This window comes from Corythoichthys intestinalis, chromosome 17 (assembly GCF_030265065.1).
Source record: "Corythoichthys intestinalis isolate RoL2023-P3 chromosome 17, ASM3026506v1, whole genome shotgun sequence".
NCBI classification, from domain to species: Eukaryota; Metazoa; Chordata; class Actinopteri; order Syngnathiformes; family Syngnathidae; genus Corythoichthys; species Corythoichthys intestinalis.
This window is the reverse complement of record NC_080411.1, coordinates 2,446,818-2,735,175: the sequence shown is the minus strand read 5'-3', so window position 1 is coordinate 2,735,175 and position 288,358 is coordinate 2,446,818. Positions and strand designations below refer to the sequence as shown.

At 39.4% G+C, this 288,358-nt stretch overlaps 8 protein-coding genes across 9 annotated transcripts in view; 2 read left to right on the top strand and 6 right to left on the bottom strand.

Moving 5' to 3' along the window:
- Positions 1 to 85,458: 85,458 nt before the first annotated feature.
- On the bottom strand, positions 85,459 to 161,217 carry nnt (nicotinamide nucleotide transhydrogenase). The gene is made up of 22 exons (XM_057819021.1): positions 161,130 to 161,217; positions 157,709 to 157,910; positions 155,616 to 155,845; positions 153,828 to 154,045; positions 152,146 to 152,233; positions 151,563 to 151,651; positions 149,546 to 149,733; positions 149,286 to 149,419; positions 147,062 to 147,253; positions 141,231 to 141,381; positions 136,230 to 136,391; positions 130,264 to 130,374; positions 122,415 to 122,560; positions 121,881 to 122,076; positions 117,242 to 117,475; positions 113,295 to 113,455; positions 109,871 to 110,050; positions 108,041 to 108,200; positions 99,407 to 99,488; positions 96,018 to 96,136; positions 93,149 to 93,264; positions 85,459 to 87,463 (listed from the first exon to the last, which is right to left on the bottom strand). The coding sequence occupies exons 2-22, from the start codon at positions 157,860 to 157,862 to the stop codon at positions 87,320 to 87,322; spliced, it is 3,255 nt and encodes a 1,084-aa protein (XP_057675004.1). The 5' UTR covers positions 157,863 to 157,910; positions 161,130 to 161,217; the 3' UTR covers positions 85,459 to 87,319.
- Positions 161,218 to 164,560: 3,343 nt separating this feature from the next.
- ccdc80l2 (coiled-coil domain containing 80 like 2) lies at positions 164,561 to 185,942 on the top strand. Of its 2 annotated transcripts, XM_057819852.1 has the most exons (13): positions 164,561 to 164,595; positions 165,822 to 166,174; positions 166,722 to 166,810; positions 166,890 to 167,060; positions 172,672 to 172,823; positions 172,911 to 173,231; positions 174,599 to 174,803; positions 178,651 to 178,807; positions 179,334 to 179,470; positions 179,570 to 179,721; positions 179,791 to 179,894; positions 185,317 to 185,397; positions 185,524 to 185,942. In XM_057819852.1, the coding sequence occupies exons 2-13, from the start codon at positions 165,889 to 165,891 to the stop codon at positions 185,829 to 185,831; spliced, it is 2,163 nt and encodes a 720-aa protein (XP_057675835.1). In that variant the 5' UTR covers positions 164,561 to 164,595; positions 165,822 to 165,888; the 3' UTR covers positions 185,832 to 185,942. The 2 variants fall into 2 exon arrangements, with proteins under 2 accessions (XP_057675835.1, XP_057675836.1); XM_057819853.1 differs by lacking the exon at positions 164,561 to 164,595 and having other exon boundaries at positions 165,703 to 166,174.
- LOC130906004 (histone-lysine N-methyltransferase Smyd1-like) lies at positions 185,481 to 206,626 on the bottom strand. Its single transcript, XM_057819854.1, has 10 exons — positions 206,212 to 206,626; positions 203,143 to 203,319; positions 200,343 to 200,556; positions 198,446 to 198,576; positions 198,310 to 198,348; positions 195,228 to 195,414; positions 195,052 to 195,144; positions 194,829 to 194,992; positions 192,485 to 192,653; positions 185,481 to 187,274 (listed from the first exon to the last, which is right to left on the bottom strand). The coding sequence occupies exons 1-10, from the start codon at positions 206,346 to 206,348 to the stop codon at positions 187,212 to 187,214; spliced, it is 1,374 nt and encodes a 457-aa protein (XP_057675837.1). The 5' UTR covers positions 206,349 to 206,626; the 3' UTR covers positions 185,481 to 187,211.
- Positions 206,627 to 211,965: 5,339 nt separating this feature from the next.
- Positions 211,966 to 216,851, bottom strand: spra (sepiapterin reductase a). The gene is made up of 3 exons (XM_057818091.1): positions 216,441 to 216,851; positions 213,974 to 214,264; positions 211,966 to 213,884 (listed from the first exon to the last, which is right to left on the bottom strand). Exons 1-3 carry the CDS (start codon positions 216,730 to 216,732, stop codon positions 213,694 to 213,696), a joined length of 774 nt encoding a protein of 257 aa, XP_057674074.1. The 5' UTR covers positions 216,733 to 216,851; the 3' UTR covers positions 211,966 to 213,693.
- A 4,063-nt stretch (positions 216,852 to 220,914) lies between these two features.
- LOC130905472 (excitatory amino acid transporter 1-like) lies at positions 220,915 to 233,109 on the bottom strand. The gene is made up of 9 exons (XM_057818918.1): positions 232,971 to 233,109; positions 232,739 to 232,876; positions 230,470 to 230,674; positions 230,320 to 230,362; positions 227,402 to 227,682; positions 227,100 to 227,333; positions 226,838 to 227,032; positions 226,630 to 226,764; positions 220,915 to 221,125 (listed from the first exon to the last, which is right to left on the bottom strand). Exons 1-9 carry the CDS (start codon positions 233,107 to 233,109, stop codon positions 220,915 to 220,917), a joined length of 1,581 nt encoding a protein of 526 aa, XP_057674901.1.
- A 7,175-nt stretch (positions 233,110 to 240,284) lies between these two features.
- Positions 240,285 to 253,922, top strand: nadk2 (NAD kinase 2, mitochondrial). Its single transcript, XM_057818069.1, has 12 exons — positions 240,285 to 241,058; positions 242,958 to 243,046; positions 244,780 to 244,868; positions 245,027 to 245,108; positions 245,208 to 245,291; positions 248,893 to 249,032; positions 249,114 to 249,207; positions 249,298 to 249,393; positions 249,459 to 249,514; positions 249,580 to 249,633; positions 252,801 to 252,924; positions 252,988 to 253,922. The coding sequence occupies exons 1-12, from the start codon at positions 240,831 to 240,833 to the stop codon at positions 253,124 to 253,126; spliced, it is 1,275 nt and encodes a 424-aa protein (XP_057674052.1). The 5' UTR covers positions 240,285 to 240,830; the 3' UTR covers positions 253,127 to 253,922.
- A 1,757-nt stretch (positions 253,923 to 255,679) lies between these two features.
- skp2 (S-phase kinase-associated protein 2, E3 ubiquitin protein ligase) lies at positions 255,680 to 264,698 on the bottom strand. Its single transcript, XM_057819386.1, has 10 exons — positions 264,539 to 264,698; positions 263,742 to 263,986; positions 263,572 to 263,683; positions 260,075 to 260,218; positions 259,272 to 259,406; positions 259,069 to 259,167; positions 258,861 to 258,988; positions 256,565 to 256,616; positions 256,332 to 256,439; positions 255,680 to 256,266 (listed from the first exon to the last, which is right to left on the bottom strand). The coding sequence occupies exons 1-10, from the start codon at positions 264,550 to 264,552 to the stop codon at positions 256,050 to 256,052; spliced, it is 1,254 nt and encodes a 417-aa protein (XP_057675369.1). The 5' UTR covers positions 264,553 to 264,698; the 3' UTR covers positions 255,680 to 256,049.
- A 5,205-nt stretch (positions 264,699 to 269,903) lies between these two features.
- Positions 269,904 to 288,358, bottom strand: part of fpgs (folylpolyglutamate synthase) — a 25,080-nt gene continuing 6,625 nt past the window's right edge. The window contains exons 6-15 of the mRNA XM_057819795.1: positions 285,005 to 285,082; positions 284,795 to 284,856; positions 283,243 to 283,345; positions 283,045 to 283,122; positions 281,006 to 281,153; positions 280,833 to 280,916; positions 280,553 to 280,703; positions 276,187 to 276,262; positions 275,941 to 276,007; positions 269,904 to 270,675 (exon numbers count right to left, since the gene is read on the bottom strand). Of these exons, the coding sequence (XP_057675778.1) occupies positions 270,302 to 270,675; positions 275,941 to 276,007; positions 276,187 to 276,262; positions 280,553 to 280,703; positions 280,833 to 280,916; positions 281,006 to 281,153; positions 283,045 to 283,122; positions 283,243 to 283,345; positions 284,795 to 284,856; positions 285,005 to 285,082 (1,221 nt within the window). The 3' untranslated portion in view covers positions 269,904 to 270,301. The remainder of the gene's footprint in view (positions 270,676 to 275,940; positions 276,008 to 276,186; positions 276,263 to 280,552; positions 280,704 to 280,832; positions 280,917 to 281,005; positions 281,154 to 283,044; positions 283,123 to 283,242; positions 283,346 to 284,794; positions 284,857 to 285,004; positions 285,083 to 288,358) is intronic.

The following is a 288,358-nucleotide window of genomic DNA, read 5'->3' as shown; positions in this document are numbered from 1 at the left end:
GGAGAGGTGGCAAAATGTGAAAGAAAACCATAAATCCAAGGGCTGGAGAGTTGGCGTGTTAGGGCCACTTTGCTTTGCGCTTGCTTCATCCAATTTTTAACAAATTATCCTCTTTTTAATATGTGAGCGACCCCCAAAACACACAAACAGAAAAGAAAAACACATATAAAGTCTCAGGTCATTTCCCAATTTGCTGTCTTTTACAGAGTGTCACTTGGTCCAACTTGGTGTTGACAACATATAAGGAATTATTATACCCATGAATATGATCAATTTTCTGAAGTGCCAAGGAAGTAAAATTTTCACCTATTACTTGTTTTCAGTAATGAGCTAAAGGAGTTCCAAAAAATCGATTATACATGCATCGCGATTCGACACGTGACGATTCATAAAGGTTCAAAAATGATGATTTTCCCACATAACTGGATGACAGCCGCTCGTAACGGAACGAAATTCAAGACACGTCTGCCAACCGATGATCAATCTTTTTTCAGTGAAACAAATATTTTTTTGTACATTCAACATCATTTGGGAGGGTCTTAGCTTTCATATGAGCCATTTCTGAAACCAATTGAATAATTAAAATTCAGGTTAATAGCAACTGTTTCTACAAAATGGATAAGCGACAAGACTTTTGTCAGGGACTATATATACAAGGCATCGTATACTGTACTTTAAGTTTCAGCGAAAAATATTTGAATAAAACTACAAACATGCAGTAAATCTGTAAGAGAGCATAAAGACATGATTTTTTATTCAGCCTCTGGTAGTGCAAGCACCCCTAACGCTGTGGCTAAATCCCGATCGATCGGGTCCGATCACGTCATTTTCAAAGTATCTGAATCGGCAAAAAAATATCGGACATGCCTTTTTAAAATATATATATATTTTTAAATTAAATCGTTTTCTAATTGTTTTTAACGTTACAGACAAAATGTCTTACATTCATCCAGAGTCTTTAGTTTTGGCTTAAAGTAAGGCTATCAAATTTATCGCGTAAACGGCGGTAATTTTTTTAAAAAAAATTAATCACATTAAAATATTTAATGAAATTAACGCATGCGCTGCACGACCCACTCATGCACTGTTGCGTTCAATCTATAATGGCGCCGTTTTACCTATATATAGAGCTAACAGGCAGCGTAAAATGAGTAGAGAGAATTTTGGCAGTCTTTGGAGCCTCTTTTTAACTAGCTAAAGCCTTAAAATCCCTCTCTCAACAATTAGAAATATCGTGGGAAGCAATGTGGGGAAGAATGGTAGTGGTTGATCTTTTCCTTAAAACCCTAAGTTACTTCCCAATGCAGAGAAGATACAGTCATGGTTGCACTTCCCATCATGCATTTGGGCAGAACAGTTAAATGGCTACAGTATCTTTTACTGAAAGCTCAACAAATACACTAGATGGCAATATTTAGTCACAATATACAAAGTCACATTTATCCTTTAAGAATTACAAGTCTTTCTATCCGTGGCTCCCTCTCACAGAAAGAATGTTAATAATGTAAATGCCATCTTGAGGATTTATTGTCATAATAAACAAATACAGTACTTATGTACTGTATGTTGAATGTATATATTTGTCCGAGTTTTATTCATTTTTTTTCTTAATGCATCGCCAAAATGTATATGATCGGGAAAAATTATCGGGAATGATTGGAATTGAATCGGGAGCAAAAACTAAAGCAATCGGATCGGGAAATATCGGGATCGGCAGATACTCAAACTTAAACGATCGGGATCGGATGAGGAGCTAAAAAACATGATTGGAACAACCCTAGCTGTGGCATGTGCGTTTACACACTACATGTGCTACTATGTACGATGTATTACGTCAGAGTTGCCAGTGTCTTCAGCAAAACAGCTGATCAATCTATCCCGTAATCGGATCACTTCATGTATTCATCCCTGCATATTTGATTACACCATGAAAGGAAATGGTTAATGCCTCGTTCCTCTGGACAGGCAGCCAATAAATTAGTCTTTATTTAATCCCATGTCAGGCCCTAAAGCGGCGCATGTTGGCCATGCTGTCAGGCGGCCCGCTGATCAAGGACTAATAGAGGCTTTCTGCTTCCAGCGGACCCGGGGTCTCGGCCTCAATCACGTTGGCCGAGCGGGAGGCAGGATGGCCAAGCAAAACAACAAATATATTTTCATTTGAACGGCAGGCATATTTCTCCTGAGAGTGAGGGGAAGGTTGGGAAGAAATGGGGTGAGAGGAGGGGGGTACTTCATGTATGGAAGAGGTGAGGAAAGGAGGAAGAAGAGGAGGGGTCCAGCCAGATATTAGAGATGAAGGCTGGGGAAAAAAGTGGACAGGAGAGGAGACTCTTTTAGAAAAGTTGGCTCCAATGCTGGAAAATGCTCCTTGGGTTTATCAAAGCCAATGAGAAAATGTATGTTTACATTGTTTATATCTGTGTGGCTAAAGAAGGGTGCATACAGTGCTGGCCAAAAGTATTGGCACCCCTGCAATTCTGTCAGATAATGCTCAATTTCTCCCAGAAAATGATTGCAATAACAAATGCTTTGGTAGTAATAGTTTCCATACCTGTCAAGTTGTACTGTTTCGGTGTAATTTGAAGTGAGCACATTTTTAAATGTGTATACCGTACGTTCAAAATCTGTACGTTTTCGTGCATTAGGTTTTTTTTTTCTCCGTTCGAATTTTTTATAATAATAATTAGGGCTCCAGCTATCGAATATTTTAGTAATCGAGTAATCGACTGAAAGTTCTATCGATTAATCGAGTAATCGGATAAAACAAATATATTTTTAGGTGAAGAGCAATTATAAATATACATGAGAAAACAAGACATTTCATCTAACGTTGAACCATTTTCAGTCAATCAATGTCTTTATTTTCGATGTATATTGTTGAAAACAGCCAACAATTGCATCTCAGATGTAACTAGAATAAAAAAAAAAAAAAGACTAATTCACTGCTTTCACTCAAATACCTGATAAGACAAAAGTTGGGCAAAACTGGTGATGCGAGAGTGTAAGCGTATTGCGTTTTCAAACATATCCCAATATAATTATGTAAATTGTTAGCATCCAGAGCTGTCGTGTGCTTTACATACAGTACAGGCCAAAGAGCACACCTTGTGTAATCCATGTCTTGTGCATTGTAACGCGTGGTAGCTAGGATACGTGTATAAAAGTACCGAAAAGGGGAGAAGCTTCCACTATGCACATTTATTCACAAAAAATAAATAAAAATAATATTTCCACCTTGACCTCTCTTCAGCTCAGCAGTAAGCAAACACGTGTTCCCTGACGAACTCCAACTCTTGTTGTGAGGTCCACGTCAGTCACTGTCGACCCTGTAGCGTGCCATAGTGCTTTAATTATTTATTATGATTTGGGGAAAACTCCCACAAAGAATAGTTAACATAAAAGATAGCAATAGTAATCCAAATCCGCGTTTTTTACTCACTCGAAGATCCAGGAATTAGACCGATACCACGGCAATGTCGCAGCCGCGATTAGGCCGTCGATTCCACAAAATACACTGATCCGAAAAGCCGCTGTGGGACCGATGAATCAAATAAATGGACAGATCCAAAACCAATATTGCAGACGTGGTGGTACCGTTGGATCCAGAAAAATAGACGGATCCCTTACTTGACTGAGGATCCAGGAAAAATGTTCGGGCGCCAGTTGTAACGCGTGGTGGGTAGAGTACGTGCATACAGGGACCAAAAAGGAGAAGAAGCTTCCACTTATGCACATTTATTCACTAAAAATAACTCAAATTGAACAGGCTACAAATTTGTGAAAGATACCAATTACGCCATCACTGTGAGCCCGCAAACCAGGGCGCCAACTAACGGTCAAAATATGGACTAAATATTATAAAATATTGCCATTGATTTAACATTTTATGTGTTTCTAACAACATATTTTAATACAAGAGAACAATTGTGGTTTATTAGAGCCTATATGTATTTAAGTTAGAGGATCACTTTAAGGTAGATCCCAACAGGGGATTGTTGCATATTTGTTTTCTGCTCTCTAAAGCGTCAGCTGCGCCTGTTGTGAAAATGCTATTGAGATACTGTAACTACAATCTACATCAGAGGTCACGGAACCGCGGACCTCGGTCCGGTTCCGGACCCCCAAGCCGTCTGGACCGGATCTCAAGCTGTCGTGACTAATACACGTTGCAACAACAAAAATCTTTTTTGTCTGCTGGTTTGCAGAGCGGAGGTGGCCAACAGACAAAAACCTTAGCGGTGACGCGCGTGAGCCAGCCAATGGGAGTGAAACATTTGAAAGTTATTTTTAGAACAGCATGACTCACACTCGGTTTCCAGACTCCGCTGAGTGACGGCCAAAAACTGAGCCGAATGAAGTTGGAGGAAGAGGCGAAAAGGTACGGCAAATGGCGTGCTCAAAACTACATAAGATTGATGCAGAAAACAGAGTGTTTAAGGAGGAGTAGATCAGCACATTTTTGTTCATTTTACCTGGCGGCAGCACAAGACTAGCGCTTGTAAAAAGCAGCTATTCGAAAAGGCACTATGAGACGAAGCACGCTGCTTTTTTGCAAAGTTTCCCTATGAACTCTGCCATCCGTTCTCAAAAAATAGTGGAATTTAGGGCTCAATACCATCACACCTCAAGGCTCATGGTTCAACGCGCAAATGAGTGCTCCCTCAGAATAGCGTGGATATTGGGTCAAAACAAAAAGTCTTTCAGTGACGCACCGATTGTCAAAGATTGCATGAGTGCAGTTGTTGAAACGTTGCTCCATGGAAAGCAAAAAGAAGAGGTCTGTCAAAAAATAAAGCAAGTCCGGCTGTCAGCATCCACAATTAAAAAAGAAAAAATTATGTTACTATTTAATGAATGAATTAAAGCACTTTTTTATTTAATGCCCCTTTTATATTTTATTTACATTTTTGAATGTTGTAATTATCAGCATAAAGATCAGTTTTTTTGGGGGGGAAAAAAAGAAGCATTAAAAATATTTCCGGACCCGAGACACTTGTAATTTTTTAAATTTCGGACCCAGAGGATTTTTCATTCATGACCCCTGATCTACATCAAGCCTCAACTTATGAATTATACTGTATATGGAAAATGTTATCCAACCCAGACTGGATAATGGAAACATCTAGCTGTGTAATTTACGTACAGTTTATACTGTACCATTTGAAACAACTCTTCTAGATATTCTGAGGTTAAAAGGGGGAGGGTGACAACACCCCCAAAGCTGTTATGGATGCTGGACCATCTGCTCCAGATTTGTGTAGATTTTCACATTGAAAAGTGTCAAACTGGGAATGTTACTCCCACCCAAGAACTTTTTTTTTTTTTAATTGTACATACCTCGAAAGCTGTTTTCAGGTTGATTTAAATGCAGTTAAACATCCTTGCTGTGAGCAGACATGACCTAACCCTAAAACAAGATGATAGCATATGGCTCTGTAAATTTGCTGCATTGGGAATGTGACACCTGCAAGTTATGAAAATTAGATATGCTCTGCTAGTGACCAATTTGGGGTGTACTACAGCAGGGATAGGCTTTAGGACACCTGCCACCCTCCTGAGGGAGGGATGTAAAAAATGTAGATACTGCTTAATGCGTTTGAGTGTAATCTTTTGTCATCTATGCACTTTGGATTTTTGTTTATTTATGATGCACAATGAAATCAATTGAGACACATAGACTTCATTACCTATTGACATGACACTTTGCGTCACGCCTTACCATAGGGGGCCGAGTCGGCTGTGGAGATGTGGTAAGGCGGTGCCACAGTGAACTTAAAGACGAGCCGCACATTCGCCATATTTACGTAACATAAATACTACCTGCAAGGTTTCTTTTGCTTTTAACCAGGACTCGAGACTGTTTAACGTCCATATCTATAAAGAATTCAGGGATTTAAGCATTTATTCACTTGTACAAGTCGAGGAAGCTGACCAGCAAACACAAGGCATAGTCCAATATTCATTTACCCTATTGGCCCGAATATAAGACGGCCCTGATTATAAGACGACCCCCTCCTTTTCAAGACTCAAGTTTGAAATATAAAAAAAAGACTTTTTGAACACCAAATTATTTCTTATACAGAAAATAATTACAGTATATCTGAAAATAATGATTATAACAACATATTTGAGAGAAAAAGCATGTTATTTTGCCTCATTCAAATCTTAATATTTGAACATTTAAATATGTAAACTAAAGTGCAATCACATTCGTCAATGAATGGCTTCTGGTTTTTGAAATGTAAATAAACCAATCTATTGTGATAAAACAACAAAATTGCAATAACTGCATTAACCATCAAAGTGAAGTCTAACTAACTGTAGTCTTGAAACAAATCTGAATAAGGAAAAACATTGCAATAAAATAATGCAAACTGGTTAAACTTGAGAGTAGCTGAAATCTGTCATGACAGAACATCGCTTCAATGATATCTGGTGCCATCTAGCGTCGTGAAGGGGTTAAATGTCAAGACCGCGAATATAAGACGACCCCCACTTTTTCAGTCTTATTTCAGGGCAAAAAAACACCATCCTATATTCGGGCCATTACGGTGTATGCAATATTCTATGTGCAATACTTACTCACCTGCAATATTCAAAGCCTTAACTGTCAAACTGCTGCTACTTCACTCTGATTATTTGCACTGCCTGAACGTAGGACTATCTCATAAGCGTTTTATATTTGTTTATTTAGATTTTATACTTGCAAGTCACTATTGAGATTTTGGTAACACTTTACAATATCTGTTTTACTAGTTAATAGAGCATTAGTAAACTGTTGTTAAATGATTTATTGTTGATTTGTGAAGTATTTGTTAACAGTTTGTTAAGCATTTACAGGGTGTTCAAATATGGTTGACCCCATTCTAAATGCCCATGCTAGTTGATGGATCTTAATAAAACTATATACACTTTGTGTTGAAGGTCATAAGTTTTCCTGGTTAAATATACAAAGAATGAGCCCTGCCTGCAAAATGCCTTATCAAAATGCCTTTTCTTTTAAAGTGAACGGCATTTCTTTATCTGAAAAGATAGAAATGCCAAGCGTTACACACAAAAACTTGAAACGTTTCTACACAAACTGTGTTTCAGGTAAACAACACCCTGTAAATGCTTAACAAACTGTTAAAAAATACTTCACAAATCAACAATAAATCATTTATAAACAGTTTACTAATGATCTATTAACTAGTAAAACGGATAGTTATTATAAAGTGTTACTGAGATTTTAACTTGTCATGCACTGCAAAGGGAAATGCTCCACAAATTCATTGTACAACTGTATAATGACAATAAAGGGCTATTTTATTCTACAAAAAGTTGTGATTGTACATAGAATTTATTGTTAATCTATTTATATATTATAAATGATTCTGCATGCTTTCCTCAAGTATTAGGTTTCTGATGTGAAAATTGAGTGATTTATTAGCAGTTGAAAACACGCAGGAAATAAAAGAAAAATAAGTTGGTATTTAGGGCAAAAACTTCCATGATATATTAAATATTGCTATTGATCCTGAAAATATAGGTGACTATCTCTGCATATGGTAATTTTTGTGCATCTAGTGTATAATCTGAGACTTTTATAGCCATTTTAAGTTGTGTTGTACTTATATAAAAAATTATTAATCAGGATTTTATAACGGAATGACTTTGAATTTTTTGATGCCGCTGCTCATGAAGACTCATATATGGCTATGGTCGGTGCCTGTTTTGGTTTTAGGTTGGTAGCAGCTTTGGTTTTGAAAATATTTGAAGTTTTTGAAAATAGGCCCCCTACCAATCGGCCCCGTTTCCTGTGTCATGTCAATAGGTTATGAAGTCTATGATCCAAAATGCGTTGGATTCCAAAGCATTCCAGACTGCATTCTTGCACAAAACTCCAATCCAGTTTGGCTTTGCTTGTACTAGTATTAGGGTTGTTCCGATCATGTTTTTTTGCTCCCGATCCGATTGTTTTAGTTTGAGTATCTGCCGATCCCGATATTTCCCGATCCGATTGCTTTTTTTCGCTCGCGATTCAATTCCAATAATTCCCGATAATTTTTCCCGATCATATACATTTTGGCAATGCATTAAGAAAAAAATGAATAAAACTCGGACGAATATATAGACACAACATACAGTACATAAGTACTGTATTTGTTTATTATGACAATAAATCCTCAAGATGGCATTTACATTATTAACATTCTTTCTGTGAGAGGGATCCACGGATAGAAAGACTTGTGACTTTGTATATTGTGACTAAATATTGCCATCTAGTGTATTTGTTGAGCTTTCAGTCAATGATACTGGAGCCATGCCCAAACGCATGATGGGAAGTGGAACCATGACTGTGCGTAGTGCTACCAATTGATATACCTTCTCTGTGTTGGGAAATAATATAAGGTGTTAAGAAAATGATCACTTGTTACCTTGCTTCCCCACATTGCTTCCCATGATATTTCTAATCGTAGGGAGAGGGATTGTAAGGTTTTAGCCAATTAAACATCGCTCCAAAGGCTGCCAAAATTCACTCTACTCATTTTACACTGCCTTTTATCTCTCTATATAGGTAAAACGGCGCCATTACAGATGAGCGCGACAATGCGTGAGTGGATCGTGCAACGCATGCATTAATTGCGTTAAATATTTTAACGTTATACATTTTTTTTCCTATTAATTACCGCCGTTATTGGGATAAATTTGATAACCCTACCTTAAGCCTAAACTAAAGACTCTGGATGAGTGTAACATATTATGTCTGTAACGTTAAATACAATTAGAAAATGATTTAATTAAATAATAAATATAAACAGTATATATAAAAAAAAAGGCATGGCCGATATTTTTTTGCCGATTCCGATACTTTGAAAATGACGTGATCGGGACGCCGGTCGATCGGGACATCTCTAACTAGTATATCAATCACTCATACCGTATTGACCCCTGATTATAAGACGATCCCCTCTTTTTCAAGACTCAAGTTTGAAAAAAAGACTTTTTGAACACCAAATTAATTTTTACACAAAAAAATAGTTACAGTACATCCGAAACAAATGATTATAACAATATATTTGAGAGAAAAAGCATGTTACTTTGCCTCATTCAAATCTTAATATCTGAACATTTAAATAAAGAGCAAACACATTCGTAAATGAATGGCTTCTGGTTTTTGAAATGTAAATAAGCCAATCTATTGTGACAAACAACAAAACTGCAATAACTGCATTAACCATCAAAGTGAAGTCTAACTGTAACTGTAGTCTTGAAACAAATCTGAATAAGGAAAAAAAAAATGCAATAAAATAATGCAGACTGCTTAAACTAAAAAGAGTCGCTGAGCTCTGTCATGACACAACATTGCTTTAATGATATCTGGCGCCATCTAGCGTCGTGAATGAGTATAATGTCTAAACCGCGAATATAAGACGATCTCCCCTCTTTTTCGGTTTTACTTCAATGCAAAAAACGTATATTCGGGCCAATACGGTATTACAAAGAAAAAAAACTTTTTTTTGGTTTAAATTTTTCACGCCTTATTATCAGACCCAAGCAGCCGCGTGGTGAGGTCTCAAGGTAAGAGCCCCCTTCAAACTACAGTGAAAAAATGTGAAACACATGTTGGCTCCATATGAAAGCAATAAACAGCTTCTGGCCCCTACGTCCCCGACTCGGGCCTTCAGATAATACCAATGACGACTGTCTGAAACACATTTATTGCATCTATTTATTCACAGTACTTTCAATCGCCCACTGAAGGTCACACTAGACACACTTATTTGCCCTTAAAAACAACTTAAAACTACTATCATATGTTCGTGAATAATTCAATAGCCCAAGATTATAGTCTGTGTCTCACACGGCTCTACTTGCATCTCCATTTTTCTTTAAGATAAACGAACAACGCATACTGTAGACAGGACTAGGAAATGTTCCCATTTCAATCCGGACTATTAAAAATGCTTTGCTCTTATACCATTCCAAATACAGTATACAATGTTCTTGCTCTAGCGTACAGTTGGGGATATACAGTCATTTGATTTTTTTTATGTACATCTGTTGACTTTTTCACAGAAATGAATAGTTTCTCCACTTCGCCACATTGAGGGTCCAATGACTGGGGCCATGTACTGTAAAATCTTGGATGGAAACCTGCTTTCATAAGCAAGAACACTGAAGATGGGTCATGGATAGGTCTTCCAACAAAAAAAGATATGACCCATAACATACTGTGAAGGGAAAGAAAGATGCTACTGAAGAAGCGCTTGTTTTATTTCAGAGAGTTGACTGGTCAGTTATAGAAAACCTATAGACAAATTTTCTGAGTGAATCATGGGCGGCACCATTTTTGACATTTTCTGCTACGGACTTCCAGTTTAGACAGAACAACATGAGGTGTGGTTAAAGTAAGCAGTGCAAAACACAACCCCTAGCAAAAAGTATGGAATCACCAGTCTCGGACGAGCACTCACTCAGACATTTTTTCATGTAGAACAAACTCAGATAAAAAGCTTGAAAATTTAATGAATTAGTTCAAAACATTCAGAAACACTAAAAGAAATGAATAAAAAACATTGTGGTTGTCAGTAAATGTTACTTTTATAGAGCAAGTATATATTGAATCACTCCATTCTGAGGGAAAAAAAATATGGAATCATGAGAAACAAACAAAGAAATAATCAAAAGTAGAGATGAAACGAATACTCGAGCAACTCGAGTTTAAAAACTGATCCGAGTAATTTTATTCACCTTGAGTAATCGTTTATTTTGACAGCTCTAAGATCACATGTATGTTGAAGTAGATGCTTAATGACAGACTCGGCCGCGTCTGGGCTGCGTTAGTAAACAGCCGCCATCTTAAAGCAGTAGGGCGCTAAGCGCTAATAAATAAGATTAACGTTACTGTCACTAGCTCACGTAACGTTAGCCCTGCGGAGGGCTAGGTTTCTACTAATTATGACCAGTGTTGTTAATAACGGCGTTACAATATAACGGCGTTACTAACGGCGTTATTTTTTTCAGTAATGAGTAATCTAATTAATTACTTTTCTCATCTTGGCAACGCCGTTACCGTTACTGAGGCGGGAAAGGCGTGCGTTACTATGCGTTACTAAGTTGGTTGAATAAAAAAAAGTCTTGAGAGAAACGGACTCACGGAGACGAGAGCAGAGCAGGAGTTGGGAAGACGCCGTTGCAACCGCGATGCTAGGTGGCTCCAATAATACCTGACTGCAGCCATAGCCGACAAACTACGCCCACATGACACGGTAGATATCATATTATAGAACTAGATGCAGATGACAGACACTGCTGCATTGCCAACATGTTTTAAGGACTACATGCGTTTGTAAACAGCCGCCATCTTGAAGCAGTAGACCTCTCAGGAAGGCCCTGATGTAGAGATCCTTCCTAGCTAACCTAAGTAATTTTTTTTAATCTAAAATGCTCCTAAATCGGCAAAATCTTAACTTAAATCTATCTTTAAATGATGAAACAGTTTTAAAACTTACACATGTTTAAAGTAGACAGAAGGGAACTAATGCAATAACGGGAGAAATTTTAACAACTTTAACGATTGATTCACAACTTTAAATGACTTCCACACATAGCAAAGGTTACTAGCTAGTTATCGCAATACCCTTGTGTCTAGTTAAGTGGAGGGTAAAGAATTGGGCTTGGGCCAACTGTCTCCCAAACCCTTTAAGCTTCACATTGTGTGACCTGGTTTTTTTTGTTTGTTTTTTTGTTGTTTTTTTTGGAGAAAAAAAAAATATCACTAGTTACTTTACCAAGTAACTAATTACTCTTACATTCAGGTAACTGAGTTACTAACGCAATTACTTTTTGGGAGAAGTAATTTGTAACTGTAATTAATTACTTTTTTAAAGTAAAATTAACAACACTGCATGGCACTAAATGCGTTAGTAGACAGCCGCCATCTTAAAGCAGTAGACTTTTTAGGACGGCTCTGTTGTAGAGAACCTTCCTAGCGAACCTAAGTAACTTTTTATCTAAAATACTTCTAAATCGGCAAAATCTTGACTTGAATCTATCTTTAAATGATGAAACAGTTTTAAAACTTTCATATGTCGAAAGTAGAGAGAAGGGAACAAATGCAATAATGGGAGCAATTTTAACAACTTTTAACAGTTGATTCAGGGTAAAGGGTAAATTAGGGTAAAGAATTGGGCTCGGGCCAATTGTCCCAAAAATCTTCACAAAAAACTTCACATAGTGTGGCCAATGTTATTTTTTTTTTTTTTTGAGGGAAAAAAAAAAAAGTAATTATCACCAATTACTTTGCCAAGTAACTAATTACTCTTACATTCAGGTAATTGAGTTACTAACGCAATTACTTTTTGGGAGAAGTAATTTGTAACTATAATTAATTACTTTTTTTCAGTAAGATTAACAACACTGATTATGACCACTGTCGATGCATGGCTAACGTGTCTTACATACAGGCTTTAACATAACATAGCGTTGTGGAGTGATGAGGGTGTAAAATAAAAACTTAATAATGCTAACTATCAATTTTAGCTCAGTAGTCATTGCTGGATAAAACACCAAATAGCACTGGTCCCTAATGTGCCCCAATACAGCCTGTATCGTGCATTTATTTTGAACACTGCAAAAACTCAAAATCCTATCTGGACTTACAGTTTAGACTAACTTAAAACTTAACTAGAACTTAAAAATGGCTTGACACTAACAGAAATTCAATTGAAACACGTGGGAAAAAATCCTAACTTTTAAGTGATGTGTGTTATCAAGCGTAACGGCATTTTTAGGTAAGATATATATATATATATTTTTTTTTTTATAACAACATCTAAAGGTTTTTTGAGTGAAAGCAGTGAATTAGTCTTTTTTTTTTAATTCTAGTTACATCTGAGATGCAATTGTTGGCTGTTTTCAACAATATACATCGAAAATTAAAGACACTGATCGACTGAAAATGGTTCAAGATTAGATGAAATGTCTTGTTTTCTCATGTATATTTATAATTGCTCTTCACCTAAAAATATATTTGTTTTATCCGATTACTCGATTAATCGATAGAATTTTCAGTCGATTACTCAATGACTAAAATATTCGATAGCTGCAGCCCTAATCAAAACACATCTCTAGTATTTAGTAGCAGCTATTTCCCCAGCGCCTTTGCCTGACATGCAGCCCCATATCATCAAGGACTGAGGGAATTTTGATGTCTTCTTCAGCAGGGGTGAAAGTGGGCCAGAACGGTCAGGAACGCAGCTCCGGTATAAGATTCAGGGCCAGAACGCAGTTCCGGTATAAGATTCAGGGCCCGAATGCGGTTCCAGTATAAGATTCAGGACCGGAATGCTGTTCCGGTACACGTTGCTTTGATTCCGAAAATATGACGGCAACTGTCAAAACGCTATGTAAAAAAAAAAAAAAAAAAAAAAAAGCTAAGTAAGTATGCTGAGTGAGCATAGTGTAATTATTGACATCAACAATGGCGAGCTATTAGTTTATTTTTTGATTGAAAATTTTTACAAATTTTAATAAAACGAAAACATTAAGAGGGGTTTTAATATAAAATTTCTATAACTTGTGCTAACATTTATCTTTTAAGAACTACAAGCCTTTCTATCCATGGATCGCTTTAAGAGAATGCTAATAATGTTAATTCCATCTTGTTGATTTATTTTTATAATAAACTAATACAGCACTTATGTACCATATGTTGAATGTATATATCCAATTTGTGTCTTATCTTTCCATTCCAACAATAATTTATAGAAAAATATCGCATATTTTATATATGGTTTGAATTGCGATTAATCACGATTAATTTTTAAACTGTAATTAACTCGATTTTTAAAAAAATTGACAGCCCTAAAATGTTTACATTAACTTTTTAATTTTTAATTTTATTATACATCATATGTTCTTAAGTAGTTAAAATTGAGATTTGGCATTTAGTATGTGAGGAAACGAGGGAAAATAAAATTTAGGAGATGGAGGTTGGGGTTATTGGTGTTTTTGTTAACTTTTCTTTTGCAAATCATTGAAAAAATACAATTTCTAAAGAAAATCAGCTTTTGTATGTTATAGAAATAACTGTGCTCATACAGTTTTCTTTGCATTTCAGTAGTTTAAGAGGTTTAACCCCCCTGCCCCTAAAATTGAAAGAAAATAAATAAATAAATAAATAACATTTCTGGCTCCGTGGCGACCTTTACGTCGGAGAGTTCCAGCAAAAAATTCTAGCCACTTTCACCCCTGTTCTCCAGGCAGTCATCTTTGTAAATCTCACCGGAACAGCACCAAACAAAAGTTCCAGCATCATCACCTTGTCAAGAGTCAAGAATCTGCATTGGACAAGGTGTCAAGAGTCAAGAAACGGCCTTCTGCGGCTGTGGCTCGTGGCCCGGGTGGGCGGGCGGGGGTGGGTGTAGGCGTGGGGTTGGTGGTGCGTCCCCTCCTGCCATCCCTGAAGGCCGGTTGATGGGTGCGCGGGTGGCCCGGGGGACCACCCTGGGTCCCGGGGGGGGGGACGATGGCTCCTTTGCTGGGCTGGGGGAGGAGGGATGGGCTGCGCAAGGCCCCCCACCACCCCGCCCGCCCTCCCTCCCCGGGCTGGCTGGGTGGGGGCCGTGGCCCTGGGTTGGCACCCGCGCGGCTTCTCCGCCCGTCTGCGTGGCTGTCGCGCGCCCGGTGGGGCCTGCGTGCTGCTGGATGTGGTAGGGCATGCTCGGGTTGGGGGTCCCGGTGCCGGGATTGGCGATGCAGCGGCGTAGGGTTGGTCGCCAACGGGCTTACACTCATAAGAGATTCACACGATTACTGGGTTCTAGATCACAGAACTGATTTGTGTACACTCTACCCCTGTCAATCACTTAGCTTATAGGCTTATAGACACCCCCACCCCCATTCTCCTCTTTCACTGGCCAATAGGCCCCCACATGGTGTAAACCGGAAATACATCTCGCTGACGATAGCACCAGCATATTAGTAACTAGTTTAGATGTTCAATGTATTTCTAGTTGTTGTTTGTGTATGTGTTTCTTTTCCTTCTTATCTTGTATTTCTTTTCTTCTGTCCCCCCATAATCCCTTCCTGTTCGCTGCTTTGTCATAATAAAAAGGTATTTTGAATGATCACAATGGGAGTATGTCAGACTCTCAATGTGAAACATTAAAACTGTTCAGAATCCGGGCACTTAGACTTCCATTCTCTGTGTCAAACAGCTGAACAGGACAGGTTTAAAAAAAAAAAAAAAAAACGGCCTTCTTATCAAGGATTGACGCACCAACTTGCAATCAGTTCTCCGGGACAGTCCAGAACAAATGACAGGACGTTCTGTCCCAACACAAGGAGCACCGGAACAACCGATATCCAACTAATAACACGACTGACAAGACTCCAAGAGCACCTTTGACGCTGAGGTGGTACAATCCACAACCCACGTTGCCCGGACAACATTAACTCCCGAATCCTCCTGTCCAATCCACAAACAGACAATAATTCAAAACACACCCTTATTCCTGCCCACGGCCCGCCGCGTGAGAGCCTTTAAAAGTCTGAATGTTTAACTAAGCGTTGTCATTTTTGCTCGGGAACCTTTTAGTAACTTCTGATATGATGACCTTGGAACGAGTTTGCCTCCTCGCTTGAGTCCGTGACCTAACCCTTTCTGTTTGATGACTGTCGATCCGAATGAATTGTAAACTTGTTCACGGTGAGCCTTCTTTAAACCTTTCAAAATAGAGTCACAACAAAGGGTTAAGACTAAAGGCCGAGTTATGCTTCCGCATCAGACCTGCGCCGTCAACAAAGACCTGATTTACGACCCTGCGCCGTAGCCTCTCTGGGTCCTTCCTTTTTTTTCTCCTGACTTCGCATCGACGCGACGCGTGTGACGTGGTGGAAATGGACTATGATTGGTCCGCTCGGACTGTTGTTTCCGGTTGAGCGAAATCACCGCCATTCTCAAAAATGATTTTTCTACACGCAAAAATGGACCAAGCCGACCAGAGTATCAACGAAGAAAAAGTACGACAACTTCTACAATGTCTCAAGATATTATGAAGATTACCAAATGGCAAGCAATTCGTGGGAGGAGATTTCTGAAAATACGGGGCTGGAGGTCAGCCAGCAATTGAATAAAAAAATGGAAGAACCACCAAGTACAGTATGTGTGTGTTTGGAATCGGATGACCACACGAAGCGGGCGTGACCCAGTCGGCTAGAAACTGCCAGCTTTTTATCACGTCATGTCGTATTTTTGGTCGGTGTACTTCATCATTTATTGTGTACATATGTTTGTACGTGTCACACTTCAACTATATGAAGAATAAAGCACAGGTTTGGTGTCAAAAGACTTGTTTTGATGTTTCATTTTCAACAACAGACAGTCCACACGCGATACATCATCACGGATTGAGAGTTCCTCTGTGCTTTTATGATAATGTTAACATCAAGGCTTCCAACGCGGTTTGGAAAATTCCATAGATGCCAGAAATCTGCTATGGCTTCCAACTGGCTGTTTGTAGGACACGGCAAACAAATCGGGCCGAAGGGCTTTGCAGACCTCGGACAAAACGCTGGACGCAGTGCTCGACGCCAGTTTAAAGCTAGCCGCTACAGCTAACTGGTTTCCACCCGAGGCTAGAACTCTCTACGCGGCATCAAAAGTTGGACAGAACCGTCTTCTGCGTCATCTGTGCCTCAACATTTGCATGATCAATGTAACACCTATGACGTGATTACAGTCAATTAATTATGCTATGGGCTAGTTCTAGGTTCGGCTACTGAAGCAGTATATGCATAAACCAAATAAATGACTCAGACAAATAGGAGTGTTGAACTGCCGGCCTATTTATATACAAAACAACACACATACAACATACATACAATGACATACAGTTAACAAAGAATTGAAAAAATTATAAATTTCACAAAAGGAAATTTGTTCCCTTATTGAATAAGTCAATTTTTTCCTTTAAGTTCTCTTCCTATGTTATAATCAGTTATTTTTGATTATTTGTAGGATCTATGTATCAAGTATTTTTCCTATATTATAATCCGTTATTTTTGATTATTTTTAGGATCTATCAACCCGGGTTGTTTTTGTTTTTCAGATTTCTAATTTTTCTTTTTAATCAATTGATTTCTTCAACTTCCTCAATTTTATAGACGTTTGATTTCTATTTTGAGTTTCAATATTCAATTTTTTTCCATCACTTGTTTTTGCTTTTGTTGATCAACAAAATTGCAACGTCAATAACACTAAAAGTATTAAAGACAGATGCAGAAAAATAAAAATGACAAGAAGCGTTAACTCAAAACAATTCAGCAAAAGGCTGAACGGCTCCAATAGAAAGGAGTCTGTCTTTTCGCTGTATCAATGTCCGTTTTTACAGTCTCTTTTGGCTGCTTTCTTGTGATCCAGAGGGGGGGGGGGGATCCTCCGCTGGGAAAAAAAAAATATGGTGGATCCTACCAGATTGAAGGATGTCAAATCGAAGTCTCGCGTGCGTCTCGCTCCTGCGTGAGGCACAGTTCAATGGTTCGTCTTTGGATTAGCTCGCCATCTTGTATCCCGGTGTTCTGCCAAAATATCCTACATCGGCGAAACGTCCTACATTAGTCGAATTTGACACCTAAAGTACTACCGTGCGCTGTAAACTTGTTTTGTTTAGATGCATACAAGAATAACGTACTAAAAAAATGCCTGCAGAAAATACTTAAATGTAGTTATATCAAATAAGGACGGTTTAAATACACTACTCGACTTATGTGGTCAACTGCTTCAAAGCTAACACAAAAAAACACAATGATTAAAAGTATGAGAGGGTAATACATGCAAAAAGTATCTTTGAGGCTGTGAAAAGGTTATAAATAACTAAATAAAAACAAAAATAGTGAGTACTCGCCGCTTCCAACCGATGTGCGCATGCGTGTGAATGCATGCGCAAGCGCCCTGAGCATTGTGTAGCACGTTTCGCCGCGTAGTAAGGAATGGCCGAACACCTGTTGGAATTTCTCTCTCCAACAATTGTTCAGTCACTTCTGAATCAAGCTTTAATGGCCTATCGAATTCACAAAAATACATAAATAAATAAACTAATTCACACACTAAAGAGCTCTAAGTATGATTAAAAATAAAGTTATCGTCGAGTGAAGTCGACTAAAGTGCAGTGACGCACGTTATAAACCGATAGGGCAGGTGGCTAGGCTAGGCAAAAAGGAGACATTTTGCGACGTCATATGCTCAATCAACCACCATTTTCTTGGCTTACACCAATCGTGTGACAGAAATATAAATTGACACTTTTAGCATACACTGGCTCAAATAATATGAACTAAATATTAAACAAATATAAGTAAGTATATTTTTTAACTCACCAAGTCCCTTTCAGCAAGCAGTTTGTCACCATGATGAACAGTGCTTGTGAATAATCCAAAAATACACCTTTAACAGTTAAAACAAAAGTTTTAGTGTCATTGTTTTAATGAAATTTTTATCTTTTTAGCAGTAACTCTAAGTGGACTTACCGTTTCCCTTCCTCAATCACGAATGAGCAATAGCGGTGAAAGTGCGTAGTCTACAGGTTAGTGCATTTCGCCAATTGAGATTTTCCAAATAAAAGCACAGCGGAAATTTGTATTTTTATTTCTTTTAAATCAAATAATTGTAAGTTTACTGATTATGTCAGGTTTTAAATATATTTTTAAACATAGATTTTTAAACAACTTTCCTATTTAATGTTTAATAATGGTAATCTTTTTAATCGTTGTCTTAATCAATGGGCTCTTAATTTGGTGACTATGTTAACCTGGGTTACATCAACATTTATTCAATGTTGATGAGCTGAAGATCCACATTCAAGCGTTCCATCTTGCATTGTTTATTTTTTCTCCATTAAACTACACAAGCGGAAGTCAAAAAGCATGCCCCAAAACCGTACAAACATAACGCCACACCCCTCTAGTGGCATGGCGGTGAATTACAGAGAAACGAATCACCTGGCCAGAGACCCATCGAATGTCAAATGACACCGTAGTCGCTGCGTCGTCACTGCAACGCGGGAGCATAACTCAGGCTTAAGGTGAACACACGGGGTTTGGCCTTCTGGCTGGATTGTCGAGGGTTAGGCCTGGCTCGTTGGATCTGTGCCAGCGCAGGTCCGGCAGTTCGGCTTGCGTGGGTCCTGCAGTCTGGTTACAAGGTCAGATTCCTTCATATTTAAAGCAGACACTGTTTTTTCATCTGTGTGATTTGACAAAGATCAGATCACATTTGATGGTGATTTTATGCAGAAATGTGAGAAATTCCAAAAGGTTCAGATACTTTTTCATGCCACTGTATGCAGGTGAAACTCAAGCCCCTTTCAGACTTATATCTCGGTAAATTCCCATGTGATGTCAGACATGGGGAGATGTCCCGGAAAGAACCTGGGTTGAATGCTTTCAGACTTGTCCCGTGTTGGATTGCAATTTTTTTTTTCTTAGTATCAATAAAGTTTAAAATTTTAGTATCGTGACAACAGTAGATCCAATTACTAATACGTACACTGACAGTAATACCAAAACGTATCAGGTTTTCGTTTGACAGAAATTGAATAATTATACAACATAAGTACAATTATGCAGTTTTTGTTTTGACATGGAACAACAATTTTGTCAAGTCCTATAAAATATGTCGGCTCCTCGTTGCTGTTCATTGAACGTTTACGAGCAAATTAACCGCTAAAATGGAAAACAAATGTAACACAGCCTTCCTATTTGTTGTTATTCTGTTGTTTAGCTTACTACAAATGCCATCCTAATCAAAACAGTTTGCGCACAGTATGTCCTTACACGACACTGACTGGCAAATGCCTTGAGGGTCATAACCATCCCTTTGCCACAGGCCACATTACGAGATCATAGCTCCAGCGACAAAAGAAATTGCACAATGAGGTCTCTTATTTCCTGCAGACATTTGATAAATGATTAAACAGAATAAAGACATAACTGCCTAAAAGGATGCTTTATCGTCAGTAGAATTTGTGACTTAATCACAGAATGCCGGTGTCTATCAATGCAGTTTTACATTTACAGGGTCTTGTGAATCTATGATCCCCTTTGGTGCGTGCATTGTTTTTTTGTTTGTACGATTTGTCATGGCTTTCGGCCATTTCTAGTCAATACCTTCAGGACTTTTCTACACGTGATTTAACTGAACAATAAATGTGGTTGAAGACCTCGAGCAGTTTAAACTTCTTTGAGTTTGCAGCTGCTGGATTATATTTTGGGTGTAAAAGATTTTATCATGTGTCCCAGATTGCCTGTTGGATCACTTCATAAAGTGTCCCTAAATACAGTGCTGCTGTTTGTTTGGATAAAAAACAATCTGCATTAAGACACAGGAAACAGACTCCCTAATTTCCCTATCTGGCATTCTGCTTGGTAAGCATCCAATATTTTTGAACTGCGAATGTGTCTATTTGGAAAAGTGTGTTCGAGAACTGCACGTTCTCTCAACACAATCTTTACAACAAGAACATTTTCAAACAGTGTGAATTTTTGAACTTGCCACCTTGAAGCAATAAATCCTGCCAATCTGTTAAATTGGAATGATCTGGTACTACAAATCAAAACCATGCAATGGTGTTGTTTCTTGGAACGCCAATTGTCACAACAGCAAAAACCCCAAAACAACAAACATGAGCAGAAATGACACGTTATTAACTGACAATAGAGCCAATGATGTACCGTAATTTTCGAACTATGCAGCGCACCTGACTATAGGCCGCCACCCATCAAATTTGACACGAAAACGAAATTTGTTCACAGATAAGCTGCATTGGACTATAAGCTGCAGCTGTCCTCACTGTATTGTGGGATATTTACACTAGGGCTGTCAAAATTATCGCATTAACGGTCGGGAATTAATTTTTCAAATTAATCACATTAAAATATTTGACGCAATTAACGCACATGCCCCGCTCAAACAGATTAAAATGACAGCACAGTGTCATGTGCACTTTTTATTTGTGTTTTTTGGAGTTTTGTCGCCCTCTGCTGGCGCTTGGGTGCAACTGATTGAGCATATTACCCCGTGCTATCATCACTTCACTGGCTTCCAGTCCATTTGAGAATTGATTACAAACTTTTACTGTTTGTTTTTAATTCTATTAATGGCCAGGCTCCATCTTATTTATCGGAAATTTTAACTTTTTTCGTAACTCTGGCAGGACTCTTGGCTCAACCGGCCAGCTTCTTTTAGATGTTCCGAGGTCGAAACTTAAACAGTGGGGAGACCGATCCTTTGCGGTCGCTGCCCCCAGGCTGTTGAATAGCCTTCCCCCAGAAATCCACACCATCACGGATCTAGGTCTTTTTAATTCATTCATTCATTCATTCATTCATTTTCCATGCCGCTTTTCCTCACGAGGGTCGCGGAGGTGCTGGAGCCTATCCCAGCTAACTCGGGGCAGTAGGCAGGGGACACTGGTTGCCAGCCAATTGCAGGAGGTCTTTTAAGTCTCGGCTAAAAACACACCTTTTTAGACTCACCTTTTACACAGATTAGGATAGTCTGGTTTTATTTGCTTCAGGGTTTTTAATGTCTTTGGATTTTATCGGTTTTATTGTTTTATGTACTTTTATCGCGATGCGCTGTCTTTGTTTTATTTTTTGTTTTATTTTTTTTTAATGTCATTGTATAATATTTTCCTGCCTTTTATTTATCTTGAGCTATGTTTTGTTGTAAAGCACTTAGAGGGCCTTTCGGGTTTTGTAAAGGGCTATATAAATAAATTTGATTGATTTTTATGGGTTTCAGCACAATGAGAATTGTGTAATTATTGACATCAACAATGGCGAGCTACTAGTTTATTTTTTGATTGAAAATTAAAAAAAATTTCATTAAAACGAAAACATTAAGAGGGGTTTTAATATAAAATTTCTGTAACTTGTACTAACATTTATCTTTTAAGAACTACAAGTCTTTCTATCCGTGGATCGCTTTAACAGAATGTTAATATTAATGCCAAATACAGTACTTATGTACAGTATGTTGAATGTATATATCCGTCTTGTGTCTTATCTTTCCATTCCAACATTAATTTACAGAAAAATATGGCATATTTTATAGATGGTTTGAATTGCGATTAATTTTTAAGCTGTGATTAACTCGATTAAAATTGTAGTCGTTTGACTGCCCTAATTTACACCAAAAGATATTAAGTGTGAAGGGAATAGTTACCTTTTTCGCAGACACCATCTAACTGTCTACATTAGTCTAACACATTCATTATAGTAAAGCATTTAACCATAGTTTGAGGGACGTCACTCCATGCTCTTTGACACAGTAAAGTGGATCACCTTATCAGCCCTCGCCTGATAAGCAAAGGAAAGGATGTCAACAACTCTTCGGTGGGGTCAGAACGCTCTCGCCCAACCAAGACAACAACTTGATAGCGCGGTGCCTTGGACGTCAAGACATGAGTCAATTGCCGTGGCAACCACGTCCCAGCCACGAAGGATGACGCACGAACTTGACCGTCCAAACCTGCCACAGAGGGATGATCCCAAGTCCCAGGCACGCCTTCCGCCCGGCCCGCTCCACCGCAGCTTTCAAAAGACTGAACATTTTAGCCAACAACGATCGCTTCTCGGGGACATTCCGATACATCCGTTGTTATGCGGACCTTGGATCCAACATTGCCTCTCCGTCGTCTGTTTTGCCTTGTTTTTTGATCATTGTCGACAAATAAATTGTCAACCTGTTTTCGATGAGCCTTCTTTAAACCGTTTAAAATGGAGTCAGTAAGTATTAACACTGGAGTGAATGCGCGGGATTTGGCCCTTTCCGCCCTTTCCGCTGGTTCGGCAGTCACTGTTCTGGCAGCTTGGCCGGGTGGCCGAATTATTTAACCGGTAACACTGTATTTGACAGCTGCATCATACGACTGTCAATGACCAAATGAACCCCCATCCTTCATTGCAAGCTCCCTTGGGGGAGACAGTCAACCTCTGCTGCCACTTGCTGGCAACACTGTTGTTTTCCGACATGCCTCCTAGCATGCATTGCGGCGCTACCGACGTAAATAACAATCACAATTAATGTTCTGTGCTAATTATTTCTTCAGTTACTGTTCCAGTAGTTTCATTAATTGCTAGTTATGTTATTTAGTAACACTTTATTTGGCAGTGGCGCCATAAGACTTTCATTAGACAATCATATTTATAACATGAGACTGTCATGAGCATTAATGTATGCTTATTACAGATGTCATTTACTGTTATCCGGCAAATGATCTCACTTTTGAATGGATGTAAAAGATCCGAGCTGGACATAAATGGAGTTAGTGACGTAATTTGCCAGATGACACTTAATGATATCTGTCATAAGCATTCAGTAATGCCCATGATATTGTCATGTCATAATTATATGACTGTCTTATGACGCCACTGTAGAATAAAGTGTTACCAATTGAAGGAGATTGTACCTTTTCTCGTAGGCCGTCTAACTGATTGCATTACTCGAACACACTTAATATAATCAATCAGGGAATAGTATCGTTTCAGATATTTACTGTTTGTATTACTCCAACACACCCAATATAAAATAAATAGCACTTATACAATAGTTTACGGAAAAACAGCAGAATATAGGGCATAAGAGATAAACAACGCCTTCTTATCACGGAAGCCCAACGTGTTTGTCATGCAAGTGACTGAGCAAGATTGACGCTGACAAGCCTACATCTGCACCATAGACTCTCGCAATCAGTTCTCCCGAGCAGTCCAGAACAAATGGCGGGACGCCCTGTCCCAACACAAAGAACACCAGAGAATGCCCGATAACCAACTGATTACACGACTAATAAGAAGCCGCTTTGACGCTGAGGTGGCAAAATCCCCAACCCTCGTTGCCCTGACAACAGTAACTCCCAAAATCCTCCTGTCCAATCCACAAACAAACAATAATCCCAAACACACCCTTCATCCTGCCCACGGCCCGCCCCGCGAGAGCCTTCAAAAGACTGAATGTTTAACTAAGCCTTGTCATTTTCTTGGGAACCTTTTGTTGACTTGTGATAGGGTGACCTTGCCTCCCCGCCTGAGTATCTGTTTCGCCTTGCCGTTTTGATTGCTGTCGATCTGAATAAATAAACCTTCCAAAATGGAGTCTGTACAAAGGGTTAAGACTAAGGTGAACGCGCGGAGTTTGGCCTTCTGGCCAGATTGTCAGAATCTCACCAGCCCGGGTTGTTGGAGCCGGCTGTTCGGCTGGCGCGATTCCGGCAGTCTGGCCAGACTCCTTCACTATTACCCAAATAAATGAACAAATAAGCCGCACTGGACTATTAGCCGCAGGATTCAGAGTAAAGGAAAAAAGTAGCAGCTTATAGTCCGGAATTACAGTATGTGTCCACACTGCCTTTCTATTATTGTAACCTGTGTGGAGTACTCTGTAAATTGCTCTATCCAACCAATTTTCCTTCCAGGAATATAGTAAAATGACGAAAATAAAACGGCTGTTCATGTGGAAACTTTATACATTTCTCAGTAGAAGACATGAGAATTGCAAGAAAAAAACTGCTAGATGTGTTTGGAGAATTATCTCACATAATGGCATTGACTCATTTACTTCGACATACTTTGCGGTCTTGCGCTTACTACTCTGCCAGCGATATGTCTAAAACCTGTCATCTTCCTGGCTCTCCCTTAGTTACTCTTAACAAGAACGAAGCTCTGGTCCAGATGTATTGCACCATCCAGGTTTCTCTTACCTTGGCTTTAAAACTCCCCCGCATGATGAAAAAGAGACCAGAAGTAAGGATAGGCTGAGAATACAGGGCATTTTTTAAAAAACAATTACCGCTCATTAAAGATTATTTTTAATGTAGTCTGTAGCAAGGGCGTAGGTTTGCATAGGGACGGTAGGGACATAACACCAGCAACTTTTCAGGATGCTGAAATTGTCCCCACAAACTTTTAAGCAACCTTATTTGCATTATATAATGACTTCAGCTATATAGGTAATATATATTTACATTATCTTTCCATATGTTGTAAGGATAGAATTGCTCTTACCATTATTAAGTGAATTATTTTCATTATGTTAAGACTTACATTTACCTCCCTTTTTACTTGATGAATGTGCCAGTCCATTTTTTCCCCTCAAATGATTGGCTGTTGACGTTTTGGGGGGTTTGAGATATATATTGCGATATTAAAACTAGAAGAATTTTCACCAGACTTGAACAGCTACGTTTGAACCTCGCCTTACTTACACAGCGCAGTATCTATCGGTCGCATTGACACTCGTGAGTGCTAACTGCTACGTTTGTGCCTCGGAAATATATGTCTAAGTATTTTACTTTTACAATAACGTATGGATGCGCAGTCTATGTATACTCCTGGGGAGAAAGGTCACATGTACAAAATTTTTCAAGTTGTTGTGGCCATGACAAATAACAGTCTTCTGTTAAATGGAATATGGAATATTGAAAAATTCATTTATTCAAGACGACATGGCAAAATTACTCCATAATGGTCAAAACTGTCATCTTCTTGCACCTCCCGAACGATATTTTATGCCACTGGAGTTAGTTCGGCTTTTGTCATTTCCCTGCCCCGGCTTCGGAGAGCGTGAACAAACCAGGAGGCGTGATAGCTAGCCGACATGCTAACCCGAACCGAGCGGCATTTCAGTCTTAATCTCGCCTTTCGAAGTGAAAATCACACATCACTACCCCAGATCATATCACACAGCGGGGTTGTCGATTGTCTTCGCCGTTTGACAACCGGCCCGCCGGCGAGCAAGTTACAGCTTGTCGTACTCTGCTGCGGGCAGGAGAGCTCGTTTGCTGGAGAAGCAGCTGGAGAATGACCGCCGGACAAACCGGCCAACGTCATAGGAGCGCGTAGTTGCCACAGGGTCAACACGAATATGGCGTAAATTATTGCATAACTACATAGCGAAGACGTAAACTGTGAGAGAACGGCGTGCAGTTGTTTTGCAGCTAACATTGCAGGATGTGTCTGAGGAGAACTTTTTTACATGTCCGTCCATGATCAAACTTAAATAGTCCTTTATTTAAAGAAGTTTGTCGTGTTTACATTGTAATCGCTGTATTCGCGGCCTTTTTTAACACAAAGTTGCAATTTCTGATGGGGTGGAAAATTTGACAGAACACCGGGCACACGAAGAGGGCAATAAGCTGAGTATAGCGCACTTCCGGCGGGCCTGCGAAGGACCGAGGGGGTGTGCGACAAGCCGCAAGTTGTTGGCCGAGTGGCATTCTCGGTGGACCAGGAGCATTGTCAGCCACACTATGCAAGCCACCGCCATATTAAAATGTGTGCCATGATCCCAGTATTTCACATAATACAAAATACAATGTTTACTCACTTCTTCTTAAGTCCAATCGTCCCACTGTTGTCGGACTTGGCCGTTCTCTGAGGGTGAGTGGGAACGTTTTGAAACCCAAAAAGGCTCACAGCCTCTCCCTGGTGCAGCAACATTTTTCTTCAGCACATTTGGGTGGCATGATGCGAAAAATAAACGAATTAATCCGCAAAATCAGCTGAATCCGAAGTCCATATGCATGCTAAAAAGCAATGCTGTATTGTGAGATGCTGGCCTGGCTGACGTCACATTCACATTCGTCCTCAACTGGAGCCGGAAGTCACTCATTTTCATGGCGCGGGATTAAAAAATTGAATAAATAAAACGATCGCTTTCACACATATCCAAGCGGTCCATTTCATTCAGCAGCATAAAATACAGCCTAAAATATGAAATAAACATGCTTTTTGGTGTCATAGGCACTTTAAGGCTAATAGCGCAAGCTAGTTGTAATATCTACAGTATATAATTCTTATATATGTAAATGTGTTGCAGTTTCTAGTATATTAAGTATTGACCATGTTTCTGTGTTATAGTTTCACAATATAAAAAATGAGGGACTTCACGTAAAAGCAAGAAAAGACAAAGCCTTGTGGTTTATTGAAGTACATTCAGTGTACAAGGAAACGCACTGTTTAGGCCAGTAGAGCAATGATTGGAACTTAAAGGAGCATCTCCAAAAGCTCAGTTCACCAGAAAGAATTAAGCCATTGTTCACCACTTTGTGAACAACTGCGTGGCTTTCAGCATTAAGTCATGTTAAATGTTGGATGGGAAAGCAAACTCTCAATTCATTGGCTTCCGATATTAGAGAACTCCAAGTTATTGAACATTTAAAGACCTGAAAACTTTATCAGCTTAACTAACTGTTGTGACTGCAACATTTAAGTCGTTTGTGTACGGTACATGAGTGGGGCAGTCGTGCGCAAAAATGATTGCGGGATATTAGAGAGATCTGAACGATAGTAGGAATGCAACATCAATACAAAAGAGGATGAAAACCTAACTGTGTCCATTCATTTGTCCGTATGAAATGACTGGCCATTAAATAAGGCCTCTTCAATTTTTGCAGACTCCTCAATAGCTACTGTGTGAGTAAACGGACCTTTCGTGGTGATAACTTGTCTGACGATGTGGTAATTCTTTGCAGCCACATTTTATTTGGAGATTGTGATTAAAGGGTTCTAAATGTAAAATAAAAGATCCCTTGGAGCCCATCAATGGATTATGGATGTAAATAGTATTTGACACAAAGCACATCATATGCGCTGCAATATTTCCTAACAGACATTTTGGCAAAAACAGTTGCAAAAAAATGGCAGATGCCAAGTCATGATTGGAAGCTAGTATAAAGCTTTATTTGACACTTCTTTCATTTATGACAACAATCCTTGGGGATATAAGGGAATGCATTCTCTTAATACTTGTTTGAACACAACAAGTCTTACAATGTGCTTGATGGATGAATCACACTAACTTATCACAGCTTTGTTTATTCGTTCCATCATGCAGCGTTCTGTCTATGTTGGGACTTGGACAGTAGACCAAGCAGGGGAACTCCATTCCTTCTTGCGCTCAAGGTTGACGCACCGCTGAATACTTGACAAAGGACTTCACTACGAGTTACCCTCAAGGCTCATTTTCTTACCAGTATGAAGCAACAGTCCAGAACGCTCAAGGTCATGCATGATTTAAAATGTGTTGAACTCGCAACTCCTATTTACAGTACATAACAATATTTATGGATATACAGTCGAGTATATAATCTGAATATTCTGAGGACCAGTGTTGTTTTCGTCAATGATGACGATAACGGAAATATTAAGAGACAGCGCGAACCAAAAGTGGTATTTGGTATGTGGCAAAATGAATTTTGCCATGTGGCATTATTTTATTTTCCATGTGCCATATGGCAAAATCCATTTTGCCAAAATGGATTTTGGTCTGTGGCATTTTTTTGGTATATGGATCTTGGTCTGTGGCATTTTTTTGGTATATGGCAAAATGAATTTTACAATATGGCATTTTTTATTTGCCATGTGCCATATGACAAAATCCATTTTGCCACATACTCCACAAAAATGCCACATGGCAAAAATCAAGTTTGCCACATGGCAAAAAATGCCACATGGCGAAATCAATTTACCCACATGGCAAAAAAAAGTCACATGGCAAATTCCATTTTGCCACAAGGAAAAATCAATTTTACCACATGGCAAAAAAAAAAATGCCACATGGCAAGATCTATTTTGTCACATGGCAAAATCCATTTACCCACATGGCAAAATCAATTTACCCACATGGCAAGAAAATTCCACATGGCCAAATTTTAATTTTACCACATTGCAAAAAACATGCCACATGGCTAAAAAAAATTGCCACATGGCAAAATCCATTTTGCCAAAATGGATTTTGTTCTGTGGCATTTTTTTTGGTATGTGGCAAAATGGATTTTGCCATATGGCACATGGCAAATAAAAAATGCCATATGACAAAATCCATTTTGCCACATACTCCACAAAAATGCCACATGGCAAAATCAATTTGCCATATGGCAAAAAAATGCCACATGGCAAAATCAATTTTGCCACTTGGCAAATTCCATTTTGTCACAAGGAAAAATCAGTTTGGCCACATTGCATAAAACATGCCACATGGCAAAATCAATTTACCCACATGGCATAAAACATGCCACATGGCAAAATCAATTTACCCACATGGCAATAAAATGCCATATGGCAAAATTTAATTTTACCACATGGCAAAAAACATGCCACATGGCAAGAAAATGCCACATGGGAAAATCTATTTACCCACATGGCAAAATCAATTTACCCGCATGGCAAAATCCATTTACCCACATGGCAAAAAAAATGCCACATGGCAAAATCAATTCTACCACATGGCTAAAAAAAAATGCTACATGGCAAAATCCATCCTGTGACATGGCAAATACCACTTTTAATTTAAACTTTTAAAATATTTCGTCAACGGACAATTATTTCATGACAATGACGAGACGATAACGAGCTAAAAACGTTTTTGGGGGGACTAAAACGTAACTAGACAAGTGCCAGTTTTCGTCTGACGGGACAAAAATGTAAGTTTCCGTCACATGTTCACAGTGTGTGACATTTTATGTGTAGTTAGCCTGCATCGTAGCATCGTCTTGTTGTGTCGACTTGATACGACTTTCAGGATGATGCCATGCAATTCTCCAACACTAATCTACGACCGCAAGAACAAGCATACAGTATTGTTCAATGAACACACGTATCGATCAAGTGTACAGAGGAAGCAGTGGGCGTTACATATAAACAATATGTTCTGTTGTCTAAAAGTACCTCCTAATAGATACAAACAACAAGCATCTTCTTTAAGTCATCTCGCAGAACTGAGCCAACTCGTCAATGATAGAGAGGGAAATTGGCACAGCCTTCTGCGCTCACAAACACACACGGACGCACGTTCAGGCAAACCGGTCTAATGAGTAACAGCTGCAATGGATGCTTGCGTGATACGGACAACAATTAATGTGGACTTGATGCAGAACATGTTGACCGACTGGGCCAACGCGAGGATGAGAAGTAGATGCAAGAACTATGGGTCAAGAAGAAGTAGTTTGGTTGAAACACAAGGTTGGCAAATATCCATTGACCAGCAGACTCAACATCAACCTGAACCAGCATTAATTCAAGACTGTGTAGGACGTCTGTTTTGAAGACACCTTCAAAAGAGTGAGACGACGGCACGACATCATCCGACTGTCTTTTGTTATTGTTACAACAAACCGATCTCTATAGCTGTAAAATTGCATTACACGCCTTAATGGCCTCAAATCACTTGTTCAAAGCTTGGAATAGAGAGGATCGGAATTGTAAGGTTACAACTGGATTCAGTTAGTGGTTATTGACTTTGGTCTGTAGTGAAACATGAATCAGGACAATTCTTCCATGCTTAAGTTCCACTGGATTGCGATATTGGACTATTTGTGTTCTGTTTGGCGGGGGGGAACATTTTTTGAGGATCGGGCTTTACCCATAAGCGGATTTTAAAGTGCGTACGACAGGAGAAAAACAGTCTTAAATAGGATTATTATGTGAATTACAATCATATTTTGAGACGATTCGACCATACTGGACTGTCTCAGAAAATTAGAATACACAATATTCTAATTTTCTGAGACAGTCCTGTACATTAATCCACCATTTAAAGCAGGGGTGTCCAAACTTTTTGCAAAGGGGACCAGATTTGGCGTGGTAAAAATGTGGGGGGCCGACCTTGGCTGACGTCCTTTACATAGAACAATATACAGGACTGTCTCAGAAAATTAGAATATTGTGTATTCTAATTTCCTGAGACAGTCCAGTATACAACAGGGGTCCCGTGGCCATATTTGGTCCGGCCCCCTGAAGAGAAAAAATATATATATATTATTTATTTTTTCTCAATATTGTTATTTATTTCCTGGCTTTTTCTGTGAAGAATCCAGAGAGGGTTATTTGGTTATTATCTATTTAATTAATAGTGTTATTATTATTATTATTATTTTTAAAATTTTATTTACTTTTGCTCCGTGAAGAATTCAGAAAGGGTTATTTGATTGTGGCTTTCTGAAAAAAAAATACATTTTTACTTGGGCTGTCAAAATTATCGCGTTATCGGGCAGTAATTAATTTTTTTAATTAATCACTTTAAAATATTTGATGCAATTAACACACATGCCCGGCAAACAGATTAAAATGACAGCACAGTGCAATGTCAACTTGCTACTTGTGTTTTTTGGAGTTTTGTTGCCCTCTGCTGGCGCTTGGGTGCGACTGATTTTATGGGCTTAAGCACCCATGAGCATTGTGTAATTACTGACATCAACAATGGCGGGCTACTAGTTTATTTTTTGATTGAAAATTTTACAAATTTTATTAAAACAAAAACCTTAAGAGGGGGTTTAATATATAATTTCTATAGCTTGTACGAACATTTTTTTAAGAACTACAAGTCTTTCTATCCATGGATCGCTTTAACAGAATGTTAATGTTAAAGCCATCTTGTTGATTTATTTATATACTAAACAAATACAGTACTTAAGTACCGTATGTTGAATGTATATATCCATCTTGTGTTTTATCCTTCCATTCCAACAATAATTTACAGAAAAATATGGTATATTTTAGAGATGGTTTGAATTGCGATTAATTACGATTAATTAATTTTTAAGATGTAATTAACTCGATTAAAATTTTAATCGTTTGACAGCCCTAATTTTTACATTTAGGCACTCCTGCAATCGTCACACCTTTTCTGTTACAAACTGACCCTGGCCCCCCATTAGAGATGGGAAAAGTTATGTGGCCCATACAGGAAAAAGTTTGGGGACCCCTGACATACAACAATTTAGCAAAGCGCAGATGACGAGAAATTAGCCTTTTAATCTGCCGGTTAGCCACGCCTACCATTATAGGGCTCTAGTGTCCCCAACAGGTGGATGATGTCAGCGGTGTCACGATTTCATCTGATTTAGTATGCAGCCTGTTGAGGGGGAATTATTCACAACGAGGAAAACGCGACAAAGAGAGCCGCAAAATGTCATTGTTTCAGTCTCGCTACTCCAATATTTTTTACAGGATATTATTTTTATCCAAGTATTTTTCCCCAATAGCTAAATAAATGGCATGGTCATGACAAATAACAGTCTTGTGCTAAATGGAATATGAAATAATAAAAATGCATTTCGACTTCACCTTTACTGTCGTACCTTTTATGCCACCTAAATCAGGCTTATGTCATTTCCCTTCCCCGGCTTTGGAGAAGGTAAACAAACCAAGAGGCGTGACAGCTAGCCTACACGCTTACCCGAACCGAGTGATGTTTCAAAGTCTTCGAAGCGGAAAATTACACATAACTAGCCCGGATCATTTCACATGACAACCGGGTTGTCGATTGTCTTCGCCAATCGGCAAATCACAATTTACAGCTCGTTCCCCTGCTACTACGGATGGGAGAGCTTGCCGGGACAGCAGCTGGACAATGACTGCCGAACAAACCGGCCGACGTCGGAGGAGCATGTAGCTGCCAAATGGTCAACACAAATATGGCAAAATAATGCTTTACTACATGGCTAAGATGTAAACAGTCAGAGAGTCATAGGAGAGCAGCTCCAGTTGTTGTGCAGCTAACATGACAGAATGTGTATGAGGAAAGCTTTTTACATGCCCATCCATGATCAAACATAAGTAGTCCTTTATTTAAAGAAAGTTTGTAGTGTTTACCTTGTAATCACTGTATTCGCGGCTATTTTTAACACAAAGTTGTAATTTTTGATTGGGATGGAAAATTTGACAGAACACTGGGCACATGAAGAGAGCAACAAGCCGAGTACAGTATATCAAAGTTGTAAAGCAATAAAACTACAACAAAAATGAATGAAATGAACAAAAATATTTTTATAATGGGTCAAAATTATTTTTAGAACAGATCATGTGACTAGCAACTTAGACGGTCATTTACTTTGCAGATAATTAAAAAAATTCCGGGGAGGACAATTTTATTTTTCAAATGATTTTGTTCTTTGATTGAATTTTTTTTTTTTGATTGAAGCAATTTTTGGGGGGATTAAATGATTTAGACACAAATATCCTACCCATAATATGGCTCAAGCACAATAAGGATTGCTTCAATCAAAGAAGTTTTTCAGTGAAAAATTAAGTATTCAAATTCAATTTTTCGATCTCAAATATTTTTTAGCATTAAAAAAAAACTTTTTCCATGATTGACATTTTTCTTTTTTTGATTGAAGTGATTTTTCGTTTTGAAAATATATGTTTTTTGAAGTAACTTATTTTTTGATTGAATAATAAAGACAAAAAGATCCTAGACAAAATGTGGCCTAAACACAAATCAGCATCGCTTCAATCAAAGAAAAATAGCTTTCACATGCATTTTTTTTGGAGGGTTTTTTTTTTTTTTAGTTTAAAATTCATTTTTGCGTTCACATTTTTTTTTCAATTAATGCGACTTTTTTTTGGTTGAAAATATATATATTGATTGAAGCAACTTTTTTTTTTAATTGAAGCCACTTTTTTTTGATTGAATAATAAAGACACAAATCTACCTCCATATGGCTCCGCCCAGGGGATAGAATTTATGACTGGGGTAACTACATTGGCACGACACCGGCGGGCGTACCATATTTAATGGATGACGATTTTGGCGAAAAGTATTGCCTAAGCAGCCTGATTTAAATTTCCCCACAAGAATGATGGGAAACAAAAAACGCTCACTGTCAACTTATTATTATAAATATTCTTGTAAGCTAACCCTGCGTTTCGGGGTCATCAACATGTTGTGTCCCCCCTGCCCCAAAACTCAAACTTCACCTATGGCTTTACCCTTTGACAAGCATCTCTCATGCTAAGCAATCACACCGCACTCCAAAATTATGTTTAATCGCTAGTTTAATACAGTTAAAAGATCGCTAATTACACTGTCATTGATTAAAATCTAATTGCATACTCCAAACTGTACAAATCATGAAATAAAAACAGCTGAGAAAAAAGAGGAAGAGCTCACTAAGCAGCTGTTTTAGAGGCATGTTGGTCAATGTCTTCTCGAATAAATTTTGACACAATACACGAAGTCTGGAATAGCCTCTCTGGACACAATGCACTGTAACGCTCAGATGATCAGTGTCAACATCACGGCGTCTCTCATACTGATTGAAACCAGACGAACAGAGTCAGAACTGCAGACTCTGCATGTGTGCAACTTCTGTTGCGGCATTGACTCTTCCGAACCAGAGAATGAATCTGATGCCCATGGAGGTGGCTTCCATTGCAGAAACTGTCGGTGTCAGACCAAAACACAGGATCAGGGCAGTAGGTCAGTAGAATACAGGTAGTCCCCGGGTTACGAAGGAGTTCCCTTCCTAGGCTGGTGATGTAACCCGAATTTCCGCATCAGTCGGAATTAGCCCTTTAAGTACCCCAAGATACCTCCTTAACCTCAAAATAACTGTTCGCCATGTGGCATTTTTTTGCCTGGTGGCAAAATGGATCTTGCCATGTGACATTTTTTTGGTGTATGTGGCATTTTTGGGGGGTATGTGGCAAAATGGATTTTGGTATGTGGCATTTTTTGGGGGGTATGTGGCAAAATGGATTTTGGTATGTGGCAAAATGGATTTTGGTATGTGGCATTTTTTTGGGGGTATGTGGCAAAATGGATTTTGCCATGTGGATTTGTTTTTGCCATGTGGCTTCATTTTCTCATCATGTGGCATTTTTTTAGCCATGTGGCATGTTTTTGCCATGTGGCTTTATTTTTTTTATCATGTGGCATTTTTTGCTATGTGGCAAAATTGATTTTGCCATGTGGCTTTTTTTTTTTTTTTTTTTTTTTTTTTTTATCGTGTGGCATTTTTTTGCCATGTGGCAACATGGATTTTGCCATGTTGCTTTTTTTTTTTTTTTTTTATCATGTGACATTTTTTTAGCCAGGTGGCATTTTTTTGCCATGTGGCCACATGGATTTTGCCATGTGGCATTTTTTGCCATGTGGCAACATGGATTTTGCCATGTGGCTTTTTTTTTTGCCATGTGGCAACATGAATTTTGCCATGTGGCTTTTTTTTTTGCCATGTGGCAACATTGATTTTGCCATGTGGCATTTTTTTTTGCCATGTGGCAACGTGGATTTTGCCATGTGGCATTTTTTTTGCCATGTGGCAACGTGGATTTTGCCATGTGGCATTTTTTTTTGCCATGTAGCAACATGGATTTTGCCATGTGGCATTTTTTAGCCACGTGGCATTTTTTTTGCCATGCGGCATTTTTTTTTTTTTTTTTTTTATCATGTGGCATTATGCCACAAAATGTGGCATACATCATATTAATAAGATAAAGTGAAAAATAAGATTGTGTTCGGTCATTGTTTGCATGCTATCCTCATTAAAATATGAAATAAATAAATATTAATATAAATAAATAAATAAATAAATGTTTGGGTGGTTCCATTTAAAGCAGACACTTTTTACATCTGTGTGATTTTGACAAAGATCAGATCACATTTGATAGCGATTTTAAGCATGAATGTGAGAAATTCTGAAAGGTTCAGATAGCTTTTTCATACCACTGTATATGACGAAGTGTATATAGCGTTTGGTTTTTGGCTTAATACAGCAGGAGACGAGGAAAGATCAGTCTGTTTACTGTGTCTAAAAATGTTTGCAGCGGACAGCCAAATCAATTAAGACTTCACTTAAGGATATTAGACCCCTATCCCATCGATAAGCCGCTTGATTGTTTTTCAGCAAAAACATGCTGAATACTGCCAACAATCGTCCCTCTTTGTCAGTGTTACGTCAGTAAACCAGCGAGCACTGTTAGCATGCTTGGTGTAAAATAACCCCACAACATAGCGAAAGAGCTGATGCTGCCTGCAGCAAAAATTAAAACAGTCCCCTTGTCCAATGACACTGTCGGGGTTTTTTTTCTATTTTTGTTTTTTCGATGAAATTGTTTGGTGTATTGTCTTTGTAAATTAATGTTGCTAATCAATTTCAATTTATTACTATTATTGACTGATTTTATGGCAGTTTTCGAGAGCAGTTTTCTGTATCAAATGATCAAAAAATGTACCTTGAGTGTATTTTTATTTAAGTCTTTTCTGTTACAAACAAAATAATGATAATAAAGTTATATTTTATTCTAAGTTGATCCATATTCATTGTTTTTCTTTAATATATATAGGACACAATGTTATGCAGAGGTGTACTTATGTTAAAATAATTTGGAGACAATTGATACTAATTCCAGTGGCGGCAGAGAGTTGGGGGGGGGGGGGGCAAAATGTTTACCTCTTACTTGGGGAGGCATAATAGAAAATAATTGGGAAGCATGAGAAGCACTGCATTACTGTGACATCCAAACAAAGTCAAGTGCAAGTGAGATGCTAGTTGACAATGAGCAGGAGTCGAAGGCCTTTGCTTGTGGGTAGAGAAAGGGAAGGAACAGACTGACAAATGGAACAAAAAAAAGTGTGTCAAGGATGCATAATTTTCCTCCTGTCTGCATAACAGGTGCTGACAGTGTCACACTTTGGGTAAATCATGCTATTCACCCTGTTGACAGACAGGTTCACCAGCCAAGTTGGCATTTGTGCAAAAGCAACAACCTGTGATAATCATCTGGACTACAATAAAAAGGGGAAAAGTGACAGCAGCTGCTCTGAACACGCACATATGCACACACACCTACCGCATTTAAAGACAACACATACGAACATCCAAATTCATCTGTTATGGTTCCTTTCACAGCACATGCTGTCAGATATGGCCACGCAACAACAAGCATGCTCATAAACCTTTTGGGTTGCAGCCCAGAGAGGCACATGCTTCTATGGTGAGTAAATAGACCTTGAAGTGTATATGACAATAGAAAGCATGTTCATTTCATATTAAACATGGTATTTTATGCTCCTGTATGAAATGGCTTGGATGTGTGCGGAAGCGATCGATATAATAATTCAAACCTTTGAATCCCGCGCCATGAAAATGAGTGACTTCCGGCTAGAGTCGGATGGTGGATGTGATGTCGGTGAATAAGATCATATCCTCTATCAGTGTTGTAAATATTACTTTATTCCTTTCATAAGGCTGCATTGGCTTTCGTTTGTGCTCAAATTGATAACCCAGAACACTAAAGAAAGGTTCATAACTCTCGTCGTCACCATTAGAAGAACGTTCGTTACGTCGGATTCGTCGCTGCAACTAGAAACAAAATTGTCCGCCATCATCACCGCCATTCAGTACTAAGCACTGAGCCGGTTGTTTCCTTGTTGTGACGTCTGCCACACAATATGTTAGATTTCCGGGATCTCGGGCGCCGGTCGTTTTAGCTTGACAATCGACCCAAATTTCTATCATTTTCTTGGTGTTGCGATGTGTGTAATTACACGAAGTGGCATGATATGAATCCAAAAGGCATGAGTTTATGGATAAATGATGGAATACTAGCATTTCCCTAGGTGTTGTCATACCCTTTAAGGAAGTCACAACGTTTTCTATAGTACAGGCAGAGGCGGATCTACTATTCAAGCGAAGTAGACGATCGCCTTAGGCCCCCAACCAGTAGGGGCCCCCAACCAGCTGCCCTTGCCCCAACGAGCAACGGCTTGGGCCACCGGAGCCATCAGCATCCCCAACTATTCGTCATGTATAATTATGTCAGCATACCAAACAAAAAAATAACAACACAAAAAAGAAAGCCATTTGAATTCTGCATTTATATTATCTCTTCCCCCACACACACGCACTACAATGGACTGTTCCACGACGACGGACTGAGTATCAGTCGCTTAGCTTCATTTAGCGCCGTTTAGCATTGCTTAGCTGTTCGTTAGCTTCACTTAGCTCTCCCGCGGTTTTCACGCCACTAAGCTCGCTATTTTTTAGGGCTGCAGCTATCGAATATTTTAGTAATCGAGTAATCGACTGAAAATTCTATCGATTAATCGCGTAATCGGATTAAAAAAATATATTTTTAAGTGAAGAGCAATTATAAATATACATGAGAAAACAAAACATTTCATCTAATCTTGAACCATTTTCAGTCAATCAATGTCTTTATTTTCGATGTACAGTGTATTGTTGAAAACAGCCAACAATTGCATCTCAGATGTAACTAGAATAAAATAAAATAAAAAGACTAACTCACTGCTTTCACTCAAAATACCTTTAGATCTTATTAAAATATATATATATAATATATACCTAAAAATGCTGTTACGCTTGATAACACACATGACTTAAAAGTTAGGATTTTTTCCCACGTGTTTCAATTGAATTTCCATTTGTGTCAAGCCATTTTTAAGTTCTGGTTAAGTGTTAAGTTAGTCTAAACTGTAAGTCCTGATAGGATTTTGAGTTTTTGCAGTGTTCAAAATAAATGTATGATACAGGCTGTATTGGAGCACATTAGGGACCAGTGCTACTTGGTGTTTTATCCAGCAATGACTACTGAGCTAAAATTGATAGTTAGCATCATTGAGTTTTTATTTTAAACCCTCATCACTCCACAACGCTATGTTATGTTAAAGCCTGTATGTAAGACATGTTAGCCACGCATCGAAAGTGGTCATAATTAATAGAAACCTAGCCCTCCTCAGGGCTAACGTTACGTGAGCTAGTGACAGTTACGTAATCTTATTTATTAGCGCTCTACTGCTTTAAGATGGCGGCTGTTTATTAACGCTGCCCAGACGCAGCAGAGTCTGTCATATCGCATGTAGTTCAACATACATGTGATCTCTATGGCTACGTTCATACTACAGGTCTTAATGCACGAATCCGATTTTTTGTCATATCCGTTTTTTTTGGCGTGCCCGTTCAGACTGCCTTTGTCCATTGAGACCGTTTCAGTATTACGCATGCGCACTAATTCGCAGTCCGACACGCGCTGAGCAAGAAGAAACAAATGACACACGTCATCCGCCATTCCAGGGATATCATATTTTGCTTTTCAAAAGGAGGACACAAATAACAGACATAAATAATCCCCGTTTAGGCTTATATTCAAAGTTTATATGGATCGATAGCATGCACGCACTGTCCGTGCACGTCACACACACATACGGACAGTTTGCCCCGACCTTCGGCCGTGTAGGCAATGTCGAAATATTGCTCACTTGGAACAGAGAGAAAACTGAGCATTCTCAGGCTTATCCTCAACCCAGTTTTATTTTTTATGACTGTTGTCAAGCCCAGCCCTTCCCCAAAAGCCGTGTTCACTGCAAGCTAGGCGCTAATAATGCACAGCTGCATCGCAACGGCAGCGTCTCTCTCGCTATTTGATGACGTAATTGCTGCATGAAATCCGATTTGGGAGAGTGGACAGTACAGACCGCCGCGACAGTCTGGAAAAATGTGGCCCAGATCGGATTTAAACCACATACGAAAGTGACCCAGATCGGATTTGAAATGGTCCAGTTCTATGCAACTTGTCACGTTCAGACCGTCAAGTTAATGCCTCACTCGAGTCGGAAAAACATGAAAAAATCGGAGTCGTGCATTAAGACCTGTAGTATGAACGTAGCCTATGAGACTCATCAGACGCTACCTGCTACCAACGTAGCATCGTGCAGGCTAGTATTTAGCAACGTCAGCGTCGTTTGTAGCGGCTGTCGGCTGCAGTAAGTTTTTTTTTTGCTTCTTCCTCTACGCACTTGACATCAGCGCGTTGTCCCGCATTAAAAGTAGTCCGAGCAAAACGTGATGCTTAGAGCTGTCAAAATAAGCGATTACTCGAGGTGAATATAATTACTCGGATCAGTTTTTAAACTCGAGATACTCGAGTTGCTCGAGTATTCGTTTCAGCTCTACTATTTTTACAGCTCACTTCCTACTTTGCACGTCGGCTATCGTTTATTTCGATCACATGAGCGGACGTGCTGTCCATGAGAGCCAAAGTGCAGTGAGGGAGAAGTTGAGAACAGGCCTCTAATGCCTCTTTTAACTTTCTTCTTCTTCTTCACACACGACAGCACACCCTGTGGCGAAACAATGTAGTACAGTTCCAATCAGTCATACAATAACACTCATCAGCTGGTTAACAGCAAAAGCACGTCATGTTCGTCATATAAATGATTTCTGGAGTTAATCCCACATACTTCAGAATTCATATTATAATATCTTGAGTAAATACTACATAATACAGATTCTACAATAAGAATAGCTTTCAAATGACACTCTTCATGATAAATATGATTGGCAATGAATAATTATTATAATTATTATAATTATTATACTACTATTATTATATAGTACCAGTAGTATACTATAATAATATTGCTAGAATTTTTTAAAGAATTGTTTTGAATAATGTTGGAAAGGCAAAGTCAGTGTTCTGAATGTTTACTTTCCATTCTTTTACTAGCACTAGTAAATGCTATCAGCATTTAACCTCATTGATTATTTGTGATTAATTATTTTTATTTACATGATTATTTGTACTTTAGTAAAGAATTTAAGTGTTCTAAAATAGTTTTGTGAATCAATAAGCGTCAACAAAAATGTCATTGCTAAATTAGTAAAAAAAAAATTTTTTTTTTTTTTAAATATTAGATTAGTCGACTAATCGTAAAACTAGTCGGCTGACTAATCAGGAGAAAATTTGTCGTTTAGGACAGCCCTAGTGTACCAGAACATATTTCCTCCACACCCTTCTCACCTTTTTAGTCCCTGACCCATGAAGAGGGCCCCAAAATTGCCAAGTCCGCCACTGAGTACAGGATAAGAAAAATGACTTTTAATGGACATTTGTAGTTTAGAAAACAATTTGTCCTTACAGATTTCCAGTTTTTATCATTGCAAAGATTGCTGCGGCACAGAAAGAGCGAGAGTCACACGCACAAGCACACAGAGGAGCCCTAGTCATTGCGCCTCACCACAGCACTCTCAGACTGCGGTCGGTGGAATAATGTTCACACTGGCAAAGAAAGGTGTCCATCCAGCCACAGCGTCCATCCAAAGAATGAGCTGCAATAACAGAATTCCTCAAACAAAGAATGATCTGAACCACAGGAGAGTGTGCAAGGTGTAACCACAAGAAAACCACATGGGGTTTGGAGAGAACCCATCATCTTTGGATAGTAGAAGCTTATGCATTTTAATGCAGAGTAGCAATATCAAAAAGTCACTCTATAAATATCTGCTTTCTCTCTTTCTGAAAAGCCAATACTAATACACTTTTTGGAGTGGCGGGCCAATGTTATTCCATCTGAATATCCAGCTTGTGTATCGTTCCATGTCGAGTGAGCAGAAATAATTTGCCTTAAAAGCCAAACCACACGCTCTAAGGAATTTCATTTATGTTTGGCTTCCCGGAAGAAGAACCCCGAAACCTGTGCTGAAAGCAGGTTGGAAACATGCAAGCATTGGACCAAACATAGCACATTTACACAGGACAGGTAGTCCCCAGTTTACAAACGAGTTGTAGCCTGGATTTCAGCGTAAATCGGAAATAACCCCTTAAATACCTCAAAACAACCTCTAAATTAGAAAAAAAAAACTATCCCAAAACTTGTGTTATCTTTGTCTTATACATTTAAGTACAAGTAAATCCTTTTGAGAAAAGGCAATTTACAATTTCTCAAAAAGCTTTCATTTGGGGGTTTCCACTTTATTTTTTATCCTCTTGAGTTTGTAGCTCAATTACCCTTACTCATGCCATCTAAATTAGTCGGTAAATACACAGAGATGACCTCACGTAAAGAAGGAACAAAACAATGCTGATTTGTATTTTATTCGCCTATTGAATGGGGAAGTACCTGCACATGCAAGCAGACGGGCTTGTAATTTTAGACGCCAGGGGAACAAATTGCTCCGTCTCACCCACTCAAGTCAATCAAGACTTCGAGGAGACGGAAGAAACGGTAAACAGACAATCACGGACATAGACAAATTGCACAAAAATGGCCAGTGTCTCGCCATCTTCCCGCATGGTGGTCCGTATTCCCACTGTTTAATTGGCCAGGTGAGATGGAGAGGAGAGCTGCGGGATCCCTTGGACTAAGAACGGTGAATGAGGTGCAGGAGGAGAGACAGCGAGAACCAAAAGTGGTATTTGGTATGTGGCAAAATTGATTTTGCCAAAACTAAAAAAAAATGCCACATGGCAAAATCCATTTTGCCACATGGCAAAATCAATTTTTCCAAAGGCAAAAAAATGCCACATTACAAAGTCAATTTTGCCACATGGCTAAAAAATGCCACATGGCAAAAAAAATGCCACATGGCAAAATCCATTTTTCTATGGCAAAAAAATGCCACATGGCGAAAAAACGCCACACGGCAAAATCAATTTTGCCACATGGCATAAAAACGCCACACGGCAAAATCAATTTTGCCACATGGCATAAAAACGCCACACGGCAAAATCAATTTTGCCACATGGCATAAAAACGCCGCACGGCAAAGTCATTTTTGCCACATGGCATAAAAATGCCACACGGCAAAGTCAATTTTGCCACATGGCATAAAAATGCCACACGGCAAAGTCAATTTTGCCACATGGCATAAAAATGCCACACAATAAAAAAAAATTCCACATGGCAAAATCCATTTCATTTCGCCCCGTGGCAAAAAAAAAATGCCACATTGCAAAATCCATTTTGTCACATGGCTATAAAAATGCCACATGGCAAGATCCATTTTGCCAAATGGCAAAAAAAAAATAAAGCCACGTGGCAAAGTCAGTTTTGCCACATAGCAAAAATGCCACGTGGCAAAGTCAATTTTGCCACATAGCCAAAAAAAAACAAAAACAATCATGGACACAGACAAATTGCAAAAAACGGCCAGTGTCTCGCCATCTTCCCGCATGGTGGTCCGTATTCCCACCGTTTAATTGGCCAGGTGAGATTAGAGGAGAGCTGCGGGACCACTTGTACTAAGCATGCTGAATGAGGTACATGAGGAGAGACAACGAGAACCAAAAGTGGTATTTAGTATGTGGCAAAATTGATTTTGCCATGTGGCATTATTTTTTTGCAATGTGGCAAAATGGATTTTGACATTTGGCTTTTTCTTTTGCCATGCGTCAAAATGGATTTTGCCCACCGTTTAATTGGCCACGAGAGATTAGAGGAGAGCTGCGGGACCACTTGTAATAAGCATGGTGAATGAGGTGCAGGACAGAGAGGCCTTCATAGATGCAGTTTATAAGATTATGATTACAGAAAAGCAGCAGAATAGCGAGTCTTTGACTGAAATGTTTGGTTGCACAAATAGAGATCAGGGATAAGCACACTTAAAAAAAGGGGGAACACCAATGTAAGAATTCAGGTCAAATTCCAAACCCTACGACGTTCCTTCACAAACCAACTATCGAATGACTGCTTCTAGAAGTGTGTGTTGACCAAAATGATTGTTGTTTGGACGTCTACATGAAAACGGAGTAAAGAAGCTGGGCAGGTGGCCTCCTTCATCTGGAGCACAGCTGTATGCAGGATGACTCACACGCTCCTTCCTACCTTGACCAAAACACACGCGCACAGGCACACCTTCAAACACATATTTGTCACTACCAAATGCACACAAACCTTAGACATCTCCAATCAGACATCTTTAGACCTCCCTGTTGCCTGTTAAAGTGTGCTTTGATGTTGTATTTAATGACCAAATTCATTCAACAATATAAAAAAGTTATGATCTAGTTGTTTCACTCTCAGCACTCATTATGCAACGTTAACGGCTCTCGCAACACTTGAATTGCAGTCATTACAGTCATTTTTCTAAGGTTTATGACTGTTGCCATGTTAAAGTCCTAAATCTTAAATTTATTCTACATTGGTTTAAACTTGTACTAGTCATTCTAGGTACTCGCGTTGTTTAACAACAACGCTACACGGTGGATCACTTACACTTACTTTCTGAGTAATCTTGCATTTTATTTAACTGTAAGCAACGGTGTTGTCAAAATTATCGCGTTAACCGGCGGTAATTAATTTTTTAAATTAATTACGTTAAAATATTTGACGCAATTAACGCACATGCCTCGCTCAAACAGACTAAAATGACAGTAGAGTGTGATGTACACGTGTTACTTGTTTTTTTTTGTGTTTGGCGCCCTCTGCTGGCGTTTGGGTCCAACTGATTTTATGGGTTAGTACCATGAGTGAGCATTGTGTAATTATTGACATCAACAATGGCGAGCTACTAGTTTATTTTTTGATTGAAAATTTTTACAAATGTTAATAAAACGAAATCATTAAGAGGGGTTTTAACATAAAATTTCTATAACTTGTACTAACATTTATCTTTTAAGAACTACAAGTCTTTCTATCCATGGATGCTTTAAGAGAATGTTAATAATGTTAATGCCATCTTGTTGATTTATTGTTATAATAAACTAATACAGTACTTATGTACCGTATGTTGAATGTATATATCCGTCTTGTGTCTTATCTTTCCATTCCAACAAAAATTTACAGAAAAATATGACATATTTTATAGATGGTTTGAATCGTGATTAATTAATTTTTAAGCTGTAATTAACTCGATTAAAAATTTTAATCGTTTGACAGCCCTATAAGCAACATTTGAAAATCCTACATGTTCAATCATTGGTATCGTTAGGCCATAGACTTCATAACTCTATTGACCTGACACTTCGTAATTCTTTGACTTACCATAGGGGGCTGAGCTTCATTTCATTTCATTGTCATTCGAAGAAAGCACACGCTCATGTCCAAGCCGGATTTAAGCTTGGATTTTTTTAGGAAGTACGAAAGCTGTACCGCATACAAACAGGAAGGATTGTCTCAGGAATTATTTGTTCGAGGATTCAAGGTAATTATTATATTTTTCGTACCATGCATGCATTTTTAAATGTTGTGAAAAAAATCAATGGGAAAAATCAGCCGCTACTGCATTGGCATCATAGTTCGCCATATTTACGTAAAATAAACGCTAACTGCACGGTTTTATTGCTTTTAACCGAGAATCGAGACTGTTTTTCGTCCAAATCTATGAAGAATTCGGGGATTTAAGCCTTTATTCACAAGAATGTTCACCAGAAAAGCTCTCTTTACATCAGGCGGCCGATAGCCTCATTCGCTGACAGAGTAGCATTATACTTCGACATATTTACGTAAAATAAATGCTAACTGAACTGTTTTATTGCTTTTAACCGAGAATCGAGATCGTTTTTCGTCCATATCTATGAAGAATTTGGGGATTTAAGCATTTATTCACAAGAATTTTCACCAGTAAAGCTCTGTTTACGTCAGGCAGCCGCTAGCTAGCCTCAGTCGCTAACAGCGTAGCATTGTACTTCTACTTATTTATGTAAAATAAACACTAACTGCACGGTTTCTTTGCTTTTAACCAAGAATCGAGACCGTTTCACGTCCATATCTATGAAGAATTCGGGGATTTAAGCATTTATTCACCAGAATGTTCGCCGGAAAAGCTGTTTACGTCAGGTGGCCGCTAGCTAGGGTTGCCACCTTTCAGAAATAGAAATAAGGGACGCCCCCCTTGCGCCCAAAGCCTGACGGGTAAAAAAAAGCGGCAACCCCAAAACTCCTAAAATGCATAGAAATGTATTTTTAGATGAGAAAACTGTATTGTGCACTATTTGGGCATGGCGATTTCCTTGCAGCAGATTGTTTTGTTTTTTTCCTGCAGCTATGTGAAAACGAAGTTGTGAATATCGTAATTAACATTTGTGTTGTCGGCACTGAATCCGGTCACGTGATCCATTGACGAGGCAATTTCTTAAGGGAATGTTCCAGGAGACCTACAATCCAGCAGCTGACTCGTCTGCATTCTCTATAAAGTCCAGCATTTTGTTGGTGAGCCCAGACTCTGGACTGAAGTACTGGACAGCAAGGGGAAACATCTTCCTGCTCTATTTATTCGAGGCATCGGTCTGTATGGAGAATGGGATGGGTGACGTTAAGATCTTGAGCACATCACCCACTGCCTTTGGACCCAGGACTTGTTTCAACAGTGCCCCTTGCTTTGTTCTCCCCAAAGTCATTTTCTTCAACATTTTGGAATCACATAAAAATCTAATTGAGCCTGTGTCCACAGTCAGCACTATTGTAGCTCTGGCTGGCTACGTTTTATTGTGTGGTATACCTGTGTCACCTCAGCTGCAGTAATTTAGAGGGTAGGAGTGGGATGATGTCAAATTCACTATTAATCAATCAGTAAATAGTATATATTCGCTGTAGGACTATTTATTCAGTGTTTATTTGCTGTTAATCTATTAGGAATAATTCCAAATGAGGAGCATTAGTTAGCATAACAAAATAAGATGTTCTTTATGGGTACATAAATTCCTTCCATATTGACTGATAATAAATGCATGTTTCAAAAAATTAAAAAAAAAAAATCAACATTCCTGAAAATAATCAACCATAGTGGCAACTGAAATAGCCTAGCGATGCTCCTATCAATGCAAGATGTATTAAGGTAAATATAGATATAGCCTATATGTTATCCATATACAAGAGCATAATAACATACCAAATCAAGCTCAGGGGATGTTTCAGGTACAAAGAATTGTGACGAAGGCTCTTCTGGGATTTTATATTCCGTTTGTGGAGGTCCCCTGGAGCATGCTGTTTTACACCTCCGTGAGACACAGCAAAAACTTTCCTGCCTGCCTTGCAGTTCGCTTTATAATCATCATCAGTGACTATCGAGCCACGGGCTACTATCTTCCCACTCCAGTCTATTTTTTGGAGACGTTTCCCCTTTTGAGGATGAGGTGGGGTGTCCTGAGCTTCTGTTGTAGAAGAAGACATCTTTGTTTGAAAACACGTGGGCGGTGCACTGAGCAGAGCAAGCGAGGTCACTAGGCAACGAACCCAGAAGTGGAGCGCAGTGCAGGGCAGACAGCAGCGGGCAGGCAGATAACTATCTTGCGGTCTTTAACATCGCCTGCCCTTTTTGTTCATTATTGTTGGCTCAGTGGTCACTCATGAGCGCAGGAGGTGTTTGTTGGTGTGTGACAGATGTGCATGGGCTGGGCGCACCGCCACCCGCGGCTCCGCGCAGGGTCGCCCCATGGGACAGTTGTGAAATAAGGAATAAAGAGCGTTCCGTATTGCTTTAATACGGAACGCAACTTTTAATTCCCAATTACGGAACGATTCCGTATTTCAAGGGACGGGTGGCAAGCCTACCGCTAGCCTCATTCACTACAACTATATAACTAACTACACAACTGTATAAATGACAATAAAGGGCTATTCTATTCTAAAATAAGTTGTGATTGCATATAAAATTTATTAATATTCTATTTATAAATCATTCATAATTGATTGTGCATGTTTTCCTCAAGTATTAAGTTTCTGATGCGAAAATTGATTTATTAGCTGTTGAAAAAAAAAATTTGGGCAAAAACTTGCAACTTGCAATGATTTGTTAAATATTGCTACTGATCCTGAAAATATAGGTTAATATCTCTGCATTTGGTGATATTTGTGTATGTAGTGTAAAATTTGAGAATTTTATATCCATTTTAAGTTTTGTTATATTTATATATTAAAAAAATTTTAATAATAATTAATAGGGATTTCATAAGGGAACAACATTGTATTTTTTGATGCCGCTGCTCATGGAGACTCATATATGGCTAAGGTAGGTGCCTCTTTTGGTTTTAGGTCGGTAGCAGCTTTGGTTTTGGAAAATATTTGATTTGAAGTTTTTGAAAATAGGCCCCCTACGAATCGGCCCCGTTTTCTGTGTTATGTCTATAGGTTATGAAGTCTATGTTTAGGCCTTTTTTAGCCCCCCTAAATAACTTGGTGTTTTATTTTATTTTATTTTTTTTTTAAAGAAAAAAAAAATGGTAAAAATGCGGACGTATTCATTATGAAGTTGCCAGAATTTTAGTTTAAATCAATAATCATATAACCTGTCATTATTAACTTAAATATGCTCATAAATCAGTCAGTATCCCCAGTATAGTAAGGGTTCTTCAGATTTCCCCCCACGCTTCCCTGTTACAATTCCTGGAACACTTAAGATGACGTGCGCACACGCATGGACTTTAGTGGTCAGGGTTGCTTTGTTAACAACAAGTTGGGTAATAATTCAAACACTGTGTTAAATTCAGCCAGGAAGTGAGAAAATAACTAACTTTTTTTTTTTTGGGGGGGGGGGGGGTGATCAGATTTCACTCAGAAAGCAATAAAAGTGTTGTTAAAGTAGGGGGCAAAGGAACAAATGTGTTTTATTGTCGTCAATCTGTGTGATGATAGACGTCCAATCCGATAGACGTTTCCAATTTTGCAAACATTACTAAATAGCATAGATTTTTAAGTCAATGGCAATATTTTATTTGTTTCTAATAACAGTTTAGTAAAAGAGAACAATTGTGGCTTATTAGAGTCTACAAGTCTTTAAGTCCGAGGTTCCCTTTAAGGAAGTTGTGAGCTTTTTCCTACAGTCCCCTGACTGTAAAATAAATACAGTTGGAGGTCGCTACTAAAGGATGATAAGGACATGTAAAATAAACCGACGTGAATATTTCAAAATATTTATCTTTGACTCAGTATGGGTTGTTTATATATGCAACTGTGTATGTGTGTAAACATCTGTACGTCTGTATGTAAAATTTGCCAAGTAGCGTGTGCTAATTCTCAACATAACTGTGGTGGCTCCTGTACCCATTTTGTGGGCCATCTTTTTCTTGATTGCACATTGAACCCAGTTGATAATCAAATGAACTCCAACAAAGGATGTAAACAGTCATACAAATGATAATTCTTTGCCTATAGTTTGAGGTATTACACAACGTGGTCGATCGGTTCAAATGACGCAACCCGCCAAAGGTTTGTTTTGATTTGTTTCTAAACTAATCCGTCAAAATGTCTTTATGAGAAAGAGGTCTGTGGCGCAAAAACAATTAGGGATCACAGCCTGGGGAACTACTCCAAATCAGCTTACGTAGTCATATACAGTGCTGGCCAAAAGTATTGGCACCCCTGCAATTCTATTAGATAATGCTCAATTTCTCCCAGAAAAGGATTGCAATTACAAATGTTTTGGAAGTAATATCTTCATTATTTTGCTTGCAATGAAAAAACACAAAAGAGAATGATTAAAAAAAATTTTTTTTTTTAAGTTTATCATTTTACACAAGGCTCCAAAAATGGTCCGGAAAAAAGTATTGCACCCTCTGCCTAAAGGCCGAATTATACTTCCGCGTCAGACCTGCGCCGTCAAGGAAGACCCGATTTACGACCCTGCGCTGTAGCCTGACGCGGTCCTGTTGATTTTTCAAACCCTAGCGTCACGACAACGTATATGACGTGGCGGAAATGGACTGCGATTGGTTCGTTTTACCATTGTAAAACATTTTTCTAGACACAAAAATAGACCAAGCTAACGGGAGTATCATCGAAGAGCAAGTCTCGTCAAGACATCATAAAGTTTGCCAAATGGCAAGGTCAGCGATTGAATACAAAAAAACGGAAGAACCACCGAGACGTGTGCGTTCGGAATCGAGTGGCCACACGAAGCGTTGATCCAGTCGGCCAAAAACTGCCAGCTTTTTATCACTTTATGTCGTATTTTTGGTTGGTGCACTTTATCATTTAGTGTGTACATATGTTTGCTCTGAGTCTAACTTATTTACCTGTCACACTTCAAGTATATGAAGAATAAAGCACAGGTTTGGTGTAAATGTAAGATGTGCTCTAATGCTTTTGCATGCTAAGGTTAATAATGTGCGTTTAAAACTATTAGCTATAACTACTTTCTTACTTAACAGTCTTAAGGCCTTACAAAAGAAAGAATGTGTCACGGAAGGTCACATTCAACTGAAGGACAGATGCCAGCATGACCCAGAGGGGAAGATTTCCTGTTTTAGGTTTCTATTGCTGACCATAAAGTTTCAACACAATGAGACAAGACAAATAACTGCCCGCATTCTTTTCTCAAGATAACAGCTATTTCTCAAGATGTGAAACTCACACATGTATGTTGAAACTTTCTCACTTTGTCAATAAAAGGCTGCGCTCCTCAGGGGGAAAGTCAGATAAGCTTGTTGTGAGCCACGCGCTCCGCATCAACCTTTCTCCTGACGGCCGTCAGCATATCTCCGTTCCTGGTCTGATCCGTCTCCAGTCCCTCTCTAGGTTTTTGTTGTTTTCTTAGTTCAAGTATTAAGTTTAGACCTAACAGGTGTCAAAAGAGTTGTTTTGATCTTTAATTTTCCAATAACAGACAGTTCACACACAATACATCATCACTGATTGAGAGCGCCTCAGTGCTTTTTATGATAACGTTAACATCAAGGCTTCCAACGCAGTTTGGGAAGTTCCATAGATGCCAGAAATATGCTATGGCTTCCCACTGGCTGGTTGTAGGACACGGCAAACAAATCGGGCCGGAGGGCTTTGCAGACCTTGAACGCAGTGCTCGACGCCAGTTTGAAGCTAGCCGCCACAGCTAGCTGGTTTTTACCCGAGGCTAGAAGAACTCTACGCGGCATCAAAAATTGGACAGACCGCTTCGAAACAGTCTTCTGAGTCACCTGCACCTCAATATTTGTATGATCAACATTTATTCAATGTTGATGAGCTGAAGATCCACATTCAAGCGTTCCATCTTGCATTGTTTATTTTTTCTCCGTTACTCTAGACAAGAGGAAGTCAACAAGCATGCCCCAAAACCACACAAACATAACACAACACCCCTCTAGTGGCTTGGCGGTGAATTACAGAGCAACGCGTCACCTGGCCGGAGAACCATCGAAAGTCAAATGACGCTGTAGTCGCTGCGCCGTCACCGCAACACGGGAGCATAACTCAGGCTTAATACTTGGTAGCCCAACCTTTAGACAAAATAACTGCCAATAACCGATTCCGATATCCATCAATGAATTTTTTACAATGCTCTGCTGGAATTTTAGACCATTCTTCTTTGGCCAACTGCTCCAGTTCTCCAAACTGCCATTTCAGATCTCTCCACAGGTGTTCTATGGATTCAGGTCTGGACTCATCGCTGGCCACTTTATAAGTCTCCATTGTTTTCTCTTAAACGATTTTCTAGTGCTTTTTGAAGTGTGTTTTGGGTCATTGTTCTGCTGTAAGACCCATGACCTCTGAGGGAGACCCATCTTTCTCACACTGGGCCCTACGTTATACTGCAAAATTTGTTGGTCGTCTTCAGACTTCATAATGCCATGCACACAGTCAAGCAGTCCAGCGCTAGAGGCAGCGAAGCAACCCCAAAACATCAGGGAACCTCCGACATGTACTGTGGGGACAGTGTTCTTTTCTTTGAAATCCTAATTTTTTCCCCCTGTAAATTCTGTTGATGCCCCCCCCCAAAAAAAATATATAGATAAATATATATATAATATAAATATTAGGGCTGTCAAATTTTTAATCGAGTTAATCACAGTTTAAAAATTAATAATCGTAATCTCAATTCAAACCATCTATAAAATATGCCATATTTTTTCTGTAAATTATTGTTGGAATGGAAAGATAAGACACAAGACGGATATATACATTCAACATACTGTACATAAGTACTGTATTTGTTTATTATAACAATAAATCAACAAGATGGCATTAACATTATTGACATTCTGTTAAAGCGATCCATTGACAGAAAGACTTGTAGTTCTTAAAAGATAAATGTTAGTACAAGTTATAGAAATTTTATATTAAAACCCCTCCTAATGTTTTCGTTTTAATAAAATTTGTAAAATTTTCCAACAAAAAATAAACTAGTAGCTCGCCATTGTTGACGTCAATAATTACACAATGCTCATGGATGGTGCCATAAAATCAGTCGCACCCAAGCGCCAGCAGAGGGCGACAAAACACAAGTAACAAATGAACATGACACTCATTTTAATCCGTTTGAGCGGGGCATGTGAGTTAGTTGCGTCAAATATTTTAACGTAATTAATTTTAAAAATTAATTACCGCCCGTTAACGCGATAATTTTGACAGACCTAATAAATATATTTTTATATTTATATTATATATTTCTAAAACAACAGTCAAAGTCATATACACTATGTAAATAACCGCTAGCTTGTAGTTGCGCTAAGTCTACGTGCTTATGCTGTTGAAAAAAATCATCACAACAAACCTGTTTTTCTTCACGTCTTTGCTCTGTTCTTTCTTTTTCACATTCAGGCATTTGGAGATGGACAAGTTGACATAACTCATAACTAATTTTATGTGCGTTCCCGTGCCCAGGGGATACAATTTTTGACAGAGGTAACTACATTGGCAAGACAACGGTGGTGGCTCTGTTTTACAATTAGCATCTTTAGTGGGGCAAAATTACCTTTTTGGCGGTGCTCTCTGGTGTTTCATGGTCCACATTTTCAATCCTTGGTTCTTGCTCTGTAGTTGCTTTTGAAAGCATAGGTTTGAAAAAATTAAGTACATCCATCTTGCCCTTTTTCCTCAGATGGTTTTGGCTTAGCAAAGCAAATGACCGTCTAAGGTGCTACTCATATGATCTGTTCGAAAAATAATTTCAACCATTATAAAAATATATTTTTTGTTCCATTCATTCATTTTTGTTGTTTTATTGATTTACAACTTTTATAGACTATATTTTACCGGAAAATCCAATATAGGAAAGTCAATTACATGCAATGACACTTTCAGCCACCAGGTGGGTTAAGCTTAGAAAACAATAGCAGCACAAACAATTGACACAATTTTCATTTAAATTATCATCTGATTGGTTGGCAAACTTCACGGCGGCCAGTTCTCACAGTGTACAATCTCATATCCTGGTGTCTTACACGTTCATCATCCTCATCCCTCATTTTGAGCTTCACATTGTGATCCATGCTTTGCGAGGTCATGCGGAGCAAGAGTCGTTTCAAGACACGTTAGGCGCATATCTCGTGTGGCTGTTTCCGAGTGGTACAGAGTTACTTTTGGTGGGGTGCGACTGTGTTAACAAAAGGGTGAATCATCTCGCAGTTGGCTTGGACGCCTCCCCACCGGGCTCTCTTGTAAATATTTGAGAGGGACTGTTGACATGAAGATAACACGGACTAATGCACTTACGAGCCAGGAAAGCTAGCGGTGGTTCTATGGCAGGGGGTCTCAAACTGGGCTCAGATTTTCCCAAAGGTTCCTTGAACTGGAGCTTTTAAGGGTTGGCTAAAATAAGCTGAAATAAATTATGTCTGTCGAGGTGCATACTTACAGATAACCTACAAGAAGGCTTTACATCCTCAAGGAGATAGTACCTTTTCTCGGATTTACCGATCAACTGTTTGTATTACTCTAACACACTTATCACACATAATCGGTCAGAGAATAGTATCGTTTGGCGTATTTACTGTATTAGTCTACCTATATCCAACTGATAACACGACTGACAAGACTCCCAGAGCCCCTTTGACGCTGAGGTGGCAAAATCCACAATACTTGTTGCCCTGACAACTGTAACTCCCGAATCCTCCTGTCCAATCCACAAACAGACAATCTTAAACAACATCCAAACGCACCCTTCATCGTGCCCACGGCCTGCCCAGCGAGAGCCTTCAATAAACAACGTTTAACTAAGCATTGTCATTTTTTCTTAGGAACCTTTTGTTGACATGCGATAGGGTGACCTTGCCTCCCCGCATGAGTCTATTTCTGTTTCGCCTTGCTGTTTTGATCGCTGTTGACCTGAATAAATTGTCAACTTGATCTTCCAAGCCTTCTTCCAGTTTTCAAAATGGAGTCAGTACAAAGGGTTAAGACTAAGGTGAATGCGCAAAGTTTGGCCTTTTGGCCAGGTGGTTGGCTTCCCACCGGCCCGGGTCGTTGGAGCTGCGCCAGCGTGGGTCTGGCGGTTCGGCTGGCGTAATTCAGGCAGTCTGGCTAAAAGGTCAGATTCCTTCGATCCTTGTTCAATAGTTTTTGATATCAAATATAGGAATATATTAAAATTTGTTTTTTTAATATAACCTTCAACCTGTACAACTCGATATAAACTGAGTGTTCGAACACTTATGGGTTATGGCTGTGTTCATGACTAGGGTGGCTAAAACCATTCAATACAATCTTTAGTGAACAAAAGTACACTATACAGTGAATAACGTTCTTTAAAGTGCATGTGACATCATAAAAAAATCTTACATAGACAAGTTTCCGAGGTATTTCAGCTTTACTTCCTTGTCTGCACGCAACTTCCGTTTTAGAATTTCTCCATCCAAAACAACAGCAATGTAGCAATGTGGCATTTTTTCCCCAAGTGGCCAAATGGATTTTGCCATGTTTCTTTTTTTGGCAATGTGGCATTTTTTGCCATTTGGCAAAATGGATTTTTCCATGTGGCATTTTTTTTTTAACCATTTAGCATTTTTGCCATGTGGCAAAATGGATTTTGCCATGTGGCATTTTTTTTGCCATGTGGCAAGATGGGATTTTGCCAAGTGGCAAGATGGGATTTTGCCAAGTGGCATTTTTTTTTTTTTTTTTTTTTTTTTTTTTTGCCATGTGGCAAAATATGATTTTGCCAAGTGGCATTTTTTTTGCCATGTGGCAAAAATTGATTTTGCCATGTGCCATTTTTTGGAATGTAGCAAAATGTGATTTTGGCATGTGTATTTTTTTAGCCATGTGGCAAAATGGATTTTGCCATGTGGCATTTTTTTTAGCCATGTGGCAAAATGGGATTTTGCCATGTGGCATTTTTTTGCCATGTGGCAAAATGGGATTTTGCCATGTGACATTTTTTTTGCCATGTGGCATTTTTTGCCATGTGGCAAAATGGGATTTTGCCATGTGACAAAATGGGATTTTGCCATGTGACATTTCTTTTTTGCCATGTGGCATTTTTTGCCATGTGGCATTTTTGGATGGTATGTGGATTTTGCCACATGGCAAAATGGATTTTGCCACATAGTTGTCTCAGATTACAAATTCTAATCATGACAAAATACTGATTTCTTCAATTTTGTCAAGATCTTACTTTGCTTGAAAAAAAATGACAATCCACCTAGCACAAGGGTCAGCAACTGTGGAGCCACATGTGGCTCTTTAGCGCTGCCCTAGTGACTCCCTGGAGCTTTTTCAATTGGTGGTCAAGACGTAATGAGGTCCACCAATCGGGAAGCGGTACCAGCACATGTGTACAAACAAAAGGGCACTTTTTCTAATAAGTTAAATCTTATACAATAAAACAGGTAGCGATTAATGAATTCTATGAAGTACAAAACGGAAAATAAGTACTTTATTAGCGATTGGAATAAATCATTTCAGGCACTGAGACAAACCACGCAAGTTTTCATTTTCTCAGCAAATTCCAAGTTCTTGCGTAAAGGTCCATTTGAAACCGTTCTGTTTTGCATCATAGCTTGTGGAAATAAACCCAACTTCAATATGTGCACCATCACTACGCGCAGTTCCATGATGACCTCTGTGCTCCCGCCCGAGCAGCTGAGGAACATCTCGCGCTGACGTCGAAACAGAGGAGCTGTCATAAATCCTCGCTTTCCAACGTGCACGCAGGCCATTCGGCCGGCAGCACTGTATTATGAATAGTTGCTGTTCTGGAGTGTTCTCTTGGCAGACACCCCGTGCTACAGTGTGTGGCCTCTCTGCAAAAACACATCATTTTCACCAAAAGCTTTCTAAATGAGCTTTTATTGCCATTCCGATGGCTGACTCATCACACGGTCATACTGACGAGGGATTCCCCTAGCGTCCTTGTTTCTCCGTTCACGTCCCTGACTTTCAGAATTCCAAAATGTCACGTCTTAGCAGACTTCCCATAGAACCTTCTTCGACTTTCACTCATCAGTTCAATACACGCCTATGATTCAAACAACGTCTGTCGTGTAAACCACATAGATTTAAGGAATTTACAGATAAAAAATACATTAAAAAATACTAACATCACTTCACAGTGAAATTCCATCGGGAAATCATCCGCTTTGGTGGCACGACATATCTATTGTCCGTCCCTTAGACATGGACATGAAACGCACACGCAACCACAACAAGCCCCACGGCCACACCTGACTGATAAGGACGGACTGAGTATGAGGGCATCTCGGCACTTTCAAGCTTCCACCTGTGCCGCCATCAACATCAACAATGTCATCTTGAGCAGCAACCCACATTGGGCGCTCTTACGATAGCCATCAAACATGTTGATTTTATTTCCATTAGTCAAGGATTTGCCGTCTTTCCAACTTGTTCAGACATTTGATTGATTCTAAAAATCATTTTAATTGAAAATTTAGTGGACCACATAGAACGTGCTTGGAAATATGATTGTATGAAGTATGAAAAAGTATCTGAACTAGGGTTGTTCCGATCATGTTTTTTTGCTCCCGATCCTATCGTTTTAGTTTGAGTATCTGCCGATCCCGATATTTCCCGATCAGATTGCTTTTTTTTTGGTCCCGATTCAATTCCAATCATTCACGATAATTTTTCCCGATCATATACATTTTGGCAATGCATTAAGAAAAAAATGATTAAAACTCAGACGAATATATACATTCAACATACAGCACATAAGTACTATATTTGTTTATTATGACAATAAATCCTCAAGATGGCATTTACATTATTAAGATTCTTTCTGTGAGAGGGATCTAGGGATAGAGAGATTTGTAATTCTTAAAGGATAAATGTGACTTTGTATATTGTGACTAAATATTGCCATCTAGTGTATTTGTTGAGCTTTCAGTATATGATACTGTAGCCATCTGTTCTGCCCAAATGCATGATGGGAAGTGCACCCATGACTGCGTAGTGGTACCAATTGATATATCTTCTCTGCGTTGAGAAGTAACATTGGGTGTTAAGAAAAAGATCAATTACTACCTTTCTTCCTAATCGAAGGGAGAGGGATTGTAAGGCTTTAGTCAATTAAAAAAAGGCTCCAAAGGCTGCCAAAATTCACTTTACTCATTTTACGCTGCCTTTTAGCTCTATATATATATATAGGTAAAACGGCGCCATTACAGATTGATCGAGACAATGCGTGAGTGGGCCGTGCAGCGCATGCACTAATTGCGTTAAATATTTTAATGTGATAATTTTCTTTAAAAATGAGTTACCGCCGTTAACGGGATATATTCGATAACCCTACCTTAAGCCTAAACTAAAGACTCTGGAGGAGTTTAACATATTATGTCTGTAACATTAAACACAATTAGAAAACGATTTATTTAAAAAATATATATATATATTAAAAAAGGCATGTCCGATATTTTTTTGCCGATTCAGATACTTTGAAAATGACGTGATCGGGACGCCGATCGATCGGGACATCTCTAATCTGAACCGTTTGGAATTTCTCACAATCCTGCATAAAATCACAATCAAATGTGATCTTTGTCAAAATCACACAGAAAAAAAACTGTCTGCTTTAACTAAAGCCACCCAAACATTTATAGGTTTTCATATTTTAATCAAGCTAGTATGCAAACAATGACAAAAGGACAAAATAAGTAAGTGAACCATCACATTTAATATTTTGTGGCAGCAACCAGACGCTTCCTGTAGCTGCAGATCAGTCTGGCACATCGATCAGGACTAATCTTGGCCCGTTCTTCTCTACAAAACTGCTGTAGTTGAGTCAGATTCCTGGGATGTCTGGCATGAATAGCCGTCTAGGTCGTGCCACAGCATCTCAATGGGGTTCAAGTCTGGACTTTGACTTGGCCACTTGAGAACGTGTATTTTGTTCTTCTGTAACCATTCAGAAGTTGATTTACTTCTGTGTTTTGGATCATTGTCTTGTTGCAGCATCCATCCTCTTTTTAGCTTCAACTGTCTGACAGACAGGTACAGGTTTTCCTGCAAAACATCCTGATAAAATTTTGGAATTCTTTCTTCCATTAATGATTGTGTTTTGGATCATTGATCCATCCTCTTTTTAGCTTCGACTGTCTGACAGACGGCCTCAGGTTTTCCTGCAAAACTTTTGAATTCATTCTTCCATTAATGATTGCAAGTTGTCCAGGCCCTGAGGTAACAAACAGCCCCAAATCATGATGCTCCCTCCACCATGCTTCACGGTGGGGTTGAGGTGTTGATGTTGGTGAGCTGTTCCATTTTTCCTCCACACAGGACGTTGTGTGTTACTCCCAAACAATTCAACTTTGGTTTCATCAGCGCACAAAATATTTTTCCAAAACTTCTGCGGAGTGTCCAAGTGCCTTTTTGCGAACATTAAACCAGCAACAATGGGTTTTTTTAAACCGCAGTGGATTCCTCCATGGAGTCCTCCCATGAACACCATTCTTGGCCATAGTTCTACTTATAATTGATGTGTGCACAGAGATATTGGACTGTGCCAGTGGTTTCTGTAAGCCTTTAGCAGACACTTTAGGCTTCTTTTTTACCTCTCTGAGTAGTCTGCGCTGAAATCTTGGTGTCATCTTTGGTGGACGGCCACTCCTTGGGAGAGAAGCAAGTCCCTCCATTTGTAGACAACTTCTCTGAGTGTCGATTGATGAACATCCAGATGCATATGCTATGCTAATGCTACGACTTACATTTAGTGTGTGATGCTCACTCAGCACATCCTTTACAGGCTAAAGCAACATTGCATACTCTCTTGCCAAGATAAGAAAAAAAATCTTTTTAAAACAAGCAATGAGGAGACACTGGTGAGTTTGGGAGGGGGCGCAGCACATCACATGAGTGACACAACCAGACCCTGCTACGATGCAGGCTAACTACATATAAAATGTCAAACATTGTGAACATGTGACCGACACTATATGACACATTTTCGTCTCGTTATCGTCATTGACGAAATATTTTCGTTATATCATGGTTGACGAAAACAACACTGCTATATATCATTTTGTAACATTGTAGATACTGTACAACAATGCACAGCATCACAGTAATGTACTTTTTGTATAGCAAAGCATACGATACAATTGTAAAAATCGGGGTACGCCTACAGTAATTCCCCTGCATTTGTAATTATCAATTCACCATCTCATTATGCCTGTGGAAAGTGTCGTATAAAGAGTTGGAAATTTCATTGAAGAGTATATATAGTATTCCAAAGCAGGCGTGAATGTTTTGTGATTGTGTAAAAACAAAGAGTCATGAAGTCCATAAAAGAGTATAGGACCAAATATAGTATTACAGCACAATAATAGGATTATATTGTAGCAGGTCAGGGTCGCTAGAAATGGCAGATTTTAGTGATGTAGCAGTACTTGTCGGAGGCTTTTTTTTTTGTGGTCAAAAATGCATAAAAGAGTGCGACAAATCAAATAGCAAGGAAAAGCTGATATTGGAATGAGTAACAAGTCAAAACACAAATACCTTGTCGTTTAACAGTGTGTGACTTTCAGCCAAGTGACTTTCAGGATGCTCAAAATTGAAATATTGGCGTAATTATTGACTCGGAAAATTCGTTATGCTCCTCTGTGCATTGCACGAAACAGCGACGGTCACTGATCATACGCTGTGTTGTGCAGTAATGAGCAGACGCGACTTTTACGGCGTAGGTTAACTTTTTTAATGATCCGACAATACTCCCCAACTTCACAATAGAGATCAAATAGCAACCTAGATGTGCTACGTTAGATCCCCCCCCCCCAAGTCCCATGCCATTGGCTGCGTGAGCCCAGGGTGATCATGGGACACGTAGTCCATATACAAACCCTAGCAAAAAGTATGGAATCACCAGTCTCGGACGAGAACTTACTCAAACGCTTTATTATGTAGAACAAACTCAGATAAAAAGCTTGAAAAAATAATGAATGAGTTCAAAAGTGCAACTCCTTGGCATTCAGAAACACTTAGAAGAAATGAGTAAAAAAAACATTGTGGTGGTCAGTAAATGTTACCTTTATAGAGCAAGTACAGGGAAATCAACATAGAATCACTCCATTCTGAAGAAAAAAATATGGAATCGCTCCATTTTGAGTAGAAAATACACACAAATCCAGTCAATTTCCTTCCCTTAATTGGGCTCCTGCCTCAGATTAGATCTGCTCGTTAGTCAGCAGTTAAAAAAAGTGCAGTTATCACACCTTGGAGGGCTGCTGGACCAAGTGGATTCACAAGAATCATGGCTCCAACAAGAGAATGTCTCTTGAGACCAAAGAAAGGATTATCAAAATTCTTGAAGAAGGTAACACTACACGTATGCTTGCCAAAGATGTGGGCTGTTCACAGTCAGCTGTATCAAAAATCTGGAGCAAGTACAAACAGTATGGCAAGGTTGTTAAAGTTAACCATACTGGTAGACTTCCAAACGTCATGACAAAAAAACTAAAGGCCATATGTTTTGAAAAAAATGTACAACAAGACAAAAGAAAAAATGGGAGAAAGCTGGGGTCAAGGTATGTGACAGAATTGTGCAAAATCGCCTGAAGGAAATGGGATTTTCATACAGGAAAGCTAAAAGGAAACCATCATTGACACTTAAACAGAATAGAACAAGACTGCAATGGGCTAAGGAGAGGCAATCGTGAACTGTGAATGACTGGATGAAGGTTATTTTCAGTGATGAGTCAAGACTCTGCATTGGACAAGGTGATGATGCTGGAACTTTTGCTTGGTGCCGTTCCAGTGAGATTTACAAAGATGACTGCCTGAAGAAAACATCAAAATTCCCCCAAGTCCTTGATGATATGGGGCTGCATGTCAGGCAAATGCACTGGGGAGATGGCTGTGCAGGTTAAATCTTCAATAATTCACAATTTACATTGAAATTTTAAACAGCTTTCTTACCCCTTCAATTGAAAATATGTTTGGGGATAATGAAATCATTTTCCAAGATGACAATGCATCATGCCACAGAGCTAAAACTGTTAAAGCGTTCCTTGGAGAAAGACTCCTTTATACTTCCATACTTTTTGCTACGGGTTGTGAATGCAGGGTCATGCGGTCTTATCCCTACCAATGTTGAGACCGAACCTACTTGCTTTCAGCTTTAAATTCTTTTTTATGATGTTTTATTTTGCTAAGTCAACACAGTGCTTTTCTTATTAAAATCATATTGGGGGGGCTGGGATCAATTAACGGCACGTTGATGCATTTTAATGGGGAAAATTGATTCATAAACGGACAAATTAAGTAATTAAGCGTGCGACTCATAAGCCAAGGTACCACGCCATAGCATAAAAATAGTACGGCGGAGATGTAGTAAAACATGGTATGCCGTAATATCCAATAGTACAGCATGCTTACAAGCATGTGTCTTTGATTGGACGGTGACTATAAAGTGGATGTCTGTGGCTTGTCTGTATCCATGAGTGGAAAACAAACATGAGCATCCCAACACATGATTTCCTGTCATGTTTCATCAGCTGTCATCACATGTCCCACAAGTCATGAATATACCACCATACAGCTGCGGCGTGTTCAAAGACTATTAGGTTAAGTAGACTGTTGCCGATTTTTTTTTTCACAGCAAAACAGACGGCAACATATACCTGCTCACACACACACACACACACACACACATTCCTTCCATGATATAGTGCCGGCTAAATGGACGGCTCAGGTGTTTCTGCCTTTGTACTTTGACAAACACCAAGCAAGAGACAGAAAGTGAGCGAGACAGATGGACAATAGAGCTGGAAGAGATACGATGTTTTCCTTTCTTCTTCCTGGCCTCTGAAACCCCATCTCTCTTTCATTGCCTCTTTCATTGTCACTCGGCTCTTTTGTGCGGTGCTGATGAGGCCTCCTTGACACCAAAGAGGTCATCCGGCTGATATCCGACTCCCATTGACGGCCCAGTAACATCCTTTCCGTAACTTCCTTTCATTTCCCGACACAAGTCTCTTAGCGTCGTCTTTTTCGCAGTAAAGACTACATTTTTTTGCTATTGTTTAATTGAACACAGAAGATTTTAGTGTAACAGGGAACGGGTTGTTCTCTATGGTGCGGTACAGTTGTGGTTGTGGGCTACGGGCCTAGACTGGTTTGTCCCACCAACCCTGAGGTGGTACACACAATGGGGTCTCTGGGGGACTTAAATTGGGCCCCACACATGGACTAGTGGGCTACAAACACTCAAGTTTACAAAACGGCTGAAATAGAATTGGTCTAAGAGTAAGTTAACATTGTTATATTCAACGTTTTCTTTCCCCACATCTTTTCTCGTGGTCGCTCTTGCCAATATTCCTCTTACAAGAGGTTGAGCTGTCCTTGACTGACCTGCTGCAAAAGTTACAAAACTCATGGGAATAGAATCAATCCAGAGCTGGGTCCATATATGGGCTTGTAAAAAAAAAAAAAAAACACAGGGCAGACCTACTGTACTGATTTAGAATGCTAAAAAAAAAAAAAAAAAAAAGTTGACACTGAAAATCACTTGTTGGATTTTATGGATTCCTTAAATAATCCCACAGATTAGATTTACATTTGAACTGGCTAGATCCGACAAATGTTTTAACCAGTTGGATGCTATAATCATAGGCGGATCTACTATTCAGGCGAATTAGGCGATCGCCTTAGGCCCCCAACGAGCAAGGGCTTGGGCCACCGGAGCCAGCAGCACCCCCAACTATTCGTCATATATAAATATGTCAGCATACCAAACAAATAACAAAACAAAAAAGAAAGCCATTTGAATGATGCATTTATATTATCTCTCCCCCGCACACACGCACTACAATGGACAGTTTCACGACGACGGACTGAGTATCAGTCGCTTAGCTTCATTTAGCGCCGTTTAGCTTCGCTTAGCTCCGTTTAGCATCGCTTAGCTGTAGACATGTGCCGGTTACCGGTTTCACGGTTTACCATGGTGTGAAAACGTCGCGGTTTCAAAACCACTAAAATTTTCCGTCATACCTTAGCACAGTATTCGCTATTTTCATGTGCCAAAATGTAGCCGAAGTGGCTTGGTGCAGCAGCGCTCACCCTTCCCTGTTTGTTGCCGTGAGTGTCAGTGACGCTATTCTGCTAAACAGCCAGCAAACCCAAAAACACACCCTCCAAACACAAGGCGTACTTTTCTTAAATTTATTGATCTCTCAAATCGTGGTGAAATATACAAATGAAAACATTTAAAACGTTGTACAATTCGATTTTTCCACGTGTGATTAGGTTCAGTAGCACCATTAAAAAGTTTGCCAAAAACAAAACACACATTTTCCTTTCAAATTCAATATACAAACTAACTAAAACTTACAAAGACGAATGTTAGGCTAGGCTAAGCTGGGAGAGCAGCTTCGCCGAGGTTTTATGTCTCACAGCCGCTGAGTGAGAAACAAGCTTGAATGAAGGGGGAAAGAAAAAGGATCGCTTCAAAGATCGCTAATTGAGAAAGGAGGTCTCACTCCTCACTTTTTTTTTTTTTTAGATGAAACCTTTCCTCAACAATATTTACATTTTAACTAATTTATAAAACTAACTTATACATTTTTAACTAACTTATTAACTTATGAATTCTTTGTTCTTTTTAACACAAAGGAATGGGATCATGTAGACCAGAGTTGACACAGTGGCTGAAAATGGCGAAACTTCACTTGACTCTCACTCTAGTTCCAATCAGTTATACAATAACACTCAATAGCTGGTAAACAGCATTTGCTAACGAAAAAAAAAAAAAAATCTATTAGTGACACCACAAGCAATGATGAAGAATGTTTTTTTACAGAGTGTAAAGCTTTCGGTTAGCGTTTAAAAAATGTACCTCCTACAGGCTGTGTTGGAGTTTTTGCATTGGAAATAAAAGCGCCCATGTATTATAATGAAAATCCCCACAGCAAACTACGCAATGAGACACAAACACATTTGAAGATTAAAACGTCCAGTGAGCCTCAGTTTAACACCACCAAAATAAACTGCACACGCATATCCAACAGCGCTCTGCACGGCGGCAGCTCAACAGCAACAACAAACAATATGGCGAAAATGCAAGCACGTCTTACCTATTTGAAGACACCAATGGACAATCATCTTCCTTTTCAACCTCAAATTGAATTTTTTTGAAAATTTTACTGTTTTTGTGTGGAAAACAAATCACATTCGTTTTTGCGCCACGTGAACGCCTCTTCTGTCAACACTTTTCAGTTCCAATAGCACCTGTCATGCCTTGTGCTGAGTTTTGTTAGGATTTTTGCTCTAGTGTTTCTTGCCAATGAGATTACCCATTGATTTCACCTGTTGTGGCCTGGCTCCTTTTGTCTTGACCAATCAGCTGCCTCTTGTAACAACCACCTGTGTCTAATTGTCTCGTTACCCAATGTCTGTATTTAGTCCCCCATCTGTTCTGGTTAGGGTCTTTGTCTATTCGAGTGTCAATCCATGCGTCTATCCCAAGATCTGTCTGTTAGTACGTCCAAGCCCTCGTGTTTATTTCTCCCAGAGTAAGTTTGATTCCTGGTTTTTAGTTCTCCTTGAGTTTGGTTGTTTAATTTCATTTAATTTAATTACCTGACATGTTTCAGCGAACACTTCCGCCTTCTTTCAGAGGGTCACTGGTGTTACATGTAAGGTAATTAACTCACCTACCATTGTCTAGGATAAAAGTTTTTTTTTTGCTAATCTATGAGTGGAGGTAAAATGAAGCCAATGCAACTAACTACACTATTGTTTCAATTATCAAAAAAAAAAAAAAAAAAAAACTACCAAAACATCTCTCCCCAACACCAGGGGTGCTGCAGCACCCCACTTCCAGCACACATGGATTGGATTTTGTCATATGGCATTTTTTTTGCCATGTGTCAAAAAGGATTTTGCAATGTGACATTTTTTTTTTTTTTTTTTTGCATGCGTGCATAGCCGTCAATGCCATAACCTGACTTGAGTGTCAGTTGAATGGCAATGTGCTGTTATGGAAAGTGGATGGCCAAAATCACAGCCACACGTTTTTATGCCATTGATGCCATTTTATGCCCTGAATGGAAAATTTGGACGCCATGTGGCAAAATTGATTTTTTGCCATGTGGCATTTTTTTGCCATGTGGCAAAAAGGATTTTGCGATGTGACTATTTTTTGCATGCGTGCATAGCCGTCAATGCCATAACCTGGCATTTTTTTGCCATGTGGCAAAATGGATTTTGCCATGTGGCATTTTTTTGCCATGTGGCAAAAAGGATTTTGCGATGTGACTTTTTTTTGCATGCGTGCATAGCCGTCAATGCCATAACCTGGCATTTTTTTGCCATGTGGCAAAATGGATTTTGCCATGTGGCATTTTTTTGCCACGTGGCAAAATGGATTTTGCCATGTGGCATTTTTTTGCCACGTGGCAAAATGGATTTTGCCATGTGGCACTTTTTTTGCCATGTGTCAAAATGGATTTTGCCATGTGGCTTTTTTTTTTTGCCATGTGGCACAATTTATTTTGTCATGTGGCATTTTTTTTGCCATGTGGCAAAATTGATTTTGCCATGTGGCATTTTTTTGCCATGTGGCTAAATGGATTTTGCCGTGTGGCAAAATGTTGTTGTTTTTTTTTGCCATGTGGCACAATTGATTTTGCCATACGGCATTTTTTTTTTGCTATGTGGCTTTTTTTTGGGGGGGAATGTGGCAAAATTGATTTTGCCGTGTGGCATTTTATTTTTTGCATGTGTGCATAGCCGTCAATGGCATAACCTGACTTGAGTGTCAGTTGAATGGCAATGCGCTGTAATGGTAAGTTATGGCCACAATCACAGCCACGCGTTTTTATGCCATTTAAATAAATAGAAAATTTGGACGCCATGTGGCAAAATAGATTTTGCCATGTGGAAAATGGATTTTGCCATGCGGAAAAATTGATTTTGCCATGTGGCATTTTTTAGCCATGTGGCTTTTTTTGCCATGTGGCAAAATTGATTTAGCCATGTGGCATTTTTTAGCCATGTGGAATTTTTTGGGCCATGTAGGAAAACTGGATTTTGCCATGTGGCATTTTTTTTTTTGCCATGTAGCATTTTCTAAGCATGTAGCAAAATGGGATTTTGCCATGTGGCGAAAAGGATTTTGCAACGTGGCATTTTTTTTGCCATGTGGCAAAATGGACTTTGCCGTGTGGCATTTGTTTTTGCCATGTGGCAAAATTGATTTTGCCATGTGTTTTTTTTTTTTTTTTTTTGCATGTTTGCATAGCCGTCAATGGCATAACCTGACTTGAGTGTCAGTTGAATGGCAATGCGCTGTAATGGTAAGTGGATGGCCAAAATCACAGCCACACGTTCTTATGCCATTTAAATAAATGGAAAATTTGGACGTGCATAGCCGTCATGGGCATGCATGGCCTGCAAAACTGCCATATACCCCCCCAAAATGCCACAAACCAAAATCCATTTTGCCACATGGCAAAAAAAAAGTCATATGGCAAAAAATTGCCACATGGCAAAATGAATTTTGCCACATGACCAAAAAAAAAATGCCACGTAACAAAATCCATTTTGCCACATGGCAAATACCACTTTTTGTAATTGCTGTCTCTTGACTTTTCACCTGTTCAGTAAAGACATTGAAACCTTTTGGATCCGACGGCGCATTCATTGTATCATGCTGACGCTTTCGCCAATCGCACGTTTAACAAGTTTTGCTGTGAGTTGGATTGTGTTGTGTTTAACTACATAATCCATACACTTAAGGGGACACAGTTTAAATTCATTATTGAAAAATATGGGAACATTCCCAACTGTTTCCTCTTTAAACAGGCATACATCTGTCTAAAACTCGGAAAACATCTTTACTTGGAAAGCTTTCCTTTTTTGTTACTCAAACAGCGTTTTTCTCTTCTCCAGTCTGACCAAAGGAAAATAACAAACTCTTGCTAAGTGGTCCTGGAAGATCTTTCAATAAACATATGTTTCCCTCAAACTGTGTGATGCCTCTGTTTTAGAGACACATTACGCACTAAAAGGCCCATAGCGACACATCTCGGTCCTCTGCCTCTTAGCCCTACATTAAGCAGTCCCGCTTCCTTCATTCGTCTCTCCTCCTTCTATCCCCATCTCTCAACAATTTACATCCAGAGGTTGAGGAGCAGCTGGACAATAAAAGCAGCTTAAAAGACTCACTCTCGCAATGTTTACATTAGCCGGCCCTAAGCAGCGATAAAATTGAACAGTAAAAAGGTCGTTTGTGTTGCTCGCCGGCCAGGTTGCTTCGACATTTATCTCTCGTTGTCATTGAGCGAATGTCTTTCGGAAAGTGGATCGGACCGTCCAGGCCCGACTTTGGGAAGCTTTCAGCACGAGTTCTGTACCGCGGTCTCTCGTTTCAAGCATTTCATCACTGTTTGGATCTGAAAAACTTTTAATGGAGAAATGTTGTAACTAAAAAGCTTTTGGGGGAAATTCCCTTGATTGCCTTGCCTTGATTTCCCTTGATTTTCCAAAAAAGAATAGTACAAGCATAAGCGGATTTTAAGAGGGAGCCAGGGAGGCCAGCCCCCCAACCCCCCGGTGGCCGAAAAGTGTCATTGCATGTAATTCACATATATATATATATATGAAAGTTGTAAAGCAATAAAACTGCAACAAACATAAATGAAAAAAAAAAAATTTATAATGGGTCGAAATTATTTTTCGAGCACCTTAGACAGTCATTTGCTTTGCATATAATATATATATATATATATATATATATTGGGGGCTGTCAAACGATTAAAATTTTTAATCGAGTTAATTACAGCTTAAAATTAATTAATCGTAATTAATCGCAATTCAAACCATCTATAAAATATGCCATATATATTCTGTATAATAAATTGTTGGAATGGAAAGATAAGACACAAGATGGATATATACGTACATTCAACATACGGTACATAAGGACTGTAGTGGGCATTTCACTCTGTCATTTAAATCTGTCTATGCTGTCCTCACTCCAAAGCGTCTACTTTTTCCAAAGCGAGACAGCTAGTGAACGACGCCTTAATAATCAGACTTCTTCCTTTTTCATCTGATTCATTAATAAAATGGCCTAAACTATTGTCCTCTTTAGACCGTCGTAAAACTACAAAAAAAAGTACACAAGCATTGCATTAGCAACAACATTAGCTTAGCACACTATACAGGTTCACTAGACATAAACAAAAAGCGTCTCATACAAAAAATATAACATTTCGCTTACTAACATAAGATGTACATTCTTTATAACAACCATACTTACGGACAAATCTTGTCCAAGGATCATATAAGCACAACATTACAATGTAGGCGTCAGCCCGAGACATCGTGCAGCCATATTGAACTGGCAAGAAGACAATAAACCATGTCGCAAAGCGACCACAAGAGTTCGCTGTTAGACAGCACAAAAAGCCTTGCTGTAAAACTTACCAAAAGGCGGAATACTGTCTGAGCGGGACATGTGCGTTAATTGCGTCAAATATTTTAACGTGATTAATTTAAAAAATTAATTACCGCGCGTTAACGCGATAATTTTGACAGCCCTAATATATTAGGAATTAATTTTTTTAATCAGTCACGTTAAAATATTTGACGCAATTAACGCACATGCCCTGCTCAGACAGATTTAAATGACAGTACAGTGAAATGCCCACGTTAATTGTGTTTTATGGAGTTTTGCCGCCCTCTGCTGGCGCTTGGGTGCGACTGATTTTATCGGCTTCAGCACCCATGATGAGCATTGTGTAAGTAATTATTGACATCAACAATGGCGGGCTACTAGTTTATTTTTTGATTGAAATTTTTACAAATTTTATTAAAAACATTAAGAGGGGTTTTAATATAAAATTTCTATAACTTGTACTAACATTTATCTTTTAAGAACTACAAGTCTTTCCATCCATGGATCGCTTTAACAAAATGTTAATAATGGTAATGCCATCTTGTTGATTTATTGTTATAAGAAAGAAATACAGTACTTATGTACCGCATGTTGAATGTATATATCCGTCTTGTGTCTTATCTTTCCATTCCAACAATAATTTACAGAAAAATATGGCATATTTTATAGATGGTTTGAATTGCGATTAATTACTATTAATTCATTTTAAGCTGTAATTAACTCGATAAAAAATTTTAATCGTTTGACAGCCCTAACATATTTATATATACAGTGCCTTGCAAAAGTATTCGTCCCCCTTGAACCTTGCAACCTTTCGCCACATTTCAGGCTTCAAACAAAGATATAAAATTTTAATTTTTTTTGTCAAGAATCAACAACAAGTGGGACACAATCGTGAAGTGGAACAAAATTTATTGGATAATTTAAACTTTTTTAACAAATAAAAAACTGAAAAGTGGGGCGTGCAATATTATTCGGCCCCCTTGCGTTAATACTTTGTAGTGCCATCTTTTGCTCCAATTACAGCTGCAAGTCGCTTGGGGTATGTTTCTATCAGTTTTGCACATCGAGAGACTGACATTCTTGCCCATTCTTCCTTGCAAAACAGCTCGAGCTCAGTGAGGTTGGATGGAGAGTGTTTGTGAACAGCAGTCTTCAGCTCTTTCCACAGATTCTCCATTGGATTCAGGTCTGGACTTTGACTTGGCCATTCTAACACCTGGATACGTTTATTTTTTAACCATTCCATTGTAGATTTGGCTTTATGTTTTGGATCATTGTCCTGTTGGAAGATAAATCTCTGTCCCAGTCTCAGGTCTTGTGCAGATTCCAACAGGTTTTCTTCCAGAATGTTCCTGTATTTGGCTGCATCCATCTTCCCGTCAATTTTAGCCATCTTCCCTGTCCCTGCTGAAGAAAAGCAGGCCCAAACCATAATGCTGCCACCTCCATGTTTGACAGTGGGGATGGTGTGTTGAGGGTGATGAGCTGTGTTGCTTTTACGCCAAACATATCGTTTTGCATTGTGGCCAAAAAGTTAAATTTTGGTTTCATCTGACCAGAGCACCTTCTTGTACATGTTTGGTGTGTCTCCCAGGTGGCTTGTGGCAAACTTTAAACGAGACTTTTTATGGATATCTTTGAGAAATGGCTTTCTTCTTGCCACTCTTCCATAAAGGCCAGATTTGTGCAGTGTACGACTGATTGTTGTCCTATGGAAAGACTCTCCCACCTCAGCTGTAGATCTCTGCAGTTCATCCAGAGTAACCATGGGCCTCTTGGCTGCATCTCTGATCAGTTTTCTCCTTGTTTGAGAAGAAAGTTTGGAAGGACGGTCAGGTCTTGGTAGATTTGCAGTGGTCTGATGCTCCTTCCATTTCAATATGATGGCTTGCACAATGCTCCTTGAGATGTTTAAAGCTTGGGAAATCTTTTTGTATCCAAATCCGGCTTTAAACTTCTCCACAACAGTATCTCGGACCTGCCTGGTGTGTTCCTTGGTTTTCATAATGCTCTCTGCACTTTAAACAGAACCCTGAGACTATCACAGAGCAGGTGCATTTATACGGAGACTTGATTACACACAGGTGGATTCTATTTATCATCATCGGTCATTTAGGACAACATTGGATCATTCAGAGATCCTCACTGAACTTCTGGAGTGAGTTTGCTGCACTGAAAGTAAAGGGGCCGAATAATATTGCACGCCCCACTTTTCAGATTTTTATTTGTTAAAAAAGTTTAAATTATCCAATAAATGTTGTTCTGCTTCACGATTGTGTCCCACTTGTTGTTGATTGTTGACAAAAAAATTAAATTTCATATCTTTATGTTTGAAGCCTGAAATGTGGCGAAAGGTTGCAAGATTCAAGGGGGCCGAATACTTTTGCAAGGCACTATATATATATATGTATATATATATGTGTGTGTGTGTGTGTGTGTGTGTATATATATATATGTATAGATATGTGTATATATATATATATATATATGACATTTTCTGTTACTCCCAAACAATTCAACTTTGGTTTTATCAGTCGACAAAAAATTTTGCCAAAACTTCTGTGGAGTGACTAAGTGCCTTTTTGCAAACATTAAATGAGCAACAATGTTTTTTGGGGTTTTTTTTTTAGAAGGCAGTGGCTCCCTCCATGGAGTCCTCCCATGAACACCATTCTTGGCCATAGTTTTACATATATTTGATGTGTGCGCATAGATATTGGCCTGTGTCAGTGATTTCTGTAAGCCTTTAGCAGACAGTCTAGGGTTCTTTTTTACCTCTCTGAGTATTCTGCGCTGAACTCTTGGCGTCGTCTTTGGAGGATATATTCTAATTCACATTATGATTTATTTAATCCTGTCGTACACACTTTAATGTCAGACTAAGCCACATCAGAGGGTTAAAAAAAAAAAAAAACGCATGCGGCTACTGAGCCACAGGTTGCAGACCCTTGCCTTAGCCCCATCAACTACAGATGATAGGGAATTTGGTGGAAACGCTTCAGTTTTACAAACACATTTCTGGATGTTACTAGTGGGCTACAATTCACGTCAAGTGAAAAAGGAATGGTAAATTAATTTTAGACATTTGCATATAATGAAGAGGAATTAGATTGAAATTCTCACAGACACAAACCCTTAAGTTTCCAAGAGTTGAATCTGCAATCGCTGCAGAAGTTAAACAACAAAATTTAAATGGTGCATACATTAAAACTAGCGCAAAACATATCCACAAGTCCCATCCGTCCTACCTTCGCCTGGCGTGACAGATGAGCATGATGCACCTTCAGTTGGTTTCACGAGTTTAAAGCATAGTTGCACATGTTTACTACAGACTGCCCTGCGGGATGTGTGGTTGTCACATGGCCTCGCTGCAAGTAATTAAAGTAGCAGATACAGCATATAGCTCATGTTTACACTGACCATTTGTTGGAAGACATGTGGAACAGATGTGCCCCCCTACCCCGATTAAAAACAAAACAAAACACCGTAAAGAGGTTACATCCTTGGTCTTGATTATGACACTCGGAAAAACACCACTAATCTACTTGATCTAAGGAGGAGGTGAAGGCATTCCCCGTCAACAAATCCCTCCGAAACCAAGATTTCATCTGCGCACCTTTCAACAAGGATTACTTCATGTACACACAGCAATCCTGTGTATAAATAGAGCATGCGTAACGAAGCAAGGTCGATATGTCTTGCCTGCACAGGATTTATTTTAAAAATTTGTTGTACATTTACTGTAGTGTTTTTGTGTACCACTTGTCATTACTAGGTGTAGTGTTAGTACTCAATACGGAAACAAAAGTGTCTCAAAGATGCCTTTAATGTAGTATGACACATAGACTTCATAATGTATTGACGGGGCGCGGAGCCGCTAAATAGGGGGCCTGCATTGTTGGCGAGGCCGTCAAAGCTGAGTGGAATCGCAGACAAAAAGCTTTTTCCGTTGAAAATTCTTGTGAATAAATGCTTAAATCCCCGAATTCTTTACAAATATGGACGTAAAAGAGTCTTGATTCTTGGTAAAAAACAAAAAAAACGTGCATTTAGCATTGATTTTACGTAAATATGTCAAAGTAAAATGCTTGTATATTAGTGAATGTAGCTAGCGGCAGCCTTACGTAAGCAGAGCTTTTCCGGTGAAAATTCTTGTGAATAAATGCTTAAATCCCTGAATTCTTTAGAGATATGGACGTAAAACAGTCTCGATTCTAAGTTAAAAGCAAAAAAAAAAAAAAAAAAACTGCAGTTAGCATTTATTTTATGTACATATGTCGAAGTACAATGCTAGTCTGTTAGTAAATGTAGCTAGCGGCCGCCTGATGTAAACAGAGCTTTTCTGGTGAAAATTCTTATGAATAAACACTTAAATACCCAAATTCTTTTTAGATATGGACGTGAAACAGTCTCGATTCTTGGTTAAAGGCAAAAAAAAAAAAAAAAGTGCAGTCGGCATTTATTTTACGTAAATATTTTGAAGTACAATGCTAGTCTGTTAGTGAATGTAGCTAGTGGCTGCTTTATTTAAACAGCTTTACCGGGGGAAAATTGTTACAAATAAATGCTTAAATCCCCAAATTCTTTATAGATATCGACGTAAAACAACATCAAATCTTGGTTAAAAGCAAAAAAAAATTTCAGCTAGCATTTATTTTTCGTAAATATGTCTGAGTGCAATGCTAGTCTGTTAGTGAATGTAGCTAGCAGCCGCTTTATGTAAACAGCTTTTCTGGTGAAAATCTTTGTGAATAAATGCTTAAATCGCCGAATTCTTTGTAGATATGGATGTAAAACAGTCTCGATTCTTGGTTAAAAGTTAAAAAAAAAATGTTCAGTTACCATTTATTTTACGTAAATATGTCGGAGCACAATGCTAGTCTGTTAGTGAATGTAGCTAGCGGCTGCTTTATGTAAACAGAGCTTTTCTGGTGAAAATGTTTGCAACTAAATGCTTAAATCACTGAATTCTTTATAGATATGGACGTAAAACAGTCTCGATTCTTTGTTAAAAGCAGAAAAAAAAACCGCGCAGTTAGCATTTATTTTACGTAAATATGTCGGAGTACAGTGCTAGTCTGTTAGTGAGTGTAGCTAGCAGCCGCTTTATGTAAACAGAGCTTTTCTGGTAAAAATTCTTGTGAATAAATGCTTAAATACCCGAATTCTTTGTAGATATGGATGTAAAACAGTCTCCATTCTTGGTTAAAAGTAAAAAAAAAAAATGTTCAGTTACCATTTATTTTACGTAAATATGTCGGAGCACAATGCTAGTCTGTTAGTGAATGTAGCTAGCGGCTGCTTTATGTAAACAGAGCTTTTCTGGTGAAAATTTTTGCAACTAAATGCTTAAATCACTGAATTCTTTATAGATATGGACGTAAAACAGTCTCGATTCTTTGTTAAAAGCAGAAAAAAAAAACGTGTAGTTAGCATTTATTTTACATAAATATGTCAAAGCACAATGCTAGTCTGTTTGTGAATGTAGCTAGCAGCCGCTTTATGTTAACAGCTTTTCTGGTGAAAATTCTTGTGAAGAAATGCTTAAATCTGTGAATTCCTTATAGATATGGATGTAAAACAGTCTCGATTCTTGGTTAAAAGAAAAAAGAACGTGCAGTTAGCATTTATTTTACGTAAATATGTCGAAGTACAATGCTAGTCTGTTAGTGAATGTAGCTGGCAGCCGCCTTTTGTAAACAGCTTTTCTGGTGAGAATTCTGGCGAAAAAATGCTTAAATCCCTGAATTCTTTATAGATATGGACGTAAACAGTCTCGATTTTTGGTTAAAAGCAAAAAACCACCGTGCAATTAGCATTTATTTTATGTAAATATTGTGAACTATGATCCCAATGTTTTTTTTCACGTTTCAAAATGCATGCATGATATGAAAAAGATAATAATTACCTTGACTCCTCGTACGAATCAGTCCTGAGACAATCCTTCCTGTTTGTACGTGGTACAGCTTTCGTACTTTTTCAACAGGCGTTAGATCACTGCGTGTGTTTGTGAATAGCCCCTCTTGATGTGGGCGGCCCCCTACTTGAGGGCGAGGCACAGACCGATCTGACCCGTCAACACTATTATGAAGTCTATGTGTGACATTTTAAAGACCTGCTGGGACCAAACATGGAAGCATGAGGGTGGTAGGGAGTTTTTCTTATTCACTCAACCTGACTATGTTTTTGTTCTTTTTTTCCAAGGTTGAGGTCAAGGGGGTCCTCAATGGGACCAGTTTTGAAGAGATAGCTGTGACGACTGCGGGAGATTCCTGAAGAAAACTGAGAATGTGCACTTTGGAGGTGAAAACTGGAACGTAGTTTGAATTCAGAATCTGTTTTTGTGAAATTCTGAAACTTTCCTAATTATACCGAGTATGTCTGGGTCTCATCCTCAAAAGCACGCTTTCCTTTCGCTCCCATATTAATGAATTCACCAGATCGGCTTACTTTTACCTTCACAATATTTCTCACCTCCTCCCTTCTTTCACCCGCCATACCGCTTCCACTCTTCTCTGTAGTCTAGTCACTTCCCGGCTCGGTTACTGTAACTCACTGCTCTTTGGTCTCCCAAATAAGCCCCTCCAGAAACTGCAGCTCCTCCAAAACTCAGCAGCACGCCTCATCACTCGGGCCCCCACCACATCACCCCCATCCTCCATCAACTTTACTGGCTTCCAGTAAAACTATGAATCAATTACAAGATCCTTGTCATTACCTTTAAAGCACTGCATGGCTTGGCACCTCCATACCTACACAATCTCCTCTGTATTAACTGTCCCCCTTGTTCACTTCGCTCCTCCTCTATCCTCCACCTTTTGGTCCCCTGTGTCCATCTCGCCACCTTCGGTTCCAGAGCTTTTAGTCAATGGGTCCCCAGCTCTGGAACTCGCTACCCCTCGATCTTCGCAATATATCTACCCTCGCACTTTTCAAATCCAGGCTCAAAACACATCTGTTCACACTTTCGTACCCACCATGATCCTTATCTCGGTTTTATCCTACGTCTTAAACGTTACTCTTATCCTGCTTTCAATCTAATTTTATGATTTTTTTTTTGAGCTATTTTGTTCCCATCATTCTTGTAAAGCGTCTTTGTTTGTCTTGCGTGCCATGCGTGCGGTCAAGCAGTCCAGTGCCAGAGTCAGCAAAGAAACCCCAAAACATCAGGGAGCCTCCACCATGTTTGACTGTGGGGACCGTGTTCTTTTCTTTGAAGGCCTCGTTTTTTTTTTTTCCTGTAAACTCTATGTTGAGTCCTTTTCCCAAAAATCTCTATTTTGTCTCATCTGACTCGAGAACATTCTTCCAAAAACGTTTTTGGCTTTGTCCGGTAAGTTTTGGCAAACTCCAGCCTGGCTTTTTTATGTCTCTGGGTCAGAAGTGGGGTCTTCCTGGGTATCCTACCATAGAGTCCCTTTTCATCCAGACGCCGACAGATAGTACCGGTTGACACTGTTTTACCCTTGGACTGCGGGACAGCTTGAACTTGTATGGATATTAGTCGAGGTTCTCTATCCACCATCCGCACAATCTTTCATTGAAATCTCTCGTCATTTTTTCTTTTCCGTCCACATTTAAGGAGGTTAGCCACAGTGCCATGGGCTTTACACTTATTGATGACACTGCACACGGTAGACACAGGAACATTCAGGTCTTTGGAGATGGACTTGTAGCCTTGAAATTACCCATGCTTCCTCACAATTTAGCTTCTCAAGTCCTCAGACAGTTATTTGGTCTTTTTTCTTTTATCTATGCTCAATGTGATACACACAAGGACACAGGACAGAGGTTGAGTCAACTTTAATCCATTTTAACTGGCTGCAAGTGTGATTTAGTTATGGCCACCACCTGTTATGTGCCACAGGTAAGAAACAGGTGCTGTTAATTACACAAATTAGAGAAGCATCACATGATTTTTCAAATGGTGCCAATACTTTTGTCCAGCCCATTTTTTGAGTTTTGTCTAAAATGATAATGATTTTTTTTTTTTTTTTTTTTAACCATTCACTTTTGTGTTTTTTCATTGCAAAGCAATTAAATGAAGATATTACTACCAAAGCATTTGTAATAGCAATCATTTTCTGGGAGGAAATTGAGCATTATCTGACAGAATTGCAGGGGTGCCAATACTTTTGGCCAGCAGTGTAGTTCACAATATTTACGTCAAATAAATGCACTTTTTTTTGCTTTTAACCAAGAATCGAGACAGTTTTACGTCCTAAAGGGGAAAAGATATCGTCATCGCACACACCATATAATTGTCTGCATTAGTCTAACACGTATATAGTCTAACACATATATATGGTACAGGTTGGCACCGTCTAACTGTTTGCATTACTCTAACACACGTAATATAATTGATCAGGAAATAGTATCATTTTCATATTTACGGTAGGACTACACTACTAATATAAAATAAATAGCACACCATAGTTTAATGAGAAGAAATAGAAGAGATACACAATGCCGTCTTATCACAAGATTGACGCACCAACTCGTGCAATCAGCTCTCCCAGCAAACTCCAAGGACAAAGCGCTTTGTCCTAAAACAAGTACAACCAGCCCGGACAGCAAAGTTGATCGCGGGCGTCCCAATCCGCGTACGAACCTAAGCCGCCTAAAACCGGCCACCAAGGGGAAGACCCAAAAGCAACGCCCAGAAACGCCTTCGACAAGGCCCGCCTCAGCAAAGACTTTAAAAAAACTGGACACTGAGATAACACAGATTTTTTCTGCTCGGAAACATGTAGCCTTGTTTTGGATCAAGAATTGTCCCTCCGTCGTCTGTTTTTGCCTTGTTTTTACCATTGTCGACGAATAAATTGTCAACCTGTTTTCAGTGAGTGTTCTTCAAGCTTTTGAAACATGGAGTCAGTACAAAGGGTTAAAATAAGAGGACGCGCGAGATTCGGCCTTCCCGGCGGGCGCACGCAGGGCAGCATCAGCCGAGCGGCACTTGTTTTGGTTGGTGCTGTCCCCGGGTGCGTCTGGGCCGGGGGGGCGAATTTCAACAGTCCATTATCTATGAAGAATTCAGGGATTTAAGCATTTATTCACAAGAATTTTCAACGCAAAAAGCTCTCTGTGTTTCCACTCGGTCAGCTTTGACGGAGATAGGCCCCCTATGAATCGGCCCCGTGACCCGTCAATACATTATGAAGTCTATGGTGCGGTTTATCTATGAACAAATGCCATTTTCATGTCAAATTTGGTGGGTGGCGGACTTATAGTCCGAAAATTACGGTAGTCATTATCAGACAACTCTGGTTTGTATCCTTCTGTTAAAGAATGGTAAAAAAAACAATCCTCACTGAAATAACATAAAACTGACGAGACTGGAATTTGCAGAAATGCAAACCGATGAGCCGCAATTCTTCTGGCACAATGCTCTCAAAAAATGAAGCCACAATTTTGCCCATGTGTGAATTAGAACTTGTTTTTCCTATATAAACTGTTGTTTTGTCTAAATACCATTCCTCTGACTATTCATATTCTCTTTTGTAAAGCGGTAAAGCAGTGGTGAGAGGACCTTTTTTGCAATAGTGATGGACAGGCTGAGAGATTAGGTTAGATTGAATAGACCTTGAAGATCGCAGATTACATGATATGCATGTAAAGAAAAGTAGAGGCATGTTCTTGAAACAAGCAGAATGAAAATTAGCTGAATTTAGGCTGAATATGTGTTCCAATTTGGGTTAGGGAGGTTACTTAGGGTTAACAGTCATTGGTGAGCAGTGTTGTTAATTTTATTTTAAAAAGGTAATTAATAACACTTACAATTACTTCTCCCAAAAAGTAATTGCGTTAGTAACTGTTACCTGAATGTAAGGGTAATTAGTTACTTGGCAAAGTTAAATAGTGATAATTTTCATGTTTTTTTTTCTCAAAAAAAAAAAAAAAAAAAGTGAAGTTTAAAGGGTTTTGGGTAAATTGGCCCTAGCCCAATTCTTTACCCTCCACTTAACTAGACAGAAGGGTATTGCGCTAACTAGATAGTAACTGAACTAGGGTTGTTCCGATCATGTTTTTTTTTGCTCCCGATCCGATCCCGATCGTTTTAGTTTGAGTATCTGCCGATCCCGATATTTCCCGATCCGATTGCTTTTTTTTTTGCTCTCGATTCAATTCCAATCATTCCCGATCATATACATTTTAGCAATGTTTTAAGATAAAAATGAATAAAACTAGGACGAATATATACATTCAACATACAGTACTTGTTTATTATGACAATAAATCCTCAAGATGGCGTTTACATTATTAACATTCTTTCTGTGAGAGGAATCCACAGATAGAAAGAATTATGACTTTGTATATTATGACTAAATATTGCCATCTAGTGTATTTGTTGAGCTTTCAGTAAATGATACTGTGGCCATCCCAAATGCATGATGGGAAGTGGAACCATGACTGTGCAATGTGCTAACAATTGCTATATCTTCTCTGCGTTGGGAAATAAGATAGAGGGTTTGCAACGGCGTCTTTCCCACTCCCTCTCTCGTCTCAGTGAGTCAGTCTCTCTCAGACTTTTTTTATTCAACCAACTTAGTAACGCATAGTAACGCACGCCTTTCCCGCCTCAGTAACAGTAACGGCGTTGCCAAGATGACAAAAGTAATTTAGAGATGTCCCGATATGATATTTGGATCGGATCGGACGCCGATATGGGCAAAAAAATGCGCATCGGTATCGGATCGGGTAATGACAATGCTCAACTCACGGCTCTGGCTCAACTCACGCCGCTAGATGAAAATACAAGAATACCTGACTGCTGCTGACAGCCGCTACAAGCTACGTCAACATCGTTTTACTGTAGATAATAGATATCATATGTATATGTATATATAACTGGATGCAAGATGACCGACTCGACGGCGTTAGCAACATTGAAGTATTGAAAACTGGTTGCGTTAGGAAACAGCCGCCATCTTAAAGCAGGAGACTTCCCGAGTAGGCTGTTGTGGACCTTCCAAGCGAACCTAATTAACTTTTTATCTAAAATACTCCTATATCGGCAAAATCATGACTTGAATCTATCTTCAAAACAGTTTTAAAACTTTCACATATCGAAAGTAGACAGAAGGGAAATTATGGAATAACGGGAGCAGTTTTAACAACTTTAACAGTTGATTCGCAAAATTAAATGAATTGAATGTAGTTTAAAGCTGCTGATACAGAATGGGGACTTGAGTATTTTATTTACTGTTTTAAAATGTTAACTTTATACCGAAACAGTCGTTTATCTAACCCTGAGAGCCTTTTTATACAATTTTTGTAACTAATGCACGAAACATTAAAAGCATCTAATAGCTTGGGGGGTTTGTGGGATTTTCCACTGAGGTTGTTTGTGTGTAGAGCTGAAACGAATACTCGAGCAACTCGAGTAACTCGAGTTTAAAAACTGATCCGAGTAATTTTATTCACCTCGAGTATTCGTTTATTTTGACAGCTCTAAGCATCACGTTTTGCTCGGACTATTTTTAATGCGGGACAACGCGCTGATGTTACGTGCATAGAGGACGAAGCAAAAAAATAACAACAACAAAACTTACTGCAGCAGACAGCCGCTACACACGACGCCGACGTTGCTAAATACTTGCCCGCACGATGCTAGTTGGTAGCAGGTAGCGTCTGATGCGTCTCATAGAGATCACATGTATGTTGAACTAGATGCGAAATGACAGACTCGGCCGCGTCTGGGCAGCGTTAGTAAACCGCCGCCATCTTAAAGCAGTAGAGCGCTAAGCGCTAATAAAGAGCGCTAAACGCTAATAAATAAGATTAATGTTACTGTCACAAGCTCACGTAACGTTAGCCCTTTTTAGGGCTAGGTTTCTATTAATTATGACCACTGTCGATGCGTGGCTAACGTGTCTTACATACAGGCTTTAACATAACATAGCGTTGTGGAGTGATGAGGGTGTAAAATAAAAACTCAATAATGCTAACTATCAATTTTAGCTCAGTAGTCATTGCTGGATAAAACACCAAGTAGCACTGGTCCCTAATGTGCTCCAATACAGCCTGTATCATACATTTATTTTGAACACTGCAAAAACTCAAAATCCTATCAGGACTTACAGTTTAGACTAACTTAAAACTTAACTAGAACTTAAAAATGGCTTGACACAAATAGAAATTCAATTGAAACACGTAGGAAAAAAATCCTAACTTTTAAGTGATGTGTGTTATCAAGCGTAACGGCATTTTTAGGTAAGATATTAGGGGTGTCAAACGATTAAAATTTTTAATCGAGTTAATTACAGCTTAAAAATTAATTAATCGCAATTCAAACCATCTCTAAAGTATGCCATATTTTTCTGTAAATTATTGTTGGAATGGAAAGATAAGACACAAGACGGATATATACATACAACATACTGTACATAAGTGCTGTATTTGTTTATTATAACAATAAATCCACAAATGGCATTATTGACATTCTTTCTGTTTAAGTGATCCATGGATAGTAAGACCTGTAGTTCATAAAAGACAAATGTTATAGTTACAAGTTATAGTAATTTTATATTAAAACTAGGGCTGTCAAACGATTAAAATTTTTAATCGAGTTAATTACAGCTTAAAAATTAATTAATCGTAATTAATCGCAATTAATCGCAATTCAAACCATTTATATGCCATATTTTTCTGTAAATTATTGTTGGAATGGAAAGATAGGATGCAAGATGGATATATATATTCAACATACGGTACATAAGGACTGTATTTGTTTATTATAACAATAAATCAACAAAATGGCATTAACATTATTCTTTATGAAAAATGTTAGTACAAGTTATAGAAATTTTATATTAAAACCCCTCTTAATGTTTTCGTTTTAATAAAATTTGTAAAAATTTCAATCATAAAATAAACTAGTAGCCCGCCATTGTTGATGGCAATAATTACTTACACTATAAAAGCAGTCGCACCCAAGCGCCAGCAGAGGGCAGCAAAACTCCGCAAAACACAATTAACAAGTGGGCCTTTCACTCCACTGTCATTTAAATCTGTCTGAGCTGGGCAAGTGCGTTAATTGCGTCAAATATTTTAACGTGATTAATTTAAAAAATTAATTAACGCCCGTTAACGCGATAATTTTGACAGTCCTATCAGATATATATATATATATATATATATTTTTTTTTAAATAAGATCTAAAAGTTTTTTGAGTGAAAGCAGTGAATTAGTTTTTTTAAAAATTCTAGTTACATCTGAGATGCAATTGTTGGCTGTTTTCAACAATATACATCGAAAATAAAGACATTGATTGACTGAAAATGGTTCAAGATTAGATGAAATGTCTTGTTTTCTCATGTATATTTATAATTGCTCTTCACCTAAAAATATATTTGTTTTATCCGATTACTCGATTAATTGATAGACTTTTCAGTCGATTACTCGATTACTAAAATATTCGATAGCTGCAGCCCTATTTGTGTGTTTTGCTTTTTTAAGACAGTTTACAATATTATTTGCACGTTTTAGTGACTGACTATGCCATTTCTGTTTGTTATTTATAATGTTTTGTGTTTGTCACTGAATAAACAGGTCAGTTTCTTGTTACCAACCGTTGTGTGTTATTCAGACTCACCTAATTCAGCTGGCTAGTTGTTATCAAGAGTACTAAAACGTTTTTCAACATGAGTCTGACAACTAAGTAAGGAGGCTAAATAACTTTAACACATGCTCAGATAGGCCGGTATCGGTATCGGCCAGTATCGGTATCGGATCGGAAGTGCAAAACAATATCGGTATCGGATCGGAAGTGCAAAAACCTGGATCGGGACATCCCTAAATTAGATTACTCATTACTGAAAAAAATAACGCCGTTAGTAACGCCGTTATATTATTACGGCGTTATTAACAACTCTGTTGGTGAGTGCGGTAAGGTGAAGAAATATCCTAGAATGTTGGAACATGTAGAGGGGATATGGCAGGTGTGTTATGTATATAAATACGTCTGGAAGTCAAGATCAAATGCGTTTCCTTGGCAAAACACACTCCCCACAAATAATTTGCATCCCCATCAAAGTGCACGCAAAGCTGCAGGCCTAACAGTTGAGGATGGAGGCTTATTGTGGCTGAGGTATGCAAGCCATCCATCTGCGTTTAAGATAAATAGTGGCAAAAGGACAACGGGGGACAAGACATGAGGCCATCACCTTAGCTACGGAGCGACACCAATAACACTGACAGTGTTAGACCTTTGAGAGCATTGAAGGGGAAACCACTGAGATGACTACCTGATACATAATCTCAAGCTTTTGGGGGAAAAATGCTCCTATCCCTATCGTTACTTGAGTGACAGCTCCCTTCAGATGTTGTGCACCCACACAGCAGATAAGAGCCTGTCTGAGTGCCGCTTGTTACAGGATGAAGCCGCCCTCATGGCACACGCATGCACTCATCATTCTATCTCCCCGTCTCATCTCTATGGGCACCCGCCCTAACCGGAGTACCTTGAGACAGCACTTCAATGATGAATGGCAAATCAAGTGGCGCTGGGAGGTGACTATGTCACACAGACTGGTATTTACATCTCGGGGAGTAACGCAACCCTCATGGCACACTCATGCGATCGTTTTGCGTCACACGCATACTTGTCTTACCACTGCATGAGCATGAATTTAATTCAACTCTGGACAATCGTATTATTACATAACGCAATTTTCGGACTATAAGGCACACTTGAATATACAATCTAGTGCTGCAACGATCATTCGCGTAACTCGAGTATTCGATTAGAAAAAAATAATCGAACTAAATTTTGTTGCTTCGAGTATTTGTTTAATTAAAGTGGCGTTGTATTGGTTTATTTTGAAAGTGTTTACATTTAGTTTTATTGATTTGGGTAGATACACTGCCCTCTGGTCTGCCTCATTTCACATGGCTGAATCCAACTGCTCCCTGTTAAGACCAACATGAGCTAAGTTTTTGTTTGGGCTAATGTTTTTTAATGCATTCGTAATTTAGTTTATAGGTATATTTAGTCGTTTTTTTGTGGGAATATGAGTCTGAACCACTTGTTAAGAGCATTGTAAAAAAAAAAAAAAGTTAGCATTTTATAGCATTTAAGCTAGCCGACTTTTGCTATGTAAGTTAGCCAGTTGTTCTTTTGCTGTACATAGATCCTCATTTATTTATTTTTTATAACGTTTGAGGCTCATCCCAGGTATTTTAATTTTTCATGTTCCTTATCCGATTACTCGATTATTCGAACTAATTAGTTCTAGTAACTAGTTCATCGATTAATCGACTACTAAAATAATCGATAGCTGCAGCCCTAATACAATCCCTAGCAAAAAGTATGGAATCACCAGACGCTAGATGGCGCCAGATATCATTGAAGCGATGTTCTGTCATGACATATCTCAGCTACTCTCAAGTTTAACCAGTTTGCATTAATTTATTGCAATGTTCTTCCTTATTCAGATGTGTTTCAAGACTACAGTTACAGTTAGACTTCACTTTGATGGTTAATGCAGTTATTGCAATTTTGTTGTTCTATCACAATAGATTGGTTTATTTACATTTCAAAAACCAGAAGCCCTTCATTTACAAATGTGATTGTACTTTACATATTTAAATGTTCGAATATTAAGATTTGAATGAGGCAAAATAACATGCTTTTTCTCTCAAATATATTGTTATAATCATTTGTTTCGGATGTACTGTTATTATTTTCTGTATAAAAATTAATTAGGTGTTTTTTCAAGCGAGTCTTGAAAAAGGGGGTTATCTTATAATCAGGGCCGTCATATTCGGGCCAATACGGTACATCATATTAGTGCAGATGCAAAAAAACAATGCAAATGGACTGTAAAGCAGTCAATAACACACATACCGTGTATCACAAAAGTGAGTACACCCCTCGCATTTCTGCAGATATTTAAGTATATCTTTTCATGGGACAACACTGACAAAATGACACTTTGACACAATGAAAAGTAGTCTGTGTGCAGCTTATATAATAGAGTTCATTTATTTTACCTTCAAAGCAACTCAAAATATAGCCATTAATATCCAAACCCCTGGCAACAAAAGTGAGTACACCCCTTAGAAACTACGTACATCTCTAAATGTCCAAATTGAGTACTGCTTGTCATTTTCCATCCAAAATGTCATGTGACTCGTTACAGGAGTGCTGTCAGGTTTGCTGCAGAGATTGAAGAGGTGGGGTGGGGTGGGGGGTGGGGGGTGTCAGCCTGTTAGTGCTCAGACCATATGCCGCACTCTACATCAAATTGGTGTGCATGGCTGTCACCCCAGGAGGAAGCCTCTTCTGAAGACTGTTCACAAGAAAGCCCACAAAGTTTGCTGAAGACATGTCAACAAAGCACATGGATTACTGGAACCATGTCCTATGGTCCGATGAGACAGGCGGGCTTTCTTGTGTACCGTCTACAGAAGAGGCTTCCTCCTGGGGTGACAGCCAAAATTTGCGGCATCTGGGGAGCAAGCAGCCAGGATCAAATGGTGCTTCAATATGCCAAAAATACATTTGCATTTACTGTCTTTTTTTTTTTTTTTTTAAAGAAGGAAGATGGTTTAAAATGAGTCAGAAAAGCAACAACCGGCGATGAGGGCGGCTGCAGCGATCATGCTAACGGATAGGATCGGATGCAACAGGAGGCTAGCGCCGCAGCAGCTAGCCAGGTTCACGTACAGCCATCCAAGCCGGGGCAGGAGGCTGCTACCGTGGCAGCAGCTGGTCAGGTTCAGCGCCACCCAGAGTGGGGGCCAGCTACAGCGGCAGCAGTCAGCTAGGTGGACCACCAACAGCTTAAGCAACAAGCCAGTACCTTTATGGGACATTCGGGTTTGGGCTGTACAATTTTTAGGCGGTGGGAACTTTGAGGGCAGAGAAGACAGGGAGGATGAAACTCGCAAAAGAATGGGATTGTGTTATTTATTGAAATCTCTGATTTTTTTTTTTTTTTTTAATGTTTTACAAGGTAGACTGTACATTACAAGTTAGGCTGTACATTGCCTTAAGTCCCACCTTTGATTATGTGGGCAATTGCTTGTGCTGTGCAGAGTATAGCCTAAATTGTAAATTGTTGTCATAACATTTATACCATAGATATCTGAGATTGAGGCTTGTAAATCCCACAAACATAGCAAGTGGGCAATTGCGTGGTTTTTTTCAGCACCATTTTCTGCGTATGTTCCGGGAACTACGCCCGTCTCATCATGCCTGCGCTGTCATATTTTGCGTTCCGGTACCTTATGATTTACAAATGAAGCACTGTGGAACGGTGCTCCGGACCATTCCAGCCCACTTTCACACCTGAGGGTTGTTTTTTTTTTTGTATCCATTCATCCATCCGGCCACTTCCTGCAGCGTTAATTCTCACAGCACACGAAAAAACAAGACACAATAATCCAGAATTTAGTGTAAATACAACTTTATTCACTAGGGATGATGCGCCATGATAAACAAATGCGGAAAAGAACATTCACAGTACATTTCCCTAGCATGGTGCATTTAAACTTCAAATCTGAAATAGCTCCTGCTGCACAAATGGGATTATTTTACAAAAATACTTTCCGGGGGACGGGCAGAGAGCGCACATAGAAAATCGCCTTTGTAAAATTGTATTAGTTTTGGGGTAACAACTTCCAAATATTAGGCCGACTTAAATGTTCCGCCGGCAACGTTAACTCCGTTGTCATGCCAAACTAATATAAGTACAGTAACTTCTAACTTGAACTAGGCTTCAACAAACTGAGTGAGGTCAGATGGTTCAACGACACGCGAAAGACGATGACGGGTCCCGAAATTAAGTATGGAAATGACGTGTGATTGGTCGGATGGGAAAAGCTATTGGTAGAGGTAGAGAGAAACGGTGGTCAACACGGCGGAAGGGTTAGTACACATCAGCAGGTCTTCTTACAGCACATTTACAAAAGACTTGAAATGGAGCGACCCCTCTTATTGTTCCTCAAACCAGGAAAAAAAATAATATCAAGCGCTATAAAATATACATATTTCCACACAGGTGTACTCAGTGTTAAGCGTTGATGACAAACATTGGAACGAGGCTTCATTTATGAAACATTTCAAAATTTTTTGCCATCAATTGACATATCTTCAGCTTGCGTGAACCATTGATTCTCAAAGTGTGGTACTCTTTAGTTGTACATGACAGAATCACTGCCCGAGGACAGTTTTGTGGTATTTCTTTTGAATTTATTGACGGCCATTGACGACTATCCTAGCAGCAAATGAGTTAAGCTCAATAAATTTGCAATTCGTTTTGAAGAACAGCTATTTTTTTGGGTTTATGTACAACACGTTGTATTAGGTTTTTTGGCTTATATCCAATCGGGAGTTCTATAAACTGAGTTGTATAGCAGTGGCTGTTGAGAAAGTGCCTCATAAATAAAGTAGGGTTAATTGAATCATACAATTAATTAATCGAATCGGGCACGTGGACATAAAGTCGGGCTTCAACGTAACAGCTTGACGTGATGAATGCTAACTGTGTGGGTGGGGCCTGTTGAACAAAGTCAGTTTCCTTAAGAGGCGGATATAAATGTTGGCTTCACGTTAGTCAAAAACAAAAAAACGCTTATCCACAAGAGTGCACAGCATTATCTAAACAGAGGATCTCGCCACTGCCCATTAAAATGCAAGCCGTCACATACGTCACGTTTATATCCCAAGAACAAATTTTTCCAATTGTTTTTCAGATAAAAATGAATTTGTAGATACATCTTTTTGTTGAACAGAGAAGATTTCTTTTTTTATGGACTATGGTTTCTAAAAACATTTACAAAAACTTCTTGGTACAGTAAAAACAACTGCAAAAGAAGGGGGGTTTACAAAACTGTTTTGAAAGATTGTCGGGGAGAAAAAAATGGCAGGCCAGTTGGTGCGAAATCGTCTGAAATATCATTAACTTGCTTATTCTTCAAGAAAACAAAAACACGAGAATTTTGACATCTATTTCCTAGGTGTAATTTCACACATCTAACATGTCATTAATCTACATTTCTCATTCTTGTGCATTATTGTGAATCTGCACAATGTAAATGGTAAAGCCTTCCTTCATCTAAATTATATAGACATGTAACCGCACAAAAATGTGTACAATGAACGCTGCCATTTGTCTTATTGTAAGGGTTTAACGCGTTAAGATGACATAATGCTGCTGAACCCCTTAATCGTTTCCCTTTTTTTTTTGTGCAACTGGGTTTGAAGGGGTTCGATAGGAGACGGTAGATTGAGTCAGCACACCTCACTGAGCTTCGCGCACCTTGGCTTGCAGGGCGTCGCATGTCTTCTTGGCGTCGCCAAGCAACATGGCCGTGTTGGGCTTGTAGAAGATGGGGTTGTCCACGGCGGCGTAACCTACACCCAGGGAGCGCTTCATCACCACAACCTACAAAAAAAATCGGAATATATGCCATTAGACATGCCCATGCAAGATAATAGCGAGAAGCTTTGCCAGTCTTGGCATTCGGTGTTGTTTTTGGCAGCCCTTTTAATTTTCGTCTTAGTCTTTTGGGCGAAAATATCGATTTTGCCACGTGGCATTTTTTTTACCCATGTGGCTTTTTTTTTTTTTTGCCATGCGGCAAAATTGATTTGGCTCTTAGGCATTTTTTTGGAGTTATGTGGCAAAATGGATTCTGGTATGTGGCAGTTTTTTGGTATGTGGCAAAAAAAAAAAAAAATGCCGTATGTCTCTTTGCATTCCGTGTTGTTTTGGCAGCCCTTTTAATTTTCGCCTAAGTCTTTTGGGCGAAAATATCAAATTTTGCCATGTGGCATTTTTTGGGGTATGTGGCAAAATGGATTTTGGTATGTGGCATTTTTTTCTAACCCTAACCCTTTTGCCACGTGGCAAAATTCATTTTGCCAAGTGGCAAAAAAATGCCACATGGCAAAATCCATTTTGCCACAAGGCAAAATTCATTTAAAATATATATATATATTTTGCCACATACCAAATTCCACTTTTAGTTCTCGCTGTCTCTTCCACACCCAGCGAGCACTTCGTCACCACGATTTACCCCAAAAATCGGAGCATATGCCATTAGAAATGCCCATTCAAGATAATAACGATAAGCTTTGCCATTCTTTGCATTCAGTGTTGTTTTGGCGGCCCTTTTAATTTTTGTCTTAGTCTTTTGGGCGAAAATATCAATTTTGCCATGTGGCTTTTTTTTATTTTTTTTTATTTTTTTTTATTTTTTTGCCATGCGACAAAATTGATTTGGCATTTTTTGGGGGTATGTGGCAAAATGGATTTTGGCATTTGGCATTTTTGGGGTATAATGCCATATGGCAAAATTCATTTTGCCACATGGCAAAAAAAAAAAAAATGCCACGTGGCACAGTCAATTTTGCCACATGGCGAAAAAAATGCCACACTGCCAAATCCATTTTGCCATATGGCCGTGTTGGATATAAAAACTTGATCTTTTATTCGACAGTTACTCAGAATGTTTTCATCTGTAAACTTCAAATGTTTTAGTTCATGAATAAGGGTTTCCAACAATTTCGAAAAGACAAACACAGAGAGTCAACAAGGAGATCAACATCTTCGTGATGATAATACAGATTCAGCAGGAAAACAGCACATTATTTTCAATTAATAGAAATTTATTAGTAGAAAAAAATTATTTAAAAAACAAACAAACTCTTATTTCACATTAATTCCCAGTATTTCCGTGTTTTGATGACGTTACGCTTTTCTAACACTAGTCTATGCAGCCAACCGTTATACCAGCGTTATACTACAAGACGGCATGTTTCTGAAACCCCCGGCACCCGGCCAAGCACCGAGGGGGGAAAAAAAAGACCGCTCAAGAAAGAGAAAGTGATTGGAGGAGTTCAGGCAAAGCCAAATCCAATATGAAAAGAGTGAGAGTTTCTTCATTACTTGTTTAATAATATGGAGTAGCTGGTAAGCGTGAGGAAAACAGCAAAGACTACAGTTCGTTTAGAAAGACAAAATATTATAACTTTCATGATGTAATTGCGACTGCTGTATGTAATTTTTGAACACGGTAACATTACATAACACAATGCCAGTTCCAAAATATTGTGATTTATGTAGTGCTGGGGCGAATTACTGGTAAATCCTCATTTTAGATACGAGCAATTTGAGTTTCGAGCATCACCGCAGCTTCCAGAGCCCTTCCAGATCAAAGCGTCAATAACATCTGCTGCATGAATTATGCCCCCCCACATCCCCAGTTTCATTTTAGGTGATAATTTAATCCTGTCCATGCCAAAAACCCACTCTGTTGCTGTTTCGAGTTGAAAAGTTCAGGAAGTTTATTCTCCGAAATGGCTTAGTCATGTTTCGCTTTGCGGACTGTTTAAAAGCATTTCCCCAAACAGTGCGTGCCCTTGTTAGTGCGTGGCTTGTGTGAACAGCCCCCCTTTTTTTCCCTCTGGGGAGAAAGCTTGAAGTGGGTTCTCAGTTTATAACAGTTTCATTCCTACAGTCGCAACATAACTGAAATGTGTAGATACAGTGTACAGTGGTGTGAAAAAGTATCTGTACCTTTTGGAATTTCCCACATTTCTGCATAAAACCCCCATCAAATGTGATGTGATTTTTGTCAAAATCACACAGATGAAAAAACTGTCTGCTTGAACTAAAACCACCCAAACATTTAAAAGGTTTTCATATTTTAATGAGGACAGTATGCAAACAATGACAGAAGGGGGAAAAATAAGTAAGTGAACCCTCTGCCTAAGGAGACAAAGAGCAATTCAAACCAATTCTTACCAAACAATTTAAGTCAGGTGTGTGCCCAATCACTGATGAGTGGTTTAAAGCTGCCCTTCCCACTATAAAACATACACCTGGTAAGAATTGTCTTGATGAGAAGCATTGTCTGACGGCTCGGTCAAAAGAGCTGTCTGAAGACTATCGATCAAGGATTGTTGATTTGTATTAAGTTGAGAAAGGATACAAAACAGTCTCTAAAAGTCTGGATGTTCATCAATCGACAGTCGAAGAAGTTGTCCACACATAGAGAGTTTGGCACTATTGCTTATCTCCCAAGGAGTGGCCGTCCAACAAAGATGACGTCAAGATTTCAGTGCAAAACTCAGAGAGTCAAAAAAAGAACCCTAAAGTGTCTGCTAAAGATTTACAAAAATCCCTGGCACAGTCCAATATCTCTGTGCACACATCAACTATATGTTAAACTATGGCTTAGAATGGTGTTCATGGGAGGACTCTACGGAGGAAGCCACTGCTGTCTAAAAAAAAATCATTGCTCGTTTAATGTTCGCAAAAAGGCCCTTGGACACTCCACAGAAGTTTTGGCAAAATGTTTTGTGGACTGATCAAACCAACGTTGAATTGTTTGGGAGTAACACACAACGTTATGTGAGGAGGAAAAACGGAACAGCTCTGTGACGGCCCCTGGCCGTTTAATAGTTAATTTTCTGAGGTTCTTCCAGTCAGCTGATCGTCGCCTCCACCAGCTGACTGCTTCCCCTCCCACTGTGACGACAGCTGATCGACGCAGGACGGACCGACGACGTCACCGCTGCTGATTGGCCACGGAAAAAGCTGAGGGACCGACATGAGTCGGGTTATCAATTGTGACGCTTATCTTCGTATAGACCCTACCCACCGACGTCACAAAATCACGTGCTCGCTGTATGGTTCCGCCCACTTGTCTGTCATTTTGTGTCTGTATTATCAATGGTCTCAATTGATCGAGCAATTTATAATGCATTTCATGGAAAACCCGGTGCTTTCGGATGCCGTAAACTCACTCGATGCGTTGCATAAAAGGCGTTATGTGGAAAAGCTTCAGTTTATCCATTCGCCAGATCCATATTTGATGCCTAAATCGATGTTTTTCGACCCGCTGTCTCCGCCGTATTTGCCTGACATCTGCTAGCTACCCTGAACTGTACAACTATCTTGTCCGCACAAAATCAGACTATTCTCACGAAAGTTTGAAAAACTTTAAGAGCTTGGAGGCTTATAAATACTTCGTTGCTGGTTGGGTGAAACAGGTCCTCGTCCACGAAAATTCGGCAGGAATCTATCTTGTGCTTGGAAAGGTGAGTTACGAAATTTTCAATTCAAAATCTTTTGTTATTGCTAACATCCACTGTCAAGTCTAATGTATTTCATGTCGTTTGTCAATGGAGTTAGGGCTTTTAATGTTGATATGGTTTAGCGATAGCACTCTCACTACATACATACGTGTATGTTGTCGGCGATTAGCCTAGCAATGATCTTAATTGTGGTTGTCAGCCCAAAACCCTCTAAATATATATTAAATGCATCTTACCAGATATAAAATGACTACTACATAATCTGTGGTAATCGTTTGGAGCCCAGTTTTCTCGTCGAATTGCAGCAGCCCATCTCACTCTCTTCTCTCCGGGTCTCTCGGAATCCGGTAGAACTTCAAGTCTCTCCGTCTTCTCTGTCTATCTTCTCTGTTATTGCAACCGACCGCCACACACGCCTTCACCATTTTGATTATTAATGTTAATGAGCAGAAAAACACGTCGTAAATAGGAGAAATGTACGTAGCCGTAACAGGGAAACATGATGTGTTGACGGACAATTGGGCGGCACCAGTCAGGAGGAAGGAGTTGTGACGTCACGTGGGTAGGGTCTATAGAACTTGTTCCCCTCTGCTTGCATTTCACTGGGTCATAAATCCACAGTGTTGTTTTTAGACTTACTCGAGTTTATCGTTGAAGCACTAGTTTTGATTTCAACAATTTTTGAAACATCCGCAATTAAAAAGCTCAAATTCATTCAGAAAATCCATTCACACTAACCTATTTAACCCTTGTTAAGTATAATTTGTGGTCTTCCTTCTATATGAAGATTAGGGATGTAGCACATATTTAGCTATGGTATTCTTTCTATTGTCATACATATAGATTTCCATTATTATTTATTTTTGTACATATTTTTATTTTATACTTTATTATTTTCATAAATACTGACTTTTTTTTCATGTACATTTATAGTGACAATGAAAGTAAAGTGAAATGAAAATGGAAGGGTGGAAAGAGGACCGACACCCCATGGAAGTGTGGGCTGTGTGATGTAGCCCTGTGTCTAATTCCAGGACGAAACTGCTTTTCGGAGTGGCATGCCTGAAAAAAATTTAACTTATTTATTATAAATATTTTTGAAAATACTTTTTTTCCCAATGTTATATATTTTTTTTTTCCCCACAATCAGTCTTCTCAATTTGTGTATATAAATGTGTGTTCAAGAAGCTTGATTGTGTGTACATAGTTTTCATCAGGTGATGGGCCGCAATACCTAAACTCATATAGAGATGGCCTCTAAACACTTTTTGTGTTAGATGGTATATTTTTTCACTGTTCTTCACTGTTTGGTCTGCTGTATATAACCTGTTTTGACTAGAGCATGTATAAAGGCAAAAAACGCCTATGGCTATACCTGTTGTTGATGTTGAATTGTCAAATATAAGACTATTTATTCTAAGTTTTTTTGGTTGAATGTTCATCCTAACATGTTGAATAAATATTACAGTTTCAAAACGGTTCGTTACACATGTTTGGTTGTCAATTGGACATCAATATTAAAAATTTTGACAAAACCATTTTGGAATTTTTGGTCTTTTTGGGCCCAAAATGATGATTTATAATTGGTCAGTGAAGGAAACAACAGTTTGAACATGAAGTTCAAGGTGTCACAAAAAAAGGGACCAAACCAGGCCATCGTAAACAATTCTTTCTTTGAAATATAAAGGCAACTTCAAAGGCATGCAAAATAAGACAAAATAGGCCCAGACCTTAAAGGGTTAATGCTTTTTCTTTGGAGAAAAGGTAGTGTGTGCCATGATTCTGTTGAGCTGCTCTGGGCCATGAGTGTGAAACCCAGATTTTAGAGCAGTGCCATTCCACAGGGACACAGTCAGCCCTAATGGGATCAGGATGGGACTGCACCTGGAGTTGTAACCATCTCTCTAACTCTTCCTTTCTTTGTGTGTTTCTAGTAACATCCACTCGTCTGTTCCTCTTTTATCTATTTTGGACCCGGGGCACGCAAATGTTACGACTGAGCGTGCGTGGGCCAGATGTGTCTCACCTGCTTGGCCTTCCAGACCTCCAGGACGGGCATGCCGGCAATGATGGAGTTAGGGTCTTCTTGGGCGGCGGAGTTCACCGTGTCATTGGCGCCGATCACCAGGACGAGATCGGTCTCTGTTAGGACACAAAAGACGACTGAAGTATCGAGTCTACACGCATTTCTTTTCATCATAGATTTGTGGAATGTTCCGCATTTTTCATTCCAAGATTTCCAACAGCTATGAAAAATGGCTAAAATGAAATTGCTGTGGTGACATGGATTGTAAAATCAAAGATTTCCGTGCTAGTTGGCTAAAGTATTAAAATTTGATTACAAAGATACATTGGTGTAACTAAAACCCCTAGCAAAAAGCATGGAATCACCAGTCTCGGACAAGCACTCACTCAGACATTTTTTATGTGGAACAAACGCACATAAAAAAGCTTGGAGAAAAAAAATGAATTAGTTGAAAAGTGCAACTCTTTAGGATTCAGAAACACTAAAAGAAAGAAATAATGGTAGTCATTAAATGTTACTTTTAAGTGCAGGGAAACGTATGGAATCATGAGAAACAAACAAAGAAATGACAATCAAAACACATCTTTAGTATTTAGTTGCATCACTTCTGGCTTTTATGACAGCTTGCAGTCTCTGAGGCATGGACTTGATGAGTATTCATCAATTTGGTGCCAACTCTCTTTGATTGCAAGTGCCAGATCATCCTTGCAGGTCGGAGATTTTCAATAGGGTTGAGATCTGGGCTAATTGCAGGCCATGACATTGACTGGATGAGTCCGTCTCCAAGAAATGCTTTTAACAATTTTAAGCTCTGTGGCACGATGCATTGTCATCTTGGTAAATGATTTCATTATCCCCAAACATATTTTCAATTGAAGGGATAAGAGAGCTGTCAAAAATTCCAATGTAAACTTGTGTATTTATTGAAGATTTAACCACAGCCATCTCCCAAGTGCCTTCACCTGACATGCAGCCCCATATCATCAAGGACTGAGGGAATTTTGATGTTTTGTTCAGGCAGTCATCCTTGTAAATCTCACTGGAACAGCACCAAACAAAAGTTCCAGCATCATCACCTTGTCCAATGCAGATTCTTGACTCGTTACTGAAAATAACCTTCATCCAGTCATTCACAGTCCATGATTGCCTCTCCGTAGCCCATTGCAGTCTTATCCTTTTCCGTTTAAGTGTCAATGATGGTTTCCTTTTAGCTTTCCTGTATGAAAATCCCATTTCCTTCAGGCGATTTTTCATAGTTCTGTCACACACCTTGACTCCAGCTTCCTCCCATTTCTTCATTTGTCTTGTTGTACATGTCTGTCTTCAGACATATGGCCTTTGGTTGTTTGTCATGACGTGTGGATGGCTACCAGTATGCTTAACTTTAACAATCTTGCCATACTGATTGTACTTGGTCCAGATTTTTGATACAGCTGACTGTGAACAACCCACATCTTTGGCAACCATACGTGTAGCGTTACCTTCTTCAAGAAGTTTGATCATCCTCTCCTTGGTATCAAGAGACATCTCTCTTGTCTGAGCCATGATTCTTGTGAATCCACTTGGTCCTGCAGAACCTCCAAGGTGTGGTAACATCATTGTTTTTAACTGCTGACTAACGAGCAGATCTAATCTGAGGCAGGGGCCCAATTAAGGAAAGACAATTGACAGGGTGTGTCTGTATTTTCTATTCAAAATGGAGTGATTCCATATTTTTTTCTTCAGAAAGGAGTAATTCTATATTTAACATTTACACATTAACATTTACTGACCACCACAATGTTTTTTATTCAATTCTTTTAGTGTTTCTGAATGCCAAGGAGTTGCACTTTTGAACTCATTCATTATTTTTTCAAGCTTTTTATCGGAGTTTGTTCTACATAATAAAATGTCTGAGTGCTCATCCGAGACTGGTGATTCTATACTTTTTGCTAGAGTTCGCATCCCAAAATTACTGGACTACTTCACTAAATATTTTGGCTATCAAATTATTCCAAATATTTAAAAGGGTTGTGGACCTCTCCAAATTCTTACTATTCTAAGCAGGCTCCGGTTTTGGTGACGATAAATTTAGTTACATTTAGTACCAAGAACTTTTTATTCTTGGCACCTTCCATTAAGTTTCAAATGGAGAGACAACAAGAACCAAAAGTGGTATTTGCCACGTGGCAAAATGGATTTTGCCATGTGACACTTTTTCTTTGCCAAGTGGCATTTTTTTGCCATGTGGAAAAATAGATTTTGACATGTGGCATTTTTTTTGGGGTATGTGGCAAAACGGATGTGGATTTTGGAAAATTTGGACGTGCATAGCCGTCAATGGCATAGCCTGACTTGGTTGCCAGTTGAATGTCAATGCGCTGTAATGCTAAGCGTATGGTCAAAAATCACAGCCACACATGTTTTCCTGCTATTTAAAATGAATGGAAAATTTGGACATGCATATCCATCAATGGCATGTATGTGCATGGCCTTCAAAAATGCCACAAACCCCACCCCTAAAAAATGCAACAAACCAATATTCATTTTGCCACATACCCCAAAAAAATGCCACATGTCAAAATCCATTTTGCCACATGGCAAAAAAAAAATGCCACGTGGCAAAATCAATTTTGCCACATGGCAAAAAAATGCCACATGGAAAATTCGATTTTGCCACATGGCAAATACCACTTTTGGTTGTCGGCCCTGCTGAATGACATACATTTGGAGCTGTAAAGCCCATTATCCTTGCTTGAAAAGACATTTCCTGTAAAATGTACTTTTTCCATAAGATGTGCCCTTTACATTCCTTTACATCATAATAGAACTGTACTAATAATTGGATGTTACAAAGTTATGTATATTCGGATGACTCAGCTCATTTTACCAGGGAAGTCTTCGTTAATTTCCTCCATCTCCAGGACAATGTCGTAAGGGACGCCAGCTTCGGCCAACAGCACGTTGAGCTGACCGGGCATACGACCAGCCACGGGGTGAATACCAAACCTAAGGCGACAAAATGTAATTACCATTTTTCATTAGCATCAATTTCCTGTAATCATTAAAAACAATGACTGGTTGATCAACTGCTGTAAATTTGCTTAGTTAAAATTAAAAAGAGCTGAACAAGGCTGCAACTGAGTTTTGGTGAGACGCGGGCAATTAATTGTTGTAAGTAGAGATATGACCGAAAACTTTTGGTCGAAAATAGCCAAAACTGGATTTTCAATTTTCGGTTAAAAGGGCGAAAGTTTACCACCAAAACGTCTGAAGAACCTTAGTCCTCTTGTGATGACGTCATCAAAACACAAAAAGCTAATCAAGGCATCTGTTCGAATTATTGTGCGCACAGTTTACATTTATGCTTTCCTTATTATAGTAGGTCACCAAATAGAATAACGTCTGTCTAGTCAGCCTTTCCTTTGTTCTGGGCCATGTGACAGTCTATAACAAAAGTGAGTACACCCCTCACATTTCTGCAGATATTTAAGTATATCTTTTCATGGGACAACACTGACAAAATGACACTTTGACAAAATGAAAAGTAGTCTGTGGGCAGCTTATATAATAGAGTTAATTATTTTTCCCTCAAAACATAGCCATTAATATTTAAACCCTAGTGAGTACACCCCTTAGAAACTACATCCCTAAATGTCCAAATTGAGTACTGCTTGTCTTTTCCCTCCAAAATGTCACGTGACTTGTTACAGGAGTGCTGTCAGCATTGCTGCAGGGATTAAAGAGGTGGTGGTGGGGGGGTGTCATTCTCACCACCATGCTTGACTGTAGGTATGACACACTTATCTTTGTACTCCTCACCTGGTCGCCACCATAGATGCTTGAGACCATCGCAAACAAACAAATTAACCTTCGTCTCATCGGACCGTAGGACATGGTTCCGGTAATCCATGTGCTGTGTTGACACGTCTTCAGCAAACTGTTTGCAGGCTTTCTAGTGTACAGTTTTCAGAAGAGGCTTCCTACTGGGGTGACAGCCATGCACACCAATTTAATGTATAGTATGGCGTATGCGCTGAGCACTAACAGGCTGAAGCCCCACCTCTTCAATCTCTGCAGCAATGCTGACAGCACTCCTGTAACAAGGAGGAGCTGCAACGATTAATCGATTAACTCGAGTATTCGATTAGAAAAAAAGATTCGAATTAAGTTTTGCTGCTTCGGGTATTCGTTTAATTAAAGTGGCGTTGTAATGGTTTATTTAGAAAGTGTTTGCATTTAGTTTTATTGATTTTGGGTGGATACACCGCCCTCTTGTCTGCTTCATTTCACATGGCTAAATCCAGCTGCTCCGTGTTAAGACCAACATCAGCCAAGTTTTTGTTTGAGCTAATTGATTGATTAATTTATTTTGAGCAGTAATAACAAAAACAGCAAGAATAGGGAAAAAACAAATAACAATAGTACCAGTAATGTTGATTTTAACAAAAATTAATAACAAATACATACAGTACATACGTAGCTCGAAAAGGAGTGGGAAGAAGCTGAGCTTTTTTTGGGTCCCACCCCCAATTTACTCCCCAAATATTCAATATAAATACAGTCACTTCCCAAAACCGTCATCATCATTGCACTATCACCACTACCATCACTACCACCGCCATCGCCATCAGTTGGCTAATGCATTTGTAATTTAGTGTATTGGTATATTTAGCCGTTATTTTTTTTAATTATTTTTTTTTTGTGAGAATATGTGTCTGAACCATGTGTTAAGAGCATTGTTTAAAAAAAAAAAAAAAAAAAAAAAAAGCTTTAGCGTTTTATAGCATTTAAGCTAGCGGACTTTTGCTATGTAAATTAGCCATTGTTGTTTGTTGTACATAGATCCTTTTTTTTATTTTATTTTTTAAACTGTTTGAGGCTCAGCTCAGGTATTTTAATTTTTCATGTTCCTTTTCCGATTACTCGATTATTCGAACTAACTAGTTCATCGATTAATCGACTACTAAAATAATCGATAGCTGCAGCCCTAAACAAGTCACATGACATTTTGGAAGGAAAAAGACAAGCAGTACTCAATTTGGACATTTAGGGATGTAGTTTCTAAGGTGTGGACTCACTTTTGTTGCTAGGGGTTTAGATATTAATGGCTATATTTTGAGGGGAAAATAAATGAACTCTATTATTCAGTATAAACTGCACACAGACTACTTTTCATTGTGTCAAAGTTTCATTTTGTCAGTGTTGTCCGATGAAAAGATATACTTAAATATCTGCAGAAATGCAAGGGGTGTACTTTTGTAATACACTGTAGTCTATGTATTCTATGTTCTACATTGCTTTCCTGTCCCTCCTATCCTTTTGTTTTCCCCTGACTAAAAGCGCTGCCATTACAGCAACCGGAGGGACAAGCTACCAACCTCCACAAAATCTACATCGACTTCTTCATACACATAGCTTAACATTATCAGAAAATTACTGTATGTTTCCCTACTCTACAGGTGTTAGTACAGGCAGACGGGAATAAAGTGGCTATGTCACATAATGGAAGCACTCATTTGGTTTGGGATTAACTTGTATTAGTTAGGTGGTTTTAGGTAGGAGAAGGGTCCTCGGAAGCCCCGCAGCATCTGGGAAGTATTAGCGGCGTTGGCTAGGAATTGAAAAAGACACTTTGGACATAGTCAAAGTGAGGGACGCGGAAGTGAACTTTCAATGATACAACAGGACACAAGCAATGGGAGATTAAAAGGGATTACAGTCATTAAAGATTTCGAATACCAAGCAAATTAAAAAGGGTCTATGTATGTGCTATACTTCTCCTTTTGCTTGAATTGTGACCACCCGCTTTCCCTCTAATCAAGTATAAATGCTTTAAGTAGCTTGCAAGCAGCAGCTGCGACATCCACCATCAAACAGACGGGACAATTACAAGGGCTTCCGCCAGCCTTTTTCTTATCCATCCATCTCATGTTTGTCCTTTTTTTGTTGTCCTGACATTTATTCAACAACATAAATCCTAACCTCCTGTGTTTTCTTCTTCAAATGATGCCAATTCTTGAAGTAATTGGCATCATTTGCAGCACAGGAAAAATACGGCTTCGCTGGAATTCATTCAAAAGTATCAATCATTCAATTAAGCACACAATTACAACAAATATAAACCTGTTTGTTAAATGTTCCTTTCTTAATAGAATTTATGCTTCTGATCACACCAGGGATTGTGCATGTGAGGAGCCAGTAGCCACAGAAAAAGCAAGTGAAGAATGTTAACTTGGAGAAGAATAGCCCGGGTGGGGTTTGACATGTGAAACTTACCGGACTTCTTTGCCAGCATCTTTGAGATTCTTCACCAACTCGGCGATGGGGTACTGTGCCTTTGCAGCGCAAAGACCGTAACCTGTATGAAAAAAGTAAACATTTTAGCAACACTATCTATAAATCATTTGTAATATACTGTACACAGTATACTAGGGGTGGGAACCTCTGGTATCTCACAATAACGATGATGTCACGATATGGTGAGACAACAATGATCAATACATAGGTCAGGAAATCTACAAAACAACTAATAAACAGAAAAACAAGCTCAGGGTTTCCCCTACAAATAAAAGATGGTGGCACACCGCCACACCAAAATAAAAGCCGCCACGGCTTGCATATGAGATTTTTTTTTTTTTTTTCAAGATTTAAAGACCCATTCTAATTTACAATTCAATATGAAGTCTAATTGAATATTTGAAGCTCACTTTTTATGCACTATTTGCCATAAGTCGACTGAAATAACATGTCAAATACAAATTATTCCTATACACGCTTTATTTTGAAAAGCACATCACGTGCCCGTGAACGTTGGTCGTCGGCGCGGAGATATACTGCCGGCCAAAGTTATTGACACCCCAGCAATTCTGTCAGATGATGCTCGATTTCTCCCAGAAGATGATTGCAAGTACAAATGCTTTGGTAGTAATATCTTCATTTATTTTGCTTGAAATGAAAAACACAAAAGAGAATGAAAAAAATAATCAAATCATTATCATTTTACTAGGGCTGTCAAAATTATCGCGTTAACGGGCGGTAATTAATTTTTAATTAATTAAAATATTTGACGCAATTAACGCACATGCCCCGCTCAGACAGATTGAAATGACAGTAGTGTGAAATGCCCACATGTTAATTGTGTTTTATGGAGTTTTGCCGCCCTCTGCTGGCGCTTGGGTGAGACTGAGTTTATAGGCTTCAGCTCCCATTAGCATTGCGTAAGTAATTATTGACATCAACAATGGCGGGCTACTAGTTTATTTTTTGATTGAAATTTTTACAAATTTTATTAAAACGAAAACATTAAGGGGGGTTTTAATATAAAATTTCTATAACTTGTACTAACATTTATCTTTTAAGAACTACAAGTCCCTCTATACATGGATCGCTTTAACAGAATGTTAATAACTTTAATGCCATCTTGTTGATTTATTGTTATAATAAACAAATACAGTCCCTATGCACCGTATGTTGAATGTATACATCCATCTTGTGTCTTATCTTTCCATTCCAACAATAATTTACAGAAAAATATGGCGTATTTTACAGATGGTTTGAATTACGATTAATTAATTTTTAAGCTGTAATTAACTCGATTAAAAATTTTAATTGTTTGACAGCCCTACATTTTACATAATACAAAAGTATTGGCACCCTCAACTTAATACTTGGTAGCACAACCTTTAGATGAAATAACTGCGAACAACTGCTCCCGGTATCCATCAATGAGTTTCTGCTGGAATTTTAGACCATTCTTCTTAGGCCAACTGCTCCAGGCCTCTCAGATTTGAGGGGTGCCATTTTCAGATCTCTCCACAGGTGTTCTATGGGATTCAGGTCTAGACTCTTTGCTGGCCACTTTAGAAGTCTCCAGTGCTTTCTCTCAAACTATTTTCTAGTGCTTTTTGAAGTGTATTTTGGGTCATTCTCCTGCTGGAAGACCCATGACCTCTGGGAGAGACCCAGCTTTCTCACACTGGGCCCTACATTATGCTGCAAAATCTGTTGGTCGTCTTCAGATTTCATAATGCCATGCACACTGTCAAGCAGTCCAGTGCCAGAGGCAGCAAAGCAACCCCAAAACATCAGGGAACTTCAGCCATGTTTGACTGTGGGGACCATGTTCTTTTCTTTGAAGGCCTCGTTTTTTTCCTTTTCCCAAAAGCTCTTTTTGGCTTTCTCAGGTAAGTTTTGGCAAACTCCAGCCTGGCTTTTTTATGTCTCTGGGTCAGAAGTGGGGTCTTCCTGGGTATCCTAACATAAGAGTCCCTTTTCAGTCAGGCGTCGACGGATAGTACGGGTTGAGACTGTTGTACCCTCGGACTGCGGGACAGCTTGAACTTGTTTGGATGTTAGTCGAGGTTCTTTATCCACCATTCGCACAATCTTTCGTTGAAATCTCTTGTCAATTATTCTTTTCCGTCCACATATAGGGAGGTTAGCCACAGTGCCATGGGATTTACACTTATTGATGACACTGCACATGATAGACACAGGAATATTCAGGTCTTTGGAGATGGACTTGTAGCCTTGAGATTGCCCATGCTTCCTCACAATTTATCTTCTCAAGTCCTCAGACAGTTCTTTGGTCTTCTTTCTTTTCTCCATGTGGTACACACAAGGACACAGGACAGAGGTTAAGTCAACTTTAATCCATTTTAACTGGCTGCAAGTGTGATTTAGTTATGGCCACCACCTGTTATGTGCCACAGGTAAGTAACAGGTGCTGTTAATTACACAAATAAGAGAAGCATCACATGATTTTTCAAAGGATGCCAATACTTTTGTCCAGCCCATTTTGGGAGTTTAGTGTAAAATGATAATAATTTTTTCCCATTCTCTTTTGTGTTTTTTCATTGCAAGCAAAACAAATGAAGATATTACTACCAAAGCATTTGTAATTGCAATCATTTTCTGGGAGAAATTGAGCATTATCTGACAGAATTGCAGAAGTGCCAATATGTTTGGCCAGCAGTGTGTAGTATATCATACTGCATTGGTACCGAGTGGCAGCGCCAAGCTGTGGATCGTACCCGGAAATATATTTACTGTTGGTTTGTGGGAGGAAGCAGGCATCCTTGTGTAACTCTCAACTAAGCATATAGAGCGCATGCAAACTATGTGGAAGGCCAGAGCCAAAATTGAAAACCACAACCACAAAACCTATTAGGATATGTTAACCACCACCGCACCATGTTTCCAGTCACTATTTTATGTTTGTTGTACTTGATCTTTATCACACCCCAAAGCCCACACAAGCGCACGCCAAAGACTCCAATGATGTTCACAAGCCTTGTGAAAACAACCAATCCGAAACCACCTTGCTTGGCCATGCCTATTAAACAGACGTGATGATAAATGAAATATATATGGCGGGAAACACTCAGGTGACTTGAAGTTCCACTCTGAGACCCCCAATTTGCCACATTTCAAAATTGTCCTATTTGCATGTGTGATAAATCATTGGAAAGCTTGAAATCTCCATTTTTAGAAGGGAAGAAAAATTTTGAACAGGAGGGCATTTGAAAAAAAAAATTATAATAATTTTTTTTTTTTTGAAACAGCAAAACCCTAACTGGAGGCAAGAGAACGCGAGAGCAGAATAAAAGACGTCATGATTTTAATGAGATATTATCGTGTACATACATCTTTTCGATCCAAAAACGCCATGTAGCATGTATCACCGAGTGTGAAGACACAGCTGTGAATGGCCACAGACGGATTTTTGGCGGATTTTATGGGTGAAACATGGTCATATAACAAGGGTCGCGATGCAGAAATCGTAGACATGAAGGAGTGGTTGAGATGTTCATTTTCATATATTTACTCTTTTAAACGTTTTTTTTTTTTTTTTTTTCAATTTTTCTTTGTTTGGATCGATTATTTATCATCTGACATATCGGAGAAAATGTGACAGTAACAAAAAACATACAATTAAGCGATAGTTATGAGTAGAGCTGGGAATTCGATTATAAAACGATTATTGATGCACCACCCTCCTTTTTTTTTACATTTTTTTTTAATGTTTTGTACATTAGTTCCAAAATCGTTCAAAAATCCTCTCAGGCTAAACCAAACTACTATTTCAATATCAAGTTAACATATAACAGTAAACAAATATACAAAAATAACAGTAAATAAAATACTCCAGTCCCCATTCTGTATCAGCAGCTTCAAACTACATTCAATTAATTTAATGTTGTGAATCAACCGTTACAGTTGTTAAAATTGCTCCCGTTATTCCATAATTTCCCTATTGTCTACTTTTGACATGTCAAAGTTTTAAAACAGTTTCATCATTTAACGATAGATTCAAGACAAGATTTTGCCAATTTAGGAATATTTTAGATAAAAAGTTAATTAGTTTCGCTACAAAAGAGCCTTCAAGAGAAGTCTACTGCTTTAAGATGGCGGCGGTTTACTAATGCCGGCAAGTCTGTCATTTCGCATCTCTGTTCAATAATACATGTTCTAACACCGCCGTCTTCTGTCATTTTGCATCTAGTTCTACATATATATGATATCTACTGTAGCCGTATGTTTGTAGCAACTAGCAACTGGGCGTTGTTTGTAGCCACTGTCGGCCCGAGTCAGGTATGATTGTTTTTTTTATCTAGCGACATGAGTTGAACATGATATTTACTCTCATTCCGTTCCTCATTGCGTCCCAAAGACCGCGCCTACTGTGTTTTACTTCCGCTTTACCTGGTATAATTCAATAATCGGAATTTGGATGTTTGTGAATCGTTCTCGAATCTTCCACGGCCGAATCGCGAATAATCTAACAATCGGAAATTTCACACGCCTCTAGTTATGAGGTAGATATCCGTGACTTTTTTTTACAGGCACCATTTTTTCATTGTGACGTCATTTGTTTAAAAGTTTAAAATATGCGAGTGAATCATTTTTTTTAGTTTAGTTTTTTTTTTTTTTTAAACGAAATATTAGACATCAATTAATGATTCTAAGCTAAAAATGACAGACATTTTGAGTAATAAATATGATTAATAACCTTCGTTTTATGGCTGGGTTGAGACAAAAGCGGTGGCGCGACGTCTTGTAAACGGGAGTTTCCAGGGTAAAACGGACAAATTAAAAATAGTTCGGGGGCTTCATGCGCCATGAATCTGTTATGGCAGCATATAGACATATTGTTCTGTCAAACAAAACTTTTTTTTGGCTTAGAATACAGCAGTTTCTTTTAAAGAGGAGTGCAAGAGCAGAAACTGCTTTTTCAGTCTTGTATGTGTTTTCCGCCATATCACTATGAACTGTTGCATTCTCTGCTTCTAATATTCCACATTTGAGAAAAAAAACAACCTGAAAGGAGATGAGCAAGACAAAGCATTCAGATCCTGTTTATCGAAATAAAGCTTAATGTTTTCCACAATTTAAATCAGGTGAGATGGCAGACGGCTGCAAGTAGTCTCAAAAGGTCAAAGTGGAAACCCGACGATGGACTAAAAAAGGGCAGCGCTCTGCAGTTTAGTGCTGATTACTTCTGCAGCAGAGAACATAATCAGCCATTTGATTACTCAGCGTTCTGGCAATTATGACATCAGGAATTCAAAACCCAACCCTGGATACTTTGCATTGCAACAGAATAGAGGCCAACCTATTAAAACTGAAGCTGCCTGCACTAAACAGTAAATAAAAAAGAAATTACGGCACGAAAACTTTGCCGACTTTGAACAGTCCAAGTATTTTTGACAGGTTTTATTATGCTCATTCTAAATTCTAATATTTTAACCAATGTTGACTCTTGGAAATATTTCATATATATATATATATATATATTTTTTATTTGCTGTTAAGACGAAGAAAAACAAACCTACTTCTGCCACTCCGTCCAACTCCGAGTTTGTTTTGGCTCGTGTTTGTTTAGGCTGTCTGATGTTATGCTTATTGGCATCAATTAGTTACGAATGTCAGCTAAGTCACGATATGTTATACACATTCCTGTTTACTTCAGAACATTTTTGATCAAATGCATTCCTCTCTCAGTGATGAACAAGAACCTGAGCTACCTGAACTTCTGCACTTGGATGAGGAAAAGCTGGTCCGCTGCTGCCTGTACTTAACAGTTTATTACCTTCTGTGACAACTTAACAAATCTCAAAAAAATAAATAATTAAAAAATATATATAACAAGGGTCGCGATGCAGAAATCTCAGACATCAAGGAATGGTCGAGATTTTCTTTTTTCATATATTTACCCTTTTAAACGTTTCTTTTTTCAATTTTTCTTTGTTTGAATTGGTTATTTATCATCTAACATGTCGGAGAAAATGTGACACTAACAAAAAAAAAATACAATTAAGCGATAGTTATGAGGTATATATCAGTGACTTTTTTACAGACACCATTTTTTTCATTGTGATCTAATTTGTTTATAAGTTTAAAAATATGCGAGTGAATACATTTTTAAAGTCTTTTTTTTTTTTTAACTAAATATTGGACATCAATTAATGATTCTAAGCTAAAAATTACACTTTGAATAATAAATAATATACTGTAATTTCTGGACTATAAGGCGCACCTGACTATAAGCCGCCAGCCACCAAATTTGACATGAAAACAGCATTTGTTCAGAGATAAGCCGCACTGGACTATAAGCTGCAGTTGTCCTCATTGTATTATGGGATATTTACACCAAAAGATATTAACTGGTAACACTTCATCTGACAAAGGCAATATAAGACTGTCATGAAACCAAATGAACCACCATGAAGCTTTGAACCAATTGGCTGCAAAGCCTTATTGTTTCAAAAATCTTCATTTGGCCATCACTGGTCCCTTGGGGGGGACAGTCAACCTCTGCTGCCACCTGCTGTCAACACTGTTGTCATCCAATATTCCTCCTAGCATGCATTGCGGCACTACAGATGTAAATATCAATCAAAATTCATGTTCTGTGCTAATTATTTCTTCAGTTACTGTTCCAGTTGTTTCATTAATTGCTTGTTATTGTATTTGGTAACATTTTTTTTGGATAGTGGTGCCATAATACTGTCATAATTATTACATGACACTGTCATAAGCATTATTGAATGCTTATAATAGATGTCGTTTAGTGTCATCCAGCAAATTATCTCACTTTTGAATGGGCGTAAAAGATCTGAGCTGGACATAAATGGAGTTAGTGACATAATATGCCACATGTCACATATTGACATCTGTCATAAGCATTCAGTAATGCCCATGATAGTGTCATGTCATAATTATGACGGTCTTATGACAGTCTTATGATGCTGCTGTCAAATAAAGTTTTACCTATTAACCCAAATCATCAAATAAGCCGCACTGGACTATAAGCCGCAGGATTCAAAATGAGGAAAAAAAGTAGCGGCTTATAGTCCGAAAATTACGGTAATTAATTACCTTCATTTTATGGCTGGGTTGAAACAAAAGCGGTTGCATGATGTCTGTAAACGGGGGTTTCCAGGGTAAAACGGGCAACTTAAAAATATTTTGGGGGCTTCATGCGCCATGAATCCGCTATGGCAGCATATAGACATATTGTTCTATCAAACACAACAGTTGTTTTGGCTTAAAAGAGAACAGTTTCTTTTAGAGGTGTGAAAAATTTCCGATTCTTAGATTATTTGCGGTTCGGCCGTGGAAGATTCGAGAACGATTCACAAATATCCAAATTCCAATTATTGAATTATACCAGGTAAAGCGGAAGCAAAACACAGTCAGCGCGGTCTTTGGGACGCAATGAGGAACGGACCGAGAGTAGATATCATGTTAACTCATGCCGCTAGATAAAAAAAAAAAATCATACCTGACTGCGGCTGACAGCAACAAACAACGCCCAGTTGCTAGTTGTTACGAAAATACGGCTACAGTAGATATCATATATATGTAGAACTAGATGCAAAATGACAGACGACGGCGGTGTTAGAACATGTATTATTGAACAGAGATGCGAAATGACAGACTTGCCGGCGTAAGTAAACAGCCGCCATCTTAAAGCAGTAGACCTCTCTAGAAGACTGTTGTAGCGAACCTAATTAACTTTTAATCTAAAATACTCCTAAATCGGCAGAATCTTGTCTTGAATCTATCTTTAAATGATGAAACAGTGTTAAAACTTTGACAAAAGCAGACAGAAGGGAAATTATGGAATAACGGGAGCAATTTTAACAACTGTAACAGTTGATTCACAACATTAAATTAATTAAATGTAGTTTAAAGCTGCTGATACAGAATGGGGACCGGAGTTTTTTATTTACTGTTATTTTTGTATATTTGTTTACTGTTATATGTTAACTTGATACTGGTATAGTAGTTTGGTTTAGCCTGAGAGGATTTTTGAACAATTTTGGAACTAATGTGCAAAACAAAACAAAAAAACAACAACAACAACAACAAAAAAGGAGGGGGGTGCATCAATAATTGTTTTATAATCGAATCGAACCCTCTGAATTGTAATCGTAATTAAATCGTTAGGTGCCCAAAGATTCCCAGCTCTAGTTTCTTTTAAAGAGGATTGCAAGAGCAGAAACTGCTTTTCCAGTCTTGTCTGTGATTTCCCGCCAAATATATATGCATAATTTGGTTTAAAAATCCCTCATTTCCTATTACAAATGTAATCGAAATGTACACATGTAGCACACAAAAAGTTATGTCAGTTTCAGCCAAATGAGAGTATAAATTTTAAAATGTCTATTTGTCTGAAACGACCACACAAGGACCCAAGGATGTGCATTCCCATTCATGTTAGTGTTAATCCGCAAGGGGGTCCACCAGCCTTGTCAATTAGCCTAGCAAATCGGTGATGTAACACGGGTCAAGAAAGGGTTAAGTAAACCAAACCCACACTTTGCAAAAGCTAAAGCAGGCTGAGGGGAAAAAAGTGACTGGTTAAGTCAAAGTGTCATGTTTTTCCATGTGTGTGCGCGTTACCTGGCGTGATGATGATGCTCTGGGCCTCCTTAATCATGTCCACAGTCTGATCCACGTTGACCTCAGTGTGGGTCCCTGTGATCTCCATTGGTTTCCCAGTACCGGTGGAAGATGTGCCGTAGCCTCCAAGGATCACATTCGCCAGCGAGCGATTCATGGCCTGAAGGAAAACGTTGCTTTCATTTTTAATTATCATTTCAAGTAAGTAAATAGCATAAATTGTCTTGAACAGCACACAGGTTGAGTTCCTTAACAAGCGTTTTACTATGATAACGTTAGGCTCCCTCCTGGTGGACGAGAGAGGAACAACAACTGTTCTATGAACAGCAACAAAAAATGTGGGTTTTTACGAATACTACAACCCCTAGCAAAAAGTATGCAATCAGCAGTCTCGGACGAGCACCCACTCAGACATTTTATTATGTAGAACAAACTCAGATAAAAAGCTTGAAAAAAAAAAATGAATTAGTTCAAAAGTGCAACTCCTTGGCATTCAGAAACACTTAAAGAAATAAATAAAAAACATTGTGGTGGTCAGTAAATGTTACTTTTATACACTTACACATCTTTTATACACTTATACTTTTATACTTTTATCCCTATTTATTAAATATAGACTCACTCCATTCTGAAGAAAAAATATGGAATCACTCCATTTTGAGTAGAAAATACACACACCCAGTCAATTTCCTTTCCTTAATTGGGCCCCTGCCTCAGATTAAATCTGCTCGTTAGTCAGCAGTTAAAAACAGTGCAGTTATCACACCTTGGAGGGCTTCTGGACCAAGTGGATTCACAAGAATCATGGCTCCAACAAGAGAGATGTCACTTTGAGACCAAGGAGAAGATTATCAAACTTCTTGAAGAAGGTAACGTTACACGTATGGTTGCCAAAGATGTGGGCTGTTCAGAGTCAGCTGTATCAAAAATCCGGACCAAGTACAAACAGCATGGCAAGGTTATTCCGGGTCCCCCCAGGATTGATAAATCTAAATTCAAGACTTTTAAGACCTTTTTTAATACCATTTCAACTGAAAATTTTCTCGCACCCATTGTTTAGATAATATTGAATCATTAAAAAAATAAAGCACTGAACATCAAATTTAACCTCAATTACTAAGTGTGTTTGACAAAAGAATGCACATTTATTGAAGATAAAATTAAAACACATTTAAATATAATGTCTTTCAGAATTTTTTTTTCCCAGGATAAAATTGATTTTACACTATTATTGTAAAGCAACTTCAGAAATTACATTTGCAATACAACAGGTTTCCCTTTTAAGAGGACCTAGTCAAGGTGGTAGGTAGGTGATTATCAAGTTGGCCACCTGAACTGTAAAGTAAAGGATGTAAAGGATGATCTAGCAACTGCAATCAAAGAGAGTTGGCACCAAATTGATGAAGAATACTCATCAAGTCCATGCCTCAGAGACTGCGAGGTGGTGCTACTAAATACTAGAGATGTGTTTTGATTGTTATTTCTTTGTTTGTTTCTTATGATTCCATATATTTGTCCTCAGAATGGAGTCTATATTTCCCTGCACTTGCTCGATAAAAGTAACATTTACTGACCACCACAATGTTTTTTATTCATTTCTTTTAGTGTTTCTGAATGCCAAGGAGTTGCACTTTTGAACTAATTCATTATTTTTTCAAGCTTTTTATCCGAGTTTGTTCTACATAATAAAATGTCTGAGTGAGTGCTCATCCAAAACTGGTGATTCTATACTTTTTGCTAGGGGTTGTACTATCATAAGATTAGCTTAAGTTGTTATTGTGAGCAATTGTGAATTTCAAAATTTAGTATCATTTTTCCATCCTTACTTACCACACACATGATGTACGACAGAATGGCACCGGATGATCCAATGAGAGCCCCGACAATAGTCAGGAGATTGTTGTTGAGCAGGAAGCCCTCCGCGCATAAGGCCCAGCCTGAGTAGCTGTTCAGCACGGTGATTACCACCGGCATGTCTGCACCCCCGATGGCAGCCGTTAAGGTTACTCCCTATAGGAAAACAAACAAGATCATGTTAGGTCTAAGACAGCTACATAAAAAGTGGGTTGTTCCATGCTTCTTTATCAGTAAACGGGCAGGCCATGTGTCAGTCACACTTATGCTTTTTGTCAGCTATTATCAGCACAAACTAGGATTCGGAATCCCTTGGTACCTCGCGATATGAGGCTCACGATCAGGATGACCTCACGATATGGCGTTACACCAATAGCGTACCGCACAAATTCCATTTTTAGACCGCAAGGCTGCGTGACGTCACCATCGTAAACCGGAAGGGGGTCAACATAAAAGCACGCTCGCATTCAACCCATGCTAGTACTGCTTGTATTCTACCGGTAAGCTCTCAAAAAAGAACATGCCGATTAAACACTGCTGCTATGGAACTTGTAGAAACGACTCTAGAGATTACTACATATGAAAAATGTTTTCTTCATACATTTCCCGAAACCAAAAAGAGGAAAAAATGTAAACAATTAATCAACTTGTGCGGACGTCCAAAAGACCAGTTTAACGCCAGCAAGGTGAAGCCATTCACCTTCATATGCAGTAAACATTTTGTTTGGGGCCATGGTCCTGCAGATGACAATCCTGATCCTGGCGTATATTATGGTAGTATCATTTCTCTTCTTTACCGATCGACTGTTTGTATTACTCGATCACTCCCAATATCAAATAAATAGCACTTATACGGTCCATAGTTTAAGAAAAACAAGCAGAATATAGGGAATAAAAGGTACATGACACCTTCTTATCATGGAAGCCCAACGCGTGTGCCATGCAACTGACTGAGCAAAATTGATGCTGACAAGCCCACGTCTGCACTACCAACTCTCGCAATCAGTTCTCCCGGACAGTTCAGAAAAAATGGCGGGATGCCCTGTCCCAACACAAGGAACACCGGAGAACGATATCCAACCGATAACACGACTGATAAGACTCCGAGAGCCCCTTTGACGCTGACAAAATCCACAACCCTCGTTGCCCTGACAACAGTAACTCCTGTCCAATCCACAAACAGACAATAAACCCAAACACAACCTTTTTCCTGCCTTTCAAAGGACTGAATGTATAACGAAGCGTTGTCATTTTTCTCAGGAACCTTTTGATGTGTGATAGGGTGACCTTGCCTCCTCGCCCGAGTCTGTGTCTGTTTCGCCTTTCTGTTTGATCGCTGTCGACCAGAATAAATTGTCAACTTGTTCTCGGTGAGCCTTCTTCCAGCTTTCAAAATGGAGTCAGTACAAAGGGTTAAGACCAGTGTTGTTAATAATGGCGTTAGAATATAACGGCGTTACTCACGGCAACAAGTAATTAGCGTGAGCGGAGAATGGAGAAGATTATTCAACATGGCTACCGCAAGCCATGTTGACTGTTGTCAATGACTTGTGTCGATATGCTTTTGGTTATTTAAAACTGGTTTTACCGCGGATTGGAACATATTCTCAGCTCTCCCGTTCGCCATCCATGTTGTTGTAGAGACTAGTTTCGGCGCGCAAGAGTGACGTTACTCGTTAAGAACAAGTCACGCAAATAAACGAATCTGATTGGACGGTATATTTTGTACTTGATCAAGAGGCCGTTAATGGGTCCCAGACTTTCTCACAGTATTTGAAAAATACATGGAGAATAGTCTGGCGGTCTAGCCGATAGCCTACAAACTACGCCCACATGAGGCTATGGTACATATCACATACAGTGGGGAGAACAAGTATTTGATACACTGCCAATGGGTTTTCCCTTTGGCAGTGTATCAAATACTTGTTCTCCCCACTGTATATACAGAACTAGATGCTAATGACCAACACGGCGGCATTAGCAACATGTATAAAGAACTAGATGCGTTAGTAAACAGCCGCCATCTTAAAGCAGTAGAATTCTCAGGAAGGCTCTGTTGTAGAGAACCTTCCTAGCTAACTTTTTATCTAAAATGCTCCTAAATCGGCAAAACTATTAATATATATACTGAAAATGATGAAACAGTTTCAAAACTAAGACAGAAGTAAGTAAGAAAGTAGGCAGAAGGGAACTAATGCAATAATCGGGAGCAATTTTAACAACTTTTATGGTTGATTCACAACATTAAATGACATAGCAAAGGTTACTATCGCAATATCCACAATACCCCTGTGTCTAGTTAAGTTAAGGGTAAAGATTTGGGCTAGGGCCAATTGTCCCCAAAACTCTTTAAACTTCACATTGTGTGACCTGTTTTTTTGTTTTTTTGGGGGGAGAAAAAAAAAACATGAAAATTATCACCAGTTACTTTGCCAAGTAACTAATTACATTCAGGTAACTGAGTTACTAACGCAATTACTTTTTGGGAGAAGTAATTTGTAACTGTAATTAATTACTTTTTTAAAGTAAGATTAACAACACTGGTTAAGACTAAGGTGAACGCGTGGAGTTTGGCCTTCTGGCCGGATTGTCGGGTTCTTGCCGGCCCGGGTTGTTGGAGCTGCACCAGCGCGGGTCCAGCGGTTCGGCTGGCGCGATTCCGGCAGTCTGGCTTCAATATTTTGTCAAATCCCAAGCTAAAAGTAAGTAAAAGGATGATTGGAGAGAAGCCATTTAATATGGATTCACATCCAAATAATATGATATCCACACAACTTCGCCCTGATTCATCTATTGAGGCTAAGAGCAGATGTTTGGATATGCTAAGCCTTTATTTGCTAAACTTCCAGCGATGAAGCATTTTATTGTAATCACCAAAATGTGTTTTGCCTTGTTAGTTGGCCTTCTCTGCTTACCATGATGGATTTGAAGGTAGCGAGGGGACGAAAGGTGAAACACTTTCATATCAAGCAACTCAAAAGTAACTGCAAAGGTCAAAAAGGTTGTTGATATTCTGCTTTAAAATTGTCGTAAACTGTCAAGGATGTCAAACTCTCAGGGCACATTTTCAAAAGGTTAAGTGTGACTTTACAGTGGTGAAGCCCAATATAATTAGAGTCAAGTACACAAAATAAAGTCGTTTTTGCTACGATGTTTGCAAGACTATTAACAGGTTTCTGAGCGGCTACTGATGCCAGTGCAACAGGCTGCTTATTGACTGGCTTCCCCCTTGCCCAAATGAACCCCCTTCCTTATGGAAATGAGAACTAATATGCTTACACGCTCTGTCTGTCAGCATTAACGGATTTTGATCTGCTGGCGCTGAAAATTTTCTGTAAAAATGAACGCTCTGTTGTGCGCACGTGGCCGCGCGCCATAAATGTACACATTTGAACCATACCATGACGGCAGACAGAGCGGACACTGAACCGAGGCAGGTGATGCCGGTGACGTAGCTGGGGTCGAGCATGTAGGGAATCATGCCGCCGACGCTGCCGGCCATCAGAGAGGCGTTCAGGGCGTGGCGGGCGGGGAGAATCAGAGGAGCGCTGTTTAGCATACCTGTGTGATGGAAAAAAAAAAAAAAACAAGAGGAAACGCCAACACTTGGGGTTAGATTTGCAACGCGTGGCTCAAGTGACACGGTTCCGATTTTAATTCAAGTGGCACATTTCAGATATACAGTTGGGCAAATAAGTATTTAGTCAGCCACCAATTGGGTAAGTTCTCCTACTTGAAAAGATTAGAGAGGCCTGTAATTGTCAACATGGGTAAACCTCAACCATGAAAGACAATGTGGAAAAAAATAAAAATAAAAATTACATTGTTTGATTTTTAAAGAATTTAATTGCAAATCATGGTGGAAAATAAGTATTTGGTCAATACCAAAAGTTCATCTCAATACTTTGTTATGTACCCTTTGTTGGCAATAATGGAGGCCAAACGTTTTCTGTAACTCTTCACTTTTCGCTTGGTGTAAAGAAATCAACTGTGGGAGCAATTATTAGAAAATGGAAGACATATAAGACCACTGATAATCTCCCTCGACCGTGGGCTCCATCCAAGATCTCACCCCTTGGCGTCAAAATGATAACAAGAACGGTGATCAAAAATCCCACAACCACACGGGGGGACCTAGTGAATGACCTACAGAGAGCTGGGACCACAGTAACAAATGCTACTGTCAGTAACACAATGCGCCGCCAGGGACTCAAATCCTGCATTGCCAGATGTGTCCCCCTGCTGAAGCCAGTACACGTCCAGGCCCGTCTGCGGTTCGCTAGAGAGCATTTTGAATGATCCAGAAGAGGACTGGGACAATGTGTTATGGTCAGATGAAACCAAAATAGAACTTTTTGGTAAAAACACAGGTTCTAGTGTTTGGAGGAGAACGAATACTGAATTGCATCCGAAGAACACCATACCCACTGTGAAGCATGGGGGTGGAAACATCATGCTTTAGGACTGTTTTTCTGCAAAAGGACCAGGACGACTGATCTGTGTAAAGGAAAGAATGAATAGGGCCATGTATCGAGAGATTTTGAGTGAAAATCTACTTTCATCAGCAAGGGCATTGAAGATGAGACGTGACTGGGTCTTTCAGCATGACAATGATCCCAAACACACAGCCAGGGCAACAAAGGAGTGGCTTCGTAAGAAGCATTTCAAGGTCCTGGAGTGGCCTAGCCAGTCTCCAGATCTCAACCCCATAGAAAATCTGTGGAGGGAGTTGAAAGTCCGTGTAGCCCAACGACAGCCCCAAAACATCACTGCTCTAGAGGAGATCTGCATGGAGGAATGGGCCAAAATACCAGCAACTGTGTGTGAAAAGCTTGTGAAGAGTTACAGAAAACGTTTGGCCTCCGTTATTGCCAACAAAGGGTACATAACAAAGTATTGAGATGAACTTTTGGTATTGACCAAATACTTATTTTCCACCATGATTTGCAAATAAATTCTTTAAAAATCAAACAATGTGATTTTCTGGGGGTTTTTTTCCCCACATTCTGTCTCTCATGGTTGAGGTTTACCCATGTTGACAATTACAGGCCTCTCTAATATTTTAGGGCATTATTTGTTGTTTGTATTTTTTTGTTGTAAGAATAGTGTATTTCGGTACCAATATTTCTAGGTTTTTTAATTAGCCATAAGTGTAAACATCCAAATTGGATATGTATCACTTAAAGCAACACTTGGTATTAGGTAGGGGTGTGCCATCTTAGGCACCCCACGATTCGATTCGATTGCGATTCAGGGTGCCACGATTCGATTTTGAACAATGATCACGGTTTTGGCAATTATCACAGTTATCGCGATTATCACGATTATCGTACATTACTGATTAATAAACTAGCCAAACAAATTTACGTCCATTATTTATCTAAAAGATCCTTATGATTCAACATGAACGATGGAAACATGCTCAAACAAAAAAGCTGCCCTTAAGCTGCTTTTTGATTTATTTATTTTTTACCAGAAAGTGCAAAAACATTAACCATTTTGAAGGCAGTACTTATTTCTCTCAACAATACTATAAAATTTACACTGGTGGAATGAATTCCACATTTTCTGGACACAAAAAAAGTGTCTTTAGAAACAAGACTTCTTTTAACCAACACTTTGTTTTCACAGTGTTACCTCCCTTGTGTAACAGGTGGAAATCACAACTGCTCGATAACTTAACTAGTGGCGTTTATTGCCGAGCACACACACACTTATTACAGCGTGCGCACTTTCTTCTCTCCCTGCCCGCCCATGCGCACACACGCCTGTCGGCTCCCAGGCAGCACCTGCAACAACAGATTTCTGTACTATTTCGCATGTTTGTAGTGTTACCGCTGTACTTAAAAATGGTTTTACACGTTCTGCATATTAAATATACCTTAGCGAATTAGCTAGGCGCTACTAACATCTCAAATACAACAATAAAGGCTAAACAGTACAAGAGGGTTCGTGTACTCACCTCTTACAGACGCGCACAGATCTTAGCAATAGTGCTGCAACGATTAATCGATTAACTCGAGTAGTCGATTAGAAAAAAATATTCGAATTGAATTTTATTGCTTCGAGTATTCGTTTAATTAAATTGATGTTGTAATGGTTTATTTTGAAAATGTTTGCATTTAGTTTTATTGATCAGGGTGGATACACTGCCCTCTGGTCTGCCTCATTTCACATGGCTGAATCCAACTGCTCCCTGTTAAGACCAACTTAAGCTAAGTTTTTGTTTGAGCTGATGTTTTTTATGCATTCATAATTTATTTAATAGGAATATTTAGCCGTTTTATGTGTGAATATGTGTTTGAACCATTTGTTAAGAGCACTGTAAAAAAATAATAATAATTTTATTGCATTTAAGCTAGCAGACTTTTGCAATGTAAGTTAGCCAATTGTTCTTTTGTTGTACATATATCCTTTTTTTTTTTTTTTTTTTTTTTTTAAATACCGTTTGAGGCTCAGCTCAGGTATTTTAATTTTTCCATGTTCCTTATCCGATTACTCGATTATTCGAACTAACTAGTTCATCGATTAATCTACTACTAAAATAATCGATAGCCGCAGCCCTACTTAGCAAAACACTCAGGACATTTTTTCAATTGAAATGCCTTAAGACTACTGCTGGACATCTGAAAGACAAGAAGCAATGAGCTATCTCTCTTCCACTCTCGCTCTAAAAAATAACTTGCGCACAAAAGCGCAACAGCTGGTGCTGTGAGGTCGCGCTTCTGGTCCTAACTGTCTCATACACAAGTTTATTTTCCAGTCTTTTAAAAAGGAGTAAATCTCTCTCCCAGTAATTGGGACAACAAAAACGTTGTGCGTGGGTCCGTTAACGGTGTCCGGGCGGCAGACGTGTCTTAAATTTTGTTCCGCTACAAGCGGCTGTCATAAAGTTATGAGAGAAAATCATCGTTTTTGAACCTTTATGAATCGTAATCAAATCATCACGTGTCGAATTGTGATGCATGTAATAATCGATTTTTTGGAACTCCTCTAGTATTAGGTTATTGTGATGGTGAAAACTAGTTTCTTGTGAAAAGTAAAAAGTCCACCCATCTGGGAAACTCGGGTACCATAATAAAATCCCAGTTCTCCAGTAGAAAATACGACTTGAGGGGATCTTCACATGCAATTTTCCACTTGACAAGTGCCATTTATCATATTTACGAGTCACACCACGTGAAGGCAACATTGGAATATGGAACCTATTTGTAAATTTGACTATAATTATCAAAGCTACACCTAATATGAAATTAGTGCCCAAAAGCCACATTTCCCCAACTTGGTGTGAGTAATGGATATTTGGTCAAATGCGTAAAAATAAATAAAAATAAGTATTTTTCAAACCTTGCAGTTTTCCATATGCCACCAAAGAGCCACTGAAAGTGACTCCACCAATGAAGGTGCCAAGGTAGGCCACTATCTTGGTTAGATTGGCTGCTGGGTCCGTAGCGAAGTGAGGGTATTCCACCATGTATTCAGCCACACAGGTTAGCACAGCTGCCAAACCAACAAGGCTGTGGAAAGCGGCCACTAGCTGGGGCAGGTCAGTAATCTGGATTCTTTTAGCGATGGTCAGACCTGCAGAGAAAAAAAATAAAGGATTAAAGTGCCTGTGACAGCGAAAAGCATGTTTTTCTTTAGAAATACTTGAACGCCTACACTAACTATGAATATGTTGGTGCTATCGTCAGCTAGATGTATTTTCGGTTGACATAATGTGGGGGGCCCGTTGACCAGGGAAGTGATTGGGAGGGGTGGAGTGTACACAAATCAGCTCTGTGATTTAGAAACCAGTAATCGTGTGAATCCCCTGTGAATGTAAGCCCGTTGGCAACTGACCCTAAGCTGGCCCATCACAGAGGCCCCCCACTCGAGCGCACCCAATCACATCCAGCCGTGTGCGAGCCTCATCACACATGCGACAGCCACGCAGAGAAGCGGACACGCCTACCCAGGGCCACGGCCCCCACCCAGACATCCCGGGGGGGGGGGGGGGGGGGGGGGGTGCATCCCTCCTCGCCCATCGTCACCCCCCATGGATCCAGGGTGGTCCCCCGGGCCACCCGCGCCCCAATCAAACGGCCTTCAGGGATGGGAAGAGGCTACTCACCCCCAAATTAATTTATTTTCGCACCACGCCAGCCAAATGTGCTGCAGGGTTTTGTTGCTGCACCAGGGAGAGTCATGTGAGCCTTTTTGGGTTTCAAAAAGTTCCCGTTCACCCTGGGATTAGCCAAAACAAGTCCGACAACTGTGGGACTATTGGACGTACGAGGAAGTGAGTAAACATCGTGTTTTGTATTATGTCAAATACTGGGATCATGGCACACGTTTTAATACGGAGGTGGCTTGCATTTTGTGGTTGACAATACTCCTTTGTCCATCGAGAAGACCACTCGCCTGACGACCGGCGGCTTGTCGCACACCCCCCTCGGGTCTCTTTGCATGCCCTCCGGGAGAGAGTTATACTCGGGTTATGCTCGTGCGGTTTTCCATATCGTCCAGACTTCTGGCCCACTTTGCCCTCTTTGTGTGCCCGGCAATGGACCACTATTCTCGGTTTGGGCTCGGGCAGCTATGTGCTCCTCCGATGTCGGCCGGTTTGTCCGACGGTCGTTCTCCAGCTGCTTCCCCGGCAAACGAGCTCTCCTGCCCTCAGCAGGGGAACGACGAGCTGTAACTTGCTCGCCACCGGGGGTGTCGCCGATCGATTTTTCGCTTCGAAAGGCAAGAATAAAACTTTAAAACACCGCTCGGTTTGGGTTAGCATGTCGGCTAGCTGTCACGCCTCCTGATTTGTCTAGCTCTCTGAAGCTGGGGCAGGGAAATGACAAAAGCCAGACTAACTCCAGTGGCATAAAATATCGTTCGAAAGATGCAAGAAGTCGACAGTTTTGACCATTGTGGAGTAATTTTGCCATTTCATACTGAAAAAATACATTTTTAATATTCCATATTCCATTTAGCACAAGACAGTTATTTGTAATGACCATACCATTTATTTAGCAACTGGGGAAAAATATTTCAATAAAAAGAATATCCTGTAAAAAGATTGGAGTAGAGAAATTGAAACAATGACATTTTGCTGCTCTCTTTGTCGCATTTTCCTCGTTCTGAATAATTCCCCTTCAATGGGCTGAATTCTAAATCAGATGAAATCGTGACCCTGCCAACGTCATCCTCCGGCTGTGGACGCTCATCATCATCATCACGGCTCTTGCGTTGGGCCTGGTTTTCTGTCCCATTGCGAAGAGCTGACCAGGTGAGATAGGCCCCCCTCCAGTACTGGCGGTGTGCCAGCAGATTTGCATCCTTCAAGGTAACTCCATGTTGTTGGAGGTCATCCGCGATGGTTTCAAGCCATCGAGGGCGGGGCTTTCCTCGTGGTCGTCCCCGGCCTGCAGCCTTTAGGTCAAACTTCAGGATGGCTCTTGTCGGGTGGCCAGGAGGAAGACTGAGAACATGGCCTAGCCAGCGGATGCCGTGCTGCGCAGCAAGGTGTGAAGGTCCAGGCTGATTTGTCTGGGCTTGCAGGGTTGGAGATTTTCCGGGGGCACCTGATGTTCTCGATGGTTCCGAGAGCCCTGATGTCAAAGCCGTCTATTCTTGCGGCCAGTGTCTTGTTCAAGGTCCATTTTTCGGAGCCATAAAGGAGAATAAGGAGTATGGCAGTGTTGTAAATTCGGAGCTTTGTCTTCCGTGAGATGGCTTGATGCTGCCAGAGTGGTTTCCAGAGAGACTGGAGGGCAGAGGCTGCCAGGGCTCTATGGCGGAGAACTTCTGATTCAAGATCCCCGTTTTCGGTCACCTTGGACCCCAGATAAACAAAGCTCTTCACAGGCTCTACGGTGTCATCGCCAAGCAGGATAGGGGGTGGATAAGGCCCCTCAATGACATGCATGAATTTGGTCTTGTTCCAGCTCACGTGGAGACCAAGCTTTTTTGCCTCTTCGCTGTATATACTCAGAGCGTCCCTCAACTGGTTGGAGGAGGTGCTGAGCAAGATGGTGTCGTCAGCGTACTCCAGGTCGGTTGTTGGTAGTTGCCAAGGGACACTCCGGGTACTCGCTCACAGACCCTGCACATCAGGTGGTCGATGACACAATTAAACAGGTCTGGAGCAGCTACGCAGCCTTGGCAGACACCACTGGAGATGGGAAACCAGTCAGAGTCATGGCCGTTGACGCAGACACAACTCTGTGCATTGCTGTAGAGCAGGGGTGTCCAAACTTTTTGCAAAGGGGGCCCGATTTGGTGCGGTAAAAAATGTGGCGGGCCGACCTTGGTTGACGTCCTTTACGTAGAACAATGTATTTAAGCAAATTTTAGCAATCCATTCTGTGTGTCACATTTGCTTTATTATTTTTTTAAATTAATAATATCAACAATCTCGCAACTAGCCTTTGTGGCGTTCTGTTTCGATTTTCGGGTTCTTGCGAAGTACTGCTGCTGTGAAATTAAACAAGCTTCAAGTTGCTTTAAAGTCTTGCTACATATCTTCCCTGTAATCATGTCGTAAATGTCAGCGTTTCTTGTTTGGTAATATCGTCTCACATTGAACTCTTTAAAAACAGTGACTGTCTCTTTGCAAATGAGGCAAACACAGTTGTTGCGTATTTTATTGAAGAAATAGTCCAATTTCCACCTATCCCCGAAGCGTCGGCCGTTGCAGTCAACTTTCTTTTTTGTGTTGATTGTCACCATTTTAGAAAATTGGGAGTTCAGGGTCACATGGGGTAATGTTGCTTAGAGTGCTGCTGCCTTTTAGTGGGTAAATGAGCAGCAGCATTTAGTGTGTAAGCTACTTCATATGATGGTAACAGTAGTGCTGACCAATTTATTAAGTCTGCGTGCGGGCCAGACGTTATTGATTTTATGACAGAGGCTGGGGGCTGGATGAAATTTGACCAGGGGCCGAATTTGGCCCCCGGGCCGGACTTTGGACATGTCTGCTGTAGAGGATGGTGATTTTCGGAGGTGCGCCATGGGCTTGTAGGACACTCCACAGTGATGAGTTGTGGACTGTATCAAATGCGGCTTTGAGGTCTAGGAATCCAATGTAAAGATGCTGGTCTTTCCGGAATTCACTTTCTCGATGAGCAGACAGATCGCGGAGATATGATCTGATGTGGAGCGGTATGGCATGAAGCCAGCCTGTTGGGGGCGGCGGCCACTTCTAATCGCCGGGAAAGCACGGGTCAGCAAGATCTTTGCGAAGAGTTTTTCAGGAATGGAGAGCAGAGTGATGCCTCGGTGGTTTCCGCTAACAAGCCCCTCGCCTTTGCGCTTCCAGAAGGGCAGGATGACCTCTGGGGACGCTACAGCGCTATAATGACAGGCGGGGCTAAATGGCAGATTAAAAGACAAATTTCTCGTAATCTGCGCTTTGCCAAATTGTTGTATATAGTTGAATAGTCTCAAAATATGATTCTAATTCACATAATAATGCCATTCCGGATTTTTTTTATGCTGTCACAGGCACTTTAAACAAACGCATGCAAATACACAGTGCTACTGGGAGGAGGTACCATCTAAGAAACAATGTGTGACTACTGGCCTGTTTGGCAACTTTCCATGTTTGTGTATGTGCATTGTTTAGTCTGGACATGAGATTTGTTACTGGAACAATTACCATTTAAATTAAATGATCGAGTTGTTTCATGTAAGACAGCGATATTGGCAAAGCACAATTCCTGTTTGGCAATCCGTGTACGTGCTGGTTCTGTGCAATGTTTAGTCTGGACTGTAAGTGGAGGTATTGACTAATGCGCAATTCCGACAAGGTGGGTGTACACACACATACACCTTCCGGAGTCTGGCAGCAAATTAGGCACAAGCTGTCTGATGCAACATCACAAAGCTCATCTGCACGCCACACAAATGCTATCAATTCTATCCAAGCCAGAAATGCATGCGCACTCAAAAACAACTAAACAAGATATCCCCCAAGTGGCGCATCATGTTGCTACAAATTCCGACTCACCGGCAGTGCCGCCAACGGCCATGGCGGCGCTCATCTGCGTCAAGAGCTCGGGACTTGGCTTGAGTGCGCCCAGAGTGGCAGCGATACCTCCGGCAACTCCCATCATACCCAAAGTGTTACCCAGCCGGGCTGTGGATTGGTTGGAGAGGCCAGCCAGGGCTCCGACACAGCACATCCCAGACCCCAAGTACATCATCTGTTGAGAAGAAGAGATGGGTAAAGCTTTAAAACATGACTGTTTTACATGTAAGGTTCAGTGCTAGGCCTGAACAATATATCGTTTGAACATCGCCATCGCAATGAGCGCGTGCGCAATAGTCCCATCGCAGCACATGCAATAGTTTTTTTGGTCGGTTATTTGTTTTGAACATATAAACTTTTGTTTTGCTTCATAAAAGCAGCAAGTGTGAGAGACATGGCCTCCTAGATCCCGATATATAAAATCCCTTAGCCTGGATTTAACGGTATTATATGAATACAGGTAGTTCAACTGACATTTTAATGGTCCTTCGAGCCGGATAGCAATATACCCACCTGTTCGATGTTGTATCCCGAATGCAGGGCCGCAGCGTATCCACCCACAAATACACCAGCCGGAAGCAGATAGAGGTAGTTATGCTCCGGGGGATCGGTGGGACGCTTGAACATGTCCAACATCTTCTGAGTCACCAGGAAACCACCTTAAACAAAGACAAAATATTAGCTTATGCTGAGTACCTACACACAAATATAATCGAGGCAAATTTGAGCATTTCAAATTTCAAATCAGAGAAGTACTGATTCTCTGGTACGTGATACGTGCTTACAAGTTTGCTTTTTTCATTGCCGATCTGTGAACATTGCGAGGACCGTGTTTTCATCAACAATGAGGAAAACATTTCGTCGACGAACCTTTTTTTAAAATGACGAGTTAAAAATGTGGTTTGGGAGACTAGAACATAACAAGACGATTTTTTTTGTCTGACCAGACGACTACAAGACAAAAATGCGACTGTTTTTGACATACTGTACTTCACAATGTGTGACATTTTCATATTGTACGTGGAGTACGTCAGCTTGCATCATAGCAGTGTTGTTTTTGGCAGGTCTTTTCATTTTCGTCTTGGTCTTTTGGACGACAATACTTATTAGTAGGGTTGTTCCGATCATGTTTTTTTGCTCCCGATCCGATCCCGATCGTTTTAGTTTGAGTATCTGCCGATTCCGATATTTCCCGATCCGATTGCTTTTTTTTGTTGCTCCCGATTCAATTCCAATCATTCCCGATAATTTTTCCTGATCATATACATTTTGGCAATGCATTAAGAAAAAAATGAATAAAACTGGGACAAATATAGACATTCAACATACAGTACATAAGTACTGTATTTGTTTATTATGACAATAAATCCTCAAGATGGCATTTACATTATTAACATTCTTTCTGTGGGAGGGATCCACGGATAGAAAGACTTGTGACTTTGTATATTGTGACTAAATATTGGAATCTAGTGTATTTGTTGAGCTTTCAGTAAATTATACTGAAGGCCATGCCCAATGCATGATGGGAAGTGGAACCATGACAAGTGAAACCACGACTGTGCGTAGTGCTACCAATTCATATATCTTCTCTGCGATGGGATATAACTTAAGGTGTTAAGAAAAAGATCAATTGCTACCTTGCTTCCCCACATTACTTCCCATGATATATCTAATCGTTGGGAGAGGGATTGTAAGGTTTTAGCCAATTAAAATAAGGTTCCAAAGGCTGCCAAAATTCACTCTACTCATTATACGCTGCCTCTTAGCTCTCTATAGAGGCAAAACGACGCCATTACAGATAGAGCGCGACAATGCGTGAGTGGGGCGTGCAGCGCATGCATTAATTGCATTAAATATTTTACCGTGACACATTACTAAAAAAATTAAATACCACCGTTATCGGGATAAACTTGATAACCCTACCTTAAGCCTAAAGACTCTGGATAAGTGTAACATTATGTCTGTAACGTTAAATTCAATTAGAAAACGATTTAATAAAAAAAAATATATATATATATATTTAAAAAAAAAAAAGGCAAGACCGATATTTTTTTGACGATTCCGATACTTTGAAAATGACGTGATCGGCATCGATCGGGACATCTCTACTTATTAGTCATACTTTAGTCATCTCAAAATGTGTTTGTCTTCGTCTATTTTTTGTTGACGAAAATTCAAGACTCGTTTCGTCTAGTTTTAGACGATGTTTACTAAAAATGTTTTGGTCTGTAAAATGAAAAAAAAATTAAATATACCCACCAGGTCGCCACGAACTGTATGTAAAAAAGTTGTCTGAGAGTCTAAGAGGACGCTTGCCGTTAGCAATAGCCTGATGCTAAAGCGAACGTGAATGCTATGCTAATGCTATGAGTTAGATTTAGTGTGTGATGATCACTCAGCACAGACAGTTTAAGAGGACGCTCGCCGTTAGCAATAGCCTGATGTTAACGCGAAAGTGAATGCTATGCTAATGCTTCGAGTTACAGTTAGCGTGTGATGATCACTCGGCACATTGCAACATTGCATATTCTCTCTTCTAGCCAGGAAAAGAATACTAATCTTAGCGTGTGTATCTAAAAACAGGCAATGGGAAGACTAGAGAGGACACTGCCGGGTGAGTGGGGGTCAGCACGTCACATGAGTGACACAACCAGACACACAGTGTGAACATGTGACAAAAACTATGAGGATTTTCGTCTCATTCTCCTCTCGGACAAAAACAGGCATTCGTGTCGTTATGTTTTAGTCTCCCAATAAACGTTTTTAGCTCGTTATCGTTTCGTCATCGTCATGAAAAAATTCATTCGTTGACGAAATATTTTCGTCATAGTCGTCGTTGACGAAAACAACGCTGCATCGTAGCAGTGTTTTGGTCGTGTCACTCGTCGATTCGCTGCGCCTCTCCCTCACTCTCCTCACCGGAGTCTAGGATGTGTTTCAAGCTAGGCTGCGCTCCATCTTGCTTGTTTGGAAACACATGGTAAGATTTGATTTCTTATCTTGCCAAGAGATAATATACAAGTTTGCTTTAGCCTTTAAAGGTCTGTGCTGAGTGATCATCACAAACTAAATGTTATTTGTCGCATTAACATAGCATTCGCGTTAGCATTAGCATCAACTTTAGCGTTTCAAGCATCCCTGTAAATGCTCATACAATTTTTTTTTTTTTAAGTTGACTACAATATACCAATCAGATGCAAGCTTGCCGTTGTACGATCTCGCCAGCCTGTTCAATCACATGGCATCTTTAAAGCACTGTAAAAAATGAAGTATTTGACATAGAGCGCTGCCCTCAACATGACTCGAAAGCGTGGATTTTAACCTCTCTCCCAGTCTTTATTTGGCACCGATTAACCACAGAAAACCAGACATATGATCCTTTCAATTTCTATAATAGGAAGTTAGGAACCATGAAGGAACTACAGTATACACTATTCAAACTATTTTCTCCACTAGAGGGCACTCATGATCTTTGGATGAATAATGCCTCATTTATGAGATTTTTTTTTTTTTTTTCTCTCATTGGAATTCAATGATTTTTTTTTTTTTTTTGTATTCATTTGGCTTAATGTGGTTATGTAATAAGTTATTGTAGAGTGTCATTGTGAAAACAGGTCACATACATAACTTTGTGCTGCGGGAAAAAAATTGTGAGCAGTTACTCCCAATGTTACTCTTTACTTGAGTATTCTTGTCAACAAATACTTTTTTACTTGTACTTGAGTACATTTTTTTGGATGACAACTTTTACTTGAGTAATATTATTTTGAAGTAATGCACCTCATACTTGAATCCAATTTTTGGCTACTCTACCCACCTCTGGCCATGTGCAAGAAAGTGTGAAATGGGGAGGTAATCTGTCGGGCAACCACTGCCGACACTTGATTATCATAAAAAATAACTTTTGAGATCAAGTGTTTTAAAACAAATGGCAAGAGAACCACGAACCTCCCGATAACTGAAGCCAGGAATGTAACGAGTTCAATTTATGTCAGCATAAATATTTCAAGGAAAATGAGTATCCAAGTGGCAACAGACAGCATCTTGTTGCTGTAAAAATGGTTGGATAACATTACAATGGGTGTTCATCTCTTTTTGCTCTGGCATTGTAAACCTCAACAACTAAAGGTGAATCAGAGACCAATAGGTTTGCTGCTGTCATTTAAATATTTTTCTAATTCAGTGTTTTGTATGTTGTAGGATATTTGAAAACTTTAAAATCATCATCGGTAACAGTTAAGAATGTTAAAATGTTATTTAAATGGCAAATGGAGGTTCTATGTTTGACTGAGCTTTTTTTAACCAATGAGATTCTACCAAACATGAATAATCAAGTTTTGTCAGCATTGGCCATATTACATTCCTTTGCGAACGAGGGATGCGCTTTAAAAACGGGCAAAAAATCTCAACTAGAGCTGAAACGAATACTCGAGTAACTCGATTTTAAAAATTGATTCGAGTAATTTTATCCACCTTGAGGAATTGTCTAATTTTGCCAGCTCTAAGCATCATGTTTTGCCCAGACTTCTTTTAAGGCGGGACAACGCGCTGACGTCATGTCTGTAGAGGAAGAAGTAATAATACCTGACCGCTACAACCTATTCCAACGTTGCTACAAATTACGCCCGCATGATGCTACGGTGGTAGCAGGTAGCATCTGATGCGTCTCATAGATATCACATGTAAATAGAACTAGATGCGAAATGAAACACTCGCGGGCGTTAGTAAACAGCCACCTTTTTAAAGCGTAGACTTCTCAGCGCTAATAAATAAGATTAACGTTACTGTACCTTGCTAACATAACGTTAGCCCTGCGGAGGGCTAGGTTTCTATTATTTATGACTAACGTCGAATCGTGGCTAATGTGTCTTGCATATAGGCTTTATTTAATCTGTAAAAACACAGCGCTGTAGAGTTATGTGGGTGTTAACTATAAATATAATAAAGCTAACTGTCAATTTTAGCTCAGTAGTCATTGCTGGATAAAACACCAAGTAGCAATGGTGCCTAATGTGCTCCAATACCGAAGGTATCATCCATTTATTTTGAACACTGAAAAAACTCAAAATCCTATCAGGACTTACATTTAGACCAAATTAAAACTTCGTAAGAACTTAAAAAATAGCTTGACACAAATGGAAATTCAATTGAAACACGTGGGAAAAACACTTTTAAGTGATGTGTGCAATTGTAATGACATTTTAAGGTAACAAACAGATTTTTTTTTTGAGTGAAAGCTGTGAATTTGTTTTTTGTTTTTTTTCTAGTCACATCTAAGATGCAATTGTTGGCTGTTTTCAACAATGTACACCAAAAATAAAGACATTGTCTGAAAATGGTTCAATATTATGTGAAATGTCATGTTTTCTCATGTATATTTTAGGGCTGTCAAAATTATCGCGTTAACGGGCGGTAATTATTTTTTTTCAATTAATCACGTTAAAATTAGAGCTGTCAAACGATTAAAATTTTTAATCGAGTTAATTACAGCTTAAAAATTAATTAATCGTAATTAATCGCAATTCAAACCATCTATAAAATATGCCATATTTTTCTGTAAATTATATATATATATTTTTTCAGTAAAATAAATTGTTTGAATGGAAAGATAAGATGGATATATACATTCAACAAACGGTACATAAGGACTGTATTATAACCATAAATCAACAAGATGGCGTTAACATTATTAACATTCTGTTAAAGCGATCCATGGATAGAAAGACTTGTAGTTCTTAAAAGATAAATGTTAGTACAAGTTATAGAAATTTTATATTAAAACCCCTCTTAATGTTTTCATTTTAATAAAATTTGTAAAATTTTCAATCAAAAAATAAACTAGTAGCCCGCCCTTGTTGATGTCAATAATTACTTACACAATGCTCATGGGTGCTGAAGCCTATAAAATCAGTCACACCCAAGCGCCAGCAGAGGGCGCCAAAACTCCATAAAACACAATTAACAAGTGGGCATTTCACTCTACTGACATTTAAATCTGTCTGAGCGGGACATGTGCGTTAATTGCGTCAAATATTTTAACGTTAATTTAAAAAATTAATTACTGCCCGTTAACGCGATAATTTTGACAGCCCTAGTTAAAATATTTGATGCAATTAATGCACAAGTCCCGCTCAAACAGATTAAAATGACAGCAGTATAATGTCTGCTTCTTACTTGTTTTTTGGTGTTTGGCGCCCTCTGCTGGCGCTTGGGTCCAAATGATTTTATGGGCTTCAGCACAATGAGTGAGCATGGTGTAATTATTGACATCAACAATGGTGAGCTACTAGTTAATTTTTTGATTGAAATTTACAAATTTTAATATAACGAAAACATTAAGAGGGGTTTTAATTAGGCCTGAACGATATATCGTTTAAACATCGCCATCGCGATGTGCGCATGCGCAATAGTCCCATCGCAAGGACGTGCGATAGTTTTTTCATTTCATTTTTTTAAATCCACAAACGTTTGTTTTGAGCAAGGAGCGAGAAAGAGAGTGCACAGTCTCTCATTCTCTCCAGCTCGCAGTCATCGGCTCCTCCCCCTCCCCTGCTAGAGCGGAGTGGAGGGAGGAGGGGCCGAACAGCAGAGCGGAGGGAGGAGGGGCCGTTTTCAAAGTGAAAGCAAGCAATCAAGCAGCACGTTGAATAGGGAAGACTGTCTCCAAAAGGAGTTTTGGAAGTATTTTGGCTATCGACAAGAATATAAGGAACAAAAAACAGCCCTGTTGACAGTGCCTCGCCATGGTTGCCTCAACAAGAAGTAATCCGTCGAACATGTGGGACCATTTAAAACGCAGGTATCTATGCATTCCTGCTACGAGCTTCCCATCAGAGGCTTTTTAGTACAGGTGGGAACATTGTTACGTGCCAACGTTGTTGTCTCAAGCCTGCAATGGTGGATAAACTAGTAGTCTTGGCCAAAAACCTATGAGACCCAGTTGAGAATTGCTGAGCAAGGAAGGTGGACGATATGCAGACAAATACATAAATTTGGGAGTTAAAATGGTTCTGTTATTCATCAGTTATTTGCTGTTATTCAGTTCAATTATTTACAAGTTCAATTGAGTTTCTGTTTCTTTTATATTTAAATTAACTGTAAATCGTATTTTTCAAATAACTATAGTACAGCTGCACATAAAGTTTTGATACTTAATATTTTTTTAAATATTTTTACAACTTTGTTGCAGTTTTGCAGTTCTATATTGTTATATTTTGTGTAAACAACTCAGGGGACTAATGCACTTGCACTTTTATTTGACAGATTTAATATTTAAGTTCAAATATGTTGACAACTTTATTGTTTTACTGAGGTTCTTATTTATTGTTATAGTTTGTGAACAACTCTTATTTGTCATATTTAATATTTTTGTTCAAATATGTTTACAACTTTGTTGTTATTTTACCGAAGTTGTTATTTATTGTTATATTTTGTCAAAAACTCAGGGGACGAATGCACCTGCTCTTTTATTTGTCATTTAATGTATTTGCTGCTGTTGAAGTGTCAAATATTGTGTTCAAGAAATTATCTATTTTGTGCAGACATGGCTTCCTGGATCCCTTCATAATAATACAGCAATCTTAATCATTCACAAATGAAACGGTATTATATGAATACACTGTGGTCACGGTGTGTCATGCAAAGTATTTCCAAACAGCTATTCAAGTCATCTAGTGAATATTTCTTTAAAATTTTTACTATCGCAATATAATATCGCAATATATTGCACACCTAAAAAAAATCGCAACAATAGTTTTTTCCAATATCGTTCAGGCCTAGTTTTAATATAAAATTTCTATAACTTGTACTAACATTTATCTTTTAAGAACTACAAGTCTTTCTATCAATGGATCGCTTTAAGAGAATGTTAATAATATTAATGCCATCTTGTTGATTTATTGTCTTAATAAACAAATTCAGTACTTCTGTACCGTATGTTGAATGTATATATCCGTCTTGTGTCTTATCTTTCCATTCCAACAATAATTTACTGAAAAATATGGCATATTTTAGAGATGGTTTGAATTGCGATTAATTACGATTCATGAATTTTTAAGCTGTAATTAACTCGATTAAATATTTTAATCGTTTGACAGCCCTAGTATATTTATAATCACTCTTTACCTAAAAAAAAAAAAATGTTTTATCCGATTACTCGATTAATCGATAGAATTTTCAGTCAAATACTCAGTTACTAAAATATTCGATAGCTGTAGCACTAATCTCAACTGACATAGCAATGGGTTTCTCTTCAATTGGAGACACAGCAAAAAATGTTAAGGGAGGGGGTATTCCAATTTTTCACGGTATGGTTCCAAGCACTGAATTCTGTATAACATGGCATGATGTTTGTAGGACTCACCAGCTATGTTGACTGAGGAGATGAACGCAGCGAGCACAGCCAGCGTCTCTGCCGTGCTTGTTGGGGTGTAGCCACCTCCCATTAGGGCAAGACCACCAACGGCAGTCAGACCTAGAGAAGGCGGACATTTTGAAGATGAGGTTTTTCTTTCATGAAACATAAATTTAATCTTGCTGAAGATGTCCGGAAAAAAAGGCACAACAAAACCAGCAATATACTGTAATTCTGCTTGTCCGATAGTGTTAGTCCACTGGTTCTTAACCTGGGTTGGACGTACCCCAAGTCAAAGGGGTTCGCGAAGGTAAAGAAATGCAGAGCCCTATTTTCGTACTGTGATTGAATCGAGGCAAAGTGTCTTTTTAGACCAGTTTTGGACTGATTTGCTCACAATTTACAGGCTTAATCCAATTCTTTTAACTGCTAAACATCAATGTAATGGGAGGAGGAACTGGTTTGCTCAGTGGAATGTGTCCAGTGCAGATTCTTGACTCTTGACACTTTGTCCAATGCAGATTCTTGACTCTTGACAAGATGATGATGCTGGAACCTTTGTTTTGTGCCGTTCCAGTGAGATTTACAAAGATGACCGCCTGAAGAAAACATCAAAATTCCCTTAGTCCTTGATTATATAGAGCTGCATATCAGGCAAAGGCACTGGGGAGATGGCTGTGGTTAAATCTTCAATAAATGCACGAGTTTACATTGAAATTTTAGACAGCTTTCTTATCCCTTCAGTTGAAAATATGTTTGGGGATAATGAAATCATTTTCCAAGATGACAACGCATCATGGCATCACGTATCAAAACTGTTAAAGCATTCCTTGGAGAAAGACTCATCCAGTCAATACCATGGCCTGCAAATAGCCCAGATCTCAACCCGATTGAAAACCTGTGGTGGAAATTGAAAAAAATGGTCCACAGCAAGGCTCCTACAAGGATGATCTGGCAACTGCAATCAAAGACAGTTGGCACCAAATTGATGAAGAATTATTCTTCAGGTAGTCATCTTTGTAAATCTCACTGGAACAGCACCAAGCAAACGTTCCAGCATCATCACCTTGTCAAGATTCAAGAATCTATATTAGACTAGGTGTCAAAAGTCAAGAATCTGCATTGGACAATGTTTTTGATTGATTTCTTCTAGTGTTTCTGAATGCTAATGCTAATTCATTATTTTTTTCAAGCTTTTTATCAGAGTTTGTTCTACATGATAAAATGTCTGAGTGAGTGCTTGTCTGAGACTGGTGATTCCATACTTTTTGCTAGGGGTTGTACATTTCAAACTACATTTACTTTGGCTTGAACCTAAATTTGCTACAAACTTTCAGCGAAGGCAAATTCCATCTGGGTTTGCTCCAGATTATAAATGGTACATATGTAAACTGTATACATTGAACAGAGAAAATTTAATTTTCCTTTAGGCGCTCAATTTTGTCGAGTCTTGTAATTTTACAAAGAATCAAAGGGTTGAAAACAAAAAAGCCAAATCCCCGAGGTGTATATAAGACGAGTGAAGATGTGAACATAAAAGCAGTACAGGCCTTGTGGGTAATAAAACTTTTAAAGGACGTGAAAAGTGTCCGTGTTCGTTCCCACCGAGGCCTCACTCTGATGTCTGGGGAAGCAGCGTGCGTGACTAAATGAGCAAGAGACCACCCTGACCCCCAAAGATCACCGATGGTGTGTTACTTCCTACCTCAGCGTGGGTCGTCGGGGTGATCAAAGCAGCAAGAACACACACATGCACTTACCTCCCCGACCTTTGGACCCCGTTGTGTTAAGCAGCAGTCAACAACAGGGACATGATCTTTTAAGGTTTTATTTGGACTAAAGGAGTAGAGATAGGAGATAGTAGACTTTTTTTGTCTAATAAATGGAACTTCCCTTAGAAAGTACAATATTCAATGCCAATATTCAATTCTATTCACACATATTCTATGTGCAATACTTATTTACGTGCAATAATAATCTGCAATATTCAATGCCTTCACTGTCAACTGCTGCTACTTCACTTCAATTGTTTGCACTGCCTGAACATAGAACTACCTCATGCATACAGTGCCCTCCATAATTATTGGCACCCCTGAAAAAGATGTGTTTTTCAGCTTCTAATATTTTAATTCAAATAACATGGGACCTTAATGGAAAAAAAGAGAAAAATCCAACCTTCAATACAAGTGCATTCATTCAGTGGGGAAAAAATCCCACATAAAGAAAAAAATGTGTGTCACAATTATTAGCACCCCTGGTGTTAATACTTTGTATAACCCCCTTTGGCCAACAAAACAAGGTCTGGGGACTGAGATGGCCATGGGAGGAGCTTGATTTTGTGTCTGGTGAACCATTTCTGTGTAGATTTGGCCATATGTTTAGGGTCATTGTCTTTCTGAAAGACCCAGTGACGACCCATCTTCAGCTTTCGGGCAGAGGGCAACATATGTTGATTTAAAATGTCCTGGTATTTCAAAGCATTCATGATGCCATGCACCCTAACAAGGTTCCTAGGGCCTTTGGAAGCGAAACAGCCCCACAGCATCACTGACCCACCCCCATACTTCACAGTGGGTATGAGGTGCTTTTCAGCATGCGCATCTTTCGTGGCACGCCAGACCCACTTAGAGTGTCTGTTGCCAAAAAGCTCAATCTTGGTCTTATCTGACCAAAGCACACGGTCCCAGTTGAAGTCTGGGACCGTGTGTATTTTTGTGTGAGACCAAGAACCTTGTTAGGGTGCATGGCATCATGAATGCTTTGAAATACCAGGACATTTTAAATCAAAATCTGTAGCCCTCTGCCCGAAAGCTGAAGATGGGTCGTCACTGGGTCTTTCAGCAAGACAATGACTCTAAACATATGGCCAAATCTATACAGAAATGGTTCACCAGACACAACAAATTTTGCAGCTTAACGTAGGGCCCCGTGTGAGAAAGATGGGTCTCCCTCAGAGGTCACGGGTCTTGCAGCAGGACAAGGACCCAAAACACACTTCAAAAAGCACTAGAAAATGGTTTGAGAGAAAGCACTTCCAAAGTGGCCAGCAATGAGTCCAGACCTGAATCCCATAGAACACCTGTTACAAGATCTGAAAAAGGCTCCCTTCAAATTTCAGAGACCTGGAGCAGTTGGCCAAAGAAGAATGGTGTAAAATTCCAGGAGAGCATTGTAAGAAACTCATTGATGGATACCGGAAGCGGTTGTTCGCAGTTATTTTGTCTAAAGGTTGTGCTAGCAAGTATTAAGTTGAGGGTGCCAATACATTTGTCCGGCCCATTTTTGGAGTTTTGTGTAAAATGATAATGATTTTTTTTTCCATTCTCTTTTGTGTTTTTTCATTGCAAGCAAAATAAATGAAGATATTACTATAAAGCAATTGTAATGGCGTACCGCACTCAGGCTCAGAAGTTGCGCTAGACTTTTTCGTTGTCTGTCATTTTGACTGACAGGGTCATAAAAATCCGGTCATAATCTATTTTTACCCGTCACTTAAATTTTTAAAATGATAATGACATTGTGGTGACCCTTTGTTTGGCATAATTCACCTTCCGTATTTGTGTGTCCATTTGGCCGAGCGCGTTAGCAGCTACGACACAGTCACGTGACAGAGACACTTAAGAGCCACGTGCGTTCCGGTGTATGTTCACTATCCTCTTCCCCTCACTATCCACTCGCTCTCGTTATATGATTGGCCGAAGAGTCAAAATGCTCTCCTGTGAAATGCCTGTTTAAAAATGTTCCCGTTGTTACTTCTTGCGTTCGCTTAAAAGTGCCCATTTAAAAAGGAAAAGCGATGGATGATACTACACACAGAGCGTATTATTAACAAATGTTAAAGTTGTATAATCATATAGCGAGAATAAGGAACGTCACTGACAAGCGCAGGCCCCTGCGAGGGGATAGTGAGGGGAATAGGATAGTGCGCCTACACTACACCTGTAGCGCCTACGCCGGCTTGAATAGAGAGTTCACAGAGAGCTGCAGAGCTACAGCGGCTGGACACTGTATTCAAGCTAACAAGACTCTTAACATTGCATACCGCATCAACATATTCAATAGTATTTAGTTTTCATTCATTTTAAATTAATACTCTGTCCGAACAAGCTTAACAGAGAATCCACACCGTGCCATCACACATCAAGCAGATGAATATGTTAACTTTTTCTCCGCAGTGACAAAAACAGCTGACTGCGGCCCCAGTAGGTAGGCTACATTATGGAACAATGAAATTAACAGTTCACCTGCTGTGGCCTGAACGGAGTCTTACACCTTCCTCCTGGTGCGCATGGACTTGAATTGCGTGCCCGCTTGTGCAGTCCCTGTTTTTTCACCTCTTTTATCAACACCATCGTCGTTTTGGGGCTTTTTGAAGAAACTTCGGACACTCAGTTGCCTTGACATTTTTCAGAGTAAGGCCAACGACGTCATGCATCAAGAGAGACAATAGCTAATTAATGTGCTCACTCGCCACCCTGTGGTCTGGGGTGTGAATTGCAACCTGTCAAAATGACAGGTGGACTTCAGTTTTTTCCGTCACAGTTTTAAAAAATCGGTCAACGACGGAAAATATTCGGTTAACGCGACCCCTGACTCAGGCTATTTTTAGACCGTGACGTCGCATCGTAAAGCGGAAGTAAAGCCGAAGTGGGACATTATAGACCCGCCCTCGCATAGACCCAACGTAAAAAGTGCTACTTTTCTCCGGTAATCTTTCAAAAACGAACATGCCGATCACGCATTGCTTTTTTGGAACTTGCAGAAACGACTCTAGACATTACGACACATGAAGGATATTTTCTTCATACGTTTCCGGAAACCAAAAACTCGAGAGGAAAAAATGTGAAAACCGAATCAACGTGCGCGGACTTTAACACCAGCTCGGCGAATCCATTCACGTTTCATATGCAGTAAACATTATGTTGGGTTGGCATGGTCTTTCAGAGGACAAAGAGGTAAGCCATTTTTATATTTTTAACTTATTTTTTTAGCGTAACGTTGTGCCGTACTGCTTCTGTCTGACAATGAATGACCTGAAAAGAATTACAATGGTATCTGACTGCCACTGTTACCGTTTCTGTTATATATACAGTGGGGAGAACAAGTATTTGATACACTGCCAATCGGAAAACCCATTGACAGTGTATCAAATACTTGTTCTCCCCACTGTATATATATAAAAAAACAACTTTAGTAAGGGGGAAGAGTAAATAAATTATAGGATTAAGATGTGTTATCAATGAAAAAAATTAAAAGTGTTCGTTGGCTGTCACTGAGTAGCATTTGCGATCGCTACACAAAGCTAACTAAATTACCCCCAAGAACGGTAAGAGACGTAGGACAACCACAGGATATATAAGAAAGACAGGGCTGATGGTAAAGGATAGCTTGTTGAAACAGGAGAATGTCATTGTCAGTCGCGTCGATAAAAAAGCTAAAGCTATGCTTAGGTTGGCTCGTTTTTTTCGTCTTTTTCAGCCTTCGACACTAAAGCCATCTCTTTAACTGAACATTTTTATGTTCTTCCACATCTTTGCCAGTGAATTTGGCACCAGGCACATCATTTTCGTAAAGAATTGGTAGGTTTAGCTCTGTAAACATCTCCTTCGTACACGATTTCCATTCATTTCCTATTAGGGACAAACGGTGGCTTGTCCTTACTTAGCAACAGTAGCTAATGTCATGAATATTAATGAGCGGAAGTGACGTGTTGCTTGCCGTACGCCATTGCAATCATTTTCTGGGAGAAACTGAGCATTATCTGACAGAATTGCAGGGGTGCCAATACTTTTGGCTACTGGTGTATATACCGTAGATATCACTTTCAGACAGCTTCTGACAGATTAAAATATGCTGTCCGAGTCTGACCATAGTGTAATTCATGAAGATCATGAATTAAGGCAGCACCATATTCGAGCATGACAATACCATACATATTGCATGTATGCCAATAAATACAACAGCACACAACTAACCTGAGATGGCATTGGTCACAGACATGAGTGGTGAGTGAAGTGCTGGGGTAACTCCCCAAACGGTGTGGTATCCCACAATGCCCGCCAGGCCGAAGGTGGTGACCATCTGTGTGAAGGCCGCGTTGGGAGCCGCGAGACCCAAACCCAACAATGTTCCGAGCCCTGATGAAGGAATTGCACATGAAAAATTAAAATGTAAAAAAGAGCCCCCGATTTAAACTACTAATATTTGTTTGCTTGTTAATGATTCTATGTTGAGCAGAAGAGAACATTTGCCTATAACCAGAAGTGGGTAGAGTAGCCAAAAACTTTATTCAACGGTAGTGTTACTTCTAAATAATATTACTCAAGGAAAAGTAGTCATCCATAAATTTACTCAAGTACACGTAAAAAAGTATTCATAGAAAATAATACTCAAGTATTGAGTCATAGACTTCATAATGTATTGACGGCTCAGATCGGTCATGCACTGCTCCTCGCATTCAAGTAGGGGGCAGCCCACAACAAGAGGAGCTATAGACCCTACCCACCGACGTCACAAAATCACATGATCGCTGTATTGTTCCGCCCCCTTGTCTGTCATTTTGTGTCTGTATTATCAATGGTCTCAATTGATCGAGCAATTTATAATGCATTTCATGGAAGACCCGTTGCTTTCGGATGCCGTAAACTCACTCGATGCGTTGCATAAAAGGTGTTATGTGGAAAAGCTTCAGTTTATCCATTCGCCAGATCCATATTTGATGCCTAAATCGATGTTTTTCGACCCGCTGTCTTCGCCGTATTTCCCTGACATCTGCTAGCTACCCTGATATTTAAAACTATCTTGTCCACACAAAATCAGCCTATTCTCACGAAAGTTTGAAAAACTTTAAGAGCTTGGAGGCTTATAAATACTTCGTTGCTGGTTGGGTGAAACAGGTCCTCGTCCACGAAAATTCGGCAGGAATCTATCTTGTGCTTGGAAAGGTGAGTTACGAAATTTTCATTTCAAAATCTTTTGTTCTTGCTAACATCCACTGTCAAGTCTAATGTATTTCATGTCATTTGTCAATGGAGCTAGGGCTTTTAATGTTTTTATGGTTTAGCGATAGCACTCTCACTACATACATACGTGTATGTTGTCGGCGATTAGCCTAGCAATGATCTTAATTGTGGTTGTCAGCCCAAAACCCTCTAAATATATATTAAATGCATCTTACCAGATATAAAATGACTACTACATAATCTGTGGTAATCGTTTGGAGCCCAGTTTTCTCGTCGAATTGCAGCAGCCCATCTCGCTCTCTCATCTCTGGGTCTCTCGGAATCCGGTAGAACTTCAAGTCTCTCCGTCTATCTTCTCTGTTATTGCAACCGCCACACACGCCTTCACCATTTTGATTATTAATGTTAACGAGCAGAAAAACACGCCGTAAATAGGAGGAATGTACGTAGCCGTAACAGGTAAAGACGATGTGTTGACGGACAATTGGGCGGCACCAGTCAGGAGGGCGGAGTTGTGACGTCACGTGGGTAGGGTCTATTCACAAACACACGCACGCAGCGATCCAACACTGGATTTTTGCTGAAAAAGTAAGCTGCACCGTATACAAACAGGAAGGATTGTCTCAGGAGTGATTTGTTCTAGGATTCAAGGTAATTATTATATTTTTCGTACCATGCACGCATTTTGAAACGTTGCGGAAAAAAAATCAATGGGAGAAATTAGCCGCTACTGCATTGGCATTATAGTTCGCAATAAATGCTAACTGGACGGTTTTTTGCTTTTGACCAAGAATCAAGACTGTTTTACGTCCATATCTATAAAGAATTCGGGGATTTAGGCATTTATTCAAAAGAATTTTCACTGGAAAAGCTCTGTTTACATCAGGCGGCCGCTAGCTACATTCACCAACAGACTTGCATTGTACTTTGACATACGAACTTAAAATAATTTTCGGACCGCAGCTGTCCTCATGGCATTATGGGATATTTACACCAAAAGATATTAACCGGTAACACTTTATTTGACAGCAGCATCATAAGACTGTCATAAGACCAAATGAACCACCATGAAGCTTTGAACCAATTTTTCTGGAAAGCTTCATTGCTTCAAGAAGCTTCATTTGGCCATCATTGCAATCTTGGAGAGACAGTCAACCTCTGCTGCCACCTGCGGTCAACACTATTGTCGTCCAACATGCCTCCTCGCATGCATTGCAGCATTACAGATCAGAATTCATGTTCTGAGTTTTTTTTTTTTATATATTATTATTCCTTCAGTTACTGTTCTAGTTGTTTCATTAATTCCTAGGTATGGTATTTGGTAACACTTAATTTGACTGTGGTGCCATAAGACCATTATAATTATGACATGACACTGCCATGAGCATTAATGAATGCTTATGACAGACATCATTTTGTGTCATCCGGCAAATTAACTCACTTTTGAATGGATGTAAAAGATCCCAGCTGGACATAAATGGAGTAAGTGACATAATTTGCAGATGATACTTAATAACATTCATCATAAGCGTTCATTAATGCCCATGATAGTCTCATGTCATAATTATGACGGTCCTATGGCAGTCTTATGACGCCGCAGTCAAATAAAGTCAGGGTTTCCCCTACATTGAAAAAGATTGTGGCGCACCGCCACACCAAAATAAAAGCTGCCAAGCCGCCACGGCTTGCAAAAGAGATTGTTTTTTTAAACGCCGTTTCAAATTAGCAGCAGCCTAGTGTGAAGGGTTCAGCGGCAACCTATTCATTGTGTATTGTAATGTCCGTAACTACGCGCGGCCCCCTTCATAAATCATCTGACTGGGGAGCTGTGACGAAGAAGGAAGCGAGAAGGAGACCGGGCGAGATAGCGGTCGCATGTCGCTGCATCCCGTTGTTATTTTGTTATCGTTTTTCTTTATTATTGTTGCCACAATAAAGTGGGTAAGCCAATACAGACTCCTCTCCTTCTTCCCCCCATCTGGGGCATTACAATATTTTGGATCGGACTTTTCGGCGAAAGTGAGTGGTGGATGGCTGTCTTGGACAGAACGGCAAGTGTGAATGAAATTGCAACGAGAGGCGGGACCCAAAATAGAGCTTTGCTCCATTTTCAGAGCGCCGTCACGCTACCGTCAACAACGCATTCAATAGCAGAGGAGATGGCATACTTAAATCTGTGCTATCAGGTTGTTTCGGCCCAATCACGGCTTGATTAATGCTCTTTTTTTTCCCCAGTTTTGAGAGCTCTGGGACACTCGGAAAATGGCTCTCATACCTCTACTTGCTAAGCTAAATGGTACCTTGATGTGTATTTGTGTGGAAATGTAGTTCAAAAACAACAACAACAAAAAAACTATCAATTTGTGCTTTTTTGGTCAAATACTGCTCTTTCAACATTTTGGGTTGCTGACCCCTGGGTAACTTCGACAGCCCCAAGTCGTACTATTTCTACTAGAAAAAAGTCGTATTATTACGTAGGGTATCATAGCTGGAATCAGATACGTAAAATGTTTCAAATATATCTTTTTTATGGTTCTTCTTGGGGGAAAAAAACATGAAAAAAATATCTCTGTGGCATGACATGGTGAGGCTGTCCGACTCCGAATCAGCCCACTACCAAAGCTTAAACAAATCCTCAGGGAAACCTTGCGTTTGTTCACAAATCTACTGAAGTAAAAAGTATGGCGTGATAAAACTACTCTAAGAAGTACATTTTTCTCAAAAAGTTACTCAAGTAAATGTAACGCATTACCCACCTCTGCTTATAATTAGGGCTGGAGCTATCGAATATTTTAGTAGTCGATTAATCAACGGACTAGTTAGTTCGAATAATCGAGTAATCGGATAAGGAACATGAAAAATTAAAATAACTGAGCGGAACCTCGAACGGGATTTTAAAAAGTAAATAAATAAATGAGGATCTATGTACAGCAAAAGAACAATTGGCTAATTTACATGGAAAAATTTCGCTAGCTTAAATGCTACAAAATGCTTAAGTTTTTTTTGTTTTGTTTTTTTTTTACAATTCTATTAACAAAAGGTTCAGACACATATTCCCACAAAAATGCCTCAATATAGCTATAAACTAAATTATGAATGCATTAAAAAACATTAGCTCAAACAAAATATAGCTTACGTTGCGCTTAACAAGGAGCAGTTGGATTCATCCATATCAAAGAGGCAGATCAGAGGGCAGTGTATCCACCCTAATTAATAAAACTAAACCAGTTCAATGCCACTTTAATTAAACGAATACTCGAAGCAACAAAATTTAATTCGAATATTTTTTCTAATCGATTACTCGAGTTAACCGATTAATCGTTGCAGCACTACTTATAATATCGTTTTTCCTGAGTGTGGGATAATCATTTTTTGGCTAAACACTAACAACCTACCATTATTTTAATAGTGGTCGTTATGGTGGCTTTCCTAATTTCCCATCGGCAACTGTCGAGCCCCCCCGCCGTTCAACAATGCATGGCAGTTTATTATTTGGAATGACTCAAATTACACATCCACGCTAATGAGCAGTTAAGCAGCGCCTGGCGAGTTGTCGGCGCACACTTAAAGAGCGCCTAACGATAGCGGCAATACGGCGGTGGCAGTTGAGTCAACAATGTGCGATTTGCAATTAAATGCATGTGGCGCCGTTACCCAACGGCCTGTGTGGCACCATGGGGAGCCGTGGCGACGGTGTCACTTCAAACGAACACTCGGGGCGACACCAGTTTTATACTGCGCACTTCCTGACACTAAGAGGGTGCCCGTTTTTGGGTGTGAGTATGCGTGCGCTCGCTTTAATCTGCCTGTGACACTTAGCACCTCCCGTGCACATTCCGGCACTGAACTAAAAGAGCTGATGATTAACCTCAACCTTGTAGGAGACCCCGGCATCCCTAAAGTTGACCCATGAGTCCAATGAGGACAATTAAAGCAAAATTAAGTCCAGAAGGGAGCCCATGTTGAGACATATGGACTTCCCTCACACTTGAATGACACATTAAGTAAACCGACCTCCAGTGTACATGCTAGCAGATGTTAGCGTCGCCCTGAAGGGAGAGATTTGGGTCTTCTCGGCCTCCAGCTCCTTGACAGATTTGGGCTTCGGAGGAGCGGCGGTAGGCATATTGTTTGGCTGGGGAGCTGGGAAGAGGTTCTTTCCATTCTGAAAATACAAATAAAGAAAAAAGTGAGGGAAAGTAGGATGAAAAAATGGGGTAGGATTGAGGGCAAGTTAAGCTAAAAGACATTACGCGCAATGACTTTCACCTGAAGGGATACTAATCTAAAATCTTTGTAACATTAGACAAAAACATCAAAGTAGGCAAACTAATGGTACACATGATACAATGAGTAATATCTGTTTTTGATGCACCATTTGTAAGATATGCAACATGTAAGTAAATACAGGAAAAACAGTCAACTGTAGATCATTTGTTCACTGGAAAGAAATTAATTGGCCCTGGTCAAAATCTGGTTTTAAAAAAAAAAAAAAAATTCCCAACAATATGATGATAATGGATGACAAAGTGTATTTGAACAAAAATATGCTATTCATCAGCTAAGCCATGAAAGGCAATGTAGCAGAGGTCAATGCGTTCGTCCAAAGCCTCTAATTTTCACTCCCTGGCCTCAACATTAGGGACTAGTTCATCTACAGTGGTATGAAAAAGTATCTGAACTTTTTGGAATTTCTCACATTTCCGCATAAAATCACCATCAAATGTGATCCGAGCTTTGTCAAAACCACACAGATGGAAAAAACAGTGTCTGCTCTAACTAAAACCACCCAAACATCAATAGCTTTTCATATTTTAATGAGGATAGTATGCAAACAATGACAGATGGGGGAGAAATAAGTAACTGAACCATCACATTTAATATTTTGTGGCCCCCCTCTTTGGCAGCAATAACTTCAACCAGACACTTCCTGTAGCTGCAGATCAGTCTGGCACTTTGATAAGGACTAATCTTGGCACATTCCTCTCTACAAAACTGCTGTCAGATTCCTGGGATGTCTGGCATGAATCGCTGTCTTAAAATCATGCCACAGCATCTCAATGGGGTTCAAGTCTGCACTTTGACTTGGCCACTCCAGAATGTGTATTTTGTTCTTCTGAAACCATTCTGAAGTCTATTTACTTCTGTGTTTTGGATCATCGTCTTGTTGCAGCATCCATCGTCTTTTTGGATTCAACTGTCTCTCAGGTTTTACTGAAAAACATTCCTGATAAACTTCTGAATTAATTCTTCCATTAATGATTGCAAGTTGTCCAGGCCCCGAAGGAGTAAAACAGCCCCAAATCATGATGCTCCCTCCACCATGCTTCACGGTGGGGATGAGGTCTTGATGTTGGTGAGCTGTTCCATTTTTCCTCCACACATGACGCTGTGTGTTACTCCCAAACAATTCAACTTTGGTTTCTTCAGTCCACAAAATATTTTGCCAAAACTTCTGTGGACTGTCCAAGTGCCTTTTTGCAAACATTAAACTAGCAACAATGTTTTTTAGACAGCAGTGGCTCCCTCCGTGGAGACCTCCCATTAACACCATTCTTGGCCATAGTTTGACATATAGTTTATGTGTGCAGAGATATTGGACTGTGCCAATGATTTCTGTAAGTCTTTAGCAGACACTCTAGGGTTCTTTTTTACATCTCTGAGTATTCTGCACTGAACTCTTGGCGTCATCTTTGGTCAACGGCCACTCCTTGGGAGAGAAGCAACAGTGCCAAACTCTCTCCATTTGTAGACAACTTCTCTGACTGTCGATTGATAAACATCCAGACTTTTAGAGATGGTTTTGTATCCTTTCCCAACTTTATACAAATCAACAATCCTTGATCGCAGGTCTTCAAACAGCTCTTTTGACCGAGCCATGACAAACATCAGACAATGCTTCTCATCAAGACCATTCATAAAAGGTGTGTGTTTTATAGTGGGCAGGGCAGCTTTCAACCACTCATCAGTGATTGGGCACACACCAGACTTAAATTGTTTGGTAAAAATTGGTTTCAATTGCTCTTTAGGGTCATGTCCAGACGTAGCAGGATATTTGGCAAAAAGAAGAAATTTTTTTACGGTTCGGCCTATCATCCACACGCACATGCACATTTAAACAAGGGTTCTTAAGAACAGCGGGGAAAGTGAAGAAATGCGAATTCTGCGTTTGTAGCACCATCATGTGGACACTGATAATCGAAGATTTAACTGGAAACGTCACTGACTGCGATAAAGTTTGTCCTCACGTCACACATGAGACCAATGTTTAAATTTGGAGTAAATTGGACAGGCGCTTTGTTGCTTCCATTTTTTTTTTTTTTTTTACAAACTCTTGCTGTGCCTCTTATTGAAGAATGATATTATGGACAACTATTTTATTGTTATAAATGTACTTAAAATGAATGAAAGTGGTTGGCTGTGGAAGTCCCCCCCCCCCCCACAAACGTGCAGGTGTGGACGCAATTATTTTTTCCCAATGTATTAGGGCAGGATCCTTGGTTTAAAAAAGAAAAAAAACTGCTAGATGTGGACATGGCCTATGTCTCCTTAGGCAGAGGGTTCACTGACTTATTTTTCCCTTTTCTGTCATTGCTTACATGCTATCCTTATTAGAACATGGAAAACCTATAAATGGGTGGTTTTAGTTAAAGCAGTTTTTTCATCTGTGTGATTCTGACAAGGATCAGATCACATTTGATGATGATTTTATGCAGAAATGTGAGAAATTCCAAAAGGTTCAGATACTTTTTCATACCACTGTAATGTTGCCCTAAAATATACATCTACATAAATATTCAAATAAAATTCTCTGGAAATGGATTTTTGTTAACAAGCATGATCTTATAAATGGTTTCAAAGTAGGTTATGCCACTTGTACTTTTGTTTTATGTGGTGCACGTTATGACAAAGCGTTAAATCTTGTAATTTGTACAAAGACAATAAAGGCTTTCTATTCTATTCTGTTACCGTAAACAAGATCATCCTCTTACTCTTTTGTTTAAAATGGGTTCAATTTCCAGTGGTAGAGACTATAGGTCATCTTATTTTGTTTCCAATACAATGTTGCAAAGACAAGACTGGGTACGATAGGTATTGCTGTGCTAATATACGATACTGGTCTGTAAATCCATCCATTCATCACATTTTCTATGGTGCTTTTCCTATAGACCCTACCCACGTGACGTCACAACTCCGCTCTCCTGAATGGTACCGCCCAATTGTCCGTCAAAACATAGTGTTAACCTGTTACGGCTACGTACATTCCTCCTATTTACGGCGTGTTTTTCTGCTCCTTAACATTAATAATCAAAATGGTGAAGGCGTGTGTGGCTGTTGGTTGCACTAACAGAGAAGATGGAAGGAGAGACTTGAAGTTTTACCGTATTCCGAGGGATCCAAAGAGGAGAGCGAAATGGACGGCTGCAATTCGACGTGAAAACTGGGCACCAAAAAAATCACCACAGACTATGTAGTAGTCATTTTATATCCGGTAAGATGCATTTAAGATATACTTAGAGGGTTTTGGGCTGACAAATAACCACAATTAAGATAATTGCTAGGCTAATCGCCGACAACATACACGTATGTATGTAGTGAGAGTGCTATCGCTAAACCATATAAACATTAAAAGCCTTAACTCCATTGACAAACGACATGAAATACATTAGACTTGACAGTGGATGTTAGCAATAACAAAAGATTTTGAATTGAAAATTTCGTAACTCACCTTTCCAAGCACAAAATAGATTCCTGCCGAATTTTCGTGGACGAGGACCTGTTTCACCCAACCAGCAACGAAGTATTTATAAGCCTCCAAGCTCTTGAAGTTTTTCAAATTTTCGTGAGAATAGGCTGATTTTGTGTGGACAAGATAATTGTAAATATCAGCGTAGCAGATGTCAGGCAGACAGGGCGAAGACAGTGGATCGAAAAACATCGATTTGGGCATCAAATATGGATCTGGCGACTGTATAGAACGAAGCTTTTCCACATAACGCCTTTTATGCAACACATCCAGTGAGTTTACGGCATCAGAAAGCACCGGGTCTTTCATGAAATGCATTTTAAATTCCTCGATCAATTGAAACCAATGCTAATACAGAGACAAAATGACGGACAAGTGGGCGGAACCATACAGCGAGCACGTGGTTTTGTGACGTCGGTGGGTAGGGTCAATTGGGGGTTGCAAGTTACACACTGTATCCGTCACCTATAGATTAGAGGGCACAACATTTCACATTCAAACCTATGGAAAACTTACACAGCTGAGTTCACTGAAGACAAGGTATAAATTCTTCTGTGAACCCAACATGCATGTTTTTGGAAAGTGGTACGATGCTAAACTACATGGATAAAAACTGTATTAATCTTACCTTAACTGTGAGGCCAACATACTGATCAATAGGATACCATGCAGCTGTATTTTTATAAGTAACAAAACAGTTTTTAAAAAACTACAATAGTAAGATTAAAATACAAAAGCTTTTCTATTATACAATATGGATAACTGACGGAAAACATGCATTGAAACATGTTGTGAGGCTGACCCCTAGTGACCAAAAGAGGAAGACACAAGGTGAGTTGAGCCAAACTATTAAACCCGTTTTTGTTTTTTTCCAAACAAAAATTTCTCCAAGAAAATAATAATCCTGTCTCAATTCTTGTACTGAGAAATTAACCCCTTCAGACCCGCATTTTCTCTGCAGGGCAAATTTAAAAAATGTTCTAAAAATCTTCGATGATTTTTACTCAAACACCAGAACAAAGTAATTATTTGGTCGGGGATATTTCTTGCTTTTATTGGTGATTTTGAATATGAATGTTTTTTTCATGAGAAATGAGCACTTTACGTTATCCTTTTTGAAGTTGTGTTTGGTCAGCCATTTTCAAAGCAAAGAGGGCGTGCCAAACCTCATGATTTGATTTTGATGGGTAAAGTTTCATCCAATTATCTCCCAAAAGTGGCAATAGAACTAATTTCAGTGTATTTATTGGTTTAGGGAAGCGAACGCATCATGTCCTTCAGCAACATAATTAGTTCTGAAGGGGATGAATCTCAGCCTATTTAATTGAACTTATGACTTTGTTTAATAAATGGAGACAGGGTGACTTTAAAAGTTAACTGTACCTAGAAGTAAACATACGAGGAGAACGGAGTTTATTCAACATGGCTCGCGCGAGACAGACTGTTGTCAATGTCTCGCGTCAATGTGTTTTAGCTCATTTAAAACTGAATTTACCGCGGATTGGAACATATTCTCGGCTGTCCCGTTCGCCATGCGTGTTGTTGTAGAGACGACTTTCGGCGCGCAAGAGTGACGTTGCTCGTGAAGAACACGTCACGCAAATAAACAAATCTGATTTGTCGATTGATTTTGTACCTACTCGAGAGGCTGTGTCCCAGACTTTTCTCTCAGTGCTTGAAAAATACAGGGAGAACAGTCTGGCCGTGCCAGGCAAACACTCAGTTGCCTTGACCTTTTTCCAAGTAAGGCCTACGACGTCATGCATCAAGAGAGACAATAGGTAATTAATATGCTCACTCGCCACCCTGTGGTCTGGGGTGTGAATTGCAACCTGTCAAAACGACGGATGGACTTCAGTTTTTTCCGTCACCGTTTTAAAAAACCGGTCAACGACGGAAAATATTCGGTTAACGCGACCCCTGCTGGAGCATTTAATTGTTCTGATTCTCACTATAAGACAGAGAGCAGACCAAATCATTTGAAGACTAATTTGGTAAAACTGGATTATTTCCCATGGCACACGTGAGAATCTCTCTTGGCACACCAATGTTTACTTCAAAATCAGACGACTGCGAGAAATGTGTACACTCGTCATACCTGCATAACAATAGAACCTCTGACAACGTGATCCATGGTCCCGAAGTCAAACGCGTCCTTGACGTCGAGGTAAAAGTTGTCCTTGTCGGGACTGATGGCACGCACCAGCTTTGTGATGTTGTTAGAGTACAGCGTGCTAGACTGTGTGGGCAAGCGGCTGGGCAGATCTGTATAGCCAATATGGGTCACGCCCTTCAAAAACAAAAGCAACAACACATTGAATATTTTGTACATCTGCAAAAAGTGATCATATTTTAGGTGTACATACTAGATGTGACAAAATATCGAAATGGTGATATATCGTGATACTTTGTATCCCAAAAGGTTATCGATATGCTCCTGCCAAGAATCGAGATATCGTTTTAAAAAGAGGTCAAGGGCTATTTGCAGGCCATGACATTGACTGGATGAGTCTTCCTCCAAGAAATGCTTTAACAGTTTTAGGTCTGTGGCATGATGCATTGTCATCTTGGATAATGACAAACATATTTTCAACTGAAGGCATAAGAAAGAGGTCTAAAATTTCAATGTCAACTTGCGCATTTATTGAAGATTTAACCACAGTGCCTTTGCCTGGCATGCAGCCCCATATCATCAAGGACTGAGGGAATTTTGAGGTCTTCAGGCAGTCAAGTCTTTGTAAATCTCATTGGAACGGCACCAAACAAAAGTTCCAGCATCATCACCTGCATTGGACAAGGTGTCAAGAGTCAAGAATCTGCATCGGACAAGGTGTCAAGAGTCAAGAATCTGCATCGGACAAGGTGATGATGCTGGAACTTTTGTTTGGTGCCATTCCAGTGAGCCCTTAAATGGCCCAAAATTACCTAATTGCCTGGCATTGACTGCCACTGACAGCCATAGACGTTCAATCCGTTTGAAGTGGGAGGGATGGCAGCGCATGAACGAATGTTCATTCGCTGCCACCCTCCCAGTTCAAACGGATTGGACGTCTACTCGTGATAAACTCATTCCATTCACACTAGAAGCTTGTGTGAAACTAACTAACTAGTGGGAGGGATGGCAGCGAGTTCAAATGGATTGGACATCTACTCGTGATAAACTCATTCCAATTCACACCAGAAGCTTGTTTTTCTGTTAATTAGTTGTTTGTAGAATATCCTAGAATGATTTCCTGACTAATGTATCGATAACCATTGTATCGCCATCAGTGTTGTTAATAACGGCGTTACAATATAACGGCGTTACTAACGGCGTTATTTTTTTCAGCAATGAGTAATCTAATTAGTTACTTTTCTCATCTTGGCAACGCCGTTACCGTTACAGAGGCGGGAAAGGCGTGCGTTACTATGCGTTACTAAGTTGGTTGAATAAAAAAAGTCAGAGAGAAACGGACTCACGGGGTCGAGAGCAGAGCAGCAGTGGGGAAGACGCCGTTGCAACCGCGATGCTAGGTGGCTCCAATAATACCTGACGCCTACGCCCACATGACACGGTAGATATCATATTATAGAACTAGATGCAAAAACTGACACAGCTGCATTGCCAACATGTTTTAAGGACTACATGCGTTAGTAAACAGCCGCCATCTTAAAGCAGTAGACCTCTCAGGAAGGCCCTGATGTAGAGATCCTTCCTAGCGAACCTAAGTATTTTTTTATTTTTTTTTTTTTGTTAAATCTAAAATGCTTCTAAATCGGCAAAATCTTAACTTAAATCTATCTTTAAATGATGAAACAGTTTTAAAATTTACACATGTTTAAAGTAGACAGAACTAATGACAGGGAACTAATGCAATAACGGGAGCAATTTTAACAACTTTAACGGTTGATTCACAACTTTAAATGACTTCCACACATAGCAAAGGTTACTAGCTAGTTATCGCAATACCCTTGTGTCTAGTTAAGTGGAGGGTAAAGAATTGGGCTAGGGCCAATTGTCCCCCAAATCCTTTAAACTTCACATTGTGTGACCTGTTTTTTTTTTGTTTGTTTGTTTTTTTTGTTTTTGTTTGTTTTTTTTTGAGAAAAAAAAATTTATCACTAGTTACTTAGCCAAGTAACTAATTACTCTTACATTCAGGTAACTGAGTTACTAACGCAATTACTTTTTGGGAGAAGTAATTTGTAACTGTAATTAATTACTATTTTAAAGTAAAATTAACAACACTGATCGCCATATCGTCAGATCGTTATCGTGAGCTTTTTATCACAAATGCTATCATATCGTGAGGTACCAAGATGTTCCCACTCCTAGTACATACATTGTGTACAGACAGCTCCCCGGGTACTGTAGTCTCAATGTTTCCTCCCGCCTCAGCGGCCAGGTCCACCACCACCGAGCCGTCCTTCATGCTCTCGATCATTGGCTTGGTTATAAGAATGGGGGCCCGCTTACCTGACATATGAAAATAAGAAGGCCGCTCTGAATTATTCTCACAAATGAGTATGAAATGTATCAACATTCATCAAGTTAGAAGGATTCTTAAAATAGACATCCGAGATGCTCTGCTTCTGTTCATACCGGGAATGAGCGCGGTGCTGATGATAATATCGACTTCCTGACACTGTTTGGCAAACAGTTTCATCTCAGCCTCGATGAACTCTTTTGACATGACCTTGGCATAGCCACCTTGGCCCTCTCCAGACTCCTTGAAGTCCACCTCCAATGGCTCAGCACCCAAAGACTTGAACTGATCCAGAGCATCAGCTCTGTGAGAGAAAATGATGATGTGACATCCAGTATTTTTTTTTTTTTTTTGGTGCAAGAATGTCATTGGCAGTGTTGTTTTCGTCACCGATGACGATACCGAAAATATTTCATCAAGGAACACTTTTTTTCATTTCGATGATGAAACGATAATTAGCTAAAAAACGTGTTTTGGAAGACGAAAACAAAAGCCGAGTGCCAGTTTTCGTCTGATTTCGTTCAATGTGTGACATTTTATGTGGAGTTAGCCTGAATCGTTGCAGTATCTGGTTGTATCACTCGTGACGTGCCGCCCCGCTCTACCCCCTTTCCTGACTCACCGCTGTGTCGTTTACAGTCTCCATGCAGGCTTGCACACACGGTGAGATTTGTTTTCTTATCTTGGCCAGAGAGAATATTACTGGTGCACGATAATTATTGGTCCGATAACAGGAATTATGACGTCATCCTGATAAATCCAATAACATTATAATAGGACCGATAATATGTACTGTTCTGGCTTTGCACTTTACACACTAGTATGGCAAATCAGTTGACCATTTGCGGGGCATTGCTCCCACCTGCTGGTCAGAATAATTCAATGCATCTATTTTTTGTTATAGTAGTTTGGTTCAATCACTTACACATTGCTGTGTGTTGCGGTAGCATTGACAGTCGTGAATGCTTTCTGTTACGTTTCCGCCTCGGAAATATATGTAAGTATTTTATGTTTACTATTACATATGGATGTGCAAAATATGTTCACTTCTGTGGTGAAGGGTCATATGTACAGAACTTCATTAGTTGTGTTATAGAAGCCAGCCAATTCTTTAGTAGCTCAAGCTAGTGCGCTATGCTATACATGTACTAGTGGTGTATATAAGTGTATTGTGCAGTTTGTTGTATATTGAGTATTGAATTTGTGTATTTTTCTGTTGTACTTTCACAATATTAAGACAAGTATCTTCCCATAAAAGCAAGAAAAGACCAAGCCTTGTGGTTTATGGAAGTGCATTCATTCTTAGCTGGCTGTCGGGCAGTGCAGAAGTGAAACGCACAGTTTTGTTCATGTCATTATGAAAAATCTGATGAGATCAAAGGCAAATCTACGTTGAATCCACCACTATTTTTTTAAAACCTCCACGTGTTCAAAAACTCAGGTTATACATTTTTTAAAAATTATATATTTATTATTGGTTCTCGATATCGGTATCTGCTTTGAGGAGCAGGAAGTTATCGATATCGGTTTCAAAAAATGGATATCGTGCACCCCTAGAGAATATAAAATTTTGATTTAACTTTTAAAAGTCTGTGCTGAGCGATCATAACACACTAAATGTAACTCGTAACATTAGCATAGCATTCACGTTCGTGTTAGCATTAGGCTAATGCTAATTGTGTGCGTGCTCTTAAACTCTTGGACAACTTTTTTTTTTTTCCTCTGAACATACAGTTCATCCAGGTGGGTATAATTAATTGAAGATAATGTACAGTTTTCCTGCTGAGTTTGTATTATCACCAAGTTGGCATTGTCCTTGTAGATGCTACAATCTGTGCTCGTCTGTCAATGTTCATTCAAAATAGTTGGAAACCTTATTTCATATATTTATTTATGGGGTTTTTTATGTTTTTGTTTTTTTTTTAAACAGACGAAAAAAAAAATTTAGGAAACGTTAACTAAAACTATACTAAAATTAGTCATGAGTTTTCGTTAACAAAAACGAGACGAAGAAATTTTGAGATGACTAAAATATGACTACGACTAATAAGCATTACTGTCCAAAAGACTATGACAAATATTAAAAGGGCTGCCAAAAACAACACTGGTCGATGGTGTGTGAAACAAACAAACCTTGTGTCAAAGCCTCGCACTATGGCTCCCATGGCTCGGGCACTGCCAGCTGCAGCTAGTCCAGCCACTCCACCGCCGATGATAAGTACCTAATCGAATTGAAGATAGAAAATAAAGCATTGGGCTATCTTCTTAGCAATGCAAGAAATTTGAAACGGTTAACCACAGACTTCTAATTTGAAGCTATTTGGAAAAAAATGTATCTCTGATAAATCCAAATACCTGGTTAATATTTGACAAAAAGCTGTGTCATACACAAACAACAGATTCAGCGGGTGTGCCACAAGGCTCGGTTTCAAGCACTATAATTTTATTTGGCATGTCAATAAAATGTCTTTGGCAAAATTTGTCAACTTCGCGTAATTTCTATCCTCATATCACCATAATTTATTGCTGTTCATGTTCTATTTTGTAAGCCTTTAAATCTTGTTACCGCTTTCACATAATTAGCAGTTTATTTCATTTACAAAGTATGTAAAACCATCCTTTGTACCGTTAGTTTTTATGGAATAGGTTTTGTGAGGTGTTAGCCAGGTCACCATACTAAATGAGACATTGGTCTAAAAACACATAGAACACGCACCTTGGCAGGTGGCACCTTCCCGGCTGCTGTAATTTGTCCGGTGAAAAAGCGACCAAAGCTGTTTGCTGCCAGCACAACAGCCTTATACCTAAAGAGAAGGGGAATGAATTTGTACACTCAAAAGGACTGGCGTAAACCAAAAGCATTGCAATTACAGTGCTGGCCAAAAGTATGCAATTGTTTCAGATAATGCTCAATTTCTCCATGAAAATGATTGCAATTACAAATGCTTCGGTAGTAATATCTTCATTTATTTTGCTTGCAATGAAAAAACACAAAAGAGAATGGAAAAAAATGAAATCATTATCATTTTACACAAAACTCCAAAAATGGGCCGGACAAAAGTATTGGCACCCTTTGAAATATCATGTGATGCTTCTCTAATTTGTGTGATTAACAGCACATGTTACTTACCTGTGGCACATAACAGTTGGTGGCAATAAATAAATCACATTTGCAGGCAGTTAAAATGGATTAAAGTTGACTCAACCTCTGTCCTGTGTCCTTGTGTGTACCACATTGAGCATGGAGAAAAGAGAGAAGATCAAAGAACTGTCTGAGAACTTGAGAAGCAAAATTGTGAGGAAGCATGAGCAATCTCAAGGCTTCAAGTCCATCTCCAAAGACCTAAATGTTCCTGTGTCTACTATGTGCAGTGTCATCAATAAGTGTAAAGCCTACGCCAACCTCCCTAGATGTGGACGGAAAAGAAAAATTGACGAGAGATTTCAACTAAAGTTGTGCTGACGGTGGATAAAGAACCTTTACTAACATGCAAACAAGTTCAAGCTGTCCCGCAGTCCGAGGGTACAACAGTGTCAACCCGTACTATCCGTCGGCGTCTGAATGAAAAGGGACTCTATGGTAGGATGCCCAGGAAGACCCCACTTCTGACCCAGAGTCACAAAAAAGCCAGGCTGGAGTTTGCCAAAACTTACCTGAGAAAGCCAAAAATGTTTTGGAAGAATGTTCTCTGGTCAGATGAGACAAAAGTAGACCTTTTTAAGAATAGAGTTTACATGAAAAAATACGAGGGCTTCATAGAAAAGAACACTGTCCCCGAAGTCAAACATGGCAGAGGTTCCCTGATGTTTTGGGGTTGCTTTCCTACCTCTGGCACTGGACTCTGAAGACTACCAACAAATTTTGCAGCATAATGTAGGGCCGAGTGTGAGAAAGCTGGGTTTCCCTCAGAGGTCATGGGTCTTCCAGCAGGACAATGACACAAAACACACTTCAAAAAGCACTAGAAAATGGTTTGAGAGAAAGCACTCGAGACTTATAAAGGTTCCAGCAAGGAGTCCAGACCTGAATCCCATAGAACACCTGTGGAGAGATCTGAAAATGGCACCCTTCAAATCTCAGAGACCTGGAGCAGTTGGACAAAGAACAATGGTCTAAAATTCCAGAAGAGCACTGTAAGAAACTCATTGATGGATATTGGAAGTGGTTGTTCACAGTTATTTTGTCTAAAGGTTGTGCAACCAAGTATTAAGCTGAGGGAGCCAATACTTTTTGTCCGGCCCAGTTTTGTGTAAAATGATAATGATTTAGTTTTTTTTTTCATTTGCAATAATTTTCATGGAGAAATTGAGCATTGTCTGACAGAACTGCAGTGGTGCCAATACTTTTGGCCAGCACTTTATTTCACTCCATAACCAGCCACCCTTTCTGGTACCCACCCTGCAATATTCGCCATGGAGCTGAGGGCGTCGTAACCTTGGGCGATAGTCACTCGTGGCACCTGGTCCATAGCCAGGACGGTGGCTTTTTTCTGAGACAGCATGTCCATCAGCTCGGGATTCTGAGCCGGGTAGATGAAGCTAATCAAAGTAGCCGCGTCCTTCATCAGCTCCACTTCATGGATACCCAAGTCCGGGTTGAAAACAGGAGCTCGGACCTGGGAGCAGATTGTTCAGAAAGGATGAGTCAAGCATATGGGATGACGTGCTAAATATTTGAAACTAGAAAGTGTGTTTAAATGGGGTGAGATCCTTTGAATGAGCAAAATAATGCTTTTCATACATCCCAGAGTATCATTGCCAGTACTACACTGACGTTTAGACAAGTCACAACTAAAATGCACAAGAAGAAGAATACAACCTAATTACAGTGATGTCCAGAGGTGGGTAGTAATGCGTTACATTTACTCGAGTAACTTTTTGAGCAAAATGTACTTCTTAGAGTAGTTTTATCACGCAATACTTTTTACTTGAGTAGATTTGTGAAGAAACACTACTCTTACTGTGCTACACTAGAGTCGTTACATTTTTCGTCTTTATTCTACATATTGACTTTATTATTGCCAGAGATGCTGACAGCGGGCATCCCAGTTTTACCAATTAGACGTCGAAGCAATCACCACATAACTACATTATACCAATCAATGTTTTTCCCCCACTAGAGGGTACTCATGTTCTTTGGACGGGTGATGTTTATAATTGTTGTTCTGGTCTTAATTTGATGATTTTTGAGTCATAATTTTGGCCTAATATGGTTATGTAATAGGTTATAATACATTATAATAACAACAGTTTATATCATTGAAGTTGTGCTGAGAGAAAAAATATACCATGATTAAATAAAATCTCTTTGGGAAGGGGCTATTTTTCAGCCACAGTCTCCTGACTATCCGGACCCCTGGCTGGTCCTCATTGCCATCTTGCGTGCGTTGCCACACAACGCCATCTTATCACAGAAGCCCAACGTGTGCGTCATGAGCAAGATGGACGCACCAACTCTCGCAATCAGTTCTCCCGGGCACTCCAGGACAAAGAGCAAGGCGTTCTGTCCTAAAACAAGTAACATCGAAGAACGCCCGATATCCAACTGATCACTCAACTGACAAGACTCCAAGAGCCTCTTTGGACGCTGAGGGGGCAGAATCCATATTCTCGTTGCCCGGACAACAGTAACTCCCAAATCCTCCTGTCCAATCCACAGAAAGACATTAATCCCAAACCCTCCCTTCTACTTACTTCTTCACACCCTTCTTCCTGCCCACGGCCCGCACCACGAGAGCTTTCAAAAGACTGAACATTTAGATAACAACTGTCGCTTCTCGAGGACATTTCGATTTATCCGTTGTTTTGCGGACTTTGTTTTGAATCCAGCATTGCCTCTCCGTCGTCTGTTTTGCCTTGTTTTTTGACCATTGTCGACGAATAAATTGTCAATCTGTTTTCGGTGAGCTTTCTTTAAACCGTTCAAAATGGAATCAGTACAAAGGGTTAACACTGGAGTGAACGCGCGGGGTTTGGCCCTCCAGGCCGACTTGCTGGAGCTGCGCAAGCGGAACTCCGTCTGGTTCGGCTGTCGCTGTTCCGGCGGCTTGGCTGGGGGGCCGAATTCCTTCACCACAGAAGTATCGAATGCTCGTTGACGCCGTAGGATCTACATCATCGCTACACCTTCACCGCAACGCAGAAGCATGACTCAGGCTTAAATTAATTAGACAACACAGTGCTTACCTTGACCAACACATCAGAGGCAAATACATCTTTAAGGTCTTTAATTGTAGCTCCAGCTTGGGTGTACTGCTCGTCTTGGAACTTTGAGGGCTCTCCTGCACCACTCTCCACAACGACATTGAAGCCTTGTTTGATAAGCGCCTGAACACCAGCAGGAGACAGCGCCACACGCCGCTCATTCTGGAAAATTTCTTTTGGGACTCCAACTGTGAGTTGCTTGTATGGAATTCCTGGAGTGGTAAAAGGGGAGAGGATAAAGGTACACAAGGGTCAGACAATATTGTCGAGTTGTTATATGGTGCTTTGCTTTAGCAAAGGCCCGGATAATAAAATTATTTAATATGATTTTTTTTTTTTTTTTTAATTTTAATGGCTTTTCTTTGGCACGCCGCAGATCCCAAACCGTTTGACCGATCTGCATAGTTTGAATATCGAAACGGCCGGAATTTTCACGTTAAGCAGGGACTTTTTCGAACGACCCCGAAAACTTTTCCTTTCGCCCGTAAACACTGATTCTTCGCCGATTTTACAACAACAACAAAAAAAAAACAACAACAAAAATTCAAAATGTATCTAGTCCTACAAATTTTGACCAAATTTCAATGCCTTTGACAGCCATGGATGTCCAAATTTCCCATTCATTTCTAATGGATTTTACTTTGGTTAATGCCATTGACGGCCATGTATGTCAATTCTATTGATGCCAATGTACCTGGGCTCCATTGATGCATAAGTAAGTCGATGCCATTGACGCCCATGGACGTCCAATTTTCCTATTCATTTTCAATGGCAAAAAAAAACTATCACAAAATCAACAGGAAAAGACCAGATATCAACAAGAGTGTCCCCCATAATCTCCCAAACTCCATTGGCGCATATGGAAATCGATGCCATTGACGGCCATTGATGTCCTAATTTCCCAGTCATTTCCAAGGGCATTTAAATTGCATTGATGCCATTGAGGGCCATGTATGTCGACTCTATTAATGCCAATGTACTTGGATTCCTTTGACGCATACGTAAGTCAATGCCATGGACGTCCAAAATTCCCATTCGTTTCTAATGGCAAAAAAAAAAAACGGTGTCCCCTAATATTGTCCCTGAAATGTCCCTAAATCAACCTGGGCGGGGCTAAGATCTGTATCTCCCCACAGCAAATTTCTCCAGAAATTGCTGTTTCTCGTTAACAATGTGGATTTGCAAAAATACAGAGAAATATGTCACAGCTGCATGGAAAAAAACTTTGAAAGATTCAATTTTAACAACAACAAAAATAAAAAGCTATCGAATATTTTAGTAGTCAATTAATCGATGGACAAGTTAGTTCGAATAATTGAGTAATTGGATAAGGAACATGAAAGATTAAAATACCTGAGCTGAGCCTCAAACAGTATGATTTTTTTTTTTTTACATGGTGGATCTATGTACAACAGAAGAACAATTGGCTAACTTACATAGAAAAAGTCTGCTAGCTTAAATGCTTTAAAATGCTAAAGTATTTTTTTTTTTTTTTTTTTTTACAATGGTATTCGCAAATGGTTCAGACATATATTCCCACAAAAAAAACGGCTAAATATACCTATAAACTAAATTATGAATGCATTAAAAAACATTAGCTCAAACAAAAACTTGGCTTACGATGGTCTTAACAGGGAGCAGTTGGATTCGGCCATGTGAAAAGAGGCAAACTAGAGGGCAGTGTATCCACTCCAATCAATAAAACTAAATGCAAACACTTTCAAAATAAACCATTACAATGCCACTTAGAACGAATACTTGAAGCAACAAAATTTGATTCAAATATTTTTTTCTAATTGAATACTCGAGTTAAACCATTAATCGTTGCAGCACTAATTAATATATTATTTTAAATCACATAAGATATATTTGTAGACATTTGGTCAGACTGGCCATCGAGTAACAGTCACACTGTCCCTATTCCCATGGAAAATTCCATTGCCCCACTTTTCCTATAAGGTAGCCTCTTCTTGTGGACATAAACATAAGCTGTCCTTCCTCCTGCAGAGCTGGAGTCCATTACGGCAAAGCTAAAAACAAAAATACCACAATACCTCTGTGGTGTTTTACACTACCTGGAGCGGCACATCTTCCGAGGGCGTGATGGGTCCTGAAAAATCGCACGCACGTTGTTTTAATAGCTGGAGAACTATGCAGTTTCAGACAGGACACGCCACTTAAAACCGGGGCCGAACAGCCAGCTGCAATCACACGTAGCAGACTGGCCATGTTGCATGCACACACAGCAGGAGTTCAGCAGCACAGACAGCACTCCTCCTGTGGAAGACAGAAAAGCATTGTGGGTAAAGAAGGAGAACACAATCAACAAGTTTGTTGTGAAAATGGAAAGATACAGAAGAATGATTTCCGAGAACCAACTGTTCTGATTGACTTTGGAGCATAGCTGGGTGAAAATCAAGAGATACTTTCAAGCACGTGCCAGAGTCTGGGATCTGGACTAACAGGCCTAAAACAATAAGTATGACTCAAGGAAGTAAGTTACGGTGCTTTGTTGGTAGCACAGATTTTGTTAAACTACATCCTGATTAAGGTCAGAGAATGCTGACACTGCACATGCTAATTACATTTTAATATTTCTTCTGGGAAAGTAAGACATTATCCTGCTAAGAAATCCACCATAAGCGGTTTTCTGTACTGGCTAGACCAGTACCAAAACAAAACTAGTTAGTTTGAATAATAGAATTAGGAATATTCAATGCGTTGCAGAATAAATTTAAGGAGATGTGAAACCAAGGCTTGCTGAGATTGCACTTTCAAAAGAGCATTAAATACGAATACAAAACAAAATGTCAGAGTGTTACTTCAAACTATGCAGAATTGCACTTTCATTTAAAGATAAATGAAAATACTTGAGTTTAGCCTCAAACAGTAATAAAAAAAAAGAGATGAGGATCTAAATACAAAAGAACAATTGGTTAACTTGCATAGTAAAAGTCTGCTAGCTTAAATGCTATAATATGCTAGCGTTTTCTTTTTTACAAGCTCGTTAGCTCAAACAAAAACTAGGAACACTGGTGTTGCCGGGTAAAGTTTGGCATCTCAAAACTTTCGATAGTACTAAAACAGATTACTTTGATGGTAAAAAGTACTTAAGAACATCGTACTAGGCCTGCAGCTATCGATGATATAAGTATTCGAATAATCTATTGATTCCTTTGTTCGAATAATCAAGTAATCGGATGACGTAAATTTAATGCTTTGCAGAATAAATTTTAGGAGACGAAAAACAAACAAGTGTTGATGCCAGCAACAACACTTATTTTGGTTTGTTAAGATTGCTCTTTCTAAAGAGCATTAAATGTAAATACAAAATAGATTTTCTTCAAACCATGCGGAATGAAACTTTCATTTCACAAAAGCAATGAATGCATTTAAAAATAAATTACAATTTTAAAGCTTGGGCTCAAACATTATTTAAAAAAAAAAAATTTTGAATTTGGATCAAAGTACAACAAAAGGACAACTAGCTAACTTGCATAGCAAAAGTCGTCTAGCTTAAATGCTATAAAATCCTAACGTCTTTTTTTGTTTGTTTGTTTTACAAAGCTCTAAACAAATCATTCAAACACATATTACCACAAAAAACTGCTAAATATATTTCTAAACAAATACATAAACAAACATGTCAGCTCAAACAAAAACCTACCTTATGTTGGTCTTAATAGGGAGCGGCTGGATTCAGCCACGTTAAAGGGTACCACGGATAGAAAAACATGTAGTTCTTAAAAGATAAATGTTAGTACGAGTTATAATAATTTGATATCAAAACCCCTTTTTAATGTTTCGTTTCCCCCAAAAAATTGTAAAATTATTTTAACTAGTAGGTCGCCATTGTTGTTAACGGCCACGCTGCCCGAATTCCACGTGTCACTCATTAATTATGTAAGCTAGTGATTTAAATACGCCACAAGGTGTCAATGGTGATTTTTAAATTAATTACGGATCAAGCCAATGAGTGTATCTTGTCCCTTGACTGATACCATAGTTTTCCTTTAATCCAGAGCGAGGTGTAAGGCGGAGAGAAATGAGAGTGGGCACAGGCGTTCAGAATCGTAACTCGGACCGCCACGTTTATTGGCATAAACTTCGGCAACTCCTTCACAACAAACATACTGTAAGTATCATATAGTGAAAATACAACAAAAATAATTCTGACACACTTAAACAACAATGCAAAGAGAAGTGGCATTCACAAATTCCAGTTAAAATAAATGTGCAAAACACACATAAAACTTACTCAGACTTTGGTCAAACTATCTTTAAACATTTTAGCAACTCGTTGAGCTCAACAAACACACTGCATGGCAATATTTAGTCACAATATAAAAACTATGATGTTGTGAAGACAACATTCTACTACGCCGTCAGTCAAGGGACAAAAGGCACTCATTGGCTTGATCTCTCATTCGTTTAAAACTCACTATTGACACCTGGTGGTGTATTTAAATCACTACCTTACATAGGTAAAGAGTGACACTGTGAAGTACGGCAGCATGGCCATGTGAAGTCACTGCCCTGCGACGTCAACAACAATAGTGAGCTACGAGTTTGTTTGTTTTTTAATCTAACATTTTACATATTTTATTAAAACGAAAACATTAAGAGGGGTTTTGATATCAAATTATTATAACTCGTACTAACATTTAACTTTTAAGAACTACGTCTTTCTGTCAGTTGTACCCTTTAAATGAGTTATGTCATATAACCTGTTACCAGTAGAGGGCAGTGTATCCACCCAAAATCAATAAAACTAAATGCAAACACTTTCAAAACAGACCATTACAACGCCACTCTAAATAAACGAATACTCGAAGCAGCAAAATTTGATTCGAAGCTTTTTTCGTTGCAGCACTAGAGTAATCGGGACAAAAATAATCGTTTGGGACAGCCTAAGTAGTTTTCAATGGAATTACACAACAACGAATTGGCCAAGTTACGAGCAACTTATGACAGATTTAACTGACAAGGTCACACTTAAAGACGTCATGAAGTTTTAAAAGTCCAGCGAGTTGAAGAATGGACGCTTGTGTTACTGTTTAAGGTTTTTTTTTTGTGTGTATGTGAGTTCTTGTTTCATTGAATGGTTTCCAAACGCCACATTGACGTTGAGTGTCATTCAGTCGACCTGAAGAGTTCAAGTAGTATGTGGAAAATATGTTGTTGGTTTTTTTTTAATAAAACGCCCTCGTGGTATTATATGCATGCGAGTCAAAATGGCACTAATATTTTTTGGCGTGTTTTATTAATTTTATTTTGTCGTCTTTCACCGGTGAGGACGCGTGGGGGGGCACTTGCTAGCAAGAGTTAGCCCGCTAGCTTGTGACAAATGCACATCTGCTTCGCGCACGAAGGCTACGTGCGAGAATAAAAGAGAGAATTGGGCGCACACGTTCACGCGTGGGCGCACCACGATACAAATGCACGATGGAGAGCGACAAGAGAAAATTGAGATCCACGTCATATTTGTCCACTGACCTTTGCAGGGGTCCGGTGTTGGTTCTTGTGTATGCGGCACGGCCGAACTTTCATTCGACCCGGAAGATGTCAGCCGAAACGAAGAATATTACTGGCGGATTAGATGAGCCGAGCTCCTCAAAATGCGCTAACACCTGCGTGTTTTATCTCTTTAGGGAGGTTTTGGCGACATAATATTTGACATTAATTCATATTTGTAATAAAATCATTATTCATTGTTGATTAATTTTGGTAACTGGAATCAAATGTTTCCCATTTTTCGTCTTATTGCTTTTTACATAAGTGGTTTTCCTTACACATCCCCTCACATAAAATCCTAATAATCTAATAATGTGAACATTTCTAAATAATTTACACATTTAATGGTTTATGAATAGTAATAATGTCTGGAAATTAATTTTGCTTTGCAGCCTGCAAATTGCAGCCATCCTCTTAGCGGCGCTGTTCAACCGTTAACGGCTATCTGGATGAGCACCAAGCATGTTGAATTTTATTTTATAGCATTAAATTGTTTATTTGAATTCTGATTTTAAAAAATCGTTTTATTTTAAAACGATGAAATGATATTAATAATAAAAATATGAATGATAATTTTCTTTGAATGATGACAACGAGTGATGCACGATCATGCATTTTTCAACCGATACCGCTAACCAATAATTTCCTCCTCCTCCCAGCCGGTAACTGATTACGTCAAGCCTATAATTATTTTAAAAGATATGCTATGTACAATTTGAAATTATAGACAAGAGCAAATGTTACTGTGCAAAAATAGAATTTATGGCTACTTTTTGCACACCAAATGTGAACAAGTAATAAATTCCAACATCTAAACAATGTATATTAATGAATTAATATTAATACTTACAAAGTAAATACTTAATTGCAAAAAAAATGCATTTAGGAAGGGGTTGAAGCGCTGGTGCAGAATTGGACAAATCTGCATTGACTAAGCGCATCTGGAGGTTAAATCGAGTATATATTAATCAGTATTATCGGTTGAATTTTATTTTTAATCTAGATTATCGGTGTGATGTCATAATTGCCATTATCGGTCGATAATTATCGGTAACCGATAATATCCTGCATCTTTAATGACAACCTTTCATAATCATTGTCAGAGATTAGTGGGAATGCGTTACATATACTCCGTTACATTTACTTGAGTAACTTTATCAGAAAATGTCATTTTAACTAAGTAAATTTATGAAGAAGAAATGCTACTCTTACTCCATTACTTTGGGCTACACTAGTTGTTACATTTTCCTCTTTTTTTACATATTAGATTTTCCTCTTTTTTTGTTTCTTTCTTTGGAGACGCCAATAGTGGTGCTACCAGTTTCACGAATGAGACGTTGCAACAATTATCAGATGGTTCCATGATACCAAATTTCCAATCAGACTCAAGCTTGCTGTTCTATGATCACGCCGGCCTTTTCGATCATATGGCGTCTTTAAAGCACCGTAAAAAGTATTTGACATAGAGCGCTGCCATCAACATGACTCAAAAGTGCGGATTTTAAACTCTGTTTTTATTTGGCACCGATTGACCAAGGAAAACCGGAGATATGATCCTTTTAGTTTAATAATGGGAAATATGTTTATTTCCACTAGAGGGCACTGATGCTCTTTGGACAAATGATGTTACATTTCTGTATATATTTTTCTTGACGGAATTCAATCTTTTTTTTTTTTTTTTTTTGGTATTTCATTGGCTTAATGTGGTTATATAATAGCTTATAGTCTTCTTCTTCCTCAAAGTCTAATAATAATTTAGCTCATATTGATAACTTTGTGCTGAGAAAGAAAAAAAACATTTGAAAAAAATAACATCGTCAGCAGTCACTCACAATGTTACCCATGACTTCAGTTTTCTTTTCACAAAATACTTTTTTATTTGTACTTGAGTACATTTTGTGGATGACTTTTACTTGAGTAATACTGTTTTGAAGTAACACTGCCCTTACTTGAGTCAATTTTTTTGCTACTCTACCCACCTCTGATCATTGTTATGATTATCTATATTTTTGTTGTTAGTCTTCTGTCTTCCACTTTATACGGTCGACATTGGTTGATGAACAAATTTACTTGTATTTCTTAAATAATTCTACATTGGAGGGGGGTACTAGTTGGACTCCGCCAAGGTTGTCCTATGTCACTCTCTCTGTTCATAACTTTTATGGACAGAATGTCTATGCGCAGCCAAGGCGTTGAAGGAGTTCGGTTTGATGTCCTCAGTATTGCATCTTTGATTTATGCAGATGTTGTCGCATTGTTGGCTTCATCAAGCCGTGACCTTCAACTCTCACTGGAACGGTTCCCAGCCAAGTGTGAAGCAGTTGGGATGAGAATCAGCACCTCCAAATCCGAGACCATGGTCCTCAGTCGGGAAAAGGTGAAATGTCAGGGATGAGGTAGTTCCCAAAGTGGAGAAGTTCAAGTATCTCGGGATCTTGTTCACGAGTGACGGAAAAGTGGAACGGAGTAGAACTGCTGCTCCTCCACATCGAGAGGAAGGGAGAGGAAATTTTGGGCTTCCCTGCCTCGGATAAGAGGGATGGATGGATGGATGGATGGATGGATGGATGGATGGATGGATGGATGGATGGATGGATGGATGGATGGATGGATGGATGGATGGATGGATGGATGGATGGATGGATGGATGGAGGGAGGGAGGGACGGACGGACGGACGGACGGACGGACGGACGGACGGACGGACGGACGGAGGGACGGACGGACGGACGGATGGACGGATGGATGGATGGATGCAGGGGGATACTAAAATTGAGTAATTTCTCATGCAGCGTGTCAGAAATGATGCGCCACTGAATTTATGGAAAGTATGTATAAATCTTCTGTGCTTGTTGTTTTCAACGTAAAATGCAATCAATGGACTTTATACGTATTAAGGTCACTGTGAGTACAGGCTCTCTTCCCAGGAAACACTCCATCTGGACCTACTTATGTGGCTCAAAGAGAGGAATGTATAGTATTATTACGATGCCTGTATCTTGTTCAAACATTTTTACCCATAGCCATCTGCAATTGTTTAGAACAATGATGTTTTTCCACCTCACAATCAACACACTTTTCATCATTAATAACACTGCAGGTGCAACCTGCACTTTATTTCAAAATTACAATGTTGGAAAAAAATGTATGCTGTTTAAATTTGAATAAGTTGCATCAAAATATAAATCAGTACACTTGTATGGTGGTGCGTCCCCTCTTCCCATCCATGAAGGTGGCACGTCTCGGAAGTCTTGTTAATGTTTTGTGTTGGTTCTTGTCAGATTCTTTTATTTTGGTAGTGGCGTGCCTCCTGGAGTTAACTTTACTTCCTGCCCTTGCCAATCAGGCTGATCGTGTCCACCTGTGACCCTCTGTATAAATGGCCGGCTTCTAACCTTGCCCAGTGTCAGTTTGTCTGCTATCCTGTCATGTCCTGTGCCGCATCCTTGTGTAAGCCCTTTTTGACCACGCTTGATGTTTTTGAACTAATGTTTCTTGGAATTGAGTCAATTGATTGCTGTCCAGCTATTGCAGTGATTTTTTTTTTGTTATCTTCCGTTTTTTGAACTTTACGAACCAGAGAATTAAAACTTTTGTTTGAGCACAACTGTCGAGCATTTGTGTCCTTGGTGCATCCTTGTCTGAAGGCCGGTTGATGGGGGCGCGGGCGGCCCAGGGGACCACCCTGAATCCCGGGGGGGTGACAATGGCTTCTTTGCTGGGCTGCGGGAGGTGGGATGGGCTGCGCTGTGCCACGCCCCGCCCGCCCTCCCACCCTGGGCTGGCTGGGTGGGGCCATGGCCCAGGGGTCAACTGGATGTGATTGGCCGCGCTCAGGTGGGGGGCCCCGGTGCCGGGATTGGCAATGACGCAGCGTAGGGTCGGTTGCCGACAGGCTTACACTCACAAGGGATTCACACGATTACTGGTTTCTAGAGCACAGAGCTGATTTGTGTGCACTCCACCCCTCCCAATCACTTAGCTTATAGACTCCCCCACCCCCTCCCCTTCTTTCCCTGGTCAACAGGCCCCCCACATGGTGTCAACCGGAAATACATCTAGCTGACGATAGCACCGACACATTCACAGTTAGTGTAGGCGTACAATGTATTTCTTGTTGTTGTTTGTTTTTCTTGTGTTTCTTTTGTTTTCTTCTGTCCCCCCATAACCCCTGTTCACTGCTTTGTTATAATAAACATATGTTGAATGATCACAATGGGAGTATGTCATACTCTCAATATGAAACCAAACTGTTCAGACCAACCGGACACTTAGACTTCCATTCTCCATGTCAAACAGCTGAACAGGACAGGATTTTTTTTTTTTTTTTTTTTTAAACGTGGTGCAGAGAGTGGAGGGATAATGTGATAAGAATTGAAGGCATTTATATATTTTGTTATCCTAGTTAAGGTTGATTATGGATCAAGCAGGTTAACAGAAACCCCTCTTGAATGATTTGTGTGTGTCAGGCACAAAACATTTGAAGAAAATTCCAGCCCAGTTAACAAGCCTAGGCTTTAATGCAAAACAGGAGTGTGTGTGTTGGACAGAGGTGGGGGTTATACTCTTCACTCTCTGTCCGCTGGCTTGACGATCTCACGTTAGGTCTTATTTTTCACCAAAAAATTCTCAATTTTTTTTTATTTATTTATTTTTTTTAATGTGATGTTTTGCAGTTTGTTGTAGCAGCGGTTTGGACCTCCAAATACATTTTGGAGGATTTAAAGAGCCAGTTTAACAACAATGAGGATGTTTCGCTGCTTTTACGCACACTGGCTTGTAGTTGCTGCCCTGTGGAGCGTCAGTCACACAAGGTCGTTGGCTGCACGGTCGAGCGTCTCTTCCAGCAAATCCAAGAGTCTGCTGGACCCCAACGTTAAGGAATGGGGTGATTATTCAGACCTCCCATCAGAAATGGAGCGAGGACTGGGTTTGGGTGAAGATAGACAAAACGGAAACAACAACAGAGAGGGTGGAGGATTGTCATCGAGCCTCACTCCTGAGTTGGAGTTTCTCTCTGATTTTGCAGGCAAGTATAGAGAACAAATAAATAATAGTAGATGCATGTTTGTTGTTTTGTCTTGGCATTCATTTACCATATCCTACCAATCACGCTATATTTGTAAGGCAATAAGTGGGCGAAATAAGTATTTTATCCCCTACAGCTCAGGCAGAATTGTGGCTCACACTGATTGGCTAGTGTCCATGTAGCACTAAGCTATGCAAAATCAACCATTGTCATTACTCCTGATTTCATAATGCACATTTGTTTTAGGAATCATTGTCCTACTTCCCAGTAAATCTCTTAAACCAAAATGGGCAAGAGTCGAGAGCCAACATATATCAGGGAAAGGCTTGTGCAAAAGGTTGATATGGGCCATATCAACAGCTTTCCACTAGGGGTGTGACAAAATATCAAAATGGTTTTATATGGTGATACTTTGTAACTTGAAAGGTTATCGACACGCTCCTGCCAAGAATTGATATATCTTTTAAAAAAGTTGCCACTTTTTAAAAATGAAAAGAGAACAAACAAATTGCTACAAAAAACTTCAATTCTGTTTTTCACCCTGCAGGTAAAAAGCGATTATGGGTAATAACAGCGCCTTCATACAACGACCACTACCTTCAAATGATGGAGAAACAGCTGGAAGACATGGAACAGGTTATTTGGTCATAACAGAGGAGTCGGGTTTTTGCGCACAACATTTCGCCTGCTTTGACATGATTTCTGTCTCCTTCAGAAATCCCTAAACTGTCGTCTAGCAGAAAGAGACACGTTCATTGTCATCATCATCCAAAACGCCATGATGGAAGGAAGGATCCAGAAAACAACCATACAAGGACAGGCCACAGTGGAGAGCTTAGACCCTGACACTGTCACCAAGTTACTGCACTACCTTGACCTCACCCAGGTAAACGCTCTTTGACTCTACATATACTGTAAATGTAACAAGTGTGAGCCGTTATGGTAATAGAGCCACTGAGGTGTACAAATAGTGGGCGTATCAGGTTCGGCTACTAGAGGGCAGCCGCAATGAATAAAGACAAAGTTTGATTTGAGTGAAAAAGATGTATTTAGAATATAATACATATATATATACATAGAATATTTTTCTTTTCTCCATCCTTCCTCGGACTGAAACGTGTGTCCACGGAGCCAGTTCTCAATCCGAGTCTCGACGCGGTTCTCCAATGCCTTGAATCGCACCGTTTGTTTCGTGGTCAATTTGTGGATTTCCTTGAAAGCTGCTGTCTAGGAAACCTTCTGGTATAGCAGGGCGCCTCCTAAGCCCCCGCCGGGAGAGCGCTGTACTCGGCTTATTGCCCTCTTCATGTGCCCGGTGTTCTGTCAAAATTTCAACCCCATCAGAAATTTCAGCTATGTGTTGAAAATGCCCGCGAATACAGCGATTACAAAGTAAATAGGGTTGTTCCGATCATGTTTTTTTGCTCCCGATCCGATCCCGATCGTTTTAGTTTGAGTATCTGCCGATCCCGATATTTCCCGATCCGATTGCTTTTTTTTTTTTTTGCTCCCGATTCAATTCCAATCATTCCCGATAATTTTTCCCGATCATATACATTTTGGCAATGCATTAAGAAAAAAATGAATACAACTCGGACGAATATACACAGTCAACAAACAGTACATAAGTACTGTATTTGTTTATTATGACAATAAATCCTCAAGTTTACATTATTAACATTCTTTCTGTGAGAGGGATCCACGGATAGAAAGACTTGTGACTTAGTATATTGTGACTAAATATTGCCATCTAGTGTATTTGTTGAGCTTTCAGTAAATGATACTGTAGCCATACCCAAATGCATGATGGGATGTGGAACCATGACTGTGTGTAGTTCTACCAATTGATATATCTTCTCTGCGTTGGGAAATAACATAACGTGTTAAGAAAAAGATCAATTGCTACCTTGCTTCCCCATATTGCTTCCCATGATATTTCTAATCGTAGGGAGAGGGATTTCAAGGCTTTAGCCAATTGAAAAAAGGCTCCAAAGGCTGCCAAAATTCACTCTACTCATTTTATGCTGCCTTTTATCTCTCTATATAGGTAAAACGGCGCCATTACAGATTAAGCGCGACAATGCGTGAGTGGGCCGTGCAACGCATGCATTAATTGCATTAAATGTTTTAACGTAATACATTTTTTAAAAAATTCATTCATCCGTTATCGGGATAAATTTGATAAAACTGCCTAAAGCCTAAACTAAAGACTCTGGATGAGTGTAACATATTATGTTTGTAACGTTGAATGCAATTAGAAAACAATTTAATTAAAAAATATATATTAAATATATTAAATATATATTAAAAAAAGGCATGGCCGATTTTTTTTGCCGATTCCGATACTTTGAAAATGACGTGATCGGACCCGATCGATCTCTAAAAGTAAAGACTACAAACTTTCTTTAGATAAAGAACTATCTACCTACGTTTGATCATGGACTGACATGTAGAAAAGTTCTCCTCAGACACATCCTGCCATGTTAGCTGCACAACAACTGCAGCTGCTCTTGTATGACTCTCACTGTTTACGTCTTCGCCCTGTAGTAAAGCATTATTTTACGTCATATTCCTATTGACCTTGTGGCAGCTATGCCCTCCTCTGACGTCGGCCGGTTTGTTCGACGATCATTGTCCAGCTGCTTCCCTCCTCTGCCCGCAGCAGGGGAACGACGAGCTCTAACTTGCTCGCCGCCGGGCGGGTTGCCGATTGGCAAAGACAATCGACAACCCCTTCACCGTGTGAAATGATCCGGGCTGGTTTTGTTTGATTTTTCGCTTCGATGACTTTGAAACATCACTCGGTTCGGGCTAACATGTCGGCTAGCTGTCACGCCTCTAGGTTTGTTTACATTCTCCGAAGCCGGGGCAGGTAAATGACAAAAGCCTGAATAACTACGTTGGCATAAAATATCGTTCGGGAGGTGCGACAGTAAAGGTGAAGTGGACCGTTTTGACCATTAGGGACTAATTTTGGCATGTCGTACTGAATAAAAGCATTTTTATTATTTCATGTTCAATTTAGCACAAGACTGTTATTTGTCATGACCATACCATTTATTTACAATGGGGCAAATAAGTATTTAGTCAACCACTAATTGTGCAAGTTCTCCCACTTGAAAATATTAGAGAGGCCTGTAATTGTCAACATGGTTAAACCTGAAACACGAGAGACAGAATGTGGAAAAAAAAAAAAAAAGAAAATCACATTGATTTTTAAATAGTTTATTGGCAAATCATGGTGGAAAATAAGTATTTGTTCAATACCAAAAGTCCATATCAATACTTTGTTATGTACCCTTTGTTGGCAATAACGGAGGCCAAACGTTTTCTGTAACTCTTCACAGGCTTTTCACACACTGTTGCTGGTATTTTGGCCCATTCCTCCAATTGTTGAAATTTGCCCCCCCCCCGCCCAGACGCACCCGGGAACAGCGCCAGCCAAAACCAGTGCCGTTCGGCTGACGCTGCCCCACGTGCGCCTGCCGAGCGGGCAGAATCTCGCGCGTCCTCTTCTTATTTTAACCCTTTGTACTGACTCCATGTTTCAAAAGTTTGAAGAACACTCACCGAAAACAGGTTGACAATTTATTCGTCGACAATGGTAAAAAACAAGGCAAAAACAGACGACGGAGGGACAATTCTGGATCCAAAACAAGGCTACACGTTTCCGAGCAGCAAAAATCTGTCTTATCTCAGTGTCCAGTCTTTTTAAAGTCTGAAGCGGGCCGTGTCGAAGGCGTTTCTGGGCGTTGCTTTTGGGTCTTCCCCTCTGTGGCCGGTTTCGGGCGGGTTAGGTTCGTGCACGGATTGGGACGCCCGCTATCAACTTTGCTGTCCGGGCTGGTTGTACTTGTTTTAGGACAAAGCGCTTTGTCCTTGGAGTTTGCTGGGAGAGCTGATTGCAAGAGTTGGTGCGTCAATCTTGTGATAAGACGGCATTGTGTATCTCTTCTATTCCTTCTCATTAAACTATGGTGTGCTATTTATTTTATATTAGTAGTGTAGTCCTACCGTAAATATGAAAATGATACTATTTCCTGATTAATTATATTACGTGTGCTAGAGTAATGCAAACAGTTAGATGGTGCCTACGAGAACCTGTACCATATGTATGTGTTAGACTAATGCAAACAATTATATGGTGTGTGCGATGACGATATCTTTTCCCCTTCACTCCATGCAGATCTCCTCTAGAGCAGTGATGTTTTGGGGCTGTCGTTGGGCAACATGGACTTTCAACTCTCTCCACAGATTTTCTATGGGGTTGAGACCTGGAGACTGGCTAGGCCACTTCAGGACCTTGAAATGCTTCTTACAAAGCCACTCCTTTGTTGCCCTGACAGTGTGTTTGGGATCATTGTCATGCTGGGATTTTTGCTCCCCGTTCTTGTTATCATTTTGATGCCACGGGGTGAGGAGGGAGTTAATAGTCCGTGTTGCCCAACGACAAACCCAAAACATCACTGCTCTGGAGGAGATCTGCATGGAGGAATGGGCCAAAATACCAGCAACAGTGTGTGAACAGCTTGTGAAGAGTTACAGAAAACGTTTGGCGTCTGTTATTGCCAACAAAGGGTACATAACAAAGTATCGAGATGAACTTTTGGTATAGACCAAATACTTATTTTCCACCATGATTTGCAAATCAATTCTTTAAAAATCAAACAATGTGATTTTCTTTTTTTTTTTGCCACATTCTGTCTCTCATGGTTGAGGTTTACCCATGTTGACAATTACAGGCCTCTCTAATATTTTCAGGTGGAAGAACTTACACAATTAGTGGTTGACTAAATACTTATTTGCCCCACTGTAGCTTTTGGGGAAAAGACTTTGATAAAAGAATATCCTGTAAAAATATTGGAGTAGAGAGACTAAAACAATGACATTTTGCGGCTCTCTTTGTCACATTTTCCTTGTTCTGAATAATTCCCCCTCAATGGGTTGAATTCTAAATCAGATGAAATCATGACCCTGCCGACGTTATCCTTCTGTTGGGGACGCTAGAGCCCTATAGACCCTACCCACGTGACGTCACAACTCCTTCCTCCTGACTGGTGCCGCCCAATTGTCCGTCAACACATCATGTTTCCCTGTTACGGCTACGTACATTCCTCCTATTTACGACGTGTTTTTCTGCTCGTTAACATTAATAATCAAAATGGTGAAGGCGTGTGTGGCGGTCGGTTGCAATAACAGAGAAGATAGACGGAGAAGACTGAGAGACTTGAAGTTCTACCGGATTCCGAGAGACCCGGAGAGAAGAGAGCGAGATGGGCTGCTGCAATTCGACGAGAAAACTGGGCTCCAAACGATTACCACAGATTATGTAGTAGTCATTTTATTTCTGGTAAGATGGATTTAATATATATTTAGAGGGTTTTGGGCTGACAACCACAATTAAGATCATTGCTAGGCTAATCGCCGACAACATACACGTATGTATGTAGTGAGAGTGCTATCGCTAAACCATATAAACATTAAAAGCCCTAACTCCATTGACAAACGACATGAAATACATTAGACTTGACAGTGGATGTTAGCAATAACAAAAGATTTTGAATTGAAAATTTCGTAACTCACTTTTCCAAGCACAAGATAGATTCCTGCCGAATTTTCGTGGACAAGGACCTGTTTCACCCAACCAGCAACGAAGTATTTATAAGCCTCCAAGCTCTTAAAGTTTTTCAAACTTTCGTGAGAATAGGCTGATTTTGTGTGGACAAGATAGTTGTACAGTTCAGGGTAGCTAGCAGATGTCAGGCAAATACGGCGGAGACAGCGGGTCGAAAAACATCGATTTAGGCATCAAATATGGATCTGGCGAATGGATAAACTGAAGCTTTTCCACATAACGCCTTTTATGCAACGCATCAAGTGAGTTTACGGCATCCGAAAGCACCGGGTCTTCCATGAAATGCATTATAAATTGCTCGATCAATTGAGACCATTGATAATACAGACACAAAATGACGGACAAGTGGGCGGCACCATACAGCGAGCACGTGATTTTGTGACGTCGGTGAGTAGGGTCTATAATGATAGGCGTGGCTAAACTGCGGATTAAAAGACTAATTTCTCGTCATCTGCACTTTGCCAAATTGTTGTATATATAGTCAAATCGTCTCAAAATATGATTCTAATTCACATAATAATGCTATTTAAGACTTTTTTTTAATCCTTTCGTAAGCACTTTAATTATTAATTAATTAAAAAACATGTTTTGTTGAGCTAGTAACATTGAAAGTTGTTTTTTTCCCATGAGGGCCTCATTACTCGACTTTAACAACATGTTGGTACAGTACATTCAAAAGTTTGTCTTGGCCAATGAGTACATTCTACATTCCAATTAATGTCGACCGCTTGCCTGTTAAAGCCTTTTGGGATCGTTTGTTGATTTAGGACTCTATCAATAAACTCGACTTGGCTTGATTTGACAATTTCACACAAAGTGAAAAACATATGTTATGCCAAATATATCTTTTCATTGGATTCAGCACCAAGCATTCAACATGTTGCTGCTGAAAAAAAACCTGAGAGTCAGCGAGCGGTTCCCTTATCCTGTTCGGATAGAAGCCGTTTTGGAGGTCATTGATCAGTTGCCTATGAGGAAGTTGGAGAAAATCACTAGGAAAGGATCCAAACTGAGGTTCGAATTTCCCATTTTGTCCTCCAGTTATTGAACTACCACAAACTTCATTTTATTTGTACGATTTTTTTTTTCACCTTTTACCAGGTGTGAAAATCCCAAAAAGAAGGTTATAGTGAAAAGGAAAAAGAAAAAGAGAGTCAAACCGAGCCCTCAGATGCAAAGCAACGGAACCTCTGTGGTGACGCTGCAAAGAAAGTCCCAAATGGACAAAAAGGCCGCCCTAAAAAGCAAGATCCAGGAGATACTGAACGGCAAGTCGAGGTTTGTCATTCGGAGGGTGTCGTCTCCGAGAAGAAAGGAGCCCAGCAGCGGAAGCGGTAATGCTGGCAAAAATGAAAAGGAAAAAGAGAATACGCATCATCCTCCAGTTATCCGAAAAGAAAAGGAGGAAGTGAAGAAAGAAAGGTGATTTGGGGTTGAGGCCATATTTGAATTTACTGTCAAATACAAGAATAGTAACAGAAACTAACAAGGAAAGTTTGTTTATGTTAGCATTGGCTTAGTGTGCGCTTTTTACCTACTTTCTAGAGTTGCCCGACATCAGGTTGCCAATGATATCGGCCGATACATTTCTTTTATAACTAGAAACTGCAATTTCTGGAGAAATTACTCTGGGTCTTTGCTATGTGGAGATACAGATCTTAGCCCCGCCCAGGTTTTTTTGGGGACATTTCAGGGACAATATCAGGTCACTTCCTGTTGATTTGGGGACATTTGGGGGACATGTCCAGGTCATATCAGGTCATTTGAAGACATTTGTAGGGGGGCTGTCCTGGTCATATAAGGTTATTTGGGGACATTTGGAGGGGCGTGTCCTCATCATATCAGGTCATTTAGGGACATTTGGGGGACACGTCCTATTGATATCTGGTCATTTCCTGTTGATTTGAGGTCATTTGTTTTTTTGCCATTGAAAATGAATGGGAAATTTGGACGTCTATGGCCGTCAATGGCATCGACTTACATCTGCATCAATGGAATCCAAGTACATTGGCGTTAATAGAATCAACAAACATGGCCCTCAGTGGCATTAAACAAAATAAATGCCATTCAAAAAGAATGGGAAATTTGGACGTCCATGGACGTCAATGGCATCACTGCACTGTAAATTCTATTCGAAATTCCAATGGAAGTGAATGGGAAAACGTAGCATCCCATTAAAAATGAATGAGAACGGTTTTGGCAAATTTTTGGGCTGGTGCGACTTATCCTCGGGTGCCACTTATAGTCCGAAAAATAGGGTAATTCCGATTTATTCGGAAATTTGGTTTACATTGCCAGCGTAGGAACGAAACTCGTTTGTGACCTGGGAACTACTCGTACAATTAGCCGTAAAACGACCGTATATGTCAGTATCGGTTTGATATCGGATTTTTGGAGTTAGACAATATTGGTTAAAAAAATCGTTATCAGACAACTCCTACTTTCTATTTACACACTTTAACATGATGACTGTGATTCCTTACGATCAGTTCTGTGATCATTCACACAGCCAGTCCTCTCAATGAAGTCATTGCCAGCCATTGAAAATGATCGATGTCCTAATTCGTCAAAAGTGGGAGGACTCGCTGTGAACGTTCATGTTTCATTGCCATTGCTGACACTCATCGTCCAATCCGGTTTGACTCTAACATCGAATGATTTCTGTCGAAATGGATTTGGACGTCTAGCGCCGTCAATGGCAGCCAATAAGTTAGAATCAAGCGAACATCTATTGTCGTCAATGGCAGCGAATGACTTAAAAAGTTTATCACGTTCATACTGTTTTGCAGGCCTCACACTGAAGTGGATGAAGGATTGAAAAAAAATGTTGAGGAGAGCAAAAAGGACGAGAGAAAAGACAACTCCAAGAAAAAGGGCAAAGGGAAAAAAGGAAAAAAAGGAAAAGGCAAGAAGTCTCAGAAAGAAGCAAGTGAGAAGGACAAAACTGCCTTAAAAGAATTTCTGGATCATTTAAAAGGAAAGAGAAGGTTGATGGTGAGAACCTCTCACAATGGTATGAAAAAGTATCTGAACATTTTGGAATTTCTCACATTTCTGCATAAAATCGCTGTCAAATGTGATCTTTGTCAAAATCACACAGATGGAAAAAACTGCTTTAACTAAAACTACCCAAACATTTATAGGTTTTGTTGGGTCTAAAACTCGTCCATTAACTTAGTTATTTACCCAAGGCAAGCTGACAAAAGGCAGGGCACGGTGAGATAAAGTCAGAGAATTGACATTGACATTCAACCTGCAGGTTGGGAGAGCCAGGAGACACGTTCCGCGACCAATGTCTCTCATCCAAATCTCTCTCCGAACTCTCCCGCGCTGCTTACTTTGATTGAGGGCTTGTTGATGGGCAGAATACAGTTACAACACTGTTGTCCAACGTGGCAGGTTCGGTCGGGCAAATTCCTTATTCTAGTCATTGATTGAACAGTGCTTCTTGATTGAATTAAGTCACACTCCTGAGCAGGCAAGATATCTTTGTTTTGAACACACATTTGCAATCAAAGTACTGTAGCTTAATGGAAAAGTACTGAGACGTTGTGTGATGAATCAACATATGTGTGTGCATCTACTTACAGTGCCTTGCAAAAGTATTCGGCCCCCTTGAACCTTGTAACCTTTCGCCACATTTCAGGCTTCAAACATAAAGATATAAAATTTTAATTTTTTGTCAAGAATCAACAACAAGTGGGACACAATCGTGAAGTGGAACAAAATTTATTGGATAATTTAAACTTTTTTAACAAATAAAAAACTGAAAAGTGGGGCGTGCAATATGATTCGGCCCCCTTGCGTAAATACTTTGTAGCGCCACCTTTTGCTCCAATTACAGCTGCAAGTCGCTTGGGGTATGTTTCTATCAGTTTTGCACATCGAGAGACTGACATTCTTGCCCATTCTTCCTTGCAAAACAGCTCGAGCTCAGTGAGGTTGGATGGAGAGTGTTTGTGAACAGCAGTCTTCAGCTCTTTCCACAGATTCTCGATTGGATTCAGGTCTGGACTTTGACTTGGCCATTCTAACACCTGGATATGTTTATTTTTGAACCATTCCTTTGTAGATTTGGCTTTATGTTTTGGATCATTGTCCTGTTGGAAGATAAATCTCCGTCCCAGTCTCAGGTCTTGTGCAGATACCAACAGGTTTTCTTCCAGAATGTTCCTGTATTTGGCTGCATCCATCTTCCCGTCAATTTTAACCATCTTCCCTGTCCCTACTGAAGAAAAGCAGGCCCAAACCATGATGCTGCCACCACCATGTTTGACAGTGGGGATGGTGTGTTCAGGGTGATGAGCTGTGTTGCTTTTACGCCAAACATATCGTTTTGCATTGTGGCCAAAAAGTTCAATTTTGGTTTCATCCGACCAGAGCACCTTCTTCCACATGTTTGGTGTGTCTCCCAGGTGGCTTGTGGCAAACTTTAAACGAGACTTTTTATGGATATCTTTGAGAAATGGCTTTCTTCTTGCCATTCTTCCATAAAGGCCAGATTTGTGCAGTGTAAGACTGATTGTTGTCCTATGGACAGACTCTCCCACCTCAGCTGTAGATCTCTGCAGTTCATCCAGAGTGATCATGGGCCTCTTGGCTGCATCTCTGATCAGTTTTCTCCTTGTTTGAGAAGAAAGTTTGGAATGACGGCCGGGTCATGGTAGATTTGTAGTGGTCTGATGCTCCTTCAATTTCAATATGATGGCTTGCACAGTGCTCCTTGAGATGTTTAAAGCTTGGGAAATCTTTTTGTATCCAAATCCAGCTTTAAACTTCTCCACAACAGTATCTCGGACCTGCCTGGTGTGTTCCTTGGTTTTCATAATGCTCTCTGCACTTTAAACAGAACCCTGAGACTATCACAGAGCAGGTGCATTTATACGGAGACTTGATTACACACAGGTGGATTCTATTTATCATCATCGGTCATTTAGGACAACATTGGATCATTCAGAGATCCTCACTGAACTTCTGGAGTGAGTTTGCTGCACTGAAAGTAAAGGGGCCAAATAATATTGCACGCCCCACTTTTCATTTTTTTATTTGTTAAAAAAGTTTAAATTATCCAATAAATTTTGTTCCACTTCACGATTGTGTCCCACTTGTTGTTGATTCTTGACAAAAAAATTAAATCTCATATATTTATGTTTGAAGCCTGAAATGTGGCGAAAGGTTGCAAGATTCAAGGGGGCCGAATACTTTTGCAAGGCACTGTATCAGCAGGTTGTGATCAATCACCGGTAAGCACATGATTATGGGCTAAAACTGTATTCTTCATAAAAGCTTGGGAGTGCGCGTATAATAGCTGTGGGAGAGCAATATATTTGGCACCCAAAAACAAGCTTATCTTACAGGTTTTCATATTTTAATGAGGATAGTATGCAAACAATGACAGAAGGGGAAGACGTATGTAAGTGAACCATCACATTTAATATTTTGTGACCCCTCCCCCTTTGGCAGCCAAAGTAATAGGATGGGAGGTAGGTCCCACACTTTTTCTCTATTGCGTGGTTCCCGAAGCGTTGCCTCCCTTCTGCCTGGGGTGCTAGCTGCAGGAGCATGGGTGGGTCGGGGCCCCGGTCTCGAGTCGCCCCGCGGCAGATCCTCGACATTCTCCTGCTTCCGCCTTCCCCTCTCTTCTCTACCTGCGTATCCGCTCTGTGCTCCGGTCGATTGTTAGGTCGCTGGCTGGACACCAGTGTGTTGGCCGGGTTTCGCCTGCTCCGGCGGGGGGCCCTGCTCTGCCCTGGGCTTGGTGGGCCATTGGGGTCCCGCGGTGTGCTGTGCCGGTTGGGGGGCTGTGGATGTGGCTCTTGGGCGGGCGGGGGTGGGCGTGGGGGTTTGTGGTGCGTCCCTTCTTCCCATCCCTGAGGGCCGGTTGATGGGAGCGCGGGTGGCCCGTGGGACCACCCTGGATCCCTGGGAGGTGACGATGGCCCCTTTGCTGGGCCACAGAAGAAGGGATGGGATGCGATGCCCCCCACCCCCACCCCCACCCCCGGGTTGTCTGGGTGGGGGCTGTGGCCCTGGGGTGGCGCCTGCGCAACGTCCCCGCCCGTCTGCGTGGCTATCGCATGTTTGATGGGATTCGCGCATGGCTGGATGAGGCGGCGTAGGGTCGTTTGCCAACGGGCTCACACTCACAAGGGATTCACACGATTATTGGGTTCTAGGTCACAGGGCTTATTTGTGTACACTCTTCCCCTCCCAATCACTTGTATTCTAGACTCCCCCCGTCCCCTCTCTTTCCCTGGTTAACACGCCCCCCCACATGGTGTCAACCAGAAATACATCTAACTGACAATAGCACAAACATATTCATATTTAGTGTAGGCGTTCAGTGTATTTCTTCTCGTTGTTTGTCTTTCTTCTGTCTCTCTCCCATTCCTTTCTTCTGTTCCCCCGTAACCCCTTCATGTTCACTGCTTTGTCTTAATAATCGGTAAAAAAGCCTTTTTATTTTTATTTTTTTAAACACTCATTAGTGATTGGGCACACACCTGACTTAAAATGTTTGGTAAAAATTTATTTCAATTGCTCTTTAAGTCTCCTTATGCAGAGGGTTCACTTACTTATATTTCCCCCTTCTGTCATTGTTTGCATGCTATCCTCATTAAAACATGAAAACCTGTAAATGTTTGGGTGGTTTTAGTTACAGCAGACACTGTATTTCCATCTGTGTGATTTTGATAAAGATCAGATCACATTTATTGGTGATTTTATGCAGAAATGTGAGAAATTCCAAAATGTTCTGATACTTTTTCCATACCATTGTATAACAGTGAAGCTTCTCAGTGCTTGATCAAATTGACCGTGTTTGTATGTTTGACGGTGGAAGCTGATGTCAACCCCAAGCAGAGATGCGACGCTGTATGTGCAGCAGAGCACTGAGAATGAGAAGCAGCACTGTGAGCTGGCTATCAGGAAGGTCACTGTGGCAACCATCGTGGGGCAAGGCAATGATGCCACCCTCACGTTACAGCACCACCAACTCGGTAAGTCGTATTGCACGTTTAGCTTAATAGATACTAGGAATTACCGGCATACCAGAGGGATTTTTTTTTTTTTTTAAACTGGAATTTGTTTGTCATTAAATAGGGGCGAGACTCGAACCAAGATTTTTGTGTACCGTTACACCCCTAGTATAAAGTAACTTAAAAGTAACTTAGTTAATTTGATAATAAAGTAATCAGTAAAGATTACTTTTTTGACGTGTAATCAGTAATGAAATACTTTTTTAAGTAATCTGTGACATCACTGAAAATAAGATACTGTGAGGTACAATTAGATACTGTTTGTGTGACCGGAAAAAAAAAAAAAAAGACAAAATGGCGGAGGGGACTCCGGCAAGTCGAAATTAAGTCGAGTACGTCATAAACCGGGTACTACCTGTAATTTAAATGTTTCTCACTATTCCTTGAATGAATGTTTATTCTCTGCCAGTTCTAGTTGAAATGGATTGGAAGTCTATCACCATCAATGGCTAACCAATGAATTAATTGTGTTTTATTTTTGGTCAAGAATCCGAACCTCCATTCAATGGAGGACCAATTCAGCTGTCTGATTCCGGCCTAATCTCACTGTTGAGATCACAGTTGGGTTTGTCTTCCCCCGACCTTTTTTCCATGACCGTCACCGACTACGACATCGGGCCCAATGTCAGATAATCCGCCGTATATCTAAATTAGCCATTCCTTTTAAAAGCCATCTTGTAAGGCTCTGACATCGGGTCCTTTGCGTTTTGATTTCTTCATTAGAGAGTGTTTGAGGCACCGCCGTCAAGTCTCGCTATGTTTGAATACATCGACAACTTTCCCTCGAGGCGCCCTGAGAAAGAAAAAGAAAGGAGACGTCCGTCCGCGTGTGAAACAGACAAACAACAGTCTGAAGCTGAGAATTCCCTGCTCAGGTAAAAGCAACGCAACACATGGACACGATGGGAAACATTGCCCTGGACTCAAATGACCCATCGTCGTAGGTTCATGTCAAAGAGGAGACTTCTGCTTGTCTCTGCTCCAGCTGAGGATGACTATTCATTTCAACAGCAGCTGTCTGCTCTCAACGGGCAGGAGTGTCACCTCGGTCAGTAGTAAGGCTCATTTACAGTGGTATGAAAACGTATCTGAACCTTTTGTGATTTCTCACATTTCTGCATAAAATCACCATCAAATGTGATCTGATCTTTGTCAAAATCACACAGATGAAAATACGTTGTCTGCTTTAACTAAAACCACCCAAAAATTTACAGGTTTTCATATTTTATTGAGGATAGTGAAGGGAAAAGGTACCGTCATCGCACACACCATATAATTGTTTGCATTAGTCTAACACATTCATCTAACTATTGTTTATCCCTTTAACACCGAACGTGTCGGCAGCGACGCGTTTACGCATATCGTCTTTGAAGCTTCGTCACGCTGTAATTACATCACCCACGCGCTGCTGGTTGGTCTTGTTTGAAAGTGCGGAAGTTGATGTCCACACCACTTTTTATTTGAAGTCAATCGGCCAAGAAAAACGGGAGATAATGTCATTTGAGTTTTATAGTTTTATTGCACTCATAAATATGCATTAAAACGCTGCATGGACCATGTATCCACCTCCATATTTCCATCATTTCTTGTCCTTTTTCAAAACCGAACGCAGCACAAAAGACTACTTATCCCAAGAGTTGTTGTGATGTCAGGAAGGACGAACCGAATGTGATCATTTTTAATAAATTTCCAAGCGAGGCGCCAACTATTGAGAGGCAGGCGTGCGAAGCAAGCAGCGGCCGGTGTTGTGCCGAAAAATAGCCGCCCCGCACGAGCGACTTTGAAACGTGCAGAATGAATCTAAAACTACATTTAGCACAAGCTAATGCATTATTTCATTAACTTAAGGAAGAAGATGAGTCGTATTTGTCGTTGTTTTCCTCTGATGAATCGACGTCTCGGCGAGTAGAAGTTACAGTAGAGCGCAAACGGCGAAAGAGTAGGCTGTGTGACGTGTGTGACGCAGCTCCGTGACCTGTTCAAGAAGAAGCTTTATTGAGTGCGCAAAAAAAAAAAAAAAAAAACTTTATTGGGTCGCATGCCTGAAAAATTTGAATTGAACTACTTGTCAATATTTTTTTAAAATACTTTTTTTCAATGTTATATATTTTTTCTTCACTATACTCTTTTCAATTTTTATGTAGATGTGTGTTCGAGAAGCTTGATTGCATGTAGGTATATACTTTTGATAAGGTGATGGGTACAACACCTAACTTCACAAAGAGATATCTTCCAAACCCTTTTTGTGTTAGATGATATATATATTAAAAAAAAATCACTATTTTGCACACTATAAAACCTGTTTTGACCATAGTATGTGTAAAGGCCAAAAACGCCTATGACCATACCTGCTGTTTGTGTTGAATTGTCAAACATAAATCTATTCAATCTTATTTTTTTCTATTGAATGTTTATCCTAACAAGTTGAATAAATATTATCAAGCTTCAAAACGGTTGGTCGAGAATGTTTGGTTGTCAGTGGGACGTCAACATTACAAATTTTGAAAAAAGATTTTGGGATTTTTTTGTCTTTTGGGGTCCAAAATGTGGTTTAAAATTGGTCAGTGAAGAAAACAACAGTTTGGACATGAAGTTCAATGTGTCCTGAAAAAAGCGACCCAATTTGGCCATTGTAAACAATTTTTTCTTTGAAATATAAAGGCAACATCAAATGCATGCAAATTCGGCCAAAATAGGCTTAGGTGTTAAAGGGTTAAGCAGACTCCTCTACATGCCCTTTGACACAGTAAAGTGAATCACCTTATCCGGGCTAATGAGAGGGAGATGAGAAAAATGGTACAGTTAGGCACCGTCTAACTGTTTGCATTAATCTAACACACGTAATATAATTAATCAGGAAATGGTATCATTTTCATATTTACGGTAGGACTGCACTACTAATATAAAATAAATAGCACACCATAGTTTAATGAGAAGACATAGAAGAGATACACAATGCTGTCTTATCACAGAAGCCCAACGCGTGCGTCACGAACAAGATTGACGCACCAACTCTTGCAATCAGCTCTCCCAGCAAACTCCAAGGACAAAGCGCTTTGTCCTAAAACAAGTAGAGACAGCCCGGACAACAAAGTTGATAGCGGGCGTCCCATCCGCGCAGGAACCTAAGCCGCCCAAAACTGGCCACAGAGGGGAAGACCCAAAAGCAACGCCCAGACACACCTTCGGACACACCTTCGGCACGGCCCGCTTCACCACTGGACACTGAGATAACACAGATTTTTGCTGCTCGGAAACATGTAGCCTTGTTTTGGATCAAGAATTGTCCCCCCGTCGTCTGTTTTTGCCTTGTTTTTGACCATTGTCGACGAATAAATTGTCAACCTGCTTTCGGCGAGTCGTTTTCAAACTTTTAGAACATGGAGTCATTACAAAGGGTTAATATCAGAGGTGAACGCGCGAAGTTCCGCCTTCCCGGTTGGCGCACGCGAGGTAGCATCGGCCGAACGGCACTTGTTTTGGCTGTCGCTGTTTCCGTGCATCTTGGCCAGGGGTTGCGAATTTCAACAATAGCATACAAACAATGACAGAAGGGGGAAAAATAAGTAAGTGAACCCTCTCCCTAAGGCGACTTAAAGAGCAATTGAAACCAATTTTTAACAAACATTTTAGGTCAGGTATGTGCCCAATCACTAATGAGTGGTTTAAAGCTGCCCTGCCCACCCAAATTCACACCTGGTAATAATTGTCTTGATAAGAAGCATTGTCTGATGTGCATCATGGCTTGGTCAAAAGAGCTGTCTGAAGACCTGTGATCAAGGATTGTTGATTTGTATAAAGCTGGGAAAGGATACAAAATCATCTCTAAAAGTCTGGATGTTCATCAATCGATAGTCAGAGAATTTGTCTACAAATGGAGAGTGATTGGCACTGTTGCTTCTCTCCCAAGGAGTGGCCGTCCACTAAAGATGACGCCAAGAGTTCAGTGCAGAATACTCAGAGATGTAAAAAAAAAAAAGAACCCTAAAGACTTACAGAAATCACTGGCACAGTCCAATATCTCTGTGCACACATCAACTATATGTAAAACTATGGCCAAGAATGGTGTTTATGGGCAGACTCTACAGAAGAAGCCACTGCTGTCTAAAAATAAAATAATAATAATAATAATAGTTGCTTGTTTAATGTTCGAAAAAGGCACTTGGACACTCCACAGAAGGTTTGGCAAAATATTTTGTGGACTGATGAGACCAAAGTTGAATTGTTTGGGAGTAACATACAACGTCATGTGTGGAGGAAAAATGGAACAGCTCACCACCATCAACACCTCATCCTCACCGTGAAGCATGGTAGGGGGAGCATCATGATTTGGGGCTGTTTTGCTGCCTCAGGGCCTGGACAACTTGCAATCATTCATGGAAGAATGGATTCAAAAATTTTGCAGGAAAACCTGAGGCCGTCTGTCAGACAGTTGAAACTAAAAAGAGGACGGATGTTGCAACAAGACAATGACCCAAAACACAGAAGTAAATCAACTTCAGAATGGTTTCAGAAGAACAAAATACACGTTCTGGAGTCCAGACTTGAACACCATTGAGATGCTGTGGCATGACGTAAAGACAGCGATTTATGCCAGACATCCCAGGAATCTGACTGAACTACTGTCAGGTCTATCTAGAAGGTCAGATTCCTTCAATCCTGATCGATGTGCCAGACTGATCTGCAGCTACAGGAAGCCTCTGGTTGAAGTTATTGCTGCCAAAGGGGGAGGGGGCACAAAATATTAAATGTGATGGTTCATCCATTCCCAGCTTTATACAAACCAACAATCCTTGATGGCAGGTATTCAGATAGCTTTTGACTTACCAGGTGTGTGTTTTATATTGGGCCGCACAACTTTAAACCACTCATCAGTAGGGTTGTTCCGATCATGGTTTTCTGCTCCCGATCCGATCCCGATCGTTTTAGTTTGAGTATCTGCCGATCCCGATATTTCCAGATCCAGTTGCTTTTTTTTGCTCCCAATTCAATTCCAATCATTCCCGATAATTTTTCCCGATCATATACGTTTTGGCAATGCATTAAGAAAAAAATGAATAAAACTCGGACGAATATATACATTCAACATACAGTACATAAGTACTGTCTTTGTTTATATGACAATAAATCCTCAAGATGGCATTTACATTGTTAACATTCTTTCTGTGAGAGGGATCCACGGATAGAAAGACTTGTGACTTTGTATATTGTGACTAAATATTGCCATCTAATAAATGGTAAATGGTGTTTTACTTATATAGCGCTTTTCCACCTTTCAAGGCGCTCAAAGTGCTCTACACTACATCGCCATGTATTTGTTGAGCTTTCAGTAAATGATACTGCAGCCATTCAACCCAAATGCATGATGGGAAGTGGAACCATGACTGTGCATAGTGCTACCAATGGATATATCTTCTCTGCGTTCGGAAATAACAAAGTGTCAAGAAAAAGATCAATTGCTACCTTGCTTCCCCACATTGTTTCCCATGATATTTGTAATCGTAGGGAGAGGGATTGTAAGGCTTTAGCCTCTTAAAAAAGGCTCCAAAGGCTGCCAAAATTCACTCTACGTATTTTACACTGCCTTTTATCTCTGTAAATGGGTAAAACGGCGCCATTACAGATTGAGCATGACAATGGGTCGTGCAACGCAAGCATTAATTGCAATAAATATTTAACGTGACACATTTTTTAAAAATTAATTTTCGCCATTATCGGGATAAATTTGATAACCCTACCTTAAGCCAAAACTAAAGACTCTGGATGAGTGTAACATATTATGTCTGTAACGTTAAATACAATTAGAAAAAACGATTTAATTAAATATATATATATATATATATATATATATATATATATATATATATTTCAAAAAGCCATGGCCGATATTTTTTTGCCGATTCCGATTCTTTGAAAATGACATGATCGGACCCGATCGATCGACATCAGTGATTGGGCACACACCTGACTTAAATTATTTGGTAAAAAATTGTTTTAATTGCTCATTACGTATCCTTAGTCAGAGAGTTCACTTACTTATTTTTCCCCTTTCTGTCATTGTTTCCATACTATCCTCATCAAAATATGAAAAACTATAAATGCATGGGTGGTTTTAGTTAAAGACACTGTTTTTTCATCTGTGTGATTTTGACAAAGATCAGATCACATTTGATGGTGATTTTATGCCGAAACGTGAGAAATTCCAAAAGTGCGGACACTTTTTCATACCACCGCATTTAACATCAGACACATGTGCATAACTGAACAAGAATTAAAACATCAGCTGTATTTCTGCCTTTAGAGAGATAATGCTGAGTTTGACAGAAGAGAGATTTTTATTGATGGTAGCTTAACATGCATGTTCATTCAGTTTCTACAACGTTAGCCATCACGAGGGAATTGGAGCATATCTGTTCAAAATGGCCGGGAATTTGTGTATCACATTGCTAACGTGTCATCGCCTGTCTCAGGTATTCGTCACTTTGCCATGTTGAAGTTAATTGGTGTTGGAGACAAAGCTTCAGGCACTGTTGAGTTGTTTCCTCTTAATGGTGAGTGGATTTCCTGATTTATGTTCGTCTTTTCATTTCACACATATTCTTATTTATAACTTTTGAGTTCCCATAGTTTTCTGTGTTCATACCATATTTCTTGTATGTGTACTTCTATCTCTTCAGGTCGCAGTCAGACTGAGTTGGAGCTGTTGTCGCGTGATGCTGTGAACAACCTGCGCGATCAGCTGAAGATCAGCAAGGACTATTTCAGTATGCTTGTAGTGGGCAAGGACGGCGACGTTAAAGCTTGGTTCCCGTCTCCGATGTGGTCGCTGGATAACGTCTACGACCTGGTGGACTCCATGGAGCTGCGTCTACAGGAAGAGAAGCTGCAGAGACAGCTCGGAATTCACTGTCCTGAGGAACACGGGAGAGGGGGAGGCGAGGGGGACGGTTACCATGGTTATGGGGAAGAGCATCACCACTCATAATGAATGGACATTAGATCAGGAACACTAAAGACATTCAACAATGTGTTTTTTTTATGCTGCCTCTGCACTAAGAAGTGATTTGCTCTGTGCATCGTCCACTTAATATGAATAAAAGCCTCTCTCAAAAGATGTCTCCTTTGTGTCAATTTAATGTTGTTGCTTTGGGGTAATAGCCTTTAACTTGAAATGTAACATCACTTTCACTGCTGGCACCTAGTAGCCTCCCTTGTTTTCTTCCTCAGACAAAACCATTTGTCTCTTCTGTTGCTCTGCCATTTTTGTAGAATTTGCGCAAAAGCGTTCGCATCAACTTCCGTCTTTATAATGAATAGGGAAATGGGAAAGTGTAGAAATATATTTCCATTTATTCACAATAATAATATGTGAAATATGCCACTTTGCTTTTCTTCCATACTCACACAGGCCCTTTGTCTTCTTACCAGTGTATGTAATCTGATCAGGGCTGGGGGTTGCACATTTCAAGCAAGTCTTTAGGAGAACTTAACCCTCTCGCAAGGGAGAAGTAAGAAAAAGTGCAGGAGCGGAGAGGCAGGACACACCGTGTGTCCCGGTACCGGTCTTTCTGTTTGTCTGTCTTTAAGTGTAAATTCTTTGTTCTTTTTTATGTTCTTTTTTATTCCTGAATTCTGTGTCATCGTCTCCTGTTCGTTATGAGAATAAAACAACCTGCAAAAAGGAAAAAATGATTCTTTCCCTTCGTGACGTATGCTGTAAAGGAGTCGGCACATTTTTTGTGTGTGTGTGGCAGGGTTCCTGCCACCCTCCTCAAATTTAATTAGTGCCGGGGAAAGCGATACAGACCCCCTCAAGATATAGAAGAGGTGTCATTCAACTAGTTGTCAGATGATATATTGTGACAATTGTTATGACAATATTCCATAAAGGTTAAAAAGTTACCTAGTATTGCTTTAACTCATTAGCTGCTAAGACATTCACTCCATTTCTTATGAGTTAGATCAGGGGTTTTCAACCCAGTCCTCAAGGCACACTGTGGGTCCTGGTTTTTGTTCCAGCCGATCCAGCAGAGACAGTTGAACCAATGAGGCTTCTGCTAAAACAAGCCACACCTGACTGCAATCAACTGATTGCACTTGTAAAACACCAGATTGGGGAAAAAGTGTTGTCATCTTGTTTGGTAAGAATGAAATCCTGCACCCACAGTGTGCCTTAGTGGAATAGGTTGGGAACCCCTGAGTTAGATCACCACACATTTTCTACCTTCAGATTTTATTGTAGTTACTGTAAACACAACTATGCCTCATGTTTTCATGTTGCTCAGGACAGGCAGCGTTACTCTTTTTTACATCAGGTGATTGTCCCAGGACCTGCGGCCAAGCAGCTTCTTGAATGCAGCGTCGCTCAGGATGACATCATCTCCTGCTTTTTCTTCTTCAACTCCATCTCGGTCTGAACGCGCAAAGACTAAAGGTAGGAAGAGGAATGCTGCATTAATATCTAAAAGTACAAATTGATTGCATAAATCCACACCCTATAGTAAACACTTCGTTGATTGTCCCCTTTGTCATCTTTCAGCAGTCAGGGGCTCTGGGGCATCATATGAGAGATGAGGTATTGGTGATAACGAATCTAAGGACCCGTGACTAACACGAGTGCTGAAAATTGTGTTCTGGTTTTGTGCACTGAAGTGGCCACAGTAAAAAACAAAAAAAACAGTAAACTCTTGTAGGGACAACTGTAAAATAAAATATGACATTTTACCTGACAAGCAATTTGGGGTTTAAGCATTTATTCACAAGAATTTTCACCGGAAAAGCTCTGTTTACATCAGGCGGCCGCTAGCTACAGTCACTAACAGATTAGCATTGTAATTCGACATATTTACGTAAAATAAATGCTGACTGCACTTTTTTTTTTTTTTTTTTTTTTGCTTTTTAACCAAGAATTGAGACTGTTTAACAACCATATCTATAAAGAATTTGAGAATTTAAGCATTTATTCACAAAAATTTTCACTGGAAAAGCTTTGTTTACATAAGGCGGCCGCTAGCTACATTCACTAACAGACTAGCATTGTAATTCGACATATTTACGTAAAATAAATGCTGACTGCACTTTTTTTTTTTTTTTGCTTTTTAACCAAGAATTGATACTGTTTAACAACCATATCTATAAAGAATTTAAGCATTTATTCACAAAAATCTTCACCGGAAAAGCTTTGTTTACATTAGGCGGCCGCTAGCTACATTCACTAACAGACTAGCATTGTAATTCGACATATTTACTAAAATAAATGCTGACTGCACATTTTTTTTGTTTTGTTTTGTTTTTTAACCAAGAATTGAGACTGTTTTACGCCCATATCTTTAAAGAATTTGGGGATTTAAGCATTTATTCACAAGAATTTTCACCAGAAAAGCTGTTTACATCAGGCGGCCGCTAGCTACATTTACTAACAGACTAGCATTGTACTTTGACATATTCACTTAATATAAATGCTAACTTCAGGGTTTTTTTTTTTTTTTTGCTTTTAACCAAGAATCAAGATTATTTTACGCCCACATCTTTAAAGATTTCGGGGATTTAAGCATTTATTCACAAGAATTATCACCGGAAAAGCTCTCTTTACATCTGGCGGCTGCTAGCTACATTCACTAACAGACTAGCATTGTACTTCGACATATTTACATAAAATAAATGCTGACAGCACTTTTTTATTTTTTTTATTTTTAACCAAGAATTGAGACTGTTTAACAACCATATCTGTAAAGAATTTGAGAATTTAAGCATTTATTCACAAAACATTTCACTGGAAAAGCTTTGTTTACATCAGGCGGCCGCTAGCTACATTCACTAACAGACTAGCATTGTAATTCGACATATTTACGTAAAATAAATGCTGACTGCACGTTTTTGTTTTGTTTTGTTTTTTTGCTTTGAACCAAGAATCGAGACTGCTTTACATCCGTATCTATAAAGAATTCGGGGGTTTAAGCATTTATTCACAAGAATTTTCACCGGAAAAGCTCTGTTTACATCAGGCGGGCGCTAGCTACATTCACTAACAGACTACCATTGTACTTCGACATATTTACGTAAAATAAATGCTAAATGCATGGGGGTTTTTTTGCTTTCAACCAAAAATCAAGACTGTTTTAGATCCATATCTTTAAAGAATTTGGGGATTTAAGCATTTATTCACAAGAATTTTCACCGGAAAAAAAGGTCTGTTTACATCAGGCAGCCGCTAGTTACATTCACTAACAAACTAGCATTTTACTTCGACATATTTACGTGAAATAAATGCTCACAGAATGTTTTTTAGCTTTTAACCAAGAATCGAGACTGTTTTACTTCCATATCTTTAAAGAATTTTGGGATTTAAGCATTTATTCACAAGAATTTTCACCGGAAAAGGTCTGTTTACATCAGGCAGCCGCTAGTTACATTCACTAACAGACTAGCATTGTACTTCGACATATTTACGTAAAATAAATGCTTACAGGACGTTTTTTCAGCTTTTAACCAAGAATCGAGACTGTTTTACGTCCATATATTTAAAGAATTTGGGGATTTAAACATTTATTCGCAATAATTTTTACCGGAAAAGCTCTCTTTACATCTGGTGGCCACTAGCTATTTTCACTAACAGAGTAGCATTGTACTTCGACATCTTTAAATAAAATAAATAATAACTGCAGGTTTTTGTTGTTGTTGTTGTTGTTTTTTGCTTTTAACCACGAATGGAGACTATTTTGCGTCCATATCTATGAAGAATTCAAGGCTTTAAGCATTTATTCACAAGAATTTTCAACAAAAAAAAAGCTCTTTTCTGTGATTCCACTCGGTCAGCTTTGACGGCCTCGCCAACAATGCAGGCCCCCTATTTATCGGTCCCGCGCCCTTTGTCTCGTCAATACATTATGAAGTCCATGGTTCAGTAGTTATGGGATATCTCGTTAGCACACCACTCAAAAAATTTCAATTCAATTTATAAGGTTCAAAACTAGATTGGTGTCTGTGACATTAGTCTGACCATTACATATTTCCTACCTGCACCCAGTTATGCACACACCCACATGCAACACAGTTCAGGTAGTCCCCTGGTTTACAAACGGGTTCCCTTCCTACGCTGTGAAGGGAATAGGATTTTTTCTCGTATTTCCTGTTTGACTGCTTGTATTACTCTAACACACCCAATATAAACTAAATAACATTTATATCATAGTTTAAGAAAAACATGCAGAATATGTTTGATATTATGAACAATTGGACTTGAATAGAATTTGCAGCGCCAAAACAACGGGCAGATAAGAGCAGAACAGATATAGGACGTCTTCTGACCACGAGCAAGATTGACGCTGACAAGCGGGTGATAAGCAAGACATCTACAAACCCACATCTGCACCACCAAATCCAGCAATCAGCTCCTCTGGACAATCCAGAACAAATGGCGGGACATTTGTCTTGGCACAAGGAACATCTGTTACGGAGGAATCCGCGACACTCAGCACTCACGTGATGCTGAGGATGGCAAAATCCTTAACTGTCGTTGCCCTGAAAACAGTAACGCCTGAGTCATCCTGTCCAATTGACAACAGACAATCCTGAACAATGCCCAAACACGCCCTTTTCCGAACCACAGCCCGCCTCACTAGAGCCTTTAAAAGACTGAATGTTTAACTAATCCTTGTCATTTTTCTCGGGAATCTTTTGTTGACTTGTGGTATGGTGACCCTGGATCCAGTTTGCCTCCTCGCCTGAGTCTTTCTGTGCTGTATGATTGCTGCCAACTTGGAATAAATTGTCAACTTGTATTTCGAAGCCTTTTTCTAGCTTTTAAAATGGAGTCAGTACAAGGTGTTAAGACTAAGGTGATTCCGAAGAGTTTGGCCTTTTGGCTAGGTTGTTGGGGCACCGCCGCGGCCCAGGTCGTTGGAATTTCACTAGCGAGGTTCAGCTGGCTTGATTCCGACAGTCTGGCTAAAAGGTCAGGTTCCTTCAGCTGGCGACGTGAACCGAATTTCCCTGAAAGTCGAAATTAACCCTTGAAGTACCCCAAAATAACTGACCAAAAAGTCTAAAACTATTGTATTTATTTAATAACGGCGAATACAATGCCCTCTAGTGGTAGAGTTGGGTCTGTCTGGACTGTTGCCTTGTATGACTGAGGAGCAGACTTTCGTCTAACATGGACAAAGAACAGCAGCGCTCTGGTTTTGCACACATCAGGCTGTAAGTTGTTTCAGCTAATATATGTTTGTGTATGAATTTGTAATCAAGTTTACGGTTACAGTTTATAGAGTTATGTGTGAGCGATTTGCTATAGAATTGTAAATACGTTAGCATTCGTAGTTTTGTCAGGAAAATTAGGCTAATTTAATCTACTAAATTTACATATTGATCAGATTAGATGGACGTTTGAACACCAATCATTTTATGTCCAGTTTTTTATTGTTAAAATGCATGTCGTTTTGAACGTAAATGTACATATGTGTGTCATAGCTTTACAAATTGTCAAAAGTGAAGAAAGTAAAAAGCTTCAAAAGCTTTGCTGTCTGTAAAGCAGAACAACTTCACATTTAGTGAGGACAGAACACGTCACATTAATAAAGTGAAGTAAAAAACAAAATAAGATACTGTGATGTACAAAAAGGTACTGTTTATGCGACAAAAAAAATTAAAAAAATACAACTGGTGAAGGGAATAGCATTTTTTTCTCGTATGTACCGAGCAACTGTTTGTACTACTCTAAAACACCCAATATAAAATAAATAGCTCTTATATCATAGATTAAGGAAAACAAGCAGAATATATTTGACAATGGGCATAAGAGATACATGACGCCTTCTTATCATGGAAGCCCAACGCGTGCATCACGCAACTGACTAAGCAAGATTGATGCTGACAAGGTATGACATCTACAAGCCCACGTCTGCACCAACTCCTGCAATCAGTTCTTCCGGACAGTCCAGAACAGATGGTGGGACATCTTGTCTTGACAAGGAACATCCGATAAGGAGGAACCCGCAACTGAGAAGTGAACTCTCAGCAGTCACGTTGGACTGAGGTGGCAAAATCCACAACCCTCATTGCCCTGACAACAGTAACTCCCGAATCCTCCTCACCAATCCATAAACAGACAATAATCCTAAACAACGCTCAAACGCACCCATCTTCTGCCCACAGCCCGCACACGAGAGCCTTCAAAAAGACAATGTTTAACTAATTGTTGTCATTTTTCTCGGGAACCCTTTGTTGACTTGTGATATGGTGACCTTGGAACGAGTCGGCCTCCTCTGTTTCTCCTTGCCCTTTGATCGCTGTCGACCTGAATAAATTCGGCTGGGGCTGCTTTGAAGCCTTTTTCCAGCTTTCAAAATGGAGTCAGTACAAGGGGTTAAGACTAAGGTGAACGCGCGGAGTTTTGGCCTTTTGGCCGGGTTGTGGGGATGTCGCCGGCTCAGGTTGTTGGAGATGTGCCAGCGTGGGACCGGTGGTTTGGCTGCCGTGATTCCGGCAATCTGGCTAAAAGGTCAGATTCCTTCACTGGAGATAAAATGGCGGACAAGACTCAGACGCCTTAAAGTTGAGTATGTTGTAACCTGGGGACTACCTGTATTACAGAATCACATTCTGCTGTATAAAAGTATGATAACAATAATTTCACTGTACCTCTAAGTCTCTGGTGATCGAATGGTTGGGCCCGTGGGTGACCATTAGAATGCTGCAAGCTTTGCAGATCATGCTGTGGCCCAGTTCAATCTGCCCCGACTGCCAATGTATGACACCTGCACGCTTGAAGGCCAATCCCAGCTGGGCATTGTTGTGCGGATACAATTTCCTGTCGACGGGACATTAATGTTCAGGTTATAAAACTGTATGTACAGTACATTCATTAAATATTTCATAAACGAAAATAATCTCCATTCATCATCAACCGCTTAATCCGGGGTCAGTTCGCAGAAGCAGCAGCTTTAGCTTGGAAGCCCAGACTTCCCTCTCCCTAGACACTTCAACCAGCTCCTCCAGCGGGATCCCAAGGCGTTCCCAGGCCAGCCGAGAGACATGGTCTCTCCAGTGTGTCCTTGGTCGTCCCCAGAGCCTCCCACTGGTGGGACATCCCCGGAACACCTCTCCGGAGAGACCTCCAAGAGGCATCCGAACCAGATGCCCGAGCCACCTCAACTGGCTCCTCTCAACGCAGAGGAGTAGCAGCTCAACGCCGAGTCCTGGATGACCGAACCTCTCACCCTATCTCTAAAGTAGAGCCCGGACACCCTGCAGAGGGAACTCATTTGGCCGCTTGTATTTGGGATATTGTTGTCTCGCTCACGACCAACAGCTCGTGACCATAGGTGAGGATAAGAACGTAGATCCTTCTTCACCACTACGGACCGGTGCAGAGTCCGCATCACTGCAGACGCTGCACCGATCCACCTGCCAATATCCCGCTCTCTCCTACCCTTAATCGTGAACAAGATACTTGAACTCCTCCACTTGGAGCAGGATCTCATCCCCGACCCAGGGAGGGCACGCTGGCTGAAGACCACGGTCTCAGATTTGGAAGTGCTGATCTTCATCCCAACCACTTCACTTTTGGCTGCAAAACCACTCCAATGAGAGTTGGAGGTCACGGCTTGATGAAACCAACAGCACCACATCATCTGCAAAAAGCAGAGATGCAATGCTGAGACCACCAAACCAGACACCCTAAATAGCCTCTATCGCACTGTAGGAACAATCAGCATTGCATAGAACCTTTTTGGGGACGATGACATCATTGCGCGTGTCCGTACATGTAGGAACTAAGGATCAGGAATCCCAGTTCCGAGAACCATTTCAGTTCCTGCTCTGAGATAGGGACTTTCAGTGGGGCCGTAGGAATTCGATGACGTAGGTGTTTGGCGTTTCCCTGAAAGCAGCAGCTACGCCCTTTCCATACTCATGCGTCTCGAGGAGCCGCCATATTTAAAGAAACTACTCTGTACTAAATCTGTGTGCTCTTCCGGTCTCGTCGTTAGATGCTGGATAGAAACTATTCCCTTCAAATATGCAAGAATTATCGCTGTATCCTCGACGGTGTCCGTTTCGTTGTTTTCGGTTCAGATTAGTTTTTGCGGTTTTATTTTGCTGGACGTGGGTGTGGCAAGTAAATAATGCATCACTGGCACAGACTGCAACGTCTTGGTGCAGTACCCATGTGCAAACATGACTGCCTGGTGAGTTCCTATAACTACTGAGAGGCCAGGAACTAAGTACTCAGGTTCCTACAGTACGAAAGCGGCTAATGTCTCGGCTGCGCCTAGAAATTCTGTCCATAAAAATTATGAACAGAATCGGTGATAAAGGGCAGCCTTGGCGGAGTCCAACCCTCACTGGGAACAAATTCGACTTACTGCCAGAAATGCGGACCAAACTCTGACACCGGTCGTACAGGGACCGAACAGCCCTTACCAAGGGGCTCGGTACCTTGTACTCCTGGAGCACCCCCAACAGGACTCCCCAAGGCACATGGTCGAACGCCTTGTCCAAATTCACAAAACACATGTAGACAGGTTGAGCGAACTCCCGTGCACCCTCGAGGATACTGCCGAGGGTGTAGAGCTGGTCCACTGTTCCACGGCCGGGACGAAAACCACACTGCTCCTCCTGAATCCGAGATTCGACTTCCCAATGGACACTCCTCTCCAGCACCTCGGAATAGACTTTCCCGGGGAGGCTGAGGAGTGTGATCCTTCTATAATTGGAACACATCTTCCGGTCTCCCTTCTTAAAGAGGGGGACCACCACCCCGGTCTTCCAATCCAGAGACACTGTCCCCGATGTCCACATGATGTTGTAGAGGCGTGTCAGCCACAACAGCCTCACAACATCCAGAACCTTTAGAATCTGATTAAGAAATTGAAAATGCTTTGCACAGCATCACATGTTGTTGTCTTTGCGAGTCATAAGAAGCAAACAATCAGTAAGAAGAGTGGAAGTTCTGGTACGTTGTAGATAATGACGCATATCTTACTTGTATCCAACCACCATCCTGTGAGCATACCCTGCAGCCTCAGAGAACAAACGCTGGTACGAGAACACATCACTGGCTACGCTGAGAACACGCAGTTTGCACAGATGCGTGTCAGCCAGGACGTTCTCCTGTTTCTCCAAACACTCACGACACAGCTTCATCGCCTAAAAGCAGAAGAACCCCATTACATGCAAAACAAGATTCAAAGGAGAGGAGAAAGTACCTCTTGGAATTCTCTCTCAGCACGATACTTCTCAATCTTCTCCAGACAGTCTTCACTGAAGGCAATTACCTCGTTCAGCATCTCAGCTGACGGCTACACAGGATACACACGAGCACGAAGATTTCCAATCATTCATTCTTGTGTGATTGACCAAAAATTGAAAAAAAAAATCTCACATTGCCCTCCGCAACAGCCATCATCAGATCATCCTTGAGTTTTTGGCTGCAGTGTTGACACGTGCACTCAAACTGGTAACGTTCCATCAGCTTCTTCTTGCGGTCACCTGACAGGTTTAGGAAGTTTACGTAGCTGACTGTCAACTCCTGACCCTCAGGGATTTTTCCTAGAGCTCGGAGCTCGACCCTGACAGAGAAGATAACGTACTGTTTTTAGCAATATCAATGACAAAAGCAAATGAAAAAAAATACTCATCACCTAAAAGTGAAAAAAAAAAAACTCACTATAGCAGTTATGCTTTCATGTTGGTTTTTGTATGTTTGCTCTGCCAATGTAGGAGGCTTTTTTTTTTTTTTTTTTTTTTTTTAGAAATGTAGCATATCATAGCATAAAGCATGCAGATGGACTGCAGATTCAGCTGATTTTGCGGATTAATTTGTTTACTTTTCACATCACGCCAGCCAAATGTGCTGCAGGATTTTGTTGCTGCACCAGGGAGCAGTGTGTGAGTCTTTTTGGGTTTCAAAAAGTTCCCGTTCACTGAGGAAATTGGCCAAAACAAGTCCGACAACTGTGGGACCATTGGACTTACGAGGAAGTGAGTAAACATCCTGTTTTGTATTATGTCAAAAACTGGGCTCATGGCACACGTTTTAATACGGAGGTGGCTTGCATTTTGTGGCTGATTGTCCACCAAGAATGCCACTCGGCCGACGACCGCCGGCTTGTCGCACACCCCCTGCTAAGACCATTATTAAATGGTTATTAAATATTTTGCTTTTACCAATGAAGGCTCACAATAAAGCATTGAGTATGTTCCATGACTGATTGCAGTATATTTTTGTGATTGATAACTATAGACATGTTTAGCTCTTGATAAAACTGCCTTGTCATTCTGACCCATTTAAACCGGCCTAGGTTCCACAGGTCAACTTCGAGGACCAGCCACAGCCATTGGGAAACTAAACTGTCTGGGACATTTAGGAAATCATATTGTTGCATTTTATTACTTGCCAAATGCTATTGCTTCATGAAATGTATTTCATGAGATAATTATTATATATTTGCTCTAATCAATTGCTGCTCGCAATGAAGAAATGCTTCTGTTTATTGTTGCTTACAAAGAAGGAATGGTTTGTCTTGAAGCCTTGAAGAGGCCTATTGCCTTTTCAAGGACAGAGGCAAAGATGCAGATTTGCTTTGCTGAAATGTGCTGACACACGTATGTAATTCCACCTACATGCACACACATACCCAAACAAATACAAGGGGTGTCGCCAACTTGCTTCCCCTTGAAGGGCATTGTTGACGAATAAATTGTCAACCTGTTTTCCGTGAGCCTTCTTCAAACTTTCGGAACATGGAGTCAGTAAAAAGGGTTAACACAAGAGGTGAACGCGCGGAATTTCCGCCCTCCCGGTGGGCGCACAGAAGTGGTAAGCAGCAGAGCACCATTTCCGTTCGGCTGTCGCCGTTTCAGTGCGGCTTGGCCGGGGGGCGAATTCCAACACCCTTTCCCTTTTAGGGCAAGACATCCGTCTGTTGCTAGGGCCATCCCTAATAAAAAGCGAAGTGAAGGAGGCGCTAGTTAGAACCATTGCGGAAGCTGGATAGTTTTCCCTCCTTCTCCTTGCAAGATTTTCAACTAAATGGAGTTCCTTCTCTCCTTATTTTGGGTAATATTATAAATGTCTACCTAAGGATTCGTATTCGAACTTGACACCCCCTTCGGACCTCTTCGCGTGCCAGCAGGGAGAGCACTATACTTGGCTTATGCTCGTTCGGTTCTCCATATCGTCCAGACTTCCAGCTTTCTCTGCCCTCTTTGTATGCCTGGCAATGACCACTGTCCTCGGGTTGGGCTCAGGCAGCTACGCGCTCCTCTGATGTCGGCCAGTTTGTCTGGCAGTCATTCTCGAGCTGCTTCCCCGGCACTCCAGCCCGCAGCAGGGGAATGACGAGCTGTAACTTGCTCGCCCCCGGGGGGTTGCCCATCAGTGAAGACAATCGACAACCCCGCCGTCGTATGAAATGATCCGGGGTAGTTTTGTGTAATTTTTCGCTTTGAAAGGAGAGAATAAGACTTTGAAACGCCGCTCGGTTTGGGTTAGCATGTCGGCTAGCTGTCACACCTCCTGGTTTGATTACGCTCGCCGAAGCCGGGCAGGGAAATGACAAAAGCCTAACTACTGTGGCATAAAATATTGTTCAGGAGGTGCGAGGAGTCGACAGTCTTGACCATTATGGAGTCATTTTGCCCTGTCGTATTGAAGAAATACATCTTTAATGTTTCATATTTCATTTAGCACAAGAATGTTATTTGTCATGACCATCGCATTTATTTAGCAATTGGGGAAAAAATACTTGGATAAAAAGAATATCCTGTAAAAATATTGGAATTGAGAGATTGAAACAATGATGACATTTTGCTGCTCTCTGTCGTATTTTCCTCGTTCTGAATCTTCCCCCTTAATGGGCTGCATACTAAATCAGATGAAATCGTGACTCCGCTGACGTCATCCACCTGTTGGGGACGCTAGCCCTATAATGGTAGGCGTGGCTAACTGATAGATTAAAAGACTTGTTTCCCGTCATCTGCGTTTTGCCAAATTGTTGTATATAGTCGAATCGTCTCAAAATATGATTCTAATTCACATAATAATCCTATTTGAGATTTTTTAATGCGGTCACAGTCACTTTAATGCACCAATGTACTGCATTCGTCATTTTTGGTTTTCTTTTAACGTTGCATTTATTGTTTTGTTTAGTAATTTTTATTGTTTTGTTTTATTTATGGATTTGACTAATGATGATATTGGGAAGTGACTGTTTCTCATGGAATTTTTAAGTAACGAATTTGGGGTAGGACCCAAAAAAAGTGGCTTCTTCCCACTCCTTTTTGAGCTACATATGTACGTATTTTTTTATTATTTTTTTCTATAATCATCATTACGTTATTATTGTTGTTGGTTTTTTCTTCACTCTTGTTGTTGTATTCCTTTATTACTGCTCAAAATAAATAAATAAATCAAATCAAATATTAAATACGGCTCCAATTTCTTGCCATAATCATGCACATACCTCATCTGAGAGTGCAGGGCTGAGCTCACAGCAGTTTGGCTGCAGAGGAAAGCGGTAAATTCAGTGTGTATAAATGCCATGCACAATCTACACCAGTTTCGTAGTGTAATTCTCTGAAGTTGGAGGTGATACGTACTTGCCATGGTTGAGGACAACAGAGCAGTTGGGCGAGCAGTCATGGTTGACCAAACAAATGTTGGGGAAAAGCCCCACACCTACTGCTTGCAGCCCTTTCTGGTCACTCATTGTGAATCCATTACATTTAATCTGCGGGCAAAAAGTGACATGCCAAATTGAATATGATGATGACACAGGTTAAGGTACCGTAATTTTCAGACTATTAGCCCCTACGTTATTCCGCTTATTTTAAATCCTGTGGCTTATAGTCCAGTGCGGTTTATTTGGGTTAATACTTTGACAGCAGCGTCATAAGACTACCATAAGACCGTCATAATTATGACATGACACGGGTCATGTGCATTAATGACTGCTTATGACAGATGTCATTAAGTGTCATCTGGCAAATTATGTCATTAACTCCATTTATGTCCAGCTGGGATCTTTTACATCCATTCAAAAGTGACATCATTTTCTACTGGTGCACGATAATTATTGGTCCAATATTAGGAATTATGACGTCATCCCAGTAAATCCAAAAACATTATTACTAGGACCGATAATACTGTATGTACTGTGCTGCGCTACACAGCAGTATGGGAAATCAGTTGACCATATGCGGGGCATTGCTGCCACCTGCCGGTCAGATTAATTCACTGCGTCTATTTTTTGTTTTGCTCACAAGCTCATTCACTTACACAGTGCGGTGTCTAGCGGTAGCATTGACAATCGTGAATGCTTTCCGCCTCGGAAATATATTTAAGTATTTTATGTTTACTATAACATATGGATGTGCAATATATGTTTACTTCTGTGGTGAAGGGTCATATGTACAGAACTTCATAAGTTGTGTTATAGAAGCCAGCCAATTCTTTAGGCTAGTAGCTCAAGCTAGTGTGCTAATTTTATTTGATGACAATGCACAATACCTGTAAGGTTTATGTTTTAGTTCAGTGCTCATTATTCAGGAAACACATATTCAATTATATTGACTAATTGATTGTGATTGACTCAAATTATATTTATTTGAAAAAATAAATATTGGCACTTTATTTGAAGTCAAGACTATTCTTGTCTTTGTTTTGTTCATAATAATGTTCAAGTCATTATGAAAACTCTGGTGAGGTCAAAGGCAAAAATCTATGTTGAATCCACCACTAGTTTTTTTTTTTTTTGTTTGTTTTTTTAACCTCCAGGTGTTCAAAAACTTGGGTGAATATACATTCAAAAAAATTATTTATTTATTATCGGTTATTGGTATCGGCTTTGAGGAGCAGGAAGTTATCGGTATCGGTTTCAAAAAATGGATATCATGCACCCCTATAATTTTCCGGATGACACAAAATGACATCTGTCCTAAGCATTCATTAATGCTCATGACAGTGTCATGTAATACGTACGATGCTCTTATGACAGTCATATGGCGCCACTGTCAAATAAAGTGTTACCAAATACCATAACTAGAAATTAATGACAAGTGGAACAGTAACTGAAGAAATAATTAGCACAGAACAAGAATCTGTAGCAGTGCAATGCATGCTAGGAGGCATGTTGGATGTCAACAGTGTTGACAGCAGGCGGCAGCAGAGGTCGACTGTCTCTCACAAGGGAGCAGTGATGGCCAAATGAAGCTTCTTGAAGCAATGAAGCTTTGCAGCCAATTGATTCAAAGCTTCATGGTGGTTCATTTGGTTGTATGAAAGTCTTATGATGCCGCTGTCAAATAAAGTGTTACCGGTAATATCTTTTGGTGTAAATATCCCATAATACGGTGAGGATGGCTGTGGCTTATACTTCACTGCAGTTTATCTGAGCAAATGTTATTTTCGTGTCAAAATTGGTGGGTGGCGGCTTATAGACAGGTGCGCCTTGCCTTATAGTCCGAAAATGACGGTAGATTTGAATGTTACAGTTACAATGCCAAAGATGTGTGAGATGTATTCCACTGAGTGCTGTTTGCTCCCATGAGACCAGTATTCCAAGAAGCTCTGAACGTCGTTCTCGAGCTGCTTAAAGCTTTTCTCCGACAGGTCAGACACGTGGTCTTCCAGCTGTTCCAGTGAGATCAACTGACTATCTGATACAATGCCTGAGTCCTTGTGAAGGCGCCAAAGTACACGAGCAGCAAGACTGGAGGCGAAGGAAGAGAAAGGAGGGATTTTATTTGGGGAACATACAAAAATCATTGTTTCTAGACCACATTCCATCCATATTGAGACAACCAAAGAGCACATGATGAACAAAACTGCTCTTATCGGCACTGATTATTTGAACTTTGGCATCTGTTTTTTTTTTTTAGAGTTGTGCATATTAGTTCAACCCTCGTTAGTTAGATGGGGCTTTACAAGGCAAAGGTCCAGATAATAAAATTCCTTTTTTTTTTTTGTATGGCGTTTCTTCGGCGCACTGCCCAAACCATTTGACCGACCGTCATGAATATCAAAATGACCGGATTTTTCACCCAACACGGGGAATTCTTCGAATCACCCCCAAATATTTTCCATTCCCCAGTAAATGTGGGTTTTTTGGGAGAAAAAAAAAATCAAAATGTGTCCAGTCCTACAATTTTTGCAGCAGGGCCGAGAACCAAAAGTGGTATTTGCCATGTGGCAAAATGGATTTTGCCACGTGGCATTTTTTTGCCATGTGGCAGAAAAATCTTGCCATGTGGCAACATGGATTTTGCCATGTGGCTTTTTTTTTTTTGCCATGTGGCAAAATAGATTTTGCCATGTGGCAAAATGGATTTTGACATGTGGCATTTTTTTGGGGCATGTGGCAAAATGCATTTTAGTTTGTGGCATTTTTGGGGGGGCGTACATGGTATTTTCTTGGGGTATATGGTAGTTTTGCAGGGGCCATGCACGTCCATGACATTGACGGCTATGCACGTCCAAATTGTCCATTCATTTTAAATGGCAGAAAAACATGTGTGGCTGTGATTTTTGACCATACACTTTACATTAGGGCGTATTGACATTCAACTGGCACCCAAGTAAGGCTATGTCATTGACAGCTATGCAAGTCTATCAGTTTTGCCACATGGCAAAAAAAATGTCACATGGCAAAATCCATTTTGCCACATGACAAAAAATGCCACATGGCAAAATCCATTTTGCAATATAGCAAAACATTTTTGCCACATGGCAAAAAAATGCTACATGGCAAAATCAATTTTGCCACATCGCAAAGAAAATGCCACATGGAAAAAATGCCACATGGCAAAATCAATTTTTCCACATGGCAAAGAAAAAATGCCACAGGGCAAAATCCATTTTGCAACATAGCAAAACATTTTTGCCACATGACAAAAAATGCCACATGGCAAAATCCATTTTGCAATATAGCAAAACATTTTTGCCACATGGCAAAAAAAATGCTACATGGCTAAATCAATTTTGCCACATCGCAAAGAAAATGCCACATGGAAAAAATGCCACATGGCAAAATCAATTTTTCCACATGGCAAAGAAAAAATGCCACATGGCAAAATCCATTTTGCAACATAGCAAAACATTTTTGCCACATGACAAAAAATGCCACATGGCAAAATCCATTTTGCAACATAGCAAAACATTTTTGCCACATGGCAAAAAAAAATGCTACATGGCAAAATCAATTTTGCCACATCGCAAAGAAAATGCCACATGGAAAAAATGCCACATGGCAAAATCAATTTTTCCACGTGGCAAAGAAAAATTGCCACATGGCAAAATCCATTTTGCCACATGGCAAAAAAATGCAGCATGGCAAAATCCATTTTGCCAAAAAATGCCACATGGCAAAATCCATTTTGCCACATGGCAAAAAAATGCTACATGGCAAAATCCATTTTGTCACGTGGCAAATACCACTTTTGGTTCTCGCTGTCCCTCAATTTTTGACCAAATCGCGTAATTTACACATAAAAAATTCCAGGATGGAAAGGGCATAAAAGTTGTCAACAGAATTTGCCAAAAACTTAAGGTGCTCCCAAAATTCCCCCTAAACTGTCCCATTCATATCTTACGGGAAGCCATTGTCAGCCATGTATATCCAAATTTCTTATTCAATGGCAGGACAACATAGTTCCTTGTGATTTTTTTTTACCACTTACCAAGACAGCTCATTGACATTAAACTGGCACCCAAGTAAGTTGATGCCATTGACAACCATGCATGTCCAAATTTCCCATTTATTGTCAATGGCGAAAAAAAACCTGTGTGGTTGTGATTTTTGACCAAAAATTTACCATTACAGCCCATTGACATTCAACTGGCGCCCAAGTGAGTCGATGCCATTGACAATTGACAGCCATGTATGTCCAAATTTCCTATTCATTGTCAATGGCAAAAAAAAAAACAACTGTGTGGTTGTGATTTTTTACCAAAAATTTACCATTACAGCCCATTGACATTTAACTGGCGCCCAAGTGAGTCGATGCCATTGGCAACCATGCCTGTCCAAATTTCCCAATCATTGTCAATGGCAAAAAAAAAACCTGTGTGGTCATGATTTTTGACCAAAAACTTACCATTACAGCTCATTGACATTCAACTCGCACCTAAGTAAGTCGATGCCATTGACAGCAATGCATGTCCAAATTTCCCATTCATTGTCTATAGTAAAAAATATCCTGTGTGGTTGTGATTTTTGACCAAAAACTTTGACCATTTACAGCCCATTGACATTCAACATTTTCATGCATCTTAAAGATAAACAAGCTGTGGTTCTTACCGGACGTTTTCATTGGGCACCTTTCCAATTTTCCTGATGGCTGCACACTCCTTCTTGTGTTCAGCCCAGCATGCTGTTTGGCAGGTGCGGTTGCAGTAGAAGGCAAACTGGCATTGGGCACAACGATGGAGCTTGGACTGCTGACGGAAGCAGCTATGGCATACCTGCATGAACAGGCTGATAAAGAGTTAATTATTTAACTATGTAAACATTTTTAAATATTACACCAAAATCATAAAATCGACCTATAAATATTTGTTTAAATAGGATGGTCAATGTATTTTTGCAGCACTTTAATAATATGATTGTTAAATTTCGATATTAGGAAAGTGATATGATATTTTATATACTATGAATACACAAAAAAGTAACAAGCAGTCATCTGATGAAACCAAAACTCGGAGGAAAAAATGTGAAGAATTAATCAACTTGCGCAGATGTTTGAACGCCTGCTAGGTGAAGCCATTCACATTTCATATGCAATAAGCATTTTGTTGGGTTGGCATGGTCTTTCAGAGGACAAAGAGGTAGCCATTTTGATATTTTTAACTTATTTTTTAGCGTGAGGTTGTGCCATGCTGCTTCTGTTCGACAATGAATGACCTGAAAAGAATTCAAATGGTATCTGACGGCCAGTTACCTTTTCTGTTGTAAAAAAAAAAACGACTTTAGTAAGGGGGAAGTGTAAATAAATTATAGAATTTTGATTATCAATGAAAAAATTAAAAGTGTTCGTTGGCTGTCACTGACTAGCATTTGCTCCACATAACTAACTAAATGACCCCCAAGAACGTTCAGAGACGTAGGACAATCAGAGGATATAATATATTAAAAAGACAGGGCTGGTGGTAAAGGATAGCTTGTTAAAACAGGAGAATGTCATTGTCAGTTGCGCCGATAAAAAAGCTAAGGCTATGCTTAGGTTGGCTCGTTTTTTTTTTCTCGTGTTTTTCAGCCCTCGACACTCAAGCCATCTCTTTAACTGAACATTTTTATGTTCTTCCACATCTTTGCCAGTGAATTTGGCACCAGGAAATCATTTTCGGAGAGAATTGGTAGGTTTAGCTCTGTAAACATCTTCTTCTTACACAATTTCCATTCATTTCAGGGACAAACAGTGGCGTGTCCCTCCCTTAGCAACAGTAGCTAATGTCATGAATATTAATGAGCGGAAGTGACGTGTTGCTCGCGGTACGCCATTAGGGGAATACCTCTCGATATACACCATTTCGACATACAATCCAGTTTCTGAAACAAATTAAATTCGTATGTCGAGGTACCACTGTATAGCTAAGACTTGCTTGCCCGAAATGATATTGAAGGAAAAACATACTTTTATTTTTGACTAGGACTGGGAACCTCTTGGTACCTCACGATATGATACGATTTGCGATACAAAGCTCACGATAACGATGACCTGGCGATATGGCGATACAACGATTATCGATACATTGGCCAGGGAATCATTCTAGGATATTCTACAAACAACTAATTAACAGAAAAACAAGCTTCTGCTGTGAATTGGAATGACTATCACTAGTAGACGTCCAATCCCTTTGAACTGGGAAGGTGGCAGCGAATGTGTTCATTCGCTGCCACTCTCCCACTTCAAATGGATTGGACGTCTATGGCTGTCAGTGGTAGTAAATGCCAGGCAATTATGTAATTTTGGGCTATTTGAGGTCTCACTGGAACAGCACTAAACAAACGTTCCAATGCAGATTCTTGACTCTTGACAAGGTGATGATGCTGGAACTTTTGTTTGGTGCCGTTCCAGTGAGATTTACAAAGATGATTGCCTGAAGAAGACATCAAAATTCCCTCAGTCCTTGATGATATGGGCCTGCATGTCAGGCAAAGGCACTGGAGAGATGGCTGTGGCTAAATCTTCAATAAATGCACAAGTTTACATTGAAATTTTAGACAGCTTTCTTATCCCTTCAACTGAAAATATGTCCATTTTCCAAGATGACAATGCATCATGCCACAGAGCTAAAACTGTCAAAGCATTCCTTGGAGAAAGACTCATCCGGTCAATGTCATGGCCTGCAAATAGCCCAGATCCCAACTCTATTGATAACCTGTGCTGGAATTTTTTTTTTTTTTTTAAATGGTCCACAGCAAGGTTCCGACCTGAAAAGATGATCTGGCAACTGCAATCAAAGACAGTTGGCACCAAATCAATGAAGAATACTCATCAAGTCCATGCCTCAGAGACTTCAACCTGTCATAAAAGCCAGACGTGGTGCTAATAAATACTAGAGATGTGTTTGATTGTTATTTCTTTGTTTGTTTCTCATGATTCCATATTTTTTTCCCCAGAATGGGGTGATTCCATAAATATTTCCCCGCACTTGCTCTATAAAATTAACATTTACTGACCACCACAATGTTTTTATTCATTTCTTTTAGTGTTTCTGAATGCTAGAGTCACACTTGTGAATTCATTATTTTTCAAGCTTTCTATCAGAGTTCGTTCTACATGATAAAATGAGTGAGTGCTCATCCGAGACTGGTGATTGCATACTTTTTGCCAGAGGTTGTATTATGGTGGACGATTCTGATAACAACTTGTTAGTTCCTTCTTTTTTGACATTGACACCTTTTTAAAACAATATCTTGATTCTTGGCAGGAGCATATCGATAACCTTTTGGGATACAAAGTATCATGATATATCACCATTTCGATATCTTGTCACACCCCTATTTTTGACCTTCAGAAAATGCCTTGAGGGTTTCGTTTTAATGTGTTTGTTGACTAAACGACTCAACCGCTAATGTAGGTACTGTCTTTTAGGACTAAGAGACTCATTTTCTGTTCTTCTAAGTGAGCAATTAGGATTAGAAGGTCATGCAATACAAGTCCAAAATAAAGCCATGTGCAGGTTCAAATGACACCTTGTCAGCCACTGTAACTTGTTTTGCTGACGTCATGATAGTTGGGGAATTTAGAAATGAGCTCATATCCCAGACAAGGCTGGTGGAGGCACCTGCAGTTAAAAATCATGCTCTCCGAGATAATTTAGAAGCTGAATTATGTCTAATAACAACACAACAGGAACATCCTACCTGTCATAAACTACAGCGGCAAAGCTGGCCTCTGCAAAAACCACCTCCCCGGTGCTGAGGTCTCTGCTGGCTCGTAGGCCACGACCTTTCTGTCCGGCATCAAACAGCTCGACGCTCTCCATGTTCCCCACTGTCATTATGCAGGCTGAAGAAAACAAAATAAGGAGGCGGCAGGAAAGGAAAACAGAAGCGAAAGATGGGACAGGCACAGCTAGATAAGCTACAGGGAAGTGCTAAGTTCTCACGTAATTCCCAGACACGTTAAGGGGCGCTAGCTCTTTGGCCCGACCCCTGTCATAGCCAAAAATATCTTCGCCTCCTATGGGGGACCACAATGTCCTAAGTGTGGGAAGAAGGACTGGAAGTGGGAGGTGAGAAGGTCTGAGGTGCCAAGGTGGAAGTCGTTCCCTTGTTGGGTTGCCTCCCCTTAGAAGTATTTTTGTCTTTTGCAGCTGTTGCCTTCTATCAGAGGCACACGGAAGTCGAGAGCAAAGGACACACTTGTTTATTTGGGTGTTTTTGGTGGGATAACCAGTCACACACAAAAAATGAACACAGTGGTATGGAAAAAGTATCCCAACCTTTCGGAATTTCTCACATTTCAGCATAAAATCACCATCAAATGTGATCTGCTCTTTGTCAAAATCACACACATGAAAAAACGGTCTGCTTTCACTAAAACCACTCGAACATTTATCGGTTTTCATATTATATTATTATTATATATTATTATATATTATATTTCATATATAACAGAAGGGGAAGGGGGGGAAATACGTAAGTGAACTCTCTGCCTAAGGAAACTTAAAGAGCAATTGAAACCAATTTTTACCAAACATTTTATGTCAGGTGTGTGCTCAAGCACTGATGAGTGGCTTGAAGCTGCCCTGCCCACTATAAAACACACACCTGGTAAGAATTGTCTTGAAGAGAAGCATTGTCTAATGGGCATCATGGCGTAATGATTTAACAATGTCATTATTGTTGTCTTACACATTTCAGAACCTACAGTGGTATGGAAAAAGTATCTGAACCTTTTGGAATTTCTCACATTTCTGCATAAAATCACCATCAAATGTGATCTGATCTTTGTCAAAATCACACACATGAAAAAACGGTCTGCTTTCACTAAAACCACTCGAACATTTATCGGTTTTCATATTTTAATGAGGATAGTATGCAAACAATAACAGAAGGGGAAGGGGGTGGGAATAAGTAAGTGAACCCTCTGCCTAAGAAAACTTAAAGAGCAATTGAAACCAATTTTTACCAAACATTTTAGGTCAGGTGTGTGCTCAAGCACTGATTAGTGGCTTGAAGCTGCCCTGCCCACGATAAAACACACACCTGGTAAGAATTGTCTTGAAGAGAAGCATTCTCTGATGTGCATCGTGGCGTAATGATATAATAATGTCATTATTTTTGTCTTACACAATTCAGAACCTACAGTGGTATGGAAAAAGTATCGGAACATTTTGGAATTTCTCACATTTCTGCATAAAATCACCGTCAAATGTGATCTTTGTCAAAATCACACAGATGAAAAGACAGTCTGATTTAACTAAAACCACCCAAACATTTATAGGTTGTCATATTTTAATGAGGATAGTATGCAAACAATGACAGAAGGGGGGTAAATAAGTAAGTGAACCATCACCTTTAATATTTTGTAGCCCCCCCTTTGGCAACAATAACTTCAACCAGACGCTTCCTGTAGCTGCTGATCAGTCTGGTACATCGATCAGGACTAATCTTGGCCCATTCTTCTCTACAAAACTGCTGTAGTTCAGTCAGATTCCTGGGATGTCTGGCATAAATCGCTGTCTTTAGGTCATGCCACAGCATCTCAATGGGGTTCAAGTCTGGACTTTGACTTGGCCACTCCAGAACGTGTATTATGTTCTTCTGAAACCATTCTGAAGTTGATTTACTTCTGTGTTTTGGATCATTGTCTTGTTGCAGCATCCATCCTCTTCTTATCTTCAACTGTCTGACAGACAGCCTCAAGTTTTCCTGCAAAACTTTTGAATTCAATCTTCCATTAATGATTGTAAGTTGTCCAGGCCCTAAGGCAGCAAAACAGTCACAAATCATGATGCTCCCTCCACCATTCTTCACGGTGGGGATGAGGTGTTGATGCTGGTGAGCTGTTCCATTTTTCCTCCACACATGACGTTGGGTGTTACTCCCAAACAATTCAACTTTGGTTTTATCAGTCCACAAAATATTTGGCCAAAACTTCTGTGGAGTGTCCAAGTGCCTTTTTGCGAACATTAAACGCCATGAACACCATTCTTGGCCATCATTTTACATAGTTAATGTGTGCACAGAGATCTTGAACTGTGCCAGTGATTTCTTTAAGTCTATAGCAGACACTCTAGGGTTTCTTTTTTTTTACCTGAGTATTCTGCGCTGAACTCTTGGCATCATCTTTGGTGGACGGCCACTCCTTCGGAGAGAAGCAACAGGGCCAAACTCTTTCCATTTGTAGACAACTTCTCTCACTGTCGATTGATCAACATTCAGACTTTAAGAGATGGTTTTGTATCCTTTCCTAGCTTTACACAAATCAACAAACCTTGATCGCAGGTCTTCAGACATTTCTTTTGACCTAACCATGATGCACATCAGACAATGCTTATCATCAAGACATTTCTTACCAGGTGTGTGTTTTATAGTGGGCAGAGCAGCTTCATCAGTTATTGGGCAAACACCGGACTTAAAATGATGGTAAAAAATGGTTTCAATTGCTCTTTGAGTCTCCTTAGGCAGAGGGTTCACTTATTCCCCCCCCCCCCCCCCTTGTCATTGTTTGCATGCTATAACCTATAAGCAGACACTGTATTTTCATCTGTGCGATTTTGACAAAGATCTGATCACATTTGATGATTTTATGCAGAAATGTGAGAAATTCCAAAAGGTTCAGATACTTTTTCACACCATTGTACTATGTCTCTTACCAATAAACCTTTCTTCCGCTGGAAGCTTGGACTAACAAACGAGGTTATTTTAGGTCTAAAATGACATTTCTCTGTCATTTACTTGTGTAAGAAAACAGTTTACAAGCCTGAAATTTAGAGTGAAGTTGCATCAGATTTTTGCAGCTGGCCATTGCGAAATATGGGGCTCAAAGGGTCTGCATTTAACATCTGTATCCTACTGAGCATAGTTTGGGTCTAAAAGAAACACGTCCTGGCATGCGCTCAACTCTACAATGTTGTATTCATAAAGTCTGAATTGTGTAATACAACGATAATGACATCGTTATATCGTAACGCCACATAGAACAAAGACAGGAAACGAACACATTAAGATTTTGGTCGTTTAATAAAGTTTGAATTTCAAAGATGTGAAAATACTCATATGGTCCTCAAGATATTACAACCCAGACAAATATTTTTTCATTCATATCATAAACCTTGATTAGTTTTAAACTTCAACTACATGCTAGGTCAGGGGTCCCCAAACTTTTTCCTGTGAGGGCCACATAACCCTTCTCTTCTCTGATGAGGGGCCGGGGTCAGTTTGTAACAGAAAAAGTGTGACGATTGCAGGAGTGCCTAAATGTAAAAATGTATTGTTTTTCAGAAAGCCACAATCAAATAACCCTTTCTGGATTCTTCACGGAACCAAAGTAAATAAAATAAAAATGATATAATATAATATAGTATAATATAATATAATATAATTAGGGCTGTCAAACGATTAAAATTTTTAAGCGAGTTAATCACAGCTTAAAAATTAATCGTAATTAATCGCAATTCAAACATCTCTAAAATATGCCTTATTTTTCTGTAAATTATTGTTGGAATGGAAAGATAAGACACAAGACGGATATACAGTATACATTCAACATACTGTACATAAGTACTGTATTTGTTTATTATAACAATAAATCAACAAGATGGCATTAACATTAATATTCTGTCAAAGCAATCCCTGGATAGAAAGACTTGTAGTTCTTAAAAGATAGATTTTAGTACAAATTATAGAAATTTTATGTTAAAACCCCTCTTAATGTTTTCGTTTTAATAAAATTGGTAAAATTTTCAATCAAAAAAATTAACTAGTAGCTCACCATTGTTGATGTCAAGAATTACACAATGCTCATGGTGCATAAAATCAGTCGCACCCAAGCGCCAGCAGAGGGAGACAAAAAACACAAGTAACAAGTGGACATGACACTGCTGTCATTTTAATCTGTTTGAGCGGGGCATATGCGTTAATTGCGTCAAATATTTTAACGTGATTAATGAAAAAAATTAATTACCACCCGTTAACGCGATAACTTTGACAGCCCTTAATATAATATAATATAATATAATATTATATAATATAATATAATCAGGGGTGCACATAATTTTTTTGCCCAGGTTCTCAGAGGAGGACCTGGAGATGTGACTTGGTCCTCATTGAGCTTGAGAGCCGACCCACCTGATGCGATAAATTTATGACAAGCTTTACTTAGAGCCAATTAACTTTGATTAATTATATTAACAGTTAATGCTTGATTAACATCAACTGGCACAACAAAATTGCCATTACTTTGAAGTGAAATGTAAAGAAATAAACATAAAAGCACCAATTCAAAATAAAGGGCATTATGCGGCTCCCACATTAACTCCAAGCCTTTTTAAAAGTGGGATGTCCTCCTCATAAGACCTCATTGAACGTGCATGTTTAGCTTTGTAAAATGCGAGCAAAAACACGTTTGTCAGTGCATGTCGCTGTTCATTACCTTTATTCCGCCCTATTCCGCCACATGTCCATAGGGCGAGTGGGGTCCTGTTTGACATCGATAGTTTGCTTAATTGCCACATGCTCTCTGTTTTTTTCGTGCTTTTCAAAGTTTGGATGGCTGAAATTCTTTGACCCTACATAAAATGCGTTGCTCTAATCGGCGACATTGGGATTCTCATGGCACATTTTGTACCGCATTTCCGTGCGAGCATCATTCGCTTCTAGCCATGGTACCTCCTGTAGCCACTTTTCAGCAAAAGTCCTTTTTTTCGGTAGCTCCGGTGACGTCTCTGTCGTCTGTCTGTCTTTTGACGGGGGTGGGGGAACACGGAAGTAATTACTCAGTGTGGCCTGCCTCATCGACATTTTGAGAAGTTATTTTCTCGTGTCCGCCGCAAATAGAGTGGTCAGCCATCGGTACGCAAAAGCGTATGGAAGCCATTGAGGGCCAGCGCGTTTGTCTACGTCCAGTACGCATGTGCGGACCACTTATGTGCACCCCTGAATATAATATAATATAATATAATATAATATCATGTAATATAATATAATATAATAATACTGTATTAATTAAATAGATAATAACCAAATAACCATTGCTCAGTTCTTCACAGAAAAAAGCCAGGACATAAATAACTCTATTGAGGAAAAAAAAAAAAAAAAAAAAAAAAAAAAAAAATTTTTTTTTTTTTTTTTTTACAATTTTTTTTTTTTTTTGTTCAGGGGGCCGGACCAAATGTGGCTGCGGGCCGTATCCGGCCCGCGGGCCGTAGTTTGGGGACCCCTGTGCTAGGTGCTTTAAGATTTTCAAAGTACAAAAACATTGAACAAATTTAAGGCCACAAAGTCACAAAGGCCATGGAATGTATTCAGCGTTTTGGCAAAAAAGATTATGTTCATAAACATTGATTAAAAGTAGACTATTAATCGATTAACTCGATTAGAAAAAAAGCTTCAAAACAAATTTTGCTGCTTCAAGTATTCGTTTAGAGTGGCGTTGTAATAGTTTTGAGAGTTTGCATTTACATTTGTTGATTTGGCTGAATACACTGCCCACTAGTGGCAACAAAGAATATAATTCATTTAACATGGCTGAATCCAGCTGCCCTCTGTTAAGACCAACATAAGCTATGTTTTTGTTTGCGCTTATAAATTTTTTTAATACATTCGTAATTTAGTTTATATGTATATTAAGCTGTTTTTGTGGGAATATGTGTTTGAACGATTTGTTAATTGTAAAAAAAAAAAAAAAATTAAAAAAAAAAAATTTTTAAAGGTAGCATTTTATAGCATTTCAGCTAGCGCACGTTTGCTATGCAAGTTAGCCAATTGTTCTTTTGTTGTACAGTACTTAGATCCTCATTTTTTGAGAGACAGCAAGAACCAAAAGTGGTATTTGCCAGTGGCTTTTTTTGGCATGTGGCAAATGGCTTTTTTTTTTTTTTGGTATGTGGCAATAAAAATTTTGGTTTGTGGAAGTTTTTGGGGGGTATTTATGGCATTTTTGGGGGTATATGGCAGTTTTGCAGGCCATGCATGTCCATGCCATTAACAGCTATGCACGTCCAAAATTTTCCATTCATTTTAAATGGCAGAAAAACATGTGTGGCTGTGATTTTTGACCATACACTTACCATTACAGCGCACTGACATTGAACGGACACCCAAGTCAGGCTATGCCATTAACGACTATGCATGTCCAAACTTTCCATTTGGCAACATGGCAAAATCCATTTTGCCACATGGCGAAAAAATGCCACAAACCAAAATCCAATTTGCCACATACCAAAAAATTGCCACATTTCAAAATCCCTTTTGCCACATGGCAAAGAAAAAATGCCACATGGCAAAATTCATTTTGCCACATGGCAAAAAAATTCCACATAGTAAAATCCATTTTGCCACATACCAAAAATGCCACATTTCAAAATCCCTTTTGCCACAGGGCAAAAAAAAAAATGCCACATGGCAAAAGCGGCATGGAAAAGGAATGAATTAATGGCAAAATCCATTCTGCCACATACCAAAAAAATGCCACATTTCAAAATCCCTTTTGTCACATGGCAAAAAAATTCCACATAGTAAAATCCATTTTGCCACATTTCAAAATCCCTTTTGCCACATGGCAAAGAAAAAAATGCCACATGGCAAAATCTATTTTGCCACATCCCAAAAAAATGCCATATTTCAAAATCCCTTTTGCCACATGGCAAAGAAAAAAATGCCACATGGCAAAAAAATACCACATGGCAAAATCCATCCATTTTGCCACCTGGCAAATACCACTTTTGGTTCTCGGCCTTGCTGCATTTTTTTTATACCGTTTGAGGCTAATCTCATGTATTTTATTTCTAAAGGAAAGCGCAATTCTTCATAGTTTGAAGAAACACTTGGGAATTTTGTATTCGCATTTAACGCGCTTTTGAAAGTGCAGTGTTAGCAAGCCTTTTACATTTCCAAAAGTTGATTCTGCAACGCATTAAAAATTCCTAATCCAATGACTCCATTATTAAAACTAACCAGTTGCTAGATTAATCGACTACTAAAATAAGCGATAGCTGCGGCCTTAATTAAGTGTTTGAAAAAAATATATCTTCATCTATACTGCAGCATTACTTTGATTTCAAATAATAATAAAACTTCAACTTTTGATATAAGTGTAATAAGTAACGCTTATGAAAATTCCAGGACCACACTCGGTTACTAGACGTGTGCCCTGCTGTACGTATGTACTATACTGTACTACACATCATAGTAGTCAATGTGCTCTCCTGATTTGTATTTGTCTTCCTTCAGCAGCTTCATCAGTTTCGCACAGGATCTCTCAACTGAGAGTAGCTCGCCTTCCTCAAACATGTCAAGAAACTGCTGCCTTAATTGCGGATCCCCCGTTTTGGTCCTGATTGTTTCCTGCATGTCCGTGTTCAAAGGACCTGGTTAAATACAAAATACTGTCAAAAATACTGAAAACAAAATAGTTATTCTTAGTGAAAATAGACGGTAAATGTAGATGAAGTCCCACCTGGAGCATAGTTGAGCACACGGACATCTGGCTCTTCTTCTGCCAGAACCTTAAACATCATATCACGAGCCGCCTTGCCAGTACAGTACAGCCCCCATGTAGGGAATGGCTTCAGGGCACAAAGCGAGGAGACGTTGACCACGCAGCGGCGCACGCCCGACGACCTCGGAAAGGCCTGCAGCACGCCGGCAGTAAGGCAGAAAGCGGAGCTGACGTTGAAAGAGAGGTAAGAGTCCACCTCGGCCATGCTGGTGAAGGTTCTGGTTAAACGGGACACGTCCCCTAGCGTTCCTGAGAAGACAGAGTTGCTTTTGTAAATATTTTACTTGGCAACAAGATGATTAAGACGGTTTCATCTGGCAAAATGCAGAATAGTTCCTCTTTAAGCATCAGTGCAATATCACAATAGTAGTAAGGAGGAGTGGTGTCATATGTCTGTGTTCCTTTTCAGTTTTTTTTTGTTTTTTTTATTCCAGCACATGATTCAGCTGGATGGGCAGGGCCGTGAAACCAAGAGCGTAGGTTTGGTCTTAATATCAGCAGGGCCGAGAACGAAAATTGTTTTTTGCTATGTGGCAAAATTGATTTTGCCATGTGGCATCTTTTTTTTGGCATGTGGCATTTTTTTTCCATGTGGCACAATTGATTTTGCCATGTGGCATCTTTTTTTTGCAATATGGCAAAATGGATTTTGCCATCTGGCATTTTTTTTTTGTCTCCCCCCCCCCATGTGGTAAAATGGATTTTGCCATGTGGCTTTTTTTTTTGCCATGTGGCATTTTTTGCCATGTGGGAAAATTGATTTTGCCATGTGGCATCTTTTTTTGCCACATGGCAAAATTGATTTTGCCATGTCGCAAAACTGATTTTACCATGTGGCAAAATCAATTTTGCCATGTGGCAAAATTGATTTTGCCACGTGGCATTTCTTTGCCATGTGGCAAAATTGATTTTGCCACGTGGCATTTCTTTGCCATGTGGCACTTTTTTCCCATGTGCCAAAACTGATTTTGCCATGTGCCAAAACTGATTTTGCCATGTGGCATTTTTTTGCCATGTGGCAAAATTGTTTTTGCCACGTGGCATTTTTTTTGCCATGTGGCACTTTTTTCCCATGTGGCAAAACTAATTTTGCCACGTGGCATAACTGATTTTACCATGTGCCAAAACTGATTTTGCCATGTGGCATTTTTTTGCCATGTGGCAAAATGGATTTTGCCATGTGGATTTTTTTTGCCATGTGGCACTTTTTTCCCATGTGGCAAAATTGATTTTGCCATTTGGCATCTTTTTTTTACCATTTGGCAAAACTAATTTTGCCATGTGGCATTTTTTCCCCATGTGGCCAAATCGATTTTGCCATGTGGCAAAACTGATTTTACCATGTGCCAAAACTGATTTTGCCATGTGGCATTTTTTTGCCATGTGGCAAAATTGATTTTGCCACGTGGAATTTTTTTGCCATGTGGCATCTTTTTTTTTTTTTGCCATGTGGCATTTTTTTCCATGTGGCCATTTGGCCAGACTCAGAATTGTCCTATATGCATGTGTGATACATCATTGGAAAGCTTAAAATCTCAATTTTCTGGGGGAAGAAAATTTTTGAACAGGAAGGCATTTAGAAAAAAAAAATAAACAGCAAAACCCTAATTGGAGGTGAGAGCACGCGAGAGCATAATTAAAGACGCTATGATTTTAACGAAATATTATCGCGTACTTACCTTGTTTTGATCTAAAAACTCCATGTAGCATGTATCATTGAGTGTCAAGACACAGATGTGAATGACCACAGCCAGATTTTGGGGGGATTTTATGAGTGAAACATGGTAATATAACAAGGTTCACGATGCAGATATCGCAGACATCAAGGAGTGGTCGATATGTTCTTTTTCATACATATACCCTTTTAAACGTTTTTTTTTTTTTTTTCTTCCAGTTTTTCTTTGTTTAGATCGAGTATTTATCATCTAACATATTGGGGGAAATGCAACAGTAACAAAATGAATAAAATTAAGCCATAGTTATGAGGTAGATATCCGTGACTTTTTTACATACGCTAAATTGTGACGTAATTAGTTTAAAAGTTAAAAATATGCGGGTGAATAATTTTTTAAAAGTCGCTTTTTCACATAATTCACATAATAATGCTATTTAAGACTTTTTTTAATCCTGTCATACGCACTTTAAGCCACTGTAGCGCCGCCTTATCATCACAACGAGCTTTTTCCGTAGAAAATTCTTGCTAAGATTTTTTTTTATTATACCGTCACAGGCACTTGAAATTCATATACTGTATTGGAAAGTCAATTACATTTTCAGCCACCAGGGGGCTATGGCCCCCGGGGCCCGCTTAAAGTCCGCGTATGCGTATCAACCATCAAGTACTTTTCACAGGAAGATAACTTCTCAATTCATGATGTCATGTTCATGATGATTAACATGTCATGCAGAATCCCGAGGACCTTACCAGCGTTATTAAAGAGAATAACATGTTCTATATCCGGCGGACAGGCGTCTTTCGCGATCCGCACGACCATCTCAGGTGATCCCTTCCGGGATAGATCCAACACCACGGAGCGGGCCTCCATGCCCGACCTGGCCAGGTCTGACTGAAGATTCCGAAGCTCGTCTTCGGATCGGGCTACCAGGATGAACATCGACTTGGGCTTCACATGCCGGGCCATGTCCGTTGCAATAGCCCGGCCAAAACCTTTGGAGGCCCCGGTGATGATGCACAAAACTCGGCCAAACGATGACATTCTTTCCACAGCACGGTTAGGTGGGTAGAACTAAAGGATTTGTTCTGGCTTCCGGATGAGTACAACCCTCGAGTTCGCAACGCCACGCTCCTTAAATCTCTTCTTCTTTCGTTAATAGGCGTGGCTGGTCAGCACTTGTTACCCTGTCGCCACCTCTCGGTTTCACGCCACGTGACACGGCTCATTTTCTATGGCGGTAGATTAGTGTCTTTCTTATTCAATCAAAAATAAAGTTGCTTCAATCGAAAAAAAAGTCGCTTCAATCAAAATATACTGTATATTTTCAAGAAAAAAAAGTCACTTCAATCCCAAAAAAAAGTGTTTGAATGCAAAAATAAATTTGAAACTCGGAAAAAAAATGCATTTGAAAACTATTTTTCTTTGATTTAATTTTTTCTTTTGATTGAAGTCTCTTTTTTTTTTCAATTGAAACAACTTTTTCTGGGATTGAATGATTTAGACACAAATGACTTACCCATAATATGGCCCAAACAAAAAAAAAAGTATTGCTTCAATCAAAGAAAACAGTGTCAATGAAAAATTAAGTGTTCAAATGCAAATTTCTGAGTCTCAAATATTTTTTCGCATTCAAAAACTTTTTTTCAATGATTGAATTTCTTTTATTTTTGATTGAAGTGATTTTTCTTTTGAAATATTTTTTCTTTGTTTGAAGCAACTTATATTTTTGACTAAATAATAAAGACACAAATGTCCTAGCCCAAATGTGGCGCAAATGCAAAACTACATTACTTCAATCAAAAAAAATAAAATAAAACTTGAGTTCAATCAAAAGAAAGAAATTAAAAGAAAAATAGTTTTCAAATGCAATTTTTTTAGTTTCAAATTTTTTTTGCATTTAAACACTTTTTTTGGGGGGGGATTGAAGTGACTTTTTTTCTTGATAATATACAGTATATTTTGATTGAAACGCCTTTTTTTTTGTTTCAAATAGGGCTGTCAAAATTATCGCGTTAACGCACGGTAATTATTTTTTTAAATTAATCACGTTAAAATATTTGACGCAATTAACGCACATGTCCCGCTCAGACAGTATTCTGCCTTTTGGTAAGTTTAACAGCAAGGTTTTTTGTGCTGTCTTACAGCGAACTCTTGTGGTCGCTTTGCGACATGGTTTATTGCTTTCTTGCCAGTTCAATATGGCTGCACGACGTCTCGGGCTGACGCCTACGTTGTAATGTTGTGCTTATATGATCCTTGGACAAGATTTGTCCGTAAGTATGGTTGTTGTAAAGAATGTATATATGATGTTAGTAAGCGAAATGTTCTATTTTTTGTATGAGACGCTTTTTGTTTATGTTTAGTGAACCTGTATAGCGTGCTAAGCTAACGTTGTTGCTAATGCAATGCTTGTGTACTTTTTTTTTGTAGTTTCACTACGTTCTAAAGAGGACAGTGGTTTGAGGCCATTTTATTAATACATCAGATGAAAAAGGAAGAAGTCTGATTATTAAGGCGTCGTTCATTAGCTGTCTAGCTTTGGAAAAAGTAGACGCTTCGGAGTGAGGACAACATAGACAGATTTAAATGACAGTAGAGTGAAATGCCCACTACAGTCCTTATGTACCGGATGTTGAATGTATATATCCATCTTGTGTCTTATCTTTCCATTCCAACAAATTATTTTACAGAATATATATATATAATTTACAGAAAAATATGGCATATTTTATAGATGGTTTGAATTGCGATTAATTACGATTAATTAATTTTTAAGCTGTAATTAACTCGATGAAAAATTTTAATCGTTTGACAGCCCTAGTTTCAAATTTATTTCTTCATTCAAACACATTTTTATTTTTGAAGTAACTTTTTTAACTGAAAGTATTAATATATTTTGATTGAAGCAACTTTTTTTTGATTGAATAATAAAGACACAAATCTACCTCCGTAATTTTCTAACATTTAAACAAATGGACAATTTATAATATTTAATCTACCCTAACAAACAAACCGTTTCTGAGGAGAAGCCACTTAAGCAGAAGGACCAAGAAACATGAAGAATATAATGAAAATATTTTTAAATGATGCTAATAAACTGGTAAATTTGCCATTCAACAGTCTTAAATGTTTTTGCATTTTATTATTGTGATACCTAAAAGAGTATATTAATTACAAATGCACACATGTATTCTTAAATCTTGGGGATGTAAAATAGTAATATACAGCCTTGACTGATGTTATAGTGGTATGAACAAGTATCTGAACCTTTTGTAATTTCTCACATTTCTGCATAAAATCCCCAACAAATGTGATCTGATCTTTGTCAAAATCACACAGATGAAAAAACAGGGTCTGCTTTAACTAAAACTACCCAAACATTTACAGGTTTTCATATTTTAATAAGGATAGCATGCAAACAATGACAGAAGGGGAAAAAATCAGTAAGTGAACCCTTTGCCTAAGGAGACTTAAAGGGCAATTGAAAACTATTTTTACCAAACAATTTAAGTCAGGTGTGTGCCCAATCACTGATGAATGGTTTAAAGCTGCCCTTCCCACTATAAAACACACACCTGGTTAGAATTGTCTTGATGAGAAGCATTGTCTGATGTGCATCATCGCTCGGTCAAAAGAGCTGTTTGAAGACCTGCGATCATGGATTATTGATTTGTATAAAGGGAAAGGATACAAAACCATCTCTAAAAGTCTGGATACTCATCAATCAATAGTCAAAGAAGTTGTCTACAAATGCAGAGAATTTGGTACTGTTCCTTCCCTTCATCCACCAAAGATGACAGCAGGAGTTCAGCGCAGTATATTCAGAGAGGTAAAAAAGAACCCTACAGTGTCTGCTAAAGATTTACAGAAATCACTGGCACAGTTAAATATCTCTGTACACACATCAACTATATGTAAAACAATAGCCAAGAATGGTGTTCATGGGAGGACTCCACGGAGGAAGCCACTGCTGTCTAAAAATAGCATTGTTGCTCGTTTAATGTTCACAAAAAGGCACTTGGACACTCCACAGAAGTTATGGCCAAAATATTTTGTGGACTGATGAAACCAAAGTTGAATTGTTTGGGAGTAACACACAAAAAAATGGAACAGCTCACCAACATCAACACCTCATCCCCACCGTGAAGCATGGTGGAGAGAGCATCATGATTTGGGGCTGTTTCGCTATCTCAGGGCCTGGACAACTTGCAGTCATTAATGGAAGAATGAATTCAAAAGGTTTGCAGGAAAACCTCAGGCCGTCTATCAGACAGTTGAAGCTAAAAATATGGATGCTACAACAAGACAATGATCCAAAACACAGAAGTAAATCCACTTCAGAATGGTTTCAGAAGAACAAAATACACGTTACACAAAGTCCAGACTTGAACCCCATTGAGATGCTGTGGCATGACCTAAAGAGGGTGATTCATGCCAGACATCCCAAGAATCTGACTGAACTACAGCAGTTTTGTAGAGAAGAATGTCCCAAGAGTAGTCCTGATCAATGTGCCAGACTGTTTTGCAGCTACAGGAAGCGTCTGGTTGAAGTTATTTCTTCCAAAGGGGGTTCAAAAAATATTAAATGTGATGGTTCAGTTACTTATTTCCCTCCCTTCTGTCATTGTTTGCATACTATCCTCGTTAAAATATGAAAACCTATAAATGTTTGGGGTGGTTTTTAGCTAAAGCAGACACTGTTTTTTCATCTGTGTTATTTTGACAAAGATCAGATTACATTAGATGGTGATTTTATGCAGGAATGTGGGAAATTCCAAAAGGTTCAAATACTTTTTCATACCACAGTACATTCAACAATATCAATACACAATAAAAACAATTGTGAAAAAGATCTTTATAATAATCATTATTGTCTGACACTGGTGTAGCCACCAGCCTGATTTTTTATCCATTTTTAGCTTTATTTTAAAAATACCTCCCTTTTCTATTTGCAAACAAAGCTCAGTCATTGGCCAGAGATAATATGATACTACATTAATAAGCATTAATTAATATGTAATAAATATACAAAACCACTAGTTCTAAACTCTATGAATTAAGCAAGTGGTTTGTTCTTTTGGATGAAAGAGGAATGTTGGAAAATCATCACTTCTTGGTCAAGATCAAAAATAATGGTTGTGTGAAATCAAAGCAAAGAGCAACATTCATCAAAACAAAACGGCCTCAGTTGTTTGAAAAGCTGGAATAGACATTTAGCAAGAACTACATGCTCGATTCATTGTGGCCACGTTTGTCATTTTCCAAATCACAATCCTGTGAAATGAGCTTGTAAGGTTTCTTCCTCTCTCTCTCTTCCAGCACTGAATTTCCCATCTCCACATCCTTGCTGCGAAGCTCGTTCCGAGAGAGGAACTCTATGATGCCCGCCCCGATCGAATCCCCCAGAACGTTGGTGGTGGTACGCAGACGGTCCCTGTCACACGAAAAGAGAAACTGTTAACAATGCTGCTTTATCTATATTACAAAAGTGTTTTTCTGCCATAGTCATGAGGTTTTTGAGGGGTATTTTTCCAAACCCCATCCTGTTATTCTGCAATTAGCTTGCTAAGGAAGAGTACACATTGATACCGTTACCATTGTACAACAAGGGAAATACAATGGCGATAAGCGAAAACCTTTTTGTCTGCTTCTTCTTAAAGGTTTGGCTCACAAAAAGGTACAGTGGTATTAAAAAGTGTCTGAACCTTTTGGAATTTCTGACATTTCTGCATAAAATCACTATCAAATGTGATCTGATCAAAATCACACAGATGAGAAAACAGTGTCTGCTTTAACGAAAACCACTCAAACATTTATAGGTTTTCATATTTTAATGAGGATAATATGCAAACAATGACACAGAAGGGGGAAAATAAGTAAGTGAACCGTCACGTTTAATATTTTGTGGGCGCCCCCCCCCCCCCCCCTCTTTGGCAGCAATAACTTCAACCAGAACCTTCCTGTAGGCATATCGATAAGGGCTGATCTTGGCCAATTCTTTTCTACAAACTGCTGATCTGTCTACAATCTGTCTGATAGACGGCCTCAGGTTTACTTGCAAAACTTTTGAATTCATTCTTCTATTAATGATTGAAAGCTGTCCAGGCCCTGAGGCAGAAAAACAGCCCCAAATCATGATGCTCTCTCCACCATGCTTCACGGTGGGGATGAGGTGTTGATGTTGGTGAGCTGTTCCATTTTTCCTCTGCAAATGACCTTGTGTGTAACTCTCAAACAATTCAACCTTGGTTTCATCAGTCCATAAAATATTTTGGCCAAAACATCTTTGGAGTGTCCAAGTGCCTTTTTGCAAATATTAAACGAGCGCAACATTTTTTTAGACAGCAGAATTTATGCTCATGTGATGTTTGCACATAGAAATTGGACTGTGGCAGTGATTTCTATAAGTCTTTAGCAGACACTCTAGGGTTCTTTTTTACCTCTTTGAGTATTCTGTGTTTTGGATCATTGTCTTGTTGTAGCATCCATCCTCTTTTTAGCTTCAACTGTCTGATAGACGGCCTCAGGTTTTCCTGCAAAACTTTTGAAGTAATTCTTCCATTAATGATTGCAAGTTTTCCAGCCCCTGAGGCAGCAAAACAGCCCCAATTCATGATGCTTCCCCCGCTGTGTTTCACAGTTTGGATGAGGTGTTGATATTGGTGAGCTGCTACATTTTTCCTCCACATATGACGTTGTGTGTTACTCCCAAACAATTCAACTTTGGTTTTATCAGCCCTTAAAATATTTTGCCAAAACTTTTGTGGAGTGTCCAGGTGCCTTTTTGCGAACATTAAACGAGCAACAATGTTGTTTTTTTAGACAGCAGTGACTTCCTCTGTGGAGTCCTCCCATGAACACCATTCCTGGCCATAGTTTTACATGTAGTTGATGTGTGCACAGAGCTATTGGTCAATGCCAGTGATTTCTGTAAGTCTTTAGCAGACACTCTAGGGTTCTTTTTTACCTCTCTGAGTATTCTGTGCTAAACATTAGGCATCATCTTCGGTGGACGGACATCCAGACTTTCAGAGATGGTTTTGTATCCTTTCCCAGCTTTATACAAATCAACAGTCCTTGATCGCAGGTCTTTAGACAGCTCTTTTGACCGAGCAATGATGCACATCAGATAATGCTACTCATCAAGACAATTCTTACCAGGTGTGTTTTTTATAGTTGGCAGGCAACCACTCATCAGTGACTGGGCACACACCTGACTTAAAATTGTTCGTAAAAAAAAAAAAAATTTTAATGGTTTCAATTGCTCGTTACATCTCCTTAGGAAGAGGGTCCACTTACTTATTTTTCCCCCTTCTGTCATTGTTTGCATACTATCCTCATTAAAATATGAAAACCTTTAAATGTTTGGGTGGTTTTAGTTAAAGCAGGCACAGTTTTTTCATCCGTATGATTTTGACAAAGATCAGATCACCTTTGATGGTGATTTTATGCAGAAATGTGAGAAATTCCAAAAGGTTCAGTTACTTTTTTATACCACTGTATGTCCAGCTCGGATCTTTTACATCCATTCAAAGTGAGATCATTTGTCGGATGAAACAAAATGACATCAGTCATAAGCATTCATTAATGCTGATGGCAGAGTAATTTCATAACTATGATGGTCTTATGAGAGTCTTATAGCGCCACTGTTGTCCCTATGAATACAAATGCAACTGTAAATATTTCATATTAGTGACCTTCATGTAGTCTGGGCACTGTTTACAAACCAAACATTTTAAAGTGTTACAAACATCTACTGCCCTCTGGTGTTTAATACTGATACACTGCACAAAGTTCTGAAATATTATTTTCAATTATAGAGTACTCGATAAAAAGGACAGCTGTTCGTATTTGGACTATCCTAATTGAGAAGACAGGGATTTTTCCACTTTGCCCCAGTTAGCTGAGCAATTTCTGAGACAGGGCTTCTAATTGGAATTATTAATTTGGGAAACCTAATTATGTTGCTATGTTAAAACTCACTCCAGAAAGTATTCAATACAAAGGAAAAGATGTGGAGCACGGCTTCGGGGACAAGTGAAAAGTGTGTCACTAGGTTGTAGTATAGATGATCATACTTTTTATGTTTAAAAAGCACTTTACTGTCTTTCATAATTATACAGTGGTATGAAAAAGTATCTGAACCTTTTGGAATTTCTCACATTTCAGCATAAAATCACCATCAAATGTGTGATCTGATCTTTGTCAAAATCACACAGATGAAAAAAAACAGTGTCTGCTTTAATTAAGACCACTCAAACATTTATAGATTTTCAAATTTTAATGAGGATAGCATGCAAATAATGACAGAAGGAGGAAAAACAAGTTAGTGAACCCTCTGTCTAAGGAGACTTAAAGAGCAATTGAAACCAATTTTTGACAAACATTTTAAGTCAGGTGTGTGCCCAATCGCTGATGAGTGGTTTAAAGCTGCCCTGCCCACAATAAAACACACACCTGGTAAGAAATGTCTTGATGAGAAGCTTTGTCTGATGTGCATCATGGCTCGGTCAAAAGAGCTGTCTGAAGACCTGTGATCTAGGATTGTTAATTTGTGTAAAGCTGGGAAAGGATCCGAAACCATCTCTAAAGTCTGGATGTTCATCAATCGACAGTCAGGGAAGCTGTCTGCAAATGGAGAGAGTTTGCCATTGTTGCTTCTCTCCCAAGGAGTGGCCGTCCACCAAAGATGATGCCAAGAGTTCAGCGCAGAATACTCTAAATAACCCTAAATTGTCTGCTAAAGACTTGCAGAAATCACTGGCAAAGTCCCATATCTCTGTGCACACACCAACTATATGAAAAACGATAGCCAAGAATGGTGTTCGTGGGAGGACTCCACGAAGGAAGCCACTGCTGTCTAAAGAAAAATTATTTCTGCTTGTCTAATGTTTGCAAAAAAAGCACTTGGACACGCCACAGAAGCTGTGGCAAAATATTTTGTGGACTGATGAAACCAAAGTTGAATTGTTTGGTAGTAACACACAATGTCATGTGTGGAGGAAAAAATGGAAAAGCTCACCAACATCAACATCCCAGCCCCACTGTGAAGCATGGTGGAGGGAGCATCATGATTTGGGGCTGTTTTGCTTGCTCAAGGCCTGGACAACTTGCAATCATTAATGGAAGAATGAATTCAAAAGTTTTGCAGGAAAAGCTGAGGCCGTCTGTCAGACCGTTGAAGCTAAAAAGAGGATGGATGTTGTAACAAGGCAATGATCCAAAACACAGAAGTAAATCCACTTCAGAATGGTTTCAAAAGAACAAAATACACGTTCTGCAGTGGCCAAGTCAAAGTCCAGACTTGAACCCCATTGAGATCCTGTAGCTGGTAGAGGGGTAGATGATGCCCAGATTACACTTTTAAATCTCCTTTACAGACATTTAGAGAGTTCTGGTGTGCATGCCAGGCTCCTGTTTTTGGATTTCTCTTCAGCTTTTAATACAATCCAGCCACATGTTTTAGTTGGTAAATTACTTTCAGAATTTACTATTGAAAGTAATCTTGTGTGCTGGATAATGGACTTTTTAACAAACAGAACACAGAGAGTTAGAGTAAATGGTTGTCTCTCTGAAAGACGGGTCTCTTCTACTGGCTCCCCTCAGGGTTGTGTACTCTCACCTTTACTATTTATTCTCTACACTAATGATTGTAGGAGTCAGTACAGCAACAGACATATCCTAAAATATGCTGATGATACAGTCATTGTCAGTCTACTCCAGAAACATGAATCCCAGCATGGCCCCGTGGTCGACGAATTTGTTAGTTGGTGTGATAAATCTTTTCTCCACCTTAACACCTCTAAAACTAAGGATATGTTGGTAGATTTTAGGAAAAAAACAACCTGCTCCTCCTCAACCAACTAGTATAAAAGGTAACAGTATAGAGCTGGTGGATCAGTATAAATACTTGGGTACTGTGATAGACAGTAAACTCAAATTCGATGCAAATACAGAGTCTATCTGCAAAAAGGGCCAACAACGATTGTACTTCCTAAGGAAGCTTAACTCTTTTGATAAGGCTATCTTGTCCTTGTTTTATAAATCTTTTATTGAATCAGTTCTTACTTCTGCTTTTATTGCCTGGTATGGAGGACTTAGCCTGAAGGAGAAAAATAACATCAACCATATTGTCAAGGTCGCGAGTAAGATAATAGGCTGTCCACAGGTCTCCTTAACAGATAATTATGAGAGGCAGGTCATGAGGAAGGCAAAACACATCCTGAATTGTGTACAACATCCCCTTCATTGCTCGTTTGAGGTCCTCCCTTCAGGCAGGAGATTCAGAGTCCCTGGTTTTAGGTTAAATAGGACAAAGAACTCCTTCCTACCCAGTGCAATTCGGTTGCTAAATTTGCACAATTCTTGCACTTAGATGCAAAACTGTCTATGGCATTTTAAATTTGTAGTCTGTGTTATTTTATTGTATGTGTATGAGTGGTTGTGTTATCTGTTATCTGTATGCTTACCTGCTGTAAGACAAGTTTCCCCCTCATAGGGGACAATAAACTTAAACTGAACTGAACTGAACTGAACTGAACTGTGGCATGACCTAAAGATGGCGATTCATGCCAGACATCCCAGGAATCTGACTGTACTACAGCATTTTTGTAGAGAGGAATGGGCCAAGCTTAGTCGTGATCGATGTCCTAGACTGATCTGCTGAAGTTATTGCTGCCAAAGGGGGGCACAAAATATTAAATGTGATGGTTCACTTACATATTTTTTCCCCTTCTGTCATTGTTTGCATACTATCCTCATCAAAATCCTATCAATGTTTGGGTGGTTTTAGTTAAATCAGACTGTTTTTTTCATCTGTGTGATTTTGACAAAGATCAGATCACATTTGATGGTGATTTTATGCAGCAATGTGACAAATTCCAAAAGTTTCAGATACTTTTTCATACCACTGTATTTTTGAAAGTATAGAATACTCACAGGAACCAGTCTACTGCAATGATCAGAGTGATGTCATCAGTAGGAAGTCCGACAGAGGTCAATACAATCACCATAGTGACCAGGCCAGCTTGTGGAATACCGGCAGCTCCGATGCTAGCGGCGGTTGCTGTAATACTTGATTCCAGGGGCAGAAATGTTCATTTTTTAAATTTATTTTCAACCATGTTACCCAGTTTTTTCTTCTTACCTGATGGTGATGATCTGCCCAAAGTTCATCTCCATGTTATTAACTTGGGCAATAAAAATGGCAGCCAGCGCCTCATAAAGAGCAGTGCCATCCATGTTGATAGTGGCTCCCACAGGTAAAACAAAACGAGTAATTCTCTTGTCGATTTTGTTGTTCTCCTCCAAACATTTAAATGTGACTGGGAGGGTGGCTGAGCTAGGAGTAGACAACACAAACTTTGGTTTGGAACATTTGTTACAATGAATATAATGCAAATTGTTACCTGGAAGAGGTGCCGAGCGCTGTGACAAGAGCTTGTACAAGCCCGGCAATGAAAATAAAAGGGTTCTGCCGAGTGATGACAAAATACAGAGTGGGAAGAATAAGAATGGCATGGATCATTAGCCCAATGATGACCGTGATGGTATACATGCCCAACTGGCCACCCATCTGCGTAAGATCATCCATCTCCACTATTTTTCCTGCAATGAGGAACAGGATACCAATAGGAGCATACCTGTAAACATGAAGAGGTAAAGTGAGTTTAAAATGAAATTGAACAAAAAGCAGAATGTGGAGTCCTACCACATGATGATGGCAACCAGCTGCATGATCGCTTCATTGAGGCTGTCGAAGAAATCCCTCAGGAGTTGGCCTTGCTCCTTCATGTTGCCAATTATTAGGCCAAAACACATTGAGAAAACCACTAACCCAAGAGCGTTTACGCCGTTCACCTGACCAGGTACCGGGATCACTTCCTCTCGGGTTAATTCCATGACCTCCTGTGTGCCGTTGGTCGTATTAAAGAGGGTGTCGTTCATCGTCACAGTCACGTGAATGACTCGTTTTCCATATTTGGTTTTGAACTGGACAAAGACATGATGATGGAACTTGGTTAAATAGGCAAATTGACTATATAACCCCTAGCAAAAAGTATGGAATCAGCAGTCTCGGACGAGCACTCACTCGGATATTTTATTATGTAGAACAAACACAGATAAAAAGCTTGAAAAAAATAATGAATTAGTTCAAAAGTGCAACTCTTTAGCATTCAGAAATACGAAAAGAAATGAATAAATAACATCGTGGTGGTCAGTAAATGTTACTTTTATAGAGCAAGTGCAGAGAAATAAATATGGAATCACTCCATTCTGAGGAAAAATATATGGAATCATGAGAAACAAACAAAGAAATAATAATCAAAACACATCTCTGACTTGATGAGTGACAAAAAATATTCTTCATCAATTTGGTGCCAACAGGAAGGGGTTATGGGGGAACAGAAGAAAAGAAACACAAGAAAAGAAACACAAACTACAACAACAAATACATTGAACATCTAGACTAACTACTAATATTTTGGTGCTATCGTCAGCTAGATGTATTTCCGGTTGACACCATGTGGGGAGCCTGTTGACCAGGGAAAGAGGGGGATGGGGGTGGGGGAGTCTATAAGCTAAATGATTGAAAGGGGTAGATAGAGTGTACACAAATCAGCTCTGTGATCTAGAAGCCAGTAATCGTGTGAATCCCTTGTGAGTGCAAGCCCGTTGGTGACCAACCCTACACCGCCCCATCGCCAATCCCGGCACCGGGACCCCCCACCCGAGCGTGCCCAATGACATCTAGCCGCACGTGATTCCCACAAGGCGCGCGACAGCCACGCAGATGAGCAGAGATGCCACGCTGGCGCCAACCCAGGGCCACGGCCCCCACCCAGCCAGCCCGGGGAGGGAGGGCGGTCGGGGGTTCAGCGCAGCCCATCCCTCCTCCCGTAGCCCAGCAAAGGAGCCCCCCCCCCCTGCCCGGGATCCAGGGTGGTCCCCCGGGCCACCCGTGGACCCATCAACGGGCCTTCAGGGAAATAAAGAGGGGACACACCACAAGCCCCTCGCCCCAACCCCCCCTGGGATCCAGAGTGGTACCCCGGGCCACCCGCGCACCCATCAACCCTAACCCATCAACCGGCCTTCAGGAATGGCATGAGGGGACACACCACCAGCTCCTCGCCCACCCCCGTCCGCCCACCCGGCCCACAAGCCACAGCCACAGCCGCAGCCCCCCGACCGGCACGGCACGCCACAGGACCCCCAGCGGCCCACCAAGCCCAGGGCAGGGCAGGGTCCCCCGCCAGTGCAGGCAACATCCAGCTGATACACCGGTGCCCAGCCAGCGACCCGTGTCGTGACGGAGCACAGGGCAGATACCCAGTCAGAGAAGATGGGGGAAGGCGGAGGCAGGAGAACGCTGAGGAACCGCCACGGGGCGACGCAAGATCGGAGCCCCGACCTCCCCCCACTCCCGCGATCCGCAGCCCAGGCAGAGGGAAGGCCACGCCCCAGGAGCCATGCCTTAGGGAAAAAGTGTGGAACCCACCTACCACCCTATTACTGTGGCGGCCAGGTTTAGTACCCTTAATTTTAACAACCTTGCCATGCTGTTTGTACTTGGCCCAGATTTCTGATATAGCTGACTGTGAACAGCCCACATCTTTGGCAACCATACATGTAGACCATACAAGAGGTTTGATAGCCCTCGTCTTGGTTTCAAGAGACAACTCTTGTTGGAGCCATGATTCTTGTGAATCCACTTGGTCCAGCAGCCATCCAAGGTGTGATAACGGCACTGTTTTTAACTGCTGACTAATGAGCAGATCTAATCTGAGGCAGGGTCCCAATGAAGGAAAAGAAATTGACTGGGTGTGTCTGTATTTTCTACTCAAAATGGAGTGATTCCATATTTTTTTCTTCAGAATGGAGTGATTCTATATTTTTTTTCCCTGCACTTGCTCTATAAAAGTAACTTTTAATGACCACCACGATGTTTTTATTCATTTATTTCCGTGTTCTGAATGCCAAGGAGTTCCACTTTTGAACTAATTCATTATTTTTTCAAGCTTTTTATCTGAGTTTGTTCTATATAATAAAATGCCTGAGCAAGTGCTCGTCCGAGACTGGTTATTCCATACTTTTTGCTAGGGGTTGTATATGGGTTATAAAATAACTCAGAAGACAGTCCAAAAATTCCAAGCTTCAACGGTTTCAGCTAAGCTAAAGGTTCATGATAAAACAAACAAAATGCAAATCTTACATTTACCAAAAAACGTTTGGATAAATATTCTGTGGCCTGATGAAACAATTTAACTCTATCAGAAGGCGCTTTAGCTGGCTATCTCAAAGTATTAAATTATCGTTATTATTAAACGATTAGTGTTAAAATAATACAGCATTTGGAAAAAGCACATCTGGCCAACAATCAAACATGTTGGTGGCTGTGGGATGACATGGGGCTGCTTTCCTGCTTCAGGGCCTGGGTGATTTTCTGTGATTGATGTCACACAAAAAAAATCTGCTGTCTACCAGAATATCTGGCAAGCAAATATCCCGTCACATATGATGAAAAGGTAAACCAAGATTTTGTATGCTTAATTCTTGACAAACGCAAAACATTATCAGCTAAAAAGGATTGACGAAATCACCAAACATGTAATTATCTTGGCTCACCTGTTGAGTGCAAGCTTGGACCAGGTTTGGAGGAAACATATTTCTAGAATGAGAATCCAGTTAGTTGGAAATGGTTGAACATGGAAAAATAATGACACGAATGGTTCTTGCACCCACTAATAAGGCACATTTTTACTAATTGCAAGCTACCTGATCAGATCCAAAAAGGCATCTGCAGGACTGACTTCTTCTATCATCTGTTGCTTTCCAAACTCATCTTTAGATCCTTTTCCTGGGTGGATGATGAGGACAATAAGGATACCAATAAAGACGGCAATAAACGTAGTGGTCATGTAGTAAATCACAGCTCTCATTCCCATTTTGCCTGAGGCTTTGCTGTCCAATGCTGCCATTCCTAATGCACACAAAGATGGAAAAACAGTATGTTAACCACAGACATCTGTCTTATCTTCGTCTATTTCTTTATGTGTTGTAATACAACACAATTTCAACTGCGGTGTTCTCTGCTGGCCAAAAGTATTGGCACCCCTTGGAAGCACAAACTTTAGACAAAATAACTGCAAACAACCGCTTCTGGTATCCATCAATGAGTTTCTGCTGGAATTTTAGACCATTCTTCTTTGGCCTGCTCCAGGTCTCTGAGATTTGAAGGGTGCCATTTTTAGATCTCTCCACCGGTGTTTTATGATATTCAGGTCCAGACTCATTGCTGGCCACTTTAGAAGTCTCCAGTGCTTTCTCTAAAACCATTTTCTAGAGCTTTTTGAAGTGTGTTTTGGGTCTTTATCCTGCTGAAGACCCACGAACTCTGAAGGAGTGTTAGGTTTTGTGTTGATTCCCTCCTAGTGTGTCCTTGTAAATGCCACTGATTTCACCTGGTGTACCGCTCCTTGTGTATCCTCCAATCTGCGTCCACCTGTGTCACCCATCTGTTCCTCATTGTCTCGTTACCCTTTGTCTGCGTGTGTATATAAACTCCCAGTTTCTTTTCAGTCCCTGTTGCGTCATCGTCAATGTCTGTCAGTGTCAGAGTCGATGTCTATCCAAGCCCTCGTGTTTAAAGTAAGTTTTTTGATACCCAGCCTTTTGTTAGTAACCTGAGTTTTGTTTGCTACTGTGTTTTTTGGGATCACCTCAGTTTTGGTTTGTACTTTGTTTTTTCTGTCGGCCTTAATTAAATCATATTTTTGCACCGCCTTTTTTGCCTCGCTTCACTTTTCCTGCGTTTGGGTCCACACACACCTGCCCGCCCAGCATTCCCTGACAGGGAGACCCAGCTTTCTCATACTGGGCCCTACATTATGCTGCAAAATTTGTTGGTAGTCGTCAGACTTCCTCATGCCAAAGCAGTCCAGTGCCAGAGGCAGCAAAGCAACCCCAAAACATCAGGGAATTGCCGCCATGTTTGACCGTGGGGACCGTGTTCTTTTCTTTGAAGGCCTCGTTTTTTTTCCTGTAAACTCTATATTGATGCCTTTTCCCAAAAAGCTCTACTTTTGTCTCATCTGACAAGAGAACATTCTTGCAAAATGTTTTTGGCCTCTCCAGGTAAGGTTTGGCAAACTCCAGCTTGGCTTTTTTTATGTCTCTGGGTCAGAAGTGGGGTCTTCCTGGGTATCCTACCATAGAATCCCTTTTCATTGAGACCCCGACGGATAGTATCGGTTGAAACTGTTGTAACCTCGGACTGCGGGACAGCTTGAACTTGTTTGGATGTTAGTCGAGGTTTTGTATCCACCATCCGCACAATCTGTTGTTGAAATCTCTCGTCAATTTTTCTTTCCCGTCCACATCTAGGGAGGTTAGCCACAGTGCCATGGGCTTTACACTTATTGATGACACTGCGTACGGTAGACACAGGAACATTCAGGTCTTTGGAGATGGACTCGTAGCCTTGAGATTGCCCATGCTTCCACACAATTTTGCTTCTCAAGTCCTCAGAAAGTACTTTGGTCTTTTTCTTTTCTCCATACTCAATGTGATACACACCAGGGCACAGGACATGGGTTGAGTCAACTTTAATCCATTTTAACTGGCTACAAGTGTGATTTAGTTATTGCCACCACCTGTTATGTGCCACAGGTAAGTAACAGGTGCTCTTAATTACACAAATTAGAGAAGCATCACATGATTTTTCAAAGGGTGCCAACACTTTTGTCACACCCATTTTTGGAGTTTTGTGTGAAATGATAATTATTTAATTTTTTTCCATTCTCTTTTGTGTTTTTTAATTGCAAGCAAAATAAATGAAGCTATTACTACCAAAGCATTTGTAATTTGAATCATTTTCTGGGAGATATTGAGCATTATCTGACAGAATTGCAGGGGTGCCAATACTTTTGGCCAGCAGTGTCAAATTTGTAATCGACACATTTACCCAGAGCCCTGTCAACAAATGTACAGATTCCATAGATCTATACACACACACACAAAAAAAACAAAGGTGTGTGAGTTTTACCTGTTATTAGACTGGAGACCAATAAAGGTAGAACAAGCATCTGCAGCATTCTCATCAATAGCTCTCCAGGGAAAGAGAAATACTTTACCTCTCGATATGACATTTTATAGGGACGCAATGCAAATCCCAGAATAATTCCTATAAGGACAATGAAGGCATGGGGGAGTGTATCAGACAACTGAATAATTGCATTAGCTTTACTTTTCTGATTCATTTGAAAAAGCATACGTACCTATGACAACTGCACCCACTGTGAAGAGTACAAAGGCATTCTTTTTCAGGAAAGTCAGGATGTCCTCCTTGGAGATCTCCTCCACTTTTCTCTTGGCCTTCATAGTGCGTATGTGTATACCTTCTCTGAAACGCTGCATCCTGCTGCATTGAACCAGAAATTTTCATTCACATATATGGCCGAATTTTCATCGAAACTAACATGTACCGTAATGTTAAGACTATAAATTTGATACGAAAACGACATTCGTTCACAGATAAGCCGCATTGGAATATAAACCGCAGCTGTCCTCACTGTATCATGGGATATTTACACCAAAAGATATTAACTGGTAATACTTTATTTGACAGCGGCATCATAAGCTTAAGACCAAATGAACCACCATGAAGCTTTGAATCACTTGGCTGCAAAGCTTCATTGCTTCAAGAAGCTTCATTTGGGAATCATTGCTCCCTTGGGGGATAGAGTCAACCTCTGCTGCCACATGCTGTCAACACTGTTGTTGTCCAACATGCCTCCTAGCATGCATTGCTGCGCTGCAGATGTAAATTACAAACAAAATTCATGTTTTCTGCTAATTATTTCTTCATTTACTGTTCTAGTTGTTTCATTAATTGCCAGTTATGGTATTTGGTAACACTTTATTTGACCGTGGTGCCATAAGACTGTCATAATTATGACATGACACTGCCATGAGCATTAATGAATGCTCATGACAGATGTCATTTTGTGTTTTTCTGGCAAATTATCTCACTTTTGAATGGATGTAAAACATCCGAGCTGGACATAAATGGAGTTATTGACAAAATTGGCGTTCATTAATGCCCATGATAGTGTAATTTCATAATTATTAAGGTCTTATGGCAATCTTATGACGCCACTGTCAAATAAAGTGTTACCTATTAACCCAAATAAATCAACAAATAAGCCACACTGGAAGTAGCGGCTCCTTTTCCGAAAATTAAGGTCTTTTATAAAATGTTGAAGAAAACTATAGAACTGGAGAACAGTGCCTGACTTTGAGTAGACTTTTCAACAAAATACATACCGTAGCAGATTCATGGCGCATGAAGCCCCCGAACTATTTTTAATTTGTCCGTTTTACCCTGGAAACCTCCGCTTACAAACGTTGCGCAACCGCTTTAGTTTCAACCCAGCCATAAAAAGGTAAGTTATCGTATTTAATATTCAAAATATCTGTCATTTTTAACTTATAATCACCAATTGATGTCTAATATTTCATTTAAAAAATGACTTTAAAAAATTATTCACTCGCATATTTTAAACTTTTAAACAAATGACGTCACAATGAAAAAAAAGGTGTCTGTAAATAAGTCACAGATATCTACCTCATAACTATCAATTAATTGTATTTTTTTTTTGTTTCTGTCATATTTTTCCCGACATGTTAGATGATAAATAATCGATCTAAAAAAAGAAAAATTGAAAAACAAAAAAAAAAGTTTCAAAGGGTAAATATATGAAAAAGAACATCTCGACCACTCCTTGATGTCTGCGATTTCTGCATCGCGACTCTTGCTATATGACCGTGTTTCACCCATAAATTCCCCAAAAATCCGGCTGTGGCCATTCACAGCTGTGTCTTGACACTCGGTTATACATGCAACATGGAGTTTTTGGATCAAAACAAGGTAAGTACGCGATAATATCTCGTTAAAATCATGGCCTCTGTAATTATGCTCTCTCATGTGCTCACCTCCAGTTAGGGTTTTGCTGTTTAAAAAATTAGATAAATGAATAAATGCCCACCTGTTCAAAATTTTCTTCCCCCAGAAAATTTAGCTTTTAAGCTTTCCAGTGATGTATTACACACGCATATAGGACAATTTTGAAATTTGGCCAAACTGGGGGTCTCAGAGCGGAAAATCAAGTCACTGAAGTGTTTTCTGCCATATACAGTAAACAGTCATAAATCTTGTATCTGCTATACAATCACTTTTCAGGACCTGCCTCCCGCCCAATGTTTTTTATTTTATTTAATTGTTTTTAATATGTATATAAAAACTAGAGTTCTCCAATAATGACATACTAAACCATAACCGATATCACGATATTTCCTAACTCCAAAAATCCCATACTGATATCAAACCGATACCGTTGTAGGCTTAACATTTTATGGCTAATTGTATGGTGATACCCCACTCAATGCTTTAGTAATGATAAATGTAACAACTTCAAGGTTTTCCAAATAAACATTCTGTGAAAAATAGGAGAACAACTTCAACTGAGGATTAGTGCCTGTATAGCACCACCATATTTATCGTCTAAATCAAAATCTTCGAAACATCGGGGGGTTTTCGATTAAGTCCAAGTGCCAATAAGGGACTGCTATAGGCATATTGGCCCAAAACTGATCATGAAAAATTAATGTGATAGTTATATAGTTTTAAAATCCTTTCATCAGCAGATATTATCGGCTACCCAATAATATCGGACAACTCTAATAAATACTAATGATGAGTTAGCGCCAGACGTAATTCCCAACAACGTAATCCAGGCATTTTAGAGCAAATGACAATAAGGTTTTCAGTCACGTACCTCTGAAAACTTGCTTCTTGCTTCTTCTCAGCTGAGATTTACCGCACAGGTGTGATAACAGCGGCTCCGTTTAAGATTCAGGAGAACAGAGTGATGAAATTCAGAACGCAGTTCACGAGGAGAGATAGAAAGAGCAAAAGAAACGGTGGGAGACCAAGGTAAGGTAGACAGTTCTAAAACCATCCTCCCATTGGACGGTTATCCTTGTGACACATTTACAGGCAAAACCTTCACTTATGTCATCTCACCATCCCCTTTGGTCTTTTCCTTCTTCCATTGTGTTTACCACCCTCCGATGGCTATGATGTAGAAAATACAAGATAGTTAAGTGATACACATCACACACTGGGGACATGTTATAATTGGATTCATTTCCACAGAGAACACGCCACTCCAAAATTAGCTAAAAAAGTAGAGCTCGTGACGCCGTGACCTCGCCGTATAGAAAAATAGTCCCTGATGAAGTAAAGAACAATTAGTGAAGAATACCGTTGAAATGGGTCGCGTTTGGTTAAGAACGTTCACTTGACTTCGGCGTGAGACACATGGGATCGATTCCCACTCAGTGGCGGTGTGATTGCGAGTGCCAATGGTTGTCTTTTTCTGTGTGTGCCCTATGATTGACTGGCAACCAGTTTAAGGTGTAGTTTCCCTATTGCCCAAAGTCAGCAGGAATAGGGTTAGTTGCCAACAAATTTGATAATCAATCTTTGCCGGCACCTACAGTGGTATGAAAAAGTATCTGAACCTTTTGGAATTTCTCACATTTCTGCATAAAATCACCATTAAATGTGAGCTGATCTTTGTCAAAATCACACAGATGTAAAAACAGTGTCTGCTTTAACTAAAACCACCCAAACATTTATAGGTTTTCATATTTTGGAATGGCATTTATTGTCATCATCATCGGTATCATTGACAATCATTGACAATTACAAAATGAGATATGATTTGCCCGAAGGAACCGAAGAAGAAGACAAAGGCGGACGGGATGAAGCATACGCTTATCAGTTTCCCGTCCCCCATACAACTAAAGACGCACATTCAGGCATGGAACATACATCAAAACTGTACAATAACACAATCAACAATCTGGGTTTAGTAACTTAGCATCCTGTCAAGCAGCTCGATTAATTTCAGGGCGTACAAGGTTAGGGCTTTGTCATGTCCCTGACATTTTTGCATCTGTTTGCTGTGGAGATGCCCGATTCATTTGTGTCATGTTATGTCCGTGCAAATTAAAGTCAGAGCCTTTGTTATCTTTAGTAGATAATCCTTAATGTGTTCAAGATTCTTGTAGAGACTCCTGCCGTTACAGTTATCCAGCTATTGTAGTCAGCTGGTCAAGAGTCGTGATAGCTTTAATCTTCTTATCTTGTGTCTTGACAAGGATCCTGCAATCCGAGACCCAGGTGTTGGCTATTTTCCCAGCTTTCTTGAGTTGACGTGCTTTTCTTGCAATTTCGGCATTTCGGCGAGTCAAGTTGTCATTCAAAAAAATCTTCGACCCTTTCAGGTGGCGGCGCTGGTTAAGCAGGGCAGTCTTGGTCTTGTGGTCTGCCAGCTTCATGAGCACCGTCGCCGGTCCTCTCCCCCAAGATGGGAGCAGAAGGCAGCGACGGATGTACAGCGGGTCCATGTTTATTCCATACTCTTTCAGCTTTGCAATTGCCTGTTGCGCCACTGTGTCCCTGGGCTAGGTGTCAGTTGTAATCCAGAAATGATGAGTTCATTTGCGCGTCGGCACTGGTCGAGATCGTCTGCCAAAATTTCCAGCCTCTTGATGCGAACATATCTCTCCTCGACCGCCTGCTTGAGTTTCTCGTTTTCGGCGCGAATTAACTGGAGCTCTCTGACGATTTCTTGATTCTGGTTTTGAATCAAGCCAGTCAAGGCGACCTGCAACTTCTGTATGGAGGATTTTATTTCATCCAAGTCTCCAGGTTTCAAATTCTTTGGAGCCATACTGGGAGCCGAGCTTGCTGGCCCTAAGCGCTTATCGGTTAAGATGAGAGGGCTTCAGTAGCTCAGAGTGCGTCTGTACACGATGAAGGCTGAGCAGCGAATGAATATAGCATGAATATAGCATAAATATAGTATACAAACAATAACAGAAGGGGGAAAAATGTGAGTGAACCCTTTGCCCGGCCGTCTCATCAGACCATAGGACATGGTTCCAGTGATCCATGTGCTTTGTTGACATATCTTCAGCAAACTGTTTTGGGGCTTTCTTGTGTACTGTCTTCAGAAGAGGCTTCCTCTTGGGGTGACAGCCATGCACACCAATTTCATGTAAAGTGCGGCGTATGGTCTGAGGAAGGGTGTAGGTTTGGTCTCAACATTGGTAGGGACGCTACAACTGTATAACCTGCATGTACACATTTTGCTGGGGACGGGACATTAATAAAAACATTTCTCAAAAATAGCTGCCTCCTACGTAAAAATGAAAAAGATTGCAGTAAAATTATTTTCATGGGGGAAATTCAATTTTTAAAATGCTTGCTTCATATAAAGGAAATTTACAGTGGTTGTCGTTTTGTTTTTATGGGGGTGAGGGGGTTAAAAATGTGCATAGGCTGCAAATAATGTTTTTTTTCAATGATGTAGAAAATACATTTTAATTTGGGAAAAAAAAACAGTTAAGGTTAACAGTAGAAAAGTACAGGAAGACACGTCTCTAAGCAGCTTTCTACTCAAGTTTTACAGGTTAGCAAGTTCACACAGTTTAAATGTTATGCTAACTCTGATGCAGGTCGGACTTTCAGTTGAAAATTAGTGGTGTGTTCCCCAGCTTCGCAACAATGACGACTTTTTACATTACTTACAGTGGCTGCAGCTGTTGGCCGAAATAAAACTTCAAATATCCCTCCTCTTCAAAGGGGGAGGCATGTCGACATGTTTTGCTGTTGGGATTGTGTGAATGTGAGGGTTCTAGTCATCAGCCAATCAAACGTGCGTTTGGGGGGGGGGGCAGCACATTCAGCAAGTGAAAAGGGGTAAATGTACCGGTAAGTCTGAACATAATTTAGGGTCAATTCTATCTTTACAAAATATCTGTAGACCATCTAAATTACCTATATAACTGAACCCATTATATAATGCAAATAAGGTTGCTTGAAAGTTGGTGGGGACAATTTGAGCATCCTTAAAAGTTGGTAGTGTTATGTCCCTACCGTCCCTATGCAAACCTACGCCCTTGGGTCTGAGCGCTAACATGCTGACAGCACTCCTGTAACGAGTCACATGACATTTTGGAGGGAAAATGGCAAGCAGTACTCAATTTGGACATTTAGGGATGTGGTTTCTAAGGCGGTGTACACACTTTTGTTGCCAGGGGTTTAGATATTAATGGCTATATTTTGAGTTATTTTGAGGGGAAAATAAATGAACTCAATTATGTAAGCTGCACACAGACTACTTCTCATTGTGTCAAAGTTTAATTTTTTCTCAGTGTTGTCCCATGAAAACCTATACTTACAGTAAATATCTGCAGAAATGCGAGGGGTGTACTCACTTTTGTGATACACTGTATTACTAGCAAAGCATTTGTAATTGCAATCATTTTCTGGGAGAAATTGAGCATTATCTGACAGAATTGTAGGGGTGCCAATATTTTGGCCAGCAGTGTAGGTAGTCTTTAAATAGATTAGAAGAAGAAAAATTCACGAGCAGACCTGGACTACTATTCCAGGAGTCGGCAACCTTTAACAACTAGAGAGCCATTTCGACCTGGTTTTCGACATGGAAAAGACAACACTGGGGGCCGCATACACTTTTTGCCATCTCCAATTAGGATGTTAGCCGAGTTCGGAACCAGACAGGCTCACTTGTTATACACCTTTATTCACAAAACACTAACGCAGGTCATTATTTAACTAACTTTGTGAAGTCATGGTGTTACTTTGAAGGGGCACCATGACTTTACATAGTTGGTGAATTCATGAGCTGCATGTTGACAAAGAAAGTAAGCCTGACTTGTTCTGCTCACGATAGCAATGCTAAATTTCTTTGCTAAATCTCGTAAACGCCACATGATTTAGTCAAATACTCATGTTTTATTTTCAAAACTGAGCCCCGTTAGCGGGCTCAAACAGCCACATGCGGCCCCGGAGCCGCGGGTTGCTTACCCCTGTGCTAGTCATACTAGTAGAAGGTTATTTTTTTTGTTTACAGTTAACCGTTTAAAACACAACCCGCAAATCCCTATTTAAAATGTCAAACAATGACATACCAGATTCATCAAACACACAATTTGAAAGTGTTCTGCAGTAAGGTATTGTTACTGCTATTTTTAGGCATGATGAATAAATATTATGAGATGTTTCCTCATAAGGATTCAAGAAACCTGAGCTATAGATATCACTTATGGCAGGAGTGACTTTCGTACATCAAGTAGAGGGGTCATGATAACTTTATGTAAATTGTATTTTTCTAGTTCTGAATTTGAATCACATTTATGATCTATTAAAAACATAAATGACATGTTGAACACGTTTACATGTTGTCAAATTAACTTTATAAAACACTTTGTAATTGTATAATTAAAGTAATTTGCAACTCAAAAACATAAGACGATGACTTTTATCCAATGGTAATTTTTGAATTTCAATTTTCCCATTTTACTTGAACTCAACATAAACCATGGCATAAACTCAGCAACTTCAATAACACAGCACGACTACCAATCAGGCTTCACCTTCTACGTAGCCAATAAGAAGGCGCTATTTTGCGCCTGACGTCATGACGTACCATAAATACGTGCTGGGTTGGATTGGACGTGAAGACCCCCTGGTTACCTTGCGCGTTTGTTCGCTACTTCCACTGTTGTTTCGAATTCGTACTATTTTACGGCATGTACTGGTTAATTAGGAGTGTACGTAGCATGCAGCTTTCACGCAACATGGATTAAATTTAATCAATCACGGGGCTTTTCGTTGACTATTTTTGAAGCAATGTGTTAGCCACTTCTAGCTTTGCGCTGCTAGTAACGTAAAGCTAGATTGTACCTAAACATTCACAGGTGGGCACTAACAACTTGACTTATTTGACTGTGATATGGTTCACCGTTGTTGAATAATTGTGAAACCACTGGATAACTTTCAACAATTAAGTCCAGCCTGTAGGCTCTGTGACCTTCCAGACTGTTTACTCCCACTTCTTGAATGGATTATCCCCACAATTTACTGATTAATAGCTTGACATGACGCTTTTTGATGGAAGCGTGCAACTAGGACCGAACGAGAGCGTCATTCGGCACATCTTCAAGGACTTTTAGTTTGTTGTTGTTGCATTTTCTTAAGTATGCCTCGCCGTCCTGTGGCGAAGTTGATGTGGCTTGCGAATCACGTGGCGAGCCGAACACCCCTACGCGGAAGTTCAATTCACACTTCATCATGCAACTCTTCAACCAAACCACAACATGGCTTCAAACCGGCAAAAGTAGCGGTGGTCACCAAGACCACCCGATATGAGTTTGAACAGCAACGGTATCGGTACGCGGGACTCTCCGAGGAAGATCTAAAGCATCTGGTGAGTAGGGGTGTTATCTTCGATCTGTGTGCCTCATGATTAGGGTTGTTCCGATCATGATCCCGATCGTTTTAGTTTGAGTATCTGCCGATCCCGATATCTCCCGATCTGATTGCTTTTTTTTGCTCCCGATTCAATTCCAATCATTCCCGATAATTTTTCGTGATCATATACATTTTGGCAATGCATTAAGAAAAAATTTAATAAAACTCGGACAAATATATACATTCAACATACAGTACGTAAGTACTGTATTTGTTTATTATGACAATAAACCCTCAAGATGGCATTTACATTATTAACATTCTTTCTGTGAGAGGGATCCACGGATAGAAAGACTTGTAATTCTTAAAGGATGAATGTGACTTTGTATATTGTGACTAAATATTGCCATCTAGTGTATTTGTTGAGCTTTCAGTAAATGATACTGTAGCCATTTAACTGTTCTGGCCAAATGCATGATGAGAAGTGCAACCATGACTGTGCGTAGCGGCACCAATTGATATATCTTCTCTGCGTTGGGAAATAACAGGGTGATAAGATAAAAATCAACTACTACCTTTCTTCCCCACATTGTTTCCCACGATATTTCTAATTGTGGAGAGAGGGATTTTAAGGCTTTAGCCAATTATAAAAAGGCTCCATAGACTGCCTAAATTCACTCTACTCATTTTACGTTATCTTTTAGCTCTATATGTAAGTAAAACGGCGCCATTATAGATTGAATGCGACAATGCGTGAGTGGGTCGTGCAGCGCATGCGTTAATTGTGTTAAATAATTTTACAAGATTAATTAAAAATTTTTTTTTTTTTTAATTACCGCCGTTAACACGATAAATTTGATAGCCCAACTTTAACCCAAAACTAAAGACTCTGGATGAGTGTAACACATTTTGTATGTAATATTAAATACAAATAGAAAACAATTTAATTAAAAAATATAAATATATTTATAAAAGGCATGTCCGATATTTTTTTGCCGATTCCGATACTTTGAAAATGACGTGATCGGACCTGATCGATCGGGATGCCGATCGATCGGGACATCTTTACTCATGATACGATTATTTGACGATATAATCATGATCGATACTTGGGTCAGGGAATCAAGCTACGATGTTCTACAATATAACTATTAACTTGTTCACTGACGTTGACAGCGAAAGAAATCCAATCCACTTTGGAGGTCTGGTAGCAATCATTCGATCCCTAGTCGAACTGGACTGGACGTCTATCGCTGTCAATTAGGACTGCAGCTCTCGATTGTTTTAGTAGTTAATTAATCGATGAGCTAGTTATTTCGAATAATTGAATAAGGAACATAAAAAATTAAACTACCTGACCTGAGCCCCGAACAGTACAAAAAAAATAAATGATATTTGTACAACAGAAGAACAATTGGCTAACTTACATACAAAAAGTCCGCTAGCTTAAATGCCATAAAATGCTAATGTTTTTTTTACAGTGCTCTTAATAGTAAAAACATATTCCCACCAAAAAAAAATCTAAATATACCTTTAAAATAAATTACGAATGCATTAAAAAAAAAACGGCGCAAAGAAAAACTTGGCTTATGTTGGTCTTAACATGGAGTAGCTGGATTGAGCCATGTAAAATGAGACAGACCAGAGGGCAGTGTATCCACCCAAATCAATAAAACTAAGTGCAAATACTTTGAAAATGAACCATTACAAAGCCACTTTAATTAAACGAATACTCGAAGCAAAAAAAACGTAATTTGAATCTTTTTTTCTCATCGAATACTCGAGTTAATCGTTGCAGCACTCATCGAATCGGAGCCTCTGAATCGTAATCGAATCGCTAGGTGCCCCAAGATTCCCACCTTTACTAAATGCCGCCTTAAAGTACATCTTATATCACTTGAAATGTGTTTTACAGCTCGCTATGAAGGGATCAAGCTACAGTGGGCTGCTAGAAAGACACAACATCCACACGAACAACGTGGAGCACATTGTGAAAAGTCTGCAGTAAGATATAACGCATATTTTCTCATCTATTCTGTGTTTATTTTTGCTTTGTTGCTGCTACAGTGCCTTGCAAAAGTATTCGGCCCCCTTGAATCTTGCAACCTTTCGCCACATTTCAGGCTTCAAACATAAAGATATGAAATTTAATTTTTTTTTGTCAAGAATCAACAACAAGTGGGACACAATCGTGAAGTGGAACAACATTTATTGGATAATTTAAACTTTTTTAACAAATAAAAAACTGTAAAGTGGGGCGTGCAATATTATTCGGCCCCTTTACTTTCAGTGCAGCAAACTCACTCCAGAAGTTCAGTGAGGATCTCTGAATGATCCATTGTTGTCCTAAATGACCGATGATGATAAATAGAATCCACCTGTGTGTAATCAAGTCTCCGTATAAATGCACCTGCTCTGTGATAGTCTCAGGGTTCTGTTTAAAGTGCAGAGACCATTATGAAAGCCAAGGAACACACCAGGCAGGTCCGAGATACTGTTGTGGAGAAGTTTAAAGCCGGATTTGGATACAAAAAGATTTCCCAAGCTTTAAACATCTCAAGGAGCACTGTGCAAGCCATCATATTGAAATGGAAGGAGCATCAGACCACTGCAAATCTACCCGGCCGTCCTTCCAAACTTTCTTCTCAAACAAGGAGAAAACTGATCAGAGATGCAGCCAAGAGGCCCATGATCACTCTGGATGAACTGCAGAGATCTACAGCTGAGGTGGGAGAGTCTGTCCATAGGACAACAATCAGTCGTACACTGCACAAATCTGGCCTTTATGGAAGAGTGGCAAGAAGAAAGCCATTTCTCAAAGATATCCATAAAAAGTCTCGTTTAAAGTTTGCCACAAGCCACCTGGGAGACACACCAAACATGTGGAAGAAGGTGCTCTGGTCAGAATAAACCAAAATTGAACTTTTTGGCCACAATGCAAAACGATATGTTTGGCGTAAAAGCAACACAGCTCCTCACCCTGAACACACCATCCCAACTGTCAAACATGGTGGTGGCAGCATCATTGTTTGGGCCTGCTTTTCTTCAGCAGGGACAGGGAAGATGGTTAAAATTGACGGGAAGACGGATGCAGCCAAATACAGGAACATTCTGGAAGAAAACCTGTTGGTATCTGCACAAGACCTGAGACTGGGACGGAGATTTATCTTCCAACAGGACAATGATCCAAAACATAAAGCCAAATCTACAATGGAATGGTTCAAAAATAAACGTATCCAGGTGTTAGAATGGCCAAGTCAAAGTCCAGACCTGAATCCAATGGAGAATCTGTGGAAAGAGCTGGAGACTGCTGTTCACAAACACTCTCCTTCCAACCTCACTGAGCTCGAGCTGTTTTGCAAGGAAGAATGGGCAAGAATGTCAGTCTCTTAGTCTCGATGTGCAAAACTGATAGAAACATACCCCAAGCGACTTGCAGCTGTAATTGGAGCAAAAGGTGGCGCTACAAAGTATTAACGCAAGGGGGCCGAATAATATTGCACACCCCACTTTTCAGTTTTTTATTTGTTAAAAAAGTTTAAATTATCCGATAAATTTTGTTCCACTACACGATTGTGTCCCACTTGTTGTTGATTCTTGACAAAAAATTAAAATTTAATATCTTCATGTTTGAAGCCTGAAATGTGGCGAAAGGTTGCAAGGTTCAAGGGGGCCGAGTACTTTTGCAAGGCACTGTATATTGTGCATTAGTGAAATGTACTACCATGCCTTTCTAGGAAAGAAGGAATCGAAGTTCAAGTTGTGAAAAGGGGCGAATACGATACAAAAGTAGTGCAATGGGCGGACGCCATCATTTCTGCCGGAGGTAAGAATGATTTTGGTGAATTTTCTTCCAAGTTCATAATAGGGAATATTCTTTTAACTTCAATATTTGCTAAAAAGAAAAGGCCAACCCAACAAAGGATTCTTTCAACTTAAACAAATACACAATACATGTTCTCTAACTGCAGTTTGTTTTGTTAGGTGATGGGACAATGCTGCTTGTTGCCAGTAAGGTTTTGAGCAAGGACAAACCAGTTGTTGGAGTGAACACAGACCCTGAGAGGTGGGTCACAAACCAACACAGAAAAGCGCTACTTTTAAGGATGTTTTTGTGTGTCCAACAAAATGGTGAATTCTCTTTATATTTTTTTCACTTCGAAAGGTCAGAGGGTCATCTCTGTTTACCTGTGAAATACACGCGCAAATTCCCAGAGGCGCTAGGAAGACTCTTCCGTGGTGAGTTCAGGTGCGTATTTATTCAGATATTTTGAGGTTTAAAGTGAGCTGTTAATTCAGTAATATAAAATCAGACATCACTTTTTAATCAATACATAGTGTATCACAAAAGTGAGTACACCCTTCTAGAGCTGTCCCGACTAGTGATGCACGATAATGCATTTTTCAACCGATAACCGATAATTTCCTCCTCATTCCAACCGATAATGTCAAGCCGATAATTCTATTAAAAAATTTATGTAAAATTTTAAAGTATACACAAAAGAAAATATTACTGTGCAAAAATATAATTTATTGCTCTTTTTTTCAACATAAAGTATGAACAAGTCAATTCAAACATCTAAATAATGACAGATTTTCTGACATTGTGTAATGGTAAACCTTTGGCAACAATTACTTAGAGTAAATACCTAAGTTGCACAAAAATGCGTTTAAAAGTAAGCCATTCCTAACATATACAGTGCCTTGCAAAAGTATTCGGCCCCCTTGAACCTTGCAACCTTTCGCCACATTTCAGGCTTCAAACATAAAGATATTAAATTTTAATTTTTTGTCAAGAATCAACAACAAGTGGGACACAATCGTGAAGCGGAACAAAATTTATTGGATAATTTCAACTTTTTTAACAAATAAAAAACTGAAAAGTGGGGCGTGCAATATTATTCGGCCCCCTTGCGTAAATACTTTGTAGCGCCACCTTTTGCTCCAATGACAGCTGCAAGTCGCTTGGGGTATGTTTCTATCAGTTATGCACATCGAGAGACTGACATTCTTGCTTGCAAAACAGCTCGAGCTCAGTGAGGTTGGATGGAGAGTGTTTGTGAACAGCAGTCTTCAGCTCTTTCCACAGATTCTCCATTGGATTCAGGTCTGGACTTTGACTTGGCCATTCTAACACCTGGATACGTTTATTTTTCAACCATTCCATTGTAGATTTGGCTTTATGTTTTGGATCATTGTCCTGTTGGAAGATAAATCTCCATCCCAGTCTCAGGTCTTGTGCAGATACCAACAGGCTTTCTTCCAGAATGTTCCTGTATTTGGCTGCATCCATCTTCCCGTCAATTTTAAGCATCTTCCCTGTCCCTGCTGAAGAAAAGCAGGCCCAAACCATGATGCTGCCACCACCATGTATGACAGTGGGGATAGTGTGTTCAGGGTGATGAGCTGTGTTGCTTTTACGCCAAACATATCGTTTTGCATTGTGGCCAAAAAGTTCAATTTTGGTTTCATCTGACCAGAGCACCTTCTTCCACATGTTTGGTGTGTCTCCCAGGTGGCTTGTGGCAAACTTTAAACGAGACTTTTTATGGATATCTTTGAGAAATGGCTTTCTTCTTGCCACTCTTCCATAAAGGCCAGATTTGTGCAGTGTACGACTGATTGTTGTCCTATGGACAGACGATTGTGACGATTGTGTCCTACTTGTTGTTGATTCTTGACAAAAAAATTAAAATTTAAATCTTTATGTTTGAAGCCTGAAATGTGGCGAAAGGTTGCAAGAGTCAAGGGGGCCGAATACTTTTGCAAGGCACTGTATATGAAAGACTGAATCGACTCCCAGCTTTCGCTGAAGTTATTAATTTAAAAGTATGTTCGTAATGGAAATTTAGTTAATTAGTTGTATATAAGTATAGCATATATAGTATATGGTTCGTAACAGTAATTTCACGATGGTACAGTTTGAAAAGCAGAAAAATTATAGTCCTCCTGTCGCTTTAACCCTTGAGAGTCGAAGGACGCGCCGGCGCGTCCTCAGCGCACGTCGTCTTTGAAGCACCCACGTGTTCAAATCCGTCACTATCTTCACTCGAGGACTCTTCCGAAGAAGACGATGATGACGAATTTGGACCACCCTCTTCCTCAAGTTGATCAAAAAGCACAATTGCTTGCGCTAAATTTAGTTTTCCGTTCATCCTCAAAGTCACACAAAGTCGCTCGCTCGCTTGCTTGATTCAAACGGCCGTCGCCATCGACGAGCAGAGGTAAGCCAACTCACTTTTTTTTTTTTTTTTAATGCTGTAAAAGTTTCTTTTGATATTGCAAGACAAAGTTAATTTTGATGCAATATAAGTGCGTGTTTGTGTATGTAATAATAAAATGTGCATATCAGATCAAAGTATAATTTGTGGTCTTCTTTCTATATGAAGATTAGGGATGTAGCACATATTCAGCTACGGTATTCTTTCTATTGTCATACATATAGATTTCCATTATTATTTATTGCTGTATATATTTTTATTTTATACTTTATTATTTTCATAAATACTGACTTTTGTTTCATGTACATTTATAGTGACAATGAAAGTAAAGTGAAATGAAAATGGAAGGGTGGAAAGAGGACCGACACCCCATGGAAGTGTGGGCTGTGATGTAGCCCTGTGTCTAATTCCAGGACGAAACTGCTTTTCGGAGTGGCATGCCTGAAAAAAATTTAACTTGTTTATTGTAAATATTTTTGAAAATACTTTTTTCCCCAATGTTATATATATATATTTTTTCCCACAATCAGTCTTCTCAATTTGTGTATATAAATGTGTGTTCAAGAAGCTTGATTGTGTGTACATAGTTTTCATCAGGTGATGGGCCGCAATACCTAAACTCATAAAGAGATGGCCTCTAAACACTTTTTGTGTTAGATGGTATATTTTTTCACTGTTCTTCACTGTTTGGTCTGCTGTATATAACCTGTTTTGACTAGAGCATGTATAAATGCAAAAAACGCCTATGGCTATACCTGTTGTTTATGTTGAATTGTCAAATAAAAGACTATTTATTCTAAATTTTTTTGGTTGAATGTTCATCCTAACATGTTGAATAAATATTACAAAGTTTCAAAACGGTTCGTTACGCATGTTTGGTTGTCAATTGGACATCAATATTAAAAATTTTGACAAAACGATTTTGGAATTTTTGGTCTTTTTGGGCCCAAAATGATGATTTATAATTGGTCAGTGAAGGAAACAACAGTTTGGACATGAAGTTCAAGGTGTCACAAAAAAAGGGACCAAACCAGGCCATCGTAAACAATTCTGTCTTTGAAATATAAAGGCAACTTCAAAGGCATGCAAAATCAGACAAAATAGGCCCAGACCTTAAAGGGTTAAAGTAAGACGCTAATCTTTTCGCCAGTGTTTTCGTCAACAAAAACGACAAATAGTGGTATGAAAAATTATCTAAAACTTTTGGAATTTCTCACATTTCTGTATAAAATCACCATCAAATGTGATCTGATCCTTGTCAAAATCACACAGATGAAAAAACTGTCGGCTTTCTCTAAAAACCACCCAAACATTTATAGGTTTTCATATTTTAATGAGGATAGTATGCATACAATGACAGAAGGGGGGGGGGGGGAATAAGTGACCCATCACATTTAATATTTTGTATATTATGATGTGCTCGTTTATGTTCACTCAAAATTGTAGGAAACCTTTATTTTTGGACTCCCAACTTTTTAATTTTACAGACGAAAACATTTCGCGTAACTGTGGACTAAAATTAGATGAAAATTTGAGATTTAGTCGATTAAAACCAGATGAAGACTAACACATTTTGACATGACTAAATATGACTAAGTCTACACTGCTGTGCTCACATTCCGCATTCAGGTGGCAGTGGCGTCAGAGAACTCGATTGCATCTTGAGGGCACCGGAATAAATCCCACTCCGCTCGACCTTCATGAACAGCAGCTGAGTTTGGAGCAGCACAGCCAGGCCCACCGCATTACCACCATGGACAACCAGCAGAGTAGGTATTTGTCTGCGTTCTATGCCTCCGACGACACTTGAATTTTTTCTTGAGTCTCAGACATGTTCTCTTGATTTACAGAGACCGGAACACTGAACGAAAGCTTCTCCAAGCCCAGTCTTCTCCCTGTCAGGAGCTTGAATGAAATTTTCATTGGTGAATCGCTGTCTTCCAGGTATCGTAGTCTTCTGAACGAAGCTCCATCACTTGTTGCATAGTTCATCTCTAGTGTCTACATAAGTTCTTATTGCTAAACTTCTTTCAGAGCGTCCTATTATGAGATTTCAGTGGATGACGGTCCGTGGGAAAAGCAGAAGAGTTCGGGGCTCAGCATTTGCACAGGAACAGGGTCCAAAGCCTGGTAGTCAGACATTTCCGCAAACTTTTCAATTGTCGGTTTCAAATTGACATTTTCTCTGTTTACAGGTCGTACAACATTAACAAACTTGCTGAGCAAGCCGTACATGACATCCTCAAAATAGGTACATTTTCAATTCAGTCTTGCAAACAAAAGTATCTGAACGGTACGCCATTTGTTGTCTTTCAGGAAAGTGTCAAACAGGCCTTGCTATTCCACTAAACCTTGAATTTATTGAAAAGGGTGAGTTTAAAAATCATTTTCATCAGGGATGTCCCGATCCGATCACGTCATTTTTCAGAGGAATTGAGTGAAAAGGATCTGGTTTTTAATTTTAAAAAATATTTGGCGGAAAACAAGACGAGGCTGAAAAAAAGTGTCTGCTCCTGCACCCCTCTTTAAAATAAACTGCTGTATTTTAGGCCCAAAAAAACTGTTGTGTTTGATAGAACAATATGTCTATATGCTGCCATAGCAGTTTCATGGCACATTAAGCCCCCGGACTATTTTTAATTTGTCAGTTTTACCGTGGAGACCCCTGTTTACAGATGTTGCGCAACAGTTGTTGTTTCAACCCATTAAAAGGTGAATAATAGAGATGTCGATCGATCGGGTCCGATCACGTCAGTTTCAAAGTAACTGAATCGGCAAAAAAATATCGGCCATGCCTTTTTTTAATATATATATATATATATATTTTTTTTTTTTAATTAAATCGTTTTCTAATTGTATTTAACGTTACAGACATAATATGTTACACTTATCCAGAGTCTTTAGTTTAGGCTTAAGGTAGGGTTATCAAATTTATCCCAATAACGGCGGTAATTAATTTTTTAAAAAATATATCACGTTATAATATTTAACGCAATTAATGCGTGCGCTGCACGACCCACTCACGCATTGTCGCGCTCCATCTGTAATGGCGCCGTTTTGCCTATATAGAGAGCTAAAAGGCATCGTAAAATGAGTAGAGTGAATTTTGGCAGCCTTTGGAGCCTTATTTTAATTGGCTAAAGCCTTACAATCCCTCTCCCTACGATTAGAAATATCATGGGAAGCAAGGTGGCAATCGATCTTTTTCTTAACACGTTATGTTATATCCCGTTGCAGAGAAGATACAGTGGGGAGAACAGGTATTTGATACACTGCCAATGGGCAGTGTTGTCCCGGGACCATCCCTCTGGGGTCTGTCTTAGGCAGTTAGATTTGTCCGTGGACGGGACGTTGTTGCCACGGCGACTGACGCTGGTCTTGACGTCCCAAGCGCCTGCTATCAACTTTGTTATCCGGGCTGGCTCTACTTGTTGTCGGACAAAGAGCGCTTTGTCCTTGCAGAACTGATTTGCAAGTTTTGGTGCGTCAATCTTGCTCGTGGTGCACACGTTGGGCTTCTATGATAAGATGGCGTTGTGTATTTATTCTGCTTCTTTTCATTAAACTAGGTGTGTCAGAGCAGTAAATATGAGAAATGATACTATTCCCTGATTAATTGTATTCCGTGTGTTCGAGTAATGCAAACAGTTAGACGGTGCCTATGAGAAACGGTACCATTTTTCCATTTCCCCCTCAGGAGCCCCGATAAGGTGATTAACTTTACTGTGTCAAGGCCACTGAGTGAAGTCTGCCAAAACTATGGTTAAATGACTGTGTTAGACTAATGCAAACAATTATATGGTGTGTGCGAGAACGGTACCTTTTCCCTTCAGTTAAAAAAAATAATTAAAATATGCGAGTGAATAATTTTTAAAAGGTTTTATTTATATTAAATTACCTCACAATGAAAAAAAATCTGTAAATAGGTCACTGATATCTACCTCATAACTATCACATAATTGTATTTTTTTTTTGTTACTGTCGCATTTCCCCCGATATTTTAGATGATAATCGATCCAAACAAAGAAAAATTGAAAAACGTTTAAAAGGGTAAATATATGAAAAAGAACATCTCAACCACTCCTTGATGTCTGCGATTTCTGTATCACGACCCTTGTGATATCACCATGTTTAACCCATAAAATCCCCCAAAAATCTAGCTGTGGCCATTCACAGCTGTGTCTTTTTTTTTTTTTTTAAATCATGCCATCTTGAAATAAGTTCTCATCCTGAGTTAGGGTTCAGGGGTTTAATTTTTTTTTTTTTTAATAAGTCATTGCTGGATAAAAGACCAAGTAGCAATGGTCCCTAATGTGCTCCAATACAGCCTGTATCATACATTTATTTTGAACACTGCAAAAACTCAAAATCCTATCAGGACTTACAGTTTAGACTAACTTTAAACTTAACTAGACCCTTAAAAATGGCTTGACACAAATAGAAATTCAATTGAAACACGTGGGAAAAAATCCTAACTTTTAAGTGATGTGTGTTATCAAGCGTAACGGCATTTTTAGGTAAGATATATATATATATTTTTTAATAAGATCTAAAGGTTTTTTTGAGTGAAAGCAGTGAATTAGTGTTTTTTTTTTTTATTCTAGTTACATCTGAGATGCAACTGTTGGCTGTTTTCAACAATATACGTCGAAAATAAAGACATTGATTGACTGAAAATGGTTCAAGATTAGGTGAAATGTCTTGTTTTCTTATGTATATTTATAATTGCTCTTCACCTAAAAATATATTTGTTTTATCCGATTACTCGATAGAATTTTCAGTCGATTACTCGATTACTAAAATATTCGATAGCTGCAGCCCTAGTGGACTCACTCAATTTGATAAAAACACGCATTTTTCTACATTGTTGTTTAAAGATGATTCACGTCATGACAATGGAACAGTAACGTTTCAAATTTTTGTTAAAAAATTTTTTTTGGGGGGGGGGGGGTATCGGATTGGGGCTTTGGATCGGCGGAATCTAGAATATGCGATCGAGACATCCCTTATTTTCACCTATAAAGTGGTATGGAAAAAGTAACCTTTTGGAATTTCTCACATTTCTGCATAAAATCACCATCAAATGTGATGTGATTTGTCAAAATCACACAGATGAAAAAACAGTGCTTTAACTAAAACCAACTAAACATTTATAGGTTTTCATATTTTAATGAGGATAGCATGCAAACAATGAAAGAAGGGGGAAAATAAGTGAACCGTCTGCCTAAGGAGACTTAAATAAAGGGCAATTGTAACTAATTTTAACCAAACAATTTAAGTCGGTGCACAAAACATTAAATGTGATGGTTCACTTTCCCCCCTTCCTTCAGTTTGCATTCTACCTTCATTAAAATATGAAAACCTATAAATATTTGGGTGGTTTTAGTTAAAGCAGTTTTTCCATCTGTGTGATTTTGACAAAGATCAGATCACTTTTGGTGATTTTATGCAGAAATGTGAAAAATTCCAAAAGGTTCAGATACTTTTTCATACCACTGTAGTTTGGTAGCCCAGAACCCTTATGTGTGTGTATTTAGTCACAGAGAAGTACAACGAGTCCTTGGTGTTCAGCCCTGAGGACAGACGCTTGTTCTTCAGCATCCGGGAGCCCATCGTTAACCGCGTTTTCTCCAGTAGCCGGCAGAGAGGCTTCGCCAACAAGTCAGTCGATGACACTGCGTGTGTGGTCTAAATCTTGGTTTTGAGAACCTCGGTATCTTCCAGGGTGTGTGTTCGCTCTCGGTGCTGGGACGCTTGCATGGTGGTGGACGGCGGGACCTCGTTCGAGTTCAACGACGGCGCCATTGCAACAATCAGCATGAGTGAGGAGGATCAACTCCGGACGGTTGTTCTGGATAACTGAGGAAAGTCTGGAACGCCTTCTCCTGTGCAGTTAATATATTGACAGCAATATACATCCAATCTATTTGAAGTGGATTGGACGTCGACTTGTGACACTCATTTGAATTTACACCAGAGTTTAAAACTAAAGGGAAATTCTGGATTTTAAGTTTCATTTTTCTTTAATTTTCACCTTTTTTCCTTTTGAATTTTATTCATTTCACAGTCACAGGTCATGTAAGACTTTACTGAATGAATAGAAACCATTCAACAGGGTAGGATTTATATTAATATCAGTATAAAGCTAAATCCCCCCTGCTGTGTTGTGCAATCTGGATTTTCCATTTCTCCTATTCCCCATTTTGTTTTATATTTGGAAGGGGGAAAGCACATCAATGTACGAAAAGATGTTTTTTGGAACATATTTTTGTAGTTGTGCTAGTTTGAGAGTAAAAAGTGCACTAAAGAGTATTTTGCCCTGTGTCATAGGTCAAGTGTTTAGTAGAAAAAAACATATTGAGTTTTTCGGCCAGCAAAAGATTAGAAATGGCATAATTAGGTGATTGTGGCTTTTTTTTTTTTTTAATCCGGCCGGCATTTAATTTTTTGAATTTGGAGATCAGTAATCTGATATTGATGGTGCATATTATGTCTGGGAAGGGTTGTACAGACAATTGGTCATTATACTGTGAAATGCAAAGTGCCATGAGGACTAATAATGTTTTTATGTCTCAAAATGTCCTGTACTGATTAATACAGTTTGGATCATTTGGAAAGCTTGTACAATAAAGGAATGATGGGTAGTTGGTGCATTTCCTAAACTTCTTTGGAGGACAACATAAACAGTCAAGAGTTGACATACGGTACCCCGACAGAGACATTGACATAAAATTTAAGCAATCTGGCAAACATTTGCATTATGTAGCATTTAAGCAGTGCTTAATTTGTAAAAGTGCCGGAACGCAAAGTACATATAACGAGATGGGCGCAGGTCCCGGAACATACGAAGAAAATGGTGCTGAAAACATTTGCTGGTCCAGCTTTTCAGTGCATCAACAAATCACCGATTCAAATGTTAAATTTTTATGAACAACATGCAATTCTTGGGATTTGTTCAGTAAATGAATTTATGCATATTTTATAAAGTTTTTATATCATCTATACACGAGAGGTGTCGGAACTGCCCAAATAAGTCCCGGAACACAGGGAGGCCAAAATCAAGAGGCGTCGGATCTTTTTCCGGCAGGAATCGGCACAAAACCCTTGCATTTAAAATAGTGGACTCTTGCTATGAAAGTTAGCCAATGCAACAATTGGCTAACTTGCATAGAAAAGTCCGCTAGCTTAAATGCTATATAATGCTAATGTTTACAATTTGCTATCTTGGATGGCAAAAGTCCGTTTAGCATTGTATAGCATTTAAGCTAGCAAACTTTTGTTACACAAATTAGCCAGTTTTTGCATTGGCTAACTATCATAGCAAAAGTCCCCTATTATATAGCATTTAAGCTAGAGGACTTTTGCTATGCAAGTTGCATTGCTCAGGCTAACTTGCATACTAGCAAAACACAGCTAGCTTAAATGCTATATATTGTTGAATTGACTTTAGGTATACAAGATGGCAAATTGTAGTAAACATCAGCATTTAAGCTAGTGGACTTTTGTTACGCAAATTAGCCAGTTGTTGCATTGGCTAACTTGCACAACAAAAGTCCGCCAGCTTAAAAGCTATATATTGCTAATGTTTGCAACAATTTGCCATCTTGTACACCAAAAGTCCGTTTAGCATTATATAGCATTTAAGTTAGCGGACTTTTGCTATGCAAGTTAGCCAAAGCAACATTTGGCTAATTTGCGTAACAAAAGGCCATTAGCTTAAATGCTAATGTTGACAACAATTTGCCATTTTGTTTAGCTAAAGTCAGTTCAGCATTATATAGCATTTAAGCTAGATGACTTTTGCTATGCAAGTTAGCCAGAGCAATGCAATTGGCTAATTTGCATAGCAAAACTTCTCTAGCTTAAATGCTATATAATAGCGGACTTTTACTATGATAGTTAGCCAATGCAATAATTAGCTAATTTGCGTAGCAAAAGTCCGTTAGCTTAAATGCTATATAATGCTAATGTTTAAAACAATTTACTAGCTTGTATAGCAAAAGTCCATTTAGCATTATATAGCATATAAGCAATTACTTACAACAATTTGCTATCTTGTATAGCAAAAGTCCATTTAGCATTAAATAGCATCTAAGCTAGCGGGCATTTGTTAGCCAATGCAACAATTGGCTAATTTATGTAACAAAAGTCCGCTAGCTCAAATGCTAATGTTTACAACAATTTGCTAACTTGTATAGCAAACGCCTATTAGCTTAAAATGCTATATAATGTTAATGTTTACCAGATTGCTGTAATGTATTTTTTTTTAAATGTCCCTTTAGGGGCTCCGTATTGGCATGTTTATACTGATAAATTAAGGTTTCAGTACTTGGCGGTTTACTCTGTATTCAAATTGAATGTAAATTTCTCTTTCAAACTAAAACAGGACGTACATGGAAAAAAAAAATAGACCTCATTGTTCCTTAAACCTGGTCGTGTTATGAACATGTTGAACACATTCTCGTAGGAATTGAATGTTCGGTGTCTACATCTTACACCTCGACTTGCGCTAATGTAGAAAAATACAATCTCAACATCAGTAACACTGCTTATAAAATGTATAAACTGACAAATATTGAAAGGCATGCAAAGGTTACATTTAGCACCTCACTGACATGTTTATATTAACCTCTGAACAGATTCAATGTACCATTAAAAGTTTCCTAACACCACTTAGGTAGAATGATTTTCCTAACCAACCTAAAAATGTTGGTTTCGTATGAACACATTTGACCTTGATTTTAACATACTACAACTGCACTAACTGGGGTCAAATTTGAAAATCCCTATAACCTGAACCTCAGTCGAACTTTCCTGTTCCACATGCTGTGGCTGCCAACGTTTCCAATGATATTGGCAGGCGTGGGTCGTGCGATAGCAGAGAACGGCAAGGAGTTGATGCAAATGCCGGGGCTTTCCTTCCTCAAGGAAGACAAGTGGCTTTCATTTACCAAACCGAATACATCCAGGTAATGCAGCGTGGGAAATGTCGTCCTGAGGTTACTGTAAACGGAACTCAAGTGAGTTGGAGTGGTGGCTTAAAACAAGCTAAAGCCGGTGAAACCTACGTGAGTGCAGCAATGTGAATGTGATAGCAGCGGCTCAAGGACAGATGCAGCAGATGTTTAAGCTCACAGAGCACGGGGAAGCAATCGGACATCAGCTGCGTGCTGTCACTGCAACAATGTAAAACACAAAAAGAGTCAACTTGACATAACTACATCTTCACTGAGTCTGATCTGAATAAATTTGTATAAATGCGCATTCTTGTGAAGAATTCCCACCACGAACGAAAACTTACCTCAAATCTAAAGCATGAATATTAGGACATCTCGTAACCAGGACCTTCACATCTAGAATAGAGAAATGTATCATTTCAGAGAACACTTAGTACTATATTTCTGAATTCAGCAAAGAAACAGAAAAAGAAGAGGAAAAAATGAGTGGAGAAGTGGAACCACACTGAAATATTTCATTCTATGTGCATAGACTTCATAATGTATTGACGGGACACGGAGCCGATAAATAGCAAGCCTGCTTTGTTGGCGAGGCCGTCAAAGCTGACCGAGTGGAATCACAGACAAAGAGCTTTTTTCGTTGAAAATTCTTGTGAATAAATGCTTAAATTCCTGAATTCCTTATTAATATGGACGGAAAACCGTCGACAGTTAGCATTTTTTGTTAGTGAATGTAGCTAGCGGCCACCTGATGTAAACAGCTTTTCCTTGTGACTAAATGCTTAAATATCTGAATTCTTTATAGATATGGATGTAAAACGGTCTTGATTCTTGGTTATAAGCAAAAAAAAATGTGCAGTAAGCATTCATGGCCGCCTGATGTAAACAGAGCTTTTCCGGTGAAAATTCTTGTGAATAAATGCTTAAATCCCTGAATTCTTTATAGATATTGACGTAAAACAGTCTCAATTCTTGATTAAAAGCACAAAAAAACAAAAACAAAAACAAAAAAAACATGCAGTAGGCATTCATTTTACGTAAATATGTCGAAGTACAACGCTAGTCTGTTAGTGAATGAAGCTAGCGGGTGCCTCATGTAAAAACAGCTTTTCCTGTGAAAATTCTTGTGAATAAATGCTTAAATCCCTGATTTCTTTATAGATATGGGCGTAAAACAGTCTCAATTCTTGATTAAAAGCAAAAAAAAAAAAAAAAAAAAAAACTGCAGTAAGCATTCATTTGACGTAAATGTGTCTCGAAGTACAATGCTAGTCTGTTAGTGAATGTAGCTACTGGCCGCCTGATGTAAACAGAGCTTTTCCAGTGAAAATTCTTGTGAATAAATGCTTAAATATCCAAATTCTTTATAGATATGGACATTAAACGGTCTCGATTGTTGGCTAAAAGCACACACACAAAAAAAAAAAAAAAAAAAAAAAAAAAAAAAAAAAAACGTGCAGTTAGCATTTATCTTATGTAAATATGGCGAAGTACGACGCTAGTCTGTTAGTGAATGTGGCTAGCGGCCGCATGATATAAACAGAGCTTTTCCGGTGAAAATTCTTGTGAATAAATGCTTAAATCCACGAATTCATTATAGGTATGGACGTTAAATGGTCTCGATTCTTGGTTAAAAGCACCAAAAAAAAAAAAAAAGTGCAGTTAGCATTTATTTTATGTAAATATGGCGAAGTACGACGCTAGTCTGTTAGTGAATGTAGCTAGTGGCCACCCGATGTAAACGGTGCTTTTCCAGTAAAAATTCTTGTAAAAAAAAAAAAAAAAAAAATGCTTAAATCCCCGAATTCATTTTAGATATGGACGTAAAACAGTCTTGACTCTTGTTTAAATGCAAAAAAAAAAAAAATGCAGTAAGCATTAATTTTACGTAAATATGACAAAGCACAATGCTAGTCTGTCCGGTGAAAATTCTTGTGAATAAATACTTAAATCCCTAATTTGTTTATAGATATGGACGTATAACAGTCTCGATTCTTGGTTAAAAGCAAAAAAAAAAAAAAAAAAAGTTTGCGTTTTTTTTATGTAAATATGTCGAAATTCAATGCTAGTCTGTTAGTGAATGTTGCTAGCGGCTGCCTGATGTAAACAGAGCTCTTCCGGTGAAAATTCTTGTGAATAAATGCCTAAATCCCTGAATTCTTTAAAGATATGGAGGTAAAACAGTCTCAATTCTTGGATGAAAGCAAAAAAAACAACAAAAAAACGTGCAGTTAGCCTTTATTTTACGTAAATATGTCGAAATACAATGCTGGTCTGTTACTGAATGTAGCTAGCGGCCGGCTGATGTAAACAGAGCTTTTCCAGTGAAAATTCTTGTAAATAAATGCTTAAATCACCGAATTCTTTAACCATATGGACGTAAACCAGTCTCGATTCTTGGTTAAAAGCAAAAAAACACGTGCAGTAAGCATTTATTTTACGTAAATATGTCGAAGTACAATGCTAATCATTTAGTGAATGTAGCTAGTGACCGCCCGATGAAAACAGAGCTTTTCTGGTGAAAATTGTGAATAAATGCTTAAATCCCTGCTTTGTAGATATTGAATTAATTTCACATTTTATTAAGTGAAATGAATGGTTCGTGTAAGATTCAAGTTTAGACGGATGTCTCCTACTTACCATCTAGTGTGAGGCTCTCTCTGTATCCGCTGAGGTTGAGGTGCGTAACAGTGGAGCTTACGTGATTGACTACACTTTTCACATGATTATTGGTGAAGATGCACCATGATATGTTCAACTGTTCCAGTCTGCAGGAAGGAAACAACAAAAGCCAATCTAGATGTTGTGCTTAGGGTCAAGGGAAAAAAAGAAAAAACGAGAAATGGACCTGGAGCAGGTCTGCAGCAGTTCAGCGAGCGGCTCAGGAGTAAAGTTGGAGCAGCCACTTAGGTTGAGCTGCCGTAGGAGTGGATTCTGGGCCAGACCGCTGCAAGAGAAATTCAAGCGTCAACGTCCAGTCATTCCAAAAAGAGCTAAAAGTGCCGATAACTATTTACTATTTCAAGTGGTTACAGTGAGGTGAGAACTAACCTGACAACGTTGTCAGAAAGTTGCAGCCCTTCCAGGCTAAGACACTCTAAAAGATTACAGTGACGGATGATGCCTTCAAGGGTCCGTGTGGAGATGATGGAGCCGGACAGGTCCATTTCAGTCATCTGCAGCGGGCTAAGAACAAGACAAAGAATGTGGACGACTATGAGTCGATTACAGAATAACTTAAAGACATGTAAAGTATCTTATAAAAGTAACTACCGTATTTTTCGGACTATAAATCGCAGTTATTTTCTTCTTTATGCTATAGCATAGACTTCAAAATCTATTGACCTGACACTTGGTCATTCTTTGCGTCACTCCTTATCAGAGGGGGCCGAGCTTCATTTAATAATAGCCGAAGACGGCACACGCTCATGTCAGATTTAAGCTTGGATTTTTGAAGATCTACGAAAGCTATACCGCATACAAACAGGAAAAATTGTCTCAGGAGTGATTTGTTCAAGGATTCAAGATTATATTTTTTGTATTCGCAGGAATTTTCTTCTTTGTTTACACATGGAGGCGACTAATTTCCACAACTGACTAGCCTCTAGCCTCTGACTAGACACTATTCTATTGGAACATTTTGGTAGCATTTTGCTGGTTGCTTTATTAAACAGTGGGGAAAAAAATATATATATATCGAATCTTGGCGGGAGCATGTCAATAACCTATTGGAATACAAAATGAAATATTACCATATTGTCACACCCCTCAGCATGATTGAAGGATTAACAACTATTCCAGCTAACCTGGTAACTCACTTTATTCAGATCAATCACATTATTGCCTGAACTCACCACATGCCCGTAAAGTGCAGATTGTCTATAAAAGAGTGAGGGCAGCGTAACCTGCGCACCCCCGTCTTCAACACCTGCTGCAGTGCTGGAACCATGTTGGTCACCCCCACCAGATCCACACTTTGCCACAGTGATTCATCAAACCTAGAAGACACATAGCTAAAAATCAGTGATTTTTCAAGTGTTGGCTGACCGCCCCCCCCCCCAAAAAAAAAAATTACTGCCTAATACTGTAATTATTGCTTTCCAACTGGATTAGGCATGTGCTGTTTCACGGTTTACCGTGGTGTGAAAACGTCGCGGTTTCAAAACCACTAAAATTTTCGGTCAGACCGTCGTACGGTATTCACTATTTTTCATGTGTCAAAAATGCAGCCAGAAGTGGCGTGGCGCGGCAGCGCTCACCCCCTCCCTTTTGTTGCTGTGTATGAAAGTGACGCTATCGGCTAGACAGCCAGCGAACCCAAAAACAAATACCGTACTCCAGACATGAGGCGTTCTTTTCTTCAATTTATTGAGCTCTCAAATCATGGTAAGTGGAATATACAAAATGAATACATTTAAAACGTTGTACAATTGTATTTTTCCATGTGTGAGTAGCTTCAACAGATTAGCACCATGAAAAACGCCAAAAACAAAACACACATTTTCCTTTCGAATTCGATATACAAACTAACTAAAAGCTTACAAATACGAATGTTAACCTTGGCTTGGCTGGGAGAGCAACTTTGTCGAGTGTTAAAGCTGCAGAGTGAGAAAACAAGCTTGATTCGCTTGAATGAAGGGGAAAAGGGGATAGCATCAAAGATCGCTAATTGCGAAAGATGCTCTTGCCCTAAGCACAAATCCACGTTCGCTGGATCAAGGAAGGTCTCACTCCCAATGTTTTTTTTGTTTTGTTTTTTTTTTAAGATAAAATCTTTCCACAACAATATTTACATTTTAACTTATACATTTTTAGCTTATGAATTCTTTAAGTTCTTTTTAACACAAAGGCATGACATCATGTAGACTAGAGTTGACACAGTGGCTGAAAATGGTGAAACTTCACTTGAGCTTTTCCATCCTCAAAAAAAAAAAAAAAAAAAAAAAAAAAAAAGTCATGCAGTATAAATTTTTAAAAATTTTATTCAGAAGTGTTTTTACTTTTTTATAGAAATTATTTTGTTCTTGTTCTAATCTTGAGCAACTTGAGCTGTGGGTATAGTCTATAAGTTATATTTTTATTTATTTATTTATTTATTTTAATTGATCTTTTATTTATTTTAACAATATATTCATGTTCCAATTTGCAACTATGTTCTCAAAAATAAAAAAATCCTGTTCAATGGAAAAAAAGTTATTTTTTTAACCCATACATCTCAAAATAACACATTTTGGAGCTATAATTGCAATACCGTGATACCGTGAAACCACGGTATTTTTGCTCACGGTTATCGTACCGTCAAAATCTCATACCGGCACATGCCTACACTGGATATTAGTGATATAATGTACTGCGCTGAAGCGTGTGCAGAGAAATCCAGAAAGTCTTTCATGGAGCGCAATTTAAAGCGCGTATCTAACACTATATGATCTCACTATGGGTGCCGTTACATGGGTCCAAAAATCCTATCTATATCCCATTGAAAGGCCAATATGATTAAAAATGTCTCATATACAGTGCTGGCCAAAAGTATTGACACCCCTGCAATTCTGTCAGATAATGCTCAATTTCTAAATGCTTTGGTAATAATATCTTCATTTATTTTGCTTGCAATGAAAAAACACATAAGAGAATGGAAAAAGAAAATGAAACCATGATCATTTTACACAAAAGTCCAAAAATGGGCCGGACTAAAGTATTGGCACCCTTTGAAAAATCATGTGATGCTTCTCTAATTTGTGTAATTAACAGCACCTCTTACTTACTTGTGGCACATAACAGGTGGTGGCAATAACTAAATTACACTTGCTGCCAGTTAAAATGGATTCAAGTTGACTCAACCTCCGTCCTGTGTCATTGTGTGTATCACATTGAGCATGGAGAAAAGAAAGAAGAACAAAGAACTGTCTGAGGATTTGAGAAGCAAAACTGTGAGGAAGCATGGGCAAATCTCAAGGCTACAAGTCCATCTCCAAAGACCTGAATGTTCCTGTGTCTACCTTGCGCAGTGTCATCAATAAGTGACTAGAGTCGATAGATTTCAAGTGACTGACCATGGTGTGTGACACGCCGGCGGTCGTCAGCTGAGTGTCCTTCTCGATGGACAAGGAGCACTGTCACTCACAAAATGCAAGCCACCTCCTTATTAAAACGATAAGTATTTAAACCATATTTGAAATTTTGTTTGCATGACGCTTTAATTGAATACTGTACAATACAGTTATATTTAAAATTATTTTCCTCTATTTCAGCAGGGTTAATTTGCCCGTTTTCTCAGCAGAGCTGAGAACCAAAAGTGGTATTTGGCATTTTTTTGCCATGTGGCAAAACTGATTTTGCCAAGTTCCATTTTTTTTGCCATGTGACAACAGATTTTGACGCGGCATTTTTTTGCTACATTTTTTTGCCATGTGGCAAAACTGATTTTGCCATGTGGCATTTTTTTGCCATGTGGCAAAACTGATTTTGTCATGTGGCAAAACTGATTTTGCCGTCTGGCATTTTTTTTGCCATGTTGCAAAACTGATTTTGCCGTCTGGCATATTTTTTTGCCATGTGGCAAAACTGATTTTGCTGTCTGGCATATTTTTTTTGCCATGTGGCAAAACTGATTTTGCCATGTGGCATTTTTTGCCACATTTTTTTCTTCTTTTTTGGGGGGGTTGGGGGTATGTGGCATTTTTGGGGGGGTATATGGCAGTTTTGAAGGCCAGGCAGGGCCATGCCATTGACGGTTATGTACATCCAAATTTTCCATTCATTTTAAATGGCAAAAAAAAACGTGTGGCTTTGATTTTTGGCCACACACTTTACATCAGAGCACATTGACATTCAGCTGACACCCAAGTCAGGCTATGCATGTCCAAATTTTATATTCATTTTAAATGGAAGAAAAACATGTGTGGCTCTGATTTTTGACCATACACTTAGCATTACCGCACATTGACATTCAGCTGACACCCAAGACAGGCTATGCCACTGACGACTATGCATGTCCAAATTTTCCATTCATTTTAAATGGCAGAAAAACATGCGTGGCTGTGATATTTGACCAACCACTTAGCATTACAGTGCATTGACATACAACTGGCAACCAAGTCAGGCTATGCACGTCCAAATTTTAATCCATTTTTGCCACATACAAAAAAATGCCACATGGCCAAAAAAAAAAAAAAAAAAAAAAAAAACATTTTTTTTTTTTTTTTTTAAATTTTTTTAAAGCCTTACAAGGTACTCTATTACCTCATTGACGGCGCTAGACGTTTTCTTCGTTTACTCTGTTTTTGTGTATTCTACTTCAAGTGAAAAAGTTTGACAATCACTTTATCATCTTAAATGATCAATCACTCACGCCAAACGATGCCAGCGTCTGCAAATGACCGATGTCCTGAGAAGGTCCTGCAGAGGCAGGAAAAACAGAATCTTGAGGATCAACTCATCTGGAAGGTGGTCCCATGAAATTCCTGCAGAAAGACATATTCATCAGTAGTTGACCAGCAATAAGACAAAGTTTGTTCTTACCCAGTTGAGAGTCTTTCCTCTTCCGTGATCGTTTAGAAATAACAAAATTGTTGCAGTCATTTTCTTTGCCCTTAGATACAATGCGTTGGCGTTTTGGGCCAGGTGACCACTGTGGAATGAGTTCGTTTGGGGTGCATTCACTGTCCAAGTCTTCAGTCAGGTAAGTTTGCCACTTCTTGCTCTTCTTCGCTTTGGAATACAACGAGTGTTGAACGTCGACGCAGGGCAAATCCTGCAGGAGCGTGCTGGATAGACATAAAATAAAGCAAAAATTATGTTTTGTGCTGGTAATTTTGATCACATTTTACTTGAGTGCATGTGTCTTGTTTAAGATGAGCCACTGTTGAAACTATTTCCCTGCAAGTCTTTGCCCGCCATATTGAGACATGCGACAACATTTTGACCGCGCAAATTCAGAAAAAGTTCTCTTAAACACTAAAACACAAGCGGATACAACTTTCGGAGAAAGTTACAGGAATAATAAGTACATTGGCAACTTTTTATTCGATAGTTATGGTTTGATCAACTTGAATTGAGCTGGTAGCTCGCTGATAACAAAGCGCGGTATGTTTTACGCGGAGAGTCAAATGTGGATGTATTTTGCGATTTTTAAGCATACATTAATCAGTTTTCTTTCGAACAATACAGGCTTACAATCTAAAAATGTGTTGGCAACAGAGAAACTTAATTTTAGAGCTACTACATAACCGAAAGTTATGTTACGTTCACCGAAGGTGGAATGCGTAAAAAGAATTGCACCCACTTTTTGAGTCATGCACGAATAAATGTAACTATACCTGTCTTGTGGCATGGGGATAACCTCGGCTTCGGGAACAAAAAGTTGTCACAAACAGAAAACAGCATTTACTGGCGAGGAGTACTTGTGCAGACAGTAGCTCAGAAAAACTAGGACGGTTTTAAACTCACCGCCAGCTACAGGGCGCCTTGCATCGTGACGTCACTTACCCCGCGAGTATTCTACATCCGCCGTCTTTCTGCATAGCCATAGCATCTGCGCATGCGCGTTGTCAATTATTATTATTTTACCTTTATTCACAACAAATACAAATTCAAAAACATGGGGTGAACATTTCACATACAGTCAGCAAATTTAAGAAATGATAACAAATAAAAGAGTCTGTTTTTTTTTTAATTTTAACTAGGGCTGTCAAACGATTAAAATTTTTAATCGAGTTAATTACAGCTTAAAAATTAATTAATCGTAATTAATCGTAATTAATCGCAATTCAAACCATGTATAAAATATGCCATATTTTTCTGTAAATTTTGTAAATTTTTATGTAAATGTTGTTGGAATGGAAAGATAAGACACAAGAAGGATATATACATTCAACATACGGTACATAAGTACTGTATTTGTTTATTATAACAATAAATCAACAAGATGGCATTAACATTATTAACATTCTCTTAAAGCAATCCATGCATGCAAAGACTTGTAGATCTTAAAAGATAAATGTTAGTACAAGTTATAGAAATTTTATATTAAAACCCCTTTTGATGTTTTTTTTCAATTAAAATTTGTAAAATTTTCAATCAAAAAATAAACTCGTAGCTCGCCATTTTTGATGTCAATAATTACACCATGCTCACTCATTGTAAAATAAAATCATTTGGACCCAAGCGCCAGCAGAGGGCGCCAAACAACAAAAAACAGATAACAAGTAACAATCGGACATTACACTGCTGTCATTTTAATCTGAGCCGGTGTAGGTTCACTATCCTCTTCCCCTCACTATCCACTCGCTCTCGCTATATGATTGGCCGAAGAGTCGAAATGCTCTCCCGTGATTGGCCGAAGAGTCGAAATGCTGTCCCGTGAAATGCCTGTTTAAAAATGTTCCCGTTGTTACTTCTTGCGTTCGCTTAAAAGTGCTCATTTAAAAAGGAAAATCGATGGATGATACTACACACAGAGCGTATTATTAACGAATGCTAAAGTTGTATATTCATATAGCGAGAATAAGGAACGTCACTGACAAGCGCAGGCCCCCACGAGTGGATAGTGAGGGGACTAGGATAGTGCGCCTACACCGGGCATGTGCGTTAATTGCGTCAAATATTTTAACGTGATTAATTTGAAAAATTAATTACCGCCCATTAACGCGATCATTTTGACAGCCCTAATTTTAACACAAGCTGTATTGTTTGCAAAGTCTTGGTGCTTCTTGGGGGTCAAAGAGAAACTTAAATCTTCCAAATATAAAGAAAACATTTTTCCAAAAACATGGAAATTTGGTCTATGATTTACTTATTTTACACAGTGAATGTGAAATTTTGCCACAATTAAAATAACCCTCATATCTTTTATCAATTTCTAGTTCTTCAATGGCGGATAGGCCAAACAAATTATGTTTAAAAACTATTTTTTTTTTAATTGAGGGCTCAACTTTGGAGTTGATAAAATTGTTCAGGTCAACACAACCCAAAAGGAACATAATTTATCAATATTAATTTTTACCATTGTTGTTTTTACAGGATAACGCCTGTGAAGTATTTTGAGTGCAATTTCTTTCACTTTATTTCTTAATATTTTCAAGGCAAAAGCCAAGTAATGTTTCCATTCAATATTTGATAATGCAGTGGTGTGGAAAAGTATCTGAACCTTTTGGAATTTCTCACATTTCTGCTTAAATCGCCATCAAATGTGATCTTTGTCAAAATCACACAGATGAAAATACAGTGTATGCTTCAACTAAAACCAACCAACCATTTATAGGTTTTCATTATTTTAATGAGGATAGTATGCATAAAATGACAGAAGAGGGAAAAATAAGTGAACTATCACATTAAAAATTTTGTGACACCCCCCCTTTGGCAGCAATAACTTCAACCAGATGCTTCCTGTAGCTGCAGATCAGCCCGGCACATTGATCAGGACTAAACCTGGCCCATTCTTCTCAACAAAACTGCTGTCAGATTCCTGGGATGTCTGGTATGAATCGCTGTCTTTAGGTTATGCCACAGCATTTCAATGGGGTTCAAGACTGGACTTTGACTTGGCCATTCCAGAATGTGTATTTTGTTCTTCTGAAACATTTCTGAAGTTGATTTACTTCCGTGTTTTGGATCATCGTCTTGTTGCAGCATCCATCCTCTCTTTAGCTTTAACTGTCTGACTGACGGCCTCAGGTTTTCCTGCTAAACTTTTGAAATCATTCTTCCATTAATGATTGCAAGTTGTCCAGGCGCTGAGTAAGCAAAACAGCCCCAAATCATGATGCTCCCTCAACCATGCTTCACGGTGGGGATGAGATGTTGATGTTGGTGCGCTGTTCCATTTTTCCTCCACACATGACGTTGTGTGTTACTCCCAAACAATTCAACTTTGGATTCCTCAGTCTACGGAATATTTTGCTAAAACTTCTGTGGTGTGGGCAAGTGCATTTTTGCGAACATTCAACGAGCAACAATGTTCTTTTTAGATAGCGGTGGCTTCCTCCTTGGAGTCCTCCCATGAACAACCATTCTTGGCCATCGAGTTGATATTGGACCATGCCAGTGATTTCTGTAAGTCTTTAGCAGACGCTCCAGGGTTCTTTTTTTACCTCAGTATTCTGCGCTGAACTCTTGGCGTCATCTTTGGTGGACGGCCACTTTTAGGGAGAAGAGCGACAGTGCTAAACTCGCTCCATTTGTAGACAACTTCTCTGACTGTCGATTGATGAACATCCAGATTTTTAGAGATGGTTTTGTATCCTTTCTCAGCTTTATACAATTCAACAATCCTTGATCGCAGGTCTTCAGGCAGCTCTTTTGACCTAGCCATGATGCACATCAGACAATACTTCTTAACACAATTCTTACTATGTGTTTTATAGTGGGCAGGGCAGCTTTAAACCACTCATCAGTGATTAGGTACACGCCTGACTTGTATTGTTTTGTAAAAATTGGTTTCAATTGCTCATTAAGTCTCCTGAGGCAGAGGTTTCACTTACTTGCCCCCACCCCCCTCCCCGTCATTTTTTGCATGCTATCCTCATTAGAGTATAAAAATCTAGAAATGTTTGGGTGGTTTTAGTTAAAGCAGACAGCATTTTCATCTGTGTGATTTTGACAAAGATCAGATCACATTTGATGATTTTATGCAGAAATGTGAGAAATTCCAAAGGGTTCAGATACTTTTTCATATCACCGTAAATTGCTGCATGTTTGGAAACGATATCCCTTTGAAAAATGGTTTGAGGCTTCAGAGCTTAGTAGTGCACATTTACAAATGAACAGAGACTTCGGATCAAAGATTGGAATGTTTCAAGCGTTCTCAATGATTTGCTGTACAAGTTCTTCTAAATAATGTAAAAATAGTTGCGTAGAAAAGAAATTGGCACAAACTCAGATCTCAGCAGATTTAATCAGCAGAATTGCATTTAAAAATTTACATTTTTTATGCACAGTCATGATTGGCAAGTATAAATTTAAAAAATAATTTTTGTGAAATGTGAATATTAAGACTTTGGCAGTGATTAGACATGTCTTTGCATCTTTAATACAACATTATAAGAACCTCCATAAGTACAGTGGTATGAAAAAGTGAACCTTTTGGAATTTCTCATATTTCTGCTTAAAATCACCATCAAATGTGATCTTTGTCAAAATCACACAGATGAAAATGCAGTATCTGCTTTAACTAAAACCAACCAAACATTTATAGGTTTTCATGTTTTAATGAGGATAGTATGCAATGACAGAAGGGGGGAAAATAAGTATGTGAACCCTCTGCCTAAGGAGACTTAAAGAGCAAACAAAAACAATTTTTCCCAAACATTTTAAGTCAGGTGTGTGCCCAATCACTGATGAGTGGTTTAAAGCTGCCCTGCCCACTATAAAACATACACCTAGTAAGAAATTACTTGATGAGAATTATTGTCTGATATGCATCAAGGCTTGGTCAAAAGAGCTGTCTGAAGACCTGCGATCAAGGATTTTTTATTTGTATTAAACTGGGAAAGGATACAAAACCATCTCTTAAAGTCTGGATGTTCATCAATCGACAGAGAAGTTGTCTACAAATGGAGAGAGTCCGGCACTGTTGCTTCTCTCCCAAGGAGTGGCCTTCTTCCAAAGATGACACCAAGAGTTCAGCGCAGAATACACACATACGTCAAAAAGAACCCTACAGTGTCTGCTAAAGACTTGCAGAAATCACTGGCACAGTCCAATATCTCTGTGCACATATCAACTATACGTAAAACTATGGCCAGGAATGGTGTTCATGGGAGGACTCCACGGAGGAAGCCACTGCTGTATTAAAACAACATTCCACAGAAGTTTTGGAAAAATATTTTAAGAACTGATGAAACCAAAGTTGAATTGTTTGGGAGTAAATCAGAATGTCAAGTGTGGAGGAAAAATGGAACAGCTCACCAACATCAACACCTCACCCCACCGTGAAGCACGGTGGATGGAGCATCATGATTTGGGGCCGTTATGTTACCTCAGGGCCTGGACAACTTGCAATCATTAATGGAAGAATGATTTTAAAAGTTTTGCAGAAAAACCTGAGGCCGTCTGTCAGCCAGTTGAAGCTAAAAAGGGGATGGATGTTGCAACAAGACATTGATCCAAAACACAGGAGTAAATCAACTTCATAATGGTTTCAGAAGCTCAATATACACGTTCAGGAGTGGCCAAGTCAAAGTCCAGACTTGAACCCTATTGAGATGCTGTGGCGTGACCTAAAGACAGCGATTCATACCCAACATCCCAGGAATCTGACTGAACTACAGCAGTTTTGTAGAGGTGAATGGGCCTGATCGATGTGCCAGACTGATCTGCAGCTACAGGAAGAGTCTGGTTGAAGTTATTGCTGCCAAAGGGGGTCCACAAAATTTAAAATATGATGGTTCACTGACTTATTTACCCCCCTTCTGTCATTGTTTGCATACTATCCTCATTAAAATATGAAAACCTATCAATGTGTGGGTGGTTTTAGTTAAAGCACTTTTTTCATCTGTGTGATTTTGACAAAGATCAGATCACATTTGTTGATTTTATGCAGAAATGTGAGAAATTTCAAAAGGTTCAGATCCTTTTTCACACCGCGGTATACACCAACAGCATATATGTCGTGTATCACAAGATAATGAAAATACAAAGACAACATTATAATCATCCAAATACAATAATCTGTACAGAATTAGATTGTAGTGTCATATTTTTAACTTTTATTTACATGAATGAAACAGCTTCGGACACATAACAGCAGCTTTTTTTTTTCTTGTTCGTTTAAATAAAAATAGGGTCAAGTATTCCCAATCGATGTTTTCTTCCAATATGGACATGTCTATTGTTTAACAAAAAATATATAACATTTGGAATCTGCGCACTGGCAACAATGTCATACTATTTTATTTTAATGAATGTGTAAACACTCGACTTCAAGTGGAATTTAAGACATTGGTTTTGGCACTGTTGCAGAAACTTCTTTGCTCACCGCGACTTGTTAGTTTTACTCTCACTATTGCGTTACCTCCCTACATTGACATTTCATATTCCTGTGCCGGAATTCAACTCTAAACATTTTTAACTGTAAGGCGCATTTACTTTGAGGACTCAGGGGCAAGATGCTTCAGCGCCCCTCCGACCAAGTGCAGGCTGCCAGTGATCAGAACGTGGATTTGGGCCGCGTTGCACAGCAGAGCAGCTTTAGCAATGACGCTGGGTTTCAATGCCATCACTTTTTTGGAAGGGTCCGCCAACACCGGATCCCTACCCTGGGTGATCCAATGGAGGGCGCTGAGGATGCAAGGAAACACCAGTGAGTCCGCTTTCTCCTCAGGGACCAAAGACAAGTTGTCAATCAGTAATGGGGTGCTATTAGTGTTCCCGTTGCTGTTGTGCAGACGCCAGCTTCTCTCGTTATCCAAGCAACGAGTCAGCATGTGCTCCACTGACACATTGAAGTTCTGTTGATCTGAGAAGTAAGAAAGACGATCAAACCATTACATAACCATAACAATGTACCATGAAAGATCTCAGCTTTTATTTTCACCAAATACAGAACATGTATTTTATCAACTTTTTGAGCAAATGTAAGATTTGGGTATGTTGTTTAGTTCAAATTGGGGACTTGCAGTGTTCCTATTGTTCAATTTGCAGTCGTGTCCTACTGTGCAGAACTCAGTTACAGAACCGCAAGCTTTCAGCATAGATTTCTGTTAGGGAAATATTAGTAAGAAAAAGGGAATTGCATTTATCCTAGTTAGTGGTTTTATTAAATTGTAACCCATGTATTCACTATGTGCCTTAAAGAGCTTATGACACGAGAAAAAAAAGTCTAAAATGTCATTATTATGTGAATTAGAATCATATTTTGAGACTATTCGACTATATACAACAATTTAGCAAAGCACAGATGACGAGAAATTAGTCTTTTAATCTGCCTGTTAGCCACGCCTACCATTATAGGGCTTTAGCGTCCCCAACAGGTGGATGACGTCAGCGGTAGACTTGGCTCATCGACTTTACTATTCAGCCCATTGAGGGGAAATTATTCAGAACGAGGAAAACGCGACGAAGAAAGCCGCAAAATGTCATTGTTTCAGTCTCTCTACTCCAATATTTTTACAGGATATTCTTTTTACCCATGTATTTTTCCCCAATAGCTATATAAATGGCTTGAGAAGGACCAGTCAGCCCGTTGAGGGGGAACTATTCACAACGAGGAAAACGCGACGAAGAGAGCGGCAAAATGTCATTGTTTCTGTCTCTTCACTTCAATATTTTTACAGGATACTCTTTTTATCCAAGTATTTTCCCCCAATAGCTATATAAATGGCTTGAGAAGGACCAGTCAGCCCGTTCAATTCAATTCAATTCAATTCAATTCAATTTTATTTGTATAGCCCTCAATCACAACAGAGGTCTCAAAGGGCTTTACAGAGGCAAGATGATACACAATTAGAAATGAAGCAACAAAGATGAATAGATACAGTTCAAGTCCTGGGTATCCCCTATCCTTAAGACCCTCCATGCCGGCAAGGAAAAACTCTAAAAACTCCAGAGTCAATTGGGAGAAAAATGAGAAAACTTGGGGAGTACCACAGTCAGGAGAGATCCACTCCCAGGACGGATAGACAGGAACCCCAGAACGGCTAATGGGAATTAGCAAGCAAAATTATAGTCCGTAAAAATACAGTGGAGTAAAGGAGCAAGAAGAGGTCCCTCTAGTCAGGTGAGACGGGGGTAGCAGCGAGGACGTCTATCCAGCCAGGGGTCCGGACAGTCAGGAGGCTGTTGAGGGGGAACTATTCACAATGAGGAAAACGCGACGAAGAGAGCGGCAAAATGTCATTGTTTCTGTCTCTTCAATATTTTTACAGGATATTCTTGTTACCCAAGTACTTTCCCCAATTGCTAAATAAATGGCATAGTCATGACAAATAACAATCTTGTGCTAAATGGAATATAAAATAATAAAAATCCATTTATTCAAGACGACATGGCAAAATTACTCCATAATGGTCAAAACAGTCGACTTCACCTTTACTGTCACACCTCCCGAACGATATTTTATGACACCTAAATCGGACATATGTAATTTCCCTTCCCCGGCTTCGGAGAATGCAAACAGACCAGAAGGAGTGACAGCTAGCCGACATGCTAACCCGAACCGAGGGTTGTTTCAAAGTCTTCGAAGTGGAAAATCACACATAACTAGCCTGGATTATTTGACATGACGACCCGGTTGTCGATTTTCTTTGCGGATCGGCAAACCGCCCGGCGGAGAGCAATTTACAGTTCGTTCCCTGGAGGAGGGTGGCTGGAGTTGTTGTGGAGCTAACGTGCTAACAGCTAACTGCTAATGAGCATGAGGATAGCTTTTTACATGCCTATCAATGATCAAACGTAAGTAGTCCTTTATTTAAAGGAATTTTATAGTGTTTACTTTGTAATCACTGTATTCGTATTTGACATAATACAAAACAAGATGTTTACTCACTTCCTTGTAAGTCAAATGGTCCCACAGTAAATATCCACGGTGAATGGGAACCTTTTGAAACTCCAAAAAGGCGCATATGCCTCTCCCGCACACAGAATGATTTTTCTGCAGCCGTTTGGCTGGCGTGATGCGAAAAATAAACGTATTAATCCGCAAAAGCAGCTGAATCCTTCGTCCTCATACACAACAGTACACTGTATAGTGAAGAAGACGTCTTCTACCGTACACGTCACAGTGCCCTCCTCCTCAATGCAAGACCGAAGCCGGAAGTCACTCATTTTCATGGCGCGGGATTCAAAAAACTAAATAAATATAGCGATCGCTTACACACACATCCAAGCGGTCCATATCATTCAGGGGCATAAAATACCGCGTGTATTATGAAATAAACATGCTTTTTCGTGTCACAGGCACTTTAAATTGCCACAGGTCAGATTCCACAGTAAAGAGGGGGTGGTGGGCTGGCTACTCAAAGCCTCCCCTGGGGATAAGTTTACGATGTTGCTCCAAACAAATGGTGTTTCTTGAAGTACTCAACGGCTTAAAGGAGATAGCATTGTTGTAAACATTTTGACATTATCTCACTAGGGGAAGAAACACATGTGACTGGGGAGGGCGAGTGAAGAGGAGGGCCACTCACTTTTACCTGATTTGAATATAACCAATAGACCATTGCCATGTTTGAATGTTTATTCTGTTTCATGAATATGTATCCATGTTGCTTTAAAGGAAAAGTATGTGCTGAAATAAACCAAGTTGGCTTGTGAACGCATCCTGTGTGTGTTTCGCTTCCTGCTTCCATGCGCATGTAAAAGAGGCTCGAGTGACGTCCGTGTGGACGACTGGCCTGATGATTTAATCCCCAATGGGTGGGAGGCGAGACTCCTGGTGTTATTAAGGATTTTCCTGACAATTTCATAACTACAACCCCTAGCAAAAAGTATGGAATCACCAGTCTCGGACGAGCACTCATTTAGACATTTTATCATGTCGAACAAACTTAGATAAAAAGCTTGACAAAATAATGACTTAGTTCAAAAGTGCACATCTTTAGCATTCAGAGACACTAAAAGTAATGAATAAACATTGTGGTGATCAGTAAATGTTACTTTTATAGGGCAAGTGCAGGGAAATAAATATATAATCACTCCTTTCTGAGGGGAAAAAAAAGGAATCATGAGAAACAAACAAAGAAATAACAATCAAAACAAATCTCTAGTATTTAGTTGCACCATCTCTGGCTTTTATGACAGCTTCCGGTCTCTGAGGCATGGATTTGATGAGTATTCTTCATCAAGTTGGTGCCAACTCTCTTTGATTGCAGTTGCCAGATCATCCTGGCAGGGCTGTGAACCATTTTTTCCCCCCAATTTCCACCACAGGTTTTCAATAGGGTTGAGATCTGGGCTATTTTCAGGCCATGACATTGACTGGATGAGTCTTTCTCCAAAGAATGCTCTAACAGTTTTAGCTCTGTGGCATCATCCCTCATCCCTATTGATAACCTGTGGTGGAAATTGGAAAAAAGTGGTCCACAGCAAGGCTCCGACCTGCAAGGATGATCTGGCAACTGCAATCAAAGAGAGTTGGCACCAAATTGATGAAGAATACTGTTTGTCACTCATTAAGTCCATGCCTCAGAGACTGCAAGCTGTCATAAAAGCCAGAGGTGGTGCAACTAAATACGTGTTTTGATTGTTATTTCTTTGTTTCTCATGATTTCATTTTTTTTTTTTGCTCAGAATTGATTCTATATATATTTCCCTGAACTTGCTCTATGAAGTAACATTTACTGACCACCACAATGTTTTTTATTCATTTCTTTTAGTGTTGCTGAATGCTAAAGAGTTGCACTTTTGAACTAATTCATTATTTTTTTCAAGCTTTTTATCAGAGTTTGTTCTACATGATAAAATGTCTGAGTGAATGCTCGTCCGAGACTGGCGATTCCATACTTTTTGCTAGGGGTTGTACCACATACAAACAGAAAGGATTGTCTCAGGAGTGATTTGTTTGAGGGTTCAAGGTAAATATTATATTTTTCGTACCATGCATGCATTTTGAAACGTGGTGGGAAAAAAAAAAAATCAGTGGGAGAACGGGAACTGCTACGGCATTGGCGTCATTCTTCGACGTATACACGAAAAATGGATGCATAACTGCCCGTTTTTTTGCTCTTTTAACAAAGAATCCAAACCTTTTTACGTCCATATCGATCAAGAATTTGAAGAATTAAGCATTTATTCACAAGAATTTTCACCGGAAAAACTTCAGGCAGCCACTACCCTCATTCGCTAACAGAGTATCATTGTACTTAGACATATGTAAAATAAACACTAAATGCACTATTTTTTTGCTTTTAACCAATAATCGAGACTCTTTTACGTCCATATCCATGAAGAATTCAGAGATTTAAGCATTTATTTACATTAATTTTCACCGGAAAAGCTGTTTAGTTCAGGCGGCCGCTAGCCTCATTCGCTAACACAGTAGCATTGTTCTGAGACATATTTACGTAAAAGAAATGCTAAATGGCCGTTTTTTGGCTATTAACCAAGAATCGAGACCGTTTTAAGTTCATATCCATGAAGAATTCAGAGATTTAAGCATTTATTCATAAGACTTTGCCAGAAAAGCTCCGTTTACGTCAGGCAGCCGCTAGCCTCATTCCTACAACTATATAACTATACAACTCTATAATGACAATAAAGGGCTATTCTATTCTACAAGTGATTTTTATGCAGAATTTGTAAATAATCTATTTATAAATTATAATTGATTCTGCATTTTTTCCTCAAGTATTAAGTTTCTGATGTGAAAATTGATTTATTAGCTGTTGAAAAAAATTTAAGTTGCTATTTTGGGCAAAAACGTATACGTTAAATATTGCTACTGATCCTGAAAATATAGGTGATTATCCCTGCATTTGGTGAATTTTGTGTATCTAGTGTAAAATCTGAGACTTTTATACCCATTTTAAGTTTATCTATACTTACATAAAAAATACCGGTAATTCATCGGCATCTTATAAGGAAACGACTTTGAATTTTCTGATGCCGCTGCTCACGGAGGCTCATATATGGCTAAGGTAGGTGCCTGTTTTGGTTTTAGGTCAGTAGCAGCTTTGGTTTGGAAAATATTTGAAGTTTTAAAATAGGCCCCGTTTCCCGTGTCATGTCCATAGGTTATGAAGTCTATACTTTCAGTGAAGGAAAATAATTGACTTCTGGATCTCACCTGCATTACAGGAAGTGACAGTCTCAGTAATGTTAGGACAAAACACTGCAAAATCAAAATGGCATGGCTGAAAAAGAAAAAGAAATGTTATCCACTTTCTAATCTTACAACCAATCATTTCAAGAAAACCCGTGTAATTTCATGATGTGCAATTTTTTAGCATGTGTAGAAGTGAGCTAAAAAGCCTTTTATTGGATTACATGAAATTAAAATCTGCTTGTTATCTGTAAGCCGCCACATACTCACCACTAGAAGTTTAAGCATGGCTGCGCAGTCTCTCTCTCCTGTAGCGTTAAACAGTAAGATTCTTGCAACAGGTCCACTGCAACACAGGATAATGACAGTTTAGGACAGACTTCTGTATCCGAGCATACACAGGTAGTCCTCAGGTTATGATGTACGAGACTTATGTGATTTCGACTTTACGACGTCATAGACAGTGCAATGAATTATAATACACGTTTTTGGCTAATTATTTTTAGATTTTTTTTTTTTTTTTTGGGGGGGGGGGGGGGGGGGGGTTAGGGGTACCTAAAGGGTTAATTCCAATTCACGCGCAATTTCAGGTTACTTCCCCAGCATAAGAACGGAACTCGTTCGTAACACGGGGACTACCCTTACTGTAGACAGAATGGGTGTTCGGGAAAAATAGAATGAAAAGCAACAGGGATAATTGGAGTAGAGCTGCAGCTATCGAATATTTTAGTAATCGATTAATTGAGTAATCAGATAAAACATTTTTTTTTTTTAGGTAAAAAGCAATTATAAATATACATAAGAAAACAAGACATTTCATCTAATATTGAACCATTTTCAGTCAGTCAATGTCTTTATTTTCAATGTGCATTGTTGAAAACAGCCAACAATTGCCTCAGATGTGACTAGGAAAAAAATAAAAAATAAAAAAAATAAAAATAATTCGCTGCTTTCACTCAAAAACTTTTAGATCTTATAAAAAAAATATATATGGCGGAAAACACTCAGGTGACTTGAAGTTCCGCTCTGAGACCCCCAATTTAGCCAACTTTCAAAATTGTCCGATATGCATGTGTGATACATCATTGGAAAGTTTGAGCAGGAGGACATTTTTAAAAAAAAATATATTTTTTAAACCGCAAAACCCTATCTGGAGGTGAGAGCAGGCGAGAACAGAATTACAGACGCCGTGACTTTAAAGAGATATTATCGTGTACCTACTTTGTTTCGATCCAAAAACTCCATGTAGCATGTATCACTAAGTGTCAAGACACAGCTGTGAATGGCCACACCTGGATTTTTGGGGGATTTTATGGGTGAAACATGGTCATATAACAAGGGTCACGATGCAGAAATCGCAGACATCAAGGAGTGGTCAAGATTTTCTTTTTCATACATTTACCCTTTTAAACTTTTTTTTTTTTTTTTTTAACTTTTTTTTTTTTTGGATCATTTATTTATCATCTAACATATCGGAAAAAATGCGAAAGTAGCAAAAAAATACAATTAAGCAATGGTTATGAGGTAGATATCCGTGACTTTACAGACACCATTTTTTTTATTGTGACATAATTTGTTTAAAAGTTTAAAATATGAGTGAATAATTTTTTTACGTTTTTTTTTTTTTTTTTTTTTTTTTAAACGAAATATGAGACATCAATGAATGATTCTAAGCTAAAAACGATAGACATTTTGAATAATAAATATAATTAATTACCTTTGTTTTATGGCTGGGTTGAATCAAAAGCGGTTGCACGACGTCTGTAAACGGGGGTTTTTAGGGTAAAACTGACAAATTAAAAATAGTTCGGGGGCTTAATGTGCCATGAATCTGCTATGGCAGCATATAGACATATTGTTCTATCAAACACAACAGTTGTTTTAACCTAAAATACAGCAGTTTCTTTTAAAGAGGAGTGCAAGAGCAGAAACTGGTTTTTCAGTCTTGTCTGTGTTTTCCGCCATATATATCTTACCTAAAAATGCCATTACGCTTGATAACACACATCACTTAAAAGTTAGGTGTTTTTCCCCTTGTGTTTCAATTGACTTTCCATTTGTGTCAAGCCATTCTTAAGTTCTAGTTAAGTTTTAAGTTAGTCTAAACTGTAAGTCCTGATAGGATTTTGAGTTTTTGCAGTGTTCAAAATAAATGTATTGTAACATATCAGGTTATAATATGGCGGGGATATTTGCATGCGTTCCTGAATGCACCGCGTGACGTGCGGGGGTGAGGGAGGTGCGGGAGAGCGAGAGACGTGCCTTTCGGTTGTTGTTGTCATTTCACAAGATCCCAAAAAATAAATAATTGCAACCTAACGAAGCGGGTGACTCTGTCAGCGTTACAGTATGATACCTGCTGTATTGGAGCACATTCTGGACCAGTGCTACTGGGTGTTTTATCCAGCAATGACTACCGAGCTAAAATTGACAGTTAGCTTTATCATATTTTCATTTTACATCCTCATCACTCTACAACGCTATGTTTTCACAGATTAAATAAAACCTGTATGTAAGACGTTAGCCACACGCAGGGCTAACGTTACGTGAGCGAGTAACATTAATCTTATTTATTAGCGCTTTGAAGTGTACTGCTTTAAGATGGCGGCTGTTTACTAACACCGCTGACTGTCATTTCGCATCTAGTTCAACATACATGTGATATCTATGAGACGCATTAGATGCTACCTGCTACCGCGGTAGCATCATGCAGGCTAGCTTTTAGCAACATCGGCGTAGTTTGTAGCGGCTGTAGAAAGGTATTTTATATTTTTTTATTGCTTCCGCCTCTATGCATGTGACATCAGCGCGTTGTCCCGCATTAAAAGTAGTCCGGGCAAAACGTGATGCTTATAGCTGGCAAAATTAAACGATTCCTCGAGGTGAATAAAATTACTCGGAGCAGTTTTTAAACTCGAGTTGCTCGAATATTCGTTTCAGCTCTAAATTGGAGCCTTGAAAGGATTGTTTGAGCTTCACGAGTGGACTAGAGTCAAGACAAAGACATTTCACCACACACACACAAATACGAGCCATTGGTTACAAATTTCGCTTTTCATGTGTAGAGTCACTCATGAACTAGTGTTGCACCGATACCATTTTTTGGGCCCGATACCGATACAGATACCTGGCTGTGCAGTATCTGCCGATACCGATACCATTCCGATACCACTCTTAGCAAAAAAAAAAAAAAAAAAAAAACACGTACGTACGTACAGTATAAGGGATGCAACGATACAGTTAACTCACGGTTCGGTACGATTTTTGATACAATTCAATACATTTAATGCTCTGAAACAGAAAATACAACTGTTATTATTATTATTATTAATTAATTTTTTAATTTGCTAACAAGCAAAAATAACAGTGCCATCATATAAACAAGCATTTTAGTGCATAATATTTATGTGCTTACTTCTTACCGATCTGAAGAAATTTTGCATATAAGTGCTGAGAACAATCTTTACTGATTGTAAAGTGGGGCACACTGTTGATTGCTGCAGCTCCAGTGGGGAGAACAAGTATTTGATACACTGCCAATGGGAAATCCCATTGGCAGTGTATCAAATACTTGTTCTCCCCACTGTATATTTACCATATAAGCAAAACATCCTATTTGTGGTACGAGTTCATCTGTAACATGTGCTGAATTAACAGTATTTGCAGCATTATCTATAGTCACTGTTATGGATTGATTTGGCCTGCTTAACTTCCATTCAGTCATGGCGGTTTCTAATTCATCAATGGACAATATGGCGTCGCTCTGGGCTCACGCAGCTAATGGCATGGGATCTAATGTAGCACATCTAGGTTGCTATTTGATGATATCTAGTGTGTGCGCGCAAGAGTTGGCATGGGATCTAACATAGGACATCTAGGTTGCCATTTGATGATATCTAGTGTGCGCGCTGCGCCACTTGAGTGTTTTCTGGCCACAGAAGTCACTTCTGCTCATTACTGCACAACATATGACAATCGACTTTCATAAACAAAACGAGTTTGAAGTACGGCGCTCTTAATTTGCCACTCATTGTTCATCATGAAACCATGAGTTTGCTTAGTCTCCCACGGTTTTAATCTTTCTGATCCCATCGGTGCTACAACAGTAAGCGTTAGCTTAAGCATGCTAATCGTTTGCGAATGCCATGTTAGATGAGCAGCGAAACATTGCGGACATGCGTTGTAGTGTACATCCGTAATATTGAAGACGAAGGTGTAAATTCCGTTTGGTTGTGTCGAGACAAAGACATACAGATCTAATGATTTGGGAAATTAGCTCACGTTGGGAGGACAGTATATTTGCGTTCAAGTGATGCCAGTAGATGGTATCGGCGCCCTAAATGTTGGTACTCGTCGATACCGATACCACCAATTCAGGCCGGATCGGCGCCCACTGCCGATACTGGTATCGGTGCAACTTTATCATGAACCAAAGACATCAGTTGAAGTAATTCAAGAGAAATGGCGTTCAAAAAATGAGTGTGTTGAGTAAGAAGTAAGTGGAAATAATGGTTTTAGGTTTATAGTAAGTGATTACTCAGGTTATTATCAAGAGTTTTTTTCTCAGTTAAATATTTTTGTATCAATTATCCTGCAGCATATCCTGAATGAGTGTGCCGTTATTACTCATGGTCACCTTGCGTTTCTTTCATGCTGTTCTGCAACCTCTTGGAACCAATTTACACAGGCCTGCATACTTCGCACGGTATGCGCACCATCCAAGAAGTATGTAACTGCTCCGTGTTTAATCATTTGAGTTCTTCCGGGCCATTCTGTGTCCGCCAGTCCTGTATCAGAAGGGGGGGGGGGGTTAAACAATAATAAAGTGGGTGCTGTCAGTAGTTTATTTTTTTTCCCCATCATTCAAAACTAACAGTTTCAACAACTATAAAATATTTTATGATTTTATTGAATACCTTTTTTCATGACGGGGGAGGGCGTAAAGGGAGTTGCCTCAGGTATACTTGAGGTCTCAACATTGGTAGCCAAACACTTTTCATCTGTTGAAAAGAGAATATCAAAGCCTTTAGATTTGTTTTCTACTGGATGTTAGAATTTGAATACCGTTAAATCATTCCCCATGTTTTACCTGGTAAACATCTCCTTTGTAACCAAGTATGACTCAGCTGCAGAGCCAGTGAGGCATTGGATCGCTGATGCTGCCCCGCCAAGCCGAGATTTATAGGTCCGCAGCTTGCTTGGTAGTCCTCAAAATCTGGACACACTCTCAGAGGACACTGCAACAACAGGTCAGGTGGTGTTTAAGCAAAAATTATATTAAATAGAGACATTTTCAGAAATGGCAATTGACCAAAGATTTACTTGATTTAATGTTCTATTTGATTGACTGGCATGCACTCAGGCGCAACTATAAGGATACAACAAACTAACTCATTGGCTGCCATTGACAGGAATAGATGTCCAACCATGGACTTCATAATGTATTGACGGGTCAGATCGGCCAAGCACTGTGCCTCGCATTTAAGTAGAGGGCCTGCCCACCCACATCAAGAAGAGTTACTCACAAATACACGCACGCAGCGATATAACGCCAGATTTCTGTTGAAAAAGTACGAAAGCTGTACCGCATACAAACAGGAAGGATTGTCACAGGAGTGATTTGTTTGAGGATTCAAGGTAATTAATATATTTTTCATACCATGCATGCATTTTGAAACGTAAAATAAAAAAATTATTGAAAGAAATTAGCCGCAACTGCATTGGCATCATAGTTCGCAATATTTTCAGAAAATAAATGCTAACTGCCCGTTTTTTTCTTTTTGCTTATGACCAAGAATCAAGACTGTTTTACGTCCATATCAATGCAGAATTCGGGGATTTAAGGATATATTCACAAGAATTTTCACCGGAGAAGCCTGTTACATCAGGCGGCCGCTAGCTACATTCACTAACAGACTAGCATTGTACTTCGACATATTTACATAAAATAAACGCTACCTGTACTTTTTTTTTTTTTGCATTTAACCAAGAATCGAGACTGTTTTACGTCCATATCTATGCAGAATTCGGGGATTTAAGCATTTATTCACAAGAATTTTCACCAGAAAAGCTCCGTTTACATCAGGCGGCCGCTAGCTACATTCAGTAACAGACCAGCATTGTATTTCGACATATTTACGTAAAATAAAGGCTAACTGCACGTTTTTTTGGGTTTTTTTTGCTTTCATCCAAGAATTGAGACTGTTTTACCTCCATATCTTTAAAGAATTCAGGGATTTAGGCATTTATTCACAAGAATTTTCACCGGAAGAGCTCTGTTTACATCAGGCAGCCGCTAGCAACATTCACTAACAGACTAGCATTGAATTTCGACATATTTACATAAAAAAAACGCAAACTTTTTTTTTTTTTTTGCTTTTAACCAAGAATCGAGACTGTTATACGTCCATATCTATAAACAAATTAGGGATTTAAGTATTTATTCACAAGAATTTTCACCGGACAAGCTCTGTTTACGTCAGGCGGCCACTAGCTACATTCATTCACAGACTAGCATTGTATTTCGACATATTTACGTAAAACAAATGCTAACTGAACGGTTTTTTTTTTTTTTGCTTTCAACCAAGAATCGAGGTTGTTTTACCTCCGTATCTTTAAAGAGTTGGGGGATTTAGGGATTTATTCACAAGAGTTTTCACTGGAAAAGCTCTATTTACATCAGGCGGCCGCTAGCTACATTCACTAACAGACTAGCATTGTATTTTGACATATTTACGTAAAATAAATGCTAACTGAACGTTTTTTTTTTTTTTTTTTTTTGCTTCTAACCAAGAATCGAGCCGGTTTTAAGTCCATATCTAAAAGAATTTGGGGATTTAAGCATTCATTTACAAGAATTTTCAACAAAAAAAGCTCTTTGTGATTCCACTCAGTAAGCTTTAACGACCTCGCGCCCAGTATCCCGTCAATACATTATGAAGTCTATGGTTCCAATCCATTTTGACTGGACAATATTGACCTGTCATATTGGATTGGACGTCTAACGACATCAATGGCAGTAAAACATGATCACTTGATGTCACCCATCCCAATTCAATTTGTCTATCACTATCAATGGCGGTGAATGACTTAATATGTTAATTTTGTATCAAATGAACAGGTTCTTACATTGATCTCTTTGGCCCTATCCCTCAGCACGTCCATTGCTTCTTCTGGCTGTTTGACTGTGAAAGCAGGGACTCCTGGCTAAAAGAAAAAAAAATTGCAACACAATACACGTAACAATTCTATTCTAAACAAATACTACTATAAAATAGCAAGCACCCAGAGCCAGATACTGGAGTTGTGTGTTATGCCAACACTAACCTTAAAGATTCCACCCTTTTGCCAGGCAATCTTCTCTATGGTATCTCCAAGAATCTGTGTGTGATCTATTCCTAGAGAGGAGATCCCACATACCCACGGTCTTCTGTGGAGGTTCCGTCAAGAAAAAAGTGGAAGCAACTGGTGATTATGCAACATTATGCACGTGTACACAAAAATCCCTAAATTCAAAATCCATCATAAAAAATAAGGGTGTAACGGTACATGTAATAGTATTGAACCATTTCGGTATGTGGTAGTCAGTTCGGAACGGACGCGTACCGAACGAGTTTCTGACGTAATATAACCCTTACTTTTCGAGGCTGTGAGTCGATCGGGTTACAGTTTCTTTGTGTACATTATATTTGTATTTACTCCGTCTTCTCTACGATAATGAGGACCAACACGGTAGGGCAGTAATAAACGTCAACGGCGCGACAACGTAGCCACCAGAACGCAGTGAAACGAGGGCGTTAAAGTCAATCAGCCAATGCACACCAGTCGCAGTGCGGCCGCGTGTTAGATGCGTCCCAGAAGTGGCTCAAATCGACGCACGCGAAAAGAACCGCACATTTTATTATTTGACGCGAGACGCAGCCATCACGCGTCAATACTACTAGCTAGCAAACCGGGCAGACTGGAAGTCACTCGTGTAAAAATACGGTGGATCCGGTCGATTTTCAAACTAATATGCAATCGTAACCCACTTTTTGAGTCCATCAGATCTCTTGAGTGGTAGATTGGGGCACAGTTGACTTGTCTTTGTTGATTTACAGATGTCTTCTCTGCTATAATAATACCAAAACGGCCCCATATTCACTACAAAACCCTCCTACCACAACAAAACAAGTAGGAACTAATATTCACATAGGAACTAAAGTTATACAACATAAAACATATAATATAAATGAATATTACATCACATTTGTAAAATAAAAACACATAATAAAATAAATAATAGCCCATTTAAATAAAATAAATTGAAATGAGCTAAAACACCTGTAATTAAATAATAAGAATAATACACACATACTGCTTACACATTTAAATTGATTAATTTCTGTGTGGCGCTTTAACTTGAGAAAATCCAACAATAAAGCTTCTGAAAACCGTTCATAAGGGGAAAAAAATGTTTCATTGAGGCATTTTTTTTTGTAAAATACATTTAAAAACTTTGTCATTGGGATTGCTTTTCTCTGTAGCACAGGACTTCTTTTTTCTTCTTCCTTTCAGAAAGAAAGCTGACCAATATGCGGGGTCTAAAAGGCAAATTGTTGTTGGATTACCTTTAAATACCCGCTACTTTTTGAGCAGAATTCTAGCTTTGTATTGGCTAATGTTCCTATTGTTGAAAGGACAAAAGTGTGTACTAAACAACTAGCAGATTTATATTTTGCATTTTATTTTTTTACTGCACCGAAAATGAACCGAACCGTGACCTCAAAAGCGAGGTACGTACCGAACCGAGATTTTTGTGTGCCGTTACACCCCTAATAAAAAGCATACTGTTTCTTACATTTCCAGAGAACATTTCAGTGCAAACACCCGATCTTACCTTATAATGTTGGTGCAGTCATAGGCTCCGCCTATTCCAACTTCAATCACAGCCAGATCAACCTGATCAAAGGATCATAATGCAGTTTATACTATATGTCAGACTTACATAATTTCTTCAAAATACAACCCATGTTCCCCAACTCGTTTACGATCAGCATAGTGGGGTATAACATGTTTCACTTTCGAGAAATGTAATCTGAATACATACCTTTTCCTGAAGGAAGACGTGGAAGGCCAATATGGTGAGAAAGCGGAAGTATGCAGGCATTGTCCCATCATGGGCTTCCTAAAAGTTTAAAGGATAATGAATAACTTGAACAATATTGATTAGACATTACAACTTCTAACTAGGGCTGTCATAATTATCGCGTTAACAGGCGGTAATTACTTTTTTAAATTAATCACATTAAAATATTTGACGCAAATAACGCACATGCCCCGCTCAAACAGACTAAAACGACAGTACACTGTAATGTCCGCTTGTTACTTGCTTTTTGGTGTTTGGCGCCCTCTGCTGGCGTTTGGGTCCAACTGATTTTATGGGTTAGTACCATGAGTGAGTGGTGTAATTATTGACATCAACAATGGCGAGCTACGAGTTTATTTTTTAGATCGAAAATTTTACAAATTTTAATAAAAAGAAAACATTAAGAGGGGTTTTAATATAAAATTTCTATAACTTGTACTAACATTTATCTTTTAAGAACTACAAGTCTTTCTATCCATGGATCGCTTTAAGAGAATGTTAATAATGTTAATGCCATCTTGTTGATTTTGTTGTTATAATAAACAAATACAGTACTTATGTACTGTATGTTAAATGTATATATCCGTCTTATCTTTCCATCAATAATTTACAGAAAAATATGGCATATTTTATAGATGGTTTGAATTGCGATTAATTACGATTAATTCATTTTTAAGCTGTAATTAACTCGATTCAAAATTTTAATCGTTTGACAGCCCTACTTCTAACTAGAAGTGGAGGTGCGCTGCATGAAATAGCTGATTCCCAAAGACGAATATATTTTTCTGAAACTTCTTACATTTCAAAGTCTCAACTTTTATTTCACACACTATAGTGTACAGCTGTCGTCGACGTCATCGATGACGTAAAAGCGTCAACGAGCACAACATCCCGTCGACAGTTAAAAAAATATATGCGTGGAAAGGTATGCAAGCGGAGAAAGCGGCACAAAGCCAAAAAAAAGCGCACCAGAGTGGCCTAAACATAGACTTATTGCAATGAAATAGAGGGTACACTGGTTTGTCCCGTCTGTACAATGCCAAGCTTGCATACCAGGCTGTACGTGGGCTGTGTATGAGCACCTAAAGCGGCGTCACTCAGTTGTAATTTTGGAAGACGACAGGAGACTACAAGCTGACAGATCGTTAAGTCCATCTAACTAACTAACGATATGTTTTATAGAAGTTGCTAAGCCTGTCGCGAGATGCAAGGAGTCCATTTATCACACGGTATGAGGGGGGTAATTTTCATGGCTGCGTTTTATCGACACGTGCGTGCATACATTTGTGTGTGCGTGTTGATGGCATATCAGACTCCAGCTCCTTTCACAAATGGTTATTGTTCATCAACACGCCGCAGAATTAAAGTTTAGACATAAAAAATAAGGAAACACATCTATATCAAACACTGTAAATGTTAGCATTGCTAGATTGAAGCTAATGAGAAAAAAACACAGCCTATTTAACCCTGCAGTAAAACATTGGTAGTCTTCTCCAAAACGCAAACTTGTGGCTATTAAAAGGTGCTTTTTTTGCGGAGTGTAAAGCTTATTATGGTTAGCGGTTTAGCGAACATACTTCCGGTGAACATTTCAAAATAAAAGCATGTCATGTTCGTCATATAAATAACGATTTCTGGAGTTAATCCCACATACTTCAGAATTCAGATTCTACACCAAGAATAGCTTTAAAATGACACCCTTTATAAAAAATCTGATTGGCAGTGAATAATTATTGTACAACTATTATATATAGTAGTATACTATAATATTATTGCCAGATATTTTTTTAAGAATTGTCTTAAATCATGTTGGAAAGGTGAAGTCAGTATTCTGAATCTGTTTACATTCCATTCTTTTGTACTAGTTAATGCCATCAGCATTTGACCTTATTGTTTGTGATTTACTATTGTTATTTATGTGTTTATTTGTACTTTAATAAATAATTTAGTGTTCCAAAATGTTTTTGTGAATTAATAAGCGTCACCAAAATGTTTATTGTTATTATTATTATTAATTTAATTATTAGATAAGTCGAATAATTGCAAAAATAGTCGGCTGACTAATGGGTAGAAAATTTGTCATTTGTATAGTATAGTGGTGTGCAAAGACAAAAATAATCCTATTGTATCAGGTCTACTTTTTAAGTACTTTCGGACCTTCCTGGACGAATGTCCAATATATATATATATATATATATATATATATATATATATATATATATATTTTTTTTTTTTTTTAAATGTAAAGGCGCATCTATTTTTTTATCCAAACATACTACCCAAGCCTTGCGACATTCTGTATTTGCTACTGTAAGATCGCAAGTGATGTCATACGGCCATGCGAATTTCATCAGAAAAGAACAACTCACTTAAATCAAATGACGTGACTCAATTGCACTGTCACATGCAGGTCATGCTCCTCATGATTAGAGTAGCCTCATTTTATAACATACACAATTCAACTGAGCTATCAATATCAAACATCTAAGAGGAGACGCACTCAAGCCATAGCAGCATTTAACATGCAACAGAATATCATTTCAAAAGCCTTAACATAATTTATTACATAATTCATTGAGTACCTAGCAGTGTTGTTTTCGTCAACCATGACAATCACGGAAATATTTCGTCGACGAACAATATTTTATGACTATGGCGAGCTAAAAATGTGTCTCAGGAGACTAAAACATAACAATCCGAATACCAATTTTCATCTGATGAGATGAGTACAAGAAGAAAATTTGCCATAGTTTCCATCATAAATTCAAAATGTGTGACAATCTCTCATCGTATGTGTAGTTAGCATGCATCCTACCAATTTGTGGTCCTATCAATCATGACGTACGAGATTTAGGTTGGAAAAAGTGCGAAAGCTGTACCGCATACAAACAGGAAGGATTGTCTCAGGACTGATTTGTTCAAGGATTCAAGGTACGGTAATTATTATATTTTTCGTACCATGCATCCATTTTGGAACGTTGTGAAAAAAATCAATGGGAGAAATTAACCGCTACGGCATTGGCGTCATAATTCGCAGTATTTATGTAAAATAAATGCCATTTGCCCGTTTTCTTTGCTTTTAACAAAGAATCAAGACTGTTTTATCTTCATATCTATAAAGAATTCAGGGATTTAAGCATTTGTCCGCAAGAATTTTCAACAGAAAAAGCTCTTTGTGGTGATAAGGTGGCGCCACAGTGGCTTAAATACAGGCAGCGCATTCGCAATATTTACGTAAAATAAATGCTAACTGCCCAGTTCGTTGCTCTTTTAACAAAGAATTGAGACTGTTTTACGCCCATATCTATAAAGAAT

Coding starts and splice junctions, on each gene's coding strand:
- nnt (XM_057819021.1), bottom strand. CDS start 157,862: ATGGCCAGTCTGCTACGTGTGATTGCAGCTGGCTGTTCGGCCCCGGTT. Junction 154,046..155,615: donor CCTCTGATGTGTTGGTCAAG/GTAAGCACTGTG, acceptor ATCTGCTCCCAG/GTCCGAGCTCCTGTTTTCAA. Junction 151,652..152,145: donor GGAAGGTGCCACCTGCCAAG/GTGCGTGTTCTA, acceptor CAATTCGATTAG/GTACTTATCATCGGCGGTGG.
- ccdc80l2 (XM_057819852.1), top strand. CDS start 165,889: ATGAGGATGTTTCGCTGCTTTTACGCACACTGGCTTGTAGTTGCTGCC. Junction 179,722..179,790: donor GCTGAGAATTCCCTGCTCAG/GTAAAAGCAACG, acceptor CCATCGTCGTAG/GTTCATGTCAAAGAGGAGAC. Junction 179,895..185,316: donor CGGGCAGGAGTGTCACCTCG/GTCAGTAGTAAG, acceptor CGCCTGTCTCAG/GTATTCGTCACTTTGCCATG.
- LOC130906004 (XM_057819854.1), bottom strand. CDS start 206,348: ATGACAGTGGGGAACATGGAGAGCGTCGAGCTGTTTGATGCCGGACAG. Junction 198,349..198,445: donor GTTGTCCTCAACCATGGCAA/GTACGTATCACC, acceptor TTTCCTCTGCAG/CCAAACTGCTGTGAGCTCAG. Junction 194,993..195,051: donor CTGAGAGAGAATTCCAAGAG/GTACTTTCTCCT, acceptor TTCTGCTTTTAG/GCGATGAAGCTGTGTCGTGA.
- spra (XM_057818091.1), bottom strand. CDS start 216,732: ATGTCATCGTTTGGCCGAGTTTTGTGCATCATCACCGGGGCCTCCAAA. Junction 214,265..216,440: donor TATTCTCTTTAATAACGCTG/GTAAGGTCCTCG, acceptor CTGTCTTCTCAG/GAACGCTAGGGGACGTGTCC. Junction 213,885..213,973: donor TGTGCTCAACTATGCTCCAG/GTGGGACTTCAT, acceptor GTATTTAACCAG/GTCCTTTGAACACGGACATG.
- LOC130905472 (XM_057818918.1), bottom strand. CDS start 233,109: ATGCAGCGTTTCAGAGAAGGTATACACATACGCACTATGAAGGCCAAG. Junction 232,877..232,970: donor AGTGGGTGCAGTTGTCATAG/GTACGTATGCTT, acceptor TTGTCCTTATAG/GAATTATTCTGGGATTTGCA. Junction 227,033..227,099: donor GCGCTCGGCACCTCTTCCAG/GTAACAATTTGC, acceptor GTCTACTCCTAG/CTCAGCCACCCTCCCAGTCA.
- nadk2 (XM_057818069.1), top strand. CDS start 240,831: ATGCCTCGCCGTCCTGTGGCGAAGTTGATGTGGCTTGCGAATCACGTG. Junction 243,047..244,779: donor CACATTGTGAAAAGTCTGCA/GTAAGATATAAC, acceptor ATGCCTTTCTAG/GAAAGAAGGAATCGAAGTTC. Junction 252,925..252,987: donor CAGAGAGGCTTCGCCAACAA/GTCAGTCGATGA, acceptor GGTATCTTCCAG/GGTGTGTGTTCGCTCTCGGT.
- skp2 (XM_057819386.1), bottom strand. Junction 256,617..258,860: donor AGAGAGCCTCACACTAGATG/GTAAGTAGGAGA, acceptor TCTCTATTCTAG/ATGTGAAGGTCCTGGTTACG. Junction 256,440..256,564: donor ATTCATGCTTTAGATTTGAG/GTAAGTTTTCGT, acceptor ACATTGTTGCAG/TGACAGCACGCAGCTGATGT.